A 281,296-nucleotide genomic window follows, 5' to 3' on the forward strand; every position below is an offset into this window, starting at 1 on the left:
TATCCTAACTCCTCCCTTACATTCAAATTCTGATAATAATCACAATGACTAACACCTAAATCACACATGCGATATCTTATAATATCATGGGCCAGGCCCCATATCAAGAATTTCACATGTAACAATTCCTAGTATTCCTGACAAGAGCTCTCTGAAGTAGGTCATAATATTTTCCCCATTTTATGGCAGAAAACAGTGAGCCACAGAGAGCTATTTGCCAAAGGACACACAGCTTACAAGTGGCAGGACCTGGAGGCAAACCAGGCATTCTGGCTCTGGTGTCCACGCTCTTAACCACGTATACTGCCAGTGGGTGGTTTTGCCTTGAAGATCTCCCACACCTGGCTCCCTGACACTCTGCCTGCCTAGAAGCTTCTCTCTCAGGTATCACCATGGCCTCCTCACTGGCCTTTCAGCCACCAGCCTCTAATCCTCCAGTTCAGCATTTTCACGGCAGCCTGGGTGATCCTTCTAAGACCTCATAAAACCCAAGTCTGGCCAAAGACCCTACCTGCCCTCCAAATAAAGTTGCAAAATCATTCTCCTTCAGTATGGTTTATAAAACTTTCACCATAAGCATATAACCAGTGTTCAGATACAGATACACACGTATTCACAGTTACTGAGCACTTATTTTGTAGCTGGGAATGGTGCTGAGCAGTTTACCTGCACCATTTCATTAAATCTTCATAAAAACCCTTGCTCTTATGATTGCTTCCATTTACCAATGGAGGCAACGGACGCACAAAGAGGTCAACTCTCCTGTCTGAGGTCACAAAAGTAGGGAAGCCTGGATTTAAACCCGGATAATCTATACCTTAACCACTACCCTCAGATGGCTCTTGGGGAGGGGAGCTATTCCTTTTCTTTTTTTTTTCCCATTAGAGAAGTTGTGGGTTTATAGAAAATCATGCATAAAATACAGAGTTCCCATATACCACCCTATTATTAACACCTTGCATTAGCATGGTACATTTGTTACAATTTATGAAAGAATATTATTATAACTGTACTGTTAGCTATAATCCATGGTTAACATTAGGGTTCCCTGTTTGTTTTGTATCATCCTAGTTTGCTTTTTTTTGTTTTTAATGTTTATTCTAGTAACATATATATAATCTAAAATTTCCCCTTTTAACCACATCCAATTTATATAATTTAGTGCTGTTAGCTACATTCACAATGTTGGGCTACCATCAACTATACATTACCAAGACTATTCCATCATTGGGAGGGGAGATGTTTTGATGAAGAACTTCCTGGGTGCCAGGCACTGTACGAGGCCCTTCAGCTGCATGGGTCCCGGTGGGCCTGCCCCTCAACCCCACTACATTGCTTCTCCAGCCACACTGTCCACTCCCTCCTCTTGCTAGGCCATTTTGCCACTTTGGTGCCCCAGCCTGTGTCCCACAAGGACTTTCAGGACTTTCAGGACATGGACCCCCTTGTACAGGGCAAGTATGCAGCTAGACTGCACCTCTATGGTGCACCAGTAGTTAAAATACTCTGGGTCACTTAGTAGAAAGCCACTCCCCAGAGCACCCCAGTGCCCCAGCTGCCCTAGCCCCCCACCCTTTCCTCCCAGCCCTATAAGTAAAGGGTTAATGCCCAGCATAGCAGGGAGCCTCTTGGCACAGCAGTTGATTCCCCCAGGGACTATGCCCTTCCCATGCCCTCCTCCCTCTAGTTGCAAAGAGTCCTGATAGGCTCTGTCAGGAAGCACCCAAGCACCCATGGGTCCACAGGCACCCCTGGGACTGCTGTGGCTGCCACATGCCAACCTCTCTTCCTACGTAGCTACCCAGCCAGAGTAGACCCCAGCAAGAGAGACGACACCCTGGGGGAAGCCCTGGGGGCAAATGCCCAGTGTCCACCTGGCCCCCTGAGGCTAGGGCTCCCCTACAGTGTCCTTGCATGGATACTTGTGGGGATGGCAGCCTTTGGAGGATTTGGGCTCTCAAGGAGCTGAAGAGAGGTGGGGAGAGGAGACCAGGGGCAGTAAAGGGGCCACTGCAGGTGTCTGCTGAGATTGCTCTCAGCCAGCACAGTGGGCACTCCAGAGACAGGAAGGAGGTTTCAAAGACCCAACAAAACTTTTCTCCAACCGTACTGAGTGTCCTCCCATCTAGTAGAACAAATTCATTGAAATTCACCAAACGCCCACTTGCCATGGACAAAAATAACATTAATAAAATCGTGAGTCTTATTAATAAAAACAAGAACTTATATGGTGCGTGCTGTGTGCCAGGCACCCTTGTAAACATTTACTAACTTTCTTGTGTACTATAATTATACTCACCAACCCATTGTAGAGATGAGGAAGTTAAGGCCCAGGCAGTTCATTTTAAACCTATGTGTCAGAGTCAGGATTCAAACCCAGGCAGCCCAGCAAGAGACCACACTCTCAGTGGCTACCTTACACAACTTCTCATGTGCCCTGAAAGGTTAGGTTAACACAATTTATTAAGACACTCTAATAATGAATTTTTATCACTTAGTTGACAACAGAGATGCTTGACTGTGTAAATGTCATGGCCCAAGAGGGCTTTTGTAGCCAAAGGACTAAAGAAAGCACCGGACATGTTCTGAGACATGAGCTTTTATTATAGGGCTTACCCACAGTGTGGGGAAGTCAAGTCACATTGCCCTGGAATCAGGAGCTTCTCTGAATGCATTCAGGAGCTGCTCTGAATGGCGGCAGGTTCAGAGCACAACATGGAAATAGTCTGCCCTTTGGGGGGCTGAATTAGCTGGTTATAAGGGCTCAACATTTCAATGGGTATGAGAGCACAACACAGGGAGTGGGGTCCTGCAACATAGGGAGGGGTAGATTGTAATCAACAGGGAGGAGGGGAGGATTATAGAGATAACAGTATCTCAGGGAGTCTCAGGGAGGAGGTAGTTTCCGGTATAGATTACAGTTAGCATCTGATATTACAAGGAGAATAGGTCAAACCTCAGCTGTCCTAGGTCAAGCAAACTGCTGTGTGCAGTTGTCAAAACACTTGGGGGCCAGGGGCTCCCACAGTAAAATATCAGACAATATTAGAAGAGCTTGAGAATTTTGAGAGTTCACAGAAGCTGAGAGAAGACTCAACCTGAGGAACATATCGTTGTTAAGAGAAAATCTGTACTTAGTGACTGAGAGTCACCTAAATACTCTCAATTTGTGGGGAGAGCTTTGAAAGACAAGGACATCCTTCAAAAGACAATGGCCACTTCAAAAGATCCCCACAACAGGGAGGATTTAAGATGGCAGCATAGAGAGGAGTGGAAGCTAGTTAGTCCCCCTGGAACAACTGATAAAAAATCAGGAACAACTAGTAAATAATCCAGAATAACAGTGGGGGGACAAACGTGACTGTCCACGCATCATACACCAACCTGAATTGGGAGGAATGCCTGAGATCGCAGCATAAAATCTGTAAGTAAAAACTGCAGATACAAGCTGGGAGACCCATCCTCCCACAGCCTGAGCTGCAAAGCCTTGTGGAGCCAGAGAGAAGCTCTCTCCTAGCAAGTGAATATAGCTCAGCTGAGCTCCAACTGGGGTTTTAATTAGTGTGTGTGAACTGCTCACTACAAGCTACAAATCTCCAACAAGCAGAGGCTTTGGGTGATGACTGACCTTGGAGAGTTGGAGGGTCGCTGCAGACTAGCCCTGAAGGGGGCTTTCGGTCCCTGTTTCAGCTCAGTGGAGAAAGCCTCAGCCATTTTCAGTTCCCAGTGCTCTGACCCAGACAAGGGTGGAGATAGCACAGGCAGAGAGAAACCATTGCAAGCCTAATGATCTCTCCCTAGGGGGTCTATCTTCTCTAAGAGGAAAAGGGCAGGGCCCAGCTCTACTACCTGCCTTCCATTCAGAACCAGATCCCAGAGCCTGGGAGAAAACAGCCACAGGCCACACCTCCTTACACCAGTCTGGAGTTACAGGCTGACATGTGCCCCCTGCTGGGCAGAAAAGCACAGTGACCTGAGGCATCACAGGGTGTAACAATTTTCTAAGACACACCCTTAGGGAAACCAGATACTGAATATTTCTTCCGTCTGGGACCCGAGCCCATTCTGGTCTGGGGAAGCCTGATTGGGGTGACCAAGAAACAAGAAATGAAACAACTAATAATAAGTCAATTCAAAAGTTTAAGGAAGATATGGCAAAAGCGCTGAACCGTATAATGGAAACACTGGGTGTACATAAGGTAGAAATTGGAAGTTCAAAAAACCAACTGGCAGAATCTATGGAAATGAAAGGCACAACACAAGATATGAAAGACACAATGGAAACATACAACAGCAGACCTCAAGAGGCAGAAGAAAACACTCAGGAACTGGAGAACAAGGCACCTGAAAGCCTACACACAAAAGAACAGACAGAGAAAAGAATGGAAAAATATGAGCAATATCTCTGGGAACTTAAGGACAAAAACGTTGAAAAGCAAGAATGTACATATCATTGGTGTTCCAGAAGAAGAGAAGGGAAAAGGGGCAGAAGCAATAATAGAGGAAATAATCAATGAAAATTTCCCATCTCTTATGAAAAACATAAAATTACAGATCCAAGAAGCACAGCGTACCCCAAACAGAACAGATCTGAATAGGCCTACACCAAGACACTTAATAATCAAATTATCAAACGTCAAAGATAAAGAGAGAATCCTGAAAGCAGCAAGAGAAAAACGATCCATCACATACAAAGGAAGCTTGATAAGACTATATGTGGATTTCTTAATAGAAACCACGGAGGCAAGAAGGAAGTGGGGTGATAATATTTAAGATACTGAAAGAGAAAAACCACCAACTAAGAATCCTATATCCAGCAAAACTGTCTTTCAAATATGAGGGAGAGCTTAAATTATTGTCTGACAAACAGACAATGACAGAGTTTGTCTACAGCAAACACTAGAGGAAGCTCTACAGGAAACACTAAAGGAAGCACTGCAGACAGAAAGGAAAAGACAGGAGTGAGAGGTTTGGAAAACAATTTTGGGAGATAGTAGCACAGCAATGTAAGTATACTGAACAAAGATGACTGTGAATATGGTTGAAAGAGGAAAGCTGGGACCGTGTGGGACACCAGAACAAAAGACGAATGATAAAGACTGGGACTGTGTAACTCAGGGAAACCTAGGGTGCTCAACAATTGGAATAAAAGGTACAAATATGTTTTTACATGAGGTAGAACAAATGAATGTCAACATTGCAAGGTGTCAAAAACAGGGTGGGATTGGGGGGAAAATACAATCAATGCAAACTAGAGACTGTAATTAACGGAAACATTGTATTATGCTTCCTTTAATATAACAAAGGCAATATACCAAAGCTAAATGCAATGGGCAGATGGGGAATAGGGGAAGGGTATGGGACTCCTGGCATTGGTGATGTTGTCTGACTCTTTATTCTACTTTAGGTTAATGCTATCTTTCCTTTTGTTGCTTTATAGCTATCAAGTTTTGTGTTTTTTTCTCTCTTTCTCTTTTCTTTTTCTTTTTCTCTCTGCCTTCTTTGACTCTTCCTCCATCTCTGTGGAAGAAATGGAGATGTCCTTATATAGATAGTGGTGATGGTAGCGAATACATAAATACATGACTACAGGGAACCATCAATTGTTTACTTAGGACGGAATGTATGGTGTGTGAACAAAACCGTCTTAAAAGAAATGGGTTGATGAAGAAAACTTGAGGGCACTATATTGTGTGAAATAAGACAGACACATAAAGGCAAATACTGCAGGGTCTCACTGATATGAACTAATTATAATATGTAAACTCATAGATATGAAACATAAGTTACCAGGATATAGAATGAGGCTAAAGAAGGGGGAGCGGTGGCTTATTATGAGCAGAATGTTCAACTAGGGTGAACTTAGATGTTTGGAAATGGACAGGGGTGATGATAGAATGTTGTGAGAATAACTGACAGTGCTGAAAAGTGTGTGAAGTTGGTGGAAAGGGGAAGCTCAGAGTCACACATGTCACCAGAAGGAAAGTTGGAGGTTAAAAGATGGGAATGTATAAAACAGTGAATCTTGTGGTGGACAATGTCTGTGTTTAACTGTACAAATATTAGAAATCTCTCTCATGAACTGTAACAAATGTATGACACTATAATTAGAAGTTAATAATAGAGAGGCATATAGGGAAAAAATATATACCTATTGCAAACTATATACTATAGTAGTATTTTAACATTCTTTCATCAGCAGTAACAAATGTACTATACCAAAACTATGAATCAATAATGGAGGGGTGTGGTTAGGGTATGGGAGGATATGAGTCCTTTTTTTTTTATCTTTATTTCTTTTCTGGAGTAATGAAAATGTTCTAAAAATTGAAAAAAAATTAATTGTGGTTAATGGATGCACAGCTGTATGATGGTACCATGGGCAATTGATTGTACACCTTGGATCTTTGGATAGTTGTATGGTATGTGAACAACCACAATTAAAAAAAGAAATCTGTATATACATATATATATATATATAAAAGATCCCCACAAGTTCTAAAAATCAACAAATTATTTGGAAGTTATTAGAATAATTTGATAGAATTGACCTCAACTTAATATTCTTTAAACAGTTGTAATGTAACATTCAGTTTTAGTTTAGAGCAAATCACCACCTCCTGCCAAGTCCCACAGCTCCATGGACTTCTGACCTTTTCTGCACTCAGCTGATGCTGGCTCCCATCATGGTTTAAGAATCAAAGAAATTTAATTTTAATTTTAATTTTAATTTTAATTTTTGTAGTAATGAAAATGTTCAAAGTTTGATTGTGGTGATGAAAGCACAACCGTATAACAATACTGTGAAACACTGATTGTACACTTTATGTGATTATACTCAAAAAAATAGCAAAAAAAAGAACCAAAGAAATATATTTTAAAGTGTGTATCAAATTGATTATTAATATTTCCAAAGTGGTTGTTAAATATTTTTAATACCATAAAAACCCTCAACCCTCAGGGTGACCAGGTGTAACCTGAGGTAACCAGCCCCAAGCAGCTTGTTTATTCACCCCAGTGGACCCTGTGAATATTATTTTTCACGTGTTCTACAGAAACACTGCCTTCTCGGAGGCTTTTCCCTCCCTGGTACTGACTTTCACATTCCTTTCTCCTTCTGGAGAACTCCTACTCATCCTGCAAGGCTCAGCCCAAACAACACCTCTTCCATGAAGCCTTCCCCACACCCATCCTCCCCAGACAGAATGTATCCGCTCCTCCTCTCGAGTCCCACAGCTCCGTGGGCATCTGGCCTTCCCCACACCCAGCTGAGCCGCTTCCCATCGTGAGCTGCACAGCTCGGTTTCCACCCCACCCCACCCAGCTTGAGGGCATTTTTAAGGCAAGTCTGAATCAGACGTCAGGTTGATTTTTATTTCCCCACAGCCGGGCACAAGGCCTCTGTGAAATTTTGCTAATTTGAACTGAATTGGATTTGTTTGACTGCACCCTGCGAGGGTTTGAACTGCATCTCCGCCTTCTGCCTCCCCTGAGAACAGAGGGCTGGATGCCTGAGGCCTTGAGGGTATCCCTGGCAGAGGAGGGACCTGACTAGGAAGGACGGGGAGGGAAGAAGGTGGGAGAGACAAGAGGCCTGCAGCCAAGAGGGGAGGGTGAGACCCCGTGGGTGACCTCACCCCAAACCCTTTCCACTCCTCCACCCAGCCAGACACCCCCACCCCCACCAGATACCCAGCCAGATAGTCACACAGCCCAGATATCCACACATACACCAACCAGATGCCCTCACTCAGCAGATGCACACCCACACACGTACACACCAACCATTCAGACCCACACCAGCCACCCATCTAGATGTGCAACACAAACACACTGAACCAGAAACAGCCATATGCACACACACCACACGTGCAGCCCACAGCTGGGTACACACCCAACCCAAGCACAATAGAACACTCACGGGAGGCACACGCAAGCAGACTCTTGCGTTTACAGTAAAGGAACCTAAACCCACCACAACACACAGATGGGGCCTCCGCAGGCACACAGGAATTCATGCTGATTCGCCACAGCAAACCCATTAGCCCAGACGTCTTCCTCATCAACCAGGGAGGGGCAGCTGCTCTCTGGGGGCAGATTGATTTATCCAACTAATTAGCCCCAATTAATATTAATACACATTCTCAGCAACTGCAGCAGCTCAGGCGGAGAAGCTGCCCGTCGAGGCCATCAATCACCGTCCAGTGGACGGCAGAGGACACTCAGGAACTCCTGAGCATGGGGATAGCACCTCAGGCACTATCCCCAGCCCCCACCTCCTGGGCCCCTTTCCATGCACGCCTCTCCCCAGAGGCTTTCAGAGGGAGTCTGCCACCATCAAACAAAGCTGGGAACCCTAAGGTACAGGGAGCCCACCCCTTCACGGTCAGTTGGGAAGCCCAAGGCACAGAGAGGGGCTGTCACATCCCCCAGGTCACACAGCAGCAAACCCCAGGCCCAGGCTCAGGTTGTCTCCATGCCCCCCCTTCCTGCCCTTCTCTCAGCCACCTAAGGCAGGCTTTGCAGACACACCTACGTCTCAGCCCCTCATCTGCTAATCCCAGGCCACAGAGCAGCCACATAACTGGCCTTGTGCCTTGAATGTCTTGAAATAACCCCATCCAAGCTGACAGAGTCCCCTTTTAATCCTCCTGGGAGGGCCCTGTCTCCAATGACCCACTATGCCTTGTACTTACCAGGTGCTAGGCAAACATTTGCACAACTAAATGGGGTGGGGATGGAAGAGTGAATATGTAGACCTGGGTTCCTATCTCAGTGGGGTTTGAGGGTGTTCAGGGATGGAAAGCGAGGCCTGGCTTCCTGCCTCCCACTGCCTCTATCAGTTTATTTTATTTTAACAAGTGAGAACCCACCTAGTGACTGAGCCTTGTGCTGGGTGCTGGGTGAATGGAGAGAAAATACACTGTCCCTGACCTCAGGATGCTCAAAGGATGCAGATGGATGAGGAACTGTCAGCAACACAAAGAGCCAGGCCCCTTGGAGGGCTGAGGCTGGAGACCCCTCTATTCTGAAGGGGACTCAGGCAATGGGAGGAGGGGCTGTGCCCCAAGGTAGGGTCCGTCTATTGTGATGGAGGGTGAAGGTCCTCTGGGGCTGGGGACCTCAGGGACTGACATCAGCTCACCTGCTGCCAGAGACGCTGGGCTAGGGCCTCCATCTGCTGCAGTGCAACCTCCCTCTGCTCCTGTCCCCTGGGGATCTTGTTCCACGTTGGAGTCTGTCAGCAGAAGAGGGCCCCCAGCAGGGCCAGCAGGATTAGCACCACCAGGGAGTAAGGAATATAGGACCTCCAAACTTTCCCGGGCATTGTGCGGCCTGTGCAGCTAAATCAGCTACTTCCTCCAGAATATTGCCTGCTGATGACTGTTAGGTACACAGCCAGGGCTCCCATTCACAGCTGGAGCCCAGACAGGCAGGGACAATGGCCCTGGGTGTGGGAGAGCTAGTTCTTAATCCCAGCCTCCTTCCAGCTAGTTCTTACCCCTTCATGAGGACAAAGACCCATGTCCCTGGGGCCATGCAGAGGAAGAGGCTTTGGTGGAGATGAGCCTGAAGAAGGAAGGGCCCAGGCAGTGGCTGGGCAGGTGACAAGGCTCTGACGGCACCTCCTTCACACCCAGCTCCCACCCATCCCACTCCTCACACGCTCCACCAGCAACCCCGTCTTGCCTTCACAAGTTCCTGATAGGGTTGCTCCTGTGGGTTCCTGTGGTTTCCTGTTGTTTTAGGATAATCGCCAATTTCCTTAATATGGTTCACAAGGCCCTGTGTTCCATATAAAAAGACACGTGGGGGTGGACGGAACAGACCACAATTTGCCCAGAGTGGTGGTTCTGAGAGGGCAATTGGGACCCAGGGAAAGAGGAAAGGAGGGGACACTTGGAGGAGGCATCTGGGGCTCTTGAGTTCTGTCCTCTTGAGCACCTGCCCTGGGGAGATGGCCCAAGGAAGAGAGGGCTGGGGCGTCCGCCACTGAGTTCACAGTTCCCAGAGAATTACCTGAACCGAGGCCAGGGGAAGGAACCCACAAGCCAGGCAGGGAAAGCAGGGGAGGGAAGGAGTCTGTGGGGTGGGGGTGAGTATGGGGAGGTCAAGAAGACTTCCTGGCAGAGGAGCGAAAGATCTGGCGAGGTTTGAGCAGTAAAGCAGAGGGGACTTGGTTTGGGAACCTTCCACTCTTCTCAGTGGATGTTTCAGTCCAGTCTTCTGTCTCAGAGATAGATGAGCAGTTAGTAAAAACTTAGCTGCCAGTCACTGTGACGTGGAGAACGGTGACTCCCATCCTCAAGACCAGGAAGTCGGGAGAAGCAGCAGATTTGGGTGGGAAGGAAATGATTAATGTTGAGTCTGAGCACCCTAGGGTCACAGATTCAGCAGTTCGATGCATTCGTCATGATGTAAAGGATAATCCCAAGGTCATCCACCCTCTAACATTCTGACTTGGTCATCTTCGAGGGGCCTCTGGAACTAGCCCTCCTGTAGGCAAACTTCCCATATTCTCTGCCTCTTCTCTGAGCATTTCCTCCCCACATCCCCTCCCTAAACTCTGGCTATCTCCTGATGGCCTGGCCTCCCCAGGCCACTTCAGCCAGCACCTGCCACCACAGCGCCCTGGACCTTACTATGTCACCTGTTCTTGACTTGCTCCCCTCCATCACATCGTCCCATTTAATTCCTTCATCACACTTGTCATTAGCTGAAATTATTTTATCTGTTTACTTAGTTATTTCCTGCCTCCCTCCCTAGAAAATAAGCTCCATAAAAGCAAGGACCTTGTCTGCCATTTTCAAAGTCTCTGGCAGATGGTAGGTGCTCAATACACATTCCTTAAATGAATGATGGAAGGATTGATTCCACCCCTTCCTACCTTTACTTAACCCCTGTGCCAGTTTGAATGTATTATGTCCCCCCAAACACCATTATCTTTGATGTAATCTTGTGTGGGCAGACCTATCAGTGTTAATTAGATTGTAATTCTTTGAGTGTTTCCATGGAGATGTGCCCCACCCAACTGTGGATGATGACTCTGATAGGATAATTTCCATGGAGGTGTTGGCCCGCCCATTCAGGGTGGGTCTGAATTAAATTACTGGAGCACTAGATAAGATCAGACAGAAGGAGCAAGCTGCTACAGCCAAGAGGGACACTTTGAAGAACGCACTGGAACTGAGAGAGGAGCTTCAGCTTACAGAGACATTTTGGAGATGGCCTTTGAATGCAGACTTTTGCTCCAGAGAAGCTAAGAGAGGACAAATGCCCCAAGAGCAACAAAGAGTGACATTTTTGAGGAGCTGAAGCCTAGAGAGGAACGTTCTGGGAGAAAGCCATTTTAAAACCAGAACTTGGAGCAGACACTGGCCACGTGCCTTCCCAGCTAACAGAGGTTTTCTGGATGCCACTGGCCATCTTCCAGTGAAGGTACCGTTTGTTGATGACTTACCTTGGACACTTTATGGCCTTAAGACTGTAACTGTGTAACCAAATAAACCCTCTTTATAAAAGCCGATCCATTTCCAGTGTTTTGCATTCCAGCAGCATTAGCAAACTAGAACCACCCCTCTCTCTGTATCTCTGCTGGCTCCTTCCAGCATGAACACACTAAAGTTTCTCTCATCTTAAAAAAAGAAAGGATTCTCTGAAATCTGTATTTTCCATAGCTACTACCTGAACCTTTTTCCTCCCAAGCTTATCTCCTTACCTTCCTACTTACACAGCACTGACTCCAAGTGGCCTCGCTTGCCTGTTTCCCAGTCACCACTCTAAAGCATGTGTGGGAAACCTGGTAGGGCCCAGCCAAGTTTGGCTGCCAGAGAAATGTGGGCTGCAGACAGCTATGGTTGGGAGGCTCATGGACTGATTATGTGGCTGCCTCTGAAGGGCACAACAGATTCAGTCTAGTTTATGCCTTGATCACTCCAATGATTTCCTCACAGCTATTTCCCCAGACTTTGAAGCTGTTGACTCTACTGTTCTTGAAACACACTTGTTCCTTGACTTCAGTGACACCCCTGCCTCAACTTAAATGTCAGTGTCACTTTCCCCAGGAAGCATTCCCTGAAACATTCATACTCAGACACACACACATCCCAGGCTGGATCAGGTCCCACTTGATTTACTTCGTGTAGTGCTTCTGCTTTATTAAGTTTCTAACAAGTTTTTGTGTAATTATGTGTTTGATGTCTGTCTTTACTAGTATAATGAAAGCTCCATTCAAGTGGGGGCTATTACTGATTGATTACCCAGAGCATTCTGTTGGAGGAATTCAATATATTCTGGATATATTGGATGGATGGATAAAGGGATGGACAGATGGAGGGCTGGGTGGATGGGTGGATTAATGGGGGATGGATGGATGATGATATGCAGACCAGGAGAAAGCTATGGGATAAATATAGATTGGGAGTCATCTATCCTTATGGGTGCTAATCAAGATAATGACAGTGGGTAAGATAAATATGAAAAGGACAGAGGTCAGGGAATGACTGGGGAATTACTGTTGGTGCTAAGAGGAGGAGGTAATCAGGAGGGGCCAAAATGGGCTTACTAACAACGTCACCCATTCCTTCATTCAACAAGCCTTTGCTGGGTACCCACTGAGGATCAGGCACTGTGTTGGGTGTTGGGCATACAAGGATAAACCACACATAGCACGGACTCCAAGTGGCCTCACTTGCCTAAGTTTCCCAGTCACCACTCTAAGTCATGTGTGGGAAACCTGGTAGGGCCCAGCCAAGGTCGACTGGCCAGAGAAATGTGGGATGGAGACAGATACGGTTGGGAGGCTCACGGACTGATTACGTGGCTGCCTCTGAAGAGGGCAGCAGATGAGTTTGCCCTGGAAAGTTGTCTCTAGTGACATACCTCAGGGCTCTTTCCTTGGCTCTGATCTGTTCAACATATTTATTGGTGATTTGGATGAAGTTGGAGGGGTCCAGTGCTCATATATGTAGATGTGGAAGCTGGGAGGCAGAGAGGAAACAATGGGCAACAGAGCCAGGATCCCAAACACTCTCAACAGGCTGAAGCCCCAAGATGACCCCAAAAGTTGGTGCCTAACAGGGATAAATGGCAGGTCCTGACTGTGCCCTAAGTTGAATAGCATAAGCCCAGAGAGGGGAAAGAGAAAGTGGATAGGGGAATGCCAGATACTTTCTCTAAATATTCATCAGCAGAAGAGCACAAATATATGGAGGTTGCTTCTGTCTGCAAAGTATTTGTGGTCACCTAGCACAAAACCTGGTGCCCAGAGAGTGTTTAATGCACATTCTTGTAATGATTGTGCAAATGAAAAAGTATACCAAGTTTGGAGTTGGGCACATGAATTTCAAGTCTTCTTTGTACCACTACTAATTGGCCTTGGACAAGTTGTCAACCTTCTCTGAACTTCAGATCCCCCATCTGTAAAACAGAAATAATAATGCCCACTTCTCAAATGAGGTAACAGGTTACCAACTCCACAGCCTCACAGATGTTGGCACTATTATATCAATAAGGCATAGTCCCTGACTTCAAGCAGTACACAAAGCATAAACAAGCCATTTCAACAGAGCCTGACAGAGTTGTAGGAGGAGGACAATTATCCTCACCTTGGATGAGCAGGTGTTTGAGTAGAGACTTGGGAAGTGGTATTCCAGGCAGAGCAAACTGCATGGAAATGGGAGTGTGCATGGGGTCCCGAGGACTGACTGCCTGCGGCCAGGATGTGAGCACTTGGTGGGAAGGGGGAAGTGAGAGCAGGGTGGTCAGCAGCAGCACCAAGCCAAGCACACTGGAGGCCATGGTCAGGAGTCTGGACTTGGCATAAGGGGAGCGGAGGGCTATTGAAAGTTTTAAGCTTGGTCAGATTTGAATTTAGAAAGGTCACCCAACTGCCAAATGAAGAATCATAGGAGAAGGCCAGTCTGGAGGCAGGGACCCAGGCAAGAAACTCTTAACAGTGGACCCAGTGGAAAGGGGAAAGGCCAGGAAAACAGGAGAGTGGACTGGGGGTCATGAAAGGAGGCAGTGGCTGACTTATGCTATCCGTCCTCTGAACCCCGTTCCCTGTGGCCTCAGCACCATGGGACACCAGAAAGAGCTCGTGTAGGCTCTGACAAGACTGACCCAGGTTTCAATTCCAGTCCCCCCACTTCTCGACCAAGGCAAGCTAGATAACCTTTCTGTAAAACAGGGACAAAAAAGTCTATGACAGGGTTAATAGGATTAAATGACATGATGATGATAAAATGCCCAGAAGGAAGATGGCTCACAGTGGGTGCTCATAGTGGGTGCTTCTGAATGTGAATTCAGAAGGCCCTTTCTCCATTTTTTTTTTTTAAATCAAGTCACCTTATCACTTCATGTACTCAATATTTAGGGGTCTTCACTAGCACATCTGCCTGCCACCCTTTCTCCTTTAATTTATTCAACAAATATCCTCCAGAATGTAAGCTCCAAGAGGGCAGGAACCAAGCCTGTCTCAATCAACATTGCAGTCCCAGCACCCAGCACACTGCTTGGCCCCTGTAGGCACTCACTCAGTGTTCACTGGATTTACTGAGCACCTGCTAAGAACCATTCTACATGCCAAGAATACAGGGAAGAACAAAACAAAGTGCAACTCTCAGGAAGCTTATGTTTCAGTGGAAGAGACAGAAAGAAAATAAAACAGATAAATTTCAGACAGTGATAAAATGCCATAAGGAAAGTACAAAAAGTGATGTGTTAGAAAGTGACGGGAAGCTGGCCAGGGAAGGTGACACTGGAGCTGAGTGTACCAAGCAGTGGGAACAGCTAGTACAAAAACACAGAAGCGGTAACAGCTTGAGATGATCAAGAAACCAAAAGATGCTCGTGTGGTTGGAGCACAGCGATCAAGAGGAAGAAACACCCAAGAGGAGGCTGAAGGCAAGAGCCATGTCACACAGGGCCTTGTAAGACACAAGACAGAAACTGGATTTTAGTCTAAGTGGAACAGGAAGCCACTGCAAGGTCTTGAGCAGAGAAGTGACTCAATCTGATTTGCACTTTTAAAGGACCACTTTGGCTACTGAATGGTGACAAAGCCGGGACACCACTTAGGAAGTTATTGCAATGTCCAGATGAGAGAGGAAGGTAGCTTGGACTAGAGTGTAGCCATGGAGATGAAAGGCAGTGGACACTTGCATCGGTGACCACCACCCCCTTCTCTTGGTGGCACTTGGCCCCTTTGTCCATCCTTTCCCCCAGCCCTGATCACCTTGGAGCAGATGTGTTCGTGTCCATGTCCAGCTCCCCTACCAGCCCCAGGAGGCTTTCAAGGATGGGAACCAGGTTTCTCTTCAGCACCACTCAGAACAGGGCTGGGCATGGCCATACTGGGAGAATGAACCAGTGAGGGAATCTTCTAAGAAAATGAGAATATCAGTAACAGAAAGCAACGGGGCAGGTGGCAGGTGGTTTTGTGAAGCAGTAAGAGGCACTAATACAGCAGCAGTTAAGAGGAATCAGAGCGACATGCAACATCTACCAGGATGTCCCAATCCAGGCGTCCTTAGGGTTTGGCCCTTGAGTCAGGCCCCAGGCCTCATGCCTGCCCTGAGACCTGCCCCACCAAGGACAGGCCAGTATTGGCAGAGAGTGCAGGAAGCACTGGGCATGGCATTTGGGGAGCCTCAGTAAGAGCCTGGAGAGGAAAGACACTCTGGAGAAGGAGAATCAGAGTAGGGAAGGAAGCCTTGGAAATGCAGCTTCCCCTGAGAAAGAATTTAAAATTGACCAGGTGCAGGCCCGGGGTCTACCCAGAGAGCTGAGACTCAGAAACGTCTTCCACAGCAAGCAGGGTCAGGAAGCCCCTAGAATCTATTACAGATCAGCCACCCTTCACCCACCAAGGCAAGGCAGTCCAGTAAGGGGTGAGTGGGCAGCCTGGGCAGGGGTGAGACTGAGCCGAGACAGCTCACCTCCATCCCAACAGTTATTTCCCAAACCACCCCTCTCTCCACCCCTGGACTACTGCCCTAGCTCAGGCCTCAAGCCCCCTCCCCACATTAGGGATCATGGAGCAGCCTCCTTATCCTCCTCCAGTCTCTGCCCCTCCAGTCTACTCCCTTCATTGCACCTGTGAGACTAATTGAGCACCTCCAACTGTCCTTGGAACAGAATTCAAGTCCCTGGCCTGGCCCCCCAAAGTCTACCTTGATCTGGCCCTGCCTACAACTCTGCTGCTTCTCCCGTATCCACTCAACATGCCTCCCCTCTACCAACTCATTGTGGCCTTCGGGCATGTTTTTCCCTTTCTGTGGGAAGTCCTCACCCCTATCATAGCTTCTGGAAATCTAGACTCAACATTAATCCTCCTCCTTCAGGAAGCCTTCCTAGAGCAATCCAATCCTTGGCCGTCCCTGTGTGAGTGCTCAGCTGGATTGCCTTGTCTGGTGCTCACCTACCCTGGGCCTGTGGCCTCTGTTTCCCAGCAGCACCAGCTCAACGTCAGCACTCCAGACACCTGCAGCCCACCCCAGGTACGCCCCCTGCTGCCCTGTGCCCAGCCCTGTACAGACCACTACGGACAAGGATGTAACAATAGGGTCCCTGCCGTCAAGGAGAGCCCAGTGTGCCAAAGGAAGCAGACCCACCTACAGATGCTCACCACTCAGGGCAGGCTTGGAGGAAATAGCCCACTTCCTCTGGTGGTTAAAAGGAAGAAGGGACACTTCCAGTGGAGAAAGCGGGGTCAGAGCTGGGCCTTAAAGGATGTAATGGTAGAGGAGCAGAAAGGGCATGTTTGGCAGAGGGAAGGAGCAAAGGAAGAGAAAAGGCCATGTCTAGCAAAGTAGGGCTTAGTCTAAGTGGAAGAGGAGGGGCAGGGGTGAAGTGTCAGGGGCTGTTTACCCACTATGAGAAGCCAGTGTCCGTCCTGTGGGTGATGGGAACCCGGGGAGGTTCTGGAGCAGGAAACTGGCGTGGCTGGAGCTGGGCTTCAGAAGATCAAACCAGCCATGCTCTCAACAGGCTCTAACCCCCAGAACCCCCAAAAATGATACCCAGAAAGTACACAGACGAGGAACTGTTTCTTGGTTGTTGGTGGGCCTTGGCCCATGTCACACCTACTGGCTGCTACATGGGGGGTGGGTCAGGGCTGAGAGGGGACCAGAGGTGGGAGCAAGGTATAGACTCGGGCAGTCTGGGCTTCTTGTTGCAGGGTTGGTGGCAGTTGTGGAGGGGTATGTGGAAGCCTCTGCCCCATGCTGAACACTTCCTTGCTGCAGGGCATTGTTACCCTGACGAGGCTGGGCTATAGACTGAGTGGTCCCAGGTCCTCTGGAGCCAGGCCGGCAGGTGGGTTACAGTCAGGATGGCCGCTTTTCACAGGACATCAGTCGCTCCACCTCCCGCATGAGCCGCAGACACAACTCCTCCTGCCAGGGCAGAGCCACACACTGCACGGCCACAGGCAGCCCTATGCTCTTTTTCATGGCCTGCAGAGGACACAGGTGTCAGGATAGGGGTTAGCAAGGTAGGACCCTAACTGGTCCAGTGTCCCAGCTGGAGAGGAGGGGCAGCAAAGCAGGGTTGTGGCATAGCCTTCTGGGGGCTTGCTCAAAGAAAGGCTGGTGAGAATGGCAGGTGCAGACACTTTCCTCCACGGTGGGGCAGGGGTGTGAGTTGAAGGGAAGTTGGGGGCCTGGGTGGGGGCTCAGACCAAACCTCATGGCCTCACCTTCTGCAGCACCTTGTCCCAGATATCCCCGAAGTAGCCCCTGTAATGTTCCATCTGGGCCTCATCTTCGGCGGTCACCATGGTGACAGGCACTACCCCCGCGGGGAAGTCCAGGCAGTTGTAGAGCAGGGTGTAGCTGACAGCCCCTGGAACATACCACAAGAGGCTGGAGTAGGCCATGTGGCCTTCAGGGCTGACTGTCCTCTCTGGGTCTCAGTCTTCCACCAGGGAAATGGCACCCTGCCTCCACAGACAGGGAAGGCTCTCTCCCAGGGCTGAGATTTGAGTGACAGCCCACAGATCCAGATTTCAGGATGGGGCTGGAAGTCCCGTGTGTTTGTCCAAACAGTTTCCCCCACCTGAAGTGTGGATCCAATTTTTTCTGGCTTACCTAAATTCTACCTGGACTTCAAACACCACCTTCCCAAACCATAGATTCTGCAACTTGTGACCCCCAAATGCTTCCATGACCGGGGTGCCAGCTTTCACTTAAATAGTGCTGATGACAGAGAGCTCACTCTCTCCCAGGGCATCGCACCTGACACCCATCTCTCCAGCCAGTCAGACTATGAGCCCCTCAAGGACGGGACCCTCCCCTGGGGCCCTCTTCTTCTATGCCTGGCACAGAGGCTGAACTCACAGAAGAGAAGAGAGGCCAGGGTGTCAGGGGCAGCAGTCCTCACCTGTGGCCCTGCCTGGGGCATTCAAGTCCATAGCAGGGCTCAGCATGGGCGTGAGCAGCACATCCAGGTCCAGCGCTCTCCACTGAGCAATCACAGTCTGGCGGTACAGCTGGGGAGGATACCAGCACCCCAGGTGAAGCATTCAGAGCCAGCCCACCAGGTGGGCTCTCCGATGCAGGGACTGTGGCAGGGGTGGCTCTGGCCCCAGTGCCTGTCCCTGGATCTGAACTGAGCTGTAAGGGGCTGGAGGTCCTCCGGGAAGGCAGGCAGTGGCTGCTTTTCAGGGGGCACCTGTTGCTCCACCTCCTGTACGAAACGTAGACACAACTCTTCCTGCCAAGGCACAGCCACATAGTGCACAGCCACTGGCAGCACTAGGGGGGTGAAGAGGCATCCAAGGCAGGAGCCCCAGATCAACCCAGCCTCCAAAGACTGGGCACCTTGGAAATGAGGGTCAGAGAACAGGTTGGTCCAGGAAGTGGAAGGGGAAATGATTGTCTGCTCCAGGAGACCAGTGCAACCAGTAGCCAAGAGACTCTGCTGGTAGGTGCCCTGTCCACTCCATTCTCACAACCCACCCCTCTCCCCGGCCCTGCTCTGGTTTAGGGGTTTGGGCCTCACCTCAATCTCATGATGCAGTTCCCAGAGCTTTCCAGCCGACCTGGATAGAGGGAGTGAGGTCAGCAGCCACAACAGGCATAGCCAATGGGATTAGCAACATCAGACCCCCTAATCTTAACGCTTTCCGGATCTCACTCCTCCATGGACCCTTCCAAACTTTATGGAACTCTGGGAAGGAAGTAGTACAGGGCAGGAGTTCAAATCCCTACTATCCAGTTGAGAAACTGAGGCCCCAAGAGGGACTTAACCAGGGTCACACCATGACTCCTCAACAGAGCTGGCACGAGACCAAGCCTAATTCCAGGTGAGCCAGAGCAGTCAAAAGTCCTGAATGCCTTGTGGTGAGAAAGGAACAAGACCACAAAATATCAGGGCCTGAGAATGGCTGGACTGTGCTCTGCTTTTCCAGCTCGAGCCACTAAGGGGCTGGTAGGACCTGATGCAGTTCAGTTCAGTTCCCATCTCTAAAGAGCAGCATCTCTCCCGGGTTTCCCAGTATTGAGCCACCCCTGGCCCAGTCGGGTCAATCTTCTCCCCTCTGCCCCCCCGCCCTTCCCCTCTCCCCTCCTGTCATCTCCCTCAGACCCCTGCTCTCCAGCCAGACCTGGCCCTGCAGGCTGCCCCCCCCAAGACAAAGTTTCAAGGGCCCCCCTGAAGGCCATGGAGGTTGCCACCCTGCCTGAGTCACTTCCAGACTCAGAAGCTACTTCTCCCCAGTCTTCTCCTGTTGGAAACCACTTGGTCCCAGTTGAGGAAGAGATGGGGGCAAGCACCTGCGCATGGGAAATAATCTTACCGAGACTGCATGTTGCTGAGAAAAGAGGACAACCTTGGAAACTACAGAAGGGGAAACACAGAGTCAGTGGCTAAGATCTGGCAAAAGTCTTCTTCAGGCCAAGCCATCCTTTTCTCCTCCCTCTGTCTCACCCCTCAGGTCCCAGGCCAGCACCCCTTTCTGCATGCAGGTGGCTGAAGACTGCAGGAGGTAGAGGCTGGAAAGAAAAGAAGGCTAAGCCTGCCCAAGAGAGGCTAAGGGGAGGGGAAAGAGCCAGAGGCCACAGAAGGCAACAGGGGGCTCCCGGAGGCTCCCTCCCACCCCACCCCAGTCCCTTCTCTTCTTCATGCCCTCACCAGCGGCTTCAGCAGGAAGGCCAGCAGTCTTTTAAGCCAACTGGGCAGCTTCAGAATTAAGACCAGGTCCCCCAAGCAGTCGTCCACGAAATCACCTTTGCTGGGAGACAAAGAGTCCAATGCAGAGCACTCCCTCCCCAGGCATCCCTCCTGGCCTACACCACACCTGAGCTTCCCCCCAGTGCCCCTCCCTCCAAACCAGAATCCAGGAACCACTGTTCTCCAACCCCTCTGTCTGCCTCCTTTCAAACATGTGGCTTGTTTCTGCTGATTCATCAAGTACCTGGGCTCCTTCCCATATCCCCTCCACTCCATCGCTCCCTCCTTGGCAATCCAACTTGGCGCTGTAAGAACTGGACACAGCACCTCTCTGCCCAGGGCTTGATACTGAAGACAGCCCCCCTCTTGGGACTAATGTCAGCCTAGAGGCACAAGTGGGGTGGGCCACCCATGAATCCTATCTTGGAGGCTGTCTCGGATTCAGGATCTTGGGGAAAGGTCTCTGGCAGTTGATCCTGAGGCCTCATTTCCAGGCCAGAGTGAGGAGCTAGCCGTTTCCACCAGAGCCTGGACCATACCCAGCTACCGGGGGTGGCGGGGGGACACTACAGGCTGGGCCCTTGGGTGACTGCTTCCCCACAGGTAAAAAAGAGGAGCAGTGGTCAGCCCAGCCCAGGCCTTCACCTTCACAGGCCTGACCTCTCTGCCCCCGTCAACCCTCAGAGACTGAAAACAGCCAAGGGGAACCAGGTTCCCTAAATATGAGCCCTGCAAAGTTCCTTCACATGGGTCTGGTCCAGCCCACCCACTTTACAGGAGAGAAGAACTGAGGTCCTTCTTAAAAGGGAAAGACCTGACAGGGCAGGCAGAGCCTGGACTCACAGAATGATGTCCAGCCCCCACCCTCCTGCCTTGATCCTGCCCCTTGGCTCTCAACCTCCCCCAATCTGCCAGGCAACTCCCCCATCACCTCCTCCCTTACAACAAGCTCAGCTCAGGGCCTGGCCATGGGTACTCAATCCAGTTTCCCTCCGGGGTGGCACCTTTCCAAAGCCTCCTTAGCAAGACATTCACAGGCTCAACTTGCACAGTCTCAGGGACAGAGAGGTCCCAACCCAGAAGTCACAGACCTTCTTCATGTTCAGCTGAGGCCTGTCCCAGCCTTCCCCCAGTTCGGGCCCATCCTGGGGATCCCAGCACTCCCTGCCCCAGGACTCCTGGGCTTGCCCATCTCCTGATCCCACTACAGGCCGCAAAGCCCGACGTCACTCACAAGTTCCGCAGGAAGCTCTTGCCACCGTCACTGAACAGCCCACCTGTCGACAGGATCTCCAAGGCATGGGGTATGTCACTTGGCAAGAAGGGAACCAGCTGCAAGGATTGAGGGGGTATAAAGTCTCCAGAACTAGCAACCTATGATTCCCATGACCCCCAAGCTGCCCAGGTGCCCCTGATGGATTGGAACAACTCTCCCGGCTCAGGAGCCCTTATTGGAGCAGCTTTATTGATCCATGAAAACTCCCTGTAAAACACCCAACAAGCATATCGTGAAAGAAGTCTGGAGTCACAGATAAAGTTGTTTCAGATAAGGAAACCAAAACTCATCTCCGGGTCAGGGAACCTCTGGACATCTGTGCACCGTTGTTCAATGGTTGACAAGGCCCTCCAACTGCAGTGCTCACACCTCCACCCCGCAGAGGGCTGTACTCACCATCAACCACTCCCCACTGTACTCCAGATTAGCCCTCTGTATTCCGATCGCATGGGGACACAGGTCCCATCTCCAAGCACAAAATATTCACGTTTGGAGAACACCAGGCAGGGGGTGGCCCTGGGTACCAGGAAGGCTCCTCTAGAGGGGAGAGGCCTGGACTTCCAGGCTCCTGCAGCCATACCGTGTGGCCGGCAGCCTCAAGGCGCTGCTTGGTTTCCAGCAGGGCCCGCTTCATGGCTGGGGTGGGCCTGGTGTAGTTGTCAGTCTCATAGTACCCCACACGCAGGGGCTGAGAGCTTGTGTAGACCTGAGGGCAAAACACAGGGGTCGGGTCAGGTAAGGAGAGGGGACCCCCAGGCAGGACTTCCAGAGATCAGAGAAAGCCCCTCAGTCCCAGGCATGGCCGCAGGGCTGCAGCCAGATCACTGTAGCACAATTTGCCTGAAAACGCCTGATCACCGGCAAGTCCAGTCCCTTTTCATCTGTCCCTTTCACAGAACACCTTCACTATGACTTGGCTTGGGCAGACTTGGTTATATAGGAAACAGGCTTGAGGTCTAGGAAGGGAGACTGAGGCCTAGGGTGGGACTGGGGCTTGCCCAAGGCCACCCAATGCTAGGTCTGGAATCTGGCTCCTGAGGCAAACCTCCCCTCTGTCTGGAGAATGGGAGTCATGGATCCCATAACAAATTGGTTAGAATCCTTGCCTGGAGCCCAGAAAGGTCAGACTCCAGGCAAGGACCTCGTCTCCTCCTCCTCTCCCTCTCAGGAAGGGGTTGCTGGCTACAATTGTCTCAATCACAGGGTTCAGATAAAATACCCCCTTTGCTGGGGAGGGGGCGCTCACCCACCCAGCCCAGATCTGCCCTCCTGCCCCACTCCCAAGGAACATCAAGGCCCACACTCCTGTCCCAGGGCCCTCAATCCTGCCAAGGTGACCTGAGAGAGAAATGTTGGACTGCTGAGAAATGGAATCATCACACAACGTACTGTCTACATGAACTTGACATTACCAGTCCACTGTCTTTATCAACCCAACTTTACTACCCCTGGACACTCTTGCTCAGGAAGATAAAAGTTACAATCAACTTTATTGTTCATTCCTATAAAATCCATCTACTCTTCCATAGAAAGCATCAAATGACAGTTTGCAACCTACTACTCTTTGAACCCCTCACCTCAAAATCCTGCCCTTGCTGTGTCCATCAATCCTAACCTCTTATATCATGATGCTTACCCAATCCTAAGCAAACTCCCACATTGAAAGACCTGCCTTAAACCAGACTTCAGGTACTTATTGAAAATATCTCAACTTTGCCCTCCCCCTCTTAGATGTGAAGGCTGTGGTTTCCCTCAGCACGGAAAGCAATTATCTCAGCTTTGGCTGATCAGCAGATTGTATGGGAATGTTTTGGGGAGTCAGCATTCAATGCTACCCACAGATACCAGCTTCCTCCGGGAGGGAGATATCTCTCCAGTTACTTAATCCACTACATGCCAAGCCTCATACTGGATGATGGGGGTATGGGCACAAGTAATGTAAGAAAGGCTTTTATTTACTGTGGGTCAACTGTAGCTGAGGTACAGGAGTTCTCCATCAAGGAGTTACAGATTAGGAAGTGGCTTCATGACTACCATTTCTACCATTTCTCGGTGAAAGCAGCAGAGGCTGGGACCAAATAGGTGGGGCCTTTCCTTAGCAGAGGTGGCTCCCAGCCCTAGTTTGAAGGTTTGGGGGTATGTTTCCAAATACAGGCAAGGGCTCTATCTGGTGGCTATCTGCAGAGCAGCAGCTGACCCTGGCTTCAGATTCCTGGGAGGCAGTTTCCAGGAGACGGGGCCTCCAATGTCTGCTCACACAGCCTGGAGGCTACATCTGGCTACGTCTGGGCTCTGGAGCACCAGTGGCAATTGATCCACCCCTGGCCCACCTCCTACCCCTGCTCACCTCCTCCTTGAAGGGCAGGGGGGGCACGGTGGGATCCAAGCGGAACATGTCCTCATTCAGCAGGGCTCGCAGGCACAGCACCAGGCTCTCCACATCCCGGGCCATGGGGCCAACTGAGACGTGTACTGTGGGGCAGCGAGGGGTGGGGAGGGAAGCGGGGTCACCTGGACTCAGGGGTCTCTGGGGCGGGGTCCAAGCAAGGGCTCGGTCATGGCCCATGAACAAGGAGGTAGGAACTCAGAGCTAGAATGGCCGGGGGCCAGACACTGTCCACAGGAGAAGCAGGGTCAGAGGTGGTTCAGGCAGACCCCCACCCTCCTCCTGGATGCTGAGGGAACCACAGACCTCACCTGCCTCCTGTCCATAGACACAGCCCTTCAAGCCACTCTTGCTAGATAAGAAACACAAGATATTGGGAGCAGGAAATGGCCACCCTTTGTCCGCCCCCAAACCCACACGGCATCTTGGAATCCTCGCAGTTTTGGAACCTGGGAACCAGGGACAATAGTGCTGTGACATTTCTCTCCCAGCAAAACCCTGGTGAGTGAATCCCTGCCTGGAGCTCAGGGAAGTTAGGAGCTGGGCCAGGGTCACACAGTAAGGGGCCCAGAAGCTTTCTCCACCCACCTACACCATACCTGAGGCGGCCGCTTGTGGGCTTGAGGCCGCAGATGCCGCAGAAGGCAGAGGGGAAGCGGATGCTGCCACCAATGTCAGTGCCCAACCCCAGGAGGGAGCCTCCAGCCGCAATGAGGGCCCCCTCACCACCCGACGAACCACCTGGGGTCTTGCAGGATCTCCACGGGTTGATGGTCTGGCCAAAGAGGGGGTTGCTGCAGTCATAGCTGAGGGAGGGAGGCATGGGTCAGCCCCACGTCATGCTGACACCGGTGCCCCCGCCCCCACTGCCGCTTGAGATCCAACCTGAACATGGACTGGGGGATGTTGGTGTGCACGAAGGGCACGGCGCCCTGCAGCTTCAGCACCTGCACCACCACACTGTCGCACTCGGCTGGCATCCCCTCATTCAGGCTCAAGCCCAGAGTTGAATCTTGGCCCTGGAAAGAGTGACAGGCACCAAGAGGGACATAGCCGGTGAGGCAGGAGCTCTTCAGTAGTCCAGGTCCCTCTCCCCCTGCCCACCACCACAAGAGCCAATGCCAGGGGGATCCATGGTCCCCTCTCAAGGCCTCTGAGGGCCCAGGGTGACCCAGGACCCAGAGTTGACAGGGATGCAGGTGGGGGGTGGGTGGAGAACAGAGGCCTGAGGCTGAGGCTCTCCAGAAAGCAGAACATACCTTATAGCTGAAGCATTCCTTGAGGCTCACAGGGACCCCGTAGAGCAGGCCCTGCTTTGGGCCTGCCAACAACTGAGTCTCACAGTCTGCCAGGTAGGAGGTCACACAATTGGTCCCTCTGTTCACTTCCCAGGCCTGGGGAGGGAGGATAGAGATAAGGAGGATGAGGCTGGCCTTTGGGAGTATACTAAGACAAAGGGTAACCAGCAACATGGCTCAGAACCAGGGGCACAGAGGATGACCCGGTGTGTGTCACCCACTTCGCTGGGAACATCTGGTCCCCAGCTCCTTCCTGATGGTCTCTGGCCTTCAACTCCACGATAAAGAGAGAGAGCCAACTCCCAGAGCCAGGGCACTCAAGAGAGTAAGGTACTGGCCTCAGATGCCCCCAGCAGGGGATGAGCTGGAAGCAGGAAGCCTTGGCCATTTCCCCTCTCCTAGGCCACATACCCTAGTGAGAGGGGCAGGCCCCCATCTCAGGTCACACTGGGAGTCAGGACTAGAACCCAGACTCCAGCCTCCCAGAGCTCAGCACTCTCTCCTCTGCCCCATGCCTGTCCTAGCTAAGCCTCCCCTCTCCCAGGAAGTCACGAATCTGATAATCGAGTCACACTTGGGGTGACTGACTAATACCTGATACCAATTGTGGTAAAGTGGGGAAGAACTTGACCAGAAGGAATGAAGGGCTAACAGTGGCTGTCTGGCATGGGCCTTTCTAGAGCCCTAAACCACACCCGACAGGGCCCTAGGAAAGGAGAGGCCAGGGTAGAGTATGGTGCAGGTTTCAGCAAATACTCCTTCTTGCTCCTGTGAAACACCAGAGGAAACTGGGTATGGGTCCTGTTGCTACACTCAGGTGCATGGACCCAAGCTCCTGGAACCTGCCCCAGGGTACCCCAGGCAGGAAAGGAGGAGGCCAGCCTGTGTCCAGAGCTCTGTCTTATGGACAACCAGGAAAGGCAATAACCTTTTCAGGGACATTGCAGAGAGGAAGCAACCATCTGTTGACACTATATATGTCCTTTCTTTTATTGTCACCCAGTCCAGGGGTTTCCAGTCCTTACTCCAAACAGGCAGTCCCTCTCTCCCTCTCTCCCCCACTCTCAGCTGCCCTCACTTACATCATTTCATATATATTTGTCACCCTGACATAATCACACACACAATCATGCTCATTGTCACATATTCTTTCAAGAAATCATACAGAAAGTCACATTCATAGAGCACAAGTCATTCATTCATTCACTTTTTTTCGTGTTTTTTTTTAATTTTATTTTGAAATAAATTCAAAGTTACAGGAACAGTTGCAAAAACAATACAAACCCCATACACAGCATACCCTGACCCCCCTCCCCCGATACCCCGATCTGTCAACTTTAACATGCTGTCACACCACCATTTCATTCTTTCCCTCCCTATCATCTATCATCTATTGCTCTGTCTTATGAACATATGAGAGCAAGCTGCACACATCTTTGAACAAACACTATAATTCACACATACAATTCCCATGAACAAGAACATTCTTTTATGCAATCCCATTAAGTGCAGCTAAGAAGTTCAAGAAATTCAACATTGATACAAAGCTTACATTCTATATTTCCTTTTTTTTTTCCCTATGTCTCAACTGTGTGGCACAGGACATAAAGGACATGAAGAAGACCATGGCACAGGATATAAAGGACATAAAAAAGACCCTAGAAGAGCATAAAGAAGAAATTGCAAGAGTAAATAAAAAAATAGAAGATCTTATGGAAATAAAAGAAACTGTTGGTCAAATTAAAAAGACTCTGGATACTCATAATACAAGATTAGAGGAAGATGAATAACGACTCAGTGTCCTAGAGGACCACAGAACGGAAAATGAAAGAACAAAAGAAAGAATGGAGAAAAAAAACAAAAAAAACAAAACGGATCTCAGGGATATGATAGATAAAATAAAACGTCCAAATTTAAGACTCATTGGTGTCCCAGAAGGGGAAGAGAAGGGTAGAGGTCTAGAAAGAGTATTCAAAGAAATTGTTGGGGAAAACTTCCCAAATCTTCTACACAATATAAATACACACAGCATAAATGCCCAGCAAACTCCAAATAGAATAAATCCAAATAAACCCACTCTAAGACATATTCTGATCAGACTCTCAAATACTGAAGAGAAGGAGCAAGTTCTGAAAGCAGCAAGAGAAAAGCAATTCACCACATACAAAGGAAACAACATAAGACTAAGTAGTGACTACTCAGTGGCCACCATGGAGGCGAGAAGTAGTGGCATGACATATTTAAAATTCTGAGAGAGAAAAATTTCCAACCAAGAATACTTTATCCAGCAAAACTCTCCTTCAAATTTGAGGGAGAGCTTAAATTTTTCACAGACAAACAAATGCTGAGAGATTTTGCCAATAAAAGACCTGCCCTACTTCAGATACTAAAGGGAGCCCTACTGACAGAGAAACAAAGAAAGGAGAGAGAGATATAGAGAATTTTAACAGACATATATAGAACCTTACATCCCAAATCACCAGGACACACATTTTTCTCTAGGGATCACGGATCTTTCTCCAGAATAGACCATATGCTGGGCCATAAAACAAGCCTCAATAAATTAAAAAAAAAACACAATTGAATATATTCAAAGCACATTCTCTGACCACAATGGAATACAAATAGATGTCAATAAATTTTTGATTTGTAACTCCACTATTTACTTCCTACAGGATATAAAATACATAAACTCTAATGACAAATCAGTGGTTTTGGACTCAGTGCAAAATATGTAATTTTTGACAAGAACTATATAAAGGCGGGGGAATGGAGGAGTATAGGAACATAGTTTATGGGTCCTATTGAAGTTAAGTTGGTATCAAAGAAAACCAAGATTGTTATGGATTTAAGAGGTTAAATTTAAGCCCCACAGTAAACACAAAGAAATTATTAGAGAATATGACACCCTATGTGAGACATGACTGCCAGGGGTGTAAATCTCCCTGGCAACATGGAACATGACTCCCCGGGATGAACCTGGCCCTGGCACTGTGGGATTGATAAAGGCTTCTGGACCAAAAAGGGGAAGAGAAATGAAACAAAATAAAGTTTCAGTGGCTGAGAGATTGCAAATGGAGTCAAGAGGTCATTCTGAAGGTTATTCTTATGCATTATATATATATCCCTTTTTAGCTTTTAGTGTATTGGAATAGCTAGAAGGAAATACCTAAAATTGTTGAACTGAAACCCAGTAGTCTTGCTTTTTAAAGATGATTGTATCAACTATGTAGCTTACACAGTTTGACTGTGTGATTGTGAAAACTTTGTGGCTCGTACTCCCTTATCCAGTGTATGGACAGATGGGTAGAAAAATGGAACAAAAAGTAAATGAACAATAGGGGGGATGGAAGGGATGGGATGTTTTGGGTGTTGTTCTTTACTGTATTTTTATTCTTATTTATTTATTTAGTATGTGACTATATCTCAATAAAACTGAATTTAAAAAGAAAGAAAGAAAAGAAAAGCAAGCCAGCACTGAAGCAGAAACCCTAACTTGGGCTGGGAGCAAAAGAGAGTTGAAGAGGCTTTCTGGAACAGACAACTCCTACGTTGAGCCCTGATGATTTAGTCTAGAGCCTGAGGCACCAAGTGAGGTAAAGAAAAGGGGAAAGAGCCTTTTGGGCAAAGGGAAAGCCAGCACAGAGCCAAGCAGGCTCTGGAGACCAGGGAATAGACAGCAGCTGAGCTGCTGAGGCTCCAAGTTCCAGGAGGGAATGGCCAGGGATGATGCTGGAGAGAGAGAGGAAAGCAGAAGAGCCAGGCCTTCTGACTGGCCTTCAGCCAGGGAATCGGAGACCTAAGAGGGCATCTGGCCAGGAGGCTGGTGCTTGGCCACGGAGGGAGCTGGTAATAGAGGAGCAGGGTGGTTGAAGGCGGATGGAAACAAGGGGATGAACTGGAGAAAATTTTAGAAGCAAACAGCCCAGACTTGGTGACCAATGGGGGTGAGGGTGAGAAGGAGAAGAAAGTCTGGGCTGAAAGCCATGTTTCTGGCTAAGATAACGTGCTCAGTTGTCTCACTCACTCACACATACACACATACACGCACACACACACACAGGCAGGCATGTGAGCTCCGGCTCTGGCTCCTTCTCTCACTGGCAGCTCCTGGCACTGTAGTCTGGCCATGGCCAGCAGCAGGACAGACTCCAGGTCAGGTTTTCCCCACAGCCTGTGCAGAGAGGAGAAGGAGGAGGAGGGAGCAGGGAGGATGGCTAGTTAAGTTTGGCTGGCCTTACCTTTCCCAAGTAGGTGAAGAGTGCTACTTCAGGGGACAGCTCTCCACTGTGTAATTTCTGTACCAGTTGTGGCAGGGGCAGGGCCAGCAGTGTTTCAGAGTCCAGGTCCGGGTTCTAAGAGGGACACATTCCAATCAGTCCCCTACTCCACTCAGGCCCCACATGCCTGCAGCAGGCACGTGTGGTCCACGCCCTTTAGCCCTCCACACGTGCCCAAGCAGATGGTCATTGTCACATGCCAACCCATTACAGACATGCCCACCTACAGCTCTGATACCTGAAACACCACCCAGCCTGGGCAAGCCCTGGTCATCCCTGGACAGTGCAGATATATCTCCTGCATAAGATGCTGGAGAGGGTGCCAGGGGAGGGCCAGCTGATTATTAAACTATTGCAAACCACCACCAGGGATGGCTGCCTACTATGCATCAGGCACCGTGCTGGTGTGCTCTGTGTTTTGATGAAGTCTTATTACCATTCCCATTGTACACATAAAGAAGCTGAGGCTGAGAGAGGGGAAGTGCCTTGCCTAGGACCATACAGATAAACTACAGTGCTCTGCCCACCCAGCTCAGGCTGTCCACTGACTGTCCACCTGCATCTGTCTGCCTCACCACTGGCAGTGGGTGGTGAAAACTTAAGAAGACCCTGTTCTGGTTGGTTGGAGCTGTAGCTGAAGGCCACATCTAAAAGGGAGGATTCATTCATTCCTTCCACAGACAAGTATTAAGTGCCTACTCTGTAACAAGCACCATACTAGGCATGGGGATACAGCAGTGAACAAAAGAGGCATGTCCATGTGTGGTGGTTTGGAGCTGTATGGACCCCAGAATATGTTGTAAACTTAATCCATTCCTTTGGGTGCGAACTCATGGTAAATAGGACTTTCTGATGAGGCTACTTCAGTTAAGGTATGGCCCACCTCAATCAGGATGGGTCTTAATCCTATTACTAGAGTCCTTTATGAGCAGAATGAAATTCAGACAGAGAGAGAGAAGCCACAGAAAGCAAGAAGCTGAAGTTCAATGGAACCCAGAAGAGAACAGAGGTGCAGAAGAGGCCACCAGGAGCACTGTCATGTGACAGAGGAGCCAAGGACCAAAGTTCAATGGCAGCCAGCTCCAGAACACCAGCCTTTGGGAAGAAACCATCGCCTTGCCTTAATGATGCCTTGATTTGGACTTCTCCTAGCCTCAAAACCATGAGCTAATAAATTCTCATTGTCCAAACCAATCCATCACATGGTATTTGCTTGATCAGCCCAGGAATCTAAAACACCATGCTTTGGGGGAGTTTATATAGGGTGCAGGGCTGGGGATGAGCAGATAATTAATAAGTAAACAAATAAGAATTTTATATTGTGAAAAGTAACTTGAAGAAAATAAAAAGCAGGATGTGGTGACTAGAAGGCACGTGGGTAAAGGGAGAAGAGGGTATTTGAGTAGAGACCCAACTGCTAGCCCTCAAAGTCTTCTGGAGGCTCTGGGGTCATCTCTCCCTACCCACAAGCCCCCAGCCACATCCTACCCAGGGATATTGTGTCAGCTAGCGAACTGAGAATGCCTTGTTGCCAAATCCAACAGATACCTGACTCTATTTTGCTCTGTGTCTCATAGGCCACTTAGAGGTATTGAGACCACATGCTAGCGCTCTTCAATTTCCTCCTGGGCATGGAGATAATACACTCTCCTGCTTTTCCTCCTGCTTCTCTGGCTGCTACTTCCGCCATTCATTTGTTTAGTCAGTCAACAAACATATTCTGAGCATCCACAAGGACTAGGTTAGGGGCTATGAATTTAGAGGTAACCAAGACAGAAAAGGCCCCTGCTTTCAAGGGGTCTGCACTCAGGATATAAATAAGCTAAGAGACAGTGGCCGGTCATGACATGTGTGAGACAGCAGATCAACTGAGTGCTGAGACAGAAAGAACAGGAGGACTGGCGGAGGGCAGGCCTGTCTGAAGAGGCAACATTTCAGCCATGATTTGAAAGAAGAGAAGTAGCCAAAAGCTCCTCGGCAGGCTCCTCCAGGCTCCTCTTCTCCCTCCGCTGCCAGCAGAAGTCATTCCGTCCCGTGGCTTCCACACACACACCTCTTCTGCTCCCCGGGTATGCCCCCTACTCTCTCCACCCAACCCACGGCCTCTGGACCCTCCACCCAGCCTGACCAAACTGAGTTCAAAATCTGTTCGCTGGGCTATTCCCACTGTCCGTGGCCCTCTGTCCGAGCTTCCCTCACTTTCCGCAGGCTACTCCCGGGAATTCCCTTGTTCAGGGAAACGCCCTGCCAGCCATGCAGGTACCAAAATGAGAAAACAGGAATCATCCTTACTCCTCCCGCTAAGTCCCACTTTCATCCAGTCTGTTGCCAAGACCTCCGAGTAGCTCCAGAAAATGGTTACCTCTCCATCCCCTCTACCAAGAGGCTCAGTGGGGGCTCATCCTTTGTCTCCTGGGTCACAGAGGGGCCACCTAATTCGCTGCCCTGTCCAAGCTGCGCCCCTGCAAGCTACCCTTCCTGCTAAGTCAGATGGTGTAACACCCAGTCAGGCCTTACCTCTCCCCTTAATATCCCCATCATGCTGCAAGCCCCTGAACATGTCCTGGGAGGCCCTGGCAGGCCAGAGTCCTGCCAAACTTCTCCGCACCACCCACTGCCCACACACTCACACTTCCAGAATTGAACACCACTCTTCACACACACCCACCAAGCAGCTTTTGTACCCGATGTCCTCAATGACACAGCACTTACTTGAGATTTTTAAATAACACAGGGAGCTACAAAGAAAAAGAAGAAAAAAACGGATTCATGATCTCTCTCCACAACGCACACCAAATAATCCCTGTCTGTATTTTTTGAAAGGTACACAAAATGAAAAGTGAACACCTGTCCACCACCACCATCATCCCATCCTGCCTGGTCCCTCATCTGGAAAGGAAAACACAGTTAACAGTTTCTGATGAACCCTTACAAGAAGAAAAATATTTACGAAAACCCAAAGATGAATATAACTATTTATATATGATCTTTCTCTGAACAAAGGGATCATACTATACACACAGTTCTGCACCTTGCCTTTCCCAGCTCACAATGAAAACAGCAACATATGCTCCATTTTGTTTTTGGATTATATAAATATGTACTCATTATAAAAATAAAAACACCTACAAGTATGGGGAAGAAAGTAAAAATCAGCACAGAATCTCCCACCCTGGGAAACTACCACCAATAGTCAAGTTACCATCTTTTCTCACCTCCCCACAGGTGCCCACAAAGTCCCTGGGCCCAGAAGCAACAAGCTATGGCAAGCTCCCCTCCATTCTCAGCATGCATTTTATTTTCCCCCATGTTCTTCCACACTGACAGTTGATGACACAGTTGCTAGCAGCTATTTTTAAGTCTTCAACTAGTATCAGACAGCTGAGACATTTTCTCTTCCCCAAGGCCCCAAAGGAAGTCTGGCCCTCCAGGAGGCCTCACCACACCACATCCAATCTGCAAACACAGGGGAAAATAAATCTGGGTGGAGGATACAGGAAAGCACAGAGAACTTCCAACTAACACCTGGAGAAACCGTGTAGCCACCCTGTATGTGTAATGTTTCAAGAGAGGGACACTATCTCTATCATTTAATCATTTCCTCTCCTCCATTTATTTTTCTTTTTCTCCTTCTGAACCACCTATTGTCCTAATTCAGATCTCCTGGATTGGCCTCTATGTCTCTTTGCTTTTCCCTTATGTTTTTTTTTTTAAATAACTTTTGCTGCATTTCGAGATCTCTCTTGCATTTGGTCATGTTGAGGCTAGTATTAATTAGCTTCAACATTAACCACACTGTCCTTCAATCCAGTGGCACTTGGAGAAGGCCAGAAGACAGAACCATAGGTCAGATCCAGTTGAAGTAAGTGGCATTTGAAAGACCAGTGGGATTTTTAACAAACAAATTGTAAGAGATGTGAAAAAGGCATTCATGGGGTAAAACCACATGTTCAAAGGCACAGAGGAGCATGAGATGGCTGGTGTGCTGTGATGTCCAGAAAAGATGGATATCAGTCTAGAAAGGCTATGATTCAGGGGGCAAGATGGGAAAAAATGGGCAAAGGGTTGGTTGGTACATGGTCAATAGTTACCAGAAGCATACCTTTCTCTGGGGTTGCTCTAGAACCTAGAGAGAGGGGAACCATTTTGTGAGGATTCAGAAGGTGCTTGGGGTCTGCCCCACCTCCCCCCACTCCTCACCCCCCACCCCTGATTTTGGCAATGCCTTGGGAGACAGGAGGTATCTCAACTCCCAACAAGCTTTGTTATGAGTCTATCAGGCAGGAACTGTACTTTCCCAGGACCTGCCCAGGGCTCTGCTTACCTCAGGTGCCCTTTGCTATTCAGGCAGGGCTTGTGCGAGGACTCCCGAACCAAGCACTCACCTTAGGGATGGGGAAAAGGAGCTGAGTTCAGCTAACCCATCCCCCTGCTCCCAGCCCTATCCCCTTATCATCAAGACTCCATCCCTTTGCTGATGGCTCAAAACCACAGAGGCTTCCTCTCTCCTCTACCTTCATCAGAAAACCAAGGGGTAATTTCCTGCTTCCCCTCAAGGAACCACCAAACTTTGGTGTTCTGAGATGAGACAAAGATCTCCTGCCCCAGAGTGTATAAACAGCTTTTGGTATTTCAGGGCCAAAACTTCAGTCCTGGGAGATTCAACCTTAAAAATAATGGAGTTATCACTTTTCTATATATATGTATCTTATATCTCAAAATAAAAAATGTAAAAAAAAAAATGAAGGGCAGTTGCTCCAAAGGGAAAACATGGAGATACTGGTACTTGGAGCTGAAGTGTGGGAAGAACCACCCTTCTACCACCCCACTCCCCTGCCAACCAGGTGGATTCCTCAATGACACAGCACTTACTTGAGATTTTTAAATAACACAGGGAGCTACAAAGAAAAAGAAGAAAAAAACGGATTCATCATCTCTCCCCACAACGCACACCAAATAATCCCTGTCTGTATTTTTTGAAAGGTACACAAAATGAAAAGTGAGACTAGAAGGGGATTTCTGGAGGCACCTGCCCCCTATGCAGCTCTTAGAGCTGGCAGAACTCAGCTGGATCCACAGAAAAACATGTAGTGGGACTCAAAGCCTGGGCCTTGGGTGCAGCTGAGGGTCTGCAGGCTGAGTCAGAGGTCATCGTGAGGATCCCTGAGAGGGCCACCTCTGGAGCCAGACAGAGAACAAGGGCTAGACAGTGAAGAACTTGTACTTAGGTAGGGGGAGTGGCCACTTTGGATCGAACTCCAAGGCCCTTCTGATCTGAGAGGGGGAACCCTAAAACTTGATGAACTCCTCAGCCAGCTTGATGAGAGGAGGCTGGAACCAGATACACTGAGTTTCAGTAAATAAATAAATGTGACATATCCTGGCCCAAGGATGGTGTAGAATAAATTCATATGATTACAGTCAGCCAAAACCTCACTGCATTCAAGGCCTCAGTCTCCCTTACTCCTTTCCCTGCTCCTCTCCCCTGGAGTAAAGCTGAGATATGGAGACATAGTCCTGTTGGGCAACGAAGTTCTAGTTTCAGCTCTGCTGCAGCTGAGCATCTTCAAACACAATTTTCTATGACTCCCTCTCTGCCTCCCACCTAGGAATACCCTCCTGACAACTGCTGCCCCATCACCTGGAATGCCCTCCCACCTGTCAGATCCAAGCCCTATCAAACACATACCACCAATATCACTCAGGTAAGTCTTCCTTCCCTCAACACACACAAACACACACACACACTCCTCCCAGAGTTGAACATTTTGACTTGAGTCCACTGTTTCATATACCTAGATGGCAAGTCTCCTCCCAATCCTCCCCTCCAACCACGCACCTTGAGCTGAGAAAGCTTGTTGACAGATCACCCAGAGAAGGTCTGGAACTTCATGGAAGGGGCTTGCATGGAAGGGGGTTGAATGAGACTGCCTGGGTGGCAAGAGCTGGGGAGACTGCCAATCAGCCTGGCTTTGCCAATAACTCCTGTGCTTTCAAGCAAGTCCCCTTCTGGCTCCATCTTAGGATCCTCGTGTACATACTGACAGTTTGAACTCTAAATACTCCGAATTCCCTGGCCATCATTCCATTATTCCAAAGTCCTAAACGCTAGCATCCTATTGGCTCTCAAGCTTGCGTTTTCCCATTCTAATAGTCAGTGAGCTTGAGATTCTTTGGCCCGAGCAAGGCTCCTTTTTGATACAGCGCAGCGCTGTCTTTCCACCACCTGTCCTGCCCCTTTCGTTTCCTTTTCTCCCTCTGCCCCCACTTGGCTTAGAATGAGTGGGGAATGCATTAGGGCGAGGAGGGGCTCCGGAAAGTTACACACCTGCGCTGCCACCCCACCCCGCGAGTCGGGCAGTTGAAAGGTTCCCCCACCCCGTGACTCCTACCGCCAGGCAGTCACCTGGAGTCGGAAGCGCTGCACCGCCTTGTCCATGGTGTCCAAGGACGCCTGCTGCCTCCGTCGCGCCCGAGCCACCGCCTCCTGCGCCTTCCTGCGCCGGGACCAGCGCATGGCCACGGCCGCCGCCACCAAGCAGCACACCAGGGCAGCCCCAGAAGCGCCAGACAGCGCGGCGCACAGTTCTTCCAGCACCATGATCTCCCGCCGCCAACCACCACTGAGGGCGACAGATGAAGAATCAGCACGCGCTGCTCGACCGCTCCGCTGCAAAACCCGGCCTGGATCCGCCCCGGATCCCGCCGTGGAGGGCGGAGGGGGAGGAGCGCTGCGCGACCTCTGTCCGCTAGCGCGCTGTTGCCCCGCAGCGCGCGGGAAGCCGGGGGCCCGCAACGGTCAGGGTCACGCCCGGTCCTGGCCCTGGGCCAGGCCGAGTAGGCGGAGCAGGGAAGGGCGCCAACGCGAAGCACAGGTGCCTCGGAAGTCGCAAGGTGGTGGCGTTTCGGCGCCTCAGCCCGGTTCCCGGCCTCCGCACCGCGCACCCCAGAACCCAAATCCCAGAGGACGCGGTCCAGCCTGACCTCCCTGGAGGACCTGCTGGCCAAGGGGCCAGGGAGCAGCGACAGAGTGGGCCCGCAGACCTCATTAGCCCCCGCAAACAATTCAGCAGCATCTTTTCCTGAGGAGCCCCCTAAGGGGCCATGCACCGCAGGGAGCTCAGTCTTTCCTCAGCGTGGGGATTCCGAGGCGGCCACCCAGGGACAGGCACAGGAAGTTCCTCTCAGGGCGCCCACCTGCTGCCCCCTCCCCTTCCCGCCTCGCGGACCCGTTGTCTCTCACCCTGAACTCTTCATGGTCAAAACACCCAGTACGTCACTTGTTCTTTTGTTCTATCACCTCCCACAGACTGGTGTCCCCGGGGTCACCGTCTCCCAGTCCTAGGCCCTTCTAGATTTCACGCCAGGAGGCAGAAATAACACCTGACCAGGAGGAGTCTGGGAGCATGAAACTCTCCACTGAGGAAAACACACGTACAACTCCTGTCTAAGCCTCTCTCACAGGACTTTGTGCTTTATCTCATCCTCCCAAGTGCCTTAGGAGGAAGCCATTTTTATTATCCTCATTTTACACGTGAGGAAACTGAAGACTAGAGAGATTAAATGACTTCCCTCAGTCACACAGGTAGCTGACTGGGAATTCAAACTCGGGTCTAATTTCAAAGCCATGCTCTTAACCACAAGCAGTAGGAACATTCTGTAGAGTAGGGGAAAGGAAAGTGTTCTGTGATGGGAACACTGTCTCCTGAAACACTGTGTTCTCTCTCCCTGATTGGTCCCTTCCTGCAGGACCACCCCTCAGCCTCCTGACTTGCTCCTCTGCTCCTGCCTGCTTCTGGGACTTGTGCTTTGCTCTCTCTATGCCCCTCCTCTGTGTGAGAAGAGCTCATCTACTCACACAGCCCCAACTGCCACCAGGATCCTGAAGGCTATGAAACCCCCTATTAGCCCAGACTTCTTAACTGAGCTCCAAACCCATTATAGCAGCTAACCACTCCCAACATTTCCCTGGATGTTTGTGGGGTATCTCAGACTCAGCCCACTCCTGAGAGAGGTGGGAGGTGTACCCCTATAAAGTAGACATGGTTGTCTCACAGGCTCTCAGCTGTCCCTGCAGAAAAGTAAAAGGGACTTCCAGGCAGATAACACATACACACACACATTCCATGTGAGGCCAGACACTGGACCAATCAAAAAATAGGGCTCTGTGGTAGTTTGGAGCTATGTATCCCAGAAAAACATGTTCTTAAACTTAACCCATTCCTGTGGGTGTAGACCCACTGTAAGTAAGATCTCTTCAAGAAGTTACTTCAGATAAGATGTGGCCGAAATGAATCAGGTTGGGCTTTAATCCAGTTTCTTGGAGCCCTTTATAAGCAGAATGAAAATCAGACAGAGAAAAGTGACAGGGAGCAGCCAGACGCTGGAAGTCAAGATAAAGAAGCCAGAAGAAGCAGCCATGTACAGTGCCATGTGTCAGAAAGCCAAGGACCAACACCAGCAGCCAGTCCCAGAATGCCAGTCTTCTGGGAGAAAGATTGCCTTGATGACACCTCAATTTTGGACTTCTCTTAGCCTCAAAACAGTGAGCCGATAAATTCCCATTGTTTAAGCCAACCATTGCATGGTATTTGTTTTGGCAGCTAGGAAACTAAAACAGGATCTAGCCACTACACCTCTTCCAGCTTGAATATATTTAGTTTTGTGTTTGTTTCCTTTTGTCTTTGTTTCCTGAGTTTTTTACTTTCTTTGGTAAAATTTCAACCTTGTTTTGGCCAAATCTTCAGTCAGAAGAGCTGGGGTCATTGTGCTGGAGCTATATACAATGATAGTAGCTGGAGGCCCTGGGGAAGGCTGCTGGTGGACAGGACTGTGAGATGGAGGAAAGGCTGGGAGTACAAAATTGGTGATGCCTTCTGTGGCTCTTGCCCACGAGCTTACATTGCTGAAGGATTCCTCAAGTCTGAGCTCAACAAATCTGTTTCTAATCCTGTATCCTGTATCCTCTTCCATGAGAAATCCAGTCCTCAGACCTCTTCAATTCGTCCTGCTTCCTCACCAACCCCCATCTAACTAAGCATCAAGAATTGCTTGTCTCTCTCCTATAAAGGTGTCCATGCTGCTGCCTTCCTCTCTCACCCCCCTACACACACACACACACACACTCTGTTCTGACCTTGTCCAGGCCCCTGCATTTTCATACTGCCTCCAGCCTCTCCCCTCCATGCTATCCTCCACACAGCTGTCAAATTACTTTTCCTAAATCCTAGCCCCAACTGTGTTGTGCTTTTGATCAAACACTTTTGATGGTGCCTCTCACATCAAGTGCAAATGTTTTAGCCTGGACTTCAGATACCTCTCCAACCTGTGCCCAGCCTTCCCTTCAGCCTCTCATCCATTGCCCCCTTCACACGCACTTAACTGCAGCACTGGGGGTCTCCAACCCTCACCACCACCACCACCACTGACCTGCCGTATTTTTTCCAGTACTCATACCTTGGCTAAAGTCAACTCAGCCCAGGAGCTATGACTTCTCTCTCCAACCTGTCTCAACACGCAGCGGTGGACCTTTGACAAACACATGTGGCATGAATCTAGACACAGTCCTGAATGGAAGTGTAACCAAGAAATTAAGAATTAAATGATTATTAGTATGACCGAATCATTATATACATGCCTTTTTCTTACTGTTTAGTAAATCGTAGAATAACCAAAAGGAAATATGTGAAATTACTGAAACCCACTGAATTGTAACCCAGAGGCCTTGGACTTTGATAATCGTTGTATAACTATATAACCTTTATCTTGCGATTGTAAAAACCTCATGACTGGCTCAGCTTCTACCCTCTTATCCTGTTTTACAACTTTAGAGACTTAGGATCACAAAGAAAACCCCCTAATGTTTATTAATGAAGGAATTTGAGTCAGCCCAGAACTAACCCGACTACAGGGTTTATACTTGCTATTGTAATGGTTGTTTTCACTTAGTTCCAGCTTAGTTGTGTCCCTTTACATGGTACTATAGTTGTTTATACTTGTTATTATAAACAACTCCTCCCCTTGTTTGAATCCATAAAAACCCTCAACTCCTTAGCCTCGGGGGAGATAGATTTTAGGAAAATAGGCCATCTGTTCTCCTCGCTTCCTGTAGCAATAAACTCTGCCTTTTGAAACCCCAGTATCATAGATAGACTGTTATGCCCTTCAGGCAAAGAACTGCATTTGATCGGTATCACAAGTGTAAATAACATTCTGGAGTGGATGGGTTCAACAAAGGAGAGAGGGATTGATCACAAGAACCTCATGTCATACCCATCTCCTGAACCCTTTGTCCTCCATGGTAATAATACAACCTGAAATTCACTGAATACCAGATTCTCTCATTTAAGTCTCAAACCACTTATGAGATAGGGTACTCATTTCCTAAGGCTGCTAAAACAAAATACCACAAATTTGGTGGCTTAAAACAATATAAATTTATTCTCACAGTTCTGTAGGCTAGAAGTTCAAAATCAAAGTTACTTTTATGTGATCTAAGCTTGTTTCATTCCCTTTTTAAAAGGGAGTTAATTATAATGTAGAATGTAGGGGAACTAGCAATAGAGAGCAATTAAGGAAGGGGGAACAATAATCCAAGAAGAACAGATAAGCTATTTAACGTTCTGGGGATGCCCAGGAATGACTATGGTCTGTTAATTTCTGATGGATATAGTAGGAGCAAGTTCACAGAAATGTTGCTATATTAGGTAACTTTCTTGGGGTAAAGTAGGAACATGTTGGAAGTTAAGCAGTTATCTTAGGTTAGTTGTCTTTTTCTTACTCTCTTGTTATGGTCTCTTTGAAATGTTCTTTTATTGTATGTTTGTTTTCTTTTTAACTTTTTTTTTCATACAGTTGATTTAAAAAAGAAGGGAAAGTTAAAAAAAAAAAAAAAAAGAAAAACAAGGAAAAAAAAAAGATGTAGTGCCCCCTTGAGGAGCCTGTGGAGAATGCAGGGGTATTCACCTACCCCACCTCCATGGTTGCTAACATGACCACAGACATAGGGGACTGGTGGTTTGATGGGTTGAGCCCTCTACCACAGGTTTTACCCTTGGGAAGACGGTTGCTGCAAAGGAGAGGCTAGGCCTCCCTATGGTTGTGCCTAAGAGCCTCCTCCCGAATGCCTCTTTGTTGCTCAGATGTGGCCCTGTCTCTCTAGCTAAGCCAACTTGAAAGGTGAAATCACTGCCCTCCCCCCTACGTGGGATCAGACACCCAGGGGAGTGAATCTCCCTGGCAACGTGGAATACGACTCCCGGGGAGGAATGTAGACCTGGCATCGTGGGACGGAGAACATCTTCTTGACCAAAAGGGGGATGTGAAAGGAAATGAAATAAGCTTCAGTGGCAGAGAGATTCCAAAAGGAGCCGAGAGGTCACTCTGGTGGGCACTCTTATGCACACTTTAGACAACCCTTTTTAGGTTCTAAAGAATTGGGGTAGCTGGTGGTGGATACCTGAAACTATCAAACTACAACCCAGAACCCATGAATCTCGAAGACAGTTGTATAAAAATGTAGCTTATGAGGGGTGACAATGGGATTGGGAAAGCCATAAGGACCACACTCCACTTTGTCTAGTTTAGGGATGGATGAGTAGAAAAATAGGGGAAGGAAACAAACAGACAAAGGTACCCAGTGTTCTTTTTTACTTCAATTGCTCTTTTTCACTCTAATTATTATTCTTGTTATTTTTGTGTGTGTGCTAATGAAGGTGTCAGGGATTGATTTGGGTGATGAATGTACCACTATGTAATGGTACTGTAAACAATCGAAAGTACGATTTGTTTTGTATGACTGCGTGGTATGTGAATATATCTCAATAAAATGAAGATTAAAAAAAAAAAAAAAGGGAGTTAAAAATAGTACCTATCTCCTAGGGGGTTTGTAAAGAAAGAATCACGAATGTAAAACGTTTTCTGCATGGACGTGACTCAGGTAAATTCTTAAAATTTAATGGTGATTTTGTCACTGCTTTTGTTAGTTAGGCATCAGTTTCTGGCTTGGGCAGCAGGGTGGAAGTTGGTGCTGTGTTCGGAGATGAAGAATGCAGGCCAGAAAGAAAAGAAAGTAGAAGAGAGATTGGTAATTTGAGTTGGCCATTAGGGGCTCTGCTTGCCTTCTCTTCCCTTCCATTAAAAGGCCTTCAAATCCTGAGAATTTCTAATCCAAAGGTTTTTAATTTGTAGCCTACAAATGGGTTTAGGGAGTGCCCAGGTCCCTGAAATGATATGTAAAATGCTGTTGTTTTTTTTTTCCCTGAGAAGAGACAACACTTTTATCAGCCTTTCAGATCTGTGACCCCCAAAAGGTGAAAAACCACTGATCTCAATTTCTCTACCATGACTTATGGCTGCCCCAATACATGGTTTTCTGCTGTTGTGTGTCTTTGATTGTTGTGTGTCACAAGAAAAGAGGAACTCATGAACGAGACTGAGCAACATTGCTAAGATTCCAGGCCTTTAGGCCTCATGCCCCTCCCACAGCCCCCATCAAGCCACATATGGCACTATTTATACTCTGCTGTGCTTGATTCCCTACCCCCTTCTTTCTGTTTTGGACTTCAGGTCCACAAAATTAGAGTACCCCTAATCCTTGTTCATGACATACTTTTATGCATGGCTTTTTATTAATTTAGTTGTTTTTAATAATTAATCCATGCTATCCCCCTGCCCAAGGGAATCATTATCCTGAATCCCATAGTGATTACCATTCTTTCCTTTTTACATAGTTTTACTGCATATATGTTCTTTAAAAATGTTTCAAATTTCTTAGTTTTATTTAACTTTATAACTTCACCAGTCCTCAGAGAAATGCAAATTAAAACTACATGAGCTACCATGACACAACCACTATAGTTGCTAAAGAAAGACTGACAATACCAAATGTTAGCAAGCATGTGGAGCATCTGCAACTCTCATATATTGCTTATGGAAATGCAAAATGGTAGATTCACTTTGGAAAACAGAATGGCATTACCTTATAAAGTTAAACATACATTTATCATATTATCCAGGGAATTCAACACCTGAGTATTTAGCCACGAATAAGAAAAAAAAAAATGTCCACACAAAAATGTGTACACTAATGTGCTTAGCTGCATTACTCACGTAAAAGAGTAATCAACCAGTGAATGGATAAGCAAACTGTGGTATACCTATATGGAATATAATTCAGCAAGCAAAAGGAACAAAATATTAATACAACAAAATGAATCTCAAAACCATTATACTAAGTCAAAGAAATTAAACACAAGACTATGTACTGTATGATTCCATTTATATGTGCAAAAATTTCCCAAGGTCAGATATTTGAAAAGATTCACCGGACTTCACAGAGCGTACTCACATAAGGCTTTTATTTAAAGGCAAAGGACAGAGTGCAGCAAGAGAAAGAGAATACAGACAAGCAGCAGGAGTCACAGAGATATCCCATGTGCAAGCTCCCCAGGGTTCTTATTTGCACATGAAGGCATCCCGCTGTCTTTGGATTGAATCACCATGATCTAGAGGAGCTCAAATCAGAAGTTCCCAGCAGGATTTTTATGCTACTCTGGTCACGTAATCAAGCCAGGCAAACACAACTGTTTGTTAGGTCACTTGCAAACCACCAATAAAGAAACTGACCCTGGGGGTCAACAGGGAAGTTTCAGACTTTAACAATACATCATAAAACCAATGCCCCTATCTTGGCCAAGAGCAAAAACCCAGTAAAGAGGTTATTAATCTTTATATGAATAACGCAGCTCAGGTATCCCAGAGACAAAGATGGAGCTTTTCAATCCAGCTGTTAATCAACTCTATCTTCCTTAAGAAGAAATTCTAGATTAGGCAAAATATAGTGATGACAGCACATCAGTGGTTGTCTGCGGAAGGGGATCAGGTACAAAGGAGCACAAGGAAACGTTCTTGGGAGATGAACTTATTCTACATCTTGATGGTGATGGTGGTTACATTATTATATACAACTATCAAAATTAATCAAAAGTACATTTTAAATTGGTGAATTTTATTATATGTCAATAAAAACTAATAAAAATTGTTTTTTAAAAAAGGGCATGATGCTACATTTAATTATTTGGGACTTAACTTTTTTCATTTATATTTTATAGCTAAGATTCATCCATATTGTTGTATCTCTGTGGTTCATTTGTTTTGACAGCTGTATAAAATTCCAGTTTATTTATCCACTCTCCTGTTGATAGACATTTGGGTTGTTTCTCAGTTTCTGTCTTGTGAAGAATGCTGCTATGAACAATCTTATGCATGTCTCCCAGTGTACATGTATGCATTTCTCTTGGTTTTATTCCTAGTATTGGAATATCTGGGTTGTAAGGTAGGTGAATGTTCAATTACAGGAGATAATCAAACTGTTTTCCAAAGTAGTTCTCTGCTTTTCTTAGCTGGGTCTGTCTAGCCCAATTAGACTGTGACCCCAGGGGAAGGAGACCCTCTCTTCCTGAATTATCACTGCTAAGCATTCTACTAGCACTGAGCTGGATACCCAGGACACTAAGGGCAGAAGTCCAGGCACCTAAGGCCTGCCAGTCTCAGCAAACACCAAGTGCAGAGTAAATAGCAAGCAGCGACCATTTGCCATGCATGGAGGCTGGGTTAGGATCTTACTCAGAGCACCAGCCAAGTTCCCTGTGACTCCATCTTCCTAGCGTCACTTGATTTTGAGCCTGGAGGTGTTCCAGGGCCCTCAGTTAAAATGCAAATCCCAAGAAAGGAGAAGGCTTAACCTCATCTAAAGACATTTCAGCTGATACCTCTAGTACCTAAAGTTTAGCAGACAAAGGAGTGGCAGAAAGAGGAAGAGAAGGGATAAGAGAAGTGGGAAGAGTCAAGAAACGAAGTATTCTAAAGTTGTGCACCCTTTTCTGCTCAAGCGCCAGTTTTCCAGAAAAAAAAAAAAACAACACACTTTTTTTAAAAAAATAAAAAAAGCAATATCTGCAAGCGACCAAAAAGTTTTTTAATATCCCTGCCACTAAAGGAGTACCATCTTTTGGCTAAAATTACAACAGCTAGCATGCAGTAAGTAAATGATGTAACACTGCCCCTAAATACATGCTGTATAAGGTGTGTCTCTGTTTTGCTAGAGGAAGAGCTCTGAGAGATTTGGAAGTGGACCAAAAAAACTGGCACCAGAGCTCAGGAACAACAACAACAGAAAAAACAAAATATAACAAAAAAATAAAACAAAAAAGACCTTAGGAGGTTCCTAGGTGCTCAGATGAGCAGGAGGAGGAGAGCTGCCGTTCTAAATAAGGAGGCCTGGATACCTCCCACAATCCCAGCTGCTACATCTCCAGCAGCTCCATAGCTACCTGTCATACAGGAGCTCAAGGAATACTTGTTAGATAAATTAACAAGGGAAGAAATATATAAGGAGTATTACAGTATTGTGGCAGAAACAGGGCTTAGTGACAGCAGGAGGAACAGCCGGAATTATTTAGCTCAGGAGAGCTTCCTTAATGTGAGTCAGTAGGCAGATTATTATGCATTGGCTTAACATTTTTAGTTACTTGCTTCTTAAACTTGTTCATAATGCCATATGGAGGCAGGCTTGTTTGGGCTCTCAGGCTGCTCAAGACTGATCCAGTGGAGCTCACGTCTGGTGTAAGGGGACTCTTTAGCCAGGCTGAGATCCTGGAGCTTTGGGCAGCTATCCCTAGGAGGTAGTGCTCAGCGGCAACTGCTATGACAAATGGAACCAACAATACCCAGCTGGACTGACATGAGGCCCCCAACTGTAGCCCCAGCTCTGTGGAGCTTCAACAATTTTATTGACTACATGTTTCTCCCAAGACTATAGTTTAAGGTGTAAACCTGCTCACTGGCTCCTCCTCTTAAGCCCCTAGTGGGGCAAGAACTTCTAGCATAGGCTTGGACCCAGGTGGGAAGCCATGGATGGGTGAGAAATCTCCTGAGGTGCCACAATGGGAAAGCAGGACTGAAAAACTCCTTCCTCCTCCTGTCAAAAACTGCAGAAAACTTGATGGAAATAGGACCCAGAGTACATCTCCGCCACTGGTCTCAGTTTCCAGTACCTCCAACAGAGTACACTGTTTGTCTTCCCACACCAGGGCTTCAGGGACAGGGTGATGCTATGTCAGCCTACGCATTTTGCAGAAGTACATAGGCCCAAAATTGGCAAGGAGGTTTGGGATTACCAACTCCCCCATCTGGCAGGCTGGAAAAAAAGAGAATGTGTCCCCGAAGAGTTTTCGGAAGTGAGTCAGGTCTTCCACCCGAACCTCAATGCTGTACTGATTGGCCAGAAGCTCGATTGTGCCTTGCACCACATACTCATTTTGTAAGTGTGAGAGTGAGCAGGTGGAATAGACGACATGGCCTCCTGGTTTGGTGGCAAGGAGTCCAGCCCTGAAACCAGAAAGAGAGAGAAGCAATAACTAGTTAACTTCCCAGCAGTGGAAGGGAAACACAGGGAGCAGGAAGACTACTGAGTCTACTGCGGGGTGGGCAGCTGGGTCAGACAGCTTCTGAAGTCCCTTCCACAATGACACTCTGTGAAGTCATTCTCAAGGCAGGGAGCAACCCTACCTTTCTCCATTGTCTCTCTTCCTGTAAGCCTTCTTGAAATGATCCCCTCAGCTCTGACTCTGGTTATGGACCAAACTCTAATGCTAGCTGTGGATTGAGGTCTTACCCCAGAAGCTATTTCTAAACATGAGCTACTCACTGCCACTGGGAGTAGCAGGGAGTAAGAGAGCATAAATGAATCCACATAGCCCACCCTGCTGTGTATATCCTATTAGATAGGGTTACGTTCCAGAGAAAGACCATCCCATGATGCCTGTCTCCTTCAGGCAGATTCCTAGACAGAAGACCCCGCTATGAGTGATGGTCTTGGCAGGAGCTTCCAATCCCCCAGTCCCTCACGTGGTCAAACTCCCAGAGCACTCTGGCACAAAGTGCAGATTTTTATAAATCTATCACTCACGCAAGAAGCTGCACTTGCAGCATAGGCAACATCTGCCTCTCCTTCTTCCTCGACCGCTGAAAGATGTTGTTCTCCTCCTCATAAAGAGAGTGGCGATCTGTGGTACAGGGCACATCCACCAGCACCTGCTCAAAGGTGTTAAAGGGAAAAGCATTAGAATTTCTTACAGGCTCCTCCTCCTGAGGTCAAGGGTGTTTGAGGACCCTGGTCTGGGAGGTTTTGTGGAGTGCTCCCTCTGCCCATACCTCCATTGCAGAGTACATGACAAAGCTTCTCATTTCAACCTGGCAGACAATTGTGAAACAAAGAGTGGGGAAACTGGTCAGAAAACAACAACACAAGAAACCAAATTACTGTAATTCAGTAATTGATATCAATTACTGGAGTTCCTTGGCTTGTAGATGTATAATTCCAACTCTGCCTCCATCTTCACATGGCCTCCTCCTGTGTGTCTCCTTACTCACAGGATGTTCTCTCTGTGTCCACCAGTCAAGGTTCTCCCACTGCCCCTGCCAAAGGTTCCAGCAGCTCAGGCTGTGGAAAACAGAGCCTGAAGTTTCTCCTCTCCTTCCCGCATGCTTGAGGTGGGGGCCTGGAACACTATCAAGGCACACCTTGTTAAAGTAAGCGTGGACGTGAGAATGCAGCTGGGGAACTGTTTTTCTGTTATTGTCCTTGAGAATAAGATAAGATACATTTTGCAGACAGATGTAGACAACCTAGAGAAAATGTCTACGTGCACAGTAAACCATTTCTCTACCCTAAAAGCATAATAAATAACGGTCTTGGGAACGGGACACACACACTCGCCAGACAGGCGGTGTGTCCCCTGCTCCCAGTCTCCAAGAGATATTTTTGTCTCTAATCTTAATTTCTGTGTCGCCCCCGGCAACACAGGCAGAGAGAGAAGCAGCAGCAGCCAGTACCTCAGTTTCACAAAGGCTCTCCACGCACCACGGCCTGCAGCACCCAGCACATGCTCTCCCTGCCACCAAGACACCTAAGAGGAAGGTCAGCTCAGCAGAACGAGCAGTCAAGGAGGAGCCCAGGAGATTAGCGAGGTTGACAGCTCAAACCGCTCCTGCGAAAGTGGAAACGAAGCCAAAAAGGCAGCAGGAAAGGATAAATCTTCAGACAAAAAAACACAACCAAAAGGAAAAAGAGGAACAAAGGGAAAACAGACCAAAGTAGCTAACCAAGAAACTAAAGATTTACCTGCCAGAAATGGAGAAACTAAAAATGAGGAGAGTCTAGCTTTTGATGAAGTGGAACAGAAAGAAGCCAGGTCTGATTACTATTATATTCCATGCTTTATCAGTGGTCCCTGTATCTCTCTTCTTGTAAAATCTGGAGGAATATTTTTTCTCAACTATTTTGTAAACACAAATTTTTTAGTAGCTCTAGAAATATTTTAAGGAGATTGGAATCCCACCTTATCCCATTTTTTAAATGAAAATGCTTTTTTTTAAGAGATGAAATCATTTGCTGTTTTTTTTTTATTTTTTGGTACAACCAGAAAATAGTGGGATATTGAATTATGGGAGGCTTTGACTTTGACTGTCTTGGATGTCAACATTCCATGGCAGGGAGGGAGGAAGTTTTTGTATCCTATTATACAACATATATTAAATGGCAATTTGGAGTCACAACCATGCATTTAATAGGTCCATGTTTTTTATAATTACTTCTTAAAGAAAACTGCTCACTGATCTTTGCTCTTCCTGATAGAATTGTGTGTATCCTGTAACATCTATCATGATAGTCCAGTTTTCCTAATAACTGTGTGCTGTGGAAGGCTGGAAATTCGAGTACGTAGTATGTATGCTATTAAATTGTGAATTAGTGGGACTTATAATGTAACAGCTTATCAACATTTAAAGATATTGGTACTTGACATCCTCTTAAGGAAAATTTGCCTCCAAATTTTACTCTGGAAAGTCACTGGGATAACTTTAGAAAAGAATTCCAATGACACAGCTTTTTAAATTTTTGGTACCTATAATAAGAATTGTGTACAAACTGTTCATAAGGTTTGTGTGCAGTTCTTCAAAACAATAAATAAAATTTCAATTATGAAACTTAAAAAAAAAGGACACCAGTCATATTGATAGGGCCCACACTTCTTCAGTATGACCACATATTAACTTATTACATCTGCAATGACCCTATTTCCAAATAAGGTTGCATTCACATGTACTGGGGATTGGGACTTTGACATATTTTTTGAGGGGACACAATTCAACCATGACAAATGCGAAGAGGATCGGGATTCAAAAATTGTATTAAGTTCAAACAGTAAGTCAGATCCAATATGGAAAAGTTTTAAAGGGAGAAATGTAAAGTCATTCACTCATGTATTACAAGCCTACTTTGTGCAAAGCACTAGGGAAAACAGGCAAAAAAAATTTCTTTTAAGTTCTAAATTTACATTTCAAAAAAGTAAAAACATCTATAGAAGAGATCTGTAAGCTTTTTGTTAAGCACAAACTCTGAATTAATAATAATTAATAATAAATATTGACCCAGTGTTCAATATTGGATGTATTCCTAGGCTGCATGAGTTCACAGTGCATACAGAGTAAGGGAAATAATGATCACCTTATACTCTGAGCTGGTCAGGACTTATCTCAAGAACTGTGATGGGGATCACAGGGAAAAGAGATTAATAGCTAAATGGAGATGTTCAGAGAAGGGCTACTGGGATGTTCTAGAAATCAGATAGTAGAAGAAATGAATACCTTCTGTTCCCAGCAATATGGTAAACTGGGTATCCTGAAAACCCTTTTAATAGAAAATAACTAAAAAGGTTATATAAAGCAATTTTCAAAAATACTTGTAAATGCATAACTCCCAGAAAATTATCCTCAAAGCCAAAGAAAAGGCAGGAACACAAATCTAGGGAGTATTAAAGGAATCCCAAATTGACCTTCAGGCCCTGGATTTCAAAATGGTTCCAAGCAAAGGAGGCAAACAAGGCAAACACCTTATGCCGATGCAATAAGACTTCAGGAACGTGCAGCTTGGAGATCAAGACTTAAAGGAAACAGGACAAGAAAAAGGGATCTGAAGACAACCTCCTTCCACCTCTGAGGTCTCTGCCAGACACGGGCGCTGGAACCCACCGAGCCCTTTAGGCTCTCAGTCTCCTCCAGCCTCTTCAAAAGCCAAAGGTAATTTTTCTCAGATCTGAGCTCTGCTTCCTTGCATTGCAGTTCTTTATTTTCAGTTTGTTACTCGAGTTTGGAGCTTAGGTAATTACCTTTGTTTACCGTCCTGGTTACGTGTGCAGTAGTTGAAAAAATTTCTGATTTCTCTTTGGGGACTTGAGCCCAATACATGTTCAAATACCATAGTGCTTATTCATGTCTGTTTTTGAACCACTGGTAAAAACTTCACTCAGGATAGCCTGTCAAATTAATGGCCAATTTGGGGATCTTTTTCATTAGATAAACTTGCATTTTTACAATTGCAAGTGGAAAATCGTGGTTCTAAGATAACACAAGTACAATGGGATGCTTATTTCCACTGGTATTTAAGAGGTCTCAAAACAGGTTCAAGATTCTAAAATTGTATCCCTAAAAATACCATCTAAATTATCTCAAGCTATCAGGAACTAAAATCCCAAATGCATGTCCAAAATTCCCCTGAGCCCATACCTTCTGCTCCACAACCTCTACATCCTCCTTTGCCAGCTTACTCATCTGAACCCACCACCTCTACCTCTTCTTCACTGTCTGAACTTCCTTTCCACTTTAAGCCCCATCTTCAAAGGTCTTTCAAGATGAAACCTGAAGAAAATACCAACTCTGATGGCATTCAGAGACCTGACCAAATTACCTTCACCCCTCAGTCTAAGGCCAAATTCTGGATCATAGCTTAAAGAATTCCCTAAATTAAAGAAGACTCAAAAATTTACTGAAGAATTTCCCATCTTAATCCAGGCCTAACAACCTGGCTTGTCAACCTTTATCAACTAATTCATATGTTAGTCGGGTCCAGAGAGGCCCCAAATCGAATTAGAATTGCAAACTGGAAGGACACAGAAAAAGATATGACCATTAAAGTAACTCCCCTCTTCTTCACAAAAGGAATCTAGGCACCGAGTAGATACTTCTGCACTCCTGGTCCTTCTGCTGGTTTTTCCTTCCCTTTCTTGATGTGAACACGGGCTCAGTGATTTAGCCAGACTGCGAAAAGGGGGTTAAAGCGGAGCATATCATCGCCAAAGGGAAAGCCTGCAGCTTCCTGCTCTGTGCACCGCACTGTCAGCCAGGAGGGAGCGCTAGAACCCGCTTTTCCGAGGATCAGAAGGCCCCGGAAACATCTTGGGGTTCACTTCCCGGGACCCTGGCGCCGCCTCCGCAGTGAGGGCGCAGCTTCGTCCCCACGGGACCCACGGGGGAGGCCCCTACGGCTCTGGGACACTTCCCCCCGCCTCCACAGTAGTGAAGCTGCATCTAGTTGAACCCCTGGCCCTGGCCCCTCCCCAGAACAGATTAATGAAAAGGCGGCGGCGGCGGAGGCAGTTGCTTCCGACAAGGTTTCCCAGCTGTGGTGGCTGCTTCGACCCGCGGCCCGAATCTACCACCGCGGACACGATGGAGGGTCCCAAACGCTTTTTTATTCTCTGCCCAAATTGCTCTGGGATGTATCGGGGCTTCACACTAGCCTGTGCAGGCCGGCAGGTGGGTTCCATGTCGTTGTGGTGTTTGGGTGAACTGACCATACAAGTTGAATTGTATGGTGTGCTACAGAAAGTATAGATTGTGCACCACCACCACCCCACCGTCCCCCTCTCTCTAGGTTGTGCTAAAATCATATCTGGACTATCCCTAGATTAACCTGGAGGCAGAACTGCTTTTAATGTTATGTTATGTTTGTCAATAGCCTAATGCGGACCTTGTCTACCTTGACTGGGAAACGGTCCCTATTTTAAGCTAACAAATTTAACTGAACAGTTAGCTTATATTTTAGAAACTGAAAAGGCTACTACAGGAGCCAAATAACTTGCTTTACAATTAAAACAATTGTAAAACAGTTTAGGCCCCTCCTAAATCATCCCAGACCCCAAGACCTCCTGGGGTCTGTCATTGTAAAAAACCAGGGCAATGGAGAAAGGACTCCTTTAAATTAAAAAGCAAACATCATGACAATGCTGTCAATCCACATCCTCCACCATGGAATGACCACTGACTGCCCTCCAAGGGTACTTTTGGGTGGCTTAACCAGCAAGGGAAACAAAGCTCAAAATTAATGCACTTTCTTAATCGATACCAGTGCTACTCTCCAGTATCAATCCCTCTCTATTAAAGCAGTCCATACCTTGGAATGAGTTTACTCTAGATACTGTGGGGGTCTCTAATCAAGTTCAAATCACTTCCAAATTGGCCCCAAGCTCAGTTACCCTAGGACCATTCACAGAAATGCATTCTTTCCTACTCTGTGACACCGTTCCAGTTAACCTGTTAGGAAGAGATTTCCTAAGTAAATGGGAATGTGATCTCAGTTCTAATGAAAAGGGGGAAATAATTTTATTCCTACCTGATCCAGAATCCCTTTAGATCAAGAAGAACTTCTTTGTAACCCTAGAAACTGATTCCACCCTAGAACAATCAATAGCTACCAATCTCCTGTCCTCTGTCCCTGAAGAATTGTGATCCCAACCTCCTATGGATGTAAGAAAAATTAAAAGTGCAGAATCAATTTTAGTCCCAATAGACCCTTCAAAATCCCTTCTCAAACTTTCCCAATATCCCCTCAAACCAGAAGCCATTAGAGGTTTAACCTCCATTATTCAAAATGGCATACAGAAGGGCTTAGGAATCCCATGCACTAGCCCCTGCAATACTCCCATCATACCTGTAAGAAAACCCAATAGGAAAGGATGGAGATTTGTTGAGGACCTAAGAGCAATAATAAAATTGTCATTCCTTGCTTCCCTGAAGTCCCAAATCCCTATCTCCTCCTATCCCAGATTCCCCCTGGGACTACTTTATTTCACTGTAGTTGACCTCTGCAGTGCATTCTTTAGCATACTAGTCTACCATATTAGCCAATATCTATTCACATTAACATGGAGTGAATCACAATATACCTAGACTGTTATACCTCAGGGATTCATGGAATCTCCCAGTTACTTTTCTCAAACGCTTAAAAATGACTTACCAGACCTAATTCTTCCCTCAGGCTTCACTCTTACAAGATATATTTATGATCTCCATGTATGTTGCCCTAACAAACAAATATGTTACGTTGACTTCCTACATTTACTGTGACAGCTACCCAGCCTTAAAGGATCATAAAGCCTCTAGGGATAAACTCCAAACTGTACAGCAAGAAGTCAAATATCTAGGGCACATTCTCTTCAACCAGGGTACTCTATTAGATCCCAAAAGAATCTCCTATATATGACTTTCCCAAACCCCAGACAAAAAAAGCAACTGAAAGGATGCTTAGATCTTTGTGGGTACTGTCAGAACTGAAAACCAAATTTCTCCCTTCTAGCTCAAACTTCTCTATGAACTCCTAAAGCATACCATACTTGAGACTTTGAGCTGAAATCAAAACCAGACTGATGCCTTTCATAATCTGAAGAAAGTCCTCCAAGACAACTCTGCCCTTGGTCTACCTATGATCTCCCCTTCCAGCTGCATGTCCACAAAAGGGAAATGCCTTAGGAGTATTAACCCAAGAGCATGAAGGAGTCAAGAGGCCCACTGGATATTACAGTATGCAGTTAGATCCTGTAATCCGAGCCTACACTCCCTGTTTCCGATCAGTAGCTGCAGCAGTCAAACTAGTTGAAGTTACTGCAGATATAGTTAAACAGAACCAAGTTGATCTTTTTTGTTTCTCATGATGTGGAATCCTTGCTTAATTCTGCTTTAACTCATCCCTCCTTAGAATTATCATAGTATCTCTTTTTTCACTTAAAAAATAATTTCTTTTTAGTTGTGGTTAAAGATACAAACATAAAAATCATTTTAACCATTTTAAGTAGACACCATTAAGTACATCAACATTAAGTACATTACCTATGTCCAGATTAGTTTCATCATCCCAAACCAAAACTCACAATCATTTAGCAATAACTCCCCATTCCCCTTCTCACCTCCCCTGATGACCACTGTTCTGCTTTCTGTCTACAAATTTGCTTATGGTGAGTATTTCATATAAGAGAACTCATACAATATTTGTGTCTGGCCTATTTCACTCAACATGATATCTTCAAGATTCTACCATACTGTAGTATGCACCAGCATTTCAACTTTTTTTTGGCTGAATAATAATCCAGTGTGTGGATACACCACATTTTGTTTATTCTTTCACTTTTTGATGGAGACTTCGGTTGCTTCCACCTTTTGGCTATTGTGAATAATACCACTGTGAACGATGGTACACAAACATCTGTCCATGTCCCTGCTTGTAATTCTTTTTGCTGTATACCTGGGAGTGGAATTGCCAGATCATAAGGTAATTTTATGTTTAATTTTCTGAGGAAATGCCAAACTGTTTCCCTCAATGGCTGCCCATGTTACATTCCCACCAAAATAGAAAGGGTTCCTGTTTCTCTGCATACTCACAAATGCTTTTTATTTTCTCTTTCAAAAATAATACCTACTCTAGTGGGTGTGAATTCATATCTCGTATAATATGAATTGCATTTCTCCAATGACTAATGATGTTGAGCATCTTTTTTTTATACTTACTGGCCATTTGAACACATTCTTTACAGAAATGTCTGTTCAATTCCTTGGCCATTAAATTAATTTTAGTATATGGTGAGAGGTAGGAGTCCACATTTGTTCCTTTACATGTGGATTTCCAGTTATCCCAGCACCCACTGTTAAAGAGACTAGTCTTTCCCCATTGAATGGACTTGGTACCCTTGTTGGAAAATAATTAACCATATATTTAGATTTAACTCTGGGGTCTCAATTGTAGTCCATTGGTCTGTGTGTCTGTTCTTATGCAAGTACCACAGTTTTGATTACTATACCTTTCTCCTGCACTTTTCAAAGATAATTTTACTATATATAGAATTTTTTGTTAGTGGTTATTTTCCCTTAGGACTCTAAATATGCCATCCCAGTGTCTTCTGGCCTCCACGATTTCTGATGAAAAATAATCTATTAATCTTACTGAGGATCCCTTGTATGTGACAAGTCACTTCTCTCTTGCTTTCAAAATCTCTTTGTCTTTGGATTTTGACATTTTCACTTGTGACATGTCTTGCTGTAGATCTCTTGGTGTCTATCCTGCTTGGAGTTCATTGAGCTCCTGGATATGTATATTCTTGTCTCTCAACAGATTGGGGAAATTTTCACACATTATCTCTTCAAATACTTTTTCAGTCCCTTTCTCTCTCTCTCTTGTTCTTCTGGAACTTCCATAATGTGTATATTGGTATGCTTGATGGTGTCCCAAAGGTCCCTCAGATTCTGTTCATTTTACATTTTTTTTCCTTCTGCTTCTCACACTGAATAATTTCATTTGTCATGTCTTCAAGGTTACTGATCCTTTCTCCTACCTGTTCAAATCTGCCGATGAATCCATCCAATGAGTTTTTCATTTTAATTACTGTATTTTGTAGCTCCAAAATTTTGTTTGGATCTTTTCCATAATTTCTATCCATTTTATTCAGACAAACTTTTCCTAATTTCCTTTAGTTCTTTCTGTATGAATTCGTTTAGCTCATAGAACACATTTAAGACTGTTCACTTAAGTCAGCTTTGACTAATAGTTCCAATGTATGAGCTTTTTTAGGGATGTTTTTGGCAAATTCTTTTTTTCCTGTGAATGGCCCATACTTTCCTGTTTCTTTGTGTGGTAATTTTTTTGTTGAGAACTGGACATTCTGATTATTATGTAGTCATTACTCTGGAAATCTTGTTCTCCAACTCCTCTGGGGTTGCTAGTTTTTTTGTTGTTGCCATTGTGAGGGCTGGGGTCATCAATTTGTGACTTTTCCAGAATACTTTTGCTCCTGAAATTTACCAGCCTCTTCCTCCAGCTCCTCCCTGGGTGATGCAGTGTTCCACCAGACTACAAAGTTCCAAAATTGTTGATTCAGACAGTATATGGCCATATATTTAGATTTAACTCTGGGGTCTCAATTGTAGTCCATGTCTGTATGTCTGTTCTTATGCAAGTACCACGGGACTGATTGCTGATGCTTCTGCCATCTTTCCACAGTCCACCAGGAGAGACAGTTGTTTTGAAAGTAAAACTGTGTGACAAGGAACTATACAGAACAAGCATTCTTCCTTCTCCATCTTTGCCCAGACAGCCGTTGCAGTACTCGATTCCACAGTTGGTCAGGCTAAAGCATGAGGTCCTGGAGGGAGGCTGAAAGCAGCCGTCACAGAACCTGTAGCTGGCCATTCCTGCCTGGGCTTCTTTATCACAGTATCTTTAATTCATTGCTTTAGTTTCAGAATAATGGCTATGGTTCAACAATCTCTCACTTCCAAAATCCTGCTGGAAAATCAGGCTTTTGATCTCATGGCCTGTACTTCTAATGCCTTACAGGGCAAAACCTCTGATAGCTGCCTTTGCTTACCCCAAAATACTGTTGCCCCCGAATAATATTCTTCCCGTATATTTCAGAAAACTTGTCACTGACCTTTGATGGAATCCATTTTCCCAGTGTTGCCTCTATTGGCTATAGTTCTGTTACATATTCCCTCCTCCCTGGACCTTTCCAGCTATGTGGATGCCTAAAATATCCCCCTCGCACCATGGGACAGCACAAAATCACTCATCAGCAATGCTTTCTACAAAAGATCTTGATGAAAAGGGGGAAATGTTAAAGGAACTCTAAACTGACCTTCAGGTCCTGGGTTACAAAATGGTTCTCAGCAAGAAGGCACACAAGGTGAACACCCTATGCTGACGCAATAAAACTTGACGAATGTGCAGCTTGGAAAAGGAGTCCCACAGGTCATAGGACAAGAAAAAGCCTGAGCTCCGACTAGTCAGTTTCGGATAAGTTTCCTTCTGTCTCGATGTTTCCATGAGCCATTAGAACAGAACTTGCCTGACAACTGCCATTTTCCCTTTTATTCTGGACTATCAATTCCCAATGTCCCATCTCCCCACCCAATGCTTTGGAACACCTACTTTTACTTGGTGTTGTCCAATTCATGAATTGTTATACTGTTAATAAAGCTCTCTTCTTTCTATTTGTAATAGCAGTTCTTTTGACAGGAGGCATGCAGGAGCTAAAGGTGTTGGCTTCTATCTTTAATGAATTCCCAATAACTCAAACCCTCAGGGGACAGGAAATAGGGCTTTGGGGCCACTCAAGGTGCGGAATGGAAACCCATAACAAAACCAAAATCTTCAAAGGGGTACATACTCAATAAAAGAGTGAACTAAAAAAAAAAAATAATAATAAATTACAAAAAACAAAAAACAGCCCACAAGGAAGATGACAAGAGAACTTGTCCATTTTGGCTTTAACTGGACAGAAAAATAGAAGTATCTCCTGAGACTTTGTAGTTAGTCATGTATGGAATTCAAAATCAGATTGCCTGCATGATCCAGAAAATGCCATATTGAATAATTAATCGTCCTGTGTTGGTAGGTCCCACAAGTACCTAGCAGAAACAAATGCAGGTTCCTTTCTGGAGGAATGCATCAATGCTCAAACCAGGGCTCTTATAATTAACTAGGTAATGATCATAAGCTGACAATAAACAAAATCAGATTTTCCCATTTCTAGTAAAGGCAGAATAGCTTGTTACAGACCAACCCTCCTGCTGAGTACAACTAGAAATGCTTGACAAAATATAAAAAGAACTCTATCTGAAATCATCAGCAATCTACCAAGGAAGCAAGAATGTGAGGGGCTAAGATCTCAGAGAGAAAAAGTACAGGGAGGGAGCCAGAGACAGCTCCAAGGACAAAAAACTGAAATTCTTAGTCCACGCTAAGGAACAGGGAGTTCTAGTAAACAAAAATCTCACCTTGAGTTGGACCTCTGAAGTTTAATACCCTAGGTGTAGAGGTAAACTGGAAACAGAACAGTCCATATTAAGTCCAGCTTTGAATCATCCTAATTTCTGACTGAATTAACTGCCCTGATGTTAACTATCTGCCTGAAGCAAAATAAAAATCAAAATCCTTTCTAGAGTAAGATAACAACATCCAGAGCCTCAGATTATTTAAAATTTCTTATACACAATGCCTGGCATTCAATCAACAAATTACTAATGCACCCCATATGTTTAGAGCACAAAAGAAATCTCAATAACTTTAAAAATATTGAAATCATAAAAAGTAACCTTTCTGACCACAATGGAATGAAGCTAGAAATCAACAGCAGAAAGAAAACTGGAAAATTTACAAATATGTAGAAATTAAAAAGAAATTACAAGGGAAATTAGAAAATACTTACAGACAAATGAAAACAAAGGTACAATATACCAAAACTTACAGGATACAGCGAAGGCTATGCTCAGAGGGAAATTTATAGCTATGAATGCCTATATTAAAACAGAAGAAAGAGCTCATATTAATAACCTAACTTTAGATCTTGAGGAACTAGAAAACAAGAGCAAAGTAAACCCAAAATCAGAAGAAAGGGAATATTAAGATTAGACCAAAGATAAATAAAAGAGAGAATAGAAAAACAATTGAGAATAAACAAAACAGAAAGTTGGTTCTTTGAAAAAAGACAAATCTTTAGCTAGAATGAAAAAGAAAAAAAGAGAAAAAAATGCAGATAACTAAAGTCAGAAAGGAAAATGGTGATATCACTGACCTTACAGAAATAAAAGGGATAATAAGGATAATAAGAAAATATGAACAATTGTACATCACCAAACTAGATAATTTAGAAGAAATGGAAAAATTCCTAGAAATACATCAATTACCCAACTGACTCAAGAAGAAAGAGAAAACATCAACAAACCTATAACAAGTACAGAGAGTGTATCAAAAATCAAAAACCTTCCTCGATGGTCAAGTCCAGGACCAAATGGCATCACTGGTGTATTCTACCAAACTATTAAAGAAGAATTATTAACAATCCTTCTCAAACTCTTCCAAAGAATTCAAGATAAGGGAACACTTCCTAATTTATTCTATGAGGCCAGCATTACTCTGACACCAAAGCCTGGTAAAGACACCACAAGAAAAGAAAATTACAGACCAATTTCCATTAAGAATATAAATGAACAAATCCTTAACAAAATACTAGCAAACCAAATCCAATGGCATATTAAAAAGATTATACAACATGACCAAATGGGTTGCATCCCAGGAATGCAAGGGTGATTCAATATATTTAAAATTAATCAGTGTAATACAATACATAAATAGAATGAAGGGGAAAAAACATTATCTCAATAGATGCAGAAAAGCTGTTCAACAAAATCCAGCACCCTTTCTTGATAAACACACACAAACAAGTAGGAATAGAAGAGGACTTTTTCAACATGATAAAGACCATTGATGAAAAACCCACACCTAACATCATACTTGATGGTGAAAGATTTAAAGCTTCCCCCTAAGATCAGGAATGAGACAAGGATGTGTGCTTTTACTATTGCTTTTCTATATTGTACTAGAAGTTCTTGCCAGAGCAAGCAGGCAAGAAAAAGAAATAAAAGATATCCAAACTGGAAAGGAAGAAATAAAACTATTTGTTTGCGCATGACATGATCATGACGTGATCTTATATAGAGAAAACCCAAAGGAATCCACAAGAAAAGTATTAGAGCTAATAAATGAATTCAGCAAAGTGGCACAGTACAAGATCAACACATAAAAAGCAACTGTGTTCCTATACACTAGCAATGAACAATATGATGAGGAAATTAAGGGAACAATTCCATTTACAACAGCATCCAAAAGAATAAAATATCTAGGAATAAATTTAATTAACGATACAAAAGACTTGTATACTGAAAATTATAAAACATTGCTATAGGAAGTTTAAAAAGACCTAAATAAAAGGCAAGCTATCCCATATTCATGGGTTGGAAGAGTTAACATTGTTAATATGTCAATATTACCTAAAGCAATATACAAATTTAATGCAATCCTTATAAAATTCCAACAGTCTCTTTTGCAGAAATGGAAAAACCAATTCTCAAATTTATATGAAATTGCCACGGACCTCAAATTAAAAAAAAAAAAAAAATCTTGAAAAACAAGAACAGGGTTGGAGGACTCACACTTCCCGAATTCAAATTGTATTACAAAGCAACAACAATCAAAACAGTGTGGTACACCAAAAGCAAAGCAACAAAATAAACAATTGATAAATTCAATTTCATCAAAATTAAAAACTTTTGTACATCAAAGGTCATTATCAAGAAAGTGAAAAGACAACCTACAGAATGGGAGAAAATAGTTTCAAACCATGTATCAGAAAAGGATTTACTATCCAAATATATAAAGAACTTTTACAATGAAACAACAAAAATACAAACAATCCAATAAAAAAAAGTGGACAAAGGACTTGAGTAGACATTTCTCCAAAGAAAATATATAAATGACCAATAAACATGTGAAAAGATTCTTAACATCATTAGCCATTAGGGAAATGCAAGTTAAAACCACATTGAGATAGTAATTCACACATACAAGGGTGGCTACTATTAAAAAAACAGAAAATAACAAGTGTTAGGGAAGATGCAGGGAAATCAGAACTCTAGTGCATTGTTGATGGCAATGTAAAATGGTGTAGCCACTGTGGAAAGCAATATGGTTGTTCCTCAAAAAATTAAATACAGAATTACCATTTAACCCAGCAATCCCAATTCTAGGTATATATCCAAAGAAGTTGAAAACAGAGTCACAAAAAGATATTTGTAAACCAATGTTTAAAGCAGCATTATTCACAATAGCTTAAAGATAGAAACAACCCAAGTGTCCATTACTGAATGGATAAACAAAATGTGGTATATACACACCATGGGAATATTATTTGGCTATAAGAAAAAAATGAAGTAATGAGATCATACTTGAATAAGGAACAAATTGTATGATATCACTTATATTGTAATTATAAGACAGTCTTTAAAATAATCATGACTATTATGTTTGAGAACTCAGATGAAAAGGCAGAAAATTTTATAATTTTATATAATTTCCAGTTTCTATAGAAGTGGAAACTATTTTAAAAATAAAAGAACCAGATGAAAATCGTAAAACTGGAAAATATAATAACTGAAATTAAGAGCTCAATAGATCCATGCATTTTATAGCATGTTAAACACAGCTGAAGAGAGGACTGGTGAATGAGGTCAAAAGGAAATATCCAGGTTGAATCATGAGACAAAAAAGATGGAAAATACAACAAGAGTGTAAAATATATACAGGGCATCGTGAAAAAGCATAACACACATGTAATTAAAGTCCCAGAATTATAAGAGAAAAAAAATAAGGCAGAAACATTAAAGCAATAATGGCTGAGAATTTTTAAAAACCAATGGAAAAAATTAAGCCACAGATTCACCTTTCAAGGAGGTTTAATAAGCCTTACAAGTTGACTTGTCAATACAAACAATGCATGACATAAGAAATGGAATGTAATCTTCAAAATTCTTAAAAAAAACAACTTCCATTACAGAATTCTATGTGCAGTGAAGTATCTTTCAAATTTCTTCTTTAGATTCAATGTAATCTCTGGGAAAAGACTGAAGATTTTTTTGTGCAAATTGACAAGCTGATTCTAAACTTTACGAAAATGCAAAGGACCAAGAATAGCTAAGAGAAACTTGAAGAAAAACAAAGTTGGTTATATTTACTGTGCCAGTTTCAATGTATTATGTCCCCCCAAATGCCATTATCTTTGATGCAATCTTGTGTGGGCAGACCAATTAGTGTTGATTAGACTGGAATTCTTTGATTCTTCCCATGGAGATGTGACCCACCCAACTGTAGGTGATAACTCTGATTAGATAATTCCATGGAGGCATGGCCCCGCCCATTCAGCGTGGGCCTTGATTAGTTCACTGGAGCCCTAGAAAAGCTCAAACAGAAGGAGCAAGCTTGCTACAGCTAAGAGGAACACTTTGAAGAATGCACAGGAGCTGAGAGAGGAACTGCAATTTACAGAGACATTTTGGAGATGGCCTTTGAAAGCAGACTTTTGCTCCGGAGAAGCTAAGAGAGGACAAACACCCCAAGAGCAACTAAGAGTGACATTTTGAAGACAGCCTAGAGAGGAACATCCTGGGAGAAAGCCATTTTGAAACCAGAACTCCGGAGCAGATGCCAGCCACATGCCTTCCCAGCTAACAGAGGTTTTCCAGATGCTACTGGCCATCCTCCAGTGAAGGTACCTGATTGTTGACACCTTATCTTGGACATTTTATGGCCTTAAGACTGTAACTCTGTAACCAAATAAACTCCCTTTCTGGTATTTTGCAAAAGGGCGGCATAGCAAACCAGAACATTTACTATAAAGCTACAGTAATTAAGGCAATGTAGTATTCATGGAAAGAAAGACAAATAGACCACTAGAACAGAACAGAATCCAGAAAGACCCACACAAATATGGATGCTTAATTTATTACAAAGGTGACAGTGGGAAATTAATCTTTTCAATAAATGGTGCTGGATCAACTAGATTTCATTTTTAATATCCTTATGTTGCTCACTACACATAAAAATCAGTGTCAAATGGATTATAGATCTAAATGGAAAAGTTAAAAAATGAAATGTAAAGAAAAACATTTCTAGAAGATATCATAGGAGAATATCTTCATGACCTTAGTGTAAGCAAAGATACTGTAAATAAGAAAGACAAAAAGGAGTTATTATAAGGATATATTGGACTACATTAAAATTAAGAACTTCTGTTTTACTATTAAGAGAATGAAAAAATAAGTTACAGAGTGGAAAAAGGTATTTGCAAAACATGTATTCAATAAAGGACTCATATATAGAATACATAAAGAGTTCTTATAAATTAATAAGAAAAAGACAACCCAGGGAGAGGCGGGGCAAGATGGCGGACTGGTGAGCTGTATGTTTTAGTTACTCCTCCAGGAAAGTAGGCAGAAAGCCAGGAACTGCGTGGACTGGACACCACAGAGCAAGCTGACTTTGGGCATACTTCATACAACACTCATGAAAACGAGGAACTGCTGAGATCAGCGAAATCTGTTAAGTTTTTGTGGCCAGGGGACCTGCGCCCCTCCCTGCCAGGCTCAGTCCCGTGGGAGGAGGGGCTGTAAGCTCCGGGAAGGAGAAGGGAGAACTGCAGTGGCAGCCCTTATCGGAAACTCATTCTACTGATCCAAACTCCAACCACAGATAGACTGAGACCAGACACCAGAGAATCTGAGAGCAGCCAGCCCAGCAGAGAGGAGACAGGCATAGAAAAAAACAGCACGAAAAACTCCAAAATTAAAAGCGGAGGATTTTTGGAGTTCTGGTGAAAATAGAAAGGGGAAGGGCAGAGCTCAGGCCCTGAGGCTCATATGCAAATCCCGAAGAAAAGCTGATCTCTCTGCCCTGTGGACCTTTCCTTAATGGCCCTAACTGCTTTATCTCTTACCATTTCAATAACCCATTAGATCTGTAAGGAGGGCCCTTTTTTTTTTTTTTTTAATCCTTTTTTCTTTTTCTAAAACAATTACTCTAAGAAGCCCAATACAGAAAGCTTCAAAGACTTGAAATTTGGGCAGGTCAAGACAAGAGCAGAACTAAGAGAGCTCTGAGACAAAAGGCAATAATCCAGTGGTTGAGAAAATTCACTAAACACCACAACTTCCCAAGAAAAGGGGGGTGTCCGCTCACAGCCATCATCCTGGTGGACAGGAAACACTCCTGCCCATCGCCAGCCCCATAGCCCAGAGCTGCCCCAGACAACCCAGTGTGACGGAAGTGCTTCAAATAACAGGCACACACCACAAAACTGGGCATGGACATTAGCCTTCCCTGCAACCTCAGCTGATTGTCCCAGAGTTGGGAAGGTGGAGCAGTGTGAATTAACAAAGCCCCATTCAGCCATCATTTCAGCAGACTGGGAGCCTCCCTACACAGCCCAGGAGCCCAGAACCGTCCTGGGGGGACGGCACTCACCTATGACATAGCACAGTCATCCCTCAACAGAGGACCAGGGGGTGCACGGCCTGGAAGAGGGGCCCACTCACAAGTCTCAGGAGTCATACGCCAATACCAAGGACTTGTGGGTCAGTGGCAGAGACAAACTGTGGCAGGACTGAACTGAAGGATTAGACTATTGCAGGAGCTTTAAAACTCCAGGATCACCAGGGGGATTTGATTGTTAGAGCCACCCCCCCTCCCTGACTGCCAAGAAACACGCCCCATATACAGGGCAGGCAACACCAACTACACACGCAAGCTTGGTACACCAATTGGACCCCACAAGACTCACTCCCCCACTCACCACAAAGGCAAAGCAGGGGAGAACTGGCTTGTGGAGAACAGGTGGCTCGTGGACGCCACCTGCTGGTTAGTTAGAGAAAGTGTACTCCACGAAGCTGTAGATCTGATAAATTAGAGATAAGGACTTCAATTGGTCTACATATCCTAAAAGAACCCTAACAAGTTAAGCAAATGCCAAGAGGCCAAAAACAACAGAAAATTATAAAGCATATGAAAAAACCAGATGATACGGATAACCCAAGCCCAAGACCCCAAATCAAAAGATCAGAAGAGAAACAGCACCTAGAGCAGCTACTCAAAGAACTAAAGATGAACAACGAGACCATAGTACAGGATACAAAGGATATCAAGAAGACCCTAGAAGGGCATAAAGAAGACATTGCAAGACTAAATAAAAAAATAGATGATCTTATGGAAATTAAAGAAACTGTTGACCAAATTAAAAAGATTCTGGACACTCATAGTATAAGACTAGAGGAAGTTGAACAATGAATCAGTGACCTGGAAGCTGACAGAATGGAAAATGAAAGCATAAAAGAAAGAATGGGGAAATATTGCTGACAGGGCGACGCAGGAATGAGACACGGACACAAAGCTAAGAATTAAGGGAGCAGGGGCCCCCCTTGCATCTCGTGCGAAGTGGACGACAATGCAGCCTTGCTCCAGCTCTTTATTTCAGAAGATCAGGTGTATATGCTAAAGGTGCTCAGGTGGGGGAGAGCCCACCAGATACCTATATTTACATCAGGTGTATCCAATCTAGGTTTACATCAGGTGAATACAATCTAGGTTTAAGACAATGGTAGTCACAAGACACACATCCTTACAGGGTGGGCCTGCATGGCATTCTATGCAGGCCTGCAGCTCAGCGTTCTAAGCCACCACCCCAGATATGCCTCAGGCAACATGGAAGACTCAGTTTCCCACAGGGAAAAAAATTGAAAAAATCGAAACGGACCTCAGGGATATGATAGATAATATAAAACATCCTAATATAAGACTCATTGGTGTTCCAGAAGGGGAAGAAAAGGGTAAAGGTCTAGGAAGAGTACTCAAAGAAATTGTTGGGGAAAAATTCCCAAATCTTCTAAACAACATAAATACACAAATCATAAATGCTCAGCGAACTCCAAATAGAATAAATCCAAATAAACCCACTCTGAGACATATTCTGATCACACTGTCAAACACAGAAGAGAAGGAGCAAGTTCTGAAAGCAGCAAGAGAAAAGCAATTCACCACATACAAAGGAAACAGCATAACACTAAGTAGTGACTACTCAGCAGCCACCATGGAGGCAAGAAGGCAGTGGCACGATATATTTAAAATTCTGAGTGAGAAAAATTTCCAGCCAAGGATACTTTATCCAGCAAAGCTCTCCTTCAAATTCGAGGGAGAACTTAAATTTTTCACAGACAAACAAATGCTGAGAGAATTTGCTAACAAGAAACCTGCCCTACTGGAGATACTAAAGGGAGCCCTACAGACAGAGAAACAAAGAAAGGACAGAGAGACTTGGAGAAAGGTTCACTACTAAAGAGATTCGGTATGGGTACAATAAAGGATATTAATAGAGAGAGGGGAAAGATATATATGACAAACATAAACCAAAGGAAGATGGCTGTTTCAAGAAATGCCTTCACGGTTATAACGTTGAATGTAAATGGATTAAACTCCCCAATTAAAAGATACAGATTGGCAGAATGGATAAAAAAAAAAAATGAACCATCAATATGTTGCATACAAGAGACTCATCTTAGACACAGGGACACAAAGAAATTGAAAGTGAAAGGATGGAAAAAAATATTTCATGCAAGCTACAGCCAAAAGAAAGCAGGTGTAGCAATATTAATCTCAGGTAAAATAGACTTTAAATGCAGGGATGTTTTGAGAGACAAAGAAGGCCACTACATACTAATAAAAGGGGCAATTCAGCAAGAAGAAATAACAATCGTAAATGTCTATGCACCCAATCAAGGTGCCACAAAATACATGAGAGAAACACTGGCAAAACTAAAGGAAGCAATTGATGTTTCCACAATCATTGTGGGAGACTTCAACACATCACTCTCTCCTATAGATAGATCAACCAGACAGAAGACCAATAAGGAAACTGAAAACCTAAACAATCTGATAAATGAATTAGATTTAACAGACATATACAGGACATTACATCCCAAATCACCAGGATACACATACTTTTCTAGTGCTCACGGAACTTTCTCCAGAATAGATCATATGCTGGGACATAAAACAAGCCTCAATAAATTTAAAAAGATTGAAATTATTCAAAGCACATTCTCTGACCACAATGGAATACAATTAGAAGTCAATAACCATCAGAGACTTAGAAAATTCACAAATACCTGGAGGTTAAACAACACACTCCTAAACAATCAGTGGGTTAAAGAAGAAATTGCAAGAGAAATTGCTAAATATATAGAGACGAATGAAAATGAGAACACAACATACCAAAACCTATGGGATGCAGCAAAAGCAGTACTGAGGGGGAAATTTATAGCACTAAACGCATATATTGAAAAGGAAGAAAGAGCCAAAATCAAAGAACTAATGGATCAACTGAAGAAGCTAGAAAATGAACAGCAAACCAATCCGAAACCAAGTACAAGAAAAGAAATAACAAGGATTAAAGCAGAAATAAATGACATAGAGAACAAAAAAACAACAGAGAGGATAAATATCACCAAAAGTTGGTTCTTTGAGAAGATCAACAAGATTGACAAGCCCCTAGCTAGACTGACAAAATCAAAAAGAGAGAAGACCCATATAAACAAAATAATGAATGAAAAAGGTGACATAACTGCAGATCCTGAAGAAATTAAAAAAATTATAAGAGGATACTATCAACAACTGTATGGAAACAAACTGGATAATGTAGAGGAAATGGACAATTTCCTGGAAACATATGAACAACCTAGACTGACCAGAGAAGAAACAGAAGACCTCAACCAACCCATCACAAGCAAAGAGATCCAATCAGTCATCAAAAATCTTCCCACAAATAAATGCCCAGGGAGATGGCTTCACAGGGGAATTCTACCAAACTTTCCAGAAAGAACTGACACCAATCTTACTCAAACTCTTTCAAAACATTGAATAAAATGGAACACTACCTAACTCATTTTATGAAGCTAACATCAATCTAATACCAAAACCAGGCAAAGATGCTACAAAAAAGGAAAACTACCAGCCAATCTCCCTAATGAATATAGATGCAAAAATCCTCAACAAAATACTTGCAAATCGAATCCAAAGACACATTAAAAATAATCAAACACCATGACCAAGTGGGGTTCATTCCAGGCATGCAAGGGTGGTTCAACGTAAGAAAATCAATCATTGTATTACAACATATTAACAAGTCAAAAGGGAAAAATCAAATGATCATCTCAATAGATGCTGAAAAAGCATTTGACAAAATCCAACATCCGTTTTTGATAAAAACACTTCAAAAGGTAGGAATTGAAGGAAACTTCCTCAACATGATAAAGAGCATATACGAAAAACCCACAGCCAGCATAGTACTCAATGGTGAGAGACTGAAAGCCTTCCCTCTAAGATCAGGAACAAGACAAGGATGCCCGCTGTCACCACTGTTATTCAACATTGTGCTGGAAGTGCTAGCCAGGGCAATCCAGCAAGACAAAGAAATAAAAGGCATCCAAATTGGAAAAGAAGAAGTAAAACTGTCATTGTTTGCAGATGATATGATCTTATATCTGGAAAACTCTGAGAAATCGACGATACAGCTACTAGAGCTAATAAACAAATTTAGCAAAGTAGCGGGATACAAGATTAATGCACGTAAGTCAGTAATGTTTCTACATGCTAGAAATGAACAAAATGAAGAGACACTCAAGAAAAAGATACCATTTTCAATAGCAACTAAAAAAATCAAGTACCTAGGAATAAACTTAACCAAAGATGTAAAAGACCTATACAAAGAAAACTACATAACTCTACTAAAAGAAATAGAAGGGGACCTTAAAAGATGGAAAAATATTCCATGTTCATGGATAGGAAGGCTAAATGTCATTAAGATGTCAATTCTACCCAAACTCATCTACAGATTCAGTGCAATCCCAATCAAAATTCTAACAACCTACTTTGCAGACTTGGAAAAGCTAGTTATCAAATTTATTTGGAAAGGGAAGATGCCTCGAATTGCTAAAGACGCTCTAAAAAAGACAAACGAAGTGGGAGGACTTACACTCCCTGACTTTGAAGCTTATTATAAAGCCACAGTTGTCAAAACAGCATGGTACTGGCACAAAGATAGACATATAGATCAATGGAATCGAATTAAAAATTCGGAGATAGACCCTCAGATCTATGGCCGACTGATCTTTGATAAGGCCCCCAAAGTCACCGAACTGAGTCATAATGGTCTTTTCAACAAATGGGGCTGGGAGAGTTGGATATCCATATCCAAAAGAATGAAAGAGGACCCCTACCTCACACCCTACACAAAAATTAACTCAAAATGGACCAAAGATCTCAATATAAAAGAAAGTACCATAAAACTCCTAGAAGATAATATAGGAAAACATCTTCAAGACCTTGTATTAGGCAGCCACTTCCTAGACTTTACACCCAAAGTACAAGCAACAAAAGAAAAAATAGATAAATGGGAACTCCTCAAGCTTAGAAGTTTCTGCACCTGAAAGGAATTTCTCAAAAAGGTAAAGAGGCAGCCAACTCAATGGGAAAAAATTTTTGGAAACCATGTATCTGACAAAAGACTGATATCTTGCATATATAAAGAAATCCTACAACGCAATGACAATAGTACAGACAGCCCAATTATAAAATGGGCAAAAGATATGAAAAGACAGTTCTCTGAAGAGGAAATACAAATGGCCAAGAAACACATGAAAAAATGTTCAGCTTCACTACCTATTAGAGAGATGCAAATTAAGACCACAATGAGATACCATCTAACACCAATTAGAATGGCTGCCATTAAACAAACAGGAAACTAAAAATGCTGGAGGGGATGTGGAGAAATTGGAACTCTTATTCATTGTTGGTGGGACTGTATAATGGTTCAGCCACTCTGGAAGTCAGTCTGGCAGTTCCTTAGAAAACTAGATATAGAGTTACCATTCGATCCAGCGATTGCACTTCTCGGTATATACCCGGAAGATCGGAAAGCAGTGACACAAACAGATATCTGCATGCCAATGTTCATAGCAGCATTATTCACAATTGCCAAGAGATGGAAACAACCCAAATGTCCTTCAACAGATGAGTGGATAAATAAAATGTGGTATATACACACGATGGAATACTACACGGCAGTAAGAAGGAACGATCTCGTGAAACATATGACAACATGGATGAACCTTGAAGACATAATGCTGAGCGAAATAAGCCAGGCACAAAAAGAGAAATATTATATGCTACCACTAACGTGAACTTTGAAAAATGTAAAACAAATGGTTTATAATGTAGAATGTAGGGGAACTAGCAATAGAGAGCAATTAAGGAAGGGGGGAACAATAATCCAAGAAGAACAGATAAGCTATTTAACGTTCAGGGGATGCCCAGGAATGACTATGGTCTGTTAATTTCTGATGGATATAGTAGGAACAAGTTCACAGAAATGTTGCTATATTAGGTAACTTTCTTGGGGTAAAGTAGGAACATGTTGGAAGTAAAGCAGTTATCTTAGGTTAGTTGTCTTTTTCTTACTCCCTTGTTATGGTCTCTTTGAAATGTTCTTTTATCGTATTTTTTTAAAAAATTTTTTTTTCATACAGTTGATTTAAAAAAAAAAGGAAAAAAATACGTAGTGCCCCCTTGAGGAGCTGGTGGAGAATGCAGGGGTATTGGCCTACCCCACCTCGATGGTTGCTAACATGACCACAGACATGGGGGACTGGTGGTTTGATGGGTTGAGCCCTCTACCGTAGGTTTTACCCTTCGGAAGACGGTTGCTGCAAAAGAGAGGCTAGGCCTCCCTATAATTGTGCCTAAGAGCCTCCTCCCGAATGCCTCTTTGTTGCTCAGATGTGGCCCTCTCTCTCTAGCTAAGCCAACTTGAAAGGTGAAATCACTGCCCTCCCCACTACGTGGGATCAGACACCCAAGGGAGTGAATCTCCCTGGCAACGTGGAATATGACTCCCAGGGAGGAATGTAGACCTGGCATTGTGGGACGGAGAACATCTTCTTGACCAAAAGGGGGATGTGAAAGGAAATGAAATAAGCTTCAGTGGCAGAGAGATTCCAAAAGGAGCCAAGAGGTCACTCTGGTGGGCACTCTTACGCACAATTTAGACAACCCTTTTTAGGTTCTAAAGAATTGGGGTAGTTGGTGGTGGATACCTGAAACTATCAAACTACAACCTAGAACCCATGAATCTCGAAGACAATTGTATAAAAATGTAGCTTATGAGGGGTGACAATGGGACTGGGAAAGCCATAAGGACCACACTCCACTTTGTCTAGTTTATGGATGGATGAGTAGAAAAATAGGGGAAGGAAACAAACAAACAAACAGACAAAGGTACCCAGTGTTCTTTTTTACTTCAATTGCTCATTTTCACTTTAATTATTATTCTTGTTATTTTTGTGTGTGTGCTAATGAAGGTGTCAGGGATTGATTTAGGTGATGAATGTACAACTATGTACTGGTACTGTGAACAATCGAATGTACGATTTGTTTTGTACGACTGAGTGGTATGTGACTATATCTCAATAAAATGAAGATTAAAAAAAAATAGCCAAAAAAAAAAAAAAGACAACCCAATAGAAAAAATGGGCAAAAGATCTGAATTCTGTCTTCACAAAAGAATGGCCAATCAACATATGAAAAGATGTCCAAATTTATTAGGCATCTGTGAAATGAAAACTAAAACCACAATACAATACCATTATACACTAACCAGAATGGTTAAAGTAGAAAAAAAAATACTATATGTTGGTGAGATTGTGGAACAACTGGAATTCTGATATACTGGGGGTCGGAATGTAAACTGGCCTACTTTGAAGTGGCAGTATTGCCTAAAGCTGAAGATACACATATCCTATGATCCAGTAACTCAACAGAAATGTGTATATAAGTGCACCAAAAAACATTTACAAGAATGTTCATAGCAGCATTGTTTGTGATAGCCCCAAACTGTGAAACAACCCAAGTGTCTATCACAAGTAGAATGGATAAATTGTTATTTATGCATACAGTGGGATACGATACAGCAATGACAATGAATAAACCAATGCTACAGGCAACAATCCGGATGAATCTCACAAAGATAATGTTGAGATTAAAAAAACATAAAAATTTTATACTGTAGATTGTACTTAAATAAAGTTCAAAACTAATCCATTGTTTTAGAAGTCACAATAGCGATTACCTCTAGGAAGGTAGAAGGGGTCATGAAGAGATTTCTGGGATGCTAATAATGTTATATTTCTTGAAAATGGTAATACATGTTTTTCACTTTGTTATAATCCTTTAGGCCATACACTTATGATTTGATCATTTCTGTGTTATACTCCAATAGAAAAGTTACTAGAAAATTTTGAAAGGAAAAATCTTAAAAGGAAAAAAGCCTCCCTGAGGCTTCTGAGTTAGCAGAAACAACAAAAAGTAGATTTAAACCTCAAAGTGTTTAAATATTGGAATTATCCAATATAGAATTAAAATATAAGCCTCCCTAAAAGAAATTAAAAGAGAAACAAAAGAGCAAGAAAAGAGACCACATAGTGAAATTATCCAATATAGAATTAAAATATAAGCCTCCCTAAAAGAAATTAAAAGAGAAACAAAAGAGCAAGAAAAGAGACCACATAGTGAAAGAAACAGTAAAAAAAAATACACTCAGTAAAATAATTTGACAGCACAGAGACCAAATATATCAGTGGCACCAATTGCATATGTCAGCAATTAGAAGAATAAAATTTACAGATTGGCTCACAAAGCAAAACCCAACTCTGTGTAGTATACAAGAAAAATACTTAAAAGGAAATGATTCAACAAGACTAAATATATAGGGATTGGTCATCTGAACAAGATGGCAGAGTGAAAAGCTTCTGGGTTCTGTTCCCCCACAGAAGCTTTGAACAACCTGCAAGAACTGGCAGAAACATCTTTCTCAAAGCTCCAGAAAACAGTTAAAGGATTGCAGTAATAAGGCAGGTGCAAATCAAGAAAAAGATATTTTAAAACTGGTAGGACCTCATTGCACCCAGGCTGGCCCTTCCCCCAACCCTTCACTAGCTCAGCACTGAGCTGGCCCACTCTCCCAGTGAGGGTCCCTGGTCCGGGTTCCAGAGGGAGCACAGTAACCCTCATGCACATACTGGGAGCAGGTATGTTTGGCCGAGTCTGTCCTGTGGTGGCCTGGGGGACTAACCAGGACAATCACTGCAGGCTCTTTGTCCCAGAAATTGCCCTGTGTGTAGAAGGCAGCTCAGAGGTCTCCTACAGAATGCTGTGGAAGTTAGGTCATGGTTGCATGGAGTAAGGGATTACTGGCTGTAGGACTTACAGCGCAATGCCCAGGGCCATGAGGAAACTGTTTCCTAGGGAAGAGGAAACATTCGCATCTGTGCAAATGGGGAGAGTCCTAGGGCCACACATGAATGCCCAAGACAAGAGGCATGCATAGAAAGGACTAGGAAGGTCTGTACACTTTGGCCTCGTCTATTCTCTAAACTCGTTGAATGACTAAGCTCTGAAGGAGAGCACTCATACAGGTTCACCTGCAAAGACTGGGAAAGGTGTTTCCTTTTTCCATTTTCTTTTTTTTTTTAAAACATGTAGGGATTAGCAAAGGTATAACTGCAATATGCTGGGGGATGGGGATGGGGAGAAAGCTGTGAGTGTGGGAGGGGGAGAAAGATGGGTGTCCTGCCATGAACACACAGAGCTCTGGGGTCCTGTTCTCACTAAAGCTGATGGCCAGGTGAAGGTGAAGGAGGGATGGAGTTAACAAGAGTGTGTGGAGCACTGTAGTCATATTCTTTGCCTCTAAAGTGCTTAACACTTGCCTAACACATAGTAGTCTATACATAACTATTTGTTGAACAAATAAATTAGTGAAGACATTAAAGCAGTTTTCAAATGTCTAAAGAACTGTCAAATGAAATGGTAGGCTGCCCATTCTATATTGTTCCAAAGGGCATAGCTAGAATGAATGAATGGAAATAATAAAAATAATAAGGACTGTGATGGTAATAATAATATTAAATGCTTTCTATCTGCCAGGCACAGTGCTAAATGCTTTACATATGGGATAGGCATTATTATCATCCTCATTTTACAGATGAAGAAGTTGAAGCTTAACTCAAAGGTTAATTAACTTGCCCAAATCTCCCTGGCTAATCCAAACAGTCTGACTCCTGAATCCTTACACTAAACCATATACCATGTAATCCGCATATTTTAGTTCAACAAGAGAAAGAACTTTCAACTTCAGAGGTTGTTCAACAACAGAACCTCAGTGAAACCCTGTCAATGGAAGTGGGTAAGCATAGCCTGAATAATAATGATGGCTATCACCCTGTCTAATCTTCACACTAGGTAGTGTGCTAAGTGCTTTCCCTAGACATTCTCACTGAATCCTCACAACAATCCTATGTGGTAGGAATTCCCTGTTTCACAAGTGAAGAGGTTGGAGTTCAGTGAAATCAAGTAGCTTGCCCAAAGTCAGCAAGTGTCAGCCCTGTGATGGAGAAACAGGTTGGACTAACAGCAAAGATCATGCTCTCTCTACTTTGTTCTGCAGCCCCTATGTCAAGAAAGCTGAAGAGGGGATTCCTACACAGGTAGGATGCAATTCTCTCAGGTGTCTCCAAGACTCTCTGAGCCTTTCTTTCAATATGTTAGAGTGGCAGCAGCAGGATGGGGAGAACTAGACAGATTATATAAATCAGATGGTAAGACAGAGAAAACAGTTACATATTTTTGATATTTTTAAAAGAATATGTTTTAAATAAATATTTTAGATTATCTGATTAAAAGAAAAATACAAATGACTCAAACATATGAAAAGACTTTCAACATCATTCATAATAAGAAAATGTATGTTAAATACCATTAGATTGGCAAAAACAAAAAAGTTTGACCACACCAGTGTTAGGATGTGGGAAAAGAATACTCTTATGCATTACCAGTAGGAGTAAAACTGGCTTAACCTCCACAGAGAGTGATTTAGCAATCTCTATCAAAATTTTAAATGCACATAAACTGTTATCCAGCAATTACACTTCAAGGAATTTGTTCTAAAAACATCCTTGCATTTGTGGGAAATAACATGAGTTTAAGGATAATCACTGTATCATTATATGGCACATCCATATAACAGAATACTCGAGCTATTAAAGAGAATAAAGGAGATCTATAGGTACTAAAAAGGATTGAACACAGGATGCATTATTAAATGAAAAATTACAAAGTTCAGAATCGAGTATACAATATACTACCATTCCTGTTTTAAAAAATACACACACATGCATTTATATTTGTATATACAAAGAATATATCAAAGAATGCAGAAGAAAATATGAAGAAGGGTCATTGGTAGGATGGGGAAATAAGTAGCTGTGGGACAGGAGCAAGAGGGAAGCCTACTTTTCACTAGATATTCTTTTGAGCTTCTGAATTTTGCACCATGTGCTATCTTAATTTAAAAAATGTGAAAAAGAACTACAGAGTTGGAGGACTCATACTTCCCAATTTCAAAATTTTCACAGATACAGAAATCAAAACAATGTGATACTGGCATATGGATAGACATATAGACCAATCAAATAGAACTGAGAGTCCAGAAATAAACCCACTGATTTACAGCCAATTGATTTTTGACAAAGATACCAACTCCACTCAATGGAGAAACAATAATCTCTTTAACAAATGGTACTGGGAAAACTGGATATCCACATGCAAAAAAATAGAACTGAAAGTTTACCTTATTCCATATTCAAAAATGAACTCGGGGAGGAACTAAGATGGCGGCTGGTGAGACAGGGCAAAAAAACACCTCCGTGAAAAATACTAGATAAAAACCAGAAAGTGACCCAGAACACCAGTTCCAGCGATGCACCAGCCAGGCAAGGTCTGCTAAATCCACAGGGACCGTGCATTTGGTGAAACCGGGACCTGCATTCTGAAATGAGTGAGTGAGCCAGCTGAAAGTCTGGCGGCCGCGCTGCAGTATGGGGAAACTGTGGGTTGGCGTTTGGAGATGGACTAGTTCTTCTTAAAAAAAAAAAACCCAGGAGCGGCTGTGGATACGACGGGGAGAACCAAGCAGTGAAGCATGGCAGGGACAGGCTGTACCAATGCCTTGGTGTCTGGCATGGAGGATAGCCCTTCCCACAACTGCTGCTGATTGGCTTGGGGCCAGGGTGGGCAGAAGGGAGCCAAAAGGAGAAAGAAACCACGTCCCTTTTAGCCATCTCCCCAGCAGGCTGGGGACGCTCCTGCCTAGGGCCAGATCCACAGCCCAGAGCCGTGCCAAGAAACCCAGTGTGATGGGGAGTGTTTCCCGCAGCACCAGCACACACCACAGTATCACCTGTGGACAGTGGCCTTTAGTGCACCCACAGCTAATTGTCCTGGAGCTGGGAAGACGGAGCCGTGCGAAAAGGGGGAAATTAACATGCCCCACTCAACCATCTTTACATCAGGCTGGGAATGCCCTTGCATGGCCTGGCGGCCCAGGGCTTCCCTGGATGGCCAGCGTGCACTTGTGACGTGGCACAACCTTCCCTCAGCAGAGGTCCTGGAACACCACGGTTGAGAAGGGGGACCCACTCAGAAATCCCAGGGACCCTACGCCAATACCAAGGACTTGTGGGTCAGCGGCAGAGACAATCTGTGGCAAGACTGAAATGAAGGCTTAGACTCTTGCAACAGCCTTATATCTCTGGGAACACCTGGGAGGTTTTATTATTAAAGCTGCCCTGCCTCCCTAACAACCCAGACACACACCCCACATTCAGGGTGGACAGCACCAACAACACACCCAAACTTAGTGCACCAATTGAACCCCACAAGAATCAGATCCCCACACACCATAAAGACAAAGCTGGGGAGAACTGACTTGAGGGGAATAGGTGACTCGCGGACACCATCTGCTGGCTAGTTAGAGAAAGTGTATGCCACCAAGCTGTAGATCTGACAAATTAGAGATTGGTATTTTTTATAACCTGAAAGAACCCTATCAAGTAAAGCAAATGCCAAGAGGCCAAAAACAACAGAAAATCTTAAAGCATATGACAAAACCAGACAATATGGAGAACCCAAACCCAAACACCCAAATCAAAAGATCAGAAGAGACACAGTACTTGGCACAATTAATCAAAGAACTAAAGACAAACAATGAGAGCATGGCACAGGATATAAAGGACATGAAGACGACCATGGCACAGGATATAAAGGACATAAAGAAGACCCTAGAAGAGCATAAAGAAGAAATTGCAAGAGTAAATAAAAAAATAGAAGATCTTATGGAAATAAAAGAAACTATTGGCCAAATTAAAAAGACTCTGGATACTCATAATACAAGATTAGAGGAAGCTGAACAACAACTCAGCCTCCTCAAGGACCACAGAACAGAAAATGAAAGAATAAAAGAAAGAATGGGGAAAAAAATTGAAAAAATTGAAATGGATCTCAGGGATATGATAGATAAAATAAAACGTCCAAATTTAAGACTCATTGGTGTCCCAGAAGGGGAAGAGAAGGGTAAAGGTCTAGAAAGAGTATTCAAAGAAATTGTTGGGGAAAACCTCCCAAACCTTCTACACAATATAAATACACAAAGCATAAATGCCCGAGAACTCCAAATAGAATAAATCCAAATAAACCCACTCCAAGACATATTCTGATCAGACTCTCAAATACTGAAGAGAAGGAGCAAGTTCTGAAAGCAGCAAGAGAAAAGAAATTCACCACATACAAAGGAAACAATATAAGACTAAGTAGTGACTACTCAGCAGCCACCATGGAGGCAAGAAGGCAGTGGCATGACATATTTAAAATTCTCAGAGAGAAAAATTTCCAACCAAGAATACTTTATCCAGCAAAACTCCCCTTCAAATCTGAGGGGGACAAACAAATGCTAAGACATTTTGCTAATAAAAGACCTGCCCTACTTCAGATACTAAAGGGAGCCCTACCAGCAGAGAAACAAAGAAAGGAGAGAGAGATACAGAGAAATTTAACAGACATATATAGAATATTACATCCCAGGTCACTGGGACACACATTCTTCTCTGGTGATCACGGATCTTTCTCCAGAATGGACCGTATGCTGGGACATAAAACAAGCCTCAATAAATTAAAAAAAAAAAAATTGAATTTGTTCAAAGCACATTCTCTGACCACAATGGAATACAAGTAGAAGTCAGTAACCATCAGAGACTTGGAGAATTCACAAACACCTGGAGGGTAAAAATGAGGGGGAGATGAAAACATTCCTGGATTATCAAAAGCTGAGGGACTTCATCACCAGTAGATCAGTCCTGCAAGAAATGCTAAAGGGAGTTGAGCAGGCTGAAAGGAAGGGACACTAAACAATTGACTGAAACCACATGAAGAAATAAAGATTTCTAGTAACAATCACATGGTAAATATAAATATCAATAACTACAGTATTTTTGATTTGTAACTCCACTGTTTACTTCCTACAGGAACTAAAATACATTAACTGTAATGATAAATCAGCAGTTTTGGACTAAATGTAAAATATGTAATTTTTGACAAGAACTACATAAAGGTGGGGGAATTGAGGAGTATAGGAACATAGTTTATGTGTCCTATTGAAGTTAAGTTGGTATCAAAGAAAAACAAGATTGTTATAGATTTAAGAGGTTAAATTTAAGCCCCACGGTAAACACAAGGAAAGTATCAGAGAATATGACCATAGATATGAAAAGCAGAGTATGGGTTATGAGAAGTGGGGGAAGGGGCAATGGGGAGTTAAGAAATGAGTGTAGGGCTTCTGTTTGGGGTGAAGGAAAATTTCTAGTAATGGATGATGGGAAGGTGATAGCATTGCAACATTCTAAATGTGATTAATCCCACTAATGGAATGCTAGGGAGGGGCTGGAATGGGAAGATTTAGGCTGTATGTATGTTTCCACAACTGAAAAAAAAAAGACAGTCTAAATAGATGACAATTAAATGCCAAGGATGATCCTGGATGGGATATGAGGATGGAGGAGAGGAGACTCAAAGGGACACAGATGGGACATAAGAAAAAAAAAAAAAAGGAAATATAGAATCTAAGCTTTGTATCAATGTTGAATTTCTTGAACTTCTTAGCTGCGCTTAATGGGACTGCATGAAAGAATGTTCTCTTTCATGGGAAAGGTATATGTGAATTTTATCATTTGTTCAAGGATGTGTGCAGCTTACTCTCATATGTTCAGAAGACAGAGCAATAGATGATGGATGACAGATAGGAAGGAAGGGAGAGAGGGAGGGAGGGAAAGAAAGAAACAGTGGTGTGACAGGATGTTAAAGTTGGTGGATTGGGGTATCGAGGGAGGGAGGTTGGGGTATCGAGGGAGGGAGGTTGGGGTATGCTGGAGTTCTGTGTATGGTGTCTGTATTGTTTTTGCAACTGTTCCTGTAAGTTTGAATTTATTTCAAAATATAAAAAAAAAAAAAAAATGATCTCAGGTTACCAGGAGCCGGGATGGAGGTAGGGAATGAAGAGTTAATGTTTAAATTGTACAGTTTTTATGTAGGTTGATTGTAAGTTTTGGTAATGGATGGTGGTGATGGTAGCACAATATTGTGAATGTAATTAACAGCACTGGATTATATATTAGAATGTGGTTAAAAGGGGAAATTGTGGGTTGTATATATGTCACTAGAATACAAATTTAAAAACATAGGACTGTGTAACACAGTGAATCCTAGTGTAAACAATGGACTAGAGTTAAAAGTACAATTATAAAAATGTTCTTTCATGAATTATGACCAATGTACCATACTGATGAAAGATATTAATAATAGGGTGGTTTATGGGAAGTCTATTTTATGATGATTTTTTTGTAAATGTACAACTTCTCTAATTAAAACAAAAACTCAGGATGGATCAATAACTGAAATACAAGAGCTAAACCTATAAAACACTTAGAAGAAAACATAGTGGAAAATCTTTAGGATCTTGTATTTGGCAATGGATTCTTAGATATGACACCAAAAGCACAAACAAAAAAGAATAATTAGATAAACCGGACCTCAAAATTAAAGCCTTTAGTGCATCAAAGGACATTATCCAGAAAGTGAAAACACAATCTACAGAATGGGAGGAAATAGTTGAAAATTATATTATCTGATAAGGGTTTAATATCCAAACAATGTCTACAACTCAACAGTAAAAAGATAACCCAATTAAAAAATGGGCAAAGGACTTGAACAAATATTTCTCTAGAGAAGATACACAAACAACCAATAAGCACATGGAAAGATGCTCAATGTCATTAGTCATTAAATGCAAATCAAAACCACAATGAGATACCAGTCCATACCCCTAGGATAGCTATTTAAAAAAAAGAAAAAAAAAAAGAAAGTAAAAGTATAGGAGAGGATGTGGAAAAATTGGGACTCTCACATATTGTTGATGGGAGTGTAAAACGGTATAGCCACTGTGGAAGAGTTTGGTGGAAATTTTTTTATTTTTTTAAGGAAAAAAAACCTACATAATTTCTACCATGGCCATCTTGGCAGTAAAACATTTTAAACTGCTGAAATTGTAGTTTTGGTTCAGAAACAAGTTGTATGTTTTCACCCCTAATTATGGGGAAAAAATCAGTGCTGTGTGTTGTTTGTTCTACCATGGAGATTAGCAGAAACTATGACACTCTTGGCCCATTCTGTTTAGAAATATATTTCAAACATTTAGTAATTGAAAAAAAAATTATTCAGCCATAAAAAGGAATGGCATTCTGAATCACGCTTTAACATAGAAGAACCTTGAAGACATCCTGTTGAATGAAATAAGCCAGACACAAAAGTATAAATATTGTATGATTCCATTTATATAAAATAGCTAGAATAAGCAAATCCATAGAGAACGAAAGCAAATTAGAGGTTACCAGGGGTTGGAGGAAGGGGGAATGGGGAGTTATTATTTAATGTATATAGAGTTTCTGTCTGGGGAGAAGAAAAGTTTTAGGTAATGGATGGTGGTGCTAGTAGTACATTGTAAAAGTAATTAAAACCACTGAATTGTACACTTAAAAATGGCTAAACTAGCCAATTTTGCGGTGTGTGTACATATATATATATCTATATAGATAGATAACCACAAAAATAAATAATTAAATAAATACAATGAGCTTATTCATACTTATCTTCATGAGGGACTCTGAATAACCCAGTGACTTGAGAAACAAAATATACCTAATAACCTTTTTTCCCACTGGGTCAGGTTCAAACTCTTTTTGCTGCTATCTCTAACGAAGATAGCAGCCATTCATCTAGCTAAACTGACAAGTCTGCAGATGGTTGTTTTGTCCTATTATCCATGGGTACCTGGCCAGGCCCAGAAAGAGCCCTACATGTTCAAACAAAGAGGCTGGATCCTACCCCTCAGGGCAAGATTTGGCTGATTGGGTATCCTAGGTTAGGAATCACTCACCCGGTCATAGGTGTCCCCCTCCAGTTCTCCCCACTTTCTGCCATCCCATGAGGTGACTCGAACTCGATTCCCATCCCTGATATCTTGAGGCACATAGCTCTTTAGCACATTCTGTAGTCTGCCTGTTCGAGAAGTGGACAGATCATTGGCAGCGAGATTGCCTATAAGAATAAAGAAACTTCAGAGGCCATGGCCCAGTGAAACATCCCACCAGCACCAGCACTGGTGGAGAGTCAGACCAATCCCCAAAGTCAATCAAAGCAGACCACAGGTGCAGGACTGAGGTGGAAAGAAGACATTTATTATGTGCATGAAACAGTACCAAACACTTTAGAGCAGGGGTTGCAAAATTGATAAACACCTACAGGGTTCAGAAAAGTTACATAAATAAATATAGCAGACCAGGTAATAATATTTATTTCTAAAGAAATATGCTCTCTTCCAATTTTTTTTAAAATGTTACTCTTCATCTTCAGTAGACACGTGCTATTTACCCAAAATTTATTCTCTTATTCCTCAGTACTAGATGGGAGGGGGCAATGTGCCCCAAAAGACTACATTTCTCAGCCTTCTTTTATAGCTAGGATGTTTATATGACTAAGTTTTGGTCAATGAGTTGTAGGAAGAAGTACTTTGTAGGTCTTCTGGGATGTTTAAAAGGAGCTGACAAAATTGGGGAGACTTGCCTCTTTTGCCCAGTCCTCTCCTGCCTACAATTTGAATGTGATGGCTGGAGTTACAGCAGCCATATTGGACCACGAAGTAATCCTGAGGCTAGAAGTCAACAATAAAATAGGTTGCAAAATGAAAAAAGGAGTTCAAGTCCCCAGTGATATGGAGCCTCCATACAAGCTCTGGACCTATACCCCCAGCTTCTCTTACGTAAGAGAGGAACTTTTCTTCTTTAAACCAGTTATTTGGGTTTTCTACTGCATGTAACCAAGCCTAATCCTAATGATTCACCATCTACCTTTCATTTTCCCTTTTTTGATAGACATGAGTTCAATAAATATCTCACTTTACTCTTAGCTCTACTATAATAAAAATACTACTGCAAGCTTGATGATAAATGGTGATTGGATCTGGCAGAGTCCAGGAGCCATGGGGAGGGGTAGGAACTGTGCTGAAGAATTAGAGAGCACATACCTTATCTATCAGGAATGATCACAATGAAGATCCAGCTTAGTGTTGCCACTCAAAGGAGTAAAAATTGGATTCTCTGCTCTAGAGGAATTTGCAGCAGGATATGAACTAAAAACAAGAAAGCTGGGTTCTAGTTCTGATTCTGCCTCTTACTCATGTATGATTTAAATTACTTAATCTGTCCAGAGCTCGGTTTCCTTCCTTCATAGTGTATGAGGGCTAGAGTTAGGTAAACTTTAAGTTTCCTTCCTGCAATGTGATTCTGTCTTCCTGGGATCAAGGAGTTACATGGGTGAGGAGCTGAGATGAGATGCGGGTGCTGGTAATTCAGTACACCTTTGAAGAACTCTCAATTATCTTTACATTGCCCTTCTCCCTCCTCTTAGTTCAAGTTCTTTCTCTTCCATGTAACCCTACCGTCTTTCACACCCATTTGATAAGATTCCCACAGCTCTGTCAGATCAGCACAGTCCAGCAGGTAGGCTGGGTCCCCTTGCACTGTAATTACTAAGCTACATCAACATCTTTTCTCCTCTCCCTCTGGAATTCCAGAGGGTTGAGACCAAATGTAGTACATCCCTGAATCACCCATGGTTCTTACTATGAGGCTGGAGACTAACTCAAACTGTGCAAGCTGGCTGACTAGAACTGGAAAAGAAGAGTCCAGACCCAACAGGAAGGTTCAGGCACTAGGCAAGCCTGAGGGCTGAGCTCCAGGGTGGCTGTGAAAGCCGTAACGCCCTTGTGGACATTTCTCAGGTCCCCTATTTTAAGGCAGGATGCCGGGCTGTGGATGACTGAAGTGAGCAATCATGGCACATGAGGCCCAGGCTGGGCCACACTAATGAGATGAACCAGACTTGGGCCTGTCTCCAAGGAACTCACAGTCTTGAAGAGGGAGAATATGCATACCCGGGAAAGCTCTGGCATAAGGCTAATGTGCTAACAGTTACAAGGGTGATGCTCACAGTGTGGGAGCACAGGAAACAATCAATTCTGATTTTGTCAGTAGCGGTCATGAGAGAAGACTTCCAAGAGGTGGCACACGTGAGCTGAGGCTTAAAAGCTAAAAGGATTTGGACAGCAGAACTGAGGTGGAATAGGGACATTTTAGAGAGAGACACAATGTGAGCAAAGGTGGAGGCTTGTTTAGTGGACTGTGGCTGAAACAAACAAAGCCTGGAGAAGGGTGACATATAAAGCTATAAAGGGCAATGCAGTCAGATCTTACCATTTCAGCGGATAGGCTAAGGAAATGGGACTTAATTTTGGAGACAAAGTAAGCAGAGACAGAGGGGTGAAGGAAGGAGCCATGTGATTGATCAGGGCCCTGCTTTAAACTGCCTTTGGAGACCTTGCCCAGCAATCTTCCTTGGCCAACTGACAGAAGAAGGAGGGGGCAATTAAAAGTTGAGAAAAAAATGCACCAGTTAGCAAGCAAGCACTATTTCCCTCTCTGATCCTGGGACCAGAGAGCCCATTATATTCAGTGTGCCACTGACGAGGTGAAGTGGGGGGCCTTCCAAGACTTACGGCAACAACCAGTCTGAAGCAATGCTAGTGTCTTTCCCCCAGGGGCTGCACACAGGTCAAGCACAGTGTCCCCGGGCTGCAGGCCAAGGGCCAGGACAGGCAGCAAGGAGGCGGCATCCATCAGGTAGTAGTTCAGGATACCCAGGCTGCTGAGCCTGCAAAAGAGACCATGTTGTCCAATTCCAGGTCAGGAGACCCACTGGGAGTCAAAATGCAGGCCCTCAGGAGCTACCACCAAGCTCTGCTCAGTGAAACTCTTTATTTCTCAGACCCACACACCTACTTTCTCCCTCATTCATCTACAGAGCATCCAGAGTGATCCTTTCAATTCATCCAATCCATCCATACTAGCTTCTGTGCTCTTCCTCAGTTAAGCCATGCATGCTCCTGTTTTGGGCTTTTGCAGATGCTATTACTTCTGCCTGCAACACTCTTCCCCCAAATATTTGTGAATTGCTCCCTTACATCTTTCAAGTCTCTCATCAAAAGTTACCTCATCTGAGAGGCACTGGCATTCCCTGACCACTCTATCTAAGATAGCAGCTCTCTACTCCCATCGCCTTCTATCCCTCTACCCAGCATTACTTTTCTTTAAAGCACTTACTATTCACTTTATATGTAAAGATGAATTATATTTTTTTCTATCTCCTCCCTATTCGAATGTTAGCTCCATAGGGTAGGGATTTTGTCTATGTTCATTGTAAAATCCCTAACACTTAATACAGTGCCTGGCACATAGCAGGAACTCAGTTTTATTGGGTTACACATTGAGATACAAAGTGTTTTGCAGGTTCTAGAGGAAAGCCATCAGTTATGTTTGTCAGAGTTACCTGAGTTGGGACCTGATGAAGGACTAGAACTTTATCAGGTAAAAAAGGAAGAGGAACATTCCAAGCAGAAGAAAAAAGAATGAGCAAAGACAGAAACATGCAAACTCACAGTTTCTTTCAGGAACAGTGAGTCATCAGGTGTGGTAGAAACACAATGTGCATGAGATTGAGATTGGAAAGCAGAGTCAGGCTGTAAAAGGTCTTGAACCTTTTGCTAAAGAGTCTGGACTACAACCTGTAGGCAGTTACCAATGATTTTTAAGGACAACGACATGTCAGATCTAAATGAGTAATTTAGCATGCCACTGACAAGAAAGCTACATAGAGTAAAAGGAACAAAATTAGAGATAGATACCGGAGAAGACTGTTGCAAGAATCCAAGTGAGAGCTGATGAGGCATGAAGAGAGGCAGCAGTGGTGTGGGTAGAGAGGGAGAGACAACTGACAACAGCCTATCTGGTCACAGAAAGGCTCCCCACTCCCAAGCCAATTGTCATAGGGCAACTGGTAGTAATCAATTCCTCTGCATGAGACACAGCCTTTGGGGACAGACTCAAGGAGAGAAACCTTGCTGTCCCGACTGAGAGGGTCTGGGAGAAGGATGTGACAAAACATAAGACATGGCACCACTGGGGTCAGCTACAAGAGCTACAACCCCCAGTCCTGAGGTTGTGACACCTCCAGCATTTACAAATGAGGTCAGGCTGAGAGGATCTTTTCAAAATCAAACCACAATTGGATTGTCTGTGAAAACAGTGTGCCTCATGCTTCACAAGGGAGAATGACAAGACTGAGAAATCTGAAAAAGACACAGAATTGCTGTCACATCAGCACTGGCCCATGAAACCCATGCTCATCAAATCAAATCCCTTCCCTTTGGAAGCATCACTCCTTAATCTTTTTTTGGTTCATGGTTTTAAGAATCTGCCAAAAGCTACAGTCCCTCTTTCCAAAAAAGGCACACACAATTTTGCAGACTATTTCAGCAGGTTCCTGCACTCCCTGAATATCCTTGAACTCCTGAGAGGTTAAGATTCCCTTGATTACAGGTAGCCCATCAAGGCAAAAAAAAAATATATATATATATATATACACACACATATACATACACATACACATACATATATACATATATACATATATACATATATACATATATATATGTATATATATATATATATATATAGAGAGAGAGAGAGAGAGAGAGAGAGGGAGAGAGAGGGAGAGAGGGAGAGAGAGAGGGAGGGAGAGAGAGAGAGAGTGTCTTGGTGAAAGGACAGATAACCTCCAGAAATCTGCTGTGGTTGCCTCCCCCCACTATTTTCAAGGTATCCTCCGTCCTGACTTGAGCCCCACTCTGAGTAGGCACCAAGCAACTCAAGCAATTTAGGAAACCTCATAAGCTCCATGGTTCTGCCTAGAACAACTGCCTCTGAATTGGTCTCCAAACCTGCCCCGATCTATCCCCAACACACAAAGACTAAAATGATTTTCCTGAACCATAACTTTGATGAAAGTAATACGGAAAGGAAGAGATACTATTTTTTAGTGCTATATAGCAGGCACTAAGCTACCTAGGTGTTTACTATCCATCATTTCATTTAATCCTCACCACAACCCTGAGGCAGGAGAGCCCAGATTCCAGGGCCAGACTGCCCAAGTATCATTAGCTGTGTGACCTAATTACTTGACTTCTCTGCGCCTCAGTTTCCTCGTCTGTAACAAGAGTTCCTGCCAAAAAGTGTTACTGAAAGAATTAACATAAGTGCTTAGAACAGGTACACACAGTGAGCTAGGGTGTTAGCTATTACTATTATTTTCAAGATACGGAAACCATGGCTCAGTTATCCAATACCACATACCTGATAAAAGGTAAAGGTAAGATCCAAATTTAAGTTTGCCTGACTCCAAAGCCCATGCTTATAACCACTGTGAACTACTGCCTTTCCTCTACTCAGAAACACTTTTCAGTGTTTCTCTAGAACAGATCTTGGCAATTTATAGCAAAATGTCCTTAATAGGCACATGGCCCAAAGCCACCCAGCGCTGGCAGTCCCAGGCATTTCCAAGCAACCCTGGGTCACCAGAAAAATCTTTCCTCAACCTATAAGCTTTTGGAACTCAAAGTACCCACACGTGACCCTATATACTTTTCCAGCCCCACCTTTCATTTCTCTTAAGCACACAGCCTTCCCTCAAGCCAGATGCTAGGACTATTGCAAAGCCTCCTAATTTATCTCCCCATTTCCAGCCCTGTCCCTCTCCAATCTGTTTTCCACACAGAAGGAAGAGTGTTATTTTAAAAATTCAAATCTGATCATGTCATCCCCAGCTTAAAACCTTTCATGGCTTTCTCTTCCTCTTAGGGAAGAAAAATACCTAGCACATATAAGCACTCAGTAAATATTAAAATACTATGATCATTATTATGGAGGGCAAGAGCTGGGATTCTTCCTGCCTACTTCCAACAGGCACTCAGGACAGCCTCAGCCATGGCTTCAGATCCTACCTTGCAGGAGGGAAGCGGCTGACATCTCCTCTAGCAAAAGTGAAGCATCGAAGGTTTGGACTGCAGGCCCAGGAACTGGGGGCTGATGCTGCAGTTTGGTTACTCTCAGGCTCTAGTTCCCAGTGGGAGATGGCTTCATTCACAAAGTCCCTGGCACTCAGCTGCTCCAGCTCAGCAATCACATGATCCCAAGAAGCAAAGTTATTGACCAATGCACCATATTTCTGCTCTGAGAGGAGACTGACCCGGATCGATGGCCAAAGATCCCCAAACTGCACACTGTAGGTCATGTCAAAATTCTGCAGAGCCAGTCGGGTGGCAGGGAATTTGGGCTCTGTGGCAGCCTAAAGAGAAAGAAAAGGCTTACTGGTCTTCCCACCTTGCCTCTACCCCCTATTGCCTGACCCCATGAATACCTCAGAGCCCTGGAACAAATTTGGATCCAGTCAGTACCCACTCCTGCCTTTGCATCCTGCCTCTGCTTGCCAGAGAAGTGTAGGAAAGAAAAGTAGTGGGGAGCCAGTCTCCTCCTTTCAGGGTTGAGAGAGAAAGGAAGCTATAATGGTCACAATAGCATCTGAGGGTCAACAAGAAGGTGGCCATTCCCTGAGGCCTAGGAGTTAGAGGAACTTTGAGAATGGGCACTCGAGAGAGGAATCAGGAGAAGCTTCAAGTTTAAAAACAAAAGACCAGTTCCCTCTGAACAGTCTTATTTTCCAAAGCACTTTCATTTCTATTAGCATATGTGAACATCATATCAGATAGTTCAGTGGGATTAAAAAAAAAATAACCCTCCACATGTGGAGATATGAGGGTACTTACCTAAGGCATGCACCATAATGCTCAGGATCGTAGGGCTGAGGGTCATTTTGGGAGAGTTTCCAAATCCCAGGAAGGTAGGATGAGGAGAACTCATGAGGTATGACCTGAATTGGTAACTGCTTGTAGGGGTTGCAGAGAAGTACATGAGTTGGGCATGAAAAACACAGGTGGATTAAAAGGAAAATGAGATTTCAGGTGAGGAGTTCACAAGTTGGTACTGGTTGTCATGGCTGGGATCCTCGCTATGGCTCGCAGTCTTATTACTGTCTATGACTTTTGCTCCGGTCTAGATTTTTTGTTCTGGTCAGAACTCTTGCTCTGGCCCTCATTTCTTACGGCGGGGACTCTTGCTCCGACTTTTGCTATGGTGGGAACTCTTGCTCCGACTCCGACTCCCACTAAAGTGGGCTTTCTTGGTCTGGTTCCAACTTCTGCCATGGTGGGTACTCTTGTTCTGACTCTCTTTTCTGCTAAGAAGGGGACTGTCACTCTGGCTTTCTTTTCTGCTAAGGGGGGGACTCTCACTCTTGCTCTCTTTTCTGCTAAGGGGGGGACTCTCACTCTTGCTTTCTTTTCTGCTAAAGTGGAGACTCTTGTCGTGGCTCCAATTTATGCCATCATGGGGACTTTCACTCTGGCCCTGGTTTCTGCTGAAGCAGAGACTCTCGCTCTGGCCCCGACTGATGCTTTGGTGGGGACTCGCTCTGGCTCCGACTTATAGTATGATTGGGATTCCTGCTTGGACTCTGACTTCTGCTTTGGCAAATAGGACTCCCACTTCCGCTTGGGACGATACTCTTGCTCTGGCTGTCATTACTCTGGCTTTCACTAATAATTGTCGAACTACAGTTGGGATTAGTGGTACAGCTGGAACTCTTGGATGAAGGCAAAGGGCAAGAGTAGGGAATCTGGGGGGGCTCTTTACAGGAGCCTTGCGATGCCACAGAGTAGACATGGAAGCCACAGGGGGTAATATCAGGGCAGACTTGGGCTCGGGGGGCAATGGGTAAGCTTTTGGGGTCAAAGGGTGTTCTCAAAGGGATGAAAGAATAGATGTGGGTAGAACAAGGGGGCAACACGGGCTGGCGATGGGGTTGAGGGGGAGGCCTCGGAGTGCTGTGGGTGCAACACGGGGGTACCATTGGCTGGTTATGACACTGAGGGTGGCCTGTGGAGTGACTGAGAAAATCAGAGAGTAGGCCGGGATGGGGGGTGGAGGGAACCACAGAGTAAATATGGGTGCTGCAGTGCGATCCTATGGGGAGTCCATGGGGGCTTCTCTGAGGTATGGCAGGATCACAAGGAAGACAGAGGGGAAGGGAAGGGGGTGGGGCAGTTTTGAGGATTCTAGGGATTACAGTGGGTAAGGCAGTGCCTGGGGGAAGTTCTTTGGGACAGGAATTTGATGCAGTTGTAACAGATGGCTCCTTACAAGGAATGGAGAGGCTGGAGGGGCAGGAGGGGGGTGGCGGAGAAGTGCTGGCCTTTGGGGACCCATACTGGCCAGGAGCAAAGGGCTGGGGGAGGGCAACCTTGGAACGACACCTGTGGGAAGTACGTGACTGTCTTAACTCTGAAGATTTGAGGGTCTTCCTTTGGGGGGAAACCAGGGTGGGGAGAGGGAGTTCATTATAGCCTCTGCAGGGGGGTGACTGGGATGGAAATATGAACTGGTTGCTCATGGGTGAAGGGAAGGGGAGAGCAGAATAAGAACAGGGGGAGGACAGGGAAGGAGGGGGTTCTTGGGAGGAAGGGGGACCAGAAATCATGGTGCCTGGAGTAAGGAAAAGGAAAGAGCTCCCACCAGTCTCCCAGGAGAGCATGGACCCAAAACAAGGCTTCCTTGGGATCTGGGACTGGAGTGGGCAGGGAGAACAAGTACACCCTGGGGGCAGGGAGTAAGGGTTCCCAGGGGCAGGTATGTGGGCCTCTGGGGGAGGAGGGGCATTGTGATAAGAGCCCTCCTGAGGTGGGCTGGGAAAGTCAGAGATGCCTGCATGAGAGGAAAGTGAGGAACCGCAATAATTTTCCCCAAGGGGCAGGTCAAGATGTGGTTTGGGTTCACAAGAGTCTGGAGGCTTAAGGCAGCCATGGTGAAAGCTGCTGGTGGGCGGGAGAGATTCTGGGGAAAGAGGAGGGTCATTATAACTTCTCTCCGAGGGCCAGCGAGAGGGCAGAGGGGAGATCGTAGGCCCAGTTTCCAAAAGCCTGTGAGAAAGGGATGGAGAGACTATAGGTCTAGTTTCCACAGGCAAGTGAGTAAGAGGAGGTGAAATCACAAGGCCAGTTCCCAGGGGTCTATGAGTAAGAGGAGGAGAAATCATGGGGCAAGTTCCCTGGGGCCCATGAGGCAGGGGAGATGAAATCAAGGGACTAGTTCTGGGGGGTACATGAGTGAGAAGAGGTGAAATCATGGGGCCAGTTTCCTGGGGACTATGAGTGACAGGAAGTGAAATCATGGGGTCAGTTTCCAGGGGCTCATGAGCGAAGGGAGAGGAAGTCAAGGAGCCAGTTCCTGGGGTCTGATGAGCCAGAAAAGAAATCATGGGGCCAGTTTCCAAGGGCACATGACTGCAGGGAGGAGAGGTCAAGGGGCCAGTTCCTTGGGTCTGATGAGCCAGAGAAGGTGAAATCATGGGGCCAGTTTCCAATGGGACATGAGCACAGGAAGGAGAGGTCAAGGGGCCAGTTCCTCGGGTCTTTTGAGCCAGAGAAGGTGAAATCATGGGGCCAGTTTCCAAGGGGACATGAGTGCAAGGAGGGGAGCTCAAGGAGCCAGTTCCTTGGGTCTTTTGAGCCAGAGAAGGTGAAATTATGGGGCCAGTTTCCAAGGGCACATGAGTGTGGGGAGGGGAGGTCAAGGGGCCAATTCCTGGGGTCTGATGTGCGAGAGTAGAGGAGGTCTCCGCGCCGGTTCCCGGGGCTGAAGAGTATTCACTACAGTAACAGAGGTAAGTGTGCCGGTCAAAGTGAGGGCTTCGGGGACAGGAACGCGGCAATCTCGGGAGCCTGATCCCGTTGCAATAAGGGCTCCGCGGACAGGAAGAGGGCGACCCCATACGACTGAATCGGCCAAAATTAGGGCTCGGAGGGGGCGAACACGACTGGCTGGGTCCGCGGCTGTGGAGCCGAGTGAGGAGTCGGGGAGAGCAGGGTTCAAAAGAATACCTCCCCGGGCGCAGGGGGAGCGGTGGGGAGGCGGGAGGTGGGGGCGGGGAGGTAATCGTTCGGGGAGGAGAGGGGGGTGGGCCGGTTACGAAGGTAACTCCAGGGTGACTGGCGAGGCCAGGGAAAGCGTCCCTGGAAAAGTGGGAAGAGCCCAAGGGGTGAGGGGAGTCACTGCACCTTTTGCCTGGGTTTGGGGAAAGCTCGGGAGCTTGGGCAGGGTGTTCGCTGTAACCTTTCCTGGGCGCCAGGGGCAACTCGAGGGTGAGGAAGGGGCTGAATCCTTTCCCGGAAGGCGGCGGCGACCCAGAAAAGAGGAAGGGAGAGTCGTTAAGACATTTTCTGAGGGGTGAGGTCGGCCGTACTGGAAGTTCGAGGAGGAAAGGAGGAGAAGAGGTCATGGGGAGGGGGGAGGGAAGGTTGGGTAGGAAAGAAGGGGAGGGAGGGAAAGAGGGAGGTAAGTGGAAGGGAGAGTGGTGGTCAAGGTAACCTCTAGCTGGGCAACAAGAGGCGGTGACAACTGAAAGAACGAGGGCGGAGTGGTGACGTCACATAGAGGGGCGGGGTCAGAAGACGGCGGACGTCAAGCAAAGCCGAAGGCTTGCGATGAAATGAAAGCGCGGTCAAAGGTGCTAACTTAACAGACTTGGGGGAGCAAGGGTGGGAAGAGCCCAGTGACCCCCCTGAGGGGCAGGGGAAGGAGACCCAGATGCCGCCACCGCTGCTCCCTCCTCGGCCCCCGGCCTGACCTTACCCATTTCTTCTTATGTCGATGTCTCCGCGGAGCCGCTGCGAAGTATGCGCGCCTCAGCAGCTCTCGAACACCACTCAACAGCGGTGCAGCCATGACAGCGTGCGCCGCCAAGTAGTTCCGACCGCAACAGTAGCCGGCAACCCGCGGGTTCCGGAGAGGTGGTGCGCGCCCGTCTGGAGCCGGAAAAGGGAGGGAATTACGTACGACACTTTCCCCAGGGCTCCGCCCACCTCTGTATCCTCGGTGTAAAGCCCGCCCCAGAAAAGTGTTTTATAAAATGATCATTTGACAGCCGATGATCGGAATAGGTGGAAGAAGAGGCAGGGAAGTCAGGTGAGAGAAAAGGATGGTTTGGATTGAGAGGTGGCAATGAAGAGGGAGAGAAGAGGATGGATTCCGTTTGTAATCAAGACATAGAATTACAGGGTTTGTTGACTGCGAGTTAGACTGAGGAATGGATCTATAATGACTCCAAGTTTTCTGGCTTGGGTGGTTCCATTTATTGAATTGGGGGCACAAAAGGAGGATTGGGTATGGGAGAAGATGGTGAGTTCAATCCTGGACATGCTGAGTTTGAGGTGCCTATAGAATATCCACATAGAGGGATGAAGTTCTCAGAAAAGAGGTCGGGGTTGGAAAATGGAGATTTGGGATTATCAATCTATAGATGGTAATGGGAGTTAAGTGTTGCGCCAGAGATAGTGTGGTCCACAAAGCCGAAAATATTTGCTATCTGGCTCTTTAAAGAAAAAAATTTCCTGACCCCTGGTTTGTAGGATCTGTAGTGAATTTCCCATCTCTCATTCTGGTATTGGTAATTTGTGGTCCTATCTTTTGTAAAAATTCACCTATTTCATCGATTATCTAGGTTTTCCAGGGCTGCCATAACAAAGGAGCACAAACTGGATGGCTTAAAACAACAGAAATTTATTGTTTCACAGTTGGAGGCTGGAAGTCTGAAATCAAGGTGTCGACAAAGGCTGCTCCTTCTGAAACTTGATGGGGAGAATCCTACCTTGCCTCTTTTAGTTTCTGGAGTTTGCAGGCAGTCCTTGGTCCTCCTTGGCTTGTAAATACATCTCTGCCCCCGGTCTCCACCTGGCCTTCTTTCTTGTCTCTATCTTTACATGGTCTTCTCCCCTGTGTCCTTGTCTGTGTCTCCTCCCCCTTCTTATAAGGACACCAGTCTTACCCACGATATAGATAACCCTTTTTAGGTTCTAATGACTTGGAATAGCTAGCAGTAAATACCTGAAACTATCAAATTGCAACCCAGGACCCTTGAATCTTGAAGATGATTGTATAACAATGTAGTTTATGAGGGGTGACAATGTGATTGGGAAAGCCATGTGGATCACACTCCCCTTTGTCCAGTGTATAGATGGATGAGTAGAAAAACGGGGGCAAAAAAAGAGAAAAAAAAGGCACCCAGTGTTCTTTTTTACCTTGATTGTTCTTTTTCACTTTAATTTTTATTCTTATTACTTTTGTGTGTGTGGTAATGAAAAGGTTCAAACACTGATTTTGGTGATGTATGCACAACTGTATGATGGTACTGTGAACAACTGTACACTTTGTATGACTGCATGGTATGTGAATATATCTCAATAAAATTGAATTATAAAAAAAAAAAAAGGACACCAGTCATGTTGGATTAAGACCCACCCTAATCCAGTTTCACCTCATCTTAATAACATCTTCCAAGACCCTATTTCCAAATAAAATCTTATTCACAGGACCAAGGGTTAAGACTTGAACATGTGTTTTTAGGGAATTCAACCCTCAATTCAACCCATAACAGTGATCTTTTCAAAGAACCAGCTTTTGGTTTCACTGGTTTTCTCTTTTGTTTCTTTTCTATTTCGTTGATTTCTGCTCTTTACTATTGCTTTCTACTTAATTTGTTCTTTTTTATTGTTAGCTGTCTTTCAAATAAATTTTAAAATAAGTTAAAATGTCTATTATATTTACTCATATATTTATCTTTCTGGCACTCTTTAATTCATTGATAATATGTCTTGTAGTCTGGGTCTGCTGATAATGAGGTCTCAGCTTTTGTTTGCTTGAAAGTGTGTTTATTTTGCTTTCATTAAAAAAAAACTTATTTTGAAATAATTTTAAACTTCAGGAAAATTGTGAAAATCATGCAAAACCAATGTAGAGAACTCCAATATACCCCTACCCAGTTATCCAGATTTACCAACTTTTAACATTTTACCATGTCTGTTATATCATTCTATCTTTATTTTCTAAACAGTTGAGAATAGGTTCCATGCATAAGGCTCCTTTAACACTTGCTGCTTCCATGTTTATGCTTTCATTCCTGAATAATATTTTTGTTAGATGCAGAACTGTGGTTCAAAATATTTTCTTTCAGAACTTTTACAGGTGTGTTGTTTCTTATGAGGCATGGTAATTCTTACATTGTACCTCTGTATGTAATGCATCATTTTAATTTTCTTTAACGGCTTTTAAGATTGTCTCCTTATTTTATGATTTTCTCCTTATTCCTGGTTTTCAGTAATTTGAAGATAATGTCACTGGGAGTGATTTTCTTTGTGTTTATTCAGGTTTTTTGTTTGTTTGGTTGGTTGGTTTTTGTTTTTTGTTTTTTTTAGCTTCTGGGTTGTGTGAGTTTATAATGTCATCAAATTTGAAAAATTTCAGCCATTACTGCTTCAAACATATTTTTATGACTCCCCCTTCTTTTTTGGGCAGTTTGATTTTGTACCGCAACTTATATTGACTTGACTTTATTTTTTTTTCTCTTTAAGTTTCAGTTTTAATAGTTTCTGTTGTTGTTGTATTCAAGTACATTCCAATACACTAATTTTTTTTTCTTCTGCAGTGTGTTTAATCTCCAGTTAATTTGTCCAGTGAATTTTCAATTTCATATATTGTGTTTAAGCTCCAGAAGTTCCGATTGATTCATTTTCATATTTTCTGCTTCTCTCCTCATTATGTTCCTAATTTCCTTTAAATCACTGAACACACTTTTAATAGCAGTTTCAAAGTCCTTGTCAGCTAATTTGATCATCTCTGTCATTTCTGATTCTATTGAATATTTTTTTCCTGATTATTGGTCACATTTAACTGCTTCTATGCACGTTGAGCCTTTTCCTATTGAATGCCGGAATTATGAAATTTACATTACTGAATGCTAGATTTTGTTGTCTTCTTTAAAATGCTTTTGACTTTGTTCTGGTAGGCAGCCAGGTTTTTTGTTAATCATCTCAATCATTTTAAGGCTCATTTTAAAGATTTGTTAGGGCATGTCAAGAGTAGCCTCTCTCTAGGACTAGTTTAGTCCTACTCTGAGGGGTCTCCTTCATATTATTCAATGTTTCAGGTGTCCAACAAGAACTTCCCACATTGGCTGGTCAAAAGTCAGACATCTCCCAGCCCTCTGTTGGCTTTGGGAGTTGTTACAGCTACCCACTACTTCCTTGCCTGGCTGTGTGGAGTTTTGTCCTGAGCATGCAGCTTAGTATTCAGCCACAGACTGAAGCATCCTCTGTGCAGAACTCTGTAGTTCTTTCTTTGGGTAACTCCTCCTCTCTGCCTCTCACATTCCAGTTGCCTCAGCCTCCCTGAACTCTGATGTTTGTCTCCTTGAGTGAGTGAGACCATCACTCTCTGTTTGGGGTCCCTCTCCCTGTACTGCCATCCGAAAATTGCCTCCAAGCGGAAAGTAGGGGATTTGAGGGCTCACCTTATTTGTTTCCCTTCTCTCAGAGATTCACAGTCCTGAACTGCTTGGTATCCAATGTATGAAAACAGTTGCTTCATGTATTTTTTCCATTTTTCTAGTTATTTATAGCAGAAGGGAAATTCCAGTTCCAGTTATCCCATTACCCCCTGCTGCAGTTTTGAATCTTACATAGTTTTTATTGACTTTATTCTTAGTAATGTAGCTTATTGTATACTCATGTTGAACTATTGATTAGAGACAAATTAATTCTGCACATTCACTGCAAGATCTTCACCATATCCATTAGATGCATCTATCCAAGTAAAGTTATTGTTTAAAAGATAAAACAATGTTATATTCTCTTTTACATATTGGGAACAAAGATTATTTCATTCCTGCAAGTATTTGTAGAGAAGTGCTTACAAATAACCTAAAAACTTTCTTCATTTTGTTATTTAGAAATAAAACATTATGCTAAAACAATCCATTTAGACCATTAGACATTATCTACTGTACTGGTTACCTGTGGTTGCTGTAATAAATTACCACAAACTTGGTGGCTTAAAACACATATTTATTCTCTTAGAGTTCTGGAGGTCAAAAGTCTAAAATCAAGGTGTCAGCAAGGCTGATCTCCTTCCAGGCTCTAGAAGAATCCATTTCCTTGCCTTTTGCAATTTCTAGAGCATTCCTTGCATTCCTTGGCTTGTGGTCCCTTCTTCCGCCTTCAAAACCAGGGGTGTAGCATCCTCTCTCTCTGACACTGCTTCCCTCTGCTTCTGTTACTGGCTACTTTCTCTTCTGTCTGTAGTCAAATATCCCTCTGTCTCCCTCTTATAAGGATATTTGTGATTACATTTAAGGCCACCCAGATAATCCAGAATAATTCTCCCATCCCAGGATCCTTAATAATACCTGCAAAGACCCCTTTTTCTCCATGTCATTCACAGGTTCCAGGGATTGAGACCTAGATATCTTTGAAGATCATTATTTGGCCTACTGTATCTACTAAAGTTAAATATAAGCCTACTCTGTGACCCAGCAATTCCACTCCACTCCTAGGTGTAAACTTGACAGAAGAAAGTGACCACATGTACAAGAAAGTTGTGACAGCTGTATTCAAATTGGCCAAAAAAATGGAAACAAACAAATGTCTAACAACAGAATGGGATAAATATATTGTGACATAGTTGTACAATGGAATGCTATAAAGCAACGAAAATCATTAACTGCTAGATAACAAAAAAGAATCTTGCGACATGATGAGCAAAAGAAGCCACTCACAAAGGTTTACAAACTATATGACTTTATTTGTGTGGAATCTAAGAACAGGTCAAACCGATCTGCAGAACAGAAGCCAGTGTTGGTTATCTGTTGAAGGAAGTACTGAAAGGGAAGGGGCACAAAGGAGCCTTCTGGAGAACAGAAAATGTTCTGTATCTTGATCTGGGGTGGTGGTTATATAGGTGTATACATATGTAAAAATTCATTGAGCTGTGCTTTTAAAGTTTGTACTCTTTACCATGTGATGTTATACCTTAATAAAAAATATTTTTAAAGGAAAAAACTGTTAAATTTTAAATGTAAAACAATTCCAAACATCAGGTCTTGAAAAGTTTATTTCTGTAAACATAGTTAAATGAGTTAAATTGCAATTAATTCATTTAAAATAAAGAGCAGGTCACCTGTTGAAATTGTCCTATAAAAATTATATACATATATATTTTAATGCAGTTTTATTGAGATATAGGCACACACCATACAATCCACCCAAAGTATACAAGCCATGGCTCACAGTATCATCACATAGTTGTTTTAGTTTTAGAATGTTTTCATTACCCCAAAAAGGAAAAGAAAAATGTAAAAGAAAACCCCAAACATCCTGTATCCCTTATCCCCTCTATTGTTTGACCGCTAGTTTTTGCATGGTAATTTGTTACTGTTGATGAAAGCATATTATTACTGTTACCTATAGTCTATAGTTTTCAATAAGTACATTTTTTCCCATATACCCCTCTATTATGAACTCCTTGTAAAAGTGTCATATAATTCTTCTGGTTTATGAAAGAACTTATATTTGTAGTGTTAATCACAGACATTGTCTACTAGCTTTCCTTCTGGTAACGTACATGACTCTAAACTACCCCTTTCAACCACATTCACATACAATTCAGCGCTGTTAATTATACTCACAATAACATGCTACTGTCACTTCTATCCATTTCCAAATGTTTAAGTTCAACCTAGTTAAATAGTCTACACATATTAAGCAAATGCTCCCCATTCTCTACTTTCATTCTATCTCCTGGTAACCTATATTCTATATTTTATGACTATGAGTTTATATATAATAATTTGTTCATATTAATGAGATCACACAATATTTGTCCTTTTGTGTCTAACTTATTTCACTCAGCATAACATCCTCAAGGTTAAGCCGTATTGCCCCACATTTCATGATTTCATTCTTTCTTATTCTAAATAATATTCCATCATATGTACATACCACATTTTGTTTATCCATTCATCATTTGATGGACACTTGGGTTGTTTCCATCTTTTGGCAATTGTGAATAATGCAGTATGAACACCGGTGTGCAAGTGTCTGTTCACGTCCTTGCTTTCAGATCCTATGGGTTTATTCTGAGCAGCAGGATTGTCAGATCAAAAGGCAACTCTTATATTTAGTTTTCTGAGGAACTGCCAACTGTCTTCCACAGCGGCTGTACCACTTTACATTCCCACCAGCAGAGAATAAGTGTTCCTATTTCTCCACATCCTCTCCGACACCTGCAGTTTCCTGTTTGTTTAACAGCGGCCATTCTAGTGGGTGCGAAATGATATCTCACTGTACTTTTTTTTTTTTTTTTTTTTTATCATCATTTTATTGAGATATATTCACATACCACGCAGTCATACAAAACAAATTGTACTTTCGATTGTTTACAGTACCATTACATAGTTGTACATTCATCACCTAAATCAATCCCTGACACCTTCATTAGCACACACACAAAAATAACAAGAATAATAATTAGAGTGAAAAAGAGCAATTGAAGTAAAAAAGAACACTAGGTACCTTTGTCTGTTTGTTTGCTTCCCCTACTTTTCTACACATCGATCCATAAACTAGACAAAGTGGAGTTTGGTCCTTATGGCATTCCCAATCCCACTGTCACCCCTCATAAGCTACATTTTTATACAACTGTCTTCGAGATTCATGGGTTCTGGGTTGTAGTTTAATAGTTTCAGGTATCCACCACCAGCTACCCCAATTCTTTAGAACCTAAAAAAGGTTGTCTAAAGTGTGCGTAAGAGTGCCCACCAGAGTGATCTCTCGGCTCGTTTTGGAATCTCTCTGCCACTGAAGCTTATTTCATTTCCTTTCACATCCCCCTTTTGGTCAAGAAGATGTTCTCCATCCCACGATGCCGGGTCTACATTCCTCCCCGGGAGTCATATTCCACGTTGCCAGGGAGATTCACTTCCCTGGGTGTCTGATCCCACGTAGGGGGGAGGGCAGTGATTTCACCTTTCAAGTTGGCTTAGCCAGAGAGAGAGGGCCACATCTGAGCAACAAAGAGGCATTCAGGAGGAGACTCTTAGGCACAAATACAGGGAGGCCTAGCCTCTCCTTTGCAGCAACCGTCTTCCCAAGGGTGAAACTTATGGTAGAGGGCTCAACCCATCAAACCACCAGTCCCCTATGTCTGTGGTCATGTTAGCAACCATGGAGGTGGGGTAGGCGAATACCCCTGCATTCTCCACAGGCTCCTCAAGGGGGCACTACATCGTTTTTTTTTGTTTTTTTTTTTTTTTTCCTTGTTTGTCTTTTTTCTTTTTTTTTTTTTTTTTAACTTTCCCTTCTTTTTTCAAATCAACTGTATGAAAAAAAAAGTTAAAAAGAAAACAAACATACAATAAAAGAACATTTCAAAGAGAGCATAGCAAGGGAGTAAGAAAAAGACAACTAACCTAAGATAACTGCTTAACTTACAACATGTTCCTACTTTACCCCAAGAAAGTTACATACTATAGCAACATTTCAGTGAACTTGTTCCTACTACATCCATCAGAAATTAACAGACCATAGTCATTTCTGGGCATCCCCAGAACGTTAAATAGCTTATCTGTTCTTCTTGGATTATTGTTCCCCCTTCCTTAATTGCTCTCTACTGCTAGATCCCCTACATTCTACATTATAAACCATTTGTTTTACATTTTTCAAAGTTCACATTAGTGGTAGCATATAATATTTCTCTTTTTGTGCCTGGCTTATTTCGCTCAGCATTATGTCTTCAAGGTTCATCCATGTTGTCATATGTTTCACCAGATCGTTCCTTCTTACTGCCGCGTAGTATTCCATCGTGTGTATATACCACATTTTATTTATCCACTCATCTGTTGATGGACATTTGGGTTGTTTCCATCTCTTGGCAATTGTGAATAATGCTGCTATGAACATTGGCGTGCAGATATCTGTTCGTGTCACTGCTTTCCGATCTTCCGGGTATATCCCGAGAAGTGCAATCGCTGGATCGAATGGTAGCTCTATCTCTAGTTTTCTAAGGAACTGCCAGACTGACTTCCAGAGTGGCTGAACCATTATACAGTCCCACCAACAATGAATAAGAGTTCCAATTTCTCCACATCCCCTCCAGCATTTGTAGTTTCCTGTTTGTTTAATGGCAGCCATTCTAACCGGTGTTAGATGGTATCTCATTGTGGTCTTAATTTGCATCTCTCTAATAGCTAGTGAAGCTGAACATTTTTTCATGTGTTTCTTGGCCATTTGTATTTCCTCTTCAGAGAACTGTCTTTTCATATCTTTTGCCCATTTTATAATTGGGCTGTCTGTACTATTGTCATTGAGTTGTAGGATTTCTTTGTATATGCAAGATATCAGTCTTTTGTCAGATACATGGTTTCCAAAAATTTTTTCCCATTGAGTTGGCTGCCTCTTTACCTTTTTGAGAAATTCCTTTGAGGTGCAGAAACTTCTAAGCTTGAGGAGTTCCCATTTATCTATTTCTCTTTTGTTGCTTGTGCTTTGGGTGTAAAGTCTAGGAAGTGGCCTCCTAATACAAGGTCTTGAAGATGTTTTCCTACATTATCTTCTAGGAGTTTAATGGTACTTTCTTTTATATTGAGATCTTTGGTCCATTTTGAGTTAATTTTTGTGTAGGGGGTGAGGTAGGGGTCCTCTTTCATTCTTTTGGATATGGATATCCAACTCTCCCAGCCCCATTTGTTGAAAAGACCATTATGGCTCAGTTCGGTGACTTTGGGGGCCTTATCAAAGATCAGTCGGCCATAGATCTGAGGGTCTATCTCTGAATTCTCAATTCGATTCCATTGATCTATATGTCTATCTTTGTGCCAGTACCATGCTGTTTTGGCAACTGTGGCTTTATAATAAGCTTCAAAGTCAGGGAGTGTAAGTCCTCCCACTTCGTTTTTCTTTTTTAAAGTGTCTTTAGCAATTCGAGGCATCTTCCCTTTCCAAATAAATTTGATAACTAGCTTTTCCAAGTCTGCAAAGTAGGTTGTTGGAATTTTGATTGGGATTGCATTGAATCTGTAGATGAGTTTGGGTAGAATTGACATCTTAATGACATTTAGCCTTCCTATCCATGAACATGGAATATTTTTCCATCTTTTAAGGTCCCCTTCTATTTCTTTTAGTAGAGTTATGTAGTTTTCTTTGTATAGGTCTTTTACATCTTTGGTTAAGTTTATTCCTAGGTACTTGATTTTTTTAGTTGCTATTGAAAATGGTATCTTTTTCTTGAGTGTCTCTTCAGTTTGTTCATTTCTAGCATATAGAAACATTACTGACTTATGTGCATTAATCTTGTATCCCGCTACTTTGCTAAATTTGTTTATTAGCTCTAGTAGGTGTATCGTTGATTTCTCAGGGTTTTCTAGATATAAGATCATATCATCTGCAAACAATGACAGTTTTACTTCTTCTTTTCCAATTTGGATGCCTTTTATTTCTTTGTCTTGCCGGATTGCCCTGGCTAGCACTTCCAGCACAATGTTGAATAACAGTGGTGACAGTGGGCATCCTTGTCTTGTTCCTGATCTTAGAGGGAAGGCTTTCAGTCTCTCACCATTGAGTACTATGCTGGCTGTGGGTTTTTCATATATGCTCTTTATCATGTTGAGGAAGTTTCCTTCAATTCCTACCTTTTGAAGTGTTTTTATCAAAAACGGATGTTGGATTTTGTCAAATGCTTTTTCAGCATCTATTGAGATGATCAATTGATTTTTCCCTTTCGAGTTTTTAATGTGTTGTAATACATTGATTGTTTTTCTTATGTTGAACCATCCTTGCATGCCTGGAATGAACCCCACTTGGTCATGGTGTATGATTTTTTTAATGTGTCTTTGGATTCGATTTGCAAGTATTTTGTTGAGGACTTTTGCATCTATATTCATTAGGGAGATTGGCCGGTAGTTTTCCTTTTTTGTAGCATCTTTGCCTGGTTTTGGTATTAGATTGATGTTAGCTTCATAAAATGAATTAGGTAGTGTTCCATTTTTTTCAATGTTTTGAAAGAGTTTGAGTAAGATTGGTGTCAGTTCTTTCTGGAAAGTTTGGTAGAATTCCCCTGTGAAGCCATCTGGCCCTGGGCATTTATTTGTGGGAAGATTTTTGATGACTGATTGGATCTCTTTGCTTGTGATGGGTTGGTTGAGGTCTTCTATTTCTTCTCTGGTCAGTCTAGGTTGTTCATATGTTTCCAGGAAATTGTCCATTTCCTCTACATTATCCAGTTTGTTGCCATACAGTTGTTCATAATATCCTCTTATAATTTTTTTAATTTCTTCAGGATCTGCAGTTATGTCACCTTTTTCATTCATTATTTTGTTTATATGGGTCTTCTCTCTTTTTGATTTTGTCAGTCTAGCTAGGGGCTTGTCAATCTTGTTGATCTTCTCAAAGAACCAACTTTTGGTGATATTTATCCTTTCTATTGTTTTTTTGTTCTCTATGTCATTTATTTCTGCTTTAATCCTTGTTATTTCTTTTCTTGTACTTGGTTTAGGATTGGTTTGCTGTTCATTTTCTAGCTTCTTCAGTTGATCCATTAGTTCTTTGATTTTGGCTCTTTCTTCCTTTTTAATATATGCATTTAGTGCTATAAATTTCCCCCTTAGCACTGCTTTTGCTGCATCCCATAGGTTTTGGTATGTTGTGTTCTCATTTTCATTCGTTTCTATATATTTAGCAATTTCTCTTGCTATTTCTTCTTTAACCCACTGATTGTTTAGGAGTGTGTTGTTTAACCTCCAGGTATTTGTGAATTTTCTAAGTCTCTGATGGTTATTGACTTCTAATTGTATTCCATTGTGGTCAGAGAATGTGCTTTGAATAATTTCAATCTTTTTAAATTTATTGAGGCTTGTTTTATGTCCCAGCATATGATCTATTCTGGAGAAAGTTCCGTGAGCACTAGAAAAGTATGTGTATCCTGTTGATTTGGGATGTAATGTCCTGTAGATGTCTGTTAAATCTAATTCATTTATCAGATTGTTTAGGTTTTCAATTTCCTTATTGGTCTTCTGTCTGGTTGATCTATCTATAGGAGAGAGTGATGTGTTGAAGTCTCCCACAATTATTGTGGAAACATCAATTGCTTCCTTTAGTTTTGCCAAAGTTTCTCTCATGTATTTTGTGGCACCTTGATTGGGTGCATAGACATTTACGATTGTTATTTCTTCTTGCTGAATTGCCCCTTTTATTAGTATGTAGTGGCCTTCTTTGTCTCTCAAAACATCCCTGCATTTGAAGTCTATTTTATCTGAGATTAATATTGCTACACCTGCTTTCTTTTGGCTGTAGCTTGCATGAAATATTTTTTTCCATCCTTTCACTTTCAGTTTCTTTGTGTCCCTGTGCCTAAGATGAGTCTCTTGTATGCAACATATTGATGGTTCATTTTTTTTGATCCATTCTGCGAATCTATATCTTTTAATTGGGGAGTTTAATCCATTTACATTCAACGTTAAAACCGTGAAGGCATTTCTTGAATCGGCCATCTTATCCTTTGGATTATGTTTGCCATATTTTTCCCTCTCTCTATTAATATCCTTTATTGTACCCATACCGAATCTCTTTAGTACTGAACCTTTCTCCAAGTCTCTCTGTCCTGTCTTTGTTTGTCTGTCTGTAGGGCTCCCTTTAGTATCTCCAGTAGGGCAGGTCTCTTGTTAGCAAATTCTCTCAGCATTTCTTTGTCTGTGAAAAATTTAAGCTCTCCCTCAAATTTGAAGGAGAGCTTTGCTGGATAAAGTATTCTTGGCTGGAAATTCCTCTCACTCAGAATTTTAAATATATCGTGCCACTGCCTTCTTGCCTCCATGGTGGCTGCTGAGTAGTCACTACTTAGTCTTATGCTGTTTCCTTTGTATGTGGTGAATTGCTTTTCTCTTGCTGCTTTCAGAACTTGTTCCTTCTCTTCTATGTTTGACAGTGTGATCAGTATATGTCTCGGAGTGGGTTTTTTTGGATTTATTCTATTTGGAGTTCGCTGAGCATTTATGATTTGTGTATTTATGTTGTTTAGAAGATTTGGGAAGTTTTCCCCAACAATTTCTTTGAATACTCTTCCTAGACCTTTACCCTTTTCTTCCCCTTCTGGGACACCAATTAGTCTTATATTCGGACGTTTCATATTATCTATCATATCCCTGAGGTCCATTTCGAGTTTTTCAATTTTTTTCCCCATTCTTTCTTTTATGTTTTCATTTTCCATTCTGTCATCTTCCAGGTCACTGATTCGTTGTTCAACTTCCTCTAGTCTTGTACTATGAGTGTCCAGAATCTTTTTAATTTGGTCAACAGTTTCTTTAATTTCCATAAGATCATCCATTTTTTTATTTAGTCTTGTAATGTCTTCTTTATGCTCTTCTAGGGTCTTCTTGATTTCCTTCATATCCCGTACTAGGGTCTCATTGTTCATCTTTAGTTCTTTGAGTAGCTGCTCTAGGTGTGTCTCTTCTGGTCTTTTGATTTGGGTGCTTGGGCTTGGGTTATCCATATCGTCTGGTTTTTTCATATGCTTTATAATTTTCTGTTGTTTTTGGCCTCGTGGCATTTGCTGACCTTGATAGGGTTCTTTTAGGGTTTGTAGACCAGTTGAAGTCCTTATCTCTAATTTATCAGATCTACAGCTTCGTGGAGTACACTTTCTCTAACTGACCAGCAGGTGGCGTCCACGAGCCACCTGTTCTCCACAAGCCAGATCTCCCCTGCTTAGCCTTTTTGGTGAGTGGGGGAGTGAGTCTTGTGGGGCCCAATTGGTGTCCCAAGCTTGCGTGTGTAGTTGGTGTTGCCTGCCCTGTATGTGGGGCGTGTTTCTGGGCAGTCGGGGAGGGGGGGTGGCCCTAACAATCAAATCTCCCTGATGATCCTAGAGTTTTAAAGCTACTGCAATAGTCTAATCCTTCAGTTCAGTCCTGCCACAGTTTGTCTCTGCCACTGACCCACAAGTCTTTGGTATTGGCGTATGGCTCCTGAGACTTGCAAGTGGGCCCCTCTTCCAGGCTGTGCACCCCGGGTCCTCTGTTGAGGGATGACTGTGCTATGTCGCAGGTGAGTGCCGTCCTCCCAGGGCAGTTCTGGGCTGCTGGGCTGTGTTGGGAGGCTCCCAGTCTGCTCAAATGATGGCTGAATGGGGCTCTGTTAATTCACACTGCTCCCCCTTCCCAGCTCTGGGACATTCAGCTGAGGTTGCAGGGAAGGCTAATGTCCACGCCCAGTTTTGTGGTGTGTGCCTGTTATTTGAAGCACTTCCGTCACACTGGGTTGTCTGGGGCAGCTCTGGGCTATGGGGCTGGCGATGGGCAGGAGTGTTTCCTGTCCACCAGGATGGTGGCTGTGAGCGGACACCCCCCTTTTCTTGGGAAGTTGTGTTGTTTAGTGAATTTTCTCAGCCACTGGATTATTGCCTTTTGTCTCAGAGCTCTCTTAGTTCTGCTCTTGACTTGACGTGCCCAAATTTCAATTCTTTGAAGCTTTCTGTATTGAGCTTCTTAGAGTAATTGTTTTAGAAAAAGCAAAAAGGATTTAAAAAAAAAAAAAAAAAAAAAAAAAAAAAAAAAAAAAACCGGCCCTCCTCAGAGATCTAATGGGTTATTGAAATGCTAATAGACAAAGCAACCAGGGCCATTAAGGAAAAGTGCCCAGGGCAGAGAGATCAGCCTTGCTTCGGGATTTGCATATGCGCCTCAAGGCCTGATCTCCGCCCTTCCCCTTTCTGTGTTCACCAGAACTCCAAAAATCCTCTGCTTTTATTTTGGAGTTTTTCGTGTTGTTTTTTTTCTATGCCTGTCTCCTCTCTGCTGGGCTGGCTGCTCTCAGAGTCTCTGGTGTCTGGCCTCAGTCTATCTATGGTTGGAGTTTGAATCAGTAGAATGAGTTTCCGGTAAGAGCAGCCACTGCAATTCTCCCTTCTCCTTCCTGGAGCTGACAGCCCCTCCTCCCCCGGGACTGAGCCTGGCAGGGAGGGGCGCGGGTCCCCTGGCCGCAAAAACTTACAGATTTCGCTGATCTCAGCAGTTCCACGTTTTCATGAGTGTTGTATGAAGTATGCCCAAAGACAGATTGCTCTGTGGTGTCCAGTCCACGCAGTTCCTGGCTTTTTACCTCTCACTGTACTTTTTGATTTGCATTTCCCTAATAGCTGGTGAAGATGAGCATCTTTTCATGTGCTTTTGAGCCGTCTGTATTTCCTCTTTGGAAAAATGTCTATTCATGTCTTTTGCCCATTGTTAAATTGGGTTGTTAACTTTGGTGGTTTGCAACATATTAATATAACTTTTTTTAAGTTAAAAATCACATCATATGTCTGGAACTTACTTTGAAATGCTCCAAAAATAGGATGCATTAATAGATGGAGAGAGATATGAACAATTGGATAGAAGTGATAAAACAAGTAAACTTGTAAAATCTGGGTGATGGGTTCACTGTAAAATTCTTTCATTTTGCAAATGCTTAAAAATTTAATAAAATGTTAGAAAACAATCAGATTACATACAACAAATACAATGCCACTAATTAAAGGATTTGTGATATTATACATTACATGAAATGTCTTCTAAATCAGAAATGGCTGGGACATCCTGGCCATCCCCTGTAGCTGGAAGAATAGATTGAAAGAGCCTCTAGGTTCAAGTGGACTTTTACTGCATTTTCACAAACATAATTCTTCAGATTCTCAAAAGCTCCATTGCCACATGTTCATCTACAAAACTTTCCTCAGTCTTGCTGGCTGTACTGAATCTCAGTCTGCTGCCTACTTCTGAAGCACCAGGCACTCATTTTTTTTAATGCATTTTTTTATTGTGGACTTTGACGTATACATATAGTAGTGATAACTTTCAAGGTATATTTGACAAGTAGTTAGAGAACAAATTTCAAAGAATGTCATGGTTCACAGTTCCACAACTTCAGCTATTTCCATTATTGTAAAATATAACACACATACATGTTCTAGTTTGTTAATGCCACCAGGATGCAAAACACCAGAAATGGACTGGCTTTTATAAAAGGGGGTTTATTTGGTTACACAGTTAGAGTCTTAAGGCCATAAAGTGTCCATTAACAAAGGGTACCTTCACTGGAGGATGGCCAATGGCATCTGGAAAACCTCTGTTAGCTGGGAAGGCACGTGACTGGCATATGCTTGATCCCAGGTTGTGTTTCAAAATGGCATTTTCCAAAATGTCTGCATCAGCTTCCAACAGCCATCTTCAAAATGTCTGTCTCAGCTCCAGCTTCTCTCTCAGCTTCCGTGCATTCTTCAAAGTGTCCTTCTTGGCTGTAGCAAGTTCGTTCCTTCTGTCTGAGCTTATATGGTGCTCCAGTAAACTAAACAAGGCCCACGCTGAATGGGTAGGGCCACGCCTCCATGGAAATTATCCAATCAGAGTTATCACCTACAGTTGGGTGGGTCACATCTCCATGGACACTGAACCATAGGTTCCAACCCAATCCACACTAATATGTCTGCCCCCACAAGAATGCATTAAAGAATATGGCTTTTTCTGGGGGACATAATATATACAAACTGGCACAATACAGAAAGGTGTTATATAGGTAATTTCAAAACCTGTTATGGGTTACAGTTCCACAGTTTCATTTCTTTCCTTATTATGCAATATAGGGTATATACAGAAAGGTGAAGACTTTCAAAACACAATTCAATGAGTAGCTATAGAGCAAAATTCGAAGGATATTATCGGGTACAGTTCTACCATGTTATCTACCTCCTTCCAGCTATTCTAATACCCCAACATCTAAATATATATATGTGTGTGCATATATATATATATATATATATATATATATATATATATATATGTATATATATGAGGTTTCAGTATTCATAGACCTTTGTTAAATCTTATCTTGTTTGTTGCTACCCCTTCCTCTCACTATCTTTTTCTTCATCGTCAGGGGTGTCTAGGCAGTGAGCACCCTAACTTGTTCATATTGAAAGGGGGTCTCGACAGTATGGGGAAGAGGGCTGCATCTGATTGTTGTTCTTAAAGAAGCTGTTGCCTCTGGGTTTTAGGACTTGTAGGGGCACAGGAACACTGGTCGATTTAAGTTTCTGAGAGATAAACTTAGTGAGTGAGGAGAACCTAAGATGGTGGCTAGGTGAGACGGGGCAAAAAAAACACCTCTGTGAAAAATACTAGATAAAAACCAGAAAGTGACCCAGAACACAAGTTCCAGTGATGCACCAGCCGGACAAGGTCTGCTGAATCCACAGGGACCACGCATTTGGTGAAACCGGGAGTCTGCATTCTGAAAGGAGTGAGTAAGCTGGCTAAAAGTCCCACGGCCGTGCTGTGGTGTGGGGAAACTGCGGGTTGGCGTTTGGAGACGTACTAGTTCTTTTTTTAAAAAAAAAAAAAAAAAAAAAAAAAAAAACTCGGGAGCAGCTGCAGATACGGCAGTGAGAACCATGCAGTGAAACACTGCAGGAGCGGGCTGTAGCCAATGCCTCGGTGTCTGGAGTGGATGATAGCCCTCCCCACACCTGCTGCTGATTGTCTCGGGGCCAGGGGGACAGAGGGGAGCTAAAAGGAGAAAGAAACCGTGCCCCTTGCAGACATTTCCTTGGTGGCCTGGGGACACTCCCGCCCAGGGCCAGACCCACAGCCCAGAGCCGCGCCAGGAAACCCAGTGTGACAGGGAATCTTTCCCGCAGCACCGCGCACATGCCACAATATTGGCTGTTGACAGTAGTCTTTAGTGCACTCACAGCTAATTGTCCCGGAGCTGGGGAAGGCAGAGCTATGCGAAAAGGGGGAAATTAACACGCCCCATTCAAACATCTTTAAAGCAGGCTAGGAATGCCCCTGCAAGGCCCAGCAGCCCAGGGCTTCCCTGGAGGCCGGTATGCACTTGTGACGTGGCACAGCCTTCCCTCAGCAGAGTTCCTGGAAGAGCACGGCTGGGATAGGGGACCCGCTCAGAAATCCCAGGGACCCTACGCCAATACCAAGGACTTGTGGGTCAGTGGCAGAGACAATCTGTGGCAAGACTGAAATGAAGGCTTAGACTCTTGCAACAGCCTTGTATCTCTGGGAACACCTGGGAGGTTTTATTATTAAAGCTGCCCTGCCCCCCTAACCACCCAGACACACGCCCCACATTCAGGGCGGACAGCACCAACAACACACCCAAACTTAGTGCACCAATTGAACCCCACAAGAATCAGATCCCCACACACCATAAAGACAAAGTTGGGGAGAACTGACTTGAGGGGAATAGGTGACTTGCAGACTCCATCTGCTGGCTAGTTAGAGAAAGTGTACACCACCAAGCTGTAGATCTGACAAATTAGAGATTGGTATTTTTTATAACCTGAAAGAACCCTATCAAGTAAAGCAAATGCCAAGAGGCCAAAAACGACAGAAAATCTTAAAGCATATGATAAAACTAGATGATATGGAGAACCCAAACCCAAACACCCAAATCAAAAGATCAGAAGAGACACAGTACTTGGCGTAATTAATCAAAGTTCTAAAATCAAACAATGAGAGCATGGCACAGGACATAAAGGACATGAAGAAGAGCATGACACAGGATATAAAGGACATAAAGAAGACCCTAGAAGAGCATAGAGAAGAAATTGCAAGAGTAAATAAACTTCGTGAGTGAATCTTTTATAGAATCTCAGGAAGGGACCTAGATATTTGGGTACTACTTTTGGTAAGGGCATGATATACTGTGGCCATTTGGATGTCTAACTGGAGCTTGCATAAGAGAAACTTCCAGGATAGCCTCTCGACTCTACATGGGATCTCTCAGCCACTGTGACCTCAACTTGTTACCTTTCTTTTTTCCCCCTTTTGGTCAAGTATGCATGTTCAATCCCTCACTGCCAAGGACATGTCTCATGTTTCCAGGGAGATTCATTCCCCTGGGAGTCATGTCCCTCACTGGGGGGCAGTTAATGAATTTATTTGCTGAGTTGGGCTTAGAGAAAGGCCACATCTAAGCAACAAAAGAGGTTCCCTGGAGGTGCCTCTTAGACATAGTTTTAGGAGGGCTCAGCCTCCCATTAACAACCCTAAGTTTCACAAGAGAAATCCTCAAGTCTAGGGCTTGATTTATTAAGTAGTGGGTTCCTAATTTCACTTAATATATCTTTTATCCCAAGATAAATGGTCAGTTTCTTACATTATTTTCACTTAGTTGTACAATCATCATCACTCTCAACTTTAAACAATTTTCATAACACAATACATCCCAGAGATCTTATCAGCTAATTATTCATCCCAAGTATTAGTGTAGTGTTGGTAAGATATTCCTATTAAATTTAGTCTTTCATATGTAATGGGTAGTTTTTCCATATACCACTCTGTACCAATGTCATACCTTGGTAGTATATCATGCTAATGCTTATTCAGGTTTATCACGCTACTCTGTGGGTTACATACCTTTAAATAACCATTTATGAACGTGTTTGCCTTCAATGCATCACTGATACTTATAATCCCATTAACGAACCATAGTCACACCTGACTATTCCCATACCATTAAGTTCAGCCTTATTATCATATCTGTACATATTAGATTATCATTCTCCCTTCACTAACTTCTGTCTATCTCTAGGTCCCCTATATTCTACTTTATAAGACACTTATTTTACATTTTTTACAGAGTTCACATTAGTGGTAACATATAATCTCTTTCCTTTTGTTTCTGGCTTATTTCACTCAGCATTATGTCTTCAAGATTCATCCATGTTGTCATATGTTTCAGGACCTTGTTCCTTCTTACTGCTGAATAGTATTCCATTGTATGTATATACCACATTTTGTTTATCCACTCATCTGTGGAAAGACATTTGGTTTGTTTCCATCTCTTGCAAATTGTGAACAGTGCTGCTAAGAACATTGCTGTGCAAATGTCTGTCCGTGTCACTGCTTTCAGATCTGGGTATATACTGAGGAGTGAAATTGCTGGATTGTAGGGTAACTTGATATCTAGTCTTCTGAGGAACTGCCAAACTGTCCTCCAGAGTGGCTGTACCATTATACATTTCCACCAGTGATGAATAAGAGTTCCAATTTCTCCACATCCTCTCCAGCATTTGTAGTTTCCTGTCTGTTTAATGGCAGCCATTCTTATTGGTGTGAGATGATATCTTATTGTGTTCTTGATTTGCATCTCCCTAAAAATACACATCTCCTAAAAATGAAGAAGAACATTTTTTCATGTGTTTTTTAGCCATTTGTATTTCCTCCTTGGAGAAATGTCTTTTCATATCCTTTGCCCATTTTATAATTGGGCTGTTAGTACTACTGTCGTTGAGTTGTAGGATTTCTTTATATATGCAGGATATCAGTCTCTTATCAGATACATGGTTTCCAAATATTTTCTCCCTTTGTGTTGGCTGCCTCTTCAACTTTTTGACGAATTCATAAGGCACTCATTTTTGGCATGGCTTGCTTTCTTTGTATCGTTCCAGTTTTAGTATTTGTGCTGCCGAAGTGAGCACATGGCTTGCCTTCTGTTTATAACCATTTACATAAAGATCTTTCTCATGCACCAAACCAGAGGTTACAAACCAGTAAGACAAATACAGTTGATAGATGTGTTTTATTTGGTCTGCATGCTTTCAAAATATTAGTTACCTGCTTTTAAAAACCAGAAGAGTTCACATAAAACTGTGTTTCCAGGTCCTTACAAGAAATCTGGCCACAGTGGGCCTGCATTCCCACGTAGCAAGAGCTGGCCGGAATAAAGCAGTTTTTCAATGTCTATAGGTCTGCTTCTCTCAGTTACCACTCGGGTGGTTGAGTTTGTAAGTCTTAGACCACACTGTCCAATAAGGTAACTGCTAGCCACACAGGGCTATTTGAATTTAAATTAAATCAAATAAAGTTTTAAAAAATTAAAAATTCTGTCCCTCAGTCACATTAGCCACATTTCAGGTGCTCAGTAGCCACGTGGCTTAGTGGCTACTGTTATCGGACATAGTACAGAACGTTTCCATCATCACAGAACGTTCTATTGCACAGCACAGACCTAAACTGATTCAGCTTATGTTCTTTTCAGGAATCAGTGCTGCTGTGTTCTTATTGTAACCTATAGGTGGTAGTTTTGATTTACCCTCCATTATTGGTGATGTCAGCTTTTATCATGTAAGGTGCTTCTCCACTGCACTTTCTCCCAAGTATCCCCTTCCTCACCAAACTTTCAATGGATTCATTTTTAATTTGTATTTAGTATGGAATCATGAATTCTTGTTTTATTCATTGGGTTATAATCCAGTACTATCATCATATATTTTATGGCTCAAATTGTCCCAGATTTGGCTAGTGGCTTGTGTACTTGACATGTCTCACTTCTTTCTGGAACAAAATGTTCCAGGCTCATCTTGTGTATTTCCTGCCCCAGCCCTGGAATCAGCGTCTCCAAGGAGAATAAAGCCCTCTTGGTGAACAGAGCCAGGGAATACATGTATTCCCTACACATATACACAGTGACACCTATACTTATTTACATTGAATTCTGTATTTATTTAATTCATACCAATACTTTTCTACCTCCACTCCACAGAGTTCATTCCTAGTTTGTCCCTTTCTATATTTGTAACTCCCTTCTTTGAGAGTGCTAGCTTCCATTATCTTTGATACATTTACTTATTGGATTGTCCCCCTGTATGTAACCAATCTCATTGCCAGCACCACCTACCCACGTGGCCTTTCCTCACCGTGCTCAGGCTCCAATACCCTCTCCATCCAACTCTACATTCTCCTCACCTTTCTTATTATTAAATATTTTTGAAGGAACTTCACTGGATACTGAAACCAAAATTCTGTCAAGACACTTTTCATAAGGGCTGGGGATTTAATGTTAAGCAGTTGCTGTTAATTTTGTTAAATGGGATAACAGCATAATAACTAAATTAAAAATGTACTTATCCTTTAGAGATACACACTTGCTAGGTGATGAGTACAAGGTAGATTATTCTATATATTCCTAAGTATATTTGAAAATTTCTTGTTAAAAAGGGTAAGATCTCAAACACACCCAACTAAAGGCATAACCTGACAACACACACAGCACCTCTCCAAATCACAGGGCAGGCTGAAGGCAAATTATCACATGGTTACATGTTGGTTACAAGTTTAAAACAACTAGAGAAAAGCTTTAAATTTTGGGTCCGGAACAAATTATTCTTTTGCCATATTAGGCTTATGCATCTTCTCATACCGTGCCAGTTTGGATGTATTATGTCCCCCTCAACATCATTATCTTTGATACAATCTTGTGGGGGCAGATGTATTTGTGTTGAATAGATTGGCATTCTTTGATTGTTTCCATGGAGATGTGACTCAATCAACTGTGAGTGAAACACTTGATTGGATAATCAGCATGGAGGTGTGACCCTGCCCATTCAGCTTGGGTCTTAATTAAATCACTGGAGTACTTTAAAAAGAGCCACACAGGCCCAGATGTTTGCTGCAGCTGAGACAGGACATTTTGAAGATGGCCGTTGAAAACTGATGCTTTGGAGAACGTCATTTTGAAATGCAACCTGGGAGCAAGCAGACACCAGCCACGTGCCTTCCCAGCTAAGAGGTTTTTTGGATGCCATCGGCCATCCTCCAGTGAAGGTATCCATTTTGATGCCTTACCTTGTACACTTAATGGCCTCAAGACTGTAACTTTGTAACCAAATAAGCCCCCTTTTATAAAAGCCAATCCATTTCTGGTATTTTGCATAACAGCAGCATTAGCAAACCAGAACACATACTTCAATTAACTTTATTTCATCTTCATTTTCATTGCTTTTCACAATAGCACTGTGTGGATCTCTCTCCACAGAGACGACGGCCATCCTGAAAGCAGCTTATTTTTATCTCCAATTTCAGTATTTCGGTATTAATGCCTGAACCTCTAATATACTGTTCAATAGTTAATGAACAAAATAAATATAAAACCATTCTAAGAAGGCAGAAGAAATTAATACAAACTCAAATGAGGTTTCTTCCTAAGGGAAAATTATATTTTCTAAAGGGAAACTGTATTTCCATTCTTCTTTTCCATTGACCCACTAAAAAAATAAAATGTTCCCCAACTTAGAGTGTTCTATATTAAAATAAAAATCTAGAATTTAGCTTAAAACAAAATCCCAGAAAAATTCTATGAAACTTTGAATAGCTTCAACTGAAGCATATTCTACTAACAAAGCTTTTAAATCCTTATTTCAAAAGATATTTCTCTTATTCTGCTTATAACTGAAAAGAAGTCAACAAAGGACTACTTTAAACTCAAAAAAAAAAGGACAAGAGGCAGGACTGAAGATCACTGGACTTTATTAAGATAGAATTACTGCTGATTACATAGAAGAAGCTACTTGCCAAGACAAAATCCATAAGGTTCACATGAACTTATAACTACACACAAATTAGAAACAAATGGTATGTTCAAAACCATAAGTAAATATCCTGATGTTCAGGTGATAAAGGCTGGAGTGAATGAGTCTGCACATTTACTTCAAGCTGTTAAACAGTTTGTGGGCCACCTATATGGGGGAAAGAAAAGGATGTCATCAATTGGCAACTTTAATGTCATGGGTGACAAAGTCTCTTATGACCTGGAACAGTACTTCCCTCATCAATCCCCTTCTTACACACCCACACCACATTCAAGCCATACTGAATTCACTTTAGTTACCTGAATACTATCTCTCTTCTATCTGGAACTCTTTCCCACTTTTTCATCTAACTTTTGTTCTTCCTTTAGAACTTAATTTACATGCATTTCTTATTCCTCCCACAGAACCTGGTACTTCCCATATCACAATACTTATTAACTCAGCAAATATTTATAGAGTACCTACTGTATTCCAGGTAATGTTCTAGGTGCTGACACACTTCTGTGAACATTCTATGGGCTGATATACAGCTGTGAACAAGACAACATCTCTGCATCTTATGGAATTTAGAGTGTAATAAAGAAGGCATAAACAAATATACCAGAAAACTTCTGATCATGATAAATGCTGTGAAGAAAATTAAATGGAGGTGGTGGTAAGAGCAACTTTAGACAAGGTGGTCAGTGAAGGACATCCTGAGAAGGTTATACCCAAGAGATTTACCACAGTTCATTTATTTATTTATTTTTTGCCAAGAAATAAATGTAATTTTTATTTTTAGGCTGGTCAGTTTGCTCTTTTATGCCTTTAACTTTGAAGGACACATGACCTTAATCAAAGTGAACTTTAAAAAGATGACAAAGTAACAAATGTTGTTTCAATTAATCTTTTGCACAACAGGTATAGATATAGAAAGAATTTTTTCAAATAATTTCATAGGTGTCTACTCGGAAGCATGTCTGTAATTTAATGTGCTGGTCCTTCGAGTAATATTATGGAGTAATTTAAAATATATATTATGTATTTGCAATTATTTAAAACCATTCAATAGTTTATAGCATGTTAATGGAAAGAGATAAAGGCAGTTTGCATTCATAATATTTTGAATATAAAATCACTTCAAAAGTCTACTGAAACCCTTGCTCATGTTCTAACTATAAGCCATTGTGTTAAGAGCTAAAATATAAGCGGCCACTAATTTTTGAGGTACCCGTGAGTCCACATCCCTCAGTGTAGGAAGCAGTAGGGCTGCAATGCACACCACTCCCAGGAAGACAATTAAACTAGCACCTGTGGAAACAGTTCTGTTTTCTGGTTGAAACAACTGCTCAAGAAATAAACTTTCTGTTAAATGTTATTTTTCCCCCTCTTCCTCCTTTTGTTGTTTCTGCAGATGAATAAGAGTAGCAACAGCTTCCTTCCTTCCTAAATCCTCCCTCTGGCTTTGCTTGAAAACTTGGAGACGGAATTTGTCTATTACACTATAGTAACAGGATCATCAAACATCTCTATGACGAATCACAATATCCACACAACACTGAGGCTATACTGCAACTGCAGCATCAACGACAACTTACTTATTTGTAGTAGTTAAGGCACACTCATGGGAATTATATAGCCAACACTTGCTTATGTGTTGACAGATCCTCTGCATAAAATATTAGCTCGGTGGGCAACACAAAAATAGAGAGACTTCCTTCCACTTTTTTGTTGATGCACTGGCACTAATCCCCTCTGCTGCAGCTTCTGTTTTTACAGTCTGGTCTATTCTGGACTTTTCTTAGATTCAGTTAAAAACTACGAAGCATTTTGGCAAGCTCAGGAACACCAGCTCCTCAGAAAGCAGCTCAACTGCTCCCCAGTCCTTTGTCAGTGTCTCTAGGCAGAACTATCTGCTGGGATACTGGAGGATTAAAATGCCATCTCTCTTGAATGTACAACTATGTAATGGTACTGTGAACAATCGAATGTACGATTTCTTTTGCATGACTGCATAGTATGTGAATGTATCTCAATAAAATGAAGATTTAAAAAAAAATAAAAATAAAAAATAAAATGCCATCTCTCTTCCCCCTTGAGGATGAGTGGCATCTCATCAGTTTATTAATAGTTTGTTCTACTCCTATCTCCTATGCTGGCTCATAAGCTCAGTGAAGGGACCATTTCTGTCTCATTCATATCTATACTTCCAAATCCGAACTCAGTGCTTGGTTCGTAAAAGTATTCAAACATTTGTTGAATGAATAAAAAAAGTGAAGCACAAGGGGAGATCACCAGAAGGGCTTGTAATAAGGGAGTATATCACAATGGTCCACACTTCATATAAATGGAATAATTTAATATGGGGTTCTTTGTGACCAGCTTCATTCCCTTAGTATAAATCTTTCCAAGGTTCATTCATAGTGTAGCATGTATCAGCACTTTTTTTTTTTTTCTTTTTGCAGAAAAGACATTTATGTTTAAGCTATAAATTAGAGGCAGTGGAGAGTGGGGGTGAGCTGAGCAGTTATATTTTGGGAATCTGTCCTTCCACTGTCTTCCTAGGCCTGGATTCTGAGTACTTCATTGAGGTGCTCCTTTGCTTGGGCTACCTTTGCCTGCAGGTGGAAGGAGCCACCCAAAGATTTATCATTCACCTCAGATGTCCATAATTCTGGATCTCCTTGGGGTTCAGCTGGGAGATGTTGAAAATCTACTATGCCTTATAAAGGCTGAGACCAGAAAGGTTGGATGCAGTAGCAGATTGGTGTCTGGTACATATCTGGGTATCAGCTGCTGCCTGGCTGGTTGCAAACTCCTGCCACAGCCCCAAGCAAAGGCTCTGTCCACCCCCCCCCCATCACAATGATCTCAGTCAGATACTTCCATGGCCCAGGCTGGTGGGTCAGAGGTCAGCTGCCAGTACTTCATTTCTTTTTACTGCCAAATAATATTCTGTTTTATGAATATGCCACATTTTATTTATCCATTCCTCAGCTGATGGACATTTGTGTTCTTTCTACTTTCTTACTGTTATTACCAATGCTGTATTAACATCTGTGTATAAGTATTTGCATGGACACATGTTTTCAATTATTTTGGGTATCTGTCTAGGAGTGGGAATGCTGGGTTATAGGTAACTCTTTGCTTAACCTTTTGACAAACTGCCAGAGCATTTTTTCAGAGCAGCTGTACCAATTTACATTCCCTCCAGCAGTGTCTGAGGTTTCTAATTTCTCCACATCCTCCCTATGTGTTATAAACTGTCTTTTTGATTACAGTCATCCTAGTAGGTAGAAAGTGGCATCTCATGGTGGTTTTGATTTCCATTTCCCTACTGGCTAATGACGTTGGGCATCTTTTCATGTGCTTATTGGTCACTCAATCAGTTTTAACATAAGCAACCATATCAGATATTGCCTATGTGTGTAATTTCACATAAGAGTCAAGCACAAATATACTTTAAAAATATTTTTTTTTGACTAACAACTATATATAAAACACATGGGAGACTATCAGTTCTGTTAAATAAGAGTACAAAATCCAGTGCGACCTGGCACATCATTTCTCTTCTCTGAGTCTCAGTTTCTTATCTGTAAAATAGAGATAAATGATACCTATCTCCAGTGGAAGCATTAAGAATTTGGTCACCTCATTTATGTAAAGTGCTCAGCACTGTATCTGGCATTTACTGGGCCCACAGTACATGCCCCTATGATGGAGAGGTTGTCTGCAGCAAGTTTTCCCCAGCTACCATAAGCCTTCCCCCAACTTTAGGTTGACTTACACAGTGGTCCCTTGCATGCAAGAAGTCAAAGAGCTCCTCCGTGCAATCCTCCTCTGTCTGTGACCGGGAGGATACACGCTCATCACAGAGCTCCAGCCGCTCCCGGGCCTTTACACATTTCTCCAGCTGCTCGCATTGCTCTCTCACTGTTGTCAGGGGATCCTGAAGGAGAAACACAGCAAAAGAATAAAATGGAGGTTTTAGGAGGAGACCCACCAAACCATATGCTTTGATTAACACAACCGCCAAACCAAGGTGCTGCCTCTGAATTACCGTGCAGAAAGCCAGCTGGCAGAGCCACACTGCCGCCAGAAATGGCAGAATGGGGTCTCCCATTCAATTCTGATGCTAAGTAGTAGGGAAAAGTTTCACATTCCTGCCTTCCAAGGTTGCCAGTATGCACTGAAAGCCTCAGTCCTATCTGAAAAACAAGGTTGGTAAAGGAGAACTGGCCAAACTGGAAGTAGATCTATAGGAGGCCTTACTTTTTAACACAGAATTGTGGGATGTGTCATGTCTGTGAAATTTCAATTTTTCTTATCTGAGAACCATGCCTATGCACGCCAGCTGCCCAGCTAAAAAGGCTATGCTAACATTGAGAGCAACCACTTCGGAAGGGTCCCTCCCAGAATTCTTTATTAAACAACAAATAGCAGATGACTGAGTGCCAGATCATCAAGATGCTGCTCTGCTCCCTGGCACCATGACTGGATTAGTCCCAAGCAAACCCAGAAAAGACTCAGCTTCCTAGGCTCACCGCTCCAAACACTGCACTGCAGAGAAAAGAAGTATTATAGGCTTATTCCACCCCTGTTCTCTCCAAAGTGTCAAGTAAAGATTCTTCAAAATGTCTTTAAAGTTTCATGCAAATCAAACTTCCTGCTTTTATTGAGATGGTTCCAAACCTGAGACAGTTCTTACCACTAATTCCTCCTCCTCCTCTTCCTCCTACAAAAGGAAAACAAAATTAATGTCAGTGCAATTTTATGACATATATACTCTCCATTACACTGATGATGTAATTACCAAGGAGAGACACATCTCACTTTCATTAGCAACAACTAAAGCGTATACAACACTCTACAGTTTATAAAGCACCTTCCTATCTGTTATGATTCGATTAATCAAAATAGCCCCTTGAGGAAGTAATCCCAGGGTAGAGATAACAATGATTTGACATCTTCTGCTCTAGACTCAAGCTGTCGGAAGTTCATGTATTTGGTTCTAGATTTTGGTAGGTCCCAGAGCTGCGATAACCAAGTAAATTTAGTCCTTACATCACAAACTAAGTCAGGTCAAAGCAGAAACCTTTTTTTTTTATCTTTGAACTTGAATTTGGAGTATGCAAATGGAGAAACCTATATCCCTTTTTAACCAAAGCTTAACTAAAGAAAGTTCTAGTCACTGTTTTTTGACTTGCTGAACTCCCAGGACCCTGAGTAAAATGACTATCAATATATGTGCACCTAAGGTCTATACAACTCCAAACATGAACTTAGGAACACAAGGCCCTTCCTATCTACTTCTGATTCAGGTGCAAAACTTCAAACTTAGTTTCCTTTCTTCCAAAGGGAACAGTGCAAAAATATTCTCCATGGGAGCATCAGCATAAGCCTGAAGTTGGGGCACAGGAGTGTTTCAACAACCTGTTAGAAATAAGGTGCTTGCCTACCTGTGCATGCAGGTGTCTACATTTGAGGAAAGGGAAAGAAAAGGTATATGGGGAAATAAAAAGAGCTAGCTCAGCAACCCCTCATTATGTTTTCAAAATTCCAACGCAACCTGCAGGTTCAACTGTAGCCCAGCCTGTTTACCTGTTTATTCTCACAATTGGCAAAGGTCCCTTCTAAACATGAAGATGTTATTTAGGATGTAAATTCTAGTTTTTCATTAAATAAGGTTCTTAATCTTACTCTTTTATTTTATTTTATGAAAAAGAGTGTACTGAAAAGCTGAAATAAGACTAGGAAAAATCATTATGGGATAAATGAGTTTCCAACCATTATAAACTCATAAGATCAAAATGGCTACTTTAAAGTGACCAGAGAACAAATGAATAGACAGAAAATGAGATTGTAAACAAAAAGTTAATTGGCTTCTGTAAAGCTGTGCAGCACTGTGGAACCATGCTGCCTGGGTTCAATTCTTGGTTCTACCATTTATTTGTGTCCTTACACTAGATATTTAACCTTTCTGTGCCTGTTTCCTTACCTGTAAAATTGCAATAATAATAGTTATTATAGTTGGCATTAATAATAGCTATTACTAATAAGACTAGTACCAACCTCATATGAATATTGTGTGGATTAAAGGAATGAGTACATATAAAGCACTTGGAACATTAAACAGTCAATAAATACTGCTTACTATATCTGCATATAGTATAATTCAAGACAGAATTACACTGCATATTTCTTCACAGTGTTCAAAGATTCACACACACAGACACAAAAACCACTTTTTCACAGAAACTAGAGCAAGGCCAGATCTCCCGAACTTCCATAGATGTGGTGGGGATTCTTGTTCCAAGCTGGGGTGAGGGATTCGTTTGATTAGGTTGCTCCTCAAACTTACCAAACCAGGGCCTCAAAACACCTGACTGACTAAAAATGTAGATACTATTTTTACAAAAGTTTATCGACACAGCATTTTCGCTAACGTTAAACCTTCACCACATTCATAAAATGGGGAAGCCGAGGCCCAGAGACTAGTCATCTACTTGCCCAAGATCATTCGACGAATTCTGAGGAGAGGTCGAGGGAACCAGCTCTTTCTCCACTCTGCAAATCTTAGGAAGGAAACCCGGGCCAAGGGAGTCCCTGGAGTGTTTTGGCGGGCTAGGTCCTGGGCCTCAGGCCAGTGATGAGGCTCTAGTCGATCGCCTCGCCTTACCTCCTTTGGATCTCCGGATCCGGTCAGCATCTTTTCCTCGTCCTCTAGCCCCATGCCTGGCTCAGGTTCTGGATTAAACACGAGCACAACAGCGGCACGGACTCTACTTCAGGCTCAAGAAGGACTTGTAAGGGTCACTCGACGGATATCCGGCGACCTGGCCGGAAGTGCGGCATACTCATCGTAGTCGCGAACACATGTTCCGATTGGCATGTACTACTGGCCAAAGGCAAGAGGTAGGGGTGGCTGATATTTGCACCTGAGGAGGCTTTGCTAATTAATATTCCCTTAGTCATTCCAGATCCAAATATATTGAACTAGGAGTTTATTTAATATAGCAGTTCCTAAGAGTCTTAGAAAGTATGCTTATTTTTGCGACGGTCGTTTTAGCGTAGGTCCCATTCGTACCCACATCGCTGATAGACCTGGCCTAACTGCCGCCCTTCTCAAGATGGCGGCACGAGAGACCCACTCTCGGGCTCGCGCACCTCCCCAAGATGGCGGCGCCCGAGGCCTGGCGCGCCCGGAGTTGCTGGTTCTGTGAGGTAGCGGCGGCAACGACCATGGAGGCCACGTCCCGGGAGGCGGCGCCAGCGAAGAGCTCGGCCTCGGGCCCCAGCGCTCCCCCCGCCCTGTTCGAGCTGTGCGGGCGGGCGGTGAGCGCCCATATGGGGGTTCTGGAGAGCGGGGTGTGGGGTAAGTCGCGGGGCGAGGGGTTACTTCTGGCAACGAGCGGGGGCGGCCCAGCGGCCGGGGGGCGCGGGGGGCGAGGCCGGGAGGCCCGGGGCGAGGCCCAGCCTCCGGCAATGGAAGCCGGATTGTCGGGCTGGAGCATGAATTCTGTGACTGACCGGGCCGAGCAGAGTAATGACGGAGACCAAACCGGCAGGTGAACTTGGACCGCGGCCTGAAAGGGGGACGGGGGGCGAGGCCAGGAGGCCCTGTCCGGGGCGAAGCAAACCGGGCCCAGGCGACAGAGGCTGGACTGACGGGCCGGGGCCTTGGGCACCGAACTGACACTCGGGCTGGGCCGAACTGGAGAGTGTAGGCTCTCGGACCGACGGGCCTGTATGGCCCGGGCTGTCCGGGGGCGGGGGCCGAGGTTGGGAGGCCCGGCCTAAGGCCTGGAGGCCAAACCCGGGGCCACAGAATCTGACTGCCGGCCCGGCGCCTTGAGTTTCTGCCTTACACACCGTGAGTGCCGAGACTCGGGATGCCAAGCCCCTGAGCGGGGGCAGCCTAGTAAATAGGAGAGCGCGGGAATGGGGCTGGGGGAGAGGCCGAAAAGCCCCGGGCGCCGGGGCCTGTCTGACGGCCCGGAGCTGAAGGGAGCGAACTGACGGTCGGGGCCTTGGGTGCCTAACTGATTGAGCGCCTCACGGACCGGCTGGGCAGGGAACGCCGGAGGCTGCTTGAATTGGCCCGATCACCTAGGAGGGGCTCGAGTGCGGATAAAGGGAGGCCCGGAGCGGGTCAGCGAGCGAGGGCGTCAGGAATGACGGACAGGCGAAGAGGGCTGAGGAGGCCCCGGGCGGGGCGACGGCCCGGGGATCCCGGACTGACGGCCGAAATGGGAGAGGTGGCGCGTAGTCGCTAGGAGGCCTTGGTCCAAATGGGAGTGAAAGAAGGCCCCAGGCCCGAGGGCGGCCCGGCTTCGGTTGAGGGCGCCTAGGCAGAGCACCAAAGGCGTGCGGCCCAGGACGCCGGGTTGAGGGTCCGAGAAGGGTGAACCGACTACTCGGAGTCCCGCCCGGGAGTCCAGCAGGCCGAGTAATGGAGGAGAGGAGACCTCCAGCCAAATGGGGCAGGAGGAGGCCGGGCTGTGGAATGGGTACCGCCGATCGCAGTCTGGCATCTGAGGGAAACTCAGATCCGCGACTTGAGAACTGATAGTGGAGAGTGAAAGAGGGGGAAAGCGAGTACTCTGGGAGGCAGGCCTGGCTTCACAGAGGTTTAGAGGCCTTGGGCCTGACAGACTGGTGGTGTGACGGGGTGGGGTTCAGAGGCCAGGGCTAAAGTTGGGTGAGGAGGTCCAGCCAGGCTGAGGGCCCAGGTTGGGGGAGGGGTGGCAGGAGAGGAGGCCCTGGGCCTTGTGGTGGGGAGGGAGGAGGGTTCTATGAGGAGGCCTCAGGGGCAGGGGTGGTGTCTTTGCCAGGAAGAAGGCCCTGGTCAGGTCGGGAGTGAAGGCTTCAGGTCCCTTAATGAGGTGCTTGGGTTATATCTTGAGAGGTGGGTGTAGAAAAGAGATCCTGGAGTTCAGGGGGGTCAAGTGCTCCAGGAATAAGTCCCAAGACTGTGGAGAGTGGTCAAGGAGGCCCGGGAATAGAGTGGGAGGCCTTTGGTGAGGTGGGGGTGGGGAACAGATCCTGAAAAGGCCTAAGTGCCTTGTGTAGTGGGGAAGACTGCTAGAAGTCTTCAGGCCTGGTCGAGGGGGTGGATTGTCGAGGCCCTGTGCCAGCAGCTGAGGAGAGGGGTCAGGTTGACCCATGGGAAATGGGAGAAAAAGTCCCAGTGGAGCTGAGCAGAGGAAGAGTCATGGGGAATATTGAAGAAAGCAGAGCACGTCTGGCAGTGTCGGCCTGGAGCTTCTGGGATGCTAAACCTGGCTAGGAGGGGAGAGGACTGTGTGTGGAGGCCCCAAGTTGGGAAAGGGAAGCATTAGAGATGTAGGCTGAAAGGAAGCAAGGAAGAGCCTGGCATATGGAGAAAGGAGGAGAGAGGTTTGTGGATAATAAGGAATGAGAATTCCTGTGGCTGTAAGAGGAGATGGCAAAACACAGGGGACTAGATTGGAGGGAAGGGGCAAGGCTCTGGAAGAACCTGTTTGTTGCCTCTTTCCACTAAAACAATCACTTGACAGTTGACTGAATTTTCCTTTCTCCCTTCTTCCCTCCCCCACCACTACTGTACACACCACCACCATTATCACTGGTTGAACTCCCAACCGGGCTGAAAGGAGGGAGACAGGGGAAGAAGAGCTCCTATAGGCCTAGATAGGTATAAACACTCACACAGAGAAAGCGGAATCAAGTAAGCCCTCTTAGGAGAAGGGCCAACTAAGAGGTGTGCTTAGGCAGTGCTATTTTGGACGAAGAGCTCAATGTGGGCTGACAGCCAGGAAAGGCTTCCTGGAGGTAGTGGACTAACATTGCTTTTTGATAGGCAAGAAAAGGAATAAAGGGGGCAGAGGAAGCAGGAAAGGGTACAATGAGGAAACTTAGCTGGTTGACAAAAAGGAGAGAGTGTAGTGGGAGAAGCAGCCAGGAATTAGGATAAGGTATGTTATAAAGGGCCTTGAGTGCCAGGGTGTGGAGTTTGGACTTTATCTTGAAGGCAATAGAGAGCCTTTGAAGAGTTTTGAAGAGGGGGATGGCATCACCAAGAGCAGGATGGAGAGACACTGTAGTCAATGAGAGTGGGTAGAAGGCTGTTACAATAGTCCAGATAAAAGGTGATGTGGCCTACGTTAATGTAATAACATAGGGAATTAATGCTGTCATTCACCAGGTACATTGAGGCCTAATATGTACAAATAATTGTTATAGATGCTTGGTATCAAAATTCAGTTATTCCGCAAGTAAAGATAAAAGGAGATCCTGTAATGAAAATTTTAAAGAACTTTCCTTAGCTATGGTTTGCTCCAAGATTTTAGACCTATTTTTGGCAGGACGGAAGTGCTATTGACAGGGTAGGAATAACAATACTCAGCGTTTAGTAAGCTTATTGTGATCAGGCATTATCTTAAACAGATTACAAGTATGATCTCCTTTGATCTTCACAACAATCCCATGAGGTAGTTATTATTGTCCCCGTTTTAAAATTGAGGAAACTGAGGTTAAATAATTTTCCAAAAGATTCACAGTTAATTAAGTGGTATGGACAAGATTTCAGCCAGTTTTTTCTTCCTCCAGAGACCAAATCCTTTAGCCATAATTGTGCCTCTCAGAACTAGGAGAGTCAATAGGAGCAGGTTTTGTTTTTAGATATGTTGAATTTAGAGTGTAGATCCTAATTATTCTCTTCTCCATAGAAAAGTACTAGTTGAGGGTATAGTGGGGATCCAAAGGATGGAAGTGGTTGATCTGAATGAGTGGGAAAGGAAGTCAGAAAAGGCTTAATAAAGGGCATTTGACACTTGGAAGATAATTATTTGATATGCTAAAAGTGGTAAGGACATTCCTGGCAGAGAGAATAGCATGAGCAAAGGCACATAGGCAGAAAGCAGCATAACATGTTAAGGAAATGAAAAAAAAAATAGTTTACTCTGGCCAAAGTGTAGGAGGCAAAGCAGGAAGCTGAAGAGGTTAATGGACCCCAAATTATGCAGAACCTTTTACCACATATTGCAGAACTGAATTGACCATCTCCTAAATGAGCATACTAGCTTGTTTTATGGGATTATCTCAGCCTTGAAGAAGTGCATGCCCCTGAAATTCCAGCTGCTAACTGTGGCTGAAGATAAGTGGACCACAGTTTAGGAATAGACTTAGGTTATCTTCTACAGACTCCATTTGTCAGATGAGAAGTCTGCCCTTCCATCTTCCTTTCAGATAGGGTAAATAATGCTTGGAACCCTGGGGAGGGGGGGGGAGTAAATTTTGTGTTTTGATTTTTGTAGCCCTCCCAGGCCCAATACTGCAAAGCATCTTACCTCTGCTCAATATATATTACTTGGAGAGGATTGAGGAAACTGCCCTGAAGAAAGGTAAGTGTCTTTCAGTCTCTTTCTTAGTCAATGATTGTGAGCAAGGCACCATGTTGTTCTTCAGGTAAATATTACACCTGATACCTGCATAGAACTTCATACTTTTCAAAAAGTACCCTCACAACTCCTTTCTTACCTGATTCCTCAGTTTCTTATAAAACACAAGGCAAATATTTGATCTCTATTATACTGATAAAAGTGAGACACAGGCACACCACATTTAATAGCAAAGCCAAAACTAGAACCCAGATCTTCTGAATCTTAGTTTTCTGTTTTACTAAGCTGCCCCCCACAGCCCTCATTGGACACATTGGGCACATATTTAATCCTTATGTGCCAAGCACTGTCCTAGGCATTTTACACAAAGGAACTCATTTACTCATTTAATCCTTTCAGCTACACTATGAAATAGCTAATATTAATACCTTCTACAGATGAGGAAACTGAGGTACAGAGACATTAAGAAACTTGCCCAAGGTCACACAGCTAGAAAGTGGTATTGTTGATACTCAAACCCAGGCAGTCTGTCTTTAGAGTCAACTCTAAGAGTTAATCATATTGTTCCTGTGAACCCAGAGAAGGAGTTTGAAAGGCTGATATACTTCCCTCATGGTGGCCAGGGAGCAGCCAATTAAGTGTGATATTTCTCCCTACAGGCCTTTCCACACAGGCCATCTGGCGCCGGCTCTGGGATGAGCTGATGAAGACTAGGCCTTCCAGTTTGGAGGTAAGTTAAGGCACTAGGTAGAACTCTGGCCTGGCTTTGTACCATGAAAGCAGGAATAGCACACAAACACAAGTTGGACACTGGTAAAGTGCAGGGGAAGGGATGGAATGGATTTTGGAGGAGGGCTCTGATGGCTTGTCACAGGATTCTGGCCTGTTTGGCAGCTGTCATTGACTTGCTTTCTCACCATCTTTGCAGGTAACACAAAACAGGGAAGGGTAGTGTTCACACTGGATGACAGAACTAGGATTCATAGAGGTCTTGACAGAGCAGGAGCAATGGCCAGATCCAACAAGATGAAAGTAAACTCTGCTTGAGTCTAAAAAAACTCCAATTTTATGGCCTCAGGGCAGCAGGTGGAGGGTCCTGACTTAGCGGCAGCTTGTATGAAAAAGATTTAGGATGTTTATTCAACTGTGCTGAGGCCACTCATAGGACTGAGTTGTGTGCACTAATGTGAATATAAAATAGGCTGAAGGACAAGGGGGACAGTAGTCCTGTCTAGTTAGTTCTACAGTGGACAGGCTACCTCTGGAATATGGAGAAAGAAGTCAAAGCCATATCATGTGAGCCACATTTAGAAGACTGGGGATGTGTATTTTCTGAAGAAAAGAAGACTTGGGAGCATGAACTATCTTGAAATATTTGTCACATGAAAGAGGGATTAATAGACTTGCTCTGGGTGGAAGCGAAAGGAGGATAAATTTTTGCTAAAGTTAAAGTAGAACTTTTAAACTCAGAGCTTACCAGTGACAAAACAAGCTAATTCCAGAGGTAGAACTTCCCATCATTAGTGTTCAAATAAAGTCTGGATAACTTGGTGTTGTAGAGGGAATTAAAGCACTGGAAGAGCAGTTGGATAAGATGACCTTTAGGGCTTCTTTCAGCCTGAGAGTGTGCTATTCAGTGATTCAGATATAACTCAACTTGAACTCTCATTTAAGCAGAATTTCTTTTGCTGCTCCACAAGTAGGTGATAGGACATATTTATTTATTCAATAAATGTTTACTAAAACTTACCATCTACTAGGTCTTATGCTAGCTATTGGAAGTATAGACACAGTCCCCAATCTTGAGGTACTACCAGTTCAGTAGGGAACATATTATGGTAGAATAAGTGGTGTGATAGAGGCTCAGGGAGAAGGAAGCTAGAAAGGCTTCCCTAGGAAGTAGTATTTTAGCTGTACTTTATATGGTGAATGAGGCCAACTGAAAAGAAAACAGGCTAGTATCAGGAATTGGAGGCTTAATTTCTGAGGATTCAATGGGTTCAGTAACATTCAGCCTCGTATCCTTTAGCTTTTCTACTTCCAGATCTGTACTGTGACCCCTGGAGTTCACAGTGACGACACTGAGGCTCAGCAAAATCCTCAGGCACTATTTATAGGAGTTAGGCCTTACAAGGAAGAGAAGCAGACGCTTTCTGCCACCTTTAAAGAAACATCAGATTCATTTTGTCCTAGTGTTTCCCAAGCAGTGTGGTTGACTAGCAGGTGATGGGGCTTCTAACAGCTTTCTCTTGGAAAAGGCTTTGTTTTCTCAACATTACCTTAGCCTTCCTATTTTCCAGGCTCAGAGCATTTCAGAACATTTACGAGGCACCAGGTTTGGTGTCCCATGAGTCACCTAGGCAGAGCTTCTGACTTGGAACTCTCACACACAACGTAACCCTCACCTCATTCATAATTCAAAAGTACTATTAAGTGCCTGCTTAGTTTCAGACTCTATACTAGGTTCCAGGGATGCAGGAAAGATAGAAATAGCCCCTGACTGCTTACAAAGCAGTAGTATTTCAAATTGTGTAGTACTGTGTGTGCATAAAGAGATTTGTAGAATAGGATAGATACTCTCGCGATAAAGCAGTGGGGAAATGAAGGATTATTCAATAAGTGGTTCTCTAGTAATTGGTGTAACTATTTGGAAAAAATTTTAGAGTCTCCCTTTACAATATATTCCAAAATAATTTCTCTATGGTTGAAAGATTAAAATATAAAAAGTAAAGCACAAAACAACTAAAAGAAAACAAAAATGCTGATTACCTAATCTCAGGATAGAGAAAAAAATACCAATCATGAAATAGGCGGAACCAAAAAAGAAAATATGGACGTATTTGAGCACATAAAATATCAATACTATAAACAAAATTTAAAAGGTAAACAGGGAAAGATAAACTGGGAAAGAATGTTTCCAACAATATTTGCAAAACAAAGGGATAAAGAGAATAAGACTGATTAACATGTCAGTAGAATAAGATAAGTAAAGATTTGGACAAGTCACAGAACATATAAAAATCTTCCTGTAAAGCCAAAAATGTTCAGTCTCATTAATGAATTAATAAAAAAATGGAAAGAAAAGTAATATTTCACCTCTTAAATTAGTTAAGTCATTTGTTTTAAAAGATAATGCCTGGGATTGGCCAGGGGTGGATGAAACTTTCACTTTCATATGCTCTTGAGGTTGTGGTGGGAAGCAAAAATTGTTATAACTTCCTTGGTGGGGCAATTTGGTGGTATTTGTCAACAGTTTTAAAATGTTCAAATTCTTTAACTAGAAATTCTACTTCTCAGAATTTATACTTATGAAGATTTCCTTTTGTTCATTATAGCAAAGTTCAATATCAAAAAGCTAGAAACAATTTAAATATTCAACAGTACAGAAAGTATTGAATTATGGTACATCCATATTTTCAAAATATTAATAAAATTATGCTGTAAAAATATTTAAAGATATGGTGGTATAATTTTTTTAAGCACAGTATTTGAAACTGTTTGGATCATCTCAATACTGTAAAAATAAATATATGTAGCTATTCACAGATACATAAATACCCAGAGTTCACTGTGGGTTTACACATGATTTTTGGTTTGTTTCTTTTCCTTCCACAAATAACACTTCTGTTATCAGGAAAACAATGGACAATATATGGTAACATTTAATGGCTTTCGCTATTTAGTACAAGAAAATATTTAGCCCTTCCTAGTTTAGATGTTCCTACACAAACCTCCTCCTCCCCTATGAGTGCCAGAGTTGCCAGCCCATTGAGAATGGATGAGAGATTGTATTGTAGGCAGCTTTCTCTTCACCTCATTGTATTGAAATCACTCAGCATTCCCTGGGCTATAGTGTGCAAATACACACAAAGAGTGGCTTGAACTAGAGCCCTCTAGTATTTTTCAGCTTTGAAGTTTTAGCATAGATTTTTCTAAAAGATAGTGATGGAATAAAATGCAGTCTGCTTATGCATTAATTCACTATAAAGAAGCCATTGAAGTTATAATAACTTACACTCATTTACTCCTCAAAATAACTCTAATGTGGTTATAGTTATCTTCCTCACTTTACAGATAATGTAAAGTGAATGGCAGACCCAGCATTCAAAGTGAAGCAGTCTGACTGTGGAGTGCATGATCTTAATCACTGTGCTATACTGTTTCTCACTGCAGTTATCATGTCAGGGATGTTCTGATTTCAGATATTCTCTCCCATTATCAATCATTAAAATGTCTGAAAATTCCAGTATTTAGTTATCTAAACTACATTTCTTAGATGCCTCTTATGGCCAAAAACAGCCACAAAATCTTGGTTCACATCTTTGTCCAGGTTTCTGGCTGTCTTATAATATCTGACTTTCTCATTAGTGAGCTAAAAGTCTTGCTAGGGTCACCTGCAACTGTCTTTCAAGGTTGTGGGAGTGGGCCAGCAAATGTGTAGGAAATATGCTAAAGGTAAACCTGAAGGACTCAGGGTTACCTTCCTGGCCTCCACTCAAGGCTAGAGCAGAGATTTGGTTGCCAGATCCCCGCACCCCCCATCCTGCCACAATGCACCTATACTGCTGCTGGTGAGAGACCCTAATGTAGCTGCATACAGTTAGCTCAAGCAATGAAGAAATCATTCCTAATTATTACCAGTCTAGGGGAATGGCACTTTTACCTGAGAACAGCAGGGGCGCAGCCATTACCTTCCTGCTGACCCACGTCCTGCCAAGAACCTCATATAAATTGGGGGTCATTCTGGTATGGAGGAATGCTTGAAGGCAGGGTAAGAACCAAAGAGAAGAGTCTTTTAGTCTTGGGGAACCTCAGGCCCCCACTGCTTGTGCTTCAGGCTGAATAAGCATCCTGCCTCTGTCAAGCCCATTTCACAGTACCCACCTGGGCTAATTATCATCATTAGCAGCAGCAGCAGCAATGACATTTACTTTGTATTTACAAGTTATAAACTGCTTTTCACTTGCACTGTCTCATTTGATCTTCACAACAATCCTGTGAAGCAGGTGATGTTATCCACACTTTACAGATGAGGAAAGAGGTTGAGAGGTCCAGAGTATAATGGAAGAGCTGGGACCTCAGCAAAGGCAACAGACTTTCTACTGCACCTTAGGAGAGGATGGAGATAAAGGGATGATCTTGAATTAGAAATTCTGGGGCCTGGTACCTCTCTTTGTCTCAGTGTACCTTTTTGTGGTAGGCAACAGTAATTCCCAACCTTTTATGTACTTCAGAATCACTTGGGTAGGTTTAAAAAATAAAGGTGCCTGGTCCTCACCCCACAGATGTAACATAGCAGAATCAAATCTGAATCCCTGGCGTATGAATTATGGGAGAAAAAAACATACACAGGAAATCCTGATGTGCAGTTCTAAACATAAGAGAATAATCTGATGAAGTCCCATATCCAGCAAAACAAATAACTTATTTATTGCCTTGAAGAAAAAAATCTTAAGATTTGTTTTCTGCTCCCTAGGAATTTCTAATCTGGTTGGGATAATAAGACATGTACAAAGGCATGTGAGACAGTGAGACAGTATCTACCAATATCTTAGACCTGAGTAGTCAGATGATGAGAGGAGTCCCAACAAGGGAGAGAGACTGCTTGCCTGCCTCAGAGTGAACTGTTAGTAGGGCCTTTTGGTCTGGCAATGGAGAGCATTTTTGGCAGATGTAGGAAAGGACATAAAAGGCAGGTTTGGGTCAGTGAGGGGACCAATTTGGCCAAAGAAAAGCACTCACATGAGCAACAAGTAGGGGATAAAGCTTTTCAGGTAGTCAGAGGCCATACTGTGGAGAGCTTTCCCATTAAAGCAGAGTAATGTGGTCAAAGTGGTATTTTACAAAGATGAACAAGTGAGCTTGTGCCAGGTGGTTTGGGAAGGGGAAAAGGAGGCAGGGAGAGCAGTCAGGAAGCTAATGAAGTGGTCAGGTATGAAGTGATAATGGGCTGAACAAAGGGTGGTGGTAAGACTACTTTGCTAGAGGCACTACAGCAAAAAAAAAAAATGTGGACTCTGGAACCAGATTTCCTGGTTCAAATCTTGATTCCACTTATCTGTCTGAGCCATAGGCAATAACCTCTTTGTGCCTCAGTTTTCATACCTAGAAAGTTGTGCTAATAGTAATACATATCTCAAAGGACTAAATGAATTCATATAAATTATTCAGAATATTGCTTGGCTCATAAAAATGCCCAGTAAATAGCTAACAATTGGAAGGGAGAAAGAGCTTATAGAATATTAGGATGATGACAGTTCCATGGATAGCATGCAGTGTCATGGCTGTCTGGCATGTTCTTGCTTTCAGAGCGTGACCTGTTGGCGAGCTAAGTTTATGGAGGCCTTTTTTTCCCATGTTCTACGTGGGACCATTGATGTGTCTTCTGACAGGCGTCTTTGTGACCAGCGCTTCTCGCCTCTTCTGCACAGCTCTCGCCATGTCCGGCAGCTCACCATCTGCAACATGCTGCAGGGTGCAACTGAGCTAGTGGCTGAAACCAACCGCAGGGTTCTGGAGACCCTGGCCAGTTCCCTGCACACCCTCAAGTTCCGCCACCTGCTGTTCTCTGATGTGGCTGCTCAGCAGTCACTTCGGCAGCTGTTGCACCAGCTCATTCACCATGGGGCTGTCAGCCAGGTGTCACTATACTCCTGGCCTGTGCCTGAGTCAGCCCTTTTCATCCTTATCCTCACCATGAGTGCTGGCTTCTGGCAGCCAGGCCCTGGTGGCCCACCTTGCCACCTCTGTGGAGAAGCCTCCCGAGGCCGGGCCCCATCCAGAGATGAAGGATCCCTCTTGCTGGGCTCACGTAGACCTCGCCGGGATGCTGCCGAGCGATGTGCTGCAGCCCTGATGGCCAACCGGCGGAAGAGTGAAGCCAAGCAGATGCCCAGAGTTGCACCTGCCACTCGGGTAACACGCCGGAGCACACAGGAAAGCCTGACCACAGGCGGAACAGACCCTAAGAGGGAGCTGCCCCCTCCAGCCACCTCCCAGGAGGCTCCTGGCACTCGGCGGCCACCCTCGGCTCTAGCCGCAACCTCCTCTGCCTCTTCTTCCACATCCTCATCCAAACGGGCTCCAGCTAGCTCAGCCCCACAGCCTAAGCCCCTAAAGCGTTTCAAGCGAGCTACAGGGAAGAAGGGTACTCGCACCCGTCAGGGGTCTGGTGCAGAGTCTGAAGACCTATATGACTTTGTTTTCATTGTGGCTGGTGAGAAGGAGGATGGCGAAGAGATGGAGATCGGGGAGGTGGCTTGTGGAGCTTTGGATGGGTCAGATCCCAGCTGCCTGGGGCTTCCAGCACTGGAGGCCTCCCAACGATTCCGCAGCATCTCCACTTTGGAGCTATTCACAGTTCCACTCTCCACAGAAGCAGCTCTGACACTGTGCCACCTGCTGAGCTCCTGGGTGTCTCTGGAGAGCCTCACACTCTCTTACAATGGTGAGAGCCCTGGACAGGCAGGAATTGGGCCCGGGTCGCCCAACAGCACCAGCTGTGTGCCCAATCCTGTGGGGGGTGGGGTGGGGGGGCATGGTGGATATGACCAGGAAGCTGGAGGCACACACATGAAGTAGTGGCAGACTATCAGTGCTAGGGGAGAGGAACATGAAGACTATAGGCTTGATTGAGGACAATGAGATAAATCAGCTGAAATCTTTAGAATGGGTGCATTATAGATATGGGAGGAAATGCAAAGGAAGATGGGAGCAGTATGGTATATACAGGCCCAGCCAGGGCTGGAGTAGGATCCTACCTGTCATATCCAAGCCGCTATACAGACAGGAGGTGTGGGACAGGATTTTTTTTTTTTATCAGACTAGCAACCTGTAAAGCAGACCCAGTCCTGTCCCACCTAGCTGTGCCCAGCTAGCAAAACTTCAAATATGGTTAAACCCAGCCATATTGGGGTATTTGCCTAGATTGGTGGGCACTGCTAGAGAAAATCACACAACTGTGCAAATTGGTGCTACTATACATTCATGTTGTCAATCTCATATGAACCCTCACTGTGGTTGCAACCTCAGTTCCCATTCCTACTCTGCCACTTCCGAATCCTTCCCTTTTTCCTTTCTCAACACATGACCTCACCTCCTATGTCACAGAAAATAAAAAGCCATCACATAACCTTCTTCAATTTGTTCACAAACCTATAAACTTTCCTACGTCTGCACTCATCCTTTCCTCCTCCACCATGTGGAAAGAGAATGCCATCCTATCTAACACTATTTTTATTACCTGTGCTCTGGATCCATACTCCCATTTTAGGGAAGCTTATTTCTCAAATGCCCTAATAGGTAACTTTTATATATGCTTAGTGTATCAAGCATACTTTAAGTACTCTCTGTTATAAACTAGTTTACTTCTCACAGCAACTCTGTGATGTTAAATGACTTGCCCAGGATAACTTGGCTAGTAAATTGTACAGCTAGGAGTCAACCAAGGCAGGCTGGCTCCAGAATCCATGCTTTTAAACCACTATTTATGATACCTTTCTCTCTTCTTACTCTCCTACCAACATTTAAATATGTTCAGGTCTCCATCAAAAACAACTACCTCCACCACCTTTCTCAATCCCACATTCCCTAACTACTAATTAAAGAATCATTTGTATTTGTCTCTACTCTCACTCACAGCCCACTTCCAAGTTGCCATCTTACATTAACTCTTGGCAGCATTCGCTATTATTAAGCATTGTCTTTATGAAATACCCTCTATTCTTGTTTCCACTGCCTCAGTCTTTTCTGATCATTTCTCCATGTTTGGACATTACTTCTCTTATCTCATAATCAGTTCATCAGGGCTCAGCACTCTCCCACTTTACAGACCCTTTTTGCTCAATTTCATCCATTCCCATGGCTTTAATTTCCAACTCTATGCTGAAGAATCCCCTTTCTCTGACGTTAGTCACATCCTTCTCCAGACTCATTTACCCCACTGCCTATTAGAATTAAATATCACCATTTGATAACCCACATGCTTCCCAACTCATCATATCCAACCTGAATGCATCTTCTTCCCTCTATAGTAATCCTGTTCTCAATGAACAGTGTCACACTTGACTTGGTAGCCCAAACCAGAAACCTGAGAAATCATTTTGGATTCCTTTTCTTACCCCCACATATTTTATTTGGTCACCATGTCATCTTTACAATCTCTCAAATGCAAGTATTTCTCTACTGCCATCTCTTTAATTCAAACTACCATTATTTTTCACCTGGATTCATCTTTTCAGCAGTTTCTCCTGACTCCATACTCAAGCCATACAAACCATTATTCACTCTGCTGCTCAAGCACTCTGAAAAAATGAAAATCTGACCCAGTCATTCCTTCACTTAAAAACCCTTCAGTGGCTTCCTGTCACCATACTTCTTAATTTTGCTTACATCATTCATATTCTCACCCTTGCTTACCTCCATAGTCTTATGCGCACTTTCCCACTTATACTTTACACACCAGGTATATTACTTTTCATTTCTTGGACCCTGCCAGTCTTTCTCTTTCAGGCCTTTTTATATGCTGAGTTTTCTCCCACACTCTTCTCCCACTCTTCCTTTATGTTCTTCAGGACTTAGCTGGGAAGCTGCCTAATGCAGCCTGGACTAGATGTTACGTACTCATCCTTTTATACTTCCATAGTACTCTACTTCCCCAGTTTCCATCACATTTTTGTTGTTATGAGGCTGTATAGGTAGGAACATCTGCACAGTAGCATCTAGTAAAAAGCCTGACATTTAGTGGGTAAGTTTAGTTGAATGAATATAGGAGCCTGCTCAGTCCAAGGGGAGATGAGGTAGCAAGTGCGTTCCAAGGAAGTATTTGTTTTGTGGCATTAAACTACCCTAACCTTTTCAGGGCCCTACTCTCATCTTGCCTCATTCCCAATGAGTCACCCAAAATACTCCCTATTGGGTCATTTGATAAGCGCCTGCTCGGTTTTCTAGGTGTTCCTCATGACCTGTAGGTTAAACCATCTCTTTAGCTTTCAGGACCTTCCACAATATGGCTGCACCCTCCCACCCTCTAGAGCTATTTCCTGAGCCCCCACCCAGCCAAAAAGCACTTCCCTCCCCAACCTCTTGTACTGTCCCAGCTGTGACCCGTGACTGTGTCTTCTCCCTCTGTCCAAAATTTCCTTCCTTCAAAACCCTGCTTTTCCAGGAAGCTACTCAGAACCCAGAAGTCCAGAGACCTCTGCTGCTGTCTGGGCCTATCAGTCAGCTGGTAGCCACATGTTGCCCCACAACATCTTCTATTTTGTGACTCTGCCCTGTCTCATGTTTCTTGAGGGCATGGCCTAGTATAGTAGGCATCAGAGTTTGCTGGTTACCTGAGGAAAAAGCAAGACAGAGGATGAGTAGTTGAAAGACAAATGGTTCTAAATAACCTGATTCAGAGCTCAAGAGATTTGGTGGTAATCAATAGAAATATTTGGAATTGTGTCTGAACGTTACCCATGCACAGCTTTGTTCTTGCTTATGTTCCCACATGACTTTGACCTAATCTCTTTTCTGCGATAGGCCTGGGCTCTAACATCTTTCGCCTACTGGACAGTCTACGGGCCCTGTCAGGCCAGGCTGGATGTCGCCTCCGGGCTCTGCATCTCAGTGACCTGTTTTCACCACTGCCCATCCTGGAGCTGACACGCGCCATTGTACGAGCCCTGCCTCTGCTGCGGGTCCTCTCTATTCGTGTCGACCACCCCAGCCAGCGGGACAACCCTGCTGTGCCAGGGAATGCAGGACCTCCTAGCCACATAATCGGGGATGAGGAGATACCAGGTGAGGCACTGCATGTCTGTATATGTATTTGTCTCAACAAAAATGTACAGGTGCACTTGTGTGGGGAAGTGGGGAGGACCCCCAATCCAGGCCTGCCGTCATTCATTCCTAGCTAATCTAGAATTTGCTTCCCCTTTACCGCCTGCCATTCTTTAAGAAAACTTTGGCCTGGAGAGGGTCCAGACCACCATAAATCCAGTAGGGAGTCACCATGGCAGCTCATCCTCCAGGAAAAGGGTCTGAACCAAGAAAAAACTGACTGACTTTTAGACTAGACTCTGTTGCCCTGCTGTATGCTCCTATAGTTCCTATATGTATTTTATCCCACCATTTTGCTTGTGTCTGAGTAGTTTAGTCTTCCTGGACTAAAAGTTCTGTGAAGGCAGACTAGATCTTGTATTTAGTGCTCTATTCCCAGAATCTAGCACAGTGCCTGACATAATTAGGCACTCAAGGACAAGTAGTTAGATGAATAAATGACTTGTTAGTGAATCCTTAAGGACAGGATTGGATTTGCTATGGGAGTGAGATAGAGATGGCTAACTGGAATCTCTCCCCGTTTCCAGAAAACTGTTTGGAGCAGTTGGAGATGGGGTTTCCACGGGGAGCCCAGCCAGCCCCACTGCTCTGCTCTGTACTGAAGGCCTCAGGTTCTCTGCAGCAGCTGTCCCTGGATAGTGCCACCTTTGCTTCTCCCCAGGATTTTGGGCTTGTGCTGCAGACACTCAAAGGTAGGATCCAGCAAGAATGGTAAAAGGGGGAGGGTAGACGGGGCTCCTGCATTGTTCTCTGGGAAAGCTAATGCCCTTGGCCCACTGTCTCTGTGTCCAATCCAGAATACAACGTAGCCCTGAAAAGGCTGAGCTTCCATGACATGAATCTGGCTGACTGTCAGAGTGAGGTGCTCTTTTTGCTACAGAACCTGACTCTTCAAGGTGAGGTTCCATTCAGAACCTGGAACGTTACCAGGTCTCATCATGGCTCTGCCACTGTCTCACTGTAAGTGAGCAAACCACTGTTCCTTTCTTGGTCTTGCGTCCTCATCTACAAAATGTACATAGAACATGTATGGGCTTCCTACTAAAAGGCCCCAAATTCAACATCATTACTAAACATAAGAAATTACTCACTTTTGAGTGTCTCACCCAGAAGTTTTCCTTACCTTTCAGGGGCTGACAGAAACTTGGTGGTTGTGGGAAGGGGTAAATGTGTTGTGCCAGGCTCCCCTCATATACTTGTTTCTGATCCCCACCACTGCACAGAGGATGCTAAGTGGATGGAGAGGGAAAGAAGGAAGTAAATGGAGAACTGGCCATGCAGAGAATCTCCCCACAGTGACTATCTTAGGTTCAATTTCTGATTTGAATCCTGATTTAGTGCCAGTCTTGTTTAGGGCCTTGGACAAATTCCTTCCTCTTTCTGGGCCCCTATAAAATGTTCACACCCCCTGCTAGGGCCAACTGCTAGGAGGAGGGACAATACCAGTCCTAGTGCAGCCATTAGAATTCACTGTAATTTTTCTTGACAGAGATTACCTTCTCCTTCTGCCGCCTGTTTGAGAAGCGCCCAGCCCAATTTCTGCCTGAGATGGTTGCTGCTATGAAGGGCAACTCCACACTGAAGGGCCTTCGGCTGCCAGGGAACCGCCTGGGTGGGGCCCAGACCAGGGGGAGGGAGGGGTGGAGGCCAGACCTTTGACTTGGAAACTCAGTGGGTGAGGGCATGGCCCTCTCAACTGGGGACATGGAAGTAGGAACATAGATATTTGTGTGCTGGGGCTTCAGAAACTGGCAGGAGTGGGCTTTTCCCCAGCCAAGGTTGGTTTGGGACATCCCTGTTCCTGTTCTCAGTTAGAACTGACAGGTGCTTCTCCCCTCCTCCCCAGGAAATGCTGGACTGCTGGCCCTGGCAGATGTCTTCTCAGAGGATTCCTCGTCCTCTCTCTGTCAGCTGGACATCAGGTATATGGGGAGGGACAAAGGGATGGGGCTGCTGGGACACAGATCAGGGATTAGTCACTTCTGGGTGTCTAATCCATCTCACCCCTACCAGCTCCAACTGCATCAAGCCAGATGGGCTTTTGGAGTTCGCCAAGCGTCTGGAGCGCTGGGGCCGTGGAGCCTTTGGTCACCTGCGCCTTTTCCAGAACTGGCTGGACCAGGATGCAGTCACAGCCAGGGAAGCCATCCGGCGCCTCCGGGCCACCTGCCACGTGGTTAGCGACTCATGGGACTCCTCCCAGGCCTTCGCAGATTATGTCAGCACCATGTGATGGTGCCCATACCTTGCAGGCCCATGCTCAGTACCATCAGCTTGTACGGGCTGAGGCATGGGCTGCTTAGAACCCCCAAATACCAACTCCTTCTCTTTCTGCTACGTGTTTTCTCTTCTCTCCTTTTTCTTCTGCACTGAGGTCCTGGACGTCTTGAAGGGACCCAGCAAAGGTAGTCCCAGAGCTGGGTTTTAGAGCCTTTTGGGCCCCTCATTCAGTATCCTAGGAACCTAGGCCAGCAGGTTACAGTGGTCATCCCAGTTACTGATAACAGTCCGCCTCCCCCTGCCTCGGGGTTCCTGCTTTCCCTCCTTAAACAGGTACCCAGGCTTTAGAGAAGTGTAGGAATGCCCATTACCAGGCCTGTTCCCAGCTGGGCTCATCACACTGACTGCTCCCAGGCCTTAGTCCCTTTCATACCTTTATTCCTTTCTTTTTTTTTAAACCAAAAAAAGTTTTTCTTATAAAATAAATTTTGGGCAAACATCATGCAGCCCTTCTTGATGATTTTCTCCCAGAGAACAAAATGTAGCAGCGCCCTGTGGGGCAGGGAGCCCCCTTTTCCTGTCTGCCCCCCTCCACAGCTACACCCAGACCAGCTGGTTATCAGTGGAGCCCCCGTTGCTCCTCATGGGAGCGCTGGTGGAAGACGAAGGTGATGGCAGTGGAGGCAGCGTCCCAGGCAGCCTGGAGTACCTCATCCTGGAGCCCTCGCTTATCAGTGCTATGGTTCCATTGAGCCAGATCTGAGGTGCAGTCAGAACCATCAGGGGGTGGCCAGACCTGGTGGTTGTTGACACAGCGGCGGCAGCGCAACCTGGGGGGCAGCCAACAGAGCAGTGGTCACTGCAGATCCCACCTATATGCTATACAAGGAGCTCAGAGATAAAGGCCAGCAAGGGCATTCTCTGCCTACCTGTCATGTGTGTCACTAAGGCTGGCCTCATCCAGGGTAAACAGCTCCTTCAACTCGCCCAGGGAGAAGTGCCGCTCCACATCCTGCTCCTTGTCTACCACACAGCTGCTCAGTGCCTTCTTGTGGCTCTGACGTTGGAAGATCTTCTCCTCAATGGTTCCTGCCTAGAGGGGAAGAGGGAGGAGGGGCAGGGCTTGATCATCACCATATAGAGGAAGCAGGGAAAACCAGGGGCTGAAACTACAGCCTCCCTAGTGAAGGAGATTAATGGAAAATGAGAGTTCTGCAGCAGTACCTATGCTCAGCCAAGTCCCATTTTACCAGTCTCACTTGGGAACATGATCTGTGCATGTCTGCCACCTGGGCTATTTTCTGTACCAATGGAGGGTTGTCAGGGCCTGGATAAATCCTCCTGTAGTGTGAGCTGGAGCTTGTCTCCAGCAGCTTCAACAGACCTCCACACCAAGCCAGGTTTCAGTGATTCATTCAACAAACTTTAGCTAAAGAATTAAGAAGCTGCTGCAGTGAGAGACGGATATGGTTAGATTAAAGTTAAATTAAAGAAATTTCAAGAATGTGACATCAACAGTAAGTGGTAGGAATGTAGTTGTTAAGGGACAAAGAACAGCTCAGTGGGATATTCCCAGGTTTGGGTTGGGTGGATAACAGAGCCATTAAATGATGGAATTAGGAAGAGGAACAAGTTTAGCCATGATGAATCTAAAATACTTGTAAAACATGGAAATGGAAAATTTACAATAGGTGATGGGAATACAGGTCTAGAGCTCAGGTAAGGGATTCAAGCTAAAAATTTAGAACTCATCAGTATAATGAGTGTATGAAATCAGGCAGGAGAACCAGAATGGAGTTTCCAAAGAAAAGAGAATTTTAAGAAGGGAGTATTAGTCAACAGTATCAGATACACAAAAAGGAGGAAAAAATCGAGTTTTCTGTTTTGGCAATTAGGAAATCAGTTGTACACTCGAAAGCAGGTTCAGTGGCATAAGGGGCCAGAAACCACACTGCTAGGGGTCTGATGAGTTAGCAGAAGAAGAGGTAAAGGAATTAATCTGTAGGCTTTGGAAAAACTTGACAATGAATGGAAAGTACCCCAAGGTGAAAGGGTTGGACAGAGGGTTGAACATTTGTTTTGTTTTTAAGGTGAAAAAGTTGATCAAGAAAAGAAAGAATGGAATGGGGTCTAGAACAGAGCTGGAAGGATAAGACTTGAACAGAGGAAGGGAATCCTTTCTGGGGTGGGAAGGAAAGAGCAGGTGTAGAGATTTATGGAAGGAGATGAAGGGAGGTGAGAGAATTCACATCTATCGATAACCTCCATTTTCTCTGTGAAATAGAAAACAAGATCTTCAGAAACTATGAGGGGCAGGGTTGGGTAAGAAACTTGAGGGAAGGTAAAGGCTTGAAGTAGTTGAAAGAAATGAGAAAAGGCCCGTCCCAAAATGAAGAACATGAATTTGTAGTGGTGCTAATCTGTAAATGCAAAATTAAGTTGATTGTAGAAGCTGAGAACAGCTGGAATGATCCAAGTGGAGTGGGTATTAGGGAAAGAGTGACTGAAAGAATACATGGTGATCAGAATGGATAGAAAAAGACATCAAGCTAGATGCAGAATGATGGATTGGAATATAAGGGTGGAGGTGCAGGGTTTGTAGGGACATTAGGTTGAAGCAGATGTAGTGAGTACGGAGACATGAGAAAGCTAGAAGGACAGGGAATGAGAAAGTATTGGGTACTGACAAGTTTCAGTGTGGTCATGGGAGTAATCAGATGAGGGGGAGTTGAGCCAGTCTTTAGATCAAGGAAACATGAAGGCCAGAATGCTGACCCTTGAAGCCAGCCAGGATGATAATTGGATTTGGAGAAGAAAGAAAGACTGAGCTGGTGCCCAAAGTCACTGATGAATTAGGAAAATAGCACAGGGTAGATGACTGCAGCAAGGAAGAAAAGAGGGCTATCAGATATGAGCTTCAAAGGAGGAACTTTGGGATGGATGGTCTGAAAGTGGCAATTGAGAACTTGGAGAATGCCAATACTGCTTCTTAGCCCTATGGGACATGGGGTGTGAGAAGACTACAAGGCAAGAGACACAGAAGTTGGGAAAACAGGTGCCCTCTGAAAAGGATGAGGCTATAGTGGGTTTACCACTGAAAAGTGAACAGAGGGCATAGTAAGAAGGGTTTGAAGGAATGAGGTAAGGAAAGGGGAGGAAGAACAGAAGAATCAAGGGCCCCAGGATAACCCCTAGCCTGGCTGGCCACTGCTAGAGGCGGAGGGGCGAAAGAGAAGCACTGAGAACAACCCAAGATTGTCTCGAAGGTCTTGTCCCACAACCTTTTCCTACTCTGACCATTATCACATCCTTACAGACAATAGGCGGTAGATATAGCAGGTCTTCTTTTGACCATCACGCCAGACCCGGGCCATGGCTTGTTCATCATTGGCTGGGTTCCAGTCAGGGTCAAACATGACCAGTCGGTTAGCCCCAATGAGATTGAGGCCACAGCCCCCAGCTTTGCTGCTCAACATGAAGACAAAGTCAGGGCTCTGAGAAGAGAGGAAGCAGGAGAAAAAGAACCTTTTGCAGCCTAAATGGGATTCTCTTCAGCCCAGTCAACTCTTCTCCCTTATGCTTTGTACTCCTATGCTCAGACCAGTTATGAGGACCACCAGTTTATATGCCTACTGGTCAGTTTCCCAGCCCACAAATAATCAGTTCCCACCTCACCATCACCAACCAGCCTAACCCAACCATACCCCCCAGAAAAAAAAAAAGACATCCCTTCCCCTTTATAGCTTCTCTATCAACCCTTAATTCTGTTATGGCATTGAAGGCATGGAGGGAAGGGCTGGGCATTTACCGACGGACTGTTGAAGCGTTCTACAATCTTTGCTCGCTTCTTGATGGACATCGTGCCATCTAGGCGGACATACAAATACCTGAAGGGAATCCAAAGATCAAGACCCAAGGAGGGAACAAAGCCCTTTGGAGCCAGAGCTACTGAAGGGTCTGTACCAACCATGCCTGAGGCTGTTCATGTACAGCCTAAGGTCCTAAACAACCAAAGGGAGCTAGGGGTCAGGAATCTGTCTTATGGAAGTACCTGAAGAACCAAGGGACTGTTCTGCTTAGAGATAGAACTAGGGCCATCTCAGCAAAAAAGAAACGAACATTTCCTGGAAAGTCCCTCTTGTACTAACATCTTGGTCCGCATTCACCAATTAGAACTTCTAATCTTCCTAAGGGGGCAGTAGGGGAGGTAGCCTGGTTAAGCTCTTCCCTACCTTCGGGCCCGGCAGAGCTTCTCAAAGAGGTCCAATGTCTGGGTGTAATTGGATACCAGCACTACTTTGTCACTGCTGCTGCTCCGGGTCACCGCCAGAATATAATCAAGAACCAGCATCTTACCTGGGGAGAGCAGCAACCATCAACCCCCAATGGGCCCTCCCAGTAGCCCAAGATTGTTATTCTGGATATCAGGATATCTCTAACACAAAGAGACAACCCACCAACCTTACTTCCACCCCTTATCCCAGAGGAGTCCAAAGCTTGGTAGGAAAGGGCTCACCTGACAGCTGAGGCTCTAGAGCCTTGGAGCTATAACCAGGAGGGAATATGTCCATGGCACCCTGAAAGCCATCTTCCTCCTCAACACACTTATCATAGATCAGTGCTGGATCTGAGGGGAAAGAAAATGCCAGCTACTTTGTTTTCTGAAGTTTCTACTTTAGTGCTCCCTAGAATTCCCTACAGAAACTAACCCAAAAGGCCTGCCTCAGCCCCCGTGTGGAGTTAGTGACACCTAGGACCTTGGGTGGACAATCTTGCTCACCAGAACTATACTGGAGAAAGTAAGGTTTCTTGGTTATTTTTCTCTCCTCAACATTTTACACGTATATATGCACACGTGTACATGCACACATTAATTCACACTCATGTGCAGGTGCACACAGACATACTCCCCTACACAGCCCAACCAAGCATGGGCTGGGCAGGGAATAAGCTAAATTTTACAAAGCAAAGGGTCCGGTTTACAGAGTACAAAATGCAGGGCTCATGCCTTGGGGAGGGATGGAATCACATGTGGCCTCTGTGAAGAACTGATGAGTTCTAGTGCTTTTTTTCACAGAGGACCCCAGGACACAGGCCCAACTCACGATTACAGAGCTTTTTTAGCGAGGTGATAGAGGAAAGGGAAGATACACTCATCTTGCCCTCTTGCAACTCTTCTGCTGGCTTGGCCTGTCTCAGAAACCTCTTGTATAACTCAGTCTGAAGGGGTGTCAGCCTGAAACAAATAAATGGGTCAGTGGAAAAGGCAGAACCACACTTCTGCCCTCTGAGTACACCCTGAGAGACCAGCCGTGCCTCAGGGGCTGAAATTCAACTCACTCACTCCACACCCCTCAGTTGAGTTCAGTACCTACAACAAACCACCTGCTCAATCTTCACAGGCAAATATTTAGAAAGGATATCAGATGTTCTCCGGATCAGGCACCTGGGGAAGACGATAAAAAGTCAAGAGGCTTGTAAAACTGCCAATGATAACTCCTGGAATAATAGCTATCACTTAAAAGACCAGGACTGACTATTTTGTAGTAGCAAATGCCAGCAACTCATGGGCCCTGTGGCAAACATATATATATCAGGATCTCTGTTATGGGAACAGAGACCCTTCCAAACAGTCTAGCTTAGACTAACAATTTCTCTTCCCCTTCAACAGGTTGGCTTGTCTCCCACTGAGCCTGGTGCTCTGACAGGTAAGCAAGTCCTTAGGAGACTTTCTGCTTGCATTTGCTCAATGCCTGCCACATGGCCCAAGGCAATGAAATTAAGCCCATACCTCCTGGCAAACCAGGAACAACAGAGATCAGGCACCTGAGAAGCAGCTCCCAGGAACACACTGACTCTCCTTCCTGTCATCTAAAATGGGAGGGAGACACAGCCTGAAAGCTGGGGAGGGCAGCAGGACTCATCAGGGTATAAACCACCAAGTGTGCATTCCTACAACGGAGGAGCCCAGGATGTATCTGTCTCCTGGGCTAATGTGGCCCCATGGAAAAAGAAGCCCACTTAGCCTGGGCACCACACCCACTCTTTAGATCTACTCTTGACTGTCACAGAATGGCTATGGGACCTGGGAAGGGAAGCCTCATGCTTTAGGTATGAAACAGACAGAAGCTTCTGAAGTACTAAAAATGCTGCAAGGGATATCTTGCTCAGAAATTCCAGCAGCATCAGTGAAGAGCTTCCTCAGCAGGTTGGTAAGCAGCCCAAAACCAGAGCTTAGAGCACAGGGCCCAGGCCAGGAAGAAAGTAGGGAGCTGACCTGCAAGATTCCTTCATTTCTTCAGTAGCCATAGTCTGAGGCCCAGATCCCACTTCCTTCCTAGAATCCCAGTCCCTGAGGGCTCTACACAGGCTGAGGTCCCAAAGGATTGGCCTCAGGTAGCAATTATTATGAGCTCACTTGGGGGCACCCAAGGAAGGGTGCTTGCTGTCTAGCCCAGCACTCACCCAGCCATTACCTATTCACAATGCTGGTAAGCTCCCGCAGTCGCTCCTCTCCTAGGTGCCTATCGGCCTCACTGGCAGCTGCGTCCCGACCCTTCAAAATTGGCAACTCAAAATGCTTCTTGAACTCGTGGGCAGTCCCTGAGCACAGAAGAGAATGGAAAATGAAAACATGAAAGAATGGGGGGTGGTGGTGGTGGAGATTTTCCCACTGCCAGGAAAGGTGGACTAGTTTGTTACAGACCAACATTCCTGCTAAGAACAAGAAAACTGAACAAAAACAGGCAATTTCTGTTTGAAGGTATCAGAGAGCAAAGACCCGAAGGGCCAAATAGTGAGACAGTAAATAAAACCATTAACTACATTAAATGTAAAAGGACTAAATGGTCCAAATAAGAAACAAAGATTGTCAGACTGGATTTTTTTTTTTAAGCTCAACTATATGCTGCTTGTAAGAGACACATGTCAGACATAAGCACACAGAAAGGTTAAAAATAAAAGAAAAAGATATACCATAGAAACACTAGCTAAAGGGAAGCCATGTGAATATCAAAGTAGACTTTAAAGACATTATTACAGATAAAGACATTTCATAATGAAAAAAGAGTCAAACCACTAAGAAAATATAACAATTCTAAATTTGTTCTAATAACATAGTCTCAAAATTCACAAAGCAAAAACCAATAGAAGTAAAAAAAAAATATCCACAATCACAGTGAAAGAGTTTAGGACACATGTCAAACATTGTGAAATGTACCTAAAGCCAGGCATAGAAGTCGTATGTTTTTTTTAAAAAAACAAAAACAAAAACAAAAAAAAACTGAAAAATCAATGATCTAAGTATCCATCTCAAGAAGTTAAATAGAATGAACAGAGCCAAAAGTGGGTACTTTAAAAAACACTAATAAAATTGATAAATCCATGGCAACACTGATAAGGAGGAAAAAAGAGAGAAGGCATAAATAACCAATTAACAGGAATGAAGAAATAAGTCATACTACAGATTTTAAGACATTCAAAAGATAATTCTCTGATAACAAATTTTAAAATGTAGATGAAACAGATAAAAAATTCTTAGAAAAACAAAAAATTCGCCAAAGGGACACAAGAAGAAATAAATTGCAAATCTGAGTAATCCTCTAATAAAGCAATTGAATCCATAATTAAAAACCTTCCTACAAAGAAAACTCCAGGCCCAGACTGCTTCACTGGTAAATTCTTCTAAAACAATTAAGGAAAAAAATAACACCAATATTAACACAAACCCTTCCAGAGAAGAGAAAATGAGAGAACACAGCCCAATTATTTTTTGAGGCCAGCATACCCCTAATATCAAAACCATTATAAGAAAGGAAAATTTCAGGCCAATATCTTTGATAAGTATGGTTGCAAAAAATCTAAACAAAATATTAGCAAACCAAATTCAATGGAATATAAAAAGTTGGATTTATTATTTATTCCAGGAATGCAAGATTGACTTAATGTTCGAAAAATTAATCAATATAATCCCCACATTCATACAATAAAGGGGAAAAATCATATGCTTATGATGTGCTTTCTAAAAAAGCATTTAATAAAATTCAACACTTATCCATGATAAAAAAAAAAAAAAGCAACTCCTAGAAAACTAGTAATACAATAGTAGAAAATGCCTTTAATCTGTTAAAGAATGTTCCACAAAACCCAACAGCAAACATCTGATTCAACGGTTAAATGCTGAAAGCTATCCTTTCCCCTCTGAGATCAAGAATGAGACAAGGATGCCCACTGTCACCACTTCTATTCAGCACTGTAATAAAGGTTCTAACCAGTACAAAAAGCAAGAAAAAGAGACGAAAAGTCTAAGAATTAAAAGACATAAAACTGTCATTATTTGCTGATGACATGATTATGTATGTAGAAAAATTCAAAAGAATCTACAGAAACTGTTAGAATGAAAATTAAATTAAGCAAGGTTGCCAGATAAAGAGTATCAGCCCAAGTCCAGTCAATATACAAAAAATCAATTCAATTTCTATATACCAGCAATAAACCACAAATAATAAAAATTTAGAAAGATACTATAATTGCATCAAAAAACATCAAACATCTAGAAATAAATCTAACCAAAGATCTATATTTCTCTACAGAAAACTATAAAAGATCATTGAGTGAAATTAAAATGCAAAGGGCCAAGAACATCCAGGACCATATTAAAGAATAAGAAAATAGTTGGAAAACTCACACTAACGATATCAGAACATTAAGTTACAGTATTAAAGCAGAAAAGTACTGGTACAAGGACAGACAAATGGACCGATGGAACAGAATAAAGTCCAGAAAGAGTTACACATAAATGGACATTTAATTTACAAAAAAAAAAGTAGCACTGCAAACAGAAGGGAAAGGACAGTCTTTTCAATAAATGGTCCTGGATTAAGTGAATATCTATTATGGGAAAAGATGAACCTCAATCCCTATCCTTACACCATACATAAAAATCAACTTTAAATGAATTATAGATTGTAATGTGAGAGATAAAACCATAAATCTTCTAAAAATAATATGGGAAAAATATCTTCATGACATGGGTATAAGCAAACACAAAAAAGCATGTAATCATAAAGGAAATGATTGATAAGCTGGGTTACAATAAAACTAGAAACTTCTGTTCTTAAGACAAGATATTCACAATACAAAGGACTTATATCCAAAATATATAGAGAATGCCTATAAAACAATAAGAAAAAGCCAGATAACCCAATAAAAAATGGGCAAAGGAGAAGATCAGGCACTTCACAGGAGTATATCCAAATGACTAATGAACATATTAAAACATGTTCAACTTCATTTGCCATTAGGCAAATACAGATACCACTAAAACACCCACCAGAATGAGTGATATTGGCGGGGGGGAAGACTATTGATGGTAACATAAAGGATATAGAGCAGGTGTCAGCAAACCATGACCACAGGCCAACTGCCTATTTCTATAAATTAGGTTTTATTGGAACACAGCTATGCCCATTGATTTACGTATTACTTACGGCTGTTTTCATGCTATAATGGTAGACTTGAAAAGTTGTGACAGAGACAGTATGGTCAACAATCCTAAAATATCTACTATCTACACCTTTAAGAAAGTTTGCCAGCCCCTGATAGTAGGGGTGGCTGGTACAATCTTGTTGGTACAATCACTTTGGCAAACTATTTGGCAGTACCTACTAGAGCTGAGCATGTGCATAACGTATGACCCAACAATTCCACTCCAAAGTATATACCCAAGAGAAATGCATACTATGTTCAGATAAAGACATGTACAAGAATGGTCATAGCAGCATTATTCAACAGCTGGGAACAACTCAATTATCTAACAATATATATATTGTTAGTATATATATATTTTTTTCATAAAGTGGAATAGTATATAGCAATGAAAATGAGCAAATTACGGCTACACACAATAGCATGGATGAATCTCATAAACATAATGTTGATCAAAAGAAACCAAATGCAAAGGAATATATACTGTATGATTCTGTTTATATAAATTTCAAAACCAGGCAAAAGTCAATCTATAGTGTCAGGAGAGTGTTTCCTTTTAGGGAGAAAGGAAAGGGTAGTGATTAAGAGGGGGCTTCTGAGATAGTGGTAGTAACTGATCTGGTAGCAGTGGTTACATGAATGTGTTCACTTTGTGATCATTTTCCCACTCAGCAAGTTCTCTGCCTAAAGTGATTCTTCTAAGCACTGGCAGGTTGAGTTGCCACTAGTAAACCCTTCCACAAATATCTACATGCAAGTCTACTCTGAGGCCAAAGTTCTTATAAAGTAGTTAGGACATGAGATCCAAAAAATGCCTGGAGATAATATTTTCACTCCTGACTTACAGTGACACCAGGTCTGCATAGCCCCTGACACCTCTCACAGTAGAAGATGGCCAGAGTGGCTTTGCTGAGTTGTTCAACAAAGCCAAGGCCTCCCAAAGGCTTTGCTACTCAATGACAAGAGAAATTTTCCTGTAAGAGTGCCTAGTGATCCTTTCTCTCCTCAGCTGGGGTTACACTGCCAAGGTCTCACTAACGTGGCGGACAAGACTGAATTCTTACCCAGGATGCCTGAATTAACAAAATGTACCAAGCTGAAATACTCAAGCAGATCATTCTGGATGGGGGTCCCAGAGATGAGCACCCGTCGGCTGGTATTCAAGCTGTCCAGGGCCTGGTAAGTCTGATTCTCTGAATTCTTGAGCCTGTGTCCCTGCAAGGGAATTATTCTCATTCAGGCCTGCGCACAATATGCTAGCAGGGTCTTGTACAGACAGGAAAAGGGGAGTCACAAACATTACAAGTTCTAGGGCGTTGGGGATTGGGCAGGGGTAGCAACAGAGTTTACCCGCTTAATTAGAGTGAAATGCCAGGCTCAAGTTTCTCATCTAATGCTACATTTAAACAAGGATTTCCTCTGTTCCCTCACATCCCCTACCTTTCTTACCCCAATCTCCAGGGCCTTGGCAGCCTACCTATCCTCCTTGGAGATCATGAGGTCACGTTACAGACCCATTCCTTCAAGGAGGACTCCCTCCCCACCAGCCCAGCCAACCAAGAGCCTTCTGAGTCAGATACCTTCTGTATTATAAGGCCTCATCTGTGCTGTCAAGTGCTAATGGAATGTGGCCTGGCCTCCTCCTCCTCTCCTACCACTGGAATGCCCATAGCACATATATCTAAAAAGCTTCCTTCTGCCTTCCTTGCATCTCATCCCTAATCTCTGTTCTTCTTGCCCACCACCATACACACCTCTGTTACTTCTCTCTCTTCAGTTTTTCTCAAGAAAGTTTAAAAGGTCCCTACTACCTTCCCTCTATCCAAGAATATCATTAGTAAGATAGCCCCATGCCTTCTCTACATCCAGCCCCTACTCAGCCCCACAATGGACCAGGTACACAAAACTCAAGTACCATTGAAAGAATGAACAAACAAATCAGGCTTGCTCTCTCTAGTTAGCCCTTTACAATGCAATTAAATGCAGACTGCACTGACTCTCCTTTCTACAGGATCAAGTTCAAATTCAGTAGCAACTAGCACTTTTGCTTTGGGTGTAAAAAATGACAACTGTGAATTTAAAGTCAGTGAAAAATGACTCAGTGAGAAACTGGACCCGACATCGTGGGATTGAAAACATCTTCTTGACCAAAAGGGGATGTGAAATGAAACAAAATAAAGTTTCAGTGGCTGAGAGACTCCAAATGGATATAAGAGGTCACTCTGGTGGGCATTCTTAGGTACTATATAGATAACCCTTTTAAGGTTTTAATGCATCAGAATAGCTAGAAGTAAATACCTGAAACTATCAAACTCCAACCCAGTAGCTTTGACTCTTGAAGACGATTGTATAGCAATGTGGCTTACGAGGGGTGACAGTGTGATTGTGAAAGTCTTGTGGATCATACTCCCATTATCCAGTGTATGGATGGATGAGTAGAAAAATGGGGACAAAATCTAAATGAAAAATAGGGTGTGAGGGGGGAGATGATTTGGATGTTCTTTTTTACTTTTATTTTTTATTCTTATTTTTACTTTTTCTGGTATAAGGAAAATGTTCAAAAAACAGATTGGGGTGATGAATGCACAACAAATGGTATTGTGAATAGCTGATTGTACACCACGGATGACTGTATGATATGTGAATATATCTCAATAAAACCGAATTTTTAAAAATGTGAATGTTTGATATTAAGCAGAAAAATCTGACTCATTAAATATCTAATTTTTAATTCAAAAAATAAAATAAAATAAAATAAAAGGACTGGAGGCACCAAACACTGGCCCTGAAACAGAAGGCTGAAACTTCTGAGCTGAAGAGAGAAATGAAACTTGAAACTTGCAAGGAAATTACCAAAAAGGTCCTGGGGAAATAAGGGTCCATAGTTGGATCCTCTAAACTTAAGCTCCCTGAGGGCAGACATCATGGGATACCCAGGGCCTGACACACAGCAGGCACTTGATAAATAACCATATGAATGAACTGGGTTGCCACACCACCCTGGGGATCTCTACAGAAGGGCTATCCAGCTCCCTATGGGACCAATCATTGAGGCTAGAGACACAGCTCCTGCCATCATCACCCATAGCCTCTCCTCCAGGGTGATGAAGCAGATGCTAGGGCCCCAAGCTGCACAGGGCAAACTCACACACACACCCCACCTCAGCCCACTGAATCCTTTACTCCTTCCTAGAGGTGCAGCCCAACAGGGTATCAGGAGTTTGCAGACATGCCAGTCAGTGACCAACTCTTTATAAAAACGAAAGGCCAACTGGGAAATAGCTCAAAACTAGCAAGCATGACAGCCAAAAGTAAGGCTTTCTCCTCTATTCCCTTCCTAGAGCCCCTGGACTAACCTATAGTCCCCAGAGAATAAGCGGGCTAATCAGTTGACAGATGAGGCCAAGTCTTCCAGCCACCTCCCCATCAGAGTCCCTGGTGACCCTAACTCTCCCCAAAAAGGTTCAAACAATGGCAACAGCTTCAGGGGGCCCAAGCCCCCCTGGAGTCCTGGAAAATCTTCTATACTGGGAAACTCCCAATCACCCTTATTCCTTTCTAAGTACTAGTATCTCTACCACCATTCATTTATAGTGCTGGAAAAGGCCAGGAAATGACGACTGACATGTTTCTCTTGGTCCAGAGAGAGGGAACAGGGGGTTAACACAGACTACTATAAGGTATATGGATGGACTGCCCACACTGAGCTTTCCTGTCTCTTTGCTTCTGTTCCTTCCTGTGGTTTCCCCAGCCTAGAATAAAAACTAGAGCTGACTTTTATTAAGTTCTTAAAACATACCAAGGCCACTGTGATAAGAGCTTTCCCTCAATCACCTCTTTTAATCCTCACAATAATCATATGAGGCAGTATTATCACACCATTTTACTGAAGCAGAAAAAGCTCAGATGGTTAAGTAACTTGTCCAAGGTCACACTACTGGTACGTGGCAGAGCAAGGATTTGAATAAATGCCTCTCTGATTTGAGATCCTCCTTCCCTCCACCCATCCAAATCCCTCCCATCCTTCAAGGTCCTTCTTTGGTCTGGAAACACTGTCTGGAGGCAGCAAAACCAATCAACTCATAGCACCTCATTCTCCTTGGAGTTCCAAGCACTGTTCGAACCCTCTTTTGGCAGTCTGGTATCATGGGCTCTCCCTCTCAGCTCTCTCCTGAAAGGTGGTATCCCCTGTCAACATTCCCCAATGACTACCATAGCCCTTGGATGACTGCTCAATGAGGAGACTTTGACAGATTTTTCTGCTACCACCCAGACTGCTCAGTTACATACCTCATCGCATATGACCAATCCAACACTCCCTTTTTGGAGGACTCCAACATGGATGCGGAATGTCTCATAGGAGATGATGAGGATGGGAGAAGGCACTCTGGCTCCACGCTGGTTCATGAATCCTTCTACAACAGGAAAGGTGTCAAGGGAACAAAAAAATGCATATTCCAGAGGAATTAATCAAAAGCTCAATGCTCAACTTTCAAAGTATCTTGAAAAAAACAGTTTGATAGTTTTTTAATTTGGCCTGGAAATAACCAACTATCTCAACTATTTTCAATGGGAATTCTCTTCTCTTCCACACTTGCATTGCTCTCAACCCTGACTTTAAGTGAGCATACACATAAGAAAAGTAGCAGAGTAATAGCACTCTTTGTTAAGGCTCCATACCCAGTTTTTGGTCTATCTCTTCTTTAGAGCCTCCGTCGATGGCCAGAGGATGGATCCTCCCTCCAAGCCATTTCCCAACCTCATTGTACCAGTTCTTCACCAGGCTGGAGGGCGACACCACCACTGCCTTGTCAATCTCTGGCTTGCACTCTGGACTCTGGCGCAGAAGTGTCCACATCAACGTGATGCACTGCAGCGTCTTGCCCAGGCCCATCTCGTCAGCCATAATGCAGCCTTGGCTGCCAGGGATGCGCCGACTGGTTACACACTCCCAAAGGAACTTCACTCCCTGGGGAGTAACAGCACTCAGCCCACCTTGGCCACACACTGCCGCTGCCCCAGGGATGGCAGCCTCCCACCCACCCACCCCCATTTACCTCTCTCTGATGAGGCCGCAAGACTTTACTGAGAATAGGATCAACAACCACATGGACAGGGAGTTTCTCCCTGAGAAAACAGCAAAGAAAATACGAAGTTAAGACGCCCTCAGGAACTTGTATCCTCCTAATCCAGAGACAACAGAGACAGCTGCCTGATAGAGAGGACCTTCTTGGCCTGGTAGCCAAACCACAGTAAATTCCTGCTCCAACAAGCTAGACAGGTAGGAGGGGGGAGGATGGGTACCCTTTGTAATCACCTCACCTCCTCCGGCTCCCCTGAGTGAGCAACAGAAGTGGTGAGGAACCCCCACTAACTGGACATTACAACATGCTCTTGCCTGGGCACTTTCCTTCCCCAATTACCCACTCTAAATGGTACAGTAGCCACGAAAGCACTACGAAATCATATACCAATCCCAAGTGGAAAATCACATCAAAATGCCCTCCTTCCCTCCCAGGTATGTGTTTTGACAGAGGACTAGAATTGATCAAGAAATACCAATGCACATACTTATCAAGCTTCAGCTGGTCATGGGCACTCAGCGGGGGAGGCTCAAACAGAATCAAGGCACCTTCTTCCAGGGGGTCATGTAAGGCCCGACGGACCCCAGCCCTTTTGAGGCCCAATGCCCGAGAGCCCAGAGGACCTAGAAACCAACAATCTGTCACCTGAGCCTTTATGCTGAAGAGCTGCAACAGACCAGCACAAACGCCTCTCCTTCACACAGCCTTCCCTGAGCTCCTTTATGACCCTCCCTCTCTCAGAACATCTCCAAACCTGGTCTCTCTAACTCTATCTAACCATTATCCCAGTCTGCCTTGGATCAGAACTTGCCCCATTTTATTTCTCTCATTCAACTGCAAACTTCATGGACTGTGTCTTGTTCATCTTAAGTCAAGACCCTAAAGGGGTCTTTCAAGTCTGAGTGCTCTTAAGAGCTGGCCTCTTCCCTCCCAGCACCACCTTTATCACAATGTTGTGTCCTGCACAGAAAGGGGAAAATCTTAGTAGAACGCAGGCCTCCCATACAGTCCTCCTCATAAAGAAGATGCTGCTGAAATCACTTGGACTGAATGAACTCTGGGCCCATCAGCCACACTGGCCCTGCAGAAGCCTCCTGAGCACCTGCACACACTCCCTCCAAGATGAGGGACATTCAATGTTAGCAGCCCTTACTGAGGCTATCAAACACAGCCTTCATGCAGGCCTCAGGAGAGTCACCCATTCACAGCCACCACTAGACTAGCACTTTCAATTCTAAATTAAGTTTGTATCTACAAGACAGAGGTTTATTCAGGCACATTCACACATGATTGATCTAAAAAAAACAAAGTCTCCATTTTACCTTGATAATTTGGAATGGGAACTTTGAAAGGCTTTGACAAAATGGTTCGAATAAATGCTTCCTAAAAGAAAGAGGAGAAATAGGGATTCAGGACTGCCTGGAGATGTTATAGAACACTATTTTTACAAATGCAGTCTAAAATGCCTATTTAAGCATCATAACACATTCAGAACAATGTATTTTCATTACCTGTCATCCGGTGCATCTAGAATGTGAGATGTGCTCCACATTTGGTTTCATACAACAGCCTCAATCTTTGAGGCTTTATGTAAGGGTCTGCAGACACCCAGAGACAGTAAAGTGCCACTGGCAAGTACCTAGCTCCAGTCAACCATGAGGCTCAGAGCCCAAGTGCTCATGAAAAGCCATGCCAGTGAGGACCTGGCTCACAAACTTACCCAACTCGAATACTAACAGGGAGCTCCAATGTCTGGGTTCAACAGCTATTCCCTAGGGCTACATCTACCCAAGCACACCCCACAATTCTTTTTTTGTCATATCAATTCTGCCTACTATATCTAAATCTTTAGTACTTATGGACTAAAAAAAAACCCTTCAAAGAGCAGTGGTAGTAGGAGTGTGCCGGTTTGAGTGCATTACGTCCCCCAAAACGCCATTATCTTTGATGTAATCTTGTGTGGGCAGATGTATCAGTGTTGATTAGATCGTAATTCTTTGAGTGTTTCCGTGGAGATGTTACCCCATCCGTTCAGGGTGGGTCTAAATTAAATCACTGGAGCCATATAAATGAACTGACAAACAGAAGGAACTCAGTGCAGCTGAGAGTGACATTTTGAAGAGGAGCTACAGCCAAGAGGGACACTTTGAAGAACGCACTGGAACTGAGAGAGGAGCTTCAGCTTACAGAGACATTTTGGAGATGGCCTTCGAAAGCAAACTTTTGCTCCGGAGAAGCTAAGAGAGGACAAATACCCCAAGAGCAACTAAGAGAGACACTTTTTAGGGGCTGAAGCCTAGAGAGGAACGTCCTGGGAGAAAGCCATTTTGAAAGCAGAACTCCAGAGCAGACGCCGGCCATGTGCCTTACCAGCTAACAGAGGTTTTCCGGACACCATTGGCCATCCTCCAGTGAAGGTACCCAATTGTTGATGCGTTACCTTGGACACTTTATGACCTTAAGACTGTAACTGTGTAACCAAATAAACCCCCTTTATAAAAGCCAATCCATTTCTGGTGTTTTGCATTCCGGCAGCATTAGCAAACTAGAACAAGGAGTAACAGGAGCAATAGTAGTAGTAAAATAATAATAATAATAATAATAGAAATAACAGAAAAAATGGCTCATGATGTGTGCCAGTGTTAAGCCCCTAACATCCATGTGTTCCAGTTTGCTAATGCTTCACTGGAGGATGGCCAATGGCGTCTGGAAAACGCCATTGATTAGATTGTAATTCTTTTGAGTTTTTCCATGGAGACGTGACCTACCCAACTGTGGGTGATGACTCTGGATAGTCTCCATGGAGGTGTGGCCCCACCCATTCAGCATGGGCCTTGATTAGTTTACTAGAGCACTATATAAGCTCAGACAGAAGGAGCGAGCTTGCTATAGCCAAGAGGGACACTTGGAAGAATGCATAGTAGCTGAGAGAGGAACTGTAGTTTACAGAGACATTTTGGAGATGGCCTTTGAAAGCAGACTTTTGCTCCAGAGAAGCTAAGAGAGGACAAAAACCCCAAGAGCAATGATACATCTGCCTGCACAAGATTACATCAAAGATAATGGCATTTTGGGGGGACACAATACATTCAAACCGGCACAACATGTTATAATTTAATCCTAATAGCCCTATGAGATCTATATATTAATTGGCTTCTCCCATTTTATAGATGAGTAAACTGAGGCTCAGAGAGGTTAAGTCATTTTCCCAAGTCACACAGCCATGACAGATGCAGGACTTTCCTGATTCTGGGCCCCATGCTTGTAACCAGTGGACAACATAGCCTCCTAACTCAATCTGTTTGCATATAGCCATGCAGCTCCGCCCAAAGCCAACAGCTTTCTGCCATGGGAAGGCATAAAGGAGGAAACAAGATGAAAGAGGGGACATGAGAGAGAGGGCAGGCCCAGGCCCATCACCAAGAAAGAACAAGTGGGACAAGGGTGAAAGGAAGCAGACACAGGCAGATCCTGGAGAAGGGTGGGTGACCTTGGTGTGGGGTGTCTGGTCTCTACCTCAGGGCCTTCAGAAAGCCACTGTGCCAGCACTTCAGCCCTGGAATGAGCACTGGGTTTGGGGCTGGGTAGGGGCAAAGGAAGTAGAAAATCTATAGCACCAGCTCCTGTGCTAACTCTGACAGCTCTCATGAAAGTTCTGTTTCACACGCACCTAAGTCCTTTGGCGAATTACAGTAGCCTGTGAACTTCAGCAAAAGCAGAGCTGGAACTCAAGAAAGCAAGGTGAAACCAAGAACAAAAACCCTACAGGTAGTTTTAATGGGAATACATTAGCGGAAAAGGCAGCAATGAAAAAACTCCCTTCTAGCAAAAAGGTGGTTTAATCAGGAAAAAAAGAAAGCCTGTCTTGCCCTGGAATTTTTACCTTTGTATTCTGACCCATCTCTTCATATATAGAGATCATCATAAATTTCTAGAAATTCAATCTATTTTAAATAGGAAAAATGTAATGAGTATATTTTGTGTCTGTTGGAAGAAAAAAAAAGGAATGTGAAAACTGAACTTCATTATTACGCTAAATAACAAGGGCATGTTATTTATTTATTTGTCCTTTTTTTTTGCAGCAGAATGAAATGTTTTATCAACTATTTCTAATTAAAATCATTACTATAAAATTATGAATAGCAATGATAATCAGAAACTCAAAAATGCGAGATGCTAACAAAAAGCAATCCTTAAGTCAAAGGAGAAGAAAAACAAGAGGGACTCTGGGATCAAATTGGCTTTCAATTCTAAAACTGAAATATTATTTTTTCATAAGAGTATCAATTATTAAATAAACATCTAATATTAAATAAGATTATCTGTATAGAAGGCTAGATTTGAGGCTCTGACTAGCCAAGAATTTATGCTTCAAATTAAGACAGCAAGACTTCCAACAGAACCAGGGGCCATAGGCCTTGCAGGGAAAACCGCAGGTTGAATAATTGGTGTTGGGGAATATGAAGACCTCTGGCCAAAAACTTCTCGGGGAACAGAGGCCACAGAACTTCAAATGGCCAGCCTCCTGGGACCTGGTCTGGTAAAGCACCCAAGACTCTGTGGCAGAGGCAGAGAGACCATTCTCCACTCCTGGCTCATTTAGTTACTGATAATTCATACATGCCATCTTTTCCAGCTGATAGCAGAGGGCGGGTGTCCCTCCTCCCTACGAAGGCCAAAGCTTCCCTCTTCTGCAGAGATTCACTCTGTCAGTTATGCCTGATCTCTTCTGTATGTCAACCTCTCCCTCTCTACTAGCTCTTTCTCTTCAGCATTTAAAACATGTCTAACTCTCTCCTCCTTTAAAACAAAAATCCCTTTGACTCCTTATCCCCACCCCCTTCACAGGCGAACTTCTTAAAAGAATTGCCTGTTTCCCCTTCCTTACCTCCCCTTCCTCTTATCTGTTCTTCTGCCCCTTTCACTCCCCTGAAATGACAGACCAAGACTACCAGTGGCCAACATGACACTAATTCCAATGGACACGTTTCCATTCTTATCTCACTTAACTTGACAAGGCTGGCCACTCCTCCTTCTCAAATATTCTCTGCCCTTGACTTCCATGACACGACTCTCCCACACTCTTCTTCCTCTGCCTAACCCCCTTCAAGGTCAGTGGTCCTCATTAGGGCTTGGCCCTCAGCTATTCTGACTCTGCACACTCATCCAAATGCTCCAACATATTTTTCCAGGTGGCAAACACCTTCTAATGACCTCCAAATATTTTATATCAGTGAGATCATACAATATTTGGCCTTTTGTGTCTGGACTTAATGTATTACTTAGTGAATAATATCATACGGTAAAACTATCACAAAAGGCAAAGGAATGATGAGCCATTGTGGAAGACAGTTAGGCAGTTCCTCGGAAAGTTAAGTATAGAATTATTATATGACCCAGCAATCCCACTTCTAGATAGATACCCAAAGAACTGAAAGCAGGAACTCAAACAGATATGCGCACACCAATGTTCATAGCGGTATTATTCACAGTTAACAAAAGACTAAAGCAACCGAAATGTCCATCAACAGATGAATGGATAAACAAAATGTGGTACATACAAATAATGGAAAATTATTCAGTTGTAAAAAGGAATGAAGTTCTGATATGTGTGACAACATGGATGAACCTTGAAAACATCATGTTGAATGAAATAAGCCAGACACAAATGTACAACTATTGTATGATCTCACTGATATTATATAATTAGAATAAGCAAATTCAGAGAAATCAGAAACTAGAATAAAAGTTACCAGGGGCCAGGGTGGGTATAGGGAATGGGGAGATAATGTTTATATTGCAGAGTTTCTATTTGGGGTGATGGAAAAGTTTGGTGATGGATGGATGGTGAGGATAGCACAACATTGTCAATATAATTAACAGCCCAGGATTATATATTTGAAAATGGTTAAAAGGGGAAATTTTAGGTTGTATTATATTACCAGAATAAAAAAAAACAAAAACAAAAATGGTTAGACTGTACAACACAGTGGACCCTAATGTAAACCATGGACTACAGTTAATAGTATACATTATAAAATGTTATAACCTGAGGAGAGAGAACCTAAGATGGCGGCTAGGAGAGACAGGGCAAAAAAAAACCTCCATGAAAAATACTAGATAAAAGCCAGAGAGTGACCCAGAACACCAGTTCCAGCGATGCACCAGCTGGACAAGGTCTGCTAAATCCACAGGGACCGTGCACTTAGTGAAACCGGGAGTCTGCGTTCTGAAACGAGTAAGCCGCTGAATGTCCAGCAGCCGCACTGCAGTGTGGGGAAACCGTGAGTTGGCGTTTGAAGGTGGAATAGTTCTTTTTTAAAAAAAACCCAAAAGCGGATGGAGATACGATAGCGAGAACCACACAGTGAAGTGCAGCGGGAACAGGCTGTGCGAACGCCTCGTTATCTGGTGTGGAAGCTAGCCTTTCATGAACCCACTGCTAGTTGTGTCGGAGCGAGGAGTGCAGAAGGGAGTCAAAAGGAGAAAAGAACCATGCCCCTTGCAGCCATCTTCCTGGCAGGCTGGGAATGCTCCTGCCCGGCGCCGGAGCCACAGACCAGAGCCATACCAAGGGACCCAGTGTGACGGGAAGTATTTGCCGCAACACCGCACACATGCCACAATATCAGGCATGGACAGTGGCCTTTTGCACGCCCACAGCTGGCTGTCCCAGATCTGGGAAGGCGGAGCTGTGCAAAAAGGGGGAGGTTAACACAGCCTATTCAGCCATCTTTACAGCAGGCTGGGAATGCCCCTGCACGGCCCGGTGGCCCAGGGCTTCCCTTGAGGGACGGCACACACTTGTGACGTAACACAGACTTTCCCCAGCAGAGGCCCTGGAAGGGCACGGCTTGGAAGAGGGACCCACTTGGAAAACCCAGGGACAATACACCAATACCAAGGACTTGGGGGTCAGCGGCAGAGACAATCTGTGGCGAGACTGAAATGAAGGTTTAGACTCTTGCAACAGCCTTAAATCTCTAGGAACACCTGGGAGGTTTGATTATCAAAGCTGCTCTGCTTCCCTAACTGCTCAGACACACATCCCACGTTCAGGGCAGACAGCACCAACAACACACCCAAACTTGGTGCACCAATTGGACCCCACAAGAACCAGACCCCCACTCACCACAAAGACAAAGTTGGGGAGAACTGACTTGAGGGGCAAAGGTGACTCGCAGATGCCATCTGCTGGTTAGTTAAAGTATACGCCACCAAGCTGTAGATCAGACAAATTAGAGATTGAGGTTTGAATAATTCTTTGTATCCTAAAAGAACACTATCAAATAAAGCAAATGCCAAGAGCCCAAAAACAACAGGAAAATTTTAAAGCATATGAAAAGACCAGACAATATGGATAACCCAAACCCAAACACCCAAATCAAAAGATCAGAGGAGACACAGTACTTGGAGCAATTAATCAAAGAACTAAAGACAAACAACGAGAGCATGGCACAGGATATAAAGGACATGAAGAAAACCCTAGAAGAGCATAAAGAAGAAATTGCAAGAGTAAATAAAAAAATAGATGGTCTTATAGAAATAAAAGAACTGTTGACCAAATTAAAAAGATTCTGGATACTCATAGCACAAGACTAGATGAAGCTGAACAACAACTCAGCAACCTTGAGAAACACAGAACGGAAATGAAAGCACAAAAGAAAGAATGGGGAAAAAAATCGAAATGGATCTCAGGGATATGATAGAGTAAATAAAACGTCCAAATTTAAGACTCATTGGTGTCCCAGAAGGGGAAGAGAAGGGTAAAGGTCTAGAAAGAGTATTCAAAGAAATTGTTGGGGAAAACTTCCCAAACCTTCTACACAATATAAATACACAAAGCATAAATACCTAGCGAACTCCAAATAGAATAAATCCAAATAAACCCACTCCAAGACATATTCTGATCAGACTCTCAAATACTGAAGAGAAAGAGCAAGTTCTGAAAGCAGCAAGAGAAAAGCAATTCACCACATACAAAGGAAACAACATAAGACTAAGTAGTGACTACTCAGTGGCCACCATGGAGGCGAGAAGACAGTGGCATGACATATTTAAAACTCTGAGAGAGAAAAATTTCCAACTAAAAATACTTTATCCAGCAAAACCCTCCTTCAAATTTGAGGGAGAGCTTAAATTTTTCACAGACAAACAAATGCTGAGGATTTTGCTAATAAAAGACCTGCCCTACTTCAGATACTAAAGGGAGCCCTACCGACACAGAAACAAAGAAAGGAGTGAGAGATACAGAGAAATTTAACAGACATATATAAACCATTACATCCCAAATCACCAGGATACACATTCTTCTCTAGTGATCACACAACTTTCTCCAGAATAGACCACAGGCTAGGACATAAAACAAGACTCAATAAATTAAAAAAAAATTGAAATTATTCAAAGCACATTCTCTGACCACAATGGAATACAATTAGAAGTCAATAACCATCAGAGACTTAGAAAATTCACAAACAACTGGCGGGTAAAAATGAGGAGGAGATGAAAACATTCCCGGATAATCAAAAGCTGAGGGACTTCATCACCAGTAAATCAGTCCTATAAGAAATGCTAAATGGAACTGAGCAGGCTGAAAGGAAGGGACACTAAACAATTGACTGAAACCACATGAAGAAATAAAGATTTCCAGTAAAGATCACATGGTAAATACAAATACCAATACTACTGTATTTTTGATTTGTAACTCCACTATTTACTTCCTACAGGCCACTATTTACTTCCTACAGGATCTAAAAGACATAAAGTGTAATGATAAATCAGTGGTTTTGGACTCAATGTAAGATATGTAATTTTTGACAAGAACTACATAAAGGTGGGGGAATGGAGGAGTAAAGGGACATAGTTTATGTGTCTTATTGAAGTTAAGTTGGTACCAAAGAAAACAAGATTGTTATAGACAAGATGTTAAATTTAAGCCCCACAGTAAACACAAAGAAAGTATCAGAGAATATGATCATAGAGATGAAAAGTAGAGTATGGGTTATAAGAAGTGGGGGAAGGGGCAATGGGGAGTTAATAAGAAATGAGTATAGGGTTTCTGTTTGGGATGAAGGGAAATTTCTAGTAATGGATGGTGGGAAGGTGATGGCATTGCAACACTGTGAATGTGATTACTCCCACTAAATGGAATGCTTGGGAGGGATTCGAATGGGAAGATTTATGCTGTAGATATGTTTCCACAATTGAAAAAAAAAAGACAGTCTAAATAGATAATGACAATTAAATGCCATAGATGATCCTGGATGAGATCTAAGAAGAGAGGAGAAAAGGCTCAAAAGGACACAATTGGGACATAAGGAAAAAAATGAAATATAGAATGTAAACTTTGTATCAATGTTAAATTTCTTGAACTTCTTAACTACACTTAATGTGATTACATAAATGAATATTCTTGTTCATAGGAAATGTATATGTGAATTATATTATTTGTTCAAGGATGTGTGCAACTTGCTCTCATGTTCAGAAGACAGAGCAATAGATGATGGATGATAGATAGGGAGGGAGGGAGGGAGAGAAAGAAGTGGTAAAGTGACAAAATATTAAAGTTGGTAGATCTGGGTATTAGTGGAGAGGGGTTGGGGTATGCTGGAGTTCTGTGTATGGGGTTTGTATTATTTTTGCAATTGTTCCTGTAAGTTTGAATTTATTTCAAAATTTAAAAAAAAAGTTATAATGTAACATTATAAAAATGTTCTTTCATTTATTGTATCAAATGCCCCAGATCAATGCGAGGTGTTAATAGGGTGGTAGATGGAACTCTAAAATAAAATATGCATGATTTTCTGTAAAACTACAACTTCTCTAATAAAAAAACACATATATATAAAATTAAACAATGTATTACTCAGTGAATTACATGTGTATGGTAAAACTATCACAGAAAGCAAGGGAATCATGAGCACAATTCAGGATAGGAGTTTCCTCTGGGGATAGGTAAAGGGAGGAACACATATGGCTTTGATCTATTTGTTCTATTTCTGGATGGTGGGTTCACAGATGTTTGTTTTATTTTGTATTTTATAACTTACATACGTCACTATACCAGTTTGGATATATTATGCCCCCCAGAAAAGCCATATTCTTTAATGCAATTTTGTGGGGGCAGATTGATTAGTCTATTGAGTAGGGTGGAACCTCTGATTGAATTTTTTCCCTGGAGGTGTGGACCCCGCCCATTCAGGGTGGGTCTTATTAGATCACTGGAGTCCTTTAAAGGGAGCTCACACAGCGAGCAGGGAGGACAAAATACTCCAAGAGAAGCTGAAAGAGACGTTTTGGAGACGGCTGTTGAAAGCTGACGCTTGGAGATGCAGACAGAAGGATGTTTGGAGATGCTAGCCCAGAGTTTGCCCTGGAGAAGCTAAGAGAGGACCACACAGACACTTAGAAACTCCCTTGGAGAAAGAAGCAAGGACAGAGAGGAGCTAAGACAGATGCCCAGAGACATTTTGGAGAAAGTCATTTTGAAACACAACCTGGGAGCAAAGGATGAGCAGACACCAGTCAATGCTTTCTTAGCTGACAAAAGTGTTCCAGATACCATCGGCCTTTCTTCAGTGATGGTATTCTCTTATTGATGCCTTAGTTTGGACACTTTTATGGCTGTAGAATGTAAATTTGTAGCCAAATAAACACCCTATATAAAAGCCAATTCTTTTCTGGTATTTTGCATAATGGCAGCATTAGCAAACTGGAACAGTCCCATATTCTTTTGTATTTACCAAATATTGTGTAAAAATGTTTTTAAATGTTTGCTGAATGCACAAATGACCAGCCTCCATTACATATTCCCATTTTTCCTTCAAAATGTCCCTCAAAAAGCTTGGTTTAAAAAAAAGCTTTAGAGCTAGGCCAATCTGCTCTACCTGCTGATTACGTGAACTTTTGGAAAATTACTTATCCCCTCTGAGAACTCAGATTCCTCATCTTAAAAAAAAAGAGACTTTTGTGGGATAATGGACAGAATCTCCCAAAGCAATAATTAGCTACGCCTTTACCAGATAATACACAGGAAAGTTACAGAACTCTGGTACTCCTTAATCCTATATGCAAAGTCAGAAACTGAGATGATACAAGGATCCATCAATATCCCATCATGGCCTTCCCCCTCTTCTACCCTGCCTGTCCTCAGCAGAATCCTGAACCACATGGGATCTGCTGCCCACATTATTACAAACTAAGGGGGAATCCAAGTCAGGCACATATTTCTGAAAAAGAGTCCAAGGGTCTTCCAGGCCCCAGTTGCTGTGGGTAGGCCCAAAGCCCCCACTGAAGTCTTCTGCTGGTCACTCTGTAGAGCACAGAGATAGTTTACAGAGGCAGGAGTCTAACTAGGTAGAACAACTGGGCACACACATACCAAGGTGGGTTGCAGTTCTGACTTACATGTTGACTGCTGTCTAGACAGGGTGGTCGATTGGTTAGCTGAGTCAAAGATTTCCGAAAAGGAGACAAGAAACACTCCTGGCTCTGGGTCAAACTGCTGGATTTCCATTTCTTAGGAGTCTAGGAGGGAGAATCAGGGAAGTTTGAGTATGGAAGACTACAGCCATCACTATAACGGCAACTAACATTCAAAGTTCTTATTAAGTGCCAGGCACTGGGCTAAGCCCTTCACATGCATTATCTTGCATCATCTTGGCAGCAATCCTACGATATAGGCTTATTATTATTCTTATTTAACAGGTGAGAAAACTGGAGCTTTATGAGGTTAAATAACCTACCTAAACTGAGGAATGGGCACCAGAGGAGGTGAATGAAGTGGACCTGTGTAGGGCAAGTCCACCAGCAGCATGGAGTCATGCTGTCCCCAAATCTTAACTCCAGAGGCCCTAAGGAATGATTGAGCAACCATTTGCCTCCCTCCCTCAATTTCCCAAGGGAGGAGCAAGAGTACAACTGCCTCCCAATTCCCAGGCTACTCCACAGTCCATACTAGGGAAAGGACACTAGCACCAAAAGCATTTTCAGGGTCAACCAGCTGCAGACAGGACCCTTTATGAAGTATGCCCACAGAGTGCTGCCCCAAGTTCAAGTCTGAGACCCATGTAAGTGGGAAGCCAATGTACCTCCCTCATAGGTAGAGGAGCCCCCAGCACACCAGCAGTGCAACTACAAAACAAGGCCCACCAAACCATCAAGCAAGAACCTACTTCTACCAGCTTACCAAGGCATTTAAAGTTCCAAAGATCCTATAAGGCACACCTGAAACAAAAACGCCAGGTCCCTTCCCATCTCTCCACATTCCCCTAACTGTGCACGCACTCTCTCTCTCTCTCTCTCTGAAGGAAGCGCTTCATTGTTCTGTTTACTTTGTTTATATAAGTCCTGCCCACAGCCAGTAGAGCAGTGCCCAGACCTAACCAGAACATATTGTATGGGCTCAAAAATGAGCAGGGAATGAAGGGGCACCATCCCTCAGGTCTAGGCCCAAGTGAGCTTGGGACCCTAAGGTAGGCCCAGAACACAAGGACACTGGGTGAGGAACAAAGAACAAGCCAGGAATGCTGCTAGTTGCTGTTGGAGAGCCCTTTTTTATCAAAGGAGTCCAAAGGCCTAAACTAACCAGCTCTTTGACATTGCTATAAACCTTCCCAGCAGGACAATTAAAGCTCTATTTGCTTCTAGTGAGTACCTTAAGGACAAAGATTTTATTTATCTTGTTCAATGCCTGGCACAGACTAAGCAATCACTAAAAGTTTACTGAATACATGAAAGAGACTTCAGGAGATGACTGCGTTCATCCCATGTGACCCCCCAAAACCAAGTCCAGCCTTTCTTTCTGCCCAAATGGCCCTGCATCCCCACCTTCTCATGAGGGCAGAGTACTCACCACTGCCCCAGGCTGCCAGTCTTCATCATCAGAGAGTCCCCCTCCAGGTTTTCTCTTGGCCAGCTGGCTGGGAGCTAAGCTCCTCCTCTGTAAGATGAGAATGGAAATCAAGCATGAGCAGGAATCCTGCAGCCTGGGCCCATTAGGCCCAGATACAGGGCTACTCCCAGTCGCCCTAAGCCCACGCTTACCATCCTGGGCCCAGGAGCATAAAACGATAAGATGTCATCAGCAAAAAGTCAAAAGCACGCAACAGATAAGAACGCAGGACCAGGACCTGGTAAAGCAGGGGAATGCTATATTATTGAAGGGTTGGGCTAATTAAACCATGGAGCATGGATGGGGGGATCGGGAGGGGGGCTGGCGTCCAGCCAGGGCATGGGGTTTGGACCCAAACTGTGAGAGTGTCAGTCGTCAGTTAGCCGAGAAGGGAGACCGGCCCAAAGAGGAAGGATCCCAAGCAGAGCTGACTCTGGGATGTGAGGAGAAGGCAGGGCAGAAAAGAATCAGGATAATAGTCTCAGGTCGGGCTGAAGGAAGGGAGGGTAGTCTCAGGCCAGGAGAGCGAAGTTAAGGTGAAAGTCCGAGGCCTGGGGAGGGCAAGGCGCCTGAATCCAGAGAAGGGGGATGTCTCAGATCTGGGGCGCGGATTCCATGCCTGAAGGAGATCGAGCAAGGACAGGTAAAAGGCCCCGGATTGAAAAGAGAATCCCAGGAGGGGCCGAAAAGAGCGGAAGAGACCGATTCTGGCCCAAGAACCTCCGTTTAACCTTGCTCTCCCCAAAGCGCGCGTTAACAGCCGCAAGGACGGCCCGGCCCGCCAGGCCCCGTCAATCGAACCTCCCGCGGTGCTTGCCGCCGCACCATCCATTGGCTGCGTTCGATGCGTTCGGCGCTCGCGCCCCAAGGAAGGAGGCGGGCCTAGAGCTGAAGCAACCAAGGGGACGAGGTTCTGGAGCTGGAGAGGCTAAACAAACGTACCAGGAGGTGGGATTTAGGTGAAAGGGCGGGGCCAACAGCGGCGGATGCGGAGGGGCGGGGCGATCTGGAGTGGGGCTGCACGTTAGGGCTTGCGGGCCGGACTCCTGACTCTAATCTCTCATTGTCTAGCCGAGGCGGTTTCGCTTGCCTATCTTCAAGCGAAATGAAGGTTTGCACTGGACTGGGCCGCGAACAAGTTGCCACCTGTTTGCAGAATTGGAGATTTTGAAAGGCAGTATATTTCTGCGAATTTAGGTCGGGCTTTGGAGCCGATTGAGCCTCCCCTGTGCCGCACGGGGAGCCGGGATCCCGGGTTGGAGTCAGACTTCACCAAACCCGGAGGTGGGGTCAGGCAATCGGTCCGGGCTACAAGGCTCCGGAAGTGGAAGCCCCAGGGGACGTGATTTTCTCGGTCTGGAGTGCCTTGAAGGAGGCTACCTTCCTTTCCCAGACCACAGTGTATAGATGAAAGCGTGGTTTTTGGAGTCAGTTCTTAATCCCAAAGACTTAATCTTCCAGTCTCTGAAAACTCAATTTCTTCCTTTCTAAAGTGGGCTTTATAGTAGTACCTCCCTCACAGGATTATTTTGAGGATTAAATAAATTAATGTGTTTAAAGTACTTAACACAGTTCCAGGCACAACCCAGGTGCCCACTAATAATAATAAGGGTATGCACTTGTTTTTCTACCAGGCCCTATTCCAAGCCCCTTTCATTCCCTTAAGTATAGTAATTCATTTCGTGCTCAAAACAATGGCGTTTATAATGGTCCCCATTTTATAGATGAGGAAACAGGCTCAGAGAGACTAAGTAACTTGTCCAAGTATATCCAGGATTTGAATTTAGATGATCTGGCTCTTAGACACCACACTACCATAAGAGGGGACAGAGGTGGGTTTTGTGGGGACTGAAGTTTTTGTAATTGTTGGGGACCTCTAATGAAAAGAACACAAAAATGCTAATATTTATTTAGAATGAGAAAAAAAAAAACACCTAATTATGGAATCTTGGAGATTTAGGTCCCTTTCTTCTGAAACCTCTTTAGTAATTTATAAGAAATAGTTTATAGTAATGATTCCTGTTGCAGCCTGGCTTCTCCCCCCCAAATAAAACTGATTACAAATCCTCAGTAACTCCCAGCACTACCAGGGTCTGTGCAGGTGGGCCCTGAGTTATGCTTAATTGGTTTCGTGGCAAATGTGCCTCTGGTAATAACTATTATCATTTGGGGGGTGGGGAACAAAAATTTTTAACCTCACCAATTTTTTTTAACAAAAATTTTTATTTTGAGATCATTTGTAGATTCACATATAGTTGTAAGAAACAATACAGAAAGATCTCATGCATCCTTTACCCATTTTCCCTAAAACTAGTACAATATCATAACCAGATATTGACAGTGATACATTCAAGATACAGAATGTTTCCCTCACTCCAGGGATCCTTCGTGTTGCCCTATTATAGACACACCCACTTTCCTTCCACCTTCATCTCCCCCCTTAACCCTTGATAACCAATAATCTATTCTCTGTTCTAATAATTTTGTCATTTCAAGAATGTCACATAAATGGAATCATGCAGTATATAGCCTTTTAGGATTAGTGACACTCAGCATAATTCTCTGGCGATTCATCCACATTGTATCAATCTAGTTGTTTGTTTCCCTTCTTTGCTAGATAGTATTCCATGCTATAGATGTATCACAGTTTGTTTAACCATTCACTGTTGAAAGATATCTGGTTTGTTTTCAGTGTTTGGCTATTATGAATAAATTTGCTATGTACAGATTTTTTATGTTAACATAAGTCTTCATGTCTCTGGTATAGATGCCCAGGAATACAATTAACTGGGTTGTACAGTAGTTACATGTCTAGTTTTTAAAAAACTGCCAGATTTTTCCAGACTGGCTGTACCATTTTACATTCCCAGTTTCTCCACATCCTCACCAGCATTTGGTGGTGGTGTTTTTTTTGTTTGTTTTTTTTTTTTTTAACCATTCTGATAGGTGTGAAGTGATATCTTATTGTGATTTTAATTTGCATTTTCCTAATCACTAATAATGCTGAAACATCTTTACATGTACTTATTTGCCATCTGTATATCATCTTCAGTGCAATATCTCTTCATGTCTTTTCCCCATTTTTTAATTGAATTGTTTTTATGACTGTTGAATCTTGAAGATTCTTTATATATTCCAGATATTAATTCTTTGGCAGATATGTGGTTTGCAAATATTTCATCCCATTCTGTAGCTTATCCTTTCATTCTCTTAAAAGAGCCTTTTGCAGAACAAATATTTTTAATTTTGATAAGTACAGTTTATTATTTTTTCCTTTTTTGGATCATGCTTTTGCTGTCAAGTGTAAGAACACTTCACCTAGTTTCAGACCCCAAAGATTTTCTCATGTGTCTTTTTTTTTCCTAAAAGTTTTATAGTTTTGCATTGTACATTTAAGTCTCTGATCATTTTTTTGCATAAGATGTGAGACTAGATTGAGGTTCATTTTTTGTGTGTGTATGGATGTCTAATTGCTCCAGCACCGTTTGATGAAAAGGCTGTTTTTCCTTCAGTGAATTATTTCTGCAGTTTTGTCAAAAATCAGTTGGAAAGGGGACTAGGAAAGGCAACAAAATAAGGTTTTAGTGGCTAAGAGAATTCAAATAGAGTCGAGAGGCTGTCCTGTAGGTTGCTCCTATGCGAGCTTCCCCTAGATATGCCAAATAACCACAGCACAATAAGCCCAAGTCAACAGTAGTCCTGAGAACCTTAAAGATTACCCAGATCCCTATTTGAGACTCTATATTCTTCAGAAACTTAAATCCTTCATAGAGCTCCTATGCCAGCTAAGTCCCAAAATACAGAGGCAATAGCCTCTTCAAGAACACCAACTTTTCTTTACTCAGAAAGTTGACATCCCTTTTCAACATGAACAGGTTGAGGTTGGTCACTGCCTAGACATCCCTGAAGATCAGGAAACTGGTTAAACTAGATGAAGGGGTAGCAACAGACAAGATGGGATTTAACAGAGGACTGTGAATACTGAACCTTTATATAATTTTCTTTTTCTTAGTTGCTAAGGTGTTGGAATAGCTGGAAGGAAAGAATTGAAATGGTGGAACTGTAACCCATAGCATCCTTTGAAATTTGTTCTAAAGCTACTTGTTAAATTGCAACATGCAAGCTGTACCTTTTTGTATATATGTTACATTTCACAAAAAAGGAAATAACTGAAACTATGGTATTATAACTCATAACAACTTTGGAAATTTCCTATATATCTACTTGTTAAATCATACTTTGAAAGATATTACCTTTTTGTATATATGTTATATTTCATAGTAAGGAAATAACTGAAACTATGGAACTTTATAATATTCTTTGAAATTTGCTAACTACTTATTGAATTGCACTTGAAAAGTTACTTCTATGTATATATGTGATATTCTGCAATAAAAAATATGATAAAAGAAATCAATTGGGCATATTTATGTGGCTAGATTTCTGGGATCTCTATTTTATCCATTGATTTCTGTGTCTATCCCTCCACCAATACCATGCAATTTTGATTCCTGTAGCTATATAAGAAGTCCTCAAATCAGGTAGACTGATTCCTCCCAATTATTCTTTTTCAAAGTTGTTTTAGCCTTTCTAGTTCCTTTGCCTTTTCATACAAATTTTAGAATAATCTTGTCTATAAACTCTTACAGGAATTTTGATATGAATTAATTAAACTTGTGTATTCATGTGGGGAGAACCGACATCTTCGTTACGATGAATCTTCCAATCCAAGAACACAGTATGTCTCTCCATTTATTTAGATCTGCCTTGATTTGTTTCTTCAGCATTGAGTAGTTTTCAATATATGAGTCCTGTACATGTTTTTTTATATTTATACCAAAGTCTTTGTTTTAAAGCAATTTAAATGGTATTATATTTTCATTTTCAAGCATTCATTGCTAGTATATCAAAATGCAATTTTTTTGCATGTTTATTTTGCACCCTGTGAACCTTGATAATCATTCATTAATTTCAGGAGTGTTCTTGGTAGATTCTTTAGGATTTTCTATGTCAACAATCACGTCATCTGCACATAGGAGCTGTTTTATTTCTTCCTTTCCAATTTGTATGCCTTTCATTTCTTGCCTTATTTCACTCACTAGAACTTCCAGCACTATTTTGAATAAGAGTGGTAAAAGCAGACATCCTTACTTTGTTCCCAATTTAAAGGGAAAGCATTCAGTCTTTCACCATTGAGTATAATGGTAGTTGTAGGGGTTTTATATAGCTGCTTTTTAACAAGTTGAGGAAGTTCCTTTCTATTGTTCAGAAGGAGAGAATCCAATACAGATGCCAGAGTTGCCAATAGAAGCATGACTCACCCAGCACTAGATGGAACGTTTTACTTACATAGAGAAGAGATAGAGCAAGGTTATCTTCGCTAATGGGTGTCTGTTTCCCACAACCAGTGAGTCTACTAAATGCGTAGCTGACTCAGGGAGATGTTCTAAGCGCAGCCCCCTCTCTTGTGTTTGTGTGCCACAGTAGAGGAACCCCACTCCCTCCCAACCAGGGACAGATACACCAGCAGGGTATGAACTGGATGTCATAAAACATGCCCACCAGAGTCAGACTTTCTCCAGTGAATATTTACATATGCTCAGTACAATAGGGGAAGGGACATACTACCAATCCCCTTATCCACTAGGGGATTGTTTTATCCCACCAGGCAGACATGCCTGATCCTGTGAGTCCCAGGGAAAGGCGGAAAGCCATGCTAGGATTGTCCTCACCACACCCTCTAGTCCCATTTTTCTGAGAGGATGTATCATGAATATGTGTTGAATGTTTCAACATCAATTGATATGATCATGTGACCTTTCTCCTTTAGACAGTTAATATGATGGATTACACTGATAGATTTTTGGATACTGAACCAGCCTTTCGTCTCTGGAGTAAACCCCAGTTGGTTATGGTATATAGTTCTCTTTACATATTGCTGAGTTCTGTTTGCTAACATTTTGTTATAGATTTTGGCATCTCTAGTCATGAGGGATATCATTTTGTAGTTCTCTTTTTTGGCACTGTTATGTCTGATTTTGATATTATGTTAATATTACCTTCATAAAATGAATTAGGAAGTGTTCCTTCCTCTTTTATTTTCTGGAAGATATTGTGTAGAATTGGTGTTAATTCTTTAAATGTTTGTAGGAATTCTTCAGTGAAACCATCTGTGCCTAGAGATTTCTTTCATGGAAGTTTTTCAGTTATGAATTCAATATCCTTAATAGGTCTAGGACTATTCAAACCACCTGTGTGATAGTCGGTGAGTTGTGGTAGTGGTAAGTGTTTTTCAAGGAATTGGTCCATTTCATCTAAGTTATCAAATTTATGTGTATAGAAGTGTTCATAGTATCCCCTTACTATACTTTTGGTGTTTGCAGGATTTGTAGTGCTATCCCTGCTATTAGTAATTTGTGACTTCTCTTGTTTATTTATCAGTCTTGCTAGAAGTTTGTCAATTTTATGGATATTTCAAAGAAGCAGCCCTTTGCTTCATTGATTTTCTCTATTATTTTTGTTTTCAATTTCAATATTATTCCCATCCTTCTGCTTTGTGATTATTTTGCTCTTCTTTTTCTAAGTTCTTAAAGCTAGATCTTAGATTATTGATTTGTGATTTTTCTGCTCTTCTAATATGTGCATTTAGCATTACTGTAGCTGTGTCCCACAAAATTTGATACGTTGTATTTCCATTTTCATTCAGTTCCATGTTTGTTTTTTTTTTAATTTTCCTTGAGACTCCCTCTTGGACCCATGGATTATTTACAAGTGTGTTGTTTAGTTTCCAAGTGCTTGGAGATTTTTTTTTGTTACAGTTCAGTTATTTCTAGTTTGATACCATTGTGTTCAGAGAACACACTACATCAATTCTTTTAAACTTGCTGAGGTTTGTTTTATGGCCCAGTATATGGTCTATCTTGGTATATATTCAGTGGGCACTTGAAAAGAATGTATATTCTGATGTTATTTGGTGGACTGTTGGTATAATGTCGATGAGATCCTGTTGGTTGATGGTAGTGTTGCAATCTTCTATATCCTTGCTGATTTTCTGTCTAGTGTTCTATTAATTGCTGAGACAGGGGTGCTGATATTTCCAACTGTAATTATGTTTGTCTTTTTCTCCTTTCAGTTCTATCAGTTTTTGTTTCACATATTTTTCAGCTCTTTGCTTGCTGCAAACACAAGAATAAACATTTGATTCATGGTTGCCTGATATATCTTTTTCCATCCTTTTACTTTCAACATGTCTATATAATTATATAGGAGGGGAGATTTTGTAGACAGGGTATAGTTGGGCCATAGTTTTTTAATCCACTCTGTTTTCTCCCTTTTTTTTTTACATTTTTATTGTGAAATATAATATATTTATATAAAGAAATGTGATAACTTTCAAAGTATAATTTAGCAAGTAGCTATAGAGCAAATTTCAAAGCATGTTATATATATTACAGTTCCACCACGTCAGTTATTTCCTTCTAGCTATTCTAATACCCTAGAAACTAAAAAAAAAAAAAAAAAAAAAAAAAATTATGGGGAAGGGGGGATGCATCTGCTTGATGTTCTTGGAGAGGCTGTTGCCTCTGGATTTGGGGACTTGTCTGGCATAGAAACACTCTGGGGGATTTAAGTTTCTGAAAAGTAAACTTAGTGAGTGAAACTTTTATAGAGTCTCAGATAGGGACCTAGGTATTCTTTAGTATTTTGGGGACTACTGTTGGTTAAGGCTTAGCATACTGTGGAGATTTGGAATATCTAGTTGGAGCTTGCATAAGAGTAACCTCCAGGATAGCCTCTCGACTCTATTTGAAATCTCTTAGCCATTGAAAATGTATTTTGTTATCTTTCTTTTTCCCCTTTTGGTCAAAAAGCCATTCTTAATCCTTTGATACCAGGGCCAGGTTCATTCCTGGGAGTTGTGTCCCACATTGCCAGGGAGATTCACTCCCCTGGGAGTCATGTCCCACATAGGGGAAGGTTAATGAATTTATTTGCAGAGTTGGGCTTAGAGATAGAAAGGCCACATCTGAGCAACAAAAGAGGTTCTCTTGGAGGTGACTCCTAGGCATAATTATAGGTAAGCTTAGCCTCCCCTTTACAGCCATACATTTCACTAGAGCAAGCCTCAAGATCAAGGGCTTGATTTATTAAGTAGGGGGTTTTTGATTTCACATAACATGCATTCTGTCCAAGATAAACAATCAGTGTCTCACATTATCTTCATTTGGTTGTACACTCATCATCACTCTCCATTTTAAACAATTATCATAACCCAAAACACCCCAAAGCTCTTATCTGCTCCTGGTTATTTATCCCTAGAATTAGTGTGGTACTGGTAAGGTATTCCTATTAAATATAGTCTATAATATGCAATGGGTAGTTTTCCCATATATAATTCTGTTGTTAACTCTTTGTACCTGTGTCATACCTTAGAAGTAGATCATACAAGCACTTATTTATACTTGTAGTGCTAATCTTTAAACAACCCCTTTCAATCATTTCACCTTCAATGCAGCACTGATCCTTATAATCCCATTAACAAATTATTATCACCTCTGTCCATTCCCATACCTTTAAGTTCACCCTCATTAATATGTCTATATATTTGAGGTAATCATTCCCCTGTCACTAGCTTCTGTCTATATCTAGTTCCCCTATATTTTACATTATAAGACACTGATTTTATATTGTTGAGGGAGTTGATATTAGTGATAACATACCATATCTCTCCTTTTGGGTCTGACTTATTTCACTCAGCATTATGTCTTCAAGTTTCATCCATGTTGTCATATGTTTCAGGACCTTGTTCCTTCTTACTGCAGCATTGTATTCCATTGTATGTATATACCACATCTTGTTTATCCACTTGTCTATTGAAGGACACTTGGGTTGTTTCCATTTCTTAGCAATTGTGAACAGTGCTGCTATGAACATTGGTATGCAAATGTCTGTTCGTGTTGCTGCTTTCAGATCTTCTGGGTATATACTGAGAAGTGAAATTGCCTTATTGTAGGATAAGTTGATAATCTAGTTTTCTGAGAAACCACCAAACTGTCTTCCATAGAGGCTGTACCAATTATACATTCCCACCAGCAATGAATAAGAGTTTCAATTTCTACACATCCTCTCCAGCATTTATTGTTTCCTGTTTGTTTAATGGCAGCCATTCTTATTGGTGTGAGATGGTATCTCACTGTGGTTTTGATTTGCATTTCCCTAATAGGTAGTGAAGATGAACATTTTTTCATGTGTTTTTTGGCCATTTGTATTTCCTCTTTGGAAAAATACCTTTTCAAATCTTTTGCCCATTTTATAATTGGGCTGTTTGTACTATTGTTGTTGAGTTGTAAGATTTCTTTACATATGCAGGATATCAGTCTCTTATCAGATACATGGTTTCCAAATATTTTCTCCCATTGAGTTGGCTGCCTCTTCACCTTTTTGACAAAGTTTTTTGAGGCACAGAAGCTTTTGATTTTGAGGAGTTCCCATTTATCTTTTTATTTTTCTTTTGTTGCTTGTGCATTGGGTATAAGGTATAAGAAGCTACATCCTATTACTAGGTCCTGAAGATGTTTCCCTATATTATCTTCTAAGAGTTTTATTGTGCTGTCTCTTATATTGAGGTCTTTGATCCACTTTCAGTTAATTTTTGTCTAGCGTGTGGGGTAGGAGTCCTCTTTCATTCTTTTGGTTATGGCTATCCAGTTCTCCCAGCTCCATTTGTTGAAGAGACTGCTCTGTCCCAATTCTGTGGATTTGGGGCCTTATCAAAAATCAGTCAACCATAAATTTGGGGGGTCTATTTCCAAACTCTCTATTCGATTCTGTTGATCAATATGTCTATCTTTATGGCAACACCATGCTGTTTTGACACTGTAGCTTTATCATAGGCTTCAAAGTCTGGAAGTGTAAGTCCTCCTCCTTCGTTCTTCTTGTTAAGGATGTTTTTGGCAATTCAAGTCTGCTTTCCCTTCCAAGTAAATTTAATAACTAACTTTTCCAAGTCTGCAAAGCAGGTTGTTGGAATTTTGATTGGAATTGCACTGAATCTGTAGATCAGGATGGGTAGAATTGACTTCTTAACAATGTTTAGACTTCTTATCCATGAGCATGGAATACTTTTCTGCCTATTTAGGTCCTTTTTTATTTCTTTTAGTAAAATTATGTAATTTTCTGTGTAGAGGTCTTTTACATCTTTGGTTAAGTTTATTCCTAGGTAGCTGATTTTTCTAGTTGCTATTGTGAATGAAATTTTTTCTTGAGTGTCTCTTCAGTTAGGTCACTACTAGAGTATAGGAACATTACTGACTTATGTGCATTAATCTTATATCCCACCACTCTGCTGAATTTTTTATTAGCTCAAGCAGCTTTGTCATCGAAATCTCAAGATTTTCCATATGTAATAATGACAGTTTTACTTCCTTTCCAATTTGGATACCTTTTATATCTTTGTCTTGGCAAATTGCTCTGGCTAGAATGTCTAGCACAATGTTGAATAATAGAGATGACTGGGCATCATTGTCTTGTTTCCAATCTTAGAGCTTTTCAGCCTCTCACTATTGAGTACTATAATGGCTGTGGTATTTTTGTATATACCCTTTATCATACTGAGGAAGTTTCCCTCAATTCCTACCTTTTGTAGTGTTTTATCAAAAAGAGTTGTTGATTTTTCTCAGATGCTTTTTCAGCATCTATCAAGATGATAATTTGATTTTTCCCTTTTAATTTGTTAATGTTTTGAATTACATGCATTGATTTTCTTATGTTAAACCACCCTTGCATGCCAGGAATGAACCCCGCTTGGTCATGGTGTATAGTTCTTTTAATGTGCCTTTGGATTTGATTTGCAAGTATTTTGTTTAGGATTTTTGCATCTATATTTATTAGGGAAATTGGCCTATAGTTTTCCTTTATTTGATGAGTTAGGTAGTGGACCTTTTTCTTCAGCTTTTTGAAAGAGTTTGAGCAGGAATGGTGGCAGTCCATTTTGGAAAGAAGTCCCCTGTGTTCCAGTTTGCTAATGCTGCTCTTGTGCAAAATACCAGAAATGGATTGGCTTTTTATAAAGGGGATTTATTTGTTTACAGTTATGGTCTTAAGGTCATAAAGTGTCTAAGGTAAAGCACCAACAATGGGGTACCTTCACTGGAGAAAGGCCTTTGGCATCTAGAAAACCTCTGTTAGCTGGGAAGGCACGTGGCTAGTGTCTGCTTGCTCCCAGGTTGTGTTTCAAAGTGGCGTTCTCCAGAACGTCAGTGTCAGCTTTCAACGGCCATCTTCAAAATGTGTCCTCAGTTGCTCTCCAAAATGTCACTCACAGCTGAAGTTCTGAGGTCCTTCTGTTTGTGAGCTCATTTATAAGACTCCATTGAGCAAATCAAGACCCACACCTCCATGGAAACATTCAATCAGAAGTCACACCCTAACAAAAGGTGTCACTTACAGTTGGGTGGGTCACATCTCCATGGAAACAACCTAATCCCAAAATCCCATGAGATTGGATTAAAAGATCATGGCTTTTTCTTGGGGGACATAATATATCCAAACTGGCACAGCCTGTGAATCCATCTGGCTGTGGGCTTTTTGCTTGTGGGTAAATTTTTTATATATTTATATAAAGGGGCTTTATTTGGTTACAAACTTACAGTCTGAAGACCATGAATATATCCAAATTAAGGCATCAACACAAGTATACCTTCACTGGAGGAAGGCCAATGGCATCCAGAAAACCTCTGTTAGCTGGGAAGGCATGTGGCTGGCATTTGCTGATCCCAGGTTGTGTTCCAGCTCCTCTCTCAACTCCTGTGCATTCTTCAAAATGTTGTTCTTGGGGCGTTTTGTCCTCTCTTAACTTCTCTGGAGCAAACACTGGGCTAGCATCTCCAAAGTGTCAGCAAAAGTCTGCTTTCAGCAGCTGTCTCCAAAATGTCTCTCTCAGCTGCCCTAAGGTCCTTCTGTTTGTGAGCACTTTTATAGGACTCCAGTGATTAAATCAAGACCCACCCTGAATGGGTGGGGCCCATATCTCCATGGAAATAATTTAACCAAATGTTTCACTCACAGTTGAGTCACATCTCCATGGAAACACTCAATCAAAGGGTTCCAACCTAATCAACACTAATATGTCTGCCCCCACAAGATTGCATTAAAGAATATGGCTTTTGGCAGGACATAATATATCCAAACTAGCACAGTTTGCAATGGTGTTTCCCCTCTTTAGACATATAATTTAGATATGGGACAGCAATTCACATGCACTATGTGGATGTTGGGACCCCTGTTGCTACTTTGGAGAAACCCATAGACTATGTGGTCTGATATACAAGATTCCAGTCAGATCAAGGTATCTCATTTACAGCTCATGTGGCTCAGCAATGGGTGTGCTCCCATTGGATATTTGACATTCTTGCTCCCTATGACCTCCAAGGAAGTGGGCCAATAGAACATTGGAATGAATGACTCAAGTAATAAGTACACATAGTCCATAATGAAGAACTTATTGAGTGGTACCCCTGTGTAATTAAAGCTACTGACACCTTGAAAACTGCATTCCAGTGGGAGGGAAACAACAGGTCACATGGGATGAAAAGCTGTGGGATTTAGGAGCACAAAGTTCCCAGATGCAGCCCAGCATTACTCCTGAAAGACAACTCTTGTGGTACTATTGGGCCTTGATGGAAATGCAAAGGATTATCAAGAGCTCTCAGGTCCTCCTGAGGTTAGAAATCCCCATCTTATCTTTAGTTTTAAGCAATCAGAACCCTTACCCAGGCAGTGCCCAATGAGTATTATTCCCAATGACATGATGTTAGAATTGTCTTCCCTGCAGGTAAGTTACATGAATATCATTCCTTGCTTTTTTACAGCCCTTTTCCTGCCTGGATTCTGGTTTTGGAGAAATCCCATTCCTTCTCTCCAGACTTCTTCTCCCTGTGCCAACTGGGAAAGCACATCTGATTTGCAGACCTGACACCCCACAGAGACCAGATGATTGATATTCTCCAGCTTCACTTCTCTGAACAGCTTTCTCTGGGATGTGTCTAGCAATTCCCACTCTTCCTGGGTGAAATCTACAGCTACATCTTTGAAGGTCATTAACTCCCATGGTTGCATTGTCAGTAGCTCAGTTGACAATTGCCTTCCTCTGGATTTTCACTCATAACCATACAAGTAGTCGGTGAGCAAAGAGTACTCATTATATTCTCCCTGTGTGCACTGTTTTCTCTTCAGAGTATTAAATGGGGGTACACAGCTGCTTGTGAATCAGCACATGCTTTCTTTATGCAAGCACTACAGTCGTGGTTGCCATCTTGCAACCATCCCCATCACCTTGCGTGCCCCAGACTGCTGCTCCCCTTGCTGTCTCCCACCTATGGGTAGATTTTTGACGACTGATTGGATCTCTTTGCTTGTGATTGGTTTGTTGAGGTATTCTATTTCTTCTTGGGTCAGTCTGGGTTATTCATGGGTTTCCAGGAAATTGTCCATTTCCTCTAAATTGTCTAGCTTGTTGGCATACAGTTGTTCATAGTATCCTCATAATTGTTTTTTTTTTTTTTTAATTTCTTTGGGATCCATAGTAATTATCCCCTTCTCACTTCAGATTCTGTTTATTTGGGTCTTCTCTCTTTTTTTACTTAGTCAGTCTAGCTAAGGGTCTGTCAGTTGATCTTGTTTATCTTCTCAAAGAACCAACTTTTGGTTTTATTTATTCTAATTTTTTTTTGTTGTTGTTCTCCAGCTCATTTATTTCTGCTTTACTCTTTGTTATTTCTTTTCTTCTACTTTCTTTAGGGTTATTTGCTACTCATTCTCTAGCCTCTTCAGTTGTTCAGTTAGGTCTTTAGTTTTAGCTCTTTCTTTCTTTTTGATATTTGCATTTAGAGCTATAAATTTCCCTCTCAGCACTGCCTTTAATGCATCCCACAGGTTTTGATATGTTGTGCTCTCATTTTTGTTTGTCTCTAGGTATTTACCAATTTCTCTTGCAATTTATTCTTTGCCTCACTGGTTGTTTAGGAGTATGTTGTTTAACCTCCATATATTTGTGAAAGATCTGGTTCTTTGGTGGTTATTGATTTCTAGTTGCATTCCATTATGGTCAGGGAATGTGCTTTGAATAATTTCATTCTTTTTAAATTTAAGAGTTGTTTTGTGCCCCAAAGAATGTTCCATGGGCACTAGAGAAGAATGTATGTCCTGGTACTTTGGGATGTAATGATCTATATATGTCTGTTAAGTCTAATTCATTTATCATATTGTTTAGGTTCTCGATTTCATTGATCCTCTGTCTAGTTCTATCTGTAGAAGAGAGTAGTATGCTGAAGTCTCCCACTATTATTGTAGATGTATCTATTGGTTCCTTCAGTTTAGCCAATGTTTGTCTCATATATTTTGAAGCTCCTTGATTGGGTGCATAAACACTTATGATTGTTTTGTCTTCTTGGTGCATTATCCCTTTTATTAATATATAGTGTCTTTTTTTGTCTCTTATGACATCTTTTCATTTAAAGTCTATTCTGTCCAATATTAGTATAGCTACCCCAGCTTTCTTTTGGTTGCAGTTTGTGTAGAATATTTTTTTCCATCCTTGCACTTTCAGTCTCTTTGTGTTGCAGGGTCTAAGATGAGTGTCTCATAAACAGCATATCAAGGGGTCATACTTTTTAATCCATTCTATCAGTCTGTATCTTTTAATTGGAGAGTTTAATCCACTCATATTCCAAGTTATTACTGTGAATGGAGTTCTTGAATCAGCCATCTTAACCTTTGGTTTTTAGATGTTGGATCTATTTTTTTTCCTCTCTCTCTCTTTTTTTCCTTTAAGTTACCCTTACTAATACTCTTTAGTTCTGTGCTCTTTTCTAGACCTCCCTCTCTTTTCTTTTTTTCTCAGCTGGTAGAGCTCCCTTTAGTGTTTCTTGCAGGGCAGGTCTCTTGTTAACAAATTCTCTCAGCATTTGTTTGTCTGTGAATATTTTAAACTCTCCCTCAGTTTTGAAGGAGAGCTTTGCTGGATAAAGAATTCTTGGCTGGCAGTTTTTCTTTCAGTAGCTTAAATATGTCATCCCACTGCCTTCTCACCTCCATGGTGCCTGCTGAGTAGTCAGTAATTAGTCACATGGTTCCTTTGTATGTGGTGAATCACTTCTCTTTTGCTGCTTTCAGAAATTTCTCTTCTTGTCAGCATTTAACAATTTAATCAGTATATGTCTTGGAGTAAGTTTATTTGGATTTATTCTATTTGGGGTTTGTTGGGCATCTTTTATTTGCATATTTATGTCATTTAGAAGGGTTGTGAAGTTTTAACTAACTATGTCTTGAAACACTCTTCCTAGCCCTTTACTCTTCTCTTGGCTTTCTGAGACACCAATGATTCTTATATTTGTGTGCTTCACATCTCCATCATTTCTCTGAGATCCATTTCAAAATTTTCAATTTTTTCCTCATTTGTTCTTTTGTGTGCTTGCGTTCAATTAATCTGTCTTCAAGTTCACTTATCCTTTCTTCTGCCTCTTTAAATCTGCTATTGTGTGTCTCTAATATATTTTTAATTTGATCCACATTATCTTTTCTTTTCATAAGGTCTGCTATTTTTTTTAATACACTCTTTTAAATTCTTCTTTATGCTCTTATAAAGTCTTCTTGATTTCCTTTATGTCTATAGCTATCTCACTGAAGTTGTTTTGGAGATTTGTTTGTATTTTTTTAATTAATTGCTTCAAATTTTGTGTCTCTTCTGGCTTTTCAATTTGTTTGTTTGGCTTGTCCATATATTCTAGATTCTTCAAGTGCTTTGTAATTTTCTGTTGGTTTTGTGGCATTTGCTTATCTTGATAAGGTTGTTTTGGAAAATGCAGGATTATTTGAACATTTATATATAATCTGGTAATGCTACAGCTTGCTAGAGTACTGTTTCCCAATCCTACTAGCAGGTGGTGCTGTCAAACCGGTCTTCCTCAAACTTCTCTTGGGTGCTGGGCGGAGTCCAACCTGGGTGGGAACCAATCAGTGCACTGGTCCTCCATGTGCACTGGGGATTGCCCGCCCTGGAGCTGTGATGTGGGCCTTGAGCCGGTAGGCAGGGAGTCCTTTCAAGGGCACCCTGCAGATGGAATGGGGGCTCTGCCTGCTTGCTGCCTGCCTGCCTTGGCCAGCTAGTCTCTGGGGTGTGGGAGAGGCTCCTGGTCTTTGGAATGGTTTCTTGCCAGTGCACCATCCCCCACACTTCTGTGGGGGGAGAGTAAATGCTAGCTTCCGAGTTCCCTCGTGGGTGTTCCCTGCCATCTGACTGTGCAGGATCACCCGCCAGCCAACTGTAGGGTAGGTTCACTCCCTTGCCTGGCAGCAGTCTCGCTGCTGCCTGCCAAGAGGTGTCCGGCAGGAACAAACTCTCCCAATCCCTGGAACCACCGTCTCTTTTGCATTTTTGTTGGCATCCCTCCACGTACTTGGACGACTCTCTATGGCTGATCACACCCCAAAACTGTGGTCCTGGGCATCCTCTGGCCCATCTCTAGTTACTTTCATGGAGGAGAAGCCCATTCCACCTCACCAACTCTGCCATCTTCCTGGAATTCTCTTCTTCCTTCTTAATGCATGCATTTAGAGCTATAAATTTCCCCTTCAGCACCACTTTTGCTATATCCTATAGGTTTTGATATGTTATGTTCTCATTTTCATTCATCTCTAGATATTTACCAATATCTCTTGCAATTTCTTCTTTTACCCACTGATTGTTTAGGAGTGTGTTGTTTACCCTCTGCATGTTTGTGAATGTTCTAGTTCTTTGGTGGTTATTGATTTCTAGTTGTATTCCATTATGGACAGAGAACATACTTTGAATAATTTCAGTCTTTTTTAATTTATTGAGACTTGTTTTGTGTCCCAGTATACAATATATCCTGGAGAATGTTCCATGAATGCTAGAGAAGAATGTATATCCTGGTAATTTTGGATGTAACGCTCTATATGTCTGTTAAGTCTAAATCATTTATCACATTGTTTAGGTTCTCAATTTCCTAAATGATCCTCTGTTGGTTGTTCTATCTGTAGAAGAGAGTGGTGTATTGAAGTCACCCACTATTATTGTAGAAACGTCTCCTGCTTCCTTCAGTTTTGCCAATGTTTGTCTAATGTACTTTGGAGCACCTTGATTGGGTGCATAAACATTTATGATTGTTATTCTTGGTGAATTGCCCCCTTTTTAAATATATAGTATCCTTCTTTGTCTCTGACATCTTTGCATTTAAAGTCTATTTTGTCTGATATTAGTATTGCTACTTCTGCTTTCTTTTGGCTATAGCTTGCATGGAATATTTTTTCCCATCTTTTTACTTTCAACCTTTCTATATTATTGTATAGGAAGTGAGTTTTTGTAGACAGGGTATAGGTGGGCCATAGTTTTTTAATCCAGTCTGTAATCACTTTTAATTGGTGTATTTAGACCATTCACATTTAAAGTAATTATTGATCTGTTAGGGCTTTAGTCTGCCATTTTCTTTTTTGTTTTCTGTTTGTTCTGTTCCTTTTGCCTGCCTCCCTGTCGGTTACTTGCACATTTTGATTTATCTAATATTCTTTGGTATATCTCTTTTTATAGCTTTTTTAGTGGTTGCTCCAGGTAATCCTTACATATACATAACTTGTCAGTCTACTGTTGTCATCATTTTACCAGTTCGAGTGAAGTATAGAATTCTTACCTGTCTTTATGTCCCTTTACTGTCCCAGGTTTATAATATAAGTATCTTAAGTATGTATTTCCTCCACAAACATTTATAACAACATGAGACAGTGTTATAATTTTTGCTTCAATCGTTTAGCATAATTTAGAAAGCTCAAGAGGAGAAGGAAAGCCTGTTATATTTACCTATATTTTTATTATTTTTTTTTTCCTGATGGTCCAAAAATCCTTCTTTAATCATTTCCTTTCAATTCAGAGAACTTCCTTTAGCCATTTCTTTAGGTTCATCACTGGTGACAAATTTCCATAGTTTTCCTTCCTCTGAGAATGCCTTGGTTCCCCTTTATTCCTGAAGGATATTTTTTCTAGGTATAGGATTCTAGATTAACATTCTCTTCTTTCAGCACTTGAAAAATATTGTGCCACTTCCTTCTAATCTCCCTGATTGCTGATGAAAAATTTGCTCTCATTCAAATTGTTTTTCACCCCTAGGTAAGGTGTCAATTTTTTTTCTGGCTCCTTTCAAGTTTTGTCTTTGTCATTAATATTCAGAAGTTTAATTATGATGTGTCTTGATGTGAATTTATTTGTGTCAAGAAATGTCCAAAATTACTTTTGGAATTGGCTCAGCTTCCTGAATCTGGCAAATTTGGTAAATTTTGAGACATTGTTTCTTCAAGTACTTTTTCAACTCTACCCTCTTTCTCCTCTCCTTCTGGGACTCCAATGACATAAACGTTATATCTTTTGTTGTAGTCCCACAGGTCCCTGAGACCTGTTTTTATTCTTTATTTTCATTATTTTTTTAATTATTATTTTTATTATTTATATTATTTTTATTTTATTATTGTTTATATTTTAGTTTTTTTCAATCAATTCTCTCTGTTTATTCAGATTGAGTAATTTCTATTGTCTAACTTAGCATTCACTGATTCTTTCCTGTGTCCCCTCCATTCTTCCATTCTGCTCTTGAGTCCATTCATTCAGGGTTTTATTTTTTTATTTTATTTTTTTTGGTAATCAAGATTACTGTTTTTTTTTCAATTTGATTATTCTTTATATCTTCTATTTCTTTGCTGGGGCTTTCTGTTGTATTCATTTGTTTCCTGAATTTTCATAATTGCTCACTGAAACTATTTTATTGTGGCAGCTTTGAAATTTTTGTCAGAACATTCTAATATCTGTGTCATCTTGGTGTTGGCATCTATTGATTGTCTTTTTGCACTCAAGTTGAGATCTTCCTCTTTCTTCATATGATGGTGAATTTTTTTTTTTTTTTTGAAAACTGGGCACTTTCATATTATATTGTGAGGCTCTAGATCTTATTTAAAACTTCTGTTTTACTCAGCCTTTTTTTTTCTTTAACACCACCCTGGCCGGGGGAGGGGGAGCACTGTCTAGTTACTGCCAGGTGTGGATAAAAGTCCAGCTTCCCTTGACATCAATGTGGGGGCTGCTTGTTACTGCTGTATAGGGTTGAGAGTTCCAGCTCCCTACGTGGCCTTCCCTATCACCACAAGGGTGGGCACCTCAGTACAACCTCACAAAGCAGGAAATCGAGGCTATACTCTTGACCTTTGCTGATATGGGTTGGGATGGGGGCGTCAGTTTTTCCTGTGTTGTTTGGCTGGAGTAGAGTGCTTTTTATCTAAAAGTTTCCTTTCTTGCTAGGCTGTCCCTTTCCTGGTCCTTTGGCTAGAGAGGGCAGGCTTTTGCTGGGGCATTTTTTGTCTGTAGCCATGAGCATTTCTGGGTTGCCAGTTTCTTCAGTTCCTAGTCTGGGGTTTATGAGGCAAAAATAAAACCCAGGGATCTCACCACCATGTCATTCCTCAGGTCCTGAAGTCCCTAGCCTTCAGGTGTGCCTTCTTCTCTACTTATTTTAGTCTTATGTTTACTTTATCTGTAATGTCCCAGGGTTTTAGCTGTACTTAGTGGGAGGAAAGGGGGGAAATATGTCTACTCCCATCCTCCCAGAAGCAGAAGTCCCTACCATTTTTATCTTTAACTGGTGTTTGAGCTAGATTATAAAGGAGAAATAATTAATCCAGCTGGTGGAATTTTTTATCAGAAAGAAGGAGCAGTATGTGTTAAAGCACAGAGGTGTGAAACACCAGGATGTGTCCTGGGAACAGCTGATGTTACTCAAAAGTGGGATACACAAGGGAGGTGACAACAGCACACTGGAAAAGTAGAGGGAGGTCATACTGGGGAGAGTCTTCCTGTCAAGCTAAGGATCTTAGTTTGCTTTGCCTCCTCCCTATTCTATCCCCATCCTCTTGTCTTGTTAGTCCCACCTCCAGTAGGGGTTCCAGGAGATAAAATCTGGCACCTCTGTAGCCAAGTGAACCCTGGATTCCTGGAGGACTTCCTGTTTATCCCAGACCACAGAAAGCAAGCCACATAAAAACAACGGAAGAGGGAGTTCTACAATGCTATAAAAATTTTCCTGAACCCCGCCTCATTCTATATATTCAAGAAAACTAATTTCACATAAAAATTAACAAAAATAAAGTATTGAGGTCAAATCCCATATAATGCTATTATAAGAACCACAGGGGAGAACCTAAGACGGTGGCTAGGTGAGACAGGGCAAAAAAACACCTCTGTGAAAAATACTAGATAAAAGCCAGAAAGTGACCCAGAACACCAGTTCCAGCAATGCACCAGCAGGACAAGGTCTGCTAAATCCACAGGGACTGTGCACTTGGTGAAACCAGGAGTCTGTGTTTCGAAATGAGTGAGTGAGCCTACTGAATGTCCAGTGGCCATGCTGCAGTGTGGGAAAACCGTGGTTTTGCGTTTGGAGGTGGACTAGTTCTTTTTTAAAAAAAGCCCAAAGCAGCTGCAGATACGTCAGCGAGAACCACACAGTGAAGTGCAGCAGGAATGGGCTGTGCGAACGCCTCAATATCTGGCATGGAAGATAGCCATTCGTACACCTACTGCTGATTGTCTCGGAGCGAGGAGGGTAGAGGTTAGCCAAAAGGGGAAAAGAACTGCACCCCTTCCAGCCATCTTCACGGCGGGCTGGGAGTGCTCCTGCCCAGCGCGGGCTCCACAGCCCAGAGACATGCCAAGGGACCCAGTGTGACAGAAGGTGTTTCCAGCAACATGAGCACATACCACAATATCGGGCATGGACAATAGCCTTTAGTGCACCTGCAGCTAATTGTCCTGGAGGTGGGAAGGTGGAGCTGTGCAAAAAGGGGGAAATTAACACACCCCATTCAGCCATCTTTACCGCAGGCTGGGAACACCCCTACACGGCCCAGCATCCCAGAACTTCCCTTGAGGGATGGAGTGCACTTGTGACATATCACAGCCTTCCCTCAGCAGAGGCCCTAAGAAAGGCACAGCTGGGAAGAGGGACCCACTCGGAAATCCCAGGGACCATACGCCAAAACCAAGGACTTGTGGGTCAGTGGCAGAGACAATCTGTGGCAAGACCAAACTGAAGGTTTAGACTCTTGGAACAGCCTTAAATCTCCAGGAACACCTTGGAGGTTTGATTATTAAAGCTGCTGTGCCTCCCTAACTGCTCAGACACACACCCCACATTCAAGGCAGACAGCAACAACAACACACCCAAACTTGGTGCACCAATTGAACCCACAAGAATCAGACATCCACACACCACAAAGACAAAGTTGGGGAGAACTGACTTGAGGGAAATAGGTGACTTGCAGATGCCATCTGCTGGTTAGTTAAAGTGTACGTCACCAAGCTGTAGATCTGACAAATTAGAGATTGGGGTTTCAATAATCCTACGTATCCTAAAAGAAACCTATCAAGTAAAGCAAATGCCAAGAGCCCGAAAACAAGAGAAACTTTTAAAGCCTATGATAAAACCAGATATGGATAACCCAAACCCAAACACCCAAATCAAAAGATCAGAGGAGACACAGTACTTGGAGCAATTAATCAAAGAACTAAAGACAAACAATGAGAGCATGGCATAGAATATAAAGGACATGACGAAGACCATGGCACAGGATATAAAGGACATGACAAAGACCCTAGAAGAGCATAAAGAAGAAATTGCAAGAGTAAATAAAAAAATAGATGATCTTATGGAAATAAAAGAAATTATTGACCAAATTAAAAAGATTCTGGATACTCATAGTACAAGACTAGAGGAAGCTGAACAACAACCCAGCAATCTTGGAAACACAGAATGGAAAATGAAAGAACAAAAGAAAGAATGGGCAAAAAAATTGAAAAAATCAAAATGGATCTCAGGGATACAATAGATGAAATAAAACGTCCAAATTTAAGACTCATTGGTGTCCCAGAAGGGGAAGAGAAGGGTAAAGGTCTAGAAAGAGTATTCAAAGAAATTGTTGGGGAAAACTTCCCAAACCTTCTATACAATATAAATACACAAAGCATAAATGCTCAGCAAACTCCAAATAGAAAAAATCCAAATAAACCCACTCCAAGACATATTCTGATCAGACTCTCAAATACTGAAGAGAAGGAGCAAGTTCTGAAAGCAGGAAGAGAAAAGCAATTCACCACATACAAAGGAAACAACATAAGACTAAGTAGTGACTACTCAGTGGCCACCATGGAGGCGAGAAGGAAGTGGCATGACATATTTAAAATTCTGAGAGAGAAAAATTTCCAACCAAGAATACTTTATCCAGCAAAACTCTCCTTCAAATTTGAGGGAGAGCTTAAATTTTTCACAGACAAACAAATGCTGAGACATTTTGCTAATAAAAGACCTGCCCTACTTCAGATACTAAAGGGAGCCCTGTTGACGGAGAAACAAAGAAAAGAGAGAGAGAGAGAGAGAAATTTAACAGACATATATAGAACACTACATCCCAAATCACCAGGATACACATTCTTCTCTAGTGATCACAGAACTTTCTCCAGAATAGACCATACGTTGGGACATAAAACAAGCCTCAATAAATTTTAAAATATTGAATTTGTTCAAAGCACATTCTCTGACCACAACGGAATACAAATAGAAGTCAATAACCATCAGAGAATTAGAAAATTCACAAATTCCTGGAGGTTAAAAATGAGGGGGAGATGAAAACGTTCCTGGATAATCAAAAGCTGAGGGACTTCATCACCAGTAGATCAGTCCTATAAGAAATGCAAAAGGGAATTGTGTAGGCTGAAAGGAAGGGACACTAAACAATTGACTGAAACCACATGAAGAAATGAGGATTTCTGGTAAAGATCACATGGTAAATATAAATACCAATACTATTGTATTTTTTATTTGTAACTCTGCTATTTGCTTCCTACAGGATCTAAAAGACATAAGGTATAATGATAAATCAGCAGTTTTGGACTCAATGTAAAATATGTAATTTTTGACAAGAACTACATTATGGTGGGGGAATGGAGGAGTATAGGGACATAGTTTATGTGTCCTATTGAAATTAAGTTGGTGTCAAAGAAAACAAGATTGTTATAGATTTAAGATGTTAAATTTAAGCCCCACGGTAAACACATAGAAAGTGTCAGAGAATATGATCATACAGATGAAAAGTAGAGTATGGGTTATGAGAAGTGGGGGAAGGGGCATTGGGGAGTTAATAAGAAATGAGTGTAGGGTTTCTGTTTGGGGTGAGGGGAAATTTCTAGTAATGGATAGTGGGAAGGTGATGGCATTGCAACATTGTGAATGTGATTAATCCCACTAATGGAATGCTAGGGAGGGGTTGGAATGGGAAGATTTGGGCTGTATATGTTTCCACAATTGAAAAAAAAAAACAGTCTAAATAGATAATGACAATTAAATGCCAAGGATGATCCTGGATGGGATCTGAGGATGGAGGAGAGGAGGCTCAAAGGGACACAGTTGGGACATAAGAAAAAAATGAAATATAGAATGTAAGCTTTGTATCAATGTTGAATTTCTTGAGCTTCTTAGCTGCGCTTAATGTGATTACATAAACAAATGTTCTTGTTCATGGGAAATGTATATGTGAATTATACTGTTTGTTCAAGGATGTGTGCAGCTTGCTCTCATATGTTAAGACAAAGCAATAGATGACGGATGATAGATAGGGAAGGAGGGAGGCAGGGAGGGAGGAGGGAAAGAAAGAAATGGTGGAGTGACAGGATGTTAAAGTTGGTGGATCTGGGTATCGGTAGAGGGGGGTTGGGGTATGCTGGAGTTCTGTGTATGGGGTTTGTATTGTTTTTGCAACTGTTCCTGTAAGTTTGAATTTATTTCAAAATAAAATTTTTTAAAAAAAGAACCATAGGAATAACATCCTTATGCACAATGAAAACACGCCAGAAAGATGTGTCACAAAACAGATCAAACTTCAATCTACCATTTGAAAACAAGCTAAAAGATATTAAGAAAATGATATGATATATGAAAGAACAACATAAACCAGATTAGAAAAATTCTGACTTGAAGTGATAGAACTCAGAAAGAATTAGAAATAAAAGAAAAAATCTTTTTAGAAATGAAAACCAAAATAAAAGGTATGCAAGAGTGAATAAACATAATAGACAATGCCTTAAATAGAAGGTGAAAAAGGAAACTTTTTAAAAACAGAAGTTAATAAATAAAAAAGATTAGAGACAAAGACAAATACAGTGTACTGAAAAAAAGGCAAAGAAGATAAAAAATATAAATGAGTCCCTAAAGAAGAAAATCAAAGCAAAGGAATAGAACAAATGCTAAATATTATTCATACTGTTTATTTTCCTCAAATAAAGATATTGAAAAAGCATACTGCAAACCTGAGAATATGGACCCAAAATGATCAACACCAAGACATATTCTAATAAAAAAAAATGTGGGGGCATCTAGGAAAAAAAAGCACATAACAGATCATCATTACACTCTTCAACAGCAACACTTTATGCCAGAAGATAGTGTAGTATCATATTTAAGAGACTCAAGATAAGAAAATGTGAGCCTAGCAAAACTGACTTAGAAGTACAGTAGGACCTTGTTTTACTCGGTCAGTACATTCCTAGACCCTTCATGTAAATTGAAACACCCACATAATAGCAAACCCCATATTTAAGGAGTATTTCTTACACAAACATACCTATCATACATTTTTAATAAATAAGGCAAATAAACCCTCTAGTAATAATAAGTAAACAAAATTAATCATAGAAATAATTTTTAAATTTTTTAATTATCTCTCTGCCTTTATTTTTTTCAATTGCCAATTTCATATACCCGAGTTTGCGTGTATTGAGTTCATGTAAAATGAGTTCCTACTGTATTAAAGGCACAGGAAACTGTTATCAACATGAAAGATCTGCGAGAATATTATTCCCATGCACCCTTCCTGAGTAATCTACTGGAAAACAATCTTCAGACAATGAAAATGAGTATGAGTACAGCATCCATAAGGACTAGGGTGAGCATTAAATATAAGGTTACTTATAGAACTAAGACTACACAGGGGCTAAGAAGGAGACAGTATAATATACAATGATTATATGCTCTGATACTGTAGATTTAGTACAAATTTTTTAAGTAAAATGGGTAGAGAATGGTGTGATGGTTAGGTTCGTGTGTCAGCTTGGCCAGGTGATGGTGTCCAGGTTTCTGGTCAAGCAAGCACAGGCCTAACCGTTACTGCAAGGACATTTGTGGCTGGTTAATAAACCAAAAGGCTGGTTTATTAAATCATCAGTCAATTGGCTGCAGCTGTGACTGATTACATCAACAAAGGGCGTGTCTTCCACAATGAGAGAATGCAATCAGCTGGATTTAATCTAATCATTTGAAGACTTTTAAGCGACACAGAGGACCTTCACTTCTTCAGCTGACCAGCGAAGCGTTTCCTGAGGAATTCACAGAAGTTGCCAGTTCGTTGCCTGAGGAGATCATTGAACATCTTCATTGGAGTTGCCAGTCTGCTGCCTGCCCTACGGAATTTGGACTCGTGCATACCCACAGTTCTGTGAGACACTTACAAATCTTATATATATAGATATCTCTTGTTGATTCTGTTTCCCTGGAGAACCCTAACTAATTCAAATGGGAAGTGTATTTGCAAAATATTCTTTAAGTGTTTTTAGTAACCATATTGATAGTATTAATTGTTGCTATTCTGAGTATTTTATTTGTAATATGGAATAAAAGAAATGAGTTATTATAGAATATTCTAGTTTGTCATCTATGTCCCTAAAAACCAGGGTTCTCAATATGGAAGAAAGGAACTAGAGAAGAGAGTGGGTAGGAGCTCTTTATTCTTGATTTAACTTGAAAGTATCAAAATATACTTATGAGTGTGTGTGTGTGTGTGTGTGTATCCTAGCTCTGTACACTGAAAACACTTAGATATAATCTTGAATTATAATATCTCACTAAAAGAAAAGAAACCAAGCTTCTTGGAGAAATGGCTGATTTCACTCTGGAGCAGAAAATGTACACGATGGCAAGGAATATTTTGTCATACCAAATAGCAAGGAAAGTATCAAAGATTACTAGGGTCATATCAAAAGGACTCAGGAGGTAACATAAAGAGGCTCCACAGGCCAAAGTTGGGACAGTTTACATTCAATAATGACAACAATTACAACTGATTGAAACCCATCAAATAAATATATATCCAGAAGTTCATCATTTTTTTAAAAATGGTAACCTTCAGAGGATGATAGGGATCCAATTCATTATCTTGAAAACTGGTGAGAAAAGGGAGATAAGCATTTATTCTGCCTTTCTTTGTACCACTCAATAACCAAATGGTAGATGAGAGGAAGTTTCTCTTTATATAAGTATTTCAACTAACAAATAAAAAAGAAATTATAGAATTAGAATGGCACTATGTTTCAATCCCCAATGAAATAATGGATATAGGCAATAAGATCAATACCTGAAAAACATCACTAAGCAGACAACTAGATTTACATGCCTCCTAAAGTCTTGCCAAAGTGATCAAATCTGAGTTTGAACTGGGCTCTGAATCCAGTACCAATTTGTAGGAAGTACTGAGGACAGAGGAACATTTAGTACTGTACCACATGTATGCATCAAAATCCAGACTGTGGTAAACTCTGTAAGTCAAATGCCCAAGTTCTTCAACACATAAATCATAAGGAATTAAGAAAGGGATGAAGGGGAAATATATAAATATACAAAAATATAGATTAAGAGACTTAAAGATGTATTAGTTGCGTTTAAATGGACAAAACTAAACTATAATGTCTAAGAATGCACATTTTGGTGATTAAACTATTTTTAAAAGATGAAAGGAAGTGATTAGATAAAGTCAGAAAATGGGGTCAGGAAGGGGATTATAAATGGAATGAGGCACAAGGACAGGACTTTTTGGTGGTGTTTTAATTTCCAAGGCTACACAAAGCAAATACCATGAAATGGGTCAGGTTAAATGGGAATTTATTAGGTTTTGAGGACAGGAAAATGTCCAAATCAAGGTATCATCAAGGCTATGCTTTCTCCCTGAAGACTGGCATTCTGGAGCTGGCTGCCGGCAACCCTTGATCCTTAGTTTGTCACATGGCAAGTCACGTGGCAAGGCATATGGCGGCATCTCCTGGTCTCTTCTAGTCTCTTCCAAGGTTCATTGATTTCAACTTCTTGCTTCTGTGACTTTCTCTCTCTGTGTCTGAACTTCATTCTCTTACAAAGGACTCCAGTAACAGGATTAAGGCCCATCCTAAATGAGGTGGGTCACACTTTAACTGAAGTAGCCTCATCAAAAAGTCCTACTTACAATGCGTTCACACCAACAGGAATGTATTAGATTTAAGAACATATTGTTCTGGGGTACATACAGCTTCAAACTACCAGGGTTCTAATTCTTGATGTGCAAATGGTTATAAGAGTGCTCACCTTAGAATAAATCATTAAGCCTTATGTTCATCTTGTGTGCTTTTCTACATTTGTGCTTTATTTTACAATGAAAATATTTTTTAAAATAATAACAAGGGAATATTATGAACAACTTTATAACAATAAATTCAACAACTTATATGAATGAACAAATTATTTGAAAAACACAACGTACCAAAACTAACGCAAAAATGAAATTAAGAATCTAAATAGTTCTGTCTCTCAAAGAAATAGAATTTATCAAAAACCTCCCCATAAAGAAAACTGATTGAATAGATAATTCTCCAAAAAATACACACAAATGGCCAAAAAGCACATGAAAAGATGCTCAACATCATTAGCCATTAAGAAAATGCTAATCAAAACCACAATGAGATACTATTTCACACCCACTAGAATGGCTACTACTTAAAAAAAATGGAAAATAACAAGTGTTGGAGAGGATGTGGAGAAATAGGAACACTTTTTCATTGTTGGTGAGAATGTAAAATGGTACAACTGCTGCGGAATACAGTTTGGTGGTTTCTCAGAAAATTAAGTATAGAATTACTGTATGACCCAGCAATCCCACTTCTAAGTATATACCCAAAACAAATGAAAGCAGAGACTCAAAAAGATATTTGCACATTATTCACAATTGCCAAAAGATGAACAGATGAATGAATAAACAAAATGTGGTATGTACACACAATAGACTATTATTCAGCTGTAAAAAAGAATGAAGTTCTAGTAAGTGTGACAACATGGATGAACCTTAAAGACATTGTGTTGAGTGAAATCAGCCAGACACAAAAGAACAATTATTCTATGATTTCACTGACATGAAATAATTAGAATAAGCAAATTCATAAAATCAGAAACTATAAAACAGTTTACTGGTTCTAAGGTGGGGGTAGAGAATGGGGAGTTAATGCTTAGTTGGTAGAGAACTTCTGTTTGGCATAATAGAAAGATTTTGAAAATGATGGTGGTGATGGTAGAACAACAGTGTGAATATTATAATTAACAGCACTGACATATATTTGAATGTGATTAAAAGGGGAAATTTTATGTTGTTTATATGATTCTAGGATAAAAATTAAAAAACAACAACATAGACTTGTAAATGCCAACAGTGAACCCAAATGTAAACTATGGACTATAGTTAATTATATAATTATATAGTTAATTATAAGAATATTCTTTCATCAATTTTAACTAAGGTGCCACACTAGTGCAAGTTGTTAATATAGGGGTAAATATGGGAACTCTATTTTCCACGTTTTTTTCTGAAAACCTACAACTTCTCTAATTAAAAAAAATATATTTTAAAAAAAGGAAATATGAAAACTGTGGGCCCAGAAATTTTTATTGTTGAATTCTATCAAATACTGGGTAACACTACCAATCTCACACAAATGCTTTCAGAAAACAGAGGAAGAAACACTTCCTAACTCATTTTATGAGGCCAGGAGAACACTGGCCTCACAAAACAAGACAAAGACATTGCAAGAAAGAAAACTACAAGCCGACGTCCCTGAAGATCATAGATACAAAAATATTAACCAAATATTAGCAAATAGAATCCATCAATATATTAAAACGATAATACCTCATTCTAGGGTAGGCATGCAAAGTTGGTTTAACATTTATAACTAATCAATGTAATTACCCCATAAAAACAGAATAAAAGAGGAAAACCATATGTTCATCTTGATAGATGAAAAAAAGCATTTGGCAAAATTAAATACCTATTGATGATCAAAACTCACAGCAAAGTAGGTACAAAAGAAAACATCCTTAATGTCATAAAGGGTACCTACTAAAATCCTGTGGCTAACATAGTACTTAACTGTGGCACACTGAATGCTTTTTTCCCTTATGAATAAGAAGAACACAAGGATGTCTACTTATCACTTTTATTCAACATTGTACTAGAGATTCTAGCCAGTGCAATAATACAAGAAAACTAAATAAAATAGATTGGCAAATAGATTGGAGGGGAAAAAGTAAAACTTTCCCTGTTCACAGATGACATTAGCTTTTACACAGAAAATCCTAAGGAATCAACAATAACAAAAAAGTACTAGAACTAATAAGTGAGTTTAGCACAGACTCAGGATAGAAGGTCATTTTAAAAAAAATTTATATTATTTTTATATACTAGCATTAAACAATTGGAAGATAAAAATTTAAGAGAATAGTTTAATTTATAATAGAATAAAATACTTAGGAATAAATGTAACACAAGAGGTGCAAAAGTTCTATTATGAAAACTGTAAAACACTGCTGAGAAAAATTTAAGAAGACCTAAATAAATTGAGATGTACTATGCTCATAGATTGAAAGATTCAATATTGTTAATAACAATTCTCCCTAAATTAATCTATAGATTCAACACCATCCCAATCATAATCCCAGCAGCCTCTTTAATAGAAATTGATAAAGTGACGCTAAAATTTAAATGGAAATGCAAAACTACAAGCAATCTTGAAAACAAAGAACAAAACTGGAGAATTTACATTACCTGTTTTCAAGTTTTACTATAAAGCTACAGTAATCAACACAATGTGGTGTTGACATCAAGACAGACAAATCAATGGAACAGAAGAGAGAGCCCAGAAATAGACTCACACTTAGATATGACACAAAAAGCAATAACCACAAGAAAAAAATAGATCAATTAGACTTCATCAAAATTTAAAACTTCTGCTCATCGAAAGACACAGTTAAGACAATGAACAGGCAGACTGCAAACTGGGAGAAAATATTCACAAAACATATATCTAACTGTGGCCCTCTCTCTCTGGCTAAGCCAACTTGAAAGGTGAAATCACTGCCCTCCCCCCTACGTGGGATCAGACACCCAGGGAAGTGAATCTCCCTGGCAACGTGGAATATGACTCCCGGGGAGGAATGTAGACCCGGCATCGTGGGATGGAGAACATCTTCTTGACCAAAAGGGGGATGTGAAAGGAAATGAAATAAGCTTCAGTGGCAGAGAGATTCCAAAACGAGCCGAGAGATCACTCTGGTGGGCACTCTTACGCACACTTTAGACAACCTTTTTTAGGTTCTAAAGAATTGGGGTAGCTGGTGGTGGATACCTGAAACTATTAAACTACAACCCAGAACCCATGAATCTCGAAGACAGTTGTATAAAAATGGAGCTTATGAGGGGTGACAGTGGGATTGGGAATGCCATAAGGACCAAACTCCACTTTGTCTAGTTTATGGATGGATGTGTAGAAAAGTAGGGGAAGCAAACAAACAGACAAAGGTACCCAGTGTTCTTTTTTACTTCAATTGCTCTTTTTCACTCTAATTATTATTCTTGTTATTTTTGTGTGTGTGCTAATGAAGGTGTCAGGGATTGATTTAGGTGATGAATGTACAACTATGTAATGGTACTGTAAACAATCGAAAGTACAATTTGTTTTGTATGACTGCGTGGTATGTGAATATATCTCAATAAAATGATGATTAAAAAAAAAACAAAAAACAAAAAAAAAAACATATATCTAACAAAGAACTTAAAGCCAATAATACAAACAACTAACAACAATAAAAAGACAAACAATCCAATTTTTAAAATGGGCAAATTCAATTTAAAAAATAGGCAAAATAGTTGAATAGACAATTTACAAAGATGTACAAATGGTGAATAAGCACAGGAAAAAGTGCTCAACATTATTAGTCTTCAGGGAAATGCAAATTAAAACCATGAGTTACTACTCACTAGAAGAGCTAAAATTGAAAAGACTGATGCCACTGAATGGTGATGAGACTGTAGTTTGGCAGTTTCTTATAAAGTTATATATACACCTATCTTTTAACCCAACAATTCCACTCCTAAATATTTACCCAAAAGAAATGAAAACATTTATACATGAATGTTATAGCCAAAAACCGGAAATAACCTAAAGGTTTATTAACAAGAGAATGGATTTAAGAAAAAAAAAAAAAGGCAGGCAGTATTTTCATACAATGAATACTACTTGACAACAAAAAGAAAGCTATTTATATAGGCAACAACATGGATGAATCTGACAAGCATTATGCTGAATGAAAGAAGGCTTATACAGCACATACTATATAATTCTACATATTTGAGTTCTAGAGCAAGCAAGCCAAAAACTAATTTAAGATGAAAAAAATCAGAACAGCAGTTGCTTGTAGAGGGGTAGAGAATTGACTAAGAGAGACAAGGGAAATTTCTGGAGGAAAAGTCATGCTGTATATTATGACAGGAGTATTGGTTAAACAGGTGCAACCATTTGTTAAAATTCTACCTAATACTTGTGTATTTCGGCCTGTATCAATTTTTTTGTTTTGCCAAGTATTAAATTTATTATAAAATTATAGCTAAGATAGTGTGATACTGGCAGACATAATACTAATAGATTTTACAGAAAATAGCCCAGTAATTAAGTCACATTCCTAAGGAAACTTGAAATTGAAAACTTTAGCACATGTACACACACACAAAGATACCAGCAACCAATTTAAAATATACTATAAAAACTGTAAAACATATTGTTAATACACTTTACCAAGTGAAGACTGATATCCAGAATATTTTAAAATAATAATCCTAATCAATTGGGAAAAGATATTCTATTGAAAAAGCTTTTCTTTTCAAAAGGAAAGGACAAATTTAATGAAGAGTTAATACAGAAGATCAAAAAGATCAATAAGCTAAATAAATATTCAACTTTACTAGTTATCCCAGAACAACAAATTATTTTTACTACTGGTGTCATTTCATAACCATTGAATTGGCAAACACTGAAAAGTCTAACAATGTCAAATTTTGGAAAGAATTTCTTTGATAACAAGCAACATTCATGCCCCCTTTTTTTTCGAAATTAGAGAAGTGGTGGGCCTTTAATATATATAAATTTTATCTAAAAAGAACTGTAAGTATATAAATGCAACCATGTTTTAGAAAATTAAGCATTTCTGCTCAATTAAGGACACCATAAATAGCATTAACAGACTGGTGATAGATTGGAAGAAGATATTTCCAATATCAAAATCAATAAGAATGTGTACTGTATGATAACGAAGGGGGTTGCCTCAAAAAAGATGCAGGAGCCACCTTGAAAAAGCCGACTTAAGCATCAAAAACAATAATGGATCTAGGCACCAAATATCAGGGGCTTGCTAACCTCAAAAAGAGAGACAACATAGACATGGAAGTACTTCCTCATGGAATTACACAAAACCACATTTTCTGATATATTCCTGCAAAATATATTGTTCCTGAAACTGAAGAAGCCTTTAAATCTAACTACTAAGTTACAAGAAAAAACAGAGGGCATAGGAATAAGTTAACTGCCATCAAAGGGATTCAATAATCAATATCTAGAGTGTGGGGAACTCTACAGGACAAATAACATTTTTTTCCAACCAAAAAAATTCAAGGAAAAAAGAGAAGGGGAGAGGGCCTATAAATTAAAAGCGATTTAAAAGAACTAACTATTGACTATTACAGTACGTGGACCTTATTTGAGTTCTAAGAAATTTTTTTTTAAGTTTATCAGGAAATTGAGAAATTTGAACACCAACTATATTTGATTATATTGAGGATTATTGTTATTTTTAAGTGTAATAATGGTACTATAAAGTCTTTATCTTTTAGAGATTCATGCTGAAATATTTATGGATGAATTGGTATGATATCTGGTTTTGCTTCAAAATAGTCTTGGTTGGGGGGAGAACAGTTAATGGAATAAATAAACCAAGACTGGGCATGAGTCAATAATTACTGAAGTTAATGTAGCTACACGGTCTGACTTTGTGATTGTGAAAACCTTGTAGCTCAAAGTATGGACAGATGAGTAGAAAAATGGAAAATTAAATGAAAAATAGGGTGAGATGGGGGGATGGAATGTCTTGAGTGTTCTTTTATACTTTTATTTTTGTCTTTTTTTTGGAGGAATGAAAATTCTTAGAAATTGATTGCAGTAATGAATGCACAACTATATGATGGTACTGTGAATGATGATTGTATACTGTGGATGATTGTATGGTATGTGAATATATCTCAATAAAATGGAATTTTAAAAAATTTAAAAATTAAAAAAATCACTTTAAAAAAATAATTACTGAAGTTAGATGATGGGTACATGGAAACATCATATTATTTTCTCTATTTTTGTATATGTTTGAAATTTTATGTAATAAAAAATAAAAAATAACTGTAAATGATTAAAAGACATTGAATATTAGAAAAACCACAAGTTCATAACAATAATTTATAAAGAATGAAACAAAAACAAAACAGAATCATTGAACACTTTTAGAAGTTGCTAGGACACCAACTTATTACCTAAAAGTGATAAGTGCCATTCTGGTATGAACTTTATTTCAGGGTAACCAAGTGGTCCCACAGGATGTGAAAAAGTTTTTCTCTATGTCATTACAGCTAATAAATGAAGAAGGAATGATAACATTAGAAAAATCACTGTTTTGCAATCCTTAGTGAAATAACCAATGCAGAAAATTGTCATGGATGGATGGTAAAATAATTTGGCAAAAGGGTGACAGGTAACTATGATGCAGGGATCAGGCTGTCACCACTTTAAAATGGAGGGAGTCTGGTACTCAAAATGGACAGTGGAGGAGAGCTCTCCAACTAGGAACACCTGCGCTGGATCATTAAATAAATGAAACATAAATCTTTATTGTGTTAAATCACTGGAAATATGGGGGCAATTCATTACAGAAGTTAATTTACTCTAAAAGTATACCATTTATATATTAAGACACATATGTACATAAATATTATATATTTTTTCAAACATACATATATATCCAAAAACATACCAAACACACTAGACTGTATGCCTATGTCAGGGAGAAGAATGAGAATAGGGATCAGGAATCAAAAGAGGAAAATAAAATAAGAAAGGATCTAGTATCAACTGATGATGAGAGTTCACCACGCTTTAGGAACATAGTTTAACTACCAAGAAATTAAAAATACTAATTTAAAAAGGAGAAAACTAATCTACCCTCTCCAGAGAGAGCCCAGGATAGTTTGATGGGAGTATAATTATCCTCTGCCTTGAGAAGCAGGAGCACAGAATGGTTCTGGAGAAGAGGCAATGCTGAGGACAGAAGCTGCTGGAAACCCTCCCCCTTTTCCCACTCCTCTCTCTGGTCAGAGGGAGGGCTCCTGGCATGAAAAGTTCCCTAGCAGGAAGTGAGAATTTCTCCTAAATCTGACTTTCACCCTTGGCTCTCCCTGGTGGTGACGGTACAGAGCCACTGGCTATTGTCCAGACTTGGGGCTTGAACCTGGCCATCTCCTCAGCACCACCCCTCACTCCAGGGGTAAGGGAAGCTAGAAAAAGCACAGAGGCTCATTCTGGGCCTGGATACATCCTCCTACCCACCCCCCATCATTACCCACAGTAGGCTAAGTAACACTCCCTCCCCATCCCAATCCCACACCCCATAAAAGATGCCAATCTCCTAATCCCCAGAACCGATAAATATGCAAAATGAACTTTGCAGATATGACTAAGTATCTTGAGACGGGGATTATCCTGGATTTCAGTGAGTATGATATAATAACAAGGGTCCTAATAAGAGGGAGGCAGTAGTTATGTAGAGAAGATATAAGGATGGAAACAGAGGCCAGGAAGGAGAGAAGATGACTTTGAAGATGGAGGAAGGGGCCACACACCAAGGAATGCGAGCAGCCTCTAGAAGGGAGAAAAGGCAAGGAAACGGATTCTCCCCTGGAACCTCCAAAAGAAAAAGAGGCCTGCCAACGCTTCGATTTTAGCCCAGTGAAACTGATTTTGGACTTCTGACCTCCAGAACTGTAAGATAATAAATTCTTGTTGTTTTAAGCCACCAAATTTGTGCTAATTTGTTACAGCAGCTATAGGAAACTAGTATACTGCTGCCCCCGCTGGATAGCACTAACCTGTTCTCCGAGGAGAGGAAGGTATGTATGTGAGTGGGGCAAGTGGACGGAGTGCGGTAGGAAATCAGAGAAGACTTCCCAAAAGTCCAGGCAATCAGACTGACGTAGGTCATTTATGACCAGCTCATTTATTTCCTACATGATCCTAACCAAATTATTTAACCTGAGTTTCAGCAACAATTCATTGTTAACAATGCATGGGTTCATGCACTGCTCATAGGATTGCTTAGAATTAAATAGGATTTTTAAAATTATCTCATTTGTAAATGATCTGTGACCCACTCACTTGCTTTTTTTTTTTTTTTTTTTCCAAAAGGCACATCTCCTTGTGTTTACACATGCCCATTCATTCCTCCATTCATTCAACAGTTGTCATGGAAGACCCAGTAGTGCCTGGCACCCTGCATACAGAGTGAGCTTGTAGTCCACTACAATCCCCAAGCCTTTCTCACTGAAGCTGTCACTGGGCTCCCAGTTAGTCCAGTGCCCAACCTCACCACCACCCTCCTAAACATATGCCTATACTTACCCATTTCCATGGTCTCATGTTTCCTTCTTTCTTTCTTTTCTTGTGGACCCAGCCCAGCCAGCACCACCACTTTTCCTCCCAGGCACTGTTTCTGCAGCTGCCATAAGCAGTTTTATCTCTGCCTTCACCTGAGCTGGACAAAATCCCCCAGACCCGTTAGAGAGAAGTCTGCTCCTTCTGCTCATACTTTCAATATTCCCTTTTCCCTTTTTATCTCATTCTCTCTTGTTCATCTGCACCTCTCTTCCTAACTCTACCTTCTCCTTTGAACTCCCAAACAGCACCTCCCTGTGACCCAGAAAAGGCTAGGCAGGAAGGACCAAGGGTGTGTGTTTACTGGGATTCCTGGGCTTCTCTGACACTGAAATGTAGCCTAAGGTATAAAGACAGGATACCTAGCGCTACCTGGCATTCCCAGGGGGGCCTGCTCACCAGCCCCTCTCCAGCCCCTCCACACTCTCAGGTGCCTATCCAACTGACCTGGCACCCTGGACCTGTGGAGCTCCCCAACTCCACTGGACCCATCTGGATTTCCTAATCTCACAGTTCGCCACCTTCAGTCTTAACTGCCAGGTGTTGTAGGGAATGGAAATGCTGAGCTCTGTCCCCACCATATCTGGGTCTACTCTACCTCTTCTCAGGAAAAACTATTGGTTCAGAATTGATTTTCCTCGTTTCTGCCATCTACAACAGTGTATCTTTCATCCAGTCCAGGTCCAGGGTTCTCTTTCATCAGAACCCGTAACTGCTTCCCTAAAGATTGAGCTGCCTCTCTATGGTGGCATGAGAACCTAAAAATTAAAACAGGAGGAAAATTATTTTTAGTCCCTTTGGGTTTGGGTGGCTTTGGCTGAGTGTCGGCAGTCTGGCCAAGTGGATGGAGTCGTGGACAGGTAGGCAGGAGATCTGGGCTCTCTAACTTGTCATGGATTTATAATGGGTGACCCTGAGCTGGGCCTCAGTCTTTCCGTTTGGGCAGAGGGGACTGGTCCTCTGGGAGGCTGTATTTGAGCTTAGAGGTTCCACCCAGCTACCCCTGGCAATAGTGCATAATGGCCACAAGAGGGCCAGCAACTTCTTCAGCTTAGAGGTGTGTGAACTAAATGAACTAATGAGCCTCTTAAAAGGAATACTGAGGCTTCCATGTGGAACCCAAGGGCTCATTCAAATTGGTGACAGAGAAAGGACTGGACCAGCGTATCTGAATTTCCAGCCTAAGGGGAGGTCAGGAGTCCCAGGACCAGGGATGATAAGAAGACGACTGGTAGTCAGCAGAGGAGGAGAGGCTGAAAATATATTTTGGAGATTTTCATCACTTCCAAGCTAGGGAGAAGGGGGGAAGGGTCTTCAGAGAAGAGCCACAGCCCCAGAAGGATTAGGGTGGGAGTTGCAGAACAAGAGTTGAAGGGTTTAGGGGACGTGGAGATGATCAACTTCATTTCCTCTCCTTGTCTGGCACAGATTTCAAAATAGAGAAACTGCAGGAGTTATTACAGTTATTTGGGGAAGACACCCCCATCTCAGAGCCCCGAGGACACAGTGAATAGCCAAGGAGCACCCGACATCCTTTTCCCTCCTTTGTGCTTTCCATTAATTTAGTTTCAGGGCCCAGGCAAAATAGGCACTGAGACAATTACATAAGGCTCAAAACGTTAATCTCCAAGAATTCATTCTCTGACATCAGCCATAGCCCTTGTCATCCCCCCTCTCTCTGGGCCTGTTCTCTCCCTGTACCCAGGTTGGCAGCTTCCCTGAATTTCTTCTTTGGTGTAATTCACTAGGGCCCTGGGACCCATGCCATCAGAGCCAGCCCCCTGTTCCCTCCTCAGATCCCAGGAGACTGGGCTGGCTCTGAGGGAGGAAGGAGAGGCCTTTCCCTCTCTCCCTCCCCCCCTCCCAGGAGGTGGGCCCTGGGACCAAAGAGCCTCTGTCTTTCCCTGCCATGCCCCCATTGTTGTCCAGACAAGGGGATTCCTGTGTCTCAGCCTCCAGAAGGCATCCTTGTGACTAAATGGTGGAAGGCTTAGGGCAGGGTGGGGGAAGGGGAATCACAGGGTGAAAGAAGACCCCTCCCCCCACCTGGTACACTCTTCATTCTGAGACCTCCAGCCTTTTTCGTCCGGTCTCTGAGCTTCTCACCAATAGGGAGAGATGGTTAGAACTTATCTGCATACAAAAGGCCTGACACCAGAGAAAACCGAGAAGGTATGCAAACACAAAGGCTGAACCTCCTGGCAGGCAGATTTGGAATCAGAATACAAGAAGGGGGGCAACCCAGGGACAGGTAAGACCAGGAACTGGGGCAGGGGCAGGGGCAGGCCAAGCAGTCTTTATTGAGAGGCACTCCTGCTAGCTTCTCTCCCTCTCTCAAAGGGATAGGAGACTGGCACCAAAGAAAAGGTTGCGGCCACAGAGAAAGTGAGAGCCTCTAGAATAAAATAAGAACACTCTAAAAAGAAAGAACCTTTCTTAAAAGAAGTGCAAACAGCTGACAGAAAGTGAGAAACTTTCCCGTCAGGAACAGTGATGTGTTCCACTCACAAGAAGTAATGGTTTTTTGGTAATGGATGGTGATGATGGCAACACAACATTATAAACGAAATTAACACCAATGAACTGGATCAATGGTTAAAATAAGAAATGTTATGTTGAAAGAAGTAATGGTACGGTCTCTCTTAGCAGGGACTCAGACATACCCTGATTTATCACCCACCACCCAAGGATTGAGAAAGCAGAAAGCATTAGTTCAGCTTGACAGGAAATGACATCACTCAACAAACAGGAAGGGGTGGTTCTACTGACCCCAAAGGCTTCTGGGAGGGCCAGTCCATGGAGGGTTGGCCCTGACCTCCATGTCTCTCCTCAATCGTCCATCATGGCCAGAATGAAAGCCAAAGCTCCTAGATGTTGGGTGAGGTAATGACGCTCCTGTCTCTTCACCAATGATCCCCTAGGGTCCTAAATTCTTCAAATCCTTACCTGGTGGAGGGGGTCAGGGGATACCATCACGCCAGGAACCATAAGCCAAGCCTCTAGAGTCTATGTCTCTGTGACAACAGCTCTAGGGGTAAAGGCAAGAGACTCCTAGAGGTTAGAGGGTTGGTGAGGCCAGGTTTCCATGGTAACCATGGAGTGCTGATTTCAGTACAGCCTCTTCCTGGCCCCTGAATGAGGGAGAGTAAGTTTTGAGGGAGACCAGAAACTAAGGATAAGAGAAGCCACAGGAAAATAAAAGGGTAGAAACATTACAAGAAGGTCACATCGTCCTGGCACTGCCCCCAGTACCAGTGAGCCTCAAAGTCCAGCTTGACAGTCTCGTCCTCTGGCGGCTCAGATGGTTGGTCTTGATGCTCCTCCCCTGACGGCTTCCACCCAACCCTCAAGCCCCCTAGCCTGATCGTTGTCAGGTCCACTTCAGTCCTGGTCCTCTCACCAGTGGACATAACCTTTGACCAGTCCATCTCGGGTCGGGGAACCCCAGGGGGGCCCTGTTCATCCAGTTCACTGGGGGCCACTGTGTCCAGGAAACTGCCAATGGAGACACTGTCCAGCCGGTCAGCAGCACTGGTGTCTGGCAGGCTGTCCCAGCTGCCCCACCTCGAGCGACCAGGACTCCCACCTGTCAGGCTATATTGGCTGCTGGTGAGGCTGCTGCAGTGGCTGGTCAACGTTGCCCGCTCCTCCAACAGCCAGCGCACCGCCTCGATGCCCTCGTTCAAGGTCACCAGCTGCTGCAGGATCTTCACGTCGACAGCTCGCAGGTAAGCCTGGGAGAGTGGGAGAAGGGATCAGCCCCAGGTTCTGGACCACTGATTTCCCCAATATCTCCAGAGATTCTGACCTTCTGGCCCAATCAGTTATGCTTCACTTTCAAGAAGCATGGAAATAGAATGGTTTGGAGTGTGGACTTTAGAAACAGACAGACTGCTGTTTAAAATCTCAGCTCTACCACTATATCACTGTGGGCAACTTTCTCATCTTTGAGCCTCAATCTCCTTGTTTGTAAAATAGGGCTAAATCCTCACCTCACAGGGCGGCTATAGGATTTTGAGATACTGTCTATTAAGTTCTCAGCACAGCACTTGGTACAGAGTAAGATTTCAGTAAATGTAAATATTAAAATTTGGCCCCACTGAGCTTTGAACTTCATATTTAGAACACTAACTATTGAACAGAAAGCCAGATTCACCAGTTAGACTTAGAAACTGTTAGTCAAAGAATAGCTTGAAAAGGGACCGGGTAGTAATCAGGATGTAGACTGGGCCAAAAAGAGGCCAGAGCTGGGGAAGCAAGAGGGAGTCGATCTGGGCCTCCAGCTTCTTCAGGGTGTTGACAGTAGGTGCTGAGGGAGGGAAGGGCTGGCCAGAGCTTAGAAGGGTCAGTATCCCACTGGCGGGGGACTCAGGGCTTCACTCCACCCACACCAATCTCACTGTCTGTCCTGGGGGTAAATCTGGTTTACTGGGTAATCTCAAAGGTCCCTTCCAGCTCACATGCAATGAGTTACCTTCCCCAAGCACAAGTCTGCACCTGTTCCTTCCCTGCTCAAGAGCCTTTATGGGCTTTGCACTCCTCTTAGAAAATAAAATCTAAACACTTTAGCAGCTGCCATTCAAAAACATGTCTTAATATGGCTTTTGCCCATCCCTCTAGATTTATCTTCAGCACACTAACCCTGTGAACCCAAGTTCCTGCCATACAGGACTTTTTAAAATTTACTTTTATTTAGTTTTAATTTTAATCACCCAGATTAAAGAGTCAAATAATTCTAGAAATTTATTATGAAGAGTAACGGTTTCCCCATCCTAGTCCTAAACTCCACCTCCCAGAAACAACTACTTTTAATTTTTTTTAGCTGTTTCTTTTGATATTTACCTCCTTATCTCCAAATAACATGTTTATACTGCTACTACCTGATTCTGAAGTTTTAGTCATTTTCTATTGACTTCCCACACTATAGAAGGTGAAGGAGATAACTCTTTCATCCCACTCCCCACTCCCTTACCATACAGACACTGCTCCCATCTCCCCATACTTCCAATATATGCAATAAAATTAATTGTTCAGTGTTTATCTTATTAGGATTTGGAAATGCTATTCATGGCTAAGCCATGTAGTTCACTGATCTTTTTTTTTTAATTTCTTAAAATTTTTTTGTTTCCCTTGGAGGGTTTTTTTTTTTTTTTGGGGGGGGGAGTTGTTTAATTTATCAATGATATCGTTATCATTAAGTCAGCCCCAAACTCTCCCCCAAGTGTCTAAATTTCCTTCTCAATGCTTTCAAACACATCACCTGTTCTATCTATTCCATCTTCTAGAAGCATCTCTTTGGGAGCTTTTGATCAGCTCCAATCTGTCCCTGCTGCACAGCTGTCCTCCAGGGATCTCTCTTCACCATCATCTTGGGGATGCCCTCTACCTCCCTCCTGAGTTGGATTCCCTGTTTCCTGGATTCCACGTCTTCCTCTTCCTTGCTTTGACTTACTCACTTCATTTGGGTGGTGAACCTCCTCCAGTAGCTTCCTGAGAAAGAGTACATAGGAAATAAATTTGATGTGGCTTTGCATGTTTAAAAGTGTTTTTCTTCCATCTTCACATTGTTGATAGTTTGGTTGGATGAAAAATTTTAGGCTGAATATTTTTTTTTTTCTCAGAATTTAAAGCATTGTTCTGTTACCTTCTAATTTCCAATGTTCTACTTAAAAAGTCTGATGCCATTCTTATTCAGGAACCTTTGTATGTGACCATTTTCCCCCTTCCTGGAAGATTTAGGATCTTCTCTTTGTCCCCATTGTTCTAAAATTTCACAGTAACTTGCCACTTGACAGGCCCTTTTAATCTGTAAAATCATGGCCTTCAGTGCTGGGAGATTTTAATGACTTCTTTAATGATTATTTCTCCAATATTTTTCTATTCTGTCTGGACATCCTATTATTTGGATAGAGGACCTCTTAGACATTTTTTCTCTTCCACCTTTCTATATCTGCTCTAGTTTCGAAAAGATTTCAATGTCATCAACCCTTCTGTTAAGGTTTTTCTTTTCTTTTTTTCCCCAATCATGTTTTTATTTCCAAAGTTGTTTCTAGTTCTCTGAATGTTTCCTTTTTTACAGCTTCCTGTTTTTGTTCATGGCTAAAATATTATCTATCTCTTTAAAGATATGATAATGATGCAATACTATCTCCTCTCTTTAAAGATACGATTATGATTTTTATAAATTCTTATCTCCCTTGTTATATCTATTTGATTCAAGTTGCCTTTTTCTGTTTGTTTAGGTCTATATCTTTCAGGTTAGAGGGTTTCATCAGATGTCTAATGATCTTTAGTTATCTGCTCACACTTCAGAATGGGGCCTTAAAAAGTTTATTAGAAACTGTGTATATGTGAGGCTTGCCAGCCTTGAGCCTCACTACAAGGTGATCTGGCTGGGCTGGTTGTTTAGGTAAGGCCTGAAGTCAGTATCTTTTTCTGTTTTTGTTATTTTTTCTTTCTCTTGGGCTCATCATATTCCCAAGAAACAATCTTGCAGCCTCCCATCTAGACAGTTTAATATAATCAAGGCAGCAATTCTGGGAGCCAAATAGGGGAGCAGGCTGTGAGGGGCATTTAATTAGATTTAGTACATTTTTACTTACTCTCTCTTGCCCTCAACTGTGCTTTGTGTCTTCCAATGAAGAGACATTCTGCTTTATTCTTTCCAAAACTTACACCTCCAGTCTTCTGCTAGGATGAAGGAACAGCTGGTAGTTGGTTGCACAGTTAGGGAAGGGATCTTAAAATATGATATTCTCATTCATTCTCTCTCTCTCTCTCTCTCTCTCTTTCCCTCCTTCCCTCCCTCTCCCCCTTCCTCTCCCTCTCCCCTTTCCTTCCTCTCTCTCCAAGAAAGTCATCATAGCTCATTTTATTATTTTATAAAGTAATAAAAGGAAACATGATGTCTTCTCTGGAAGCTAATTGAAAGAGCAGTCAAAAGTTAATTATAACAGATAGTAATTAAAATCATATTACTTAAAATAGAATTGTCTGCTGCCTGGATAACTCCCTACCAAATGATGATGATGATGATGATGATGATGATAACAACAACAACAATTTGAGACCCTGTCTTGCCCACCTGCTGTAAGTCTGGTACCTCCCTCATGCTTCAGAGGATTCTGGAACTGGGTCAGTCAACTAGGGTGCCTAGGTGTTTTAGTTATCATCTCTCAGCTTCTCTTCTTAAGGTAACCTCCCACAACATCCAACAAACACTTCCAGTCACTATTTGTGTGGTCCCATTTTTTTTTAACATGGTAACTTATATTTAACATAAAATTTACCATTTTAATCATTTTTAAGTATACAACTTAGTGGCATTAATTGCTTTTACTTTTGTTACCATCACCACCTTCCATTATTAAAACTTTTTCATCACCCCAAACAGAAACTCTTTACCCATTAAGAAATAAGTCCCCATTTCCTTCCCCTCAACTGCTAGTAACCTCTAGCCTACTTTCTGTCTCAAAGAATTTGCTTATTCTAAATATTTCATATAAGTGGAATCATACAAAATTTGTCCTTTTATTTCTGGCTTATTTCATTTAGTGTGATGCTTTCAAAGCTCATCCATGTTATAGCATGTATCAGAACCTCATTCCTTTTATGGCTGAACAGTATTCCATTGTATGTATATACCACATTTTGTTTATCCATTCATCTGTTGATGGACCCTTGGGTTGATTCTACCTTTGGCCATTGTGAATAATGCTATTACCAACATTGGTGTACAAGTATCTGCTTGAATCCCTGCTTTCAATTCTTTGGGATATATACCTAGGAGTAGAATTGCTGGGTCATAAGGTAACTCAATGCTTAACTTTCTGAGGAACCACTGTTTTTCACAGCAGCTGCATCATTTTACATTCCCACCAGCAATGAGTTCCAATTTCTCCACATCCTCACCAATACTTGTTGTTTTCAGTTGTTGGGTTGTTTTTGTTTGTTTGTTTTGTTTTTTAATAATAACCATCCTAGCAGGTGTGAAATGGTGTCTCATTATGGTTTTGGTTTGCATTTCCCTAAGACTAATGATGCTGAGTGTCTTTTCATGTGCTTATTAGTCATCTGCATCATTTTGTTGGAGAAATGTCTATTCAAGTCTTTTGCCCAATTTTTAATTGGGTTGTCTTTTTGTTGTTGAGATGATTTAATCAGGAGATTAAACCCTTACCAGATATATGGTTTGCAACTATTTTCTCCCATTCTGTTGGTTGTATTTTCACTTTCTTGATAATATCCTTTTCTTTTGTTAATTGTACTTTTGGTGTCATAAGAACCCATTGGTTAAGTCTTGAAGATTTTCCCTTATGCTTTCTTCTAAGAGTTTATAGTTTTATCTCTTATATTTAGGTCCTTGATCCATTTTGAGCTCATTTTGGTGTGAGGTAGGGGTTCACTTTCATTCTTTTTTATGTGGATATTCCGTTTTCCAAGCACCATTTGTTGAACAAACCATTGAGTGGACTTGGGACCCTTGTCAAAAATCAGTTGGTCATAGATGTGTGGGTTTATTTCTGAACCCCCAATTCTATTCTATTGGTCTATATATCTGTCCTTATGCCTGTGCCACATTGTTTTGATTACTTCAAGTTCATGGTAAATTTTGAAATTGGGAGGTGTGAGTTCTCTGACTTTGTTCTTCTTTTCTAAGATGGTTTTGGTTATTTGGGGCCCCTTGCCATTTGATGACTGGCTTAGAGTATGATTCTTAAACAGACTGTTTTTATCAACACTCAGACCCCTGGGTCCAGAAATATCTAGTGCTTCCAATTTCTGAGACTGCTGAAGTTGCTTTCCAGCTTTCCCCATTATTGGCTTGGGATTCAACTTTTCTGGGGGGTCTACTAAGTTAGTTAACACTCTTCCTTCTGCTTTTTAGCTTCCAACATCTTGTCCCTATCAACTTCTCTTATAACCTTTTAAAAGGCTTCAGGCCTTTTAAAATAATCCATTTACTGGCTTTTGAGTGGCGTTTCGGGATGGAATGGATCTGAATGCATGTACTTAATCTGCCATCTTGAACTGGAATTCCCACTGACTTTATCCATTCTTCAGGGCCCCACTCAAATGTCACCTCCTCTAAGAAGTCTTTCCTGCCCTTCCCCAACATGGAATTAATCCACTCAGTTATGGAACAAGTATTTATTGAGTGTGCCTTATAGGCCTGGTATTGTGTTAGACAAAAGAAGAAAACATACCCTTTCTTGCCCTCAGAGGGTTCACAGTCTGATGGGTAAGATAAGACATTGAAACAAGCACTTAAAACTCAGTGTTACAAAAGTCAGCAGAGATAACTGCTGCACAGAGAACTATAGGTACCTAGAGATCCTAGAAATCCATAACCCAACCAGGGAAGGTCAGGAAGGGCTTCCTAGGATAAGGGACATGAGTTGAGACTTGAAGGTTAAGTAAGACTTAGTAGGCAAAGAGGTAGAGAGAGGCATTCCAACCAGTAGAAACAGCATGTACCCACCTCCAATTCAAAGTGAACTTTCCAGAGCACAAACCCAACCATAACACTCTATGTCAATACTCTTTCAGGAAGTCCTCTCTGGATGTCCCAACAACACTTATCATCCTGTACTAGGGTTGACAGTCTGTCTCCCTCCTTCCCCAAACCAGACTGCAAGCCTCCTAAGAGCAAATCCTGCCCAATTCATTTCTGGTACTTAGTCTAGGGTTGGGCAGATCAGATTCAGTTCTAGGATTCTCTTGCCTTTACTATCCTCTGCCCTTCTAGTGGTCCCTAGGGTTCAGGGGACTGGGTTTTGCTGTATTGATGGGAAATGTATGTGAGAACCAGATTCAAAGGTCCTGTGACACTGGGATTCCTTGACTATGACAGCATCACCCCCAGAATAGAAAGGAAAGGTTTCTTACCAGAAAAAGAAACACACTCATATCACACCATTTCTTTGGAAACAAAGAGGATAAAGAGCTCAGGAAAGATGTAGCCTCAAAGGCTACCCAACCCAATTCTCTTCCCAGGGGGATTCAGGCTCTCTACCCCTTCCCTCAACACATATACCCCAGACTCTGTGCCCAGCCCTGGAGTCAAGGAGTATGACTCCCTCACTGCTCCATCCAAATCAGGCCTTGAGATGAAAGCCTGGAGATCCCACTCCTCACTCCCAGCTCCCTGGTATTAGATTGAGATTCTCAGACTATTGTCACTAGAAGAGCCCTTAGAGGTCATCTGGTTCCACACCCCTTTCCACCCCCAACCCCAGTTCTTCAGAAAAACTGAGGCCAAGAGAGAGATCATAAAATGATACAGGGCAGAGCCAGGACTCGTACCCATGCCTTCCCCCTCTTTTCCTAAAGCTTTGTCTCAAACTGCTCTGTGGGAGTGGGTTGTCATAGCAACAGTGATTTGGGTTAGGAGGACTAAGGGGTGGGGGATTGCCATTGCCCCCCCATCCCCACCCCCACCCACACATATCCTAGCCTTTGGCTAGTTCACTCAACCCTTGAGTAGGGGAAGGAAATCAGTAGGAAGAGACCTAAAGGCAGGGCTGACCTTGGCCTCAAGGGCAAGCCTGACTCCTTCCTGCAAAGAGAGCTGGGAGAAGGACAAGTGAAGGACAGTCTTTAGAGGGCTTGGCTCAGTCCTGCAACTAATGGCTCCAGGGAAAACCCCCTGCTCCACCCCTGTCCTCCCTGGGCCCAAGCCTGGGGCAAGGGAGAGTGCAAGAAGAGATCAATGACATCATGGCCTGAGGAGAGAGAAAGAAATGCGGTAGGGATATGTGGGTGCACATAGAGGATCTCTCTCTGTTCTCATCCTTCCCTTGTACCTTTCACAGGCAGCCTCAGGCCCCAGGCCAGGCCAGGTCAAAACTACAGCAAGAAAAAAATCAGCAGTTAGATGTACCCCTTAAAAGTTCACCATCAAAGGCAAAAAAGAGACCCAGAGGGATGAGGCACAACTCCTCCACTGACTCTCTGTGGGAGCTCAGGCAGGTCCCTTCACACCTCCAAGCCTGTTTCCTCATCTGTGAGATGCGGAAAATGATGACTGCTTTTCTCACTTCCATGGCATAATGTGTTTAAAGTGTCTACCTCAAAGCAGATCTTAGTGGTAAAGATGTAAAGTATAGTCAGATTATCTGGGTTCAAATCCTGGCTCTGCTTTTTACTTTTTGTATAATCTTGGGCAGTTCCTTAACCTGTCTGTGCCTCAGTTTCTTCATCTATAAAATATTACTTACTACTAAGGTTGTGGTAAGGATTAATAGAATATTTATATTCAAAGCAGGGTACTCTAAGTAGGCTCTCTCTAGGCCTTGAAATCCAGTTTGTACAACGAGGCAAAGCCAGCCCCCACTTAGGTGAGCACAGTCAAAGTCCTGCTCTAAAACATTTGGCGCTCACCCCCCACCCCCCCCACCCCCGACCTTCAAGGCCAAGTGCACACTTGGCATTCAAGTCCTTCCCCCAGGGAGCCTTCCCTGACTGCTCCACCCAGAAGGCTCTCCTCCCAGCCTCTCAGGGAGCCCTGGAGCCCTGGGCCTTTCTCCCCACCTCTCTCAGAGCCAGGCCTGGCACAGAGGTGGGCACACAATAGGGCTCCAGGAAGACTTATTAGCTGACAAACTCACTGTCAGCTTCTGGTTCTGGGCCAGGGAGCAGATGGCAATTCCTCAGGTTTCCAGAACTGGCTACAAAGTGGTAGCAGGTGTAAATCACTCCCTTCACTGGAACCAAGGCCCTAGGTGCCCATTTGGCTCAGAACATCAAGACTGCAGCACCAAGGAAGGGGGAGGGTGCCTGTTTCCTCCTCTTCTTCCCAAGGAGGGACAGATGAGATCCAAATATCCAGTGCACCCCTGGGGAGAAGACTAGTCAGAGGTGAGGAACCCACACTGATGGTGTGGCTCATCTATGTCTGCTATGGTTCTGGGAACCTTCAAATATTTTACGCAGGGACAGGGGAATGTTTTTAGTGCCCCTCCCTCCTGACAGTTTTCAGTAGATATGCTCCTCACCCAAATCTCTTTTGTGCTGAATCCTGTGATGAACACTGGGGCCTCAGATGAACCAAATTCGGTCCCAGTCCTCAAGAAGCTTCTAGTTTGCAGGGAAGAAAAACCTAGTTGCCCTACAATGCTGAACGAGGACAGAAGTGTTCAGTGCCAGGTTCTCAGCTTGTTCCCAGCCCTGACCTCCCCCCTCCCAATTATTTGTCAGGAAAAACTTCCTGCAGCCTGTGCCTCCCACCCCAAGTCCTGGGAACTCACCAATATCCCACTCACCCTTGGGGGGCAATTAATGGGGGTCACTCTAACTCTCCCCCAGAATTTATGGACTGATCTGGGAGGGATCCAGAGGAGTTACGTGCAGAGTTTTAATTTCCTCCTTTCCTGCCCACTCCGGCGGCGTCAGTCCGTCCCTTCTAGTCCTAAAATAGGGACGCCGACCCCCTGGTCTGTGGAGGTGACACTTACCAGCTCCATCCTCAGCGCCATGATCTTGTGCCCCAAGCCATGGCCCGAGCTCCGCGCCCCTGGGAGCAGCAGGGCGCCAGCGGTCCCCGGCTCCCACTCGCCTCGCAGCCCGCGGAGCAGCCCTTCAGGGGTCTTCCTGCCCACCTTGCTCTCCACGTCTCGAAGGTCAGGCGTCTGGAACTCCGCGGCCCCCTCCATGCGGGCCCAAGCCTGAGCAGGGCTGGGTGACCCGACGCCGGGGTCCCGCTCCCGGGGGTCCTCCTTTCTCTGCCGCCACTGCAGAGCTGAGCAGAGCGGGTGGGTCCCCGCCCGCGCGCCGCACAGGCGGAGGAGGGCGCCGTAACACTCAGAAAAGCCGCGCAGAACCTTATATTTCGGTGCTGCGCACACACCCTCTGGCTCCGGAATGCGCTGGGAGAGCTCAAAGCCTTCTTCCCACCCTGCCACTGAATCTAAACAGGCACACATCAGGCGTCCAATAAATGACTGCTGAATGAAGGCTTAGCATCCTCGGGGATGTGAGAGTTTGAACAGTGGTAGCAGAGGCAGCAAGGGTTTTGGAAGTCTTCCTGGAGTAGAGGAGTTGGGTCGAAAATAGCGGGTAAAATTTAGCTAGCCACTGACGCGCGCGCACACACACACATACAGAGACACAGATACTAGCCCCAGTGACTAGAATTTAGACGGAAGGAATAGAAAGTAAAGTCCTCCTGCTCAGTGGCAGGCAACCAGTGTTGAAGCTGGAGTGATCTACAAGGGCCAGATCACGCCGGATCCTGTAGACTGGTGTTTCCTAAAACTTGACTGTGCCTATGAATCATCTGCGGAGCTTGTTAAAATGAAGATTCTGATTCAGTAAATCTGAGGTGGGCCCTGAGATTCTGCATTTCTAACAAGCTCCTAGGTGATGAGATGCTGCTGTTCGTAGAACCACATTTTGAGTAGCAAGGCTGTAAAAGATCATTTAAGGTGTTTCGATTTTATTCTGAGTAACGGAGAGCCACAAAATTTTTTGTTTTGTTTTGTTTTGGCTTAGTTTGGGTTTTGATTTTTAATCCAAGTAACTCAGTCCATAGTAACATGACTGCCCTACCTTTTCCTACTTCTGTTTCCACTTCCCAAAGGCAACCACTTTTAGCTTTTTTTTTTTTTTTTTCTGGTGTTTATACCCATAACTCTAAACAATATGCTTATACCACTATTTCATTTTTTTTAAATTAGAGAAGTTGTAGGTTTACAGAAAAATCATGCATAAAAGATTTCCCATATACCATCCTATTATTAACACCTTGGGAAAGTATACCAGTTTCTTGATTTTAAACGTTGTCAATTGGCTTTCTATTATGATAACTATGGATTTAACTCACAACCAGTACTTCCCTTCCCCCATTGGTCCTATAGACTTCTACCATTATTTTTAATTAGTCTAATGGTTACCTTTGTAATTTTAAGTAACACATTCCTTAGCCAGTATCTTTTGACCATGTAAGGGTTTTAAGTCAGAGAGTAACAAAAACAGTTACCTTTTAGAAAAATTACTCTGGATTTCACAAAGAGAAAGGATTGGAACAGTAAAAATCTGGAATCAAGGAGACCAGTTGGAAGGCAAGAAACTGAGACCTGGGTTGGCTGTGAGGTTGGAGAAGAATTAAAGGAGAATGATTAGGAGATAAGATTGAAAGCACTTGGTGATTGGTTTCACTCATTTACTTATGATGCCATTCAATAAATATTTGTTCAAAGAATGGATGAATGATTTCAACAAATATTATGGAGAGCCTACTATATACTAGCCATTGCGTGTGGTGTGGAGAATACAGTGTGGACAAACGGACCCAGAAAGAAGAGGGAGCAAGTGACTGCCAGCTGTTTGGCCTGATGTGATTCTTCAAAGAAGGGAACTCAAGAAGAGAACTGGGAGTTGGGGGAGATGATTCCAGCAGGAGTCCTGTGGAGTTGGGCAAGTCTGTGGAAATGTCCAGCAGGCAGTTGGACACATAGGTGAGCCTGAAGCTCAGGAGAGAGGTTAGGGTGGCAAGTATAAGTTTGGGAATCTAGACGGTAATAGAGGGCATGGAAATGGGTGAGATTTTCCATGGAGAGTGAGTTTGAGGGTCAGGGAGGAGCAGAGGGACAACTTTTTAAAATGCTAATAAAATGTGTTGGGTTTTCTCCTGTTCTGTTTAATACATACTTATTAGGGAAAATCACCCATTGCCTCACTCCTAAGACAAGAACTGTTACCATCCCACCATTTGGGAAGCAGATGGAATATGGAGAGCTCAAAAAAAATCTTACTGGTCTTCCAACTTCCTCTAATATACCCATTCAATCCATTCTCCACAATACAGTAAAGGTTCTCTTAAAACATAAATTGTATTATATCACTCCTCCGCTTAAAATTGTACCATGGCTACCCACTCATTCAAAAAAAGCATCACGATCACCTAAAGTCCCACCCTGCCCCCAGACTACTGAATCAAAAACTCTAGGAATGGGGCCCAGCAATCTGTTAACAAGCCCTCCAAGTGATTCTGATGCAAGCTAAAATTTGAGAACCGCTGTGTTAGGAGAAATACTTTATATATGTTCTTTCCCTTAACCTTCATAACCCATCAAGTAGTATTACAGCGGGTATAGTGCAGTGGTTAAGAGGGCAATCTGGAGCCAAGCCGCCTGGGTTTGAAGCCCACCTCTCCCAGCTTTGTGACATGGGGCATTTTCTTTATCAAGATTTCTTTTTAGGATTGTGATAATTACAGTACCTCATGGGGCTGTTGTGGGATTAAATATGTTAATATGAGTAACGTGTTTAGAACAGTGACTGGCATATAGTGACCATCGTATCCCCATTTCAAAGAGAAGGGAACATAGACTGAGAGGTGACCTGACTTTCCCACCAAGGTCACAGTAAATGGTGGAACCAGGTTTTTAATCCTGGTCCCTTCGCCTCCTAAGGTCATCCATATCCTACGCCAGAGTGCCTTCCCCAGGGCAGCCCGGGCCGGGGTGAAGGGCTGGGTTGGAGGCTCGTAGCCCCTCGGACCCTGGCGTGCGGTGTGGTCTGGTCGGAAGCGCTAGATCTCTGACTTGAACTGGGTTTCCCTGTCAGTAGTGCAGGGGATGCGTAGTGCAGGGGTGCGAGCTCCCCTCCCTGAGCAGCCCACCCGCGGACAGCGCTGCGAGGCCGCGGAGCGTCTGAACCCGACCCGCGGCGGGAGACAGACGCCCTGCCGCCGTCTTAAGCACCGCCCGCCGCCCTCTCACCCCGCGGCGGCGGCGGAAGCAGGGGGGCGGGCCGGGGCGGGGCCGTGCGCGGCATGGAGGAGGCGGAGGCCGCGGCGCGCGGGGCTGAGCTATGCGGGACGGAGTCCGGCCCTAACGGGGCCCGGGCCTCCTGAGCCGTGAGTGCTGCCGGGCGGGGGTCCGGGGTGGGGCGGCGCGACCGGGTTAGATCTCCCAAGCGTTCGGGCGGCTCCGGGCCGAAAAGAGCGGGACCGGATAAGAGGGGGCGAGGGTGGAGGGAGTGGAAGATTGGGAGTGTGGGGGGTCGCTGCCCTTTGCCCATCCCAGGACGGGGAAAGCCTGGGGTTTGCACCTTTCCAGGTATTTAAGAGCTTTCAGGGCCTTGAACTGATATCTCATCTCCAGCTGATTGTCTGGCCTCCGCTCCTGGGCCCTGGGCAGCCCTGACTCAAATGGTTCCCCCAGCCCCAGGGGATTTTCCAGGTGCTCGAACCTCTCTCGAACCTAGCAGACCCAGAGAAGTTAAACCACTTTCCCAGGTCACACAGCACAGATGTCTGCAGGGAAGAGTTGTTCGAAGGCCATCCTCTGTCTCCCCCAAAAGTCATCAGGCTTTGGGAGGAGTGCCTTACCTCATATAACACTTTGGTCCCCTCAGATTGCTGAAGGCATGGGTTGGTCAGGACAGTGGTGACACCCCCAATCCAGCATGGACGACTGGAAGCCCAGCCCCCTCATCAAGCCCTTTGGGGCTCGGAAGAAGCGGAGCTGGTATCTTTCCTGGAAGTATAAACTGACCAACCAGCGGGCCCTGCGGAGGTTCTGTCAGGTATAGGGCTGTCCCAAGACTTCCCAGGGGCTCCCTCCCAGCTTTACCCCAGCCTAGAATATGGGCAATGAGACCCACCTTGGCCGTCCCTCAGCCCAGAAAGGGAAAATCGCTACGCGTCAAGTTCCCACCAGGTAGTAGTTTGGGCCCAGAGTTCAGCTTTGGAATCAGAACCCAAGTTCAACCTCCTAGGCTTCTGACAGAAACCTGAATTCTGATCAGAAAGGCTTTTCCCAGAGTCACCTGTCAGGCAGTCAAGGCTGGGACCCAGGTCTTCTGATCTCCAGCTTGGTTTTCTGGGAGTGGCTCCACCTCTAGAAACTAACTGTAGAGGGAACCAAGGAAATCAAGGCGGCCCCAAATGGAAGAATGCAAGAGCTCTGGGTAGGGAGGGCCATGATGGAGTGGGGAGGGTTAGGGGAGGTTCCCTAGAGGAGCTAGCCATGAAACTGGGCTCTGGTTGGGGGAGTAAAGCTGGGCAGACAGAGGGAGGAGAGACAGGCCCCAGGTTCTCCCTGTGTCTTCACTTCAGCCAGGGCCCTCTTATCTGGAAGACCCTCTATGGTCTGGAGGAGGTACCCCTCTTTAGTCGTCTCCACCCCTTCCCTCAGACAGGGGCGGTGCTCTTCCTGCTGGTGACTGTCATCGTCAACATCAAGTTGATTCTGGATACACGGCGAGCAATCAGCGAGGCCAATGAAGGCCTGGAGCCAGAGCAAGACTATGGTGGGGCCAGACTGAGGATGGGGTAGGGGGTTCCTTGGGATCTCATGGGTGAGTGGCAAGCAGATTCTGAAGGGAGTGATTCTGCTGGGGAGACTATTTCTATCACCTTTTGTCCCTTCAGATGAAGCCCTGGGCCACCTGGAGCCTCCACGGCGCAGGGGTAGTGGCCCCCGGCGGGTCCTGGATGTGGAGGTATACTCCAGCCGTAGCAAGGTGTATGTGGCAGTGGATGGCACCACGGTGAGTGGGCCGGGGTCTGCTGACCATCACTCCATTTTACTTAGGCTGTGGCTCACTGTCTCTGGGGTCCACTGCCTGAGCGTAACTGCTGTTCTGCCAATTTCTAGCTGTGTGACCCTGGAAGCCTCAGTTCCTCATCTATAGACTGAGACTAACGATGTGCACTTGCCAGGATTAAATGAGAAGAATGTGAAATACCTTATAGGTAGTAGAATCTCAAAAGTGATAATTAGTAATGGTGGGCTGTTAATTCATTGATTTATTTATTTTATAACCACTTTCTGCTGCCTTCTATTTGGCACTGGGTAATTGAACCTGGCCTTACCTTGAGGGGCTCGATCTGAGGGAGGAATGTGTTATCTCCAGGGTGAGGCAGAAATAGACCAGGGCTCTAAGATTCACAGAAGTCAGGGAGGAGAGGGCTGTAGAAAGATGCAGTCTCTTCTGATGGAGGTACTGTGATAGCCTTCTGAAAGAGATGACTTTCAAGCTGGGCTAGAAGAGAGCTGTGAACAGAGGAATAGGCAGGAGGGAAGGTTTTGTGCAGCTGGAGTTTGAAATGCCCATAAGGCAGAGAGACCTTGAGTGCCAGAGTGAAGAGTTGGTCTTTGTCTCTGCTACCCTTAGGTGTTGGAGGACGAGGCCAGAGAGCAGGGCCGGGGCATCCACGTCATTGTCCTCAACCAGGCCACGGTGAGGTTCTAGGGGTGGGTGACCCAAAGGGTAAAGCTGAGCTCTCCTGGATGGGGACACCAGCTCAAGAGAGCTCTATCCCCTGCCAGGGTCACGTGATGGCAAAGCGTGTGTTTGACACATACTCACCTCATGAGGATGAGGCCATGGTGCTGTTCCTCAACATGGTGGCACCTGGCCGAGTGCTCATTTGCACTGTCAAGGTCAGTGTCTCCTCCCTGGTCCCATCCCCTGGATCCCTAGCTCCAACCCTGTTCATGGGCCTGGGTTCCGTATCCCTAATATGGCATAGTGGGAAGAGTCTCACGAGGAAGATGACTCAGGTTCCAGTCTTAGCCTTGTCATTTTCGTTAATTCAGCAAATAGTTATTGAACACCTACTGTGAGCCAGGCACTACTCTGAGTGCTAGAGATACAATGGGAAACAGAGTTCTTACCCTCATGGAGCTTACATTCCATCAGAGGGAGAGAGACAGAAAGCAGCCAAATAAATAAACATAACAGTGTTTGAAAAAGATAGCTTATGTGAAGAAGAAAATAAAGCAAGGGTGACAGTGATGAGGGGTGCTGTTTTAGAAAGGGAAGCCCTCTGTAAGCAAATGGCATATGAGCAAAAAGCTGGACAAAGTGAAGAGCAGACTGGGTGACCATCTGGGGGACGAGCATTCTAGATAGAAAGAATGGCAAGTGCAGAGGCCCCAAGATGGGAAGGTTCTTGGCATACTTGAGAAACAGCACCAGTTGGAGCTGGAACAGAATGAGAAAGGAGGGAGTAGTAGTCAGAAAAGCTGGCAGAAGGGTGGCAGGGAACAGAGCTACAGATCATGTGGGATCGTGGAAAGGATTTTATTAGCTGGGCCATCTTGGATGATTCTCTGAATCTCTCCAAACCTTCAGTTTTCTTGTCTATGAAATGATAATAACTACAGAGGATTGTGGTGATCATTTATTGAGCTAACTTAGGTAAAGGCTTTTACATACTGCTTGACCCAGAGTTATTGCTCTCTGAGGCCAGGTCTCCGGCAACCATGCCAGCCAGCTGACCACCTTCTCTGGTCCCCCAGGATGAGGGCTCCTTCCACCTCAAGGACACTGCCAAGGCTCTGCTGAGGAGCCTGGGCAGCCAAGCCGGTCCTGCCCTGGGCTGGAGGGACACCTGGGCCTTCGTGGGACGAAAAGGAGGTGCTGGCACCACAGGCCATCCACCCTATAGCATTACGGACTTGGGAGGAGCAAAGCCCCAGGAGATGGGGTGGGGGGCAAGTAGGAACCAGCGGTAGATGGGATGAATATGAGCAGAGAGATGGGCAAGAGGCCCCAAACTGGAACCTGAGCCCCCATTGCCCCTCACTCCTGCCTCCTGCCAGGTCCTATCCTTGGGGAGAAACATTCTAAGTCACCTGCCCTCTCCTCCTGGGGGGACCCAGTTCTGCTGAAAACAGATGTGCCACTGAGCTCAGCTGAAGGTATGGTTAATAGCAGGTAGGCTCCAGGCAGTGCCTGGGCTGGGGGTCAGCATCTGGGCACAAACCTGCCTTAATTTGCTGGGGGCCTAGGCCACTAGTCCACTTTATTGGGTTTCTTTCCCTTGACTGTGTGCTGTGGGGCTCTCCATACCAGTTTGGTCTCATGCTCCCATCCTGTATACCCATCCCTCCCTCAGAGGCAGAGTGCCACTGGGCAGACACAGAGCTGAACCGTCGCCGCCGGCGTTTCTGCAGCAAAGTTGAGGGCTATGGGAGTGTGTGCAGCTGCAAGGACCCCACGCCCATTGAGTTCAGTCCTGACCCGGTGAGCAGGGCATTAGGACTCCTGCCCAGCTTGGCAAGGAGCCCTAGGAGAGATCCTGGTTGTAGGGGAAGGAACAGGGTTGCCACTGAGTGTATGAAGGAGCCAGGACAGGAGGACCCTCTGCCCCTTCCCTGTCTACCCTGGATTCAGGGACAGAGACATCTCTTACCCAGTGAGCTCCTCCCTAGATGGGGTTGCTGGTTTGGAGAGAGAGTGAGGCAAGAGCTAAAAGCTGTTTCTCTCTCAGCTCCCAGACAACAAGGTTCTCAATGTACCTGTGGCTGTCATTGCAGGGAACCGGCCCAATTACCTGTACAGGTGAGTCTGGGAGTGAGCTGTGCCCAGCACTGAACAGGAGAGTATTGAAGAAGTGGGAAGCCCAGGTTATCTAAGTGTAGGAGGGACTCTTGAGGTGGGTGGAAAAGCAACAGGTTCTAGGCCCATCACGTGTGTGTGAACATGGGGAGTCTGGGCCCATCTCTGACCACAGGGGAGCCCCAAGTTCGGGAAGATAAGCAGGCCCTAACCCATCCCTGGGCTCCCCAGGATGCTTCGCTCTCTGCTCTCGGCCCAGGGCGTGTCTCCCCAGATGATAACGGTTTTCATCGATGGCTACTATGAGGTGAGTTGGGGCTTGGGGGGCCTGGGATGGAGCAGAGCACAGGGCTGTGGGTGCTGAGCAGCAGTGATTGCCAAGGACTGGCAAAGACTCTGGGAGGTGAAAGACTTGGCATGTCGTGTCCTTCAGAGATGGGCAGGGAGGAGGGTGGCCTCACATGGTGATCAGTGACCATGTCCCCCAGGAACCGATGGACGTGGTGGCGCTGTTTGGTCTGAGGGGCATCCAGCACACTCCCATCAGCATCAAGAATGCCCGTGTGTCTCAGGTACTGCCTAGGCAAGGATGGCAGGGGCAGGTGCCTGGCCCCACCCTCCACCCCAAAGCTCATGTGCCTTATTCCCACTCCTTCCCCCCTTACTCCCAGCACTACAGGGCCAGCCTCACTGCCACTTTCAACCTGTTTCCGGTGAGTAGCAAGGGGAGCTATTCTTGGGCTTGGGGAGGGGAGACGTGGGTGTGAGGTCTGGTCCTGTTATACAGCTAGCTCTTTCCCTCTCTGGGTCTCATCTTCCTGATCTGAAAAATGGGGGCACTGCTGCTTAAGAAGTAGGGTATTGTAAAGGAGACCAGGAGATGGGAGATGGCCCCTTGGGATCATATTGTCTCCTTTCTTCTGCAGGAAGCCAAGTTTGCAGTGGTTCTGGAAGAGGACCTGGACATCGCTGTGGATTTTTTCAGGTGAGGGGGGTGTCCTCCACTGTAGCTCCTATAAGCTGCGTGGAACCTCTTTGCTTGACTGGGTCTCTAGGGAAGAAGGCAGGGAAATGTCTTGGAGAACTTTCTGGAAGAAGCAAGCTTGAAAGTAGGGTAAAAGCCTGAGCAAAGATAGGATGGCAGGTGTTGGGGCTGGAGCAGAGGGTAGAAAGGGTTAACGGACACAGTGGAGATTTGGGGAAAGGAGGCATGACTCCTGAGTCCCACCTCCAGCTCTGCCAACATCACTGTGTGACTGGGTTAACCATGCCCCTCTCCAAACTCCTGGGCCCTGCCTCTCTCAGCTTCCTGAGCCAGTCTATTCACCTGTTGGAGGAGGACGACAGCCTGTACTGCATCTCAGCCTGGAATGACCAGGTAGGCAGGGCAGCCAGGGGCTAGCCGACGAGTTTGTAGACATCTCCAGCTAATACCTCCCACTATGGCCCCCCGTCCCCAGGGGTATGAACACACTGCTGAGGACCCAGCACTTCTGTACCGTGTGGAGACCATGCCTGGACTAGGCTGGGTGCTCAGGAAGTCTTTGTACAAGGAAGAACTTGAACCCAAGTGGCCCACACCAGAAAAGGTGCCCTCACAGGGTAGGGTGGCTGGGTTGGGGTCCCCTACCAGCTCAAAACCTCTTACCATCACAGTCTCCCATGCCCTGCAGCTCTGGGACTGGGACATGTGGATGCGGATGCCCGAACAACGCCGGGGCCGAGAGTGCATCATCCCTGATGTTTCCCGCTCCTACCACTTTGGCATTGTCGGCCTCAACATGAATGGCTACTTCCATGTGAGTGGGGAGGGGGGCACAGAATAGTGTAGTGGTCAAGAGCTTAAATTCTGGAACAGTCCTAACTGCCACTTACTAACTGTGGAATCTTGGGGAGATTACTTGTCCTTTGTGCCTCAGTTTCTTTATCTATAAAATAAGGATCAAAATAGTACCTACCTCATAGGGTTGTGAGGTTGTGAGGTTGACATGTGTTAATATACGTAAAGTGCTTTGAACTGTAAGCATTATATTAGAGTTGGCTGGTATTATTTTTATTATTACTGTTTTTAGCAGTAGACTGTGTGTGTGGGGAGAGTACTTCTGCTGCCAAGCACTGCTCCAACCCTGCAAGCCCAGCCCTCTCACACCCTGTCCTTGCAAATGCTGGGTCCAAAGCCTCAGCCTGAGAAGAGCAGGGAGGCTCCCATTCCCCCAATACTTTGCTGTGTCCAGAAGGCCTGCTTCCCGGTTACAGCAAAGGAGATCTGGAAACAGCCCAGCCCCAAGGCATGAACAGCATCCAATTTGGAACCTTCTAGAAGCCAGAAGGGCTCTGAGAGGCCAGCTAATGCAAGACCCCCACTTATTTCCCAGAGAGGAGCCAGCACTCACCTCAGGTCACTCTCAGTACCCGAGTCACAGTGGTTTCTTCCCTCCCAGCCCAGCCTGTCCCTTTGTCCACCACCCCCAACGGGGCCTGTTCTTGGCTTCTGTGACTACAGAGTAGCAGGCCCAGGGAGAACCACTGAGGACAGGGACTAGTTCAGGCATCAGTGCCATCAGCTGCCTGCATGGGTGTGAGTGCTCAGACAATGCTGGAGCCCAAATCAAGGCTGGTAAGAGCCTGCCAAGGATGCCACAAAGAGGATAGGAAAGACGGAGGAAATTAGAGACCTTTACGGGTCCAGGATTTCATCAGTGAGCCTTGTGGACATGTGATGGGTGAATGGGTGGGTGCAGGTCAGACAGTACAAGGCCCTGATTTTCACCGTCACACTCACTCCAGGAGGCCTACTTCAAGAAGCACAAGTTCAACACGGTTCCAGGTGTCCAGCTCAGGAACGTGGACAGGTGGGGGCTAGGGGCAGGGCAAGGGGGAGGATATCTAGGCACCCTGATGATCAGTCCATGACTGTCCCTTCCAACCCTTGGGGCCTGTGTGTTTATCCCAGCTCTGCTGCCCCAATTCCCTTGTGACCCCTTCCCCTGCCCAGTGCTGCCCATGGCACCTGAGGGACTACTTCCTACCCTGACCCATTTCTCCCTCCTCTTCAGTCTGAAAAAGGAAGCTTACGAAGTGGAAATTCACAGGCTGCTGAGGTATGGGCTAGGGTAGTTGAAGTGTGTGGTAGGGGGTGGGAAGGAGTCAAGTGCTGAGGGTCTTGGCCCCATAATTTGTGGGGCACAGTGCAAAATGAAAATACAGGGCCACTTATTCAAAAATTGAGAATTTCAAGATCTTGACAGCAAAGCATTAAACCAAGCACAGGACCCTTCTAAGCAGAGACCATGTCTTGGCCCGACTCTCCACCCCACCCCACCCCAACTGCAGTGAGGCCGAGGTCCTGGACCACAGTAAGAATCCTTGTGAAGACTCTTTCCTGCCGGACACAGAGGGCCACACCTATGTGGCCTTTATCCGAATGGAGAAAGATGATGACTTCACTACCTGGACTCAGCTTGCCAAGGTGCCCCAATACTGAGTCCACTCAGAAGTACCCTTCCTCTCCCTGCCCCAAGATACAGGGAGCCTTTGTTCTGGAATTTTCTACCGCAAAACTTGTTCTTCATACCCTCAGAAAACTACCCCCCACCCCCAGCCTCCTTGTCCAAGTCCCTATTCCAGAAGATACTGCCTCCCATAGATTGAGAAGGCTCCTGAGGGGGAGTGGGTAGGAGGGGGCTAGGCCAAAGGGCCCTCACTGCCTCCTCCCCACAGCTTCCTCACCCATGCCTTTGCCCCCTTCTCCCAGTGCCTCCACATCTGGGACCTGGACGTGCGTGGCAACCACCAGGGCCTATGGAGGTTGTTTCGGAAGAAGAACCACTTCCTGGTGGTGGGGGTGCCAGCCTCCCCCTACTCGTGAGTAACTCCCCTGCCCTGTGAAATGGGGGTCCAGTAGGATTGGGGGATAGAGGTAATGACCACATCCCTGTACATTCTCATATTATCTTCCTAGGGTGAAGAAGCCACCATTGGTCACCCCAATTTTTCTGGAGCCACCCCCAAAGGAGGAGGGGGCCCCAGGAGCTGCAGAGCAGACATGAGACCTCCTCTAAGACCCTGCAGGGCTGGGTACTGTGTACCCCCAGGCAGACTAGCCCTTCACCCCATCCTTTAGGATTTTGTAGATGCTGGCAGGGGCTGGGGCTGGTTTGTTTTTTAACATGAGACTTAATTACTAACCCTAAGGGGAGGGTTCCCCTGCTCCAACGCCCCTGTTCCTGAGTTGGAGGTCTATTTATTTACTTCCTTGTTGGGGAAGGGCAGGGTAGTACCTGGGAATCATTGGGATCCCTGGGCAGTGGATCCCGCCCTTTGTATACCCCCTCCTCCCAGGCCTGGCTCAGAACCTAACCTATTTATTGACTATGCCAGGAGGCTGAGGGCTCTGGAGGGCCTTGATTCCTTTCTGGGCTGCGGTGCTGCCCTGAGGGTGGGGCTAGCTCTTACTCAGGAAACTGCTGTGCCCGCCTCACAGACAGGCCCCGCCGGGCCCACATGCTGATTGCAGACTCACTTGGAGACTCACTGAGCCGGGCCTCCTCTCAGCCTCCTCTTTGTCCAGGTTTCCAAAGCTGGATAAGGTGGTCATTGATTAAAAAAGGAGAAAATCTCTGGGGATGTGTCTTGTGATTGTGTGCCTGTGTGTGTTGAAGGGAATGGATGGTGAGTTTTCCTTACTGTCCACAGGATTTATCATCCATTTGGGGCCTTTCGGCCACCAGGTGACGCACAAGTCTCAAACTCCAAGGTTTTTTCCTAGGCTCCACCCTAGTACAGGCAAGCCTGACCTGAGCCCCGCCCCATTTGGGGCTGAGCTTGGAGCAGCCACCCCACACCCCTTCCCCATTGTTTAACAGCCAGGCTGGCTCCTGCCTAACATCGGCCACACACCTGCCCCCAGAGACAGAGTGGGAAAGAGCAAAAAAGGGATACTTGGGGAGTCCGGGAGGGGATGAGAGAGCAGGTGAGCTTAATTGGAGTGGGAAGGAAGTGAATGAGAGGAGACCAGGTGGCATTCATTGTTCATTGTTCAGGAGGGCTGTAGATGGAGACCAGAGCAAGGATGTCTGTGACCCTTTGGAAAGGACACTTTGTATGGAGAATTCCATGTCTGGGCATTTTTCTAGAGAGAATGGTCATGGTTTTCATTTGATTCCCACCCAGCCACACCCAGAGAAATTAGATCTTGAGTCAGATAGTAATAAAAGCACCAGGAAATGGCTGGGATTGTCCAGGGGGAGTGGGTAAGATAGCGCAGGGCAAGGGTGAATGGCATTCACCCTATTAAGGGAACTGTATAGGACTTTGGGTGGGAGGGAGAATGTAGACCACCTCTTGAGGAGGGGTCTGCCTGCAGAGCCCTTTCAAAGTGAATCTGGTGAGCTCCTTATATAAAGCCTTGGCCAGAGAAGCAGGAACTGACTGGAAATCTTGTCCTTTGGCCTGCTCTCTGCCCCTGCCTCCCCCATTGATGCCTGGAGCCCAGCTCGGCAATGGCATGGGCAGTGTATGGCCTGGGCATTTCCTGCCACCCAGTGTTTGCTGGAGCTAGAGATATATTGCCTGAGGTGGCACCACAGCCAGGTTGATGAGCAATTAGCCCGTGAGGAGGTGGGGGCCTGCCCTCGGCAAACAGATCCTTATCAGCCTCCACACAGGCCACCTGGGTAGTATGTGAGAGGGACAGTGTGGTGGTGAGAGGTGAGGTGGACTGATTTCTTTCCCTCCCTGGCCTGCAGTGGGTTCCCAGTCTGGGACTCTGACTCTCAGGCACTGTGTGACTCTGACCGGTCTGTTCCTTTTCTGGGCTCAACAACAAAGTGGGTGGTAGTTCTGGGGTGCCCTGTAAAAGCCCAGGAAGAGGGATTAAGGAGTCAAGGGGAAGGGTGGAGAGGGACTGGTTTGCTAGGCTGGGCTTTGCTTTGTACCAGGCACCATGTCCTCCAGCCAGAGTCTCCCTCCTTAGCATTATCACTTGTGATTCAACAAGTCCATGTCTGGAACATTCTGGCCAGTGCCCTTAAGAGAAGCTGTTACCATGTCAGCCAGAACCAAACCAGGCTCTGGAGTCAGACAGTCTGGATCTAAATCCAAATTCAGCTCTTCACTGAAGGCTTGGGACTGGGTCAAGTGACTTGACCTTTCTAGTCCCCAGTTTCCTTATCTAGAGCAATAGGGGTGGTGGAGATTAAGAGATGAAGCCTGTAAAGCACCAAGAATAAATGAAGTACTTTGTGAGATCCCCAAAGCAGGGACAGGTCTGGAGCTTTGCCTAAATGGGAAGCAGGGACAGCCTGGACTCTGATGGGAGCTCCCAAAGGGCTTCCCATAGCCTAAGGAGTAACCGCATTGCTTTGGCCATAATTCTGCTCTCCTCCCCCACTTGAGCACAAGCTTGTTATTTTCATAGCTTTCCAGTCCAGTGCTCCCTACCTAGGAGGGGGTAGGTTCAGGCCAAAGTCTTCCTATGTTATAAGAAGGCAGATTAGCCCATCCCCCACCTTCTCAGTGCTCTCCTGGCTATTCCTCTTAGACTCCCTCCCAGGTCTGGAATTTAAATGAAAGGGAGAAATAGCCACCCTACTGTCTTTCTAGGGGCCTTCGGAATCTCCAGCCCCACAGGAATCAGGCTAGTTCAGGCAATATGGATCCCTTTCCCCAAGAATACATGAAAAGAGTCCAAATGGAAACATTTTAATTGGTTTATAAATTCTGAAGTCCCTTCTACACATCGGCCCAGTGGCTCTGCTAATTTTGCACATGCCCAAGCTATAGGACCCTCTTCTCTCATCCGCCAGTAGAGTACTGGGATCACCAAGAGCCTTCCTTGGCTTGAGGGGGTGTCAGGGGTTACAGAAGTAGACTGGGGGAATGGGTAGGAGGACTGTGTACATTAGAGGCTCTGGACAGGTGGGCCCCAACCCCACCAATTAAAGGAAAACTCAGGAACGGCCTGAAGAGGGTGGTCTTTAGCCCCAGGTCCTAAACAGCAAGGCTGGGCTGCCCCAACCTAGGTGATAATTATATCCTGCCCCCACCCCAATCACTGCTGCTTGGCAGTGCCAGGGTGCCTCTTCCCTGTCTCCATTTGGCAGCAGCAGTGGTGGAGGCAGAAGTAGACCTATTTCAGATTGCAGTACAGATACATGGACACAATCATGGCAGCCAGCTGGTTGGAAAGAAACAGGGAGAGAAGGGACATGATTAGTGGGGCTGGGTCCTGAAGTTTCAGTTCCCTGACCCCCAGATATCTTCCTAGATGGAGCTCTGTTAGAAGTCTGTTTCCTTCAGAGAGGCCTCAGAGATGGGCCCAACAGCTTCCAGCCCTGGTCCAGTGATGATATCCCGGCTCCAACCTCAGCCTCCTCATCCCCTTACCTCTAGGCCCCCAATTCCAGCTGCCACACCACCTACGGTGACTGCATTGGTTCGGACGTCATGCAGAAGCTGATTGAAGCAACCCTAGGGGAGGGCAGAAAGCATCTATAGTCCACAGTTGCCTTCCACTCCCATCTGGCACTCTGAGGCCAACAAAGAAGCCCTCCACCTTTCCATGGCAGCCCCACACCTGCACAGCAGCATACTCGGCCTTCTTCTGGGTGCAGGTCTCATTGGCTGTGCCATTGGCATTGTTGATGCAACAGTATGGGGGAAAAGCATGGCTCTTGGTAAAGGAAGGGGAGCCCTCAAAATCCGTGTAGTTGTTGAAGCCACAGCACTTGAGCTGGAGACAAGGAAGGGAGGTCAGTCAGTAGGGTCTTGCTTCCCTCTCCCCATCCCCAAATCTTCCCCAGTCCACCTTACCCCGTTCATGGTGGAGTTCCACACTTGGGTGAATTCCACCTGGGAACCATAGTTTTTCTTGATGGCGGGCACTACCAGCAATGTCAGGAAGTTCTCAGCCTGGATGGAGCAAGCCAGTGTTTAGGGACTGACAGGGAAAGTGGCCATGCCCACTTCCAGGATTTTGCTCATTCTGCCTCCCTTGCTCTAGCCAAGCTTCTCACCATTGTGGTGTATACCAGAGCGACCACAGCAGCTGCAACCTCCGCGATGAAGATGAGGAGGAGGATGAAGAAGAACTGAGTGGGGAACAGGGGTCTAGGTTTTAGGGAGAGACAGTCCCTCATACCCTCTTTGCCCAAACCCATCCCCCATAAAAATGAGGCAGGGCCCTTCTGCTGAGCCACCTGGAGTCCAGAACAGGGTTTGGGGATCCCCAGGGCCTAGTGTAAAGAGTGAGGGGACCCTGGGCCTTGGTCATTGGCCTGTAGAGCTGGGTCTGACACACCGTCATGAGGGCACACTTGTTCTCAGACTGAGCACCATAGCAGCCCAGGAAACCGAGAGACAGGAGCACAATGCCAGCCGCAATGAGGAAGTAGCCCACGTTGACGAACTGCATGGCACTGGATGACAGCGGCCCAAAGATCTTCAGGAAGGATGGTCCATCGACTGACACCCAGATGCCCACAGCCAGCAGGGCCACACCACAGAGCTGGGGACAAGAGAGGTCAGGCAGGCCTTAAAATAGCACTACAAGCAGCTCCTTCCTCCCCCTCAGTTAAGTCAGGGAGATTGGAGCCCAGGCACTTCCCCTTGTATGGGCTAGGAAGCCTAGAAACTCATCCTACAAGGAGGGGAACATCCTTTAGAGCCAGAAAGATGGGAGCTGGGACACCCACGGCCAGCACGAGGCAGTGCAACTGGGTAGATATAAATGGAATCAAGACTTCTAGAAATGTCCACAAGGTGGGGGGAGGAGCAAGCCTCTCCCTCGGTTGCTGCCACATAACTAGGAGTGCAAACAGGCAGGTGAGGGCCCAGCCCCCCTTCCCTTTCTGGACTATAGGTGCCTAGAACACCTCTGTCATCTAATAGGTGGAAACAGAGGGGTGGTAGCACTGAGCAGGCTCAACAGTCACCTTAGCAACAGAGGCGTGGCTGAGGTTTACACCTACTCCCAACCTTGAGAGGGCAGTGGTTGAGGAGAAGGGACATCCACCCTGAAGCCCCATTTGGCTCCCCTCCCGGATCTGACTCCAGGCCTGTCCCTCATCCAGTCTAGACCTCTTCTTGCCTCACAAGGGGAAACTGAGGCACCAGAGGGGAAGTACAGCCAGAGTCTCTCTTAGAGGTTCTTTGGCTCAACCCTAAACTTCATAGGGAATCCCGAGGCCCACACTGGGGAGGGAACTCCCCAACTCCCACAGCTCTTGGAACAAAGCCTTGCTGATCCAGGGCTTCAGTGGATAAATCAGCCTGACACCACCTGGTGCCCAGTCCCCACTTTCCATCTACAGAAACTCAGGCTGGAACCAAGAGTAAGGCAACAGATCGTGTTTGGATCCCAGGCATGTTTGCCCAAGAACAAAAAGCTGGGCTTCCAGCCCACAGGGTCAAATTTCAAGGAGTCTGAAGCCTGCCCTACTTTGCCCTGCCCAGCCCAGCAAGACCTGGGCAACAGGGGCCAGAAACCAAACCGGATTCGCTTTTAACCCCCTCCGACCAGAGTCCCTGCTCCCCAACTCTCCAGGATCCTCTTGCTTCCTCCAGTGCATGGATAAAGCCTAGTTCCCTAAAGCCCAAAGAAGCTACCCAGGAAGTGAGTCTACCTAGGAAGAGAGTCTACCTACCCCCAGCCCCACCCCAACCTAACCCATCACTGCCCAGTTTCTCCAAACTTGTCTACATGCCGTATCTCCCCACTTCCTCACCTTTAACTCACTCTAACCCACTCTCCTGTGGCTTCAAGGTCTCTGGTAACATATGTGCTAAATCTGGTAGACACTTCATGGGCCATATCCTCTCAGATTTCTCTGATATCTCACTCTGCTTGTTTTCCTCCTTCCTCTCTCATTGCTCCTTCTCCATCTCCTTTATGTGGCTATTCCTCAACTCATTCCTTATATGTTGGGGTTTCCCAGAGTTCACTCTCCCTGAGTGTTCTTGCCCCACTCCCATGGCTTCAATGACCATCTATGGGCACATGACTTTCAAATAGCTACATTCAACTCAGAACTGAGTTGCAGCCGAACTGTGTACATCCCCTGGGATGCTCATGCCAGAGATACAGGCATTATCTCAAAGACTTCTGTCCCCCTTGCCCTTCTTCCATCCCTTAACCACCATCTGAGGGGTTTGTACATGTTGTCCACTTCTCCCCATCTCCACCACTATCTCCAGGATTCCAGGGTTCACACCTCATTGCTCAGCTTCCTCAAACATCCCCTATGCAATCAGTTTCCTGGTTTTATGAATAATATCAGGTTTCATCACCTCTGGGCTTTCATAAGTGCTTTACAACCCCTCCCCACTCTCACCTCCACCCAGTGCAAATTTACAGCCTCAGCTATTTCCTCCAAGAAGCCTTCTCCAACCAGGCTGGGTTGGAGCCCTTCCTATGGGCTCCCATAGCCCTTGGGCTAAGTCCAGAACTACTATCTGTCTTGCTGGACCTGAGATCCTGGAGGGCAGAGAAAGGCCTTGCTTACCTGCCACTCCAGTATCCAGCATAGTCTTAGGCAATAAATGTTTGTTGAGTGAATAAGGGCTGTTTAAGGCAGATCCTCTGCTCCGTCACTGGCTCTTTGATGTCTTTGGGCCCTCTTCCCTTTCTGCCTCCCAGCATACAGAGACCGCTGAATTCCCTTCCACACTAGGTTACCTTGGGCAAACCCCCTTCCTTCTCTGGGCCCCCAATGTCTATAAAAAAAGGAGACTCACTTTGCTAGCTTGCCTTGCCCTGCTCTGCCCTAAGCCTGGGGTGAAGCTTCCTGGAAGGGTGAGGATCCCCCTAAGCATTTCCACCCCTCCCCATATGGGCACCTCAGCTGGTACTGGGACAGGACTCAGCATTTGGAGATCGCTCTGCACCCTACTCATAAGGGAAAACTTGCAGAACAGAGTCTGGGCACAGCAGTCTCCCATCCCCCACATTGGACTCAACTCAGGTTGTGACCTAGGCCTATAGGAAGCCCCAAAGAGCCTACAACCCCCACACTTACAAAGATGAGCAAGTTGAAGAGGATCATCATGGTCTTAATGAAGTTGAAGCACTGCATGGTGGCTCCTGGGAGACAGACATGTAGGAGTCAGGACCTTGCCCCCACCTACCCACCTCCACCCAGGGTGCATCTGCACCTTGATGTATCAGACTCTAGAATCCTGGTCCCATATCTCACTCAGCTTCCCCTATACCTGGACTCTGATACCTCAGGACTTGCCCCAACCCCATTCTGAGACCCCTACTGCTCGATATTGTCTAGGCCCTCCACCAGCACCTGGTACTCTGAGATCCTAACACCCCAAGTTTCTCCACTTGTACCCCAAGCCTGCCCCCAGACTCCAAGTCACTCCATGCCCCTCCCTGGCATCTGTATACTCTGGGCCCCTCTCCCAGCCAACCCCAAAGCCTTCGAGTACCCTCCGCATTGTCCTTCTAACTCCCCAAACCTGTTTCCAGATTGATTTCCCTTCAAAGAATAATCCCTATTCTTTGCCATCACCTGTTTAGGGCTCTTGGTAGCTCGAGTTCTGGAAGAGGGAACAGCCAAGGCTCCGGAGGGGACAGAACAGCTCCAGGGAGCGGCCGCTAAGTGGGCAGGCGGAAGGACAGGGCTGGCTCTCACACACCACTGCTCACCTGCAGGCGGGGCAGCCGCTTTAAAGGCCTCGTGCTGCCTGCCCGCCGGCCCCACCCGCAGCCAGTCCACCTCCCCTTGCCCCTGCTGCCCTCTGCTGCCTAGGGATCTGTCCCCACAGCCACAGCAACAGCGGGACCTGGCAACATCCACCTTGGGCAGCGGCCCTCCTGTCTTTAGAAGGGAGGGAAGTCTGGGGGTGGAACAGGTGACCCCCCAGAACTTCTGTCTGCCCTCCACCACCATAGTGCACATATGCTTCTTATCATACATCTGCTAGTACATTCACACCCCAAATACTCAAAGGCACACACATCTGCTCAAGCTGCCCTCCATATATTTTCACAATAAACTCACAGATACATGCATAAACACTTACTAGTGTCATGAGTGTACACACACACAGACGCGCACACACACGCATGCACACACACACTTTCAAGGAAATAGCTAAGGTTTGGCAGCCTCTGCTCCCTCCTCTGAGTAGCAAACAGTCTTGGTCCTTTTCCCTCCATAAAACCCAAGTTCCCCATCTCTCTCCTCTTCCTCCTCTCTCCTGTCCCTTCCCAATCTCTTTTTTTCCCTCTCTCCAGTCTTCTCTTTCTCTGTCCGCCTCTTCCTCTTCTACCCTTTTGCCAGTAGGTGGCACCATGGTCCCACAAAGGAATGCCGTTCCTCCCTCCATCCCCCTCAGTTGTAAGGCTCGGAAAGCCCCATCTTCGTTAGTCCTGCCTTGGTTGTCTGCCTCACTCCCCACTCCCATACTCCTAAGGTAGAGGTACAGGGAAAGTTCTGGCTTTCCAGTCACTCAGACCAGGGGCTCTGGTCTTAACTATGTGACCCAAGGGACATTTCTTAGACTTAGTTTCAAGCTTCTGTTTCCTAGTCTGTGTAACAAGGTAGTTATGGGGTTTTAAATTGAGATTTCCTCCCCACTCTTGAATATTGGTAAAGGAATTTCCACAGAGTGAGGTCAGAAAGGAGAGTGCCACAGCCGGAGGAGGTGGGTTTTGTTTTGTTTTTTAGTGGGAGGAGGCAGCTGAAGAGACGGGAGGGGAATGGGTTAATAACGCTAATATTTGTACAGGTCACGTTTTAAATGCATTACATTGTATTAAGTCCTTTTTTTTCCTTCACAACAACCCAATGCCATAGATTCTTTTATTATCCCCATTTTAATTACGGGTAAATGGAGGCACAGAAAGGCTAAGTGCCTTGCCATGATCACACAGCTGGTAAATGGCAGAGCCAGTCAGTCTGGCGCCGCAGTACACATCCTAACCACCAAGCAGATTTGTCTAGATTGATGGAGGCTTTAAGGAGGCAGGAGGGTCTGGCTTCCAGAAAGATCGGGGGAGGAGGCCTTGGTCTGAGACCTGAGGAAGCAGAGGAAAGGGCAGGGGCAGGTGGGTTTAGACCAGGGCATCTTCTAATACTGAGGGTGGTGGGAGTAGATGCTAGCGGGGGGCGGGGGGAGTGTATAAATCCTGCAGAGGTGGTGCTGAGGGGCCCCAGAGTCTTCCAACAGTGTCCTGCAGGAAGAGAGTAAAGGTAGAGGCTGGGAAGGGGACCTGTCAGTGGGATGAGAGGGAAAAGGAGAGGGAGCTGAGGTATGGAGGTGGAAGGGGCAAGTCCAAAGTCTCAGAAGAACTCAGCAAAAAGCTAGGTGGAGCCACTGACTCTCCTGCCTCCTACAAGAACCCAGGGTTAGCACCTCTTACACTTCCAGGGGACTAGCTGTTTTCTTCACTTGCACTGATCATCCATCTTTTCCATCTCAGGAAGAATTGGGACCAGGTCACATTCATCCATGTCCACAGTGCCCAGTACAGTTGAGTTGTCAGTGAATATTTCTTGAACTGAATGAATGAGTGCGGAGTAGAAAGAGTTAAATACTGTGGGCTTTGGACCTTGGCCATCCTGGATTTAAACCCCTGCCTGCCTCTAATTGTGTGATTTTACCTCACTGATTTCAAACTCATTATATATAAAGTAGATATAATGATAGATCCTCCTTATAGGGTTTTTGTACAATTAAATGAGATAATGTTTATATAGTACTCAGTAGAGTGTTGCCTGCACATAGTAAGTGCCCAATAAACATTGTTAATATGTGGATGAGTGAAAAAGTGAGAGTGATTTCCCCCTATTTGGAGCATCTTTTCCCAAGAGATCAAGTGAGGTTGGCTGGCTCTTGGGCTTACTCTTGGTCGTTTCTGCCCCAATTGCTTTACTCTGGACCATGGGTCTGGATTGTGAGGGAAGCTGGCCCCTGGGGAGGGGCTGGGGTAAAGAGTACACACTTATGCAGTCTCCATATGTCATAGAGGCCTCAGCTGCCTTAGCCAGCAGTACCGCTCAGGCACACTGCAGCAGCTCCTTGGACCCATGGGGCCCTCTAGGCTCATCCGTGCCCCTCGGCCCCGGGGCCTGATTTCCCCCTACCGCAGGCGAGGCAGGGGCCAGCGGCGGACCAAGATCCCTAGGATGTTCAAATGCAGCCATAGAAGGTACCGGCAGAAACCACAAGGCCCAGCTGCCACCATGGCAGCCAGCAATCTTGCCACCATGGCTGCTGATAGCAACACTAATATGGACACTGCTACCACCAGCGTGTGGATCCTCCCTCCTCAAGGTTAGCTGGGGGCCCAGGCCAGGGTGAGGAGTCAGAAAAACAGGGCAGCCGAAGTTTTCCCCAGCTTGGCCCTGCCTGGGCACACTAGGAACCAAACCTGTGAAATACCACCACAGAGTTATGATGGGGTCTTGAAGGAAGGCATCCCCAAGGCTGAGAGCTTTATTGGAGAATGGATTGGCTGGAAACAGAGGGCCTGGGGAGGTGCAAGAATCCAAGGGGCAATGGGCTGCCAGAGCTGTTGACTTGCTCACACTCTTCCCTCTCCTTCCTCTCCTCAGTTCTCAGACACCTCTGTCAACCTGGGAACTTTCTGATCCTCTAGAAACACCTAGCCAAGAAGCTTGGCTTGCTGCGGATCTGCCTCTCCCAGGGGCTGTGGGTGAACAGCAGACAAGAACAATCATTCCTGCTCCAGTTGCTTTATTCTCATCTATAAAGGTAGAAGGGTCTCTGCAGACATCTTGGAAAGTATAAGGAACAGGTCCTTGGGGAGAAGGCAAAGGCACAGACCAGAGAGGGACAGGATGAAAGACAGACTTTAGTGGTCCAGGGCGTAAGCTTGAGTGTGAGGTGTTTGGGAGCAGGCATGTGGCTGAGTGTGCCTCTGTAATCAAATGTACCTGTATGGCCGGCCAGCTGTGTGTGTTGAGGTGTGTTTGTGAGGGTGTGTGTGTGCCAGAGAGAAGGCATTGGCCTCACTAAGAGGAACAAAGGTCAGGAGGGGGATGGGGGGGCAGCCTGAAAAGAGGGCAGGGTGAGGGGGGCTAGCTTCTGAGGAGGGCATACCATCTTCAGGACACTCCCAGCCCCCAACCCCAGCCCCTCTCGGAAGTCAGTGTTTTCCAGGACTGGCAACCGAGCTGGAGCTCTTGGGGGCAGGGCAAGACTGAGTTTGAGCCCAGAAATGGGGGAGGGTGCTAAGCTCTCTGGCCTGGGGATTTTCCATTTGGATTCCTGAGTGTGTGCCCATGTGTCATCGGGTGTAACTGGGTTTCTGTGGGGTGTGTCTTCATAGGGTTGTGTCTTAGTGGCTGGTACCATGTGGGACTCTCTCTAATGTGTGGCTTTATGCATGGGTTAATACGTGTCCCAGTGTCCCGATACCTGGCTCCAGTTTCAGTACTCCCCTCTCTGACGGTTGGGGGTAGGAATGAACCTGGAGACCTTCAGCCAGGCCCCTGGGGTTCAGGAAGCCTGGCTAATGTCCTTTGCTGCCCATGAAGGGGAAATGAATTGTGTCTGTGTCCTCCCACTCTAAGGCTTGCCAGAGACTGGGATCTGGGGCGGATTGGTGGTGGCGGGCACTCACTGACACACTCTGCCCAGACAGTGCTGGATAGGGGCTGAGGATCCTCAGGGTTTTGGGTGGGGAGGGGCACTGAACCTCTCACTCAGACCTGGAAGGTCTGTTGGGTTGGTACCCACGGCCCACAAGGAGGCCCACACATATAAAGACACTTGACACAGTCCACAAACACATGCAGACGTGTAAATATAAGTGGCTCATATTCACACAATGCAATAAACACCCACCTGCATGCAAGCACATGCCCATAAACAGAGTTGTGTACTGACATTAATGCACATAGACCCCCCCCTACATGACACATGTAACAACATATACACATGCCTACAAATAAACACACAGAGACACAAACATGCATGCACCTAGACACATGCACATATGCATGTAGACACAGGCACATGCAGTGACACTCATGCAAACCCACACACTCAGAAACACACAGATGCAGACACACACTCACCAGATTTCCCTGCCCCCTTGGCCCTGGAACCCAGAAGCCTCCCTCCCCTATAAGAGTGTGTGTGTGCATGTGGATGCCCACGCTTGTGTCAGTGTGTATCTGTGTGTGTGCATGAGCGAAGGGGGTGCTGAGCTGTGGGAACCCGATGACATCATCTCCTCTGGCTATTTTTAGCAGGATCTGCAATGACGGCAGATCCACTGCCCCACCCCCTCCAGGTTCCCAATTCTCCTCCCCCTTCAGGCTCCCAGAGACAGCTGCAGCGAGAGGGCACCCGCCACCCCAGTCCAGGTGACCCCCTGGATGACTGGGTACAGCTCACTCTCTCCCACCAAAAGAAGGGGCCTTGGGAAGTGTCACAACCTGAGGCAGGGGCCTGGGTCAGATGAACTAACGCAGCTGGTCCCCAGCTCCTAGGGCACCTCTGCTTCTGCTTTTCAATCTGAAGCTCGGTCTCATTCAGTCTCCACTTATTTGTTCATTCATTTCAGAAATACTGAGTGCCTGCTACGTGCCAGGGAGGGTGCTAAGTTCTGGAGATACAGCAGTGAACCAGACAGGGAGTTCTTCCTTAAGAAGTTACAACTCATGGGGGACAGACATTAAACAACAGCTAAATCGTTTTTTGTGGCCAGGGCTCTGAAAACAGGGGGACATAGTCTCTTTCTCTCTTGACTCTTCCTTCTCTCATAGGTGGGATATAAGCTAAAGAAGCCGGAAGGGGACACACCCCCTTACCTTGTACCTTTTGCCCCCAATAACCACCCCTCCAGAATTCCAGAGCAGTGCTTCCTTCTCAGAGCCTAGGGGTGTTCCCAGCGCTGGACCCACCCACCATCCAAGTGTGTTGATTCCACCCACTGCTATTCATGTCCTTGTTTTCCTGGGCACAGTGGGTCCCTGGGAGGCAGGCTATTACCCCGCCACCCACCCGTAGGTGGGGAAACTGAGGCCCAGAGAAAGGCAGCACTGGCCACCGGCTCACGGGGCCCAGGGAGCAGCCCAGGGCGGTGGAGGAAGTGGTGATGGCGCTGGGACGCTGGCACAGGTGCGCAGGAGCAGGCCCGGGGGCCTCAGGAGGCAAGGGGAAGGAGGACGGTGGAGGGACCCTTGCCAAGAAAGGGTTTCCCGCTCCAGCCAGCCTCGGGCAGCCACCGGAAAATCGGGTTTGGCAGCTTCGGCTGCGCCGCAGGGCTGGGGGAGGGGTCCGGATAGCTCCGGGGAGGCGCCTGGGGCGCGCCCATCCTCCAGCCCAGCGTCTGGCCAAACCGCCGGGTTCCGGGAGCATTTGATAATGCTGGGACCCTTTGGACTGTGGAGCCGGAGCACGGAGTTCGAGTCCCTGCTCTGCCCCAAGCCCCAGTGTGATCCTTGGAAAATCCTGGTCCCTTTCTTGACCTCAGTCGCCCCTCCGGGGAAGGGGCTCTGAAGGATCAGATTCCCCACCCCCAATTCCTGCCCTCGGGGTTTTCCTGGGCATCTGACTCAGGCACGGGAACACACAGCCAGTGGGTAGGGGCCAACCAGACAGCCCCGGGGCGCCAGGTGCGAGGTCCCCTGTCACCCATCGGTCAATGGCCGGAAGCCTAGCTCCGGCCCTACAATGCAATACCGGTCACCCCACCCTCACCAGTGCCCCCACCCCACATCCGGTCTCTGTTCCTTCCTCACCTTCAGGGAAGGCTGCCGGCCCCTAGGGAATCTCCCGCATCTCCTCCACTGGCTCCTTGCCCTGTGCTTATGCCTCCCCATCCGTTCAGCCACATCAGGCCAAACTTTCTTTCCCTGGGTTCGGTGGTAGGCCAGGGAGGGAGGAAAGCAGGTTGGAAAGGTTGCGAAGGAACCAGCTTTTCTTGCTACTCTCCTGTACTGGAGTCCAAATGAGGGGCTTACGGGGAGGTGGGGATGGGCTATGTGCTGGGCCCTAGGACTGGGCTGCCCTGGGCACTTATCCCACCCCCTGCAGCCCCAAAGGAGATGAGAATGCTGGCCCTTTCCTATCCTGCTGTCTCTTTCTTCTGCCGTCAGAGAATCCAGAGAAGAAACCCCAGAGCTGAAACTTGTAGCCTCTGGAAAACAAACACAAAAACCTAGGCCAAGTGAATTCTGGATGTTGTCACTATGTCGATGATGAAAATTCATTAAACCCAGTTAAAAATATCGTGACATTGTATATTCACAGAAGTCCACAGACATGGAATCTTAGAAATCCAGAACTCTAGAATCTAGTTCCAGAATCACAAGTTTAAAGTATCCCTGAACTGGAAGACTTGAGATGTCAATTAGTGAAGTTCCTACCTTCAGGTGGATGTCTAAACCAGAGGATTCCCCACTGGGGATGGACAAAGGAGTTCATGCATTAACTCCCAGAAGGAGGAGGAAGCAGAGAGCCTGGGACACGTGAGCTTAAGTGAGGTCAGATGTCTGCAATAAACCAGTTAGAAGACAGGCGTCATCCATGAGGACACATTCCTCTTTACTGAGGATAAGAAGAGTAGGTTAGCAGGTGGGACAGAAAAAGGAGAGCTACATAAGCTAAGAAAAGATAACCAGAAAAAGAATGGCCATATAGCATAATATACCAGCCCAACACCACCAGTTCCCCATGATTTGGCTTACATCAGCCCAGGACCTTTCCAAAGGTTAATAAGACTTCTTATCACATTGGAATAAGGTACCATGCAGAAAATACTCCATATAGTATGCTTTTCTTGGGGCTGCAGGGAGGAGCAAGCTCTCTCCAAAGAAGATGCTGAGCCCCAAGCAACGTGGTGTGCACCAAAGCCACCCCTCCAGGTAGTGCAGCAAGGCCCTAGCAGGGGAACTTGCGGAGGATCCCTGGGGGATAGTGCCCAGGGGAGCTAAGTAGCTCTAGAAGGAGCCAATCTCTGGGCAGCATTTTCTGTGGGGCTAGTTATCAGCAAACAATAGTAAACAATGTTTGCTTAGCTTTTCTGGGAAACTACTGCAAGTTCAGGAATCCAGAATGAGCAGCTCCAGAGAGAGGCAAATGCCAGGCTCTGCTGGGCATGGGAAATGGGACAATGTCAGCTGGAGGTCCTCTTGCTCAATTGCCTCACCTTGGACTCAGCCCCAACCTCTACCCTCATGCCCATTTGTGCCCCTCTCCCTGCTTACCTGCTGTTATACCTACCTAAACCTGTGTGTGACCTTTGTCAAACCCTGTCCTTTCTCCAGAGGGGCTTCAAACTTCCTTTGCTCTCTTTTGAAGTCTACCATGGGGTCCTAAGTGCAGCTTAGCTTTTAGTATTTTATAATCCTAGTTTTCTAGATCAATTCTAGCTTTAGACATCTCCATTCCCAGCTTCCAGAGAGTGTCAGACAATTTCAAGGGAAAATGTAGGAAATATACCTATGTTGGGTGTTTTCACATATCTCATGTAATGTCCCCAACCATCCTGTGCATATGCATCATTGCTCCCATGTTATAGATGAAGGAACTGAGGCTCGCAGAGAGTAAATAATATGCCTAAGATCATCCAGCTGCAGAGGAACCGGGCTGCGATCTCAACCAGGACTATCTACATTTGAGGGCTGTGGTTTTGGATTAGGTTTATTCCATGTGGCTTCAAAGGTGAAATGAGAGTCTGCAGATGGGAGTTTCCAGGAGAAATGCCCCACAGTGGTTGAGGTGCTAGCCTCGAGTTCTATTCAGTGAAGTGTGCAACAGGGGCTGATAGGTTCTGTGCTCTGAAAATAAGCTGAAACGGGGCTCCTTCTTTTGGGAACTTTGTTTGTTCTCAGCTCAGATTGGAAATAGCTAGACAGGGTGGGAGGTTTTGTGGGTGGAGTGGAGAGCAGGGTGGTACTGCACTGGTCTTCAGTGGGTTGGTGGGCTGCTGCCACTACTGGAGATAAGGTATGTATATTTGTTAGGGGCAATGGTAAGTGGGGGCTTCTTCACTTTCTGGGATAGGCTTGTTTCCTTCTCCCCACCCCCTTGTTGGAGCTGATAGTTGGGCCTCCAGAGCCTGCAGCGGGGGTACTTCCCAGCTGGGATAAGCTTCATGCTGTGTTGGCACTAGACTCACTGCTTAGAGAGTCCCAGCACCTTTCGGATCTCTTAGACTGTCCTCAGCAACCTTGCACAACTGCCTCAGTTAACTGTCCCAAAGTGTAACCAAGAAGTTAGGATTTAAGGCCTAATTATGGTTACTGAATCATTATATAGATATTTCTTTTTACTTTCTGGTATATTAGAATTGGCAGAGGGAGATACCTGAAATCTGAACTGTAATCCAGCTGCCTTGATCTCTGATAATGATTCTATAGCCTTTATCTGTGCCCTTGTCTTTGTAAAAACCTTGTGACTAATCTTCACTTGTACCCATTTATCCAGTTTTTCAACTTTAAAGTCTTATGATCACTAAAGACAGCCCCTAATGTTTATTAATGAAGGCTCCTGGGTCAGCCCAGAACTAACCCACCCCAAGTCAAAAGTTATCTTGAAAACTGAAGCAGGATCTAACTAAAATGGGCCCACCTGACATGCACAATAGCTTAGACTTTAACAAGTCATCTATATGCATTACAAAACTAAAAATCATGCCCATCATCATATTAAGGCCTCCATTTTCTTACATAAATTCTGTGACTAAGCATGGCAAACTGCACATGCTCAATAATTAAATCACCTCTAATTACATCATCTGGGGCCATTGTGCTCATTATCCTAAAACCTGCCCATCTTTTGATACTATAAAACTATCAAAATTACTGTAGTCTGGGGGCACAGATTTTGGGCCAATAGGCCACCTGCTCTCCTGTTTCATGCCTAGCAATAAAACTTTTCCTTTTTGAAACCCCAGTGTCTCAGGAATTGGTCATTTGAGTGCATCGGGCAAAGAATCCACTGCCTTGGTCTGGTAACAAAAGGAGGCAGTAGGATTTCAAAGGTACCCCTGCCCTGGCCAAGGTTGGGCCATCACAGGAGGCTAGGAGCTCCAGAAAGTAACTGGCTCACAGGGTGAAGGCTGGAGGCAACCCTGGGGGAATCATCTCATCCTTACTATAAGGGTGTTGTTCTGGTTTGCTAATGCTGCCAGAATGCAAAACACCACAACTGGATTGGCTTTTATAAAGGGGGTTTATTTGGTTACACAGTTACAGTCTTAAGGCCATAAAGTGTCCAGGGTAAGTCATCAACAATCGGGTACCTTCACTGGAGGATGGCCAATGGCGTCCAGAAAATCTCTGTTAGCTGGGAAGGCACGTGGCTGGCATCTGCTCCAGAGTTCTGGTTTCAAAATGGCTTTTTCCCAGGATGTTCCTATCTAGGCTTCAGCTCCTCAAAAATGTCACTCAGTTGCTCTTGGGGCGTTTGTCGTCTCTTAGCTTCTCCAGAGCAAACGTCTGCTTTCAAAGGCTGTCTCCAAAATGTCTCTGTAAGCTGAAGCTCCTCTCTCAGCTCCTGTGCATTCTTCAATGTGTCCCTCTTGGCTGTAGCAACCTTGTTCCTTCTGTCTGAGCTTATATAGTGCTCTAGTAAACTAATCAAGGCCCACGCTTAATGGGTGGGGCCAGAACTCCATGGAAATTATCCAATCAGAGTCATCACCCACAGTTGGGTGGGGTGCATCTCCATGGAAACAACCTAATCCAAATGTCCCAACTTAATCAACACTAATATGTCTGCCCCCACAAGATTGCATCAAAGAACACAGCTTTTTCTGGGGGACATAATATATACAAACTGGTACATTCCACCCCCTGAACCCCAGAAAAACATGGTCTTTCCATATACAAAATACATTCATTCCCTCACATTACCACAGAAACTTAAATCATTTCGGTAACAACAGTTAAGTACAAGATCCCATCAAAATCAATTACAGGTGTGATTGGTCCTAAGGCATAATTCTCCTTTAGCTGTGGATCTGTGAAACTTAGAACAAGTTATGTGCTTCCAATATACAAAGGAGGGACAGTCATAGGATAAACATTCCCATTGCCATAGGAGAAACTGAAAGGAAAACAGGGTTAACAGGACCAAAACAGTTCCTGAAACCCACAAGGCAAACTCCATTAGATTTCAAAGTCTGAGAATGGTGGGCATTGCATCCTTGGGGCTTGAGAGAGTGGCTTTCCTACACTTTCCAAGGGCCTACACATCAGCCCTTTTCTCTCCAAATGCTGGGGTGAGTGCTCCAACATATCCACACATTGGGGACCCCACTCTCCTCAAACATTGGGGTGCCATCCAGACTCTGCCTCTCCCGGGCAAAGGCTCTCCCCTCTCTGAACAGTGGGGTGGCAGCCAGGCTCTCCCCAAGCCCCTGGGAATGTGCTCCACCCTCTCTGGGGCTTGGGGTGAGAACACTCTTCCTGAACATCAAGGCGGAAGGCCCACCCTCGACCTTTGGGGCAAACTCACCCTTTCCATGCATGTGGGCCACTCCGCTCACCCAGCCCGAGACCTCTTGACTCCAGACCGCAAACTCCATGGCTCTGTCTTTGAAGAAATTTTTCCCTCAATTTGTTCCTTGTCTGTCTCCTCCAGTCCAGACTGGCAGCGGCTCTGTCTATAAAGATCTTGCAAAAATACTGTTGGCTTGGCATGAAATACACAGGGGTCAAAGCTGTCAGACAATAGGACTTTCTGCAAATCCTTTCTGGATAACTCCATCTCCAATCCTGGCTTGTACTGAAATGGCAGTTAGGTCCCATGTTTGGTTAAATCCTCACATGGGGCTGTAACTTCTGGGGTTCCGCCCCTGGAAGCCCAGAATTTTCCAAACCATCAGTTTCTGGTTTCTTTGAACCCAAGAGTTCAGTTCTAAGTTTATCTCTCTCTGCTCACATTTTACTATAAGCTGCAAGGAGAAGCCATGCTATATCTGCAACTTTCAAAATCTCATCAGCCAAGTATCCCAACTTGTCACTCTCAAATTCTTCCTTCCATCTGACACCAGGACTCAATTTTGCCAAATTCTCTGCCACTTTAAAACAAGGATCAACTTTCTTCCAGTTCTCAATGACACATTCATAGTTTCTGTTTAAGGCCTCATCAGAGGTATCTTTAGTGTCCATATTTCCACAAACAGTCTCTGTGCCAGTTTGAATGTATTATGTCCCCCCAAATGCCATTATCTTTGATGTAATCTTGTGTGGGCAGACCTATCAGTGTTAATTAAATTGTAATTCTTTGAGTGTTTGCATGGGAATGCGCCCCACCCAACTGTAGGTGATAACTCTGATGAGATCATTTCCATGGAGGTGTGGCCCCACCCATTCAGGGTGGGACTTGATCAGCAGAGCCATATAAATGAGCTGACAAACAGAGGGAACTCTGTGCAGCTGAGAGTGAACTTTTGAAGAGGAGCTACAGCCAAGAGGGACACTTTGAAGAAAGCATAGGAGCTGCAGATGAGAGACAGTTTGAAGATGGCCATTAGAAGCAGACTCTTGCTCCAGAGAAGATAAGAAAGGACAAATACCCCAAGTGCAACTAAGAGTGACTTTTTGAGGAACTGCAGCCTAGAGAGGAACATCCTGAGTGAAAGCCATTTTGAAACAACCAGAACTTTGGAGCAGACGCCAGCCATGTGCCTTCCCTGCTAACAGAGGTTTTCTGGACACCGTTGGCCATCCTCCAGTGAAGGTACCTGATTGCTGATGTGTTACCTTGGATACTTTATGGCCTTAAAACTGTAACTGTGTAACCAAATAAACCCCCTTTTATAAAAGCCAATCCATTTCTGGTGTTTTGCATTCTGGCAACGTTAGCAAACTACAACAGTCTCTTCAAAGCAGTCTAGGCCTTTTCTATCAAGCTCCTCAGAATTCTTCCAGAATCTTCCCCTTATCCATTTAAAAAGCCATTCCAACATGTTTGGTATTTGCAAACTCAGCAGCACCAGCACCCCACTTCTCTGGTACCAAAATCTGTTCTGGTCTGCTAATGCTGCCAGAATCCAAAACACCAGAAATGGATTGGCTTTTATAAAGGAGGTTTATTTGGTTACACAGTTATAGTCTTAAGGCCATAAAGTGTCCAAGGTAACACATCAACAATCTGGTACCTTCACTGGAGGATGGCCAATGGCATCTGCAAAATCTCTGTTAGCTGGGAAGGCACATGGCTGGCATCTGCTCCAAGTTCCGGTTTCAAAATGGCTTTCTCCCAGGACGTTCCCCTCTAGGCTTCAGCTCCTCAAAAATGTCACTCTTAGTTGCTCTTGGGGCGTTTGTTGTCACTTTGCTTCTCCAGAGCAAAAGTCTGCTTTCAAAGGCTGTCTCCAAAATGTCTCTGTAAGCTGAAGCTCCTCTCTCAGCTCCTGTGCATTCTTCAATGTGTCCCTCTTGGCTGTAGCAACCTTGTTCCTTCTGTCTGAGCTTATATAGTGCTCTAGTAAACTAATCAAGGCCCACGCTGAATGAGTGGGACCACACCTCCATGGAAATTATCCAATCAGAGTCATCACCCACAGTTGGGTGGGGTGCATCTCCATGGAAACAACCTAATCCGAATGCCCCAACTTAATCAACACTAATATGTCTGCCCCCACAAGACTGCATCAAAGAACACAGCTTTTTCTGGGGGACATAATATATACAAACTGGTACAGGTGGGGAAGGAATTTCAGGTCCAGAGAGGAAACAGGACTTGCCAAAAGTCACACAGCAGCCACGGCTGACTCCACATTGTGCCAACCACTTTGGCACTGGGGACACAACCGTGAATTAGGCCTGGTCCTTGTTCTTGAGAGCCTGCTGCCTAATGTAGAAAACAGGTTTGGATATATCAAGTCAGGGCTAAAAGAGAGGTTCAGACTTTGTACAATGGGAGCTCAGAGAGGATGGGGTACAAGCTTCAGGGAAGATGCATAGTGGTGGTGGCTTCTGAGCTGTGCTTAAAGGACAGGCAAAATTTTAGCAGATACAAAGGGAGAAAGGACCTTCCAGACTGAGAAGCAGCATGAGCAGAGGTACAAATGGGCTGCATGGGATGAATGAATTGTCCGTGTGGCTGGCCCATGGCCGGAGTAGGACTCTGGTGGGCAATACTGTAGCCAGAGCTAGGGCATGAAGTTGGGACGGTCTGTGATCTGTGGGCACAGAGGAGCCACAGAAGGTGCAGGACCCAGGGACATGGGGGCACCAGGTAGGGGAAACTGAGGAGACTATGGCTGGGAGATTCTTAATAGCAGTGGTGGGGACTGCTGGACCCCTCACCACCCCTGGGACCTTTTCCTGTAATTCAGTGCACACACAGGCACACAAAGCCTCTGCCTCCCCTCTTCCATGAGCACCCAGGCCCAGCCTGAGGTCGGGCCCAGCAGAAGAGGAGGTTATTCCCTCACTCCACTAGCGGCCTTCATGCCCCAGGATTCAAGGGCCAGTGAACACATCTCCCTTCAGCAGCTCCCATCCCCACCCCCATTCCTCCCTCCCCGCCCCCCACTCCAGCCTTCCCAGTGCTGCGGTGATGCAAATCCGCTCCGGATTTATTCGCGGGCGTTCTTTCCGTACAGCGGGGCGCACCCGGCGCCAGCGCTTGGCTGGAGGTGATCTGCTGGCCCTGACCCAGGAGCCCAGCGCCCGGAACTAAGGGGAGGCGTGCCTCCCCTGCTTGGGGGCACCCTCCAGCGGTCGTCACCCCTCTCATCAGGCCGTGGGGGTGGGCGTGGAGGTGGGAGTCCTGGGGCTGGGGAGCTGTGGCCCGCAGGCCTGGGGGCGGGGCTGTAATTAACCGAGCCTGGTCCGGGGTCGCGCGCAGAAAGGAGCCACGGTCGGGAAGCACGTCCCCGCGATGGGGAGGGTGGGAGCCACCAAGAGCCCGACTGGGACTGCGGGGTTGGGGACACCTTGGGCAAGTGGAGCCCTGGTCTCGAGATTCCGGCCTGAGGTTATGGTGGAGAAGTTTGAAGGTTTAGGACTGAAAAGCAGACCCCAGGGCGTGGAGTGGGAGATGGGGAAATTCCCCACTTCTGAGGGGCCGCCTTGTCCCTGACTGCGGCTTCTTGAGTCCTTTGATCTTTGTTCGGGTGTGGTTTTGGCACTGAGCGTGAAATCGACGGATCCCTGCCCTCAGAGGGGTTCCTAATCTCGCAGGCTCACAAGCCATTTCGGGGGCGACAGCCTGATGCTGGGGGTGGGGAGAGGGCCTGCTGGAGTGGGGGTGGGTGGCTCACTCAAGGGCCCCAGCTTTGAGAAATCAGAACTGCGTGGGTGGTGTGAGGAGTTAATGTAAAATGCTATCAAAATCAGCATGTATGTTAGGCAAGGAGAGATGGCGTTTATTGAGCACCTACTGCATGCCAGACCAAGGATGGTCACCAAATTGACAAACAGAAGAGTTTTTGTTGTTGTTGTTTTTCTTGGTACTTTTAAAATTAGGAAAAGACATATAGCTCTTTTTATTAAAAAAAAAGGTAGATAGACCTGAGTTCCAGCTTTGCTGAGCCACTTAATGTTTGGCCTTGGAAATTTTGCTTAACTTCTCCAAGTCTCCCTTTTCTTATCTGTAAAATGATTGGAGCACCCTAGACACATGCTTTGTTTTGGGGATTGAGGGAACTGAGGCCCAGGAATTGAGTGGCAGAAGCAGGAGGTGAATGCAGGTCTGTGTGATGTCTTCTCACAGTACCAGCTACTGCATCATGAATGGCAACATTTTCTCTAAGAGGGGCAGGGAAAGCACTAGGCTCATGGATCCTTAGGGAGCAGTACAGTCTGAAAGGGGGAGCAGGATCAAGGAAGGAAGCAGGGAAAGCTTCCTGGAGGCAGTGCCATCTGTGTAGTAGTTGAAGCATAATCTTGTTTTCTCTCTCCCCAGCCTGCAATGCTTGGCAGTCAATGTTTGCCAGCAGAGAGAGAGAGAGACCTTATCTTCTGAGGGACCTCTAGGCAGAATGTGCTCACAGAGCCCAAAAGTCTCAGGCTGGTATTACTGCAGACAGCTCTCACAGGCCTGGAGTGGGGGCATTTCTACCTCAGTGTCTGGCCTTGGTCAGCCTAGGCATCCATTTTGTGCTGGCACTTCACCAACAGCTGGGAGCCCAATGCCTATTCATTTTCATATCAGTGTTCAGCAAAAGTTTATGTTCTGTTCCCAGGTTTTGTTTTACTTTTCAAAAAAAGCATCAGGCAATGAAGTGATGGATTCTGTCTGAGGGAAGACTGGAAATAACAAGAAAAACAGATCTTTCTGTGAATGATTGGGCAAGTTTTTTTGTTTTTGTTTTTGTTTTTGTTTTTGTTTTTTTGAGAGAAAATCTCTAAGAATGTCATGGGTTACAGTTCCACATTTTCAGTTATTTCCGTTATTAGAAAATATAACATATATACATAAAGGTGTTAACTTTCAAAGTACAGCTCAACAAGCAGTTTTATAGGTAATTTCAAAAAATGTTATGAGTTACAGTTCCACAGTTTCAGTTCTTTCCTTATTGTGAAATATAGGATATATACAGGAAGATGATAACTTTCAAAGCACGATTCAACGAATAGCTATGGAGCAAATTTCAAAGAATGTTATAGGTTACAATTCCCGCCATTTCAGTTATTTCCTTCTAGCTATTCTAATACCCTAGCATCTAAAAAAGTATATATTTTTATACAAAGTTTCAGTATTCGTAATCCTTTGTTAAATCCTATCCTGCCTGTTGTTACCCCTTCCTCTCGTCCAATCACTTTCTTGATCTTCAGGGGTGTCTAGGCAGTGACCACCCTAACTTGTTCATATTGAAATGGGGTATTGACATTATGGGGAAGGGGTCTGCATCTGATTGTTCTTAAAGAGGCTGTGGCCTCTGGGTTTTAGGACTTGTCTGGCATAGGATTTAAGTTTCTGACAGATAAAACTTAGAGAGTGAATCTTTTATAGACTCTTAGAAAGGGACCTAGGTATTTTGTGACTACTTTTGGTAAGGGCATGGCATACTGTGGCCATTTGGGATATCTAGCTGGAGCTTGCAAAAGAGAAACCTCCAGGATAGCCTCTCAACTCTAGTTGAGATCTCTTAGCCACTGTAACGTTATTTTATTACCTTTCTTTCCCCCCCTTTTGGTCAAGTAGGTATTTTCAATCCCTCAATGTCAGGACCAGGCTCATTCCTGGCAGTTGTGTTCTACATCGCCAGGGAGATTCATTCACTGGAAGTCATGCCCACATGGGGGCAAAGCTAATGAATTCATTTGGGCAAAAGTTTTAAGGAAAAAAAATGTTGCCTAGCATTATCTGTCATCCACCAAGTGTTTTTTTCCCTAGTGTCCAAAGGGCTGAGGCAAACTGATATGGTAAATGGGTGTAGAAGGGGTTCATTGCTCAACGTGGCCAATAGAAGTTACACAGAACCAGACTGAGAAGGAAAAAAGGTTTATTTACACCACCAGGAGACAAGGGGGGAAGCTTTCCCGAATCTGCCTCCCCAAAGTGTTTCTGCAGTTGGTTTTTATGCCAGTTTAGAGACAAAGAGAGATAATCATTTAATTAACATGCAACAAGAGTGATAGACAAACGCTTATCTATATCTGGGAGGTTTGGGGCAATCTCCCAGTGATTCTTTAATTGGCTAAACCCATTAGAGACAAAGAGAGTTAATTATTTTAGTTAACATGTGTTCTGGTTTGCTAATGCTGCCAGAATGCAAAACACCAGAAATGGATTGGCTTTTATAAAGGGGGTTTATTTGGTTACACAGTTACAGTCTTAAGGCCATAAAGTGTCCAAGGTAACGCATCAACAATCAAGTACCTTCATTGGAGGATGGCCAATGGCATCCAGGAAACCTCTGTTAGCTGGGGAGGCACGTGGCTGGCATCTGCTCCAAGTTCTGGTTTCAAAATGGCTTTCTCACAGGACGTTCCTCTCTAGGCTGCAGTTCTCTTCAAAATGTCACTCTCAGTTGCTCTTGGGGCGTTTGTCCTCTCTTAGCTTCTCTGGAGCAAGAGTCTGCTTTCAATGGCCATCTTCAAACTGTCTCTCATCTGCAGCTCCTCTCTCAGCTCCTGTGCATTTTTCAAAGTGTGCCTCTTGGCTGTAGCAAGCTCGCTCCTGTCTGAGCTTATATAGTGCTCCAGTGAACTAATCAAGGTCCATGCTGAATGGGTGGGGCCACACCTCCATGGAAATTATCCAGCAAAAGATCTCGCCCACCTTTGAGTGAGCACATCTCCATGGAAACATCCAATCAAAAGTCTCCAACCTAATCAATGCCACTACATTTCCTGCCCACACAAGACTGCATCAAAGATAATGGCATTTTGGGGGACATAATACATCCAAAACAGCACAACATGTAACAAGTATGGAGAACTTCAGTAATTTAGTTGTTTCCTGTTTTCTTCAGGAATCGGGTGACACCTGGGAAAGGTGTCTCCAGATGTCTAGGGAGATAGATGAAAAAAGGCTTTATTCATATCTGGGTGCAGACTTTACATTTATATACTGCTTCAGACTTTACATTTACATATTACTTCTTTGTGCACTTCCATTATAGCCTGTTTCCAGCTTTGAAGGTTACTTTTTAGGCTAATTTACAATTTCCTGCTTGCTTACAGTTTTAAGATTATATTTAAAAAGTCACTGTTACAGGGTGGCTAAATTATTGGGAGCTGAGGAGGGGGTAACTTTCAAAAGAATGTTTAAATAATATTTTCTCATTTGTAGAAAACTTGGAAAATACAAGCAAGTAAAAAGAAAAAATAAATAAAACACCCATTAAGAGATAAACACCACTAACATTTATAAATATATATATATATATTTAATTTCTGGACATCTGTCATTCTTTTACATAATATTACACTATAGACAATTTTGTATCTTGCTTTTTTATTTAATAAAATTATAAGAAATGTCCCGTATCATTTACAATTCTTTAAAAAATTATTTTTAATGGCTGCATAACTGTCTAACTGCATGGAGTGACCATATTTTATTTGCTGAACTCCCATCCTTGGACATATAAATTATTTATATATATATATTTTTTTTTAATAATAATTCAGTTTTATTGAGATATATTCACATACCATGCAGTCATACAAAGCATACCATCAATTGTTCACAGTACCAACATATAGTTGTGCGTCCATCACCAAAATTAATTTTTGACCATTTTCATAACCACACACACAAAAGTAATAAGAATAAAAATTATCTTGTATTTTTGCTATTATAAAAAATACTGTGATGAAATCTTTGTACATAAATCTTTGTCCATATTTTGGGTTATTTTCTTACAAATTTTTCTGAAAGTGGACTTAATAGGTCAGAAGATAAAACCATTTTTAAGGATCTTCGTATGTATTGCTAAAATGCTTTCCAGAAAGGTTGTGCCAATTCACACTCTGTTACCATTATAAATGTGCCTATCTTGTGGCGTAACACTGAGTATTAACATTTTAAAAAATTATTGCTAATTTGATAAGTGAAAAACTGAATCTTTTTTTTTTTTTTTTGGTGCTAAGTTCAATGTTTTTGGAGGCCAGAGTGGCATGAGTCCACCAGATCAATGATTTGGTCCAATATGACTGGTGAATTCTTCAACTGAGTAGACTGTCTCTTTCACTTAATTGGTGGGGTTTGGCCATTGTCATGGGCATCTATTGTTTTTACCTATCTGGACTTCCTTCCTTCTTTTTTTGCTTACAGTTCACCAATTTTCCTTTGGGAAACCCTCCTCCCTTATTTTGGTCCGTGTGGTGCAGGTGGGCTTGGGCTCACCCCAAATTCCAGGGATGGGCATTGAAACCCAGCCTGGCCAGTCATCTCAGTGATCGGTTTGGCGATGAGAGCTTTACCAAGTGGGGCAATGAGATAGAGCCTTTTGCTGGAACAACTGAGGCAAAGGCTACCTCTCCTGGCAGGGGGTTACCAGTAGGGAGTGAAACTGACCTGGAGCTGGCTGGTGGTTGTGTTTGCCACTCCAGGGGAGAGCCACCTAGCCAACATGAGATAAGTGGTGCCAAGAAATGGAGTAGGTATATTCCTAGAGATTGTTTGAGCTCCTGGGTCCAGCTGCCTGGATTTTCATTTACATGAAGCATCAAATTCCTCTTTTTTGCCTAAGCCAGTTTGAACTAGGATTCTGTTTTAAGCAATCAAAAAAGTCCTGTTACACATGTGGTTTTGCATGATGTTCAGAAAAGGCAAATGTACCTAAGAAGTAAGTTCTGAAGTTTGAAAAGATGCACCGTCTTCTTCAACCCTGCTTTATACACAAATTTTCTCCATGAATTTTAATCCAGTATCAGTCTATCCTTTGCTTGAATAATGCTAAGAATGGAATCCTGACTACCTTGAGAGGTAATCCTTCCCATCATTGGAGAGTCAGCTCTAAAGGGAAATTTTTTTCCCCATGAATTGGAAGAACTAAACTAACCCCCAAGCCTAAAACTAAAACAAAGGATGGAAGAACCTAATCTGATAGACCCAAATATTTGCCAAATCCTTGGCTAATACAAAGGGAGAGGTTAAAGAGCTGAGTTGAGGGCTGAATTTAGCAGAGAGCTTAATGGTTTGAATAAGATAATGGTTTTCTTTTGTTTGTTTGGTTTTGCTTTTGAGAATTTGGGGGCCAGGAAGAGAGGGCTGGAGAGAGAGGACAGAAAGAAAAATCAAACAGCATGACAGAGTGATTGAAAGGTTTAAGAACAAGAATGTCTAATACTAAATTTAAGAGGTATTCTGTGGCTATTTTATTTTATTTATTCAATAAAGTTTGATAACAAATGCCTTTGTTAAGTGAGTGTGTGTGTGTGTGTGTGTGTGTGTGTTATGGCTGAGGGACCAGGTGCATATGTGGGATGTGAGACAATCCAAACGCTAAATTCAGATACTGGAAGCCAGGACTCAGAGTCAGAGGTGACCATGACATTGCTATTGTCCTGGGGATTTGTCGTAATATTTGGGAATAATTTTAGGAATCTTTGAGAATGGGAGTTTGAGGGAGACTTCTCTAGTTTTACAAGGCAAAGAGAACTCCAGCTAACAACTAGATGGTACTCATATTAAAACAAAATCAGCCTCCCTAAAGCTTCCCCTACGATCAAAGGTGTTTGCCTTTGGGGGGCCAGGAAGATAAAGTCTGTTCCCTTTGCCCCACATAACTATACTTTTATCATCTGGCTTTGGGGTCCGAACTGGTTTGAATCTGCTCTTTGCCCTTGACAAGCTGTTTGACCATAGAGCTCATAATCTGGTGGAGGAGAATGACAGTAAACAAATACATTAGGTAGAGTAGACGGATATAAGTATTATGGAGATAAAGCAGGGCAAGGGGAGATGGTGCTATAGGATTTTTTGCCATTTTATCTTGGGTGGACAGGGGAGGCCTCTTTGATAGGTGATATTTGAACAGAGACCTAGAAAGAAGGGAAGAAGCAGACCCTGTAGATACCTAGGGCAAAAATGTTCCAGGCAGAGGGTAGATCAAGTATAAAGGCTCTGAGGTGGAAGTATGCAGGGTGTGTTTAAAGGCCGACAAGGAGGTCAGTGGCTGAAACAGAATGAACTTGCCCTCTCTCAGCCTCAGCCTCAGTTGCTCATCTGTAAAGTGGAGATGATAATAGTACCTACATCCTAGAGTGGATATGATGGGTAAATGAGATAATGCTTACCGCGATGCCCAGGCCTTGTAAGGTAAGCAATTGTTAGGATAACAGCTAAGTCTGTCAACCATCCTTTATTTTTTGATAATGGTTGTGTTCCTCCCTTTATCCCAGTCTTTTTCTCTGATTCATGCACTTATTAGCCTGTAACCTCCCTGCTGCAGTTACTAAGTGGTTAGTTACCAAGCACCTATTAATGCTACACACTAGATGACACGAGTTTCTTAAGATGGCCACTGTCCCATGGGAGAGAGTACATCTATACGTTAATAGCCACCACATAAAATAGAGCGGACCCAAGAGAAAACTAGCAAAGTGCTCTGGGAGTTCAGAGGTGGGCTCATGGAGGCTTCCTAGAGAAGGTGGCATTTGAATTGGCCTTTGAAGAAAGATGAAGTGAAGTGGAGAGAAGAGGAAAAGGTAGTAGCATGCCCATGTCACAGGTGGGGAAAGGGGTATAAGCATACTGTGTTGGAAGGTGAGGAGTGGGACCAGATTTTGAAGGTACTTGACTGTCAGCTAGGGCCTTTGGACTTACTCTGTAAATGATGGAGAGTCTTCACACACTTTTAGGTAGGGTGTTATATGATCACAATCATGTTTTAGAATGAACTGTCTGGCTGCAGTGGAGAAGAGCTTAGAGTCAGCAGAGAGGGAGGGACCAGTAAGGAGGCTGTTGCAGCTGCCTTGGTGAGTACTGATGAGGAATAAGGGTGGAAAGGAAGGACAGATGCAGGAAAAAAACAGAGGATGCTTTAACTGTTACCTAGGGATTGACAGAGAACATACAGGAATTGCCCAAGTACTGTTACAGTGAAATTGTGCTGTTAATTCTTCTGAAATTGGGCCTTGAGAGATTGAGGTCAGCTATTTTAGTCCCACTGCATGGAAATACCTTCCAGGAAGGAGAGATGGACAGGAATAACATGTGCCTGCCCTGGGCACCTTCCTGTTCAGGCATCTGATAACTGCAGGAAACTTCAGCACCTTGGGGTACATCAGCCATCACTCTGTTTTTGAGGGATCAACTTTCTGAACAGAGATTTCTCATAGATCCAGAGCATCAGCAAAGCTCTGTAAACTTGAAGCAAATATGCCATAATCATTTCAAAAGGCTGTTTTGACTTTCTAAATGACGGGTAAATGAGATAATGCTTACTCTGATGCCCAGGCCTTGTAAGGTAAGCTGAAGATAGAAGTCAAAGATCAAAAAAATTTTGATAATTTGGGGGGACCCTAGATCTACAACTCCATCAGTTTCTTTAAAAGAGGAAAGTCAATACAGACCCCAGACTTCAGCATTTATGATTCTAGTTGGCTGAATCCACAGCACTGACATCAGGCGGCTGAGCGGTACCAGTCTTGAACATGGGTGGCCACTCATTCACCTCCTGTGGAGCTTGCCGTTAGCAGACAGCAATGAGTCCTGAGGGAAGACTTTGGGTTGTAGGGACTTAGAGGGAGGGGGCCCAGCAGATGATGATCATAATAGCCCAGCTGAGCATTTTTCAGCATCATGCATTTTTACCCACATTTGCTAATTAACTGATACTTTGGCCTGATCACACTTCCAGGGGCTGATCACACTTCCAGGGGCTGGAGGGGACTGATAACGTAACTGCAGTACCAGGGCTCGAATGTTTGTGTGTTTGGACAGGGGCTAATGACAAGAAGCAAATTGACAGGCTCTTGGGCCCCTGTGCATGACGGTCAGCTGGTTTGTCCATGACAGTGTGATAAATGCCTCATTCAGTTCAGCAGCAGTCAGGGCTCAGAGAGACCCATTCAGACCCAGTTACTGATCTGATGACAAGTGCAAGGGGTATTAGCTGCTTCGCCAGATTTCTTCTCTGGAGAACTCTCTCTGTGTCCAGAAGACTGAATGAGATTCTTCATGGTCAGAGATGTTGCGTATGATTTTTTTTCTAAAGAGAAAATTTTCATATCAAAACCCAGCTGGTAATGAATTGCTGGTATTCACTATTTAAAGATATCATGAGCAATATCTTCTATAAGAAAACCCAGAAATGATGTCCACATTTCCAGAAACAAGTGTCAGCACAGCTCGTGGTAACTCAGTGTAGACATCTATAATTTCCCATTTAAAAATTTGCCTTTTAAAATTTACGGGAGTAAAATTTACTCTCTGTCTCTCTCTCTCTTTTTTTGTACAGTTCTATGTGTTTAGACCAAGGATTAGCAAACTTTTACTGTAAAGAGCCAAAGAGTAAATATTTTAGGCTTTGGGGCCTTACAGTCTGTCACAAATACTCAACCCTGCTTTGGAGCCCCAGAGCAGCCACAGACCATACATTAACAAATGAGCATAACTTTATTTATGGGGCACTGAAATTCACATTTCATTAACTGTCATGAAATATTCTTCTTCTTTTGATTTCTCTACAATAATTTAAAAATGTAAAGACCATTCTTAGTTTGCAAGCCATAAAAAAACCTTGGGAAAATCCTGGAGCCTAAGTCACAATTGAAAAGAACAAAGGAATTAAACTAAATGTATTCAACACACATTTGTGAAACGATGTTCTAAGCATTGGTTATACTTAGATGATTAATATAAACCATATACCTGCCTTCATGAAGTTTACTTTTTAGCTGGATATATAGGAAATAATAAAAATAAAGCAAATAAAAATGTAAATAAAGTTATTTTAAATTGTGATATATGTGCTAGAAAGAAATTAAAATAGGGTACTGGAATAAAAGTTGACATAGACAGGGTTACTTTGGTTAGCATTGTCAGGGAAGGCCAGTTGAGGTGACATTTGAGCTGAGACCTGAATGTAGAGAAGGCAGTTATGTGAAGATGGGGTTGGGGGTAATAGTCTAGGTAGAGGGAATAGCAAGTACAAAGGCCCTGGGGCCATTCTGATACTGACAAGAGGAAAGGCCCAAACTGATAAGTATATATGTGTGTATGTGTGTATGTGTGTAGGGGGAGTGGGTAGGGGATAAGGCAAGAGACAAATAGGAGACTTTTACAATCAGGCCTCCACTTAGCTCTATTCCTCATTTCTCACCGGTTCTGCCCCTCATATTCTACTTTCTAGGCATTCTGAATTTTTGTTATACAAACAAGCTATTCTTTTTCATACTCATGAGTTTTGCCATTTTCTCCTTCCTTTTAGTGATAGAATTTCCCTGAGTTTAGCCGGGCACATTAGAGAGCCTCCTACCCAACCTGGACAATCTGCCTACCTCTGGACTGTTACATGAGAGAACAATAAACTTCTGTCTTGTTTGACGTATTGTATTTTGGATCTCTTTATTATAGCAGCTTAGCCTGTACTCTTAACTTTCATCTGCCTGTTGAACTCTTATTTATCCTTCAAGACCAAGTCCTAAATATCATGTCCATTGTACTGCTTTTCCCATCCCCTCTAGGGAAAGTTAATCATTTCTTTCTCTACAGCCTAACAGCACTGGTATGTACAGCTATCACCGTATTCCACTCAGTCAATGAGCTTTGACTAGGAGCCTAATATAAGTCACACACTGTGGTAAATAAGGAGTTTATGGTCTAGAGAGGAAGACAGATGTGAAAAAAATAATTGTAAAGTAGTGATTGTATACTCTGTGAGAAATAAATTGGAGGGAAGCACAGGCATTCCTGATTTTCCCTTCCTCCTCACCCTCCACAACCAATTCTAACAAGATGTTAAGAATAGATAAGGATAGATTACCCAATCTCTGGAAACTAACACAATAGGAAGGAGAGAAGGACGAAAGCGGATAGCATCAAGACAGGAGTTGTAAGTCACACCTACCTCAAGGGGGCAGTATGGGTTCCAGCCCCACCAGCAGAGGTGAGAGATGCCAGGACAGGACTTTAGGGCTCAAAAATGCAGCATCTTTCCCACTATTGGAGATGTTTGTATTCCACCGAGTGGCAAGCTCTAGAGAATCATCTGCCGTAGAAGATGAAAAAGTAGTCTGTTACAAGATGACCAATGGTTGAGGAACTTACTGGCAAGGACTTAAGGGTCCTTGAGAGACTCTCAGAAATAGCTGAAAGACACTTTGGATACTTTGAGGGAGGGCTAATTCTTACAAATAGGTAACAAGGTAGTCATATTAGAAAAACTTGGGTATGAAAAGGTCATTAAATAATATAATCTCATTTGGTAGTTACAGGGGAATGAGGCTGGGAACATGTGGGTTGTATTTGAGGGTTCCACTTCGGATTTTTATGAGTCTTCTTAAAGTTTATATCTGGATCATGGACTCATCACTACATTTAGAAATAGAGCCAATTGATGTTTAGGACAATGACCAAGATAACATTAGAAAATTGACTCATCGAGGTGGATACAGACTTCCAGAAACCTCCATAAATTGTGGGATACAAAAGAATTGTGATGAACCTGAAATTGAAAAGATCATGCCAACTTCTGTTAGGTCCCTGAGCAGATAAAGAGGGCTCAGAAAGGTATCCAGGAGGGGAGAGAACAAAACCCTTACTCAACTTTGCTAAATATGTTGACTAGTCTGCAGTCCCAGGGAATAGATTGCAATGTTAAATATAGTAAGAAGTTCTCCTATATGAAAACAGTCCCAACTGCCACGGGAAAGGAAAGGCTGTTCACTTAATTTGGAGATTTATGTGGATCCAGAAGTTGAGGGTATTTGGGGGGAAGGCAACCCCTAGCATGGAGATAGAGTACTCTTGGCTGGAGCACTCTACTGAGACACTGTAAGAATGGTGCATTCCAGATGTTAAGTGTTAGCAGAAGCTCCAGTCCTGGCATAGGGAATTTTCAAGGCAACCAAGGCCTTGGTATCAGTTCACTGAGTGTTGAATACTCTCATGAAATTAGTAGTGGGGAGGGTTTAGAACCACAGAGCTGTTCTAATTTTTTCTCTGCTCTACACAGGGTGGGAGGAAACATGTCTATTTCCATTGAGGCTAGAGATACTCTTATAGAGGAAGAGGAAACAGAGTCAGAGATCCAAGCAGTATGAATTGGGTCCCCCCTGGAAGGGGTGAGGTCTATGGCTGTCCCAGGATAAGGCTTTGGGGAAAATTCCTGCTGCCAGACCCAGGGGGGGTCTTTTAAATTCCTCCAATTGTTGAAATTAATACAAGAAAAAGAGGAGGGAGGCAACTCAAGTAATGGAGAGAGGGAAACTCAATCAACTAAGGTGTCTGTAGATACCTAGCAAGGACTCCAATGACCACTGCATATGATGACTTCACTGGACAGATGAAAGCCCTTATGGTGGCCCTATAGTTTTTGGACAGAGATATGATGGTGGATACTTCTGAGCCCCTAAAAGGCAGAACACTGGGAAAAGCTGGGACTGGGGGTGAGGAGAGGGAAGCTGATGTGAAGCTGAGGCCCAGAAGAAATACCTGCTATAGTATTCCTCAGGTTGAAGAGCATCAGGAAAAGGTAGGTTGTAGAGATGGCCTGGAGGTTGAACTGTCTTTGGCCCTTAAGAGGAGGCCCTAGCCAGGTGAAGGTTTCATCTTTGCCTTGTGGAGGGAGGAACCCAGGAAGCAGAGCATGGTCAGAAAAGCACAAATTCCTACATGTGCTTTATGGTGGATTCAGAAGTGGCAAACACCCAAGCTACCTCCCATCATGAGAATGGAATGGGTCAGATGTGGTTTGAGCACGGATTATAAGGCTTGAGTTTCCTACAGGACTGTGGTCATGAGGGAAGAGGTGAAAAATCTATAGTATTTGTTGGACCCTAACAGTGTTCAGAAGAGGTAGATACATTGGTGGGGACTGGGTCCCAATTCTTTAAAGTGTTTATCTGAAACATACAGGGTCAATGCCTCTGGAGGTTCTCATCTTTGTCCCTGGTATTGAAGCCACAGGAAAATCAAGGCAGGGAAGAGCCAAAAATTCTCATCTTCTCTGCTTCTGTTCTGGGTCCTTTAACTTAGAGCTAAATTTGGAGGATTCCCCAAAATTCAAAAGGTAGAATGAGAAAGTGTCATGGAACCACAGGAATAGTTTCTCTTTCCAAGAATGGGATATAACTGGGCTTTAGGGTAAGGGGCACAAGCTAGAGGACACTTTAGAAAATGGTGCAGGCAGTCTGTGTTGTCTGAGATGGATGATTTTTGGGATCACCCTAAAGTACTACTGATTAACTGTATCATCTCTGGGTTCCATATCCCATAGATTCCCTTTTGTGATCGTGAAGTAAGGAAAAAAAAAAAAAAAAAAATCAGGTGGGATCTTGGTTTGTATGGATTTCCTGGCTCTGAATTGACGTTCCAAAATAAACCAGCACACTGTGTTCCATATGCAGGATGACTTAGCCACTTCTATGGAGTTAGTATTTTCCAGCAATGAATATCAGAGCAGATATTATAAAATCCCTACAGTTGGGGAGGACACAAACAGTGCGGATTTTATCTGTCTTGTATTTGAAGGGATGGGGATTTCAGGAACCCTTGTTACTTTCCAAGAGGTTGTTGGAAAAAATGATTAGTCATTTGAATTTATATGGAAGTGTTAATTAATTTATTCATTTGTGTATTTGCTAAAACCTTGGAGGAGCAGAGAAATGGCTCTTCAGGAGAACTTAACATGTTTTTTTCTCTACCCAGATTTTCTTTGAGGAACTTCCCCTTTCCTATTCCCAATCTGTGTGGCCTAGGTGCAGCTGACCCAGGGGTGGCCACATAACCCAGACCTGGCCAATTAGAATATTCCATCTAACTTGAGTCAGTGATTGGTTCAGGGATGAGCGGGTGACCCAAGCTAGGCCAATGAGACTCCATTCCCAGAATTTTTCTGTCATTACATGAAGAAACTTGCACTCAGCTGGAGTTGCTAAATAGGTGGAATGTCAGCCTGAAGCTGCTAGAGGTTATCTTTGTCAGAGAGAAGAGGAACTGAGATTGAGTATAATTCCTATTAACATTGTTTCAGCATCTCAAATCAGCTGTGCCTGAAGTAAGACTACCCCCCTGTGATGGTAAGGTTCATGTATCAACTTGGCCAGGTGATGGTGCTCAGGTGTCTGGTCAAGAAAGCACTGGCCTAACTGTACTGTAAGGACATTTGTGGCTGGTTAATAAAACCAGAAGGCTGGTTTATTAAATCATCAGTCAATTGGCTGCAGTTGTGACCGATTATATCAACAAAGGGCGTGTCTTCCACAATGAGAGAATTCAACCAGCTGGATTTAATCCAATCACTTGACTACTTTTAAGCGAGAAGAGAGAGAACCTTCTTCTTCGGCTAACCAGCGTCTCCTGAGGAGTTTATCAAACACTTTCACTGGAGTTTCCAGTTCACTGCCTGCCCTACAGAATTTGGACTCATGCATCCCCACGGTTGCGTGAGACACTTTTAAAAAATCCTATATTTATAGACATCTCTTGTTGGTTCTGTTTCCCTAGAGAACCCTAACTAATACACTCCTCCTCCTCTTTTTTGGCTTTAAGCTAGTTTTCTGTCACTTGCAACTGAAAAAGTCATGCTATTGCATTGATACTAGACCATTTGAGAGACTCAGGCCTGAAGCTGTCCCTTTACAACTTCAGTAATTTTGCTCAATCTCAATAAATGATGATGACATATAATGCCACACAGACCATTGAGAAGATTTCCATTATTAATAACTGGTTCCATCCTCAATGATGGAAAATTAAAAATATTAGAAGCATGTACATGTTTACAATCCTCTTCCAGGATTACAAAATCCTTTAGTGTTCTAACTTGGCATTAATAGGGCACATCCAGGGCACAAATTCAGAGTAGTCAGCATAAGGTATAGAAGGTATAGTAGTCAAGTCCTTCACTCTCTTAAGCTCTTTTGGGGGTTCAAGGACTTGGTAACTTTGGTAAGCTGCTAAGTTCAGGCTTCTGACCCACACCAATGCCAATTTTGGGGACATCAGGGTAGGTAGCATGTTAGAAAAATGTAGTACACTGTACTGTGACACTGTATTAGAAAAATGTAGTACACTGTACTATACTGCATGACAGTATATTAAAAAAACAGAGTTCTTGGCTAAGAAGTGGAGAATCACAGGTCAGTTCTTAGAAAGTATAGGTGTGTCACATGTTAGATTACACTCTACTTACCCATGTGTTTCCCAATGCCAGGCTGGCCACTACAGGTCTGAGTTTAGCTGTGAGCATACTAATGCTTTCTCTGCACTGGCTATATTCACAGGCCACTAAGTCATTCCACAAGGCAAGTCTAGCAGAAGTTTTCAGGACACCATGCTCACGGTGGCATTTGACCATTTGGACCAGGACAAGTCATTACTACCTTAACTCTAAGTATAGGTTTGGAGAGACAAGTGATTGTCAGGCTCTGAGCCAAGTGTGGGTGGAGGTCATCAAAGGAAATACTCAAGGTCTCCCAAGGGAGAATATCAGGGCCTCTTCCAAGGTGACAGTTTCTGGAACTTAATGAAGGTGAAGAGAACATTTGACAGTTTTGGCTGCCCAGCATCTGACCACACTTCCCATTTAGGAGGATCCCAAAGCAGATGGGAGGCAGGACCCATAAACTCTGATATGAGGCCTGAGTATGGTATAGAAGATGCAAGAATGAAATAAAGTAATATTTTAGGATTTGGGTCTGCCCCCTAAGGTTAAAACAACTAATTGGCAGTATAGTGCATAGTCTAAAAATGGGAGAGGAAAGTCAGAGCAATTGACCAATCTAATTTACCACTGGTGGGGGAACTTGTGAAAAAAGCTGCCTCCCTGCTCCTAGCCAAATTGGTAGCCGCTAGGGCTGATGAGGACGCCCTCTCCCAGGCACTATTCAGGCCCCTTGGGGAAACTGGATGGTGATTCAGGGGGTGAAGGAGAGGACCTTGGTTAGGATTCTTGGGTCACAAGTAAAGGAATCCAGTTGGAGATTGCTTAAATAAGCAAGGAATTCATACAAGCAGTCCCATTAGACCTGGGCAAAAGGAGCCCCTATATATGACCCCATGCCCAGAGGGCCCTGCTTTGGCTTTCCTCTTTCCCATAAGATAAGAACTCTGCAGGGCCAGGGGAATTTATCCACCCAGAGCCCTTGCCTTCCATTTGCAGACCATATTCTGAGTATCCAAGATCCTGGAATTCTCTGTTCAAATGACCCCAAGTTTGTTTCCAGGACCTGTATGGGCTCTTCCCTGGATATCTTCTCCCAAGGACAGATGACATTGACAGTGTGAGCATCTTTAGACCATAAGGAGGTCAAGGGGCAGCTGTTTGTAGGTGGGTGGTGGAAGAGACTTGGCCTTGTGTATAAGGTTCCTCCACTTACCATGCAGGATGGAGCCAGGAGTGGGAAGAGAAAAGGGTCAGCTCTCCTTGTACCACCATGTCTGGCAGAATACTGAGGATCCCTGAATTCTAAAATTGAACCTAGTTTTCTAGGTTTATATGAAGGTATAGTTGTCAAGGTAGGAAGAGTAAAAATATTTTAACAGTTTGTTAGTTTGATTTATAACTTTAAAATATTTAGACATATGGGATATGGGCCTCCCTTTATACTGTTGCCCCAGGCCCTGCAAATGTTAGGGGCGGGTCTGACCATAAGAACAGGGACAAAGCTGTGCCTCAGGAGGTCCTGGACTCAAGGAATTCACTGATGCTAGTGTTCTTTCCATTGCTCATTCCTGTTCCTTTCAGAGCATTTCCTTCATCCTTATTTGGCTTTCTGAAGACCGGCTTCCTTTGCAACTCAGCCCTCATGGTGGACACTGGCCACAGCCAGCTCCAGGGATTCCATGTTGCAAATCCAAACCCCTGGATAAACCAGTTCTTATTTAGGATCCTACGTCCAAGTATTTGTGAAAGAAACTAATTGATACAGCCTGGGTCCCATCAATTTCAGCCAGGGGTAAAGTCATATGCAAATTGAGAACATAGATAGCCTGGCTCACTGTGAAGAGGCTTCAAAGGGTGTCTGTCCACTACAACGGGGCAATTGACAGATCAGCCTATGTCATAGATCCACTCATACCCTCAGGCCTTAACCCATGAGCAGTGTTCTTGAGACTGGTCGATCCACCCAGTGAAGTCCTGGAAGTGAGTGAATCACCTGGAAAAACAAAGAAGGAAAATACTATCAATAGAGAGAAAAATTTTCAACTAGAAAGGTAGCAATCTCATTTTACAGTGACCTGTCTTTTAGGGTGGGGATGCGCTGGTCACCTAGTCAATCACCAAGTGTGGCTTTCTCTATCTCCCTTTAGTGCCCTCTATCCCCACTATTCCTATTGTAGTTCCTGTCAAAGCTATCTTCTGCCTGCATTGTTGCAAGAACCTACTATATTTTTTCCATGTCTTCACAATTTGCCCCTTCATTCCACTCTGCAGCGAGTGATGATTTTCATGATTTTAAAATCGGATCATATGAGTCCTCTATGTAAAACTAATGTTCCCCTCCTATTGCTTTGAGGGTAAAGTACAAATTCCTTATCTTGGCTTACAAGGCTCTTCATGTTTATCCTGCAACTTTATCTCTCATTGCACTCTACCTCCTTCAATCTTAGACCAGTCTCCCCACCAAGGTAGCTGACCCAGATAGCCAATCAAGCCCCTAGTTCATTACGTTTGACCCAATACAAAATAAAGCCCACATGCCTTAAATCAGCCCCTATAAGATAGACAAACCATCATCCAATCAATGAATCAAGTTAACTTCCTTTTTATGTCTATAAAAATTGTTTTCCATCTTTTGAACCCGAAGCTACTTCTGTTCTTAAAAGTGGTCTGGCTTCCCTTGCTGCAACAAAATTTTGGTGTCCCGAATAAAATGCTATAGTATGCAAACTCAACTCCAATCTGTCTTTCAACAAGTTTGGAGGCCCCACTGAAATACAGAAGGCGTCCTCTAGGGCTGCCTGGCTCTGGCGACCAGCCAGGTATAGCATCTACAACAGACCCTTTTGTGTCTGCTGTCTGATCGCCAAGACTCTGCATCCCCTAGGTAACCCCTTCCTATATCTGAACTCTGAAATTTGCATCGAGGTCACTTGCCTTTTATTCCAGGCTTTGTTTTAAGTACCTTTGGTTTGGCTTTGGTTTCAGTTCTATCTTCAGACCTTTCATTTGGTTTCATTTCTCCCTCCAGCTTCTAATTTTCTGTCTCTGTCAGAGACACAAGGCTTGGGAACCCATGAGGCCCAATAAGCCAACTCCCAGACGGGGTCACATGACAAGAGCTTTCTTTTCCACCCATTGTGCTATCTGTGCTCAGTTCCAGACTGGAACTTCCACTCACCCGAGGATTCAGCTAAGGTCAGAGAGGTATCTGAGTGGCTGAGCCTGGGCCCCAAGAGATATTTCATTTAAACACAGCTCTTTTTGTTCTGAATATGTCTCTCCTCCTCCTGCTAAAACTCCTGCTTCTTATTATACTCGTATTATGGACCTGTGACTTTCTGTTCATAGGTGGATCTGACGAAGGATGATTCGTCTTTGTAGTGGCCACTTTGAGAAACTTTAAAGGAACAAAATTGTGTGCTTTAGAGGTGCCTTAAAAAAAAAAAGGATCCAAGATGGGAACTCGGAGGCTGCTAGAGGACAATCTGCCTCAAGCTTCATGTAAAGCTTCACTGAAAAAGAAAAGACCAAAAACAGAACAAAGGGGAACCAATTCCAACCTATAGCTACCCTATCTTCCTGTAACCAGCCCTTCACCCGTAGCTGCTCTAACTGGTTCCTCTTGACTCCCTGAGGGAAAATGACCTAGTCCAGGCTCCTTTAAAGGTTAAGCCTTCCACAGGAACTGGCTGTAGAGCAGAATTTTAAACTTTGGACCCGAATTGAATGAAGAGCTATAATTTAAGGTTTCCCCAAATAGGACCATCAAATATTCATAGAAGAATTTAGAATTCTTTTGGGTGCATGAGATCCAGGGCTACCTGACCTTTATCAGTTTGTACATATGTTGGTCAGAACCTCATATGTTAAATCCTAGATGGCAAAAACTGCTTGGACTGACTGGAAAGGGACCTACAAGATTTCTCTTAACACAATAAATCTGGGAATCAAATAGACCTGAGAAATAGGGCAAAGTTTCTGTAAGATTACACATCAAAGCAAAGAAAATCTTAAAAGTCTCCTCCATAAATTATGATGGGAAAGCTGTACGCCTCACGTTAAATAAATAACCTCAATTTATCCCATCTGCCAAGAGCAAAAATTCTGATAATAATGTAAGAGTGGATGAAGGAGAGAAAGGCAGCTCATTTATATCAACTCGTGAGTCTTTTATTTCTGTGTTTCTGTGTTTTTATGTCTGACTCATGGTTGAAAAATTTTTAATTGAAGCTATAAGCTCTCTTTGTGTCTTTCAGTATGTTTGATATATATTTTCCTACCTCTGAACGGTAACATGAAATAAACACATAAAAATCCTTAGAAGAGCTCTATTCAAATTGCTTAAAGATAAATAAGTGCTTATATATAAACTAATACTCCTAAAGTCCCAGAAATTAAGGTAACTGAAATTCTGCTACTTCCAATGTAAAAGGAGTATTCATAGAACTAAATGCAAATGTTTTAAAAATTTAAGTGCACCTGTGGATGATTACATGGCGTGTGAATATATCTCAATAAAACTGAATTTAAAAACAAATTCAAGTGCCCATAATCTAGATAAATCTTTGGCACACGGGACTAGTTTAATATTGTTAGTTAAATAAAAATAGCTATGTCTTCTGAGTTACCAATGTTCAGTACAATACAGTTTTGCAATTTTATTCTTAGATGTGTTCTTCCTAAATTTATACAGGTTTACTCATCAAATAAGCTAGCATTATATCTACTAGATATTAAAATGATGAAAAATGCAAATTTGTGTTTAACTAAATTGAGTTATTATTCAGACAAACTGTATTTCAAGAGTTACTGCGTTTTGTACGATGTCAGCCCGAAGACAATTTCCAAGATCTGTTTTGGAACTTAAGTATGTAAGGTATGTAAGATGTGTTTTTGTTAAGGAAAAAGAGTAGTTTTGTCCTACGGTAAATTGAATGAGAAACAGTAAAGTGTAGGACAAAACCTAAGTAGATATGAAAGATGGTAGAAGGTTTGTGCAAATGAATTTCATTTGTCATGGTCAACACTGATTAAGATTTGATAGGCATATTTATAAGATTTTTAAGAGAGCTTTCATATCAGGATATTCATGCAAAACTAGAATTTGGTTTTCTCTGTTAAAATGATGAAATTTTCTTGAATTATTAGTCTGCTCTTAGTGAGAGGTTATAGAAGATTTCTCTTAACCATCTGAGTAATCTCCTAGAAGGCAAAGATTCTATATCACTTCAGAATAATATACTCATCGATATTTACATAGACTTAATCATCCTGTGTTGTTTAAGTGAACAAGTCTTCTCACTTTTAAAACAACTAACTTTTTGTTTGTTTTTTTTCTTTTCTTTGTTTAAACAATCGTGTTACCTCCTATATTTACTTTATTTATTTATTTATTTATTTATTTATTTATTTATTTATCTATTGAGATTGTTCACATACCATACAATTATCCAAAGATCCAAAGTGTACAATCAATTGCCCATGGTACCATCATACAGCTCTGCATCCATCAACACAATAAATTTTTTTTCAATTTTTAGAACATTTTCATTACTCCAGAAAAGAAATAAAGACAAAAAAAGGAAACTCAAATCCTCCCATACCCTAACCAGCCCCCCTCCATTATTGATTCATAATACTGGTAGTACATTTGTTACTGTTGATGAAAGGATGTTAAAATATTACTAACTGTAGTATATAGTTTGCAATAGGTATATATTTTTTCCTATATGCCCCTCTATTATTAACTTATAGTTATAGTATCATACATTTGTTCTAGTTCATGACAGAGATTTTTAATATTTGTACAGTTAATCACGGACATAGTCCACCACAAGATTCACTGTTTTATACATTCCCGTCTTTTAACCTCCAACTTTTGTTCTGGTGACATACATGACTCTGAGCTTACCCTTTCCACCACCTTCACAGACCATTCAGCACTGTTAGTTATTCTCACAACATGCTACCATCACCTCTGTCCACTTCCAAATGTTTAAGTTCAGCCTAGTTGAACATTCTGCTCATAATAAGGAATTGCTCCCCATTCTTTAGCCCCATTCTATATCCTGATAACTTATATTTCATGTCTATCAGTTTACATATTATACTTAGTTCATATCAGTGAGACCCTGCAATATTTGTCCTTACGTGTCTGTCTTATTTCACCCAATATAGTGCCCTCAAGGTTTCTTCATCAACCCATTTTCTTTAATAAGAAATTTTATTTTGAGATAAATTCAAACTTACAGGAACAGTTGCAAAAACAGTACAAACCCCATACATAGAACTCCAGCATACCCCAACCCCCTTCCCCTGATACCCTGATTCACCACCTTTGACATCCTGTCACACCACCATTTCTTTCTTTCATTTCCTCCCTCCCTTCCTCCCTCCCTCTCTCCCTCCCTATCATCCATCATCTATTGCTCTGTCTTCTGAACATATGAGAGCAAGCTGCACACATCCTTGAAAAAACAATATAATTCATATATACATTTCCCATGAACAAGAGCATTCTTTTATGCAATCCCATTAAACGCAGCTAAGAAGTTCAAGAAATTCAACCTTGGTATAAAGCTTACATTCTATATTTCCATTTTTTTTTCCTTATGTCCCATCTGTGTCCCTTTGAGCCTCCTCTCCTCCATCCTCAGATCCCATCCAGGATCATCCTTGGCATTTAATTGTCATCTATTTAGACTGTCTTCTTTTTTTTTTTTTTCAATTGTGGAAACATATATATAGCCTAAATCTTCCCATTCCACACCCTCCCTAGCATTCCATTAGTGGGATTAATCACATTTAGAATGTTGCAATGCTATCACTGTCCCACTGTCCATTTCTAGAAGTTTCCCTTCACCCCAAACAGAACTACACTCATTTCTTAACTCCCTATTGCCCCTTCCCCCACTGCTCGGAACCCCTACTCTACTTTTCATCTCTATGGTCATATTCTCTGACACTTCCTTTGTGTTTACCATGGGGCTTAAATTTAACATCTTAAATCTATAACAACCTTGTTTTTCTTTGATACCAACTTAACTTCAATAGGACACATAAACTATGTTCCTATACTCCCTCATTCCCCCACTTTTATGTAGTTCTTGTCAAAAATTACATATTTTACATTGAGTCCAAAACCACTGATTTATCATTACAGTTTATGTATTTTAGATCCTGTAGGAAGTAAATAGTGGGGTTACAAATCAAAAATACAGTAGTATTGGTATTTATATTTACCATGTGATCTTTAGTGGTACCCTTTATTTCTTCATGTAATTTCAGTCAATAGTTTAGTGCCCCTTCTTTTCAGCTTGCTCAACTCCCTTTAGCATTTCTTATAGGACTGATCTACTGGTGGTGAAGTCCCTCAGCTTTTTTCTCTGTCGGTAGGGCTCCCTTTAGTATCTGAAGTAGGGCAGGTCTTTTATTAGCAAAATCTCTCAGCATTTGTTTGTCTGTGAAAAATTTAAGCTCTCCCTCAAATATGAAGGAGAGTTTTGCTGGATACAGTATTCTTGGTTGGAAATTTTTCTCTCTCAGAATTTTAAATATGTCATGCCACTGCCTTCTAGCCTCCATGGTGGCCGTTGAGTAGTCACTACTTAGTCTTATGTTGTTTCCTTTGTATGTGGTGAAAGTCTTATGTTGTTTCCTTTGTATGTGATGAATTGCTTTTCTCTTGCTGCTTTCAGAACTTGCTCCTTTTCTTCAGTATTTGAGAGTCTGATCAGAATATGTCTTGGAGTGGGTTTATTTGGATTTATTCTATTTGGAGTTTGCTGGGCATTTATGCTTTGTATATTTATATTGTGTAGAAAGTTTGGGAAGTTTTCCCCAACAACTTCTTTGAATACTCTTTCTAGACCTTTACCCTTCTGTCCTACTTTGCTAAAGTTGCTGGAATGCAAAACACCAGAAATGGATTGGCTTTTGTAAAAGGGGTTTATTTGGTTACAAAGTTACAGTCTTAAGGCCATGAAGTGTCCAATGTAAGTCATCAACAATCAGGTATCTTCACTGGAGGATGGCCGATGGTGTCCGGAAAACCTCTGTTAGCTGGGAAGGCATGTGGCTGGCGTCTGCTCCAAAGTTCTGGTTTCAAAATGGCTTTCTCCCAGGACATTCTTCTCTAGGCTGCAGTTCCTCAAAAAGTCACTCTTAGTTGCACTTGGGATATTTGTCCTCTCTCAGCTTCTCCAGAGCAAGAGTCTGCTTTCAATGGCCGTCTTCAAACTGTCTCTCATCTGCAGCTCCTGTGCTTTCTTCAAAGTGTCTCTCTTGGCTGTAGCTCCTCTTCAAAATGTCACTCACACTGCACTGAGTTCCCTCTGCCCGTCAGCTCATTTACATGGCTCCACTGATCAAGGCCCACCCTGAATGGGTGGGGCCACACCTTCATGGAAATATCTCATTACAGTTATCACCTACAGTTGGATGGGGCACATTTCCATGTAAATCTAATCAGCACCAAAATGTCTGCCCCACAAGACTGCATCAAAGAATATGGCTTTTTCTGGGGGACATAATACATTTAAACCAGCACACCTTCTCTTCCCCTTCTGGGACACCAATGAGTCTTAAATTTGGATGTTGTATTTTATCTATCATATCCCTGAGATCCATCTTGATTTTTTCGATTTTTTTCCCCATTCTTTCTTTTGTTCTTTCATTTTCTGTTCTGTGGTCCTCGAGGAGGCTGAATTGTTGTTTAACTTCCTCTAATCTTGTATTATGAGTATCCGGAGTCTTTTTAACTTGGCCAACAATTTCTTTTATTTCCATAAGACCTTCTATTTTTTTATTTACTCTTGCAATTTCTTCTTTATGCTCTTCTAGGATCTTCTTTATGCCCTTTGTATCGTGTGCCATGCTTTTCTTCATGTCCTTTATATCCTGAGACATGCTCTTGTTGCCTGTCTGTAATTCTTTGATTAATTGTGCCAAGTACTGTGTGTCTTCTGATCTTTTGATTTGGGTGTTTGGGTTTGGGTTCTCCATATCGTCTGGTTTTATCATATGCTTTAAGATTTTCTGTTGTTTTTGGCCTCTTGGCATTTGCTTTACTTGATCCCTAATCTGACAGAACTGCAGCTTGGTGGCACACACTTTCTCTAACTAACCAGCAGATGGCGTCCGTGAGTCACCTATTCCCCTCAAGTCAGTTCTCCCCCACTTTGTCTTTGTGGTGTGTGGGGGTCTGATTCTTGTGGGGTCCAACTGGTGCACAAAGTTTGGGTGTGTTGCTGGTGCTGTCCGCCTTGAATGTGGGGCGTGTATCTGGGTGGTTAGGCAGGCAGGGAAGCTTTAATAAACAAACCTCCCAGGTGTTCCTGGAGATTTAACGCTGTTGCAGGAGCCTAAGCCTTCATTTCAGTCTTTCCACCAATTGTCTCTGCTGCTGACCCACAAGTCCTTGGTATTCATGCAGGGTCCCTGGGATTTCCAAGCAGTACCCCTTCCCAGCTGTGCTCTTCCAGGACCTCTGCTGAGGGAGGGCCACACCACGTCACTAGTGCGCGCTGGCCCACTAGGGAAGCCCTCGGTCGCTGGGCCATGCAGGGGCGCTCCCAGCCCGCTTCAAAGATGGTTGAATGGGATGCGTTAACTTCCCCCTTTTTGCACAGCTCCGTCCTCCCAGCTCCAGGACAATCAGCCGTGGGTGCATTAAAGGATACTGTCCACGGCTGATATTGTGGCATGTGTGTAGTGCTGCGGGAAAGATTCTTCGTCACACTGGGTTTCTTGGCACAGCTCTGGGCTGTGGGTCTGGCCCCGGGCAGGAGCGTCCCCAGCATCCCCGCCTGCTGAGGGGATGGCTTCAAGGAATGTGGTTTTTTTTCTCCTTTTGGCTCCCCTCTGCTCCTCTGATCTTGAGACAATCAGCAGTGGGTGTGGGAAGGGGTATCCTCCACACCAGACACTGAGGCTTTAGCCCAGCCCGCTCCCGCCATGCTTCACTGTGCGGCTCTCCCCGTCGTATCTGCAGCCACTCCCAGGCTGTTTTTTTTGAAGAACTAGTCCGTCTCCAAATGCCAGCCCACCGTTTCCCCACACCGCAGCGCGGCTGCAGGACTTTCAGCTGAATTACTCACTCATTTCAGAATGCAGGTTCCTGGTTTCACCAAACGCATGTTCCCTGTGGATTTAGCAGACCTTGTCTGGCTGGTGCATCACTGGCAGTGGTGTTCTGGGTCACTTTCTGGTTTTTATCTAGTATTTTTCACGGAGGTGTTTTTTTGCCCTGTCTCACCTAGCCGCCATCTTAGATTCTCTTGTCAACCCATTTTTTTAAGACAGTTTTGTTCACACACCATACATTCCATTCTAACTAAACTATCGATGGTTCCCTGTATAGTCATGTATTTATGTTTTCACCACCATCACTATTATCCATATAGACATCTCCATTTCTTCCACAAAGGAGGAAGAGTCAAAAAAGGTAGAGAGACAAAAGAAAAAAAAGACAAAAAAAAAAAGATGACAGCTAAGAGGCAACAAAAGGAAAGACAGCATTAAATCAAAGTAGAATAGAGTCAGACAACATGACCAATGCCAAGAGTCCTAGTCCTATACTCCTCCCCTATACCACCCCCCCATATGCATTTAACATTGGTATATTGCCTTTGTTACATTAAAGGAAGCATAACACAAAGTTTCTGTTAATTATAGTCTCTAGTTTGCATTGATTGTATTTCCCCCCAATCCCACTCTATTTTTAACACCTTGCAATGTTGATATTCATTTGTTCTCCCTCATGTAAAAACATATTTGTATTTCTAATCACAGTTGTTGAGCACCCTAGGTTTCACTGAGTTATACAGTCCCAGTCTTCATCTTTCCTCTTTCCTTCTGGTGTCCCACATGCTCCTAACCTTCCTCTTTCAACCATACTCATAGTCCTCTTTGTTCAGTGTACTTACATTGCTGTGCAACTATCTCCCAAAATTGTTTTCCAAATCTCTCACTCCTGTCTTTTCCTTTCTGTCTGTAGTGCTCCCTTTATTATTTCCTGTAGTTCAGGTATCTTGTTCACAAACCCTCTCATTGTCTGTTCATCAGAGAATATTTTAAACTCTCCCTCATATTTGAAGGACAGTTTTGTCAGATATAGGATTCTTGGTTGGTGGTTTTTCTTTTTCAGTATCTTAAATATATCACACCACTTCCTTCTTGCCTCCATGGTTTCTACTGAGAAATCTGACATACTCTTATCAAGCTTCCTTTGTATGTGATGGATTGCTTTTCTCTTGCTGCTTTCAGGATTCTCTCTTTATCTTTGATGCTTGATAATCTGATTATTAAGTGTCTTGGTGTAGGTATATTCAGAGTTGTTTTTTGAACTTTTGATTTCTACCTTATATACACCAGTGTTCTCATTATATGCTTCATCTCTTCCCTAAACTCTTTGAATTGATCTAGCATTAGTTGTTTCAATTCCTGTATCTCAGTTGAAGTGTAAGTTCATTCCTTTGACTGGGCCATAACTTCCTTTTTTTTAAAGTGTAGGTTGTAGTTTTCTGTTGTCTAAGCATCTGGTTTCCTTGGTTACTCCAATCAGGTTTTCCCAGACCAGAACAGGCTCAGGTCTTAGAAAGAGGCAATATTCAGTATCAGGTTTCCCTGAGGGCATATCTTAGAAGATTGATGTACCCTGTGAGGCCTCAAGCCACTGTGCTTTTCCACCCAGCAGGTGGTGCCTGTCAGCTTGTCACTCCAGACTGGTGTAATGAGGTGTGGCCTGTGGCTGTTTTCCCCCAGGCTCTGGGGTCTGGTTCTGAATGGAAGGTGGGTAGTAGAGCTTGGCACCACCTCTTTCCTCTCAGGGAAGATAGGTCCCATTGGGAGAGATGATTTGCATTTGAATAGTCTCTGACTCTGCTGTCTCCACCCTTGTCTGAGTCAGAGTGCTGGGAACTGAAAATGGCTGAGGCTTTCTCCACTGAGCCAAAAAAGGGACAGAAAGCCCCCTTCATGGCCAGTCTGCAGCCACCCTCAGTTTCACCCATTATCAGAGACTGCACCCGGTCTTCTGGGCTCCCCCTCCCTCCCAGAGAGGTCCTCCGGCTCTCCAAGGTCAGTCATCACCAAAAGCCTTTGTCTGCTTCTTGGGGATTCGTAGCTTGTATTGAGCTGTCAAGATTTGTTAATTAAAACCTCAGTTGGAGCTGGGCTGAGGTATATTCACTTGTTCAGAGAGTGCTGCTCTCTAGCTCCACGAGGCTTTGTAGTTCCAGCTGCCGTGGGGGAGGGGCTTTCGGCACAGGTCCACAGTTTTTACTTATAGATTTTCTGCTGTGATCTTGGGCATTCCTCCCAATCCAGGTCGGGGCATGATGTGTAGACAGTCATGTTTGTCCCCCAGCAGCCATTCCAGATTATTTACTAGTTGTTCCTGGTTGTTTATTTGTTGTTCCAGGGGGACTAACTAGCTTCCACTCCTCTCTATGCCACCATCTTCTTCTGTGGGCCTCTATTTACTTTTTTTTTTAAATTTTATTTTGAAATAAATTCAAAGTTATAGGAACAGTTGCAAAAACAATACAAACCCCATACACAGAACTCCAGCATTCCCTGACCCCTCTCCCCTGATACCCTTATCCACTAACTTTAACATGTTGTCACACCACTATTTCTTTCCCTCCCTTCCTCCCTCTCTTCCTATCTATCATCCATCATCTATTGCTCTGTCTTCTGAACATATGAGAGCTAGCTGCACACATCCTTGAACAAACACTATAATTCACATATACGATTCCCACGAACAAGAACTTTCTTTTATGCAATCCCATTAAGTGCAGCTAAGAAGTACAAGAGATTCAACAATGATACAAAGCTTACATTCTATATTTCCTTTTCCTTATGTCTCAACTGCATCCCTTTGAGCCTCCTGTCCTCCATCCTCAGATCCCATCCAGGGTCATCCTTGGCATTCAATTGTCATCTATTTAGACTTTTTTTTCCCCCTTCAATTGTGGAAACACATATACAGCCTAAATCTTCCCATTCCACCCCCTCCCTAGCCTTCCGTTAGTGGGATTAATCACATTTGGAATGTTGTAATGCTATCACCTTCCCACCATCCATTACTAGAAATTTCCCTTCACCTCAAGTAGCAATTGTACCCTACACTCATTTCTTAACTCCCCATTGCCCCTTCCCCTATTTCTCTTAACCCATACTCTACTTTTCATCTCTATGGTCATATTCTCTGATAATTTCTTTGTGTTTACTGTGGGGCTTAAAATTAAACTTTAAATCCATAACAATCTTGTTTTTCTTTGATACCAACTTAATTTTAATAGGACACATAAACTATGTACCTATACTCCTCCATTCCCCCACCTTTATACTGTTCTTGTCAAGTTACATATTTTATATTGCGTTCAAAACCACTGATTTGTTATTAGAGTTTGTGTATTTTGTATCATGTAGGAAGTAAGTAGTGGAGTTACAGTTCAAAAATTATTGACTTCTATTTGTGTTCCATTGTGGTCAGAGATTGTGCTTTGAATATGTTCAATTGTTGTTGTTGTTGTTTTTTGTAATTTATTGAGGTTTGTTTTTTGTCCCAGCATATGGTCCATTCTGGAGAAAGATCCATGATCACCAGAGAAAAATGAGTGTCCTGGTGATTTGGGATGTAAGGTTCTATATATGTCTGTTAAAATTCTCTATATCTCTTTCCTCTTCCTTTGTTTTTCTGTCGGTAGGGCTCCCTTTAGTATCTGAAATAGGGCAGGTCTTTTACTGGCAAACTCTCTCAGCATTTGTTTGTCTGTGAAAAATTTAAGCTCTCCCTCAAATTTGAAGGGGAGTTTTGCTGGATAAAGTATTCTTGGTTGGAAATTTTTCTCTCTCAGTACTTTAAATATGTCATGCCACTGCCTTCTCGCTTCCATGGTGGCCACTGAGTAGTCACAACTTAGTCTTATGTTGTTTCCTTTGTATGTGGTGAATTGCTTTTCTCTTGCTGCTTTCAGAACTTGCTCCTTCTCTTCAGTATTTGAGAGTCTGATCAAAATATGTCTTGGAGTGGGTTTATTTGGATTTATTCTATTTGGAGTTTGCTGGGCATTTATGCTTTGTGTATTTATATTGTGTAGAAGGTCTGGGAAGTTTTCCCCAACAATTTTTTTGAATACTCTTTCTAGACCTTTACCCTTCTCTTCCCCTTCTGGGACACCAATGAGTCTTAAATTTGGACGTTTTATTTTATCTATCGTATCCCTGAGATCCTTTTCAATTTTTTTATTTATTTTTTGTCCATTCTTTCTTTTGTTCTTTCATTTTCTGTTCTGTGGAGCTCTAGGACACTGAGTTGTTGTTCAACTTCCTCTAATCTTGTATTATGAGTATCCAGAGTCTTTTTAATTTGGCCAACAATTTCTTTTATTTCCATAAGATCTTCTATTTTTTTATTTAGTCTTGGAATTTCTCTTTATGCTCTTCTAGGGTCTTCTTTATGTCCCTTTTATTCTGTTCCATGGTCTTCTTCATGTCTTTTATATCTGGTGCCATGTTTTCATTCCTCGATTGTGATTGTTTGATTAATTGTGCCAAGTATTGTGTCTCTTCTGATATTTTGATTTGGGTGTTTGGGATCGGGTTCTCCATATTGTCTGGTTTTATCACATGCATTAAGATTTTCTGTTGTTTTTGGCCTCTTGGCATTTGCTTTGCTTGATAGGGTTCTTTCAAGTTGTAAAAAAAAAATACCAATCTGATTTTTCAGAAATACAAGTTGGTGGCGTACACTTTCTCCAACTAACCAGCAGATGGTGTCTGTGAGTCACCTATACTCCTCAAGTCAGTTCTCCCCAACTCTGTCTCTGTGGTGTGTAGGGAAATGATTTTTGTGGGGTTCAGTTGGTGAACTCAGTTTGGGTTTGTTGTTGGAGCTGTCCGCCCTAAACGTGGTGCGTGTCTGGGTGGTCAGGGAGGCAGGGCCGCTTTAATATTCAAACCTCCCAGGTGTTTCCGGAAATTCAAAGCTGTTGCAAGAGTCTAAGCCTTCATTTCAGTTTTGCCCTAGATTTCCTCTGTCACTGACCCACAAACCACTGGCATTGATGTAGCGTCCCTGGGTTTTCCGAGCGGGCCCCCCTTCTCAGCTGTGATCTTCCAGGACCTCTGCTGAGGGAAGGCTGTGCTATGTCACTAGTGCATGTTGTCCCTCAAGGGAAGCCCTCGGCTGCTGGGCCGTGCAGGGGCACTCTCTGCCTGATGCAAAGATTAGCCTATAATTCTTGACTGGTGTAAGTTCTGAATGCAAGGCAGGTAGCAGAGCTGGGCCCCACCCCTTTCCTCTTAGAGAAGACAGACACCCTAGGGGGAGGTCATTAGAATTTCAATGGTTTCTCTCTGCCTGTGCCACACCCTTGTCTGGGTCACAGAACTGGGAACTGAAAATGGCTGAGGCTTTCTCCACTGAGTCGAAAAAGGAACAGAGCTAGTCTGAGATGACCCTCTGGCTTTCCAAGGTTAGTCGTCACCCAAAGCCTCCGTCTACTTGTTGGGGATTCGTACCTCATAGTGAGCAGTTCACACTCGCTAATTAAAACCCCAGTTGGAGCTCAGCTGAGCTATATTTGCTTGCTGGGAGAAAGCTTCTCTCTGGCACCATGAGGCTTTGTAACTCGGGCTGTGGGGGAGAGGTCTCCCGATTTGGATCCGCAGTTTTTACTTACAGATTTTATGCTGTGATCTCGGACATTCCTCCCAATTCAGGTTGGTGTATGATGAGTGGACGGTCACGTCTGTCCCCTGCAGTTATTCCGGATTATTTATTAGTTGTTTCTAGTTTTTTTTTAGTTGTTCCAGGGGGACAACTTATCTTCCACTCCTCTCTATGCTGCCATCTTAGATCCTCCCTCTCTATTTACTTTTAAAATCTTTTATTGTAACTTTGGTTAAATAGGTAATCAACTACTGTTTATCAATGACTTATGATCCTATTTAGCCAAGTGTTCAAACCACTTGACAACTTTTTACATTTTGCCTTCTTAGAATCAAAAAGGATATCTTTTGATTTCAAACTCTCTTCGGGATTTTCAAGAGGGCCCCTGGAAAATCGCAAAAGATTTTTTCTTTCACCTTATAAAAAGAGAGCTACTAAGAATAGTTAGGTTCATTTCATATGTTATAATTTGCATGGGAAGTGTTGTCAAATTAAAAGGGATTTTCTAACCTTCTGTTGGTTAAGTTTGTATGGGTAAAATGTTATTCATATAAGTACTTAGAGATTATATAAAATTCCTATAGATTTGACAATTTTTTCACTGTCTATGCTATGTCCTGATACTGATCTGTGTGATATTATTTGGTCACAATTTTAGACCAACCTTAGAACTAGGTCTATGGTTCCTAGGACTGGAGTTATATTATGACATAGTTTCATCAGTCTGATTTACTATATTTAGTGCAAAGTGACTTACAGTCATTTCTTTGTAAGGATTGTCCTTTATTCTGAAATTATGTACGCTCTACATCCTGATATTTGATATAAAATGTCTTTTTTTTAAAAAAAAAAGAGTATTAATTTATGGTGGCATTAGATGGTAATCATTTTTCCTCAGTGACTTTGCTGGCCAAAAAACAGGGGGAGAGTTCAGAGAGTGTGGTCTATTAGAGTTAAGATTTCAGAGAGGCTGCAGTTTATGGTTATGGTATTGCCTGGTTCTTGTTTACAGGGTCCTGGGAGAACCCAATATAAACACCGACTATAAGGTCCTATACTGGTAGTATACTGGGGTAACCAGCTCTATTGTCCCAGAAAAGAAGACATGATCCAAAGGAAGAATTTGAGTTGTAGTTGGAGAACATGGTCAGAAGTCAATGCTCCCATGGAGAATCAGTGTGGAGTCTGAGGCTGAGACTCAGGATTCAAGGAGGTCAGGAAGAGGCTGAGAAACAGCAAGGCTGCTGGAGTGAAAAGAAGAGGGTAAACAAATGGTGCTATCTTGTCCTGATCTTGTGGCCTCAGGGAGAGTTAGCCAGTTTAAAAGCACAGAACTCAGCTAAACTTTATTGCTTGATCATGAGTCTGCCTTACTAGATGGTGCGCTCATTAAGGACAGAAATATCATCCCAAGATCTTGGCCATGGGAGGGGATCAGTTGAATTGAACTTGGATTAAGCTTGTCATTTTGGACTGTTCTTCCCTTCAGCCTTTAACATTTACTGAATCTACTTTAAGTGCAGGTATCATAGATTTGATACAATCACATTTTTGTTTTCCACATAAAAATATATTGTTTTTAAACATACACTTCCAGGAGCCTTTAGTTAGCTCTACAATTACATAATTTAGAATTCCACACAGCACCAAGAGGGGATGAATTTGGGGAATACTAGTGATCTTCAATGAGTGACTCCTTTGCAAGAATCCCAAGATGGGTGAGAACATAAAATAGCCTCTACTCTTGAATGAAAAGAAAGTCACTGTGGGTATATCAATCAATTTGATTTTCAATATGAAATGCTTAGAACTGAAGGCATACATGACTAGACTTTTACATTCCTTGCTTGTGTTTTCTACTCAAATGGTGACCTTTAAACCCTAGGGGTTGAAATATTTTCCCAGATTTCAAGGATGATGGCCTTGCAGAGGTGACTGGGCACATAGAATATATAAAATGTTTCCAAGAGACAGTTGAGTTTTTGTTGTTCATAGCAAAGAAAAATGCTGTTAGTTTTTTTTTTTTTTTCTTTTTTAAACCAAGATTTTCCAATAAGGCAACTGGACTGATTTCTCCCTATAACAATGAAACATATAAAAGAGTTTTAGATTTGAGACCTGTGGAATTGCAGGGTGATTATTGCACATTCAAGAAAGAAGGCATGAACTACAAATTGTTCCAAACTATTGAAATACTGACTACAGGAAGTGAGCATACTTTAAAGCCTTATATGGTGTTACATTTCAGAAATGAACTAGTCTGGAAATGAAACCTTCTCCTCTGCTGCTGAGTTATTCTGAATTTCCTACAAGGTGCTTGGAATTTTGCAAACAATTCACAGCTGACAAAATAAAAGGGCAGTGGAACTGAGTGTCTGTGAAGACCCTAGAGGCAGCTAGCAGGCGGAAAGGGTCACCGTCTGCCCCTACTGGTTCCTGTAACCAAAGAACTGTACAATTTTTTTGTTTTCTTTTTGTCCTTTTAAATAAACGGGAGTCAGCTGAGGACCTACGGAAAGGATTAGTAGGATAACCTGAAATAAGACTGCCTCAGGAAACTTCTTGGAGAGTTTACCTGTGACTTTTGCTCCATTCACTCATAAAACATTCACTGGTTACCCGATGTATGCCAGGCCCTATTCTGTGCACTGATGATTAGAAGACATGCCCACCACCCATAAGGAACTCCAAGAGCAACGGGAGAGACATCTAGAAAAAGACACTTTGAATATGGTGTGCCAAGAGTTGTGTAGAGACCAACACAGGGGGCTGCATTAGCACATTCTGCAAGGTCAGATGGGCAAGTAGGAGTTTGCCACTTCATAGTAATGTGTTGTATGAAGGACAAAGTTTCTACTGTTCTGAAAACTGCAAGTACTTCAGTAGAGGTGGCTCTTAGGGTTAACAGGAAAAACTGTGAGAGAAAAGATTGGAGAAATAGGAAGGGTCTAGATCGTCGAGGCCTTGAATGCCAGGCTAAAGAACACAAACTTTATCTTGAAGGCAAAAAGATTTATTACAGGGTTTAAGCAAGGGAGTGATATGAT

General features: G+C 43.6%; 10 protein-coding genes, 1 long non-coding RNA gene and 1 pseudogene across 19 annotated transcripts; 4 read left to right on the top strand and 8 right to left on the bottom strand.

Moving 5' to 3' along the window:
* Positions 1-17,038: 17,038 nt before the first annotated feature.
* On the bottom strand, positions 17,039-36,141 carry FAAH (fatty acid amide hydrolase). The gene is made up of 15 exons (XM_037827321.1): positions 35,822-36,141; positions 29,377-29,490; positions 25,097-25,231; positions 24,723-24,856; positions 24,437-24,643; positions 24,149-24,189; positions 23,799-23,923; positions 22,032-22,157; positions 21,410-21,507; positions 20,137-20,236; positions 19,802-19,842; positions 19,006-19,045; positions 18,385-18,493; positions 17,702-17,847; positions 17,039-17,459 (listed from the first exon to the last, which is right to left on the bottom strand). The coding sequence occupies exons 1-15, from the start codon at positions 36,014-36,016 to the stop codon at positions 17,331-17,333; spliced, it is 1,740 nt and encodes a 579-aa protein (XP_037683249.1). The 5' UTR covers positions 36,017-36,141; the 3' UTR covers positions 17,039-17,330.
* An 8,191-nt stretch (positions 36,142-44,332) lies between these two features.
* NSUN4 (NOP2/Sun RNA methyltransferase 4) lies at positions 44,333-91,300 on the bottom strand. 3 transcript variants are annotated; one of them, XM_037827324.1, is made up of 6 exons: positions 91,144-91,300; positions 86,403-86,746; positions 83,064-83,218; positions 80,388-80,509; positions 46,385-46,509; positions 44,333-45,804 (listed from the first exon to the last, which is right to left on the bottom strand). In XM_037827324.1, exons 1-6 carry the CDS (start codon positions 91,234-91,236, stop codon positions 45,528-45,530), a joined length of 1,116 nt encoding a protein of 371 aa, XP_037683252.1. In that variant the 5' UTR covers positions 91,237-91,300; the 3' UTR covers positions 44,333-45,527. The 3 variants fall into 3 exon arrangements, with proteins under 3 accessions (XP_037683252.1, XP_037683251.1, XP_037683253.1); XM_037827323.1 differs by having other exon boundaries at positions 44,334-45,804; positions 80,388-80,548; XM_037827325.1 differs by lacking the exon at positions 91,144-91,300 and adding an exon at positions 87,225-87,626 and having other exon boundaries at positions 44,335-45,804; positions 80,388-80,548.
* LOC119527382 (sperm head and tail associated protein-like) lies at positions 87,819-91,134 on the bottom strand. Its single transcript, XM_037827322.1, has one exon. The coding sequence runs from the start codon at positions 90,788-90,790 to the stop codon at positions 87,854-87,856; it is 2,937 nt and encodes a 978-aa protein (XP_037683250.1). The 5' UTR covers positions 90,791-91,134; the 3' UTR covers positions 87,819-87,853.
* A 22,375-nt stretch (positions 91,301-113,675) lies between the features above and the next one.
* Positions 113,676-120,579, bottom strand: LOC119527386 (cytochrome b-c1 complex subunit 6, mitochondrial). Of its 2 annotated transcripts, XM_037827330.1 has the most exons (5): positions 120,413-120,537; positions 118,442-118,468; positions 117,794-117,941; positions 117,521-117,682; positions 113,676-113,901 (listed from the first exon to the last, which is right to left on the bottom strand). In XM_037827330.1, the coding sequence occupies exons 3-5, from the start codon at positions 117,854-117,856 to the stop codon at positions 113,869-113,871; spliced, it is 258 nt and encodes an 85-aa protein (XP_037683258.1). In that variant the 5' UTR covers positions 117,857-117,941; positions 118,442-118,468; positions 120,413-120,537; the 3' UTR covers positions 113,676-113,868. The 2 variants fall into 2 exon arrangements, with proteins under 2 accessions (XP_037683258.1, XP_037683257.1); XM_037827329.1 differs by lacking the exon at positions 117,794-117,941 and having other exon boundaries at positions 120,413-120,579.
* On the bottom strand, positions 113,910-117,441 carry LOC119528185 (annotated as a pseudogene).
* A 309-nt stretch (positions 120,580-120,888) lies between the features above and the next one.
* Positions 120,889-138,660, top strand: LRRC41 (leucine rich repeat containing 41). Its single transcript, XM_037827326.1, has 10 exons — positions 120,889-121,108; positions 125,031-125,117; positions 125,774-125,844; positions 131,424-132,561; positions 135,639-135,899; positions 136,466-136,630; positions 136,736-136,834; positions 137,428-137,550; positions 137,785-137,860; positions 137,952-138,660. The coding sequence occupies exons 1-10, from the start codon at positions 120,910-120,912 to the stop codon at positions 138,169-138,171; spliced, it is 2,439 nt and encodes an 812-aa protein (XP_037683254.1). The 5' UTR covers positions 120,889-120,909; the 3' UTR covers positions 138,172-138,660.
* RAD54L (RAD54 like) lies at positions 138,580-166,470 on the bottom strand. The gene is made up of 19 exons (XM_037827328.1): positions 166,352-166,470; positions 165,773-165,858; positions 165,582-165,668; positions 164,135-164,254; positions 154,051-154,111; positions 153,216-153,351; positions 152,702-152,771; positions 152,325-152,613; positions 151,935-152,059; positions 148,709-148,859; positions 144,635-144,761; positions 143,530-143,604; positions 143,264-143,394; positions 142,675-142,785; positions 142,391-142,514; positions 141,967-142,045; positions 141,473-141,652; positions 139,088-139,251; positions 138,580-138,988 (listed from the first exon to the last, which is right to left on the bottom strand). Exons 2-19 carry the CDS (start codon positions 165,773-165,775, stop codon positions 138,778-138,780), a joined length of 2,244 nt encoding a protein of 747 aa, XP_037683256.1. The 5' UTR covers positions 165,776-165,858; positions 166,352-166,470; the 3' UTR covers positions 138,580-138,777.
* LOC119527387 lies at positions 143,830-149,876 on the top strand. The gene is made up of 3 exons (XR_005215373.1): positions 143,830-143,866; positions 148,654-148,823; positions 149,656-149,876. It is a non-coding gene; the product is annotated as an uncharacterized LOC119527387 (long non-coding RNA).
* A 34,844-nt stretch (positions 166,471-201,314) lies between the features above and the next one.
* LURAP1 (leucine rich adaptor protein 1) lies at positions 201,315-214,386 on the bottom strand. Of its 4 annotated transcripts, none has more exons than XM_037827332.1 (5): positions 214,050-214,188; positions 213,591-213,711; positions 208,197-208,281; positions 207,051-207,084; positions 201,315-205,328 (listed from the first exon to the last, which is right to left on the bottom strand). In XM_037827332.1, exons 3-5 carry the CDS (start codon positions 208,241-208,243, stop codon positions 204,807-204,809), a joined length of 603 nt encoding a protein of 200 aa, XP_037683260.1. In that variant the 5' UTR covers positions 208,244-208,281; positions 213,591-213,711; positions 214,050-214,188; the 3' UTR covers positions 201,315-204,806. The 4 variants fall into 4 exon arrangements, 3 of the variants coding, with proteins under 3 accessions (XP_037683260.1, XP_037683261.1, XP_037683259.1); XR_005215374.1 differs by having other exon boundaries at positions 205,192-205,328; positions 206,855-207,084; XM_037827333.1 differs by lacking the exons at positions 213,591-213,711; positions 214,050-214,188 and adding an exon at positions 214,194-214,347.
* A 2,940-nt stretch (positions 214,387-217,326) lies between these two features.
* On the top strand, positions 217,327-226,509 carry POMGNT1 (protein O-linked mannose N-acetylglucosaminyltransferase 1 (beta 1,2-)). 3 transcript variants are annotated; one of them, XM_037827334.1, is made up of 22 exons: positions 217,327-217,453; positions 217,954-218,124; positions 218,736-218,850; positions 218,972-219,090; positions 219,718-219,783; positions 219,873-219,986; positions 220,848-220,965; positions 221,151-221,249; positions 221,447-221,574; positions 221,822-221,892; positions 222,121-222,196; positions 222,378-222,461; positions 222,561-222,602; positions 222,816-222,874; positions 223,195-223,267; positions 223,350-223,478; positions 223,563-223,688; positions 224,677-224,741; positions 224,946-224,990; positions 225,223-225,358; positions 225,644-225,753; positions 225,851-226,509. In XM_037827334.1, exons 2-22 carry the CDS (start codon positions 218,005-218,007, stop codon positions 225,936-225,938), a joined length of 1,983 nt encoding a protein of 660 aa, XP_037683262.1. In that variant the 5' UTR covers positions 217,327-217,453; positions 217,954-218,004; the 3' UTR covers positions 225,939-226,509. The 3 variants fall into 3 exon arrangements, with proteins under 3 accessions (XP_037683262.1, XP_037683264.1, XP_037683263.1); XM_037827336.1 differs by having other exon boundaries at positions 217,333-217,453; positions 217,954-218,077; XM_037827335.1 differs by lacking the exon at positions 217,327-217,453 and having other exon boundaries at positions 218,106-218,124; positions 218,736-218,872.
* Positions 226,510-228,575: 2,066 nt separating this feature from the next.
* On the bottom strand, positions 228,576-233,560 carry TSPAN1 (tetraspanin 1). Its single transcript, XM_037816924.1, has 8 exons — positions 233,406-233,560; positions 232,905-232,969; positions 230,189-230,395; positions 229,905-229,979; positions 229,702-229,800; positions 229,466-229,621; positions 229,276-229,359; positions 228,576-229,066 (listed from the first exon to the last, which is right to left on the bottom strand). Exons 2-8 carry the CDS (start codon positions 232,959-232,961, stop codon positions 229,019-229,021), a joined length of 726 nt encoding a protein of 241 aa, XP_037672852.1. The 5' UTR covers positions 232,962-232,969; positions 233,406-233,560; the 3' UTR covers positions 228,576-229,018.
* A 2,368-nt stretch (positions 233,561-235,928) lies between these two features.
* P3R3URF (PIK3R3 upstream reading frame) lies at positions 235,929-236,500 on the top strand. Its single transcript, XM_037827338.1, has 2 exons — positions 235,929-236,175; positions 236,457-236,500. The coding sequence occupies exons 1-2, from the start codon at positions 235,929-235,931 to the stop codon at positions 236,498-236,500; spliced, it is 291 nt and encodes a 96-aa protein (XP_037683266.1).
* The last annotated feature ends 44,796 nt before the right edge of the window (positions 236,501-281,296 follow it).

Source organism: Choloepus didactylus, chromosome 2 (genome assembly GCF_015220235.1).
Source record: "Choloepus didactylus isolate mChoDid1 chromosome 2, mChoDid1.pri, whole genome shotgun sequence".
Classification (NCBI taxonomy): domain Eukaryota; kingdom Metazoa; phylum Chordata; class Mammalia; order Pilosa; family Megalonychidae; genus Choloepus; species Choloepus didactylus.

Bases quoted from the DNA above. Each gene is read 5' to 3' on its own strand.
- FAAH (XM_037827321.1), bottom strand. From the start codon at position 36,016: ATGGTGCTGGAAGAACTGTGCGCCGCGCTGTCTGGCGCTTCTGGGGCT. The intron at 25,232-29,376 runs GTAAGGCCAGCC...CTCCCTCCCCAG, and splicing joins TCTTCACCTACTTGGGAAAG to GCCTGGGAAGTGAACAGAGG. The intron at 18,494-19,005 runs GTGAGGCCCAAA...TATCCTCCCCAG, and splicing joins AACTGCATCATGAGATTGAG to CTGTACCGCCAGACTGTGAT.
- LOC119527382 (XM_037827322.1), bottom strand. From the start codon at position 90,790: ATGACCTCTTCTCCTCCTTTCCTCCTCGAACTTCCAGTACGGCCGACC.
- NSUN4 (XM_037827323.1), bottom strand. From the start codon at position 91,236: ATGGCTGCACCGCTGTTGAGTGGTGTTCGAGAGCTGCTGAGGCGCGCA. The intron at 46,510-80,387 runs GTGAGTGATTCC...ACCTTTGAGCAG, and splicing joins AGGGGGACACCTATGACCGG to GTGCTGGTGGATGTGCCCTG. The intron at 45,805-46,384 runs GTGAGTGATAGA...TTCTGGTTTCAG, and splicing joins CTGCAAGTGCAGCTTCTTGC to GGCTGGACTCCTTGCCACCA.
- LOC119527386 (XM_037827329.1), bottom strand. From the start codon at position 120,466: ATGGGGCTAGAGGACGAGGAAAAGATGCTGACCGGATCCGGAGATCCA. The intron at 117,683-118,441 runs GTAAGAACTGTC...TTTCTCCTTCAG, and splicing joins AGGAGGAGGAGGAATTAGTG to GATCCCCTGACAACAGTGAG. The intron at 113,902-117,520 runs GTAAGTCAACCT...TCCCCCATATAG, and splicing joins TGCATGCAAGGGACCACTGT to GTGGCCCACAAACTGTTTAA.
- LRRC41 (XM_037827326.1), top strand. From the start codon at position 120,910: ATGGCGGCGCCCGAGGCCTGGCGCGCCCGGAGTTGCTGGTTCTGTGAG. The intron at 135,900-136,465 runs GTGAGGCACTGC...CCCCGTTTCCAG, and splicing joins CGGGGATGAGGAGATACCAG to AAAACTGTTTGGAGCAGTTG. The intron at 137,861-137,951 runs GTATATGGGGAG...CACCCCTACCAG, and splicing joins CTCTGTCAGCTGGACATCAG to CTCCAACTGCATCAAGCCAG.
- RAD54L (XM_037827328.1), bottom strand. The intron at 152,772-153,215 runs GTATGTGCATTG...CTGTTTTCTCAG, and splicing joins GACCAGCTGAAGCTTGATAA to GGAGAAACTCCCTGTCCATG. The intron at 138,989-139,087 runs GTAGGCAGAGAA...GCTGCCCCCCAG, and splicing joins CTTAGTGACACACATGACAG to GTTGCGCTGCCGCCGCTGTG.
- LURAP1 (XM_037827331.1), bottom strand. From the start codon at position 214,247: ATGGAGGGGGCCGCGGAGTTCCAGACGCCTGACCTTCGAGACGTGGAG. The intron at 205,329-214,049 runs GTAAGTGTCACC...CCACTCTCCCAG, and splicing joins TGGCGCTGAGGATGGAGCTG to GCTTACCTGCGAGCTGTCGA.
- POMGNT1 (XM_037827334.1), top strand. From the start codon at position 218,005: ATGGACGACTGGAAGCCCAGCCCCCTCATCAAGCCCTTTGGGGCTCGG. The intron at 221,575-221,821 runs GTGAGCAGGGCA...TTTCTCTCTCAG, and splicing joins TTGAGTTCAGTCCTGACCCG to CTCCCAGACAACAAGGTTCT. The intron at 223,479-223,562 runs GTGCCCTCACAG...CATGCCCTGCAG, and splicing joins AGTGGCCCACACCAGAAAAG to CTCTGGGACTGGGACATGTG.
- TSPAN1 (XM_037816924.1), bottom strand. From the start codon at position 232,961: ATGCAGTGCTTCAACTTCATTAAGACCATGATGATCCTCTTCAACTTG. The intron at 230,396-232,904 runs GTAAGTGTGGGG...TCTTGTCCCCAG, and splicing joins TCTTCAACTTGCTCATCTTT to CTCTGTGGTGTGGCCCTGCT. The intron at 229,360-229,465 runs GTGTGGGGCTGC...GCCCTCCCCTAG, and splicing joins CCGAGTATGCTGCTGTGCAG to GGTTGCTTCAATCAGCTTCT.
- P3R3URF (XM_037827338.1), top strand. From the start codon at position 235,929: ATGGGGCCCTCTAGGCTCATCCGTGCCCCTCGGCCCCGGGGCCTGATT. The intron at 236,176-236,456 runs GTTAGCTGGGGG...TCCTCTCCTCAG, and splicing joins GTGGATCCTCCCTCCTCAAG to TTCTCAGACACCTCTGTCAA.